The sequence below is a fragment of the Pseudophryne corroboree genome, chromosome 3 (genome assembly GCF_028390025.1).
Source record: "Pseudophryne corroboree isolate aPseCor3 chromosome 3, aPseCor3.hap2, whole genome shotgun sequence".
Classification (NCBI taxonomy): Eukaryota; Metazoa; Chordata; class Amphibia; order Anura; family Myobatrachidae; genus Pseudophryne; species Pseudophryne corroboree.
In genome coordinates, this window is record NC_086446.1 from 661,920,081 (window position 1) to 662,208,438 (window position 288,358).

Genomic DNA, 288,358 nt, shown 5'->3' on the forward strand with positions numbered 1-288,358 from the left:
GGAATCCAGGTGTAATCCACGTACTTGAAAAAAATAACAAAACGGACACCCGAGCCACGCACTAAAAGGGGACCCATGTTTGCACATGGATCCCCTTTTCCCGACTGCCAGAAACCCACTCTGACTGATGTCTAAGTGGGTTTCTTCAGCCAATCAGGGAGTGCCACGTTGTAGCACTCTCCTGATCGGCTGTGTGCTCCTGTACTGAGTGACAGGCGGCACACGGCAGTGTTACAATGTAGCGCCTATGCGCTCCATTGTAACCAATGCTGGGAACTTTCTGCCCTGCGGTTGACCTAAAGTGACGTCACCGCTGAGCAGAAAGTTCCCAGCATTGGTTACAATGGAGCGCATAGGCGCAACATTGTAACACTGCCGTGTGCCGCCTGTCAGTACAGGAGCACACAGCCGATCAGGAGGGTGCTACAACGTGGCACTCCCTGATTGGCTGTAGAAACCCACTTAGACATCAGTCAGATTGGGTTTCTGGCAGTCGGGAAAAGGGGATCCATGTGCAAACATGGGTCCCCTTTTAGTGCGTGGCTCGGGTGTCCGTTTTGTTATTTTTTTCAAGTACGTGGATTACACCTGGATTCCCCGAGGACCCTGGACCCCTGGATCTCGTGAGTATAATTTCTTCAACAGGTACCCCTTGGATTCTACTGGAGAAGAGGACCGACCTGCGTGGCAACATAAGGTAAGTATGTATGTATGTGTGTATGTATGTAATAAAATTATACTTTCACGGTGTGTGTGTCTTGTGTTTTTTGGGTATTTTTTTAGTAGTAGTACTACAGGTACCAGCGGGCCCGTTTTTCCGCCGCATGCTGGTACTTGTGGTTCTCCAAGTACCAGCATGCGGGGGAGGCTTGCTGGGACTTGTAGTACTGCTACTAAAAACAATATCTTTTCTTTTACAACAAAGGCTATCAGCCCCCCCATCCGCAGCCCATTGGATGGGGGGGGACAGCCTCGGGCTTCACCCCTGGCCCTTGGGTGGCTGGGGGGGGGGGACCCCTTGATTGAAGGGGTCCCCACTCCCCCAGGGTACCCCGGCCAGTGGTGACTAGTTGGATTTTTGATGCCACGGCCGCAGGGCACTATATAAAAGTGACCCCCGGCTGTGGCATTATCTGTCCAGCTAGTGGAGCCCGGTGCTGGTTTTAAAAATACGGGGGACCCCTACTCTTTTTGTCCCCTGTATTTTTGGAACCAGGACCAGGCGCAGAGCCCGATGCTGGTTGCTTAAATATGGGGGAACCCCTGTCAATTTTTTCACCATATTTCTGCAACCAGGATCGGCTCAAAGAGCCCGAGGCTGGTTATGCTTAGGAGGGGGGACCCCACGCAATTTTTTTTGAACAAATAAGCACTTTCCCACCCCTTCCCACTGATATACATGCACGGATCTCATGGATCCGTGCATGCCTATCCAATCACGAATAAAAAAAAAAGGTCTGTTTTTTTTTAGCACTTTTTTACGAGTTGTAATTTTTCACGGCAGTGTTTGTTATTTTTTTGCTTTGCACTTCTTAGTAAATGACCGAGATTCATACTTAAACAGCCGCGTTTTGACCGATGGTGTATTCATTCGTGATTTTTTTCCTAGGACTTCAAAATATTACGAATGCCCTCATCACTGCCGTGATTATTGCTTAGTAAATTACCGAGATGACACTTTGATGAAAAAACGGCATCTCGGTCAAAATCGGGAGCTTAGTAAATTTACCCCAGTGTTGTCAATTTTTTTGGGAGATGTTGGTTTTATTATGTTCAAATTTAAAAAGACCAAATATCAACTTTTAGTAAATATACCCCCAGATCTCAGAACCTTGTTTATCTCTGTTCTCTCAGCTCTGCTTCCCAGTGATACGCCAGTAAAGTCTCTGTCACTGTAATCTCAAAGTGACTTTACTCAGCCCTGATGTCTCCCCCTCACAAGGGGGGTAATTCTGAGTTGATCGCAGCAGGAAATTTTTTTGCAGTTGGGCAAAACCATGTGCACTGCAGGGGAGGCAGATGTAACATGTGCAGAGAGAGTTAGATTTGGGTGGGTTATTTTATTTCTGTGCAGGGTAAATACTGGCTGCTTTATTTTTACACTGCAAATTAGATTGCAGATTGAACACACCCCACCCAAATCTAACTCTCTCTGCACATGTTATATCTGCCTCCCCTGCAGTGCAGATGGTTTTGCCCAACTGCTAAAAAAATTCCTGCTGCGATCAACTCAGAATTACCTCCAAGATGCTGCCACAGCAGTTCTACTCCTCACTATTCCTCAGACCAACTGCCTCTCCTCTTCCACCAGCTATCCCCAGCCTTCCAGCTCACCTATCAGGGATGCCCTCTCTGCTTGTGCATGCGCAGAAAAGCACAATGCTGTGTGGCAGTCTTAACACTTCAACTATCTGGGGTATCACCATTCATCCCCAATTTGAGTAACTGTCCACTGAGGCAGGAAAGCAAGCTAGATACTCCAATTTTTTGGTAAGAAACAATTGTAATATAATTATCAACTATGGCATGCCCAGCGTTCCTCATGTGCAGTGGTAGTGGCATGTGTTCCCGCTCCCCGCGCTAATGACTCCCACTGCAGGGAACAAAAAGAATGGAGTCAGGTCTGCAGGAAAGTGCAGCTTGGGTGATTGTAGGTAAGGAGAGAGGCCCCATTTGCCGGGTCCAATATACTAGTATTTCATATTTATTTTAACCCCCCCTCCATGTGTATAGAAAATCATTGTGCACCAGGTGTGTTAGTGTCCTGTGATCAGTTTGTCCTAGTTGTGATATCAGCGTGATGGGATGCGGTTATTAGACCAGTGGTCGGGAGGCCCCCGGCTACTATCCCGACCGGTAAATAGCCCGACAGTTGGCATGCCGACCAACAGAGACTATTCCCACTCGTGGGTGTCCACTACACCCATAGGGTGGGAATAGAACCTTTGACAAGTGCCCCCCCTTCCTCCATCTGAAAGTCAGGATCCCGCCATCGGTATGGTGACCGGTGGTCTCCCAACTGCCCGTCACACAAACCCAACCCCTCTGTATAAAGATACTTGTTTATCAAGTGTGTAATATTGATGTGACCTGTGTATAGTGATTAGTGTGTATCAGGGGTCTGGTAGTTTTTAATGTGTAACAGTTGTGTGATATCACAGCATTTACTAACTTCAGCAAGCAAGGTGGTGGTGGTGGACTCCCAGGGATTTTATTTTTTGCCTTGTAATATTCAATATCTGTCACCTGAAGAGGCTACCTATCCCTGTTATACTGTAGATGAAACAGAGGCAGATTTGCCTTGGTGAATCCCTTGTAGGGCCTAATTCAGATCTGATTGCAGCAGCAAATTTGTCAGCTAATGGGCAAAACCATGTGCAGTGCAGGGGGGCAGATATAACATGTGCAGAGAGAGTTAGATTTGGGTGGGGTGTGTTCAAACGGAAATCTAAATTGCAGTGTAAGGATAAAGCAGCCAGTATTTACCCCGCACAGAAACAAAATAACCCACCTAAATCTAACTCTCTCTGCACATGTTACATATGCCCCTCCTGCAGTGCACATGGTTTTGCCCATTAGCTAACAAATTTGCTGCTGCAATAAGGTCTGAATCAGGCCCGTAGTCTCTTCTAGGACATATTTGTCTGGTACAAAGGTGAATTTTAATTCTTTATTGGCTGCCTACTATAGTATTTTGCGGGAGAACAGGGCTCTGAGATAATAAACAATTAGGATTGGGCTGTCTACTGCTCCGGAGCAAGGCGGAGTGTGCCTGAGTTCCCCTTGTCTTTGGAAGTGAGAAGAATTCAAAGCTGAATTTCTTCTTGATTATCAGCTCTGCAGCAAGGGAACGCTGGGAATACTAGAAGATGGCTGCTGATGGGGAGACAAGGGAAAGCTGTCACTACTACAAGATGGCTGCTTATGGAGTGAAGAAACCCTGTAGTAGAAAAAAAAAATTCACCCTAAAGTAAAAGGCCAAGTAGGTAAATATTCAAGAGTCTAAGCTACTGTATACACATTATTTGACAGATCTAAAAGAGGCTAAAAACAAATTGCAGCCCTGTATAATCAGCCATAGTAAATTCCCTGCAGTATTTTCACAGAGCAAATGTGAGAAGATGCATAAAAATGTTTCTATCTATGGTATAAGCGTATGTTATTTCATATATTATATAGAGTGTAAGCTTGCAAGCAGGGCCTCCCTACCTCTGTTTGTTATTACCCAGTTTGGTTCTATAATTTTTGTTTCCAATTGTAAAGCACAACGGAATATGCTGTGCTATATAAGAAACTGTTAATAAATAAAATAAAAAATATTAATAGCTCCTGAAAGTCTTTCCTGCTACGTGTATTACGTGTTGGGTGTAAAATATTATTTATAGCAGTGTTTACAAATACAAGTGTTGCAAATAACAGGACACTTATGAGAGCAGGTGCCCACAGAAACCAAGAAGGCTGCCAATGTTCTAGTACAGCCACGCAATGAAAACAAACAGCCAATCATACTTTTATTTACACAAGTTTTCATAATTGCAGTTCAATCTCGAATCTGTAAAATGCAATATTAATACATGTTAGTAGTAATGTATTCATCAGAACTGAATAGATCCAAGAAAGTATATATTTCTCAAATTCTATAATTACTTGTACCTTATGATCTGATGCAGTTGAGAGCAGTGGCATAACTCCCACAGACAGTGGAAGCACTGGGCTCCAGGCTTCTGCTGTCATGGGGGGCACCAAGAAAGAAACATTGAGGGGGCTGCTGAACTAGGACAGATCTCTCTCCACTATTTCATAGTGATTTGCTACAGTCACTGCTGACTGCTGTTTTTGCTCACAAGGGGTGGGATGTACTATAGCTGGCGTTACCTTCAGTGGTAGAACTAGCGATTGGTGGGCCCAGATGCAAAAATATGATTTGGGCCCCCACTCTCACGCAAAAGAAAAACTGTGGACACAAAATATTGAGGGTCCCCCACAGGACAGAGACAATGACGAAGGTATCAGTACAATCTCATGTTCCTGCAAGGAAAGTCAACACTACACTTCCAGGCTCCATCTGAGATCAGCGCGATGCTGCTATACCCTCTATGTCAGGCACTGCTGATTCTTTAACACCATTACAAAGGGGGAGAGACATCAAATAGACAGGTGATCCATAAAACTATTCATGTTCCCCAGAGCAGTAATTAGACATTTTGGTGCCCTGTGCGCGACAGAGAATTGTTACCCCCTCTCCTCATATTGAAAATAGGGCCAGTGCGCACCAAAAATATTGGGGCATGGCTTCATGGGGAAAGGGCACACAGTAGTGTCCGTTACTCACATTATACTACACAGTAGTATCCCTTATACACATTATGCCAGGTAGGGACCCTTATGCAAATTATGCCAGGTAGAGCACCTTATACACATTATGACAGGTAGCGCCCCTTACACAAATGATGCCAGGTAAAGCCCCTTATACACGTTATGCCAGATAGAGCTCCTTACACAAATTATGCCAGGTAGAGCACCTTATACACATTATGACAGGTAGCGCCCCTTACACAAATGATGCCAGGTAAAGCCCCTTATACACGTTATGCCAGATAGAGCTCCTTACACAAATTATGCCAGGTAGAGCACCTTATACACATTATGACAGGTAGCGCCCCTTACACAAATGATGCCAGGTAAAGCCCCTTATACACGTTATGCCAGATAGAGCTTCTTACACAAATTATGCCAGGTAGAGCCACTCATACACGTTATGCTAAGTAGAGCCCTTTACACAAATTATGCCAGGTAGAGCCCCTTATAAACGTAATACCAGGTAGAGCTCCTTGTACATGTTATGCCAGGTAGAGCCCCTTGTACATGTTATGTCATGTAGGGCCCCTTGTACATGTTATGCAGGTGGGGCCCCTTATTCACGTTATGCCAGGTAGAGCCCCTTACACACATTATGCCAGGTAGAGTCCCTTATACACATTAAGCCAGGTAGAGTCCCTTATACACATTAAGCCAGGTAGAGTCTCTTACACAAATAATGCCAGGTCGAGTCCCTTACATAAATTATGCCAGGTAGAGCCCATTATACACATTATGCCAGGTAGTGCCCTTTACACACATTATACCAGGTAAAGCCCCTTACACAAGTTACACCAGGTAGTGCTCCTTACACGCGTTACTCCAGGTAGAGCCCCTTACACACATTACTCCATGTAGAGCCCCTTACACACATTACTCCAGGTAGAGCCCCTTACACATGTTACTTTAGGTAGAGCCCTACATATGATGGCGGGGGGGAGGAGGAGGAATGCACCACACATGTCGGCAGGAAAGGGAGGAGAAGGAACACACCATACATGATGGCAGGGGTGGGAGCATACCACACATGCTGGTGGGGGAGCTAGGAGGAGGAACACCAACACACATGATGCGGGGGGAAGAGGCAGAGGAATGCACCACACATGCCAGCAGGAAGGGGGGGGGTAAGTGTGCACCACACATGCCCTTTGGGGAGTACACCACACACTGCACAGTGCTGCCACTGCCTATCACACAGAGGCAGCAACAAGCGCCAACTCGAGGTAAGAGTATACGGTGCACTCGCAGTACAACTGTGCTATGTGCACGTACCCTAGTTACAGTCCTGATGTTCCCTGTACTCCTACTGACCTACAGAATCTGTAGGTCAGTAGCTTTCTGTCCACCCTTGCAGCACTTACGGTCCCATCTCAGTATTGACAGACACCTCCCACCCAGGCAGCACTAGTACACTGGTGATGTGTGGCGGGATGTACACCGTAAGCTTAGTACATCCCACCCAAAAAAAAACCTTTGTAGTCCCCTTGAGCTGAATATGTAATAGCAGCAGGAGAGTGGGGTACAGTAAAGTGTGTATATAGTGAGCTACAGCTCTGCTGTTGTGTCTTCTATTATGAAAGAAAGGAGAGCAGAAGTTGTTTTAAGGAAGTGCACTAATTATTAAAATAAATCTTTTAGGGCTCTGTTTATAATGATTTGCAGCCAGCAACCGAAAATAAAGATTCCTTATCCCGTAATTAGCTGCAATAATGAATCTTTATTCTCCCAGATATACCATTGGTTAGTCACTGGGACAGGTGCTCCGACAGGAGCCAATCCTAACAAGCACTGAGAAGTAATGTTACTTCCTCCTGTGCCCCCTCAGCTATGCTACTGCGCATGTCCTGACAGACGTCACCACATGTGCAAGCCAGAGCAACTGGGGGGAGCACCACATTGTATTTGGCCTTAGGGCACCTGGTATGAACTTACACTACAGATGGAGAGTACTCCTGTTTGTGGAGCCTATCTTGATATATTTTCGCAGTGCACATGGTCCAGAACTGTGCACACAGATGTATGGGTAATGCAGAGATGTACATATTTCAATCACATCTACACTTACTGAAGAGGCATAGCTGAGCATTCTCACATAGGGAAAGTTCAGAGAGGGCGTTTTCATCAGGGCCAGATTTACAATGCGGCAGATGGGACAATGGCTTCAAGCCTCCAGATAATAAATAGGCACATCATTGTGAAAGCATAATGATGATCAGCTGGCCACACGGTTATCCAGAAATCATTAGTACTACAATTGCATTTCCAGTTTCCTCACAAACTGATGCACTTTTTCTACTTTTATGTATATAGGCAGATATTGGGGCTGATAGTGTAAGGAGTACACGTCTACATGGCACTGGCCACAAGGGACAGTGCCATGCAGAGCCTCACTTGTCATAATAATTAAAATTATACAAAGAAGATATTTATAACAAATTCTGTGTCATAAATATCTGCTTTGTATTATTTGAATCATTTCCTCCTTGAAAATCAGTCAGGAGGCAGTGACAGCTCTGACTCCTGCTGACAATTTAAATGTTGGTGAGGCGGGGGGCGGGGCCAAGCCCCGTCTGTAAAAGCCCATTGAAAAAAACAGGGCAAAAGCGGCACCTGTAACTCTGCCTCCTTGACAACGACGTGACTTCAGCCCACATGAAAGAACGCCCCTGTAAGTCAGGCAGATGTGATTGGACAGCGCATTTAATGCTGGATCCACTGTGGGTAGTGGGCATACGCAGCAAGGGGACATGGTGGTGGACAAGGCAGAGGTCGCGGTCAATTGTGGTGGCGGTACCCGGCAGAGATATAGCGGGCATTATGGTAGGCTTGGATCTGGGAGGATCCAGTCCCTGTCAGCCATTCTGCAGAGTTCGCAGCTGCTACAATTTAAAAAATGGCACTTCAGCTGCATTTTTTAAATTCAAAATGGCTGCTGCGGGCCAATCAGGGCTCCCAATGTCATCACCCTGTCCCCTCTGGCTGGTTTATATAAGCCAGTGCGAGGCATCAGCTGGCAGTCTGCCAGTGGGGAGGGAGCAATCAAGGGCTCCCGAAGACAGAAGATGCTGGAAATGTTGGTTGGTGGCGGCCATGCAAAAGAGCTTAAAGGCTGCCATCCCCCAGGTGACGGTGCAGGAAGAATACGTCAGAAGTCCTGGTAGGCAGCGGCCATGCAAAAGCGCTTAAAGGTCGCTGCCCGCCAGGTGAAGATGCTGTATAATAAACTATTACAAGACTAAGGGGGGAATGTAATAGGATGTGAGAATCAGAAAGTAAGAGACTTTGAGAGATTTCTCCTTTTTTAAAAAAGTGGCAATCATTTACATAACAAAATCAACCTGGTTGTGCCATGTAAATGATTGCCACTTTTTAAAAAAACAGGAGAAATCTTCCAAAATCTCCCACTTTCTGATTCTCACCCCATATTACATTCCAACCCCATCCCCACCCCCCAAGTGTCTTGTATCTATTTTAATATTTTCTTTACAGACGGCCTACAGGTGCCAGCGAGCCCTTAATGTCTGGGCATGCTGGCACTTGTAGGCTTGTGTTGGCATGCTGAAGCAGTCTTGCTGGGACCTGTAGGCCACCAATAAAGAAGAATATTATCATACAATGAACTCTGCACCCACCGTCAACAGGGGTGTGGGGCATAAAGCCCAGTGCTAGTTGTTGCTTGGGAGGGCAGACCCCATTTTATTTTTTTGGGTGTCCCCTCTCACCGAGGAATTCCAGCCCTGGGCTGACTAGTTTGAGGGTGGTTAAGGTAATGGCAGGGATACCCTACATCGAGCGTCCCCCCTGCTATGGCATTACCTCCCTGACCTGGTGCTGGTTATTGTTAAATAAGGGGAACGCCACATTGTTTTTTTTTATTTAAATCTAATTTGGGGGGGGGGGTTAATTAGCCAGTGTCTCCCAAGATATGACCTCACTGAACATCACTGCTGGCCACTCCTCCTCCACATTTCACAATAGGCCATTGATCGTTTTCAGCCCCAGACTCTGGAATTCATGCAAATGCACTCTATACAGACCTGATCATAAGTGAAAATATGCCTTCCTGGAGGCTTATCATTCTACACCTACAGATGCGTCCACTAACCTATTCTCAAATCAACCCAAATAACAGTGTTTGGTGGGCCACAGATTATGCAATTAATATTGGCAGAACCTATGGTGTTGATAGGTGGCAGTCCACATGGCAGAAAAGCAAGCTGCATGCGGCAGCATGGCATCATTACGACATCCCCAGATTGGCCTGCATGTACAGACGGCTGAGGTTAATGATGTGGCGCGTACACACCGGACGATTTGAACGATATGTTGTTCTGATCGGTCAGAATCGGGCATATTGTACATAATGACGTCTAGTGCATAACCAGCTTGAGCCAAGCCATGCATCCCACCCAGTGGTGCAAGTAGAAGAAATATATTATAGGTACTGTGTGTGTGTGTGCTAAAAAGTGGGTGCGGCCAAATGCCACATGGGGCATGGCTAATGAAAATGGGGGCATGGTACACATATGGGGAGGCCAAATACACATGACCCCAATAGTGCCAGACACACGTTGCCCCACAGTGCCACATATACAGTGCCCCAGAGTGCCAGATACACAAATGCCCCCACAGTGCCAGATACACAAATGCCCCCACAGTGCCAGATACACAAATGCCCCCCACAGTGCCAGATATACATTGCCCCACAATGCCAGATACACAAATGCCCCCCACAGTGCCAGATATACATTGCCCCACAATGCCAGATACACAAATGCCCCCACAGTGCCAGATATACATTGCCTCAGAGTGCACCCCCCCCCCCCGCTCTCCACCGCCTGTTCGTGCTGTGTGAAGGGAGGAGAGTGCAGCGCCTCCCCTGCCCCTCAATGCTCGTGAAGTCCGGTCTCTGCAGCTCAGGCGGCGGGAATCTCAAATGAGGCGCCGGTTCATTAGCCAATCAAAGCTCGCAGACCGGCAGCCAAATGGGAGCCGCAGCTGCCGGTCCGTGAGCTCTGATTAGCTAGCAAACTGGTGCCTTATTGAGATTACTCTCCCCCCCACAGCCGCCAGAGTGGAGACCGGACATCACAGAGAATTCAGGGGTAGGAGAGGTGCTGCGCTGTCCTTCCCTCATATAGCAGCCAGCAGGATGCAGGTATGGTGGACGGACCAGCAGTACGGCGTATCAGCTGGGAATTTCTTACCGGTACGCCGTACCGCCATACCTGCAGCACTGATACCACCAGACATTTCTCTGCCAAATATGTGTCTTATTTGCATCACCAATACGACAAAAGTACAGTGCATGTGTAACCTGGCGCTGGCATTGCATGCAGTTGTTGCGTCCGACTCAGGTAATAACCTGGGAAACAAGTTAAAAGACTGAGGGTCGATGCAATGGAGCCGAACCATGAATCACGCCACAGAGTACTTCTGCTTACGCTGCGACTTTACACCAATTCCATTGCCACAGAAATACTCTTCCTAAGTAACCAGCAAGCAGGCAGCAACCTATAATCGACATTGTATGCGGCTATGATACAATACCGATGGCAGAGCAACTAAGTTGCACTGTGCATCTCGTGTCATGTGGCACAAAATGGATAGCTGTATTAGGACACATCTGTACTGTAGTATAGGGCAGGTAGCACGGATAATAAGGACTAGTAGAAATGCAAGCATACACATAGGGGGCGCAATGTTTGTACAAGTCTGCATTCACGTGAACATGCGCATTTCTCTCCTCACACACAGAAGCACATACACCCAATTTCCATTCAACTTTGCTTCGCCTCCTTTATATATATATATAGTTATGATGCAATCATTCTATATGTAACTACAGTCACATTTTCCCTGTTAATTGACAAATTACAAAGTACAGTATTTAACCCTTGGAGTCACTTCGATATAGATCAGTTTAACAGACTATTCCATACTATTAAATAAATATACAGATATATGGAAAACTAGGTACTTCTACAAAATGGCAACATATGACTAATAATAAGCTAGCAGTTAGTACATATAATATTTACAAAAAGAGGATAAAGTGGACCCACACTTCAGGCCCTTAGGATCTACCTATGGGTTAAGATCCTCAAGTCTAATGGTATCATCTGACATTAGCGTTCCACATAAATGATAACCGTCATCCTTTGTAGTACTGACTCACACCTGAAACAACATAGCAGCTCAATGTCTAAAATCCATATCACTTATACGTTCCTAGTAGCATTCAAAGCATTTGCTGGAATTCCATGTACCGACGCGTTTCATCTCTTCCACTCCGAACAGTGAATGGGGTTAAGCCAGGTCCTTCATTCTTTGTCTGGCCCTCATCAGATTGATGTGAGCAAGTAGATGCAAGTAGCGACTAGGCAACTTGCCAGGAGTAATATTTTCCCAAGGATGATCTCTACTTGTAATGTAATATAATAAAATAAAATTGCATACCCTGCATTCTTAGGACAGACAGTCTCTCCTAATTACTTATTCCCCTATTCACAACACACCTGGTGGGCATGCAGGAATAATTTAACAAATGACCAACTGTCTCTCTGTTTGGTATTCATAGAGGTGATTGGAACACAATATAGAACCCACAGACCAAAATGTAGCCGTCTATCCTACAAAGCTCTGTGCATTTCCTCTGCCTGGCAGCACTATCAAGTCTGTGAGATGCAACAGGAAGAGACCTCAAGGCAGTCAATGTGTGATGGAATTGCTAATATTGGGATGTGGGAACTATTCTCTGCCCAATAGGCTTTGTCGAGATGCCACCTGGCTTAGATCAGGTCTTTAGAGAACAGCCAGGCCACAAAAATAGAAACAATAAAGCAGTATAACTATTAAATGACGGTATAACTATTAAGTGGCGTGTATATACGTTTTACATGCAAAAAGTGCTATACATCTATCAACCATAATATTAAATCATTGCAGGTGAAGGGAAAACATTGATTATCTGGTTAAATTAGCACCTATCAAGGAGTGGGATATATTAGGCAGCCAGTGAACACTTAGGGGGTCATTCAGACCCGGTAGCAAACTAGCTTTTTTTTGCAGCAGTGCGATCGGGTCTGAACTGCGCATGCGTATGCTCCTTCATGCGCATGTGCGTCGGCCACCGGGATCACCTGACAGCGACGGATTTAACGAAGAAAGCGATCGCACCAGCGATTGCAAGAAGATTGACAGGAAGAGGCCGTTTGTGAGTGTCAACTGAACGTTTTTAAGGAGTGTCCGGGAGAAAGCAGGCGTGTACAGCCGCAGGCGTGTACAGAACGCAGGCGTGTACTCAGGCTGAGTAAGTCCTGAGCTGTACAGAGACATGCAGCTCTCTGCACAAGCATTCGCACCCCTGCACATCAACTACCCCCTTCCCCTGTAGTCGGAAACTACCTGATCGCACTGCAAAAAAACGCATGCGTGCGATCAGGTCTGAATCACCCCCTTAGTTCTTCAAGTTGATGTGTTGGAAGCAGGAAAATGGGAAAGCCCAAAGGATCTGAGTCTCAAGGGCAAAATTGTGATGGCTAGACGACTGGGTTAGAGCATCTCCAGAACAGCAGGTCTTGTGGGGTATTCCCGGTATGCAGTGGTTAGTACCTACCAAAATAGTACCTGGAAGGACAACTAGTGAATGATGTACGTGGGGAGCAGAGGCTGGCCTGTCTGGTCCCATTCCATAGAAGAGCTACTGTAGCACACACTGCTGGAAAAGTTAATGTTGGCTATGATAGACAGTTGTCAGTACACACAGTGCATCGCAGCTTGCTGAGTACGGGGCGGCATAGCCGCAGACCAGTCAGAGTGGCCATTCTGATCCCTGCCCGCCTCCGAAAGCACCTACATTGGGCATGTGAGCTTCAGAACTGGACCATGGAGCAGTGGAAGAAGGTGACCTGCACTGATGAATCATGTTTTCTTTTGCATCATGTGGACAGCCGGATGCGCTTGCAATGTTTACCTGGGGAAGAGATGGTACCATTCATGTGGATGTTACTTTGACACGTACCACCTACCTAAACATTACACCAAGTACATGGCTATGGTATTCCCTGATTGTAGTGGTCTCTTTCAACAGGATAATGCTCCCTGCCATTTTCAATAACATACAGTAGTTATATAGATGCTGCGATCACGTAAACGGTTACACATGTCCTTGCACACAGCTTCTCCAAGCCACACACAGAGCAGCACACCACCAGAGTAGATGCATAAAGTACATGTATTACACATAATAGCAGCATGTATAGGGATGGTACTTAGCAAAAAGTTCAAATGCAAACACATCCTCATTCCAGGCCCAGCATCAGCTCAAGTCATTTCAGTGGATACAGCCACCTCCCTCAGGAGCTGATTGTTTAATGTATACTGTACCTAGCAATGGAAGAGTTAGTATCTATTTGATTTACTGCATGGAAAATGTATATACAGTGTTCATATTAAGGGCCTAATTCACACACACACACACACACACACACACACACACACACACACACTGGGTCCTGGGGGAGAGGGGCCTGGTGTCACACACACACTGAGTCATGGGGGAGGGGGACCTTGGTTATAGTTTGCCTCTAGCTGCTACATTGAGACGTGCTGGGGGCTGCGGAGTTCCATACAGCCACAGTGCAGTGTTTAAAAAAAAAAAGTGCACCTGCAACCTACAGACAATTTATAGAGTCACTTTGAGGCTGTAAAAGTGTATATAGGAAAGCAGTTACACTCAATACTATAGGTATTCATGACATCACTGGCACAAAATGGCTGCCTCTGATTTCTACACTTGAATCCAGTGCAGCAATGTTGTTTCTCCTCAAGTAACTTGTTGATTTCATAAATAGTTTGAGATCAGCTTGAATAGAGTGCCCAGCCTGCCAGGTGAGCGGGTCTAGACATGCTCCTCTCACTCCGTCCCTCCAGCAACCTAGAAGCTATACCTTAATTGCCCATCTCCTCCCACCTTTCTGTTGCCTGGAGTAGGCTTGCTTAGTTTGTAGGCAGGGAGAGGCTCTAGAACAATAGAGATGTATTTTTTACAAATAAGCATCAGACTTGCATCAACGGCAGGTTATATACTACAAAAGAACTGGCACCAATATGAATACTGCATACCCAACAATAGACTGCAATATTTATTTCACGGTCTCAATCACACTAGTCAAGTTATATGGTAAGTACAAACAGGAGATCTATGTAGTTTCCCCAGCAGTTACTATAGAACAACTCATAGCATGGCCTGCTGGTGAAAGGCTGCAGTGTACCAGCACAGTGGTTATCCACTCCTTCTGTAAATAGCAGGGCACAGTCTCAGAATATCTTTATTTTAAGTGCATTATACACATGGTTGTTCCTAGCCAATATGCTGCTTAAGGGCACCCATTCCAGGACACCTTCGCTGTCTCAGAGTCACAGGGGCAGACATAATTTTAATGACAAGAAAAAATAAGAATTTACTTACCGATAATTCTATTTCTCGTAGTCCGTAGTGGATGCTGGGGACTCCGTAAGGACCATGGGGAATAGCGGCTCCGCAGGAGACAGGGCACAAAAGTAAAAGCTTTAGGATCAGGTGGTGTGCACTGGCTCCTCCCCCTATGACCCTCCTCCAAGCCTCAGTTAGGATACTGTGCCCGGACGAGCGTACACAATAAGGAAGGATCTTGAATCCCGGGTAAGACTCATACCAGCCACACCAATCACACTGTACAACCTGTGATCTGAACCCAGTTAACAGCATGATAACAGCGGAGCCTCTGAAAAGATGGCTCACAACAATAATAACCCGATTTTTGTAACAATAACTATGTACAAGTATTGCAGACAATCCGCACTTGGGATGGGCGCCCAGCATCCACTACGGACTACGAGAAATAGAATTATCGGTAAGTAAATTCTTATTTTCTCTGACGTCCTAAGTGGATGCTGGGGACTCCGTAAGGACCATGGGGATTATACCAAAGCTCCCAAACGGGCGGGAGAGTGCGGATGACTCTGCAGCACCAAATGAGAGAACTCCAGGTCCTCCTCAGCCAGGGTATCAAATTTGTAGAATTTTGCAAACGTGTTTGCCCCTGACCAAGTAGCAGCTCGGCAAAGTTGTAAAGCCGAGACCCCTTGGGCAGTCGCCCAAGATGAGCCCACCTTCCTTGTGGAATGGGCAATTACAGATTTTGGCTGTGGCAGGCCTGCCACAGAATGTGCAAGCTGAATTGTACTACAAATCCAACGAGCAATCGTCTGCTTAGAAGCAGGAGCACCCAGTTTGTTGGGTGCATACAGGATAAACAGCGAGTCAGTTTTCCTGACTCCAGCCGTCCTGGAAACATATATTTTCAGGGCCCTGACAACATCTAGCAACTTGGAGTCCTCCAAGTCCCTATTAGCCGCAGGTACCACAATAGGCTGGTTCAGGTGAAACGCTGACACCACCTTAGAGAAAAACTGGGGACGAGTCCGCAGTTCTGCCCTGTCCGAATGGAAAAAGAGATATGGGCTTTTGTGAGACAAAGCCGCCAATTCTGACACTCGCCTGGCCGAGGCCAGGGCCAACCGCATGGTCACTTTCCATGTGAGATATTTCCAATCCACAGATTTGAGCGGTTCAAACCAATGTGATTTGAGGAATCCCAGAACTACGTTGAGATCCCACGGTGCCACTGGAGGCACAAAAGGGGGTTGTATATGCAGTACTCCCTTGACAAACGTCTGGACTTCAGGAACTGAAGCCAATTCTTTTTGGAAGAAAAACGACAGGGCCGAAATTTGAACCTTAATGGACCCCAATTTTAGGCCCATAGACACTCCTGTTTGCAGGAAATGCAGGAATCGACCGAGTTGAAATTTCTTCGTGGGGGCCTTCCTGGCCTCACACCACTCAACATATTTTCGCCACCTGTGGTGATAATGTTGTGCGGTCACCTCCTTCCTGGCTTTGACCAGGGTAGGGATGACCTCTTCCGGAATGCCTTTTTCCCTTAGGATCCGGCGTTCAACCGCCATGCCATCAAACGCAGCCGCGGTAAGTCTTGGAACAGACATGGTACTTGCTGAAGCAAATCCCTTCTTAGCGGCAGAGGCCATGGGTCCTCTGTGAGCATCTCTTGAAGTTCCGGGTACCAAGTCCTTCTTGGCCAATCCGGAGCCACGAGTATAGTTCTTACTCCTCTACGTCTTATAATTCTCAGTACCTTGGGTATGAGAAGCAGAGGAGGGAACACATACACCGACTGGTACACCCACGGTGTTACCAGAACGTCCACAGCTATTGCCTGAGGGTCTCTTGACCTGGCGCAATACCTGTCCAGTTTTTTGTTCAGGCGGGACGCCATCATGTCCACCTTTGGTCTTTCCCAACGGTTCACAATCATGTGGAAGACTTCCAGATGAAGTCCCCACTCTCCCGGGTGGAGGTCGTGCCTGCTGAGGAAGTCTGCTTCCCAGTTGTCCACTCCCGGAATGAACACTGCTATCACATGATTTTCCGCCCAGCGAAGAATCCTTGCAGTTTCTGCCATTGCCCTCCTGCTTCTTGTGCCGCCCTGTCTGTTTACGTGGGCGACTGCCGTGATGTAGTCCGACTGGATCAATACCGGCTGACCTTGAAGCAGAGGTCTTGCTAAGCTTAGAGCATTGTAAATTGCCCTTAGCTCCAGTATATTTATGTGGAGAGAAGTCTCCAGACTTGACCACACTCCCTGGAAATTTTTTCCCTGTGTGACTGCTCCCCAGCCTCTCAGGCTGGTATCCGTGGTCACCAGGACCCAGTCCTGAATGCCGAATCTGCGGCCCTCTAGTAGATGAGCACTCTGCAGCCACCACAGAAGAGACACCCTTGTCCTTGGAGACAGGGTTATCCGTTGATGCATCTGAAGATGCGATCCGGACCATTTTTCCAGCAGATCCCACTGAAAAGTTCTTGCGTGAAATCTGCCGAATGGAATCGCTTCGTAAGAAGCCACCATTTTTCCCAGGACCCTTGTGCAATGATGCACTGACACTTTTCCTGGTTTCAGGAGGTTCCTGACTAGCTCGGATAACTCCCTGGCTTTCTCCTCCGGGAGAAACACCTTTTTCTGGACTGTGTCCAGAATCATCCCTAGGAACAGCAGACGTGTCGTCGGGATCAGCTGCGATTTTGGAATATTTAGAATCCACCAGTGCTGTTGTAGCAGTACCCGAGATAGTGCTACTCCGACCTCCAACTATTCCTTGGACTTTGCCCTTATCAGGAGATCGTCCAAGTAAGGGATAATTAAGACGTCTTTTCTTCGAAGAAGAATCATCATTTCGGCCCTTACCTTGGTAAAGACCCGGGGTGCCGTGGACAATCCAAACGGCAGCGTCTGAACTGATAGTGACAGTTCAGTACCACGAACCTGAGGTACCCTTGGTGAGAAGGGCAAATTGGGACATGGAAGTAAGCATCCTTGATGTCCAAGGACACCATATAGTCCCCTCTTCCAGGTTCGCTATCACTGCTCTGAGTGACTCCATCTTGATTTGAACCTTTGTATGTAAGTGTTCAAAGATTTCAGATTTAGAATAGGTCTCACCGAGCCGTCTGGCTTCGGTACCACAAATAGTGTGGAATAATACCCCTTTCCTTGTTGTAGGAGGGGTACTTTGATTATCACCTGCTGGTGAATTGCTTCCAATACTGCCTCCCTGTCGGAGGGAGACGTTGGTAAAGCAGACCTCAGGAACCTGCGAGGAGGCGACGTCTCGAATTCCAATCTGTACCCCTGAGATACTACCTGTAGGATCCAGGGGTCCACTTGCGAGTGAGCCCACTGCGCGCTGAAACTCTTGAGACGACCACCCACCGCACCTGAGTCCGCTTGTAAGGCCCCAGCGTCATGCTGAGGGCTTGGCAGAAGCGGTGGAGGGCTTCTGTTCCTGGGAAGGGGCTGCCTGCTGCAGTCTTTTTTCCTTTCCTCTACCCCTGGGCAGATATGACTGGCCTTTTGCCCGCTTGCCCTCATGGGGACGAAAGGACTGAGGCTGAAAAGACGGTGTCTTTTTCTGCTGAGAGGTGACTTGGGGTAAAAAGGTGGATTTTTCAGCTGTTGCCGTGGCCACCAGGTCCGATAGACCTACCCCAAATAACTCCTCCCCTTTATACGGCAATACTTCCATGTGCCGTTTGGAATCCGCATCACCTGACCACTGTCGTGTCCATAAACATCTTCTGGCAGAAATGGACATCGCACTTACTCTTGATGCCAGAGTGCAAATATCCCTCTGTGCATCTCGCATATATAGAAATGCATCCTTTAAATGCTCTATAGTCAATAAATTACTGTCCCTGTCAAGGGTATCAATATTTTCAGTCAGGGAAACCGACCAAGCCACCCCAGCACTGCACATCCAGGCTGAGGCGATCGCTGGTCGCAGTATAACACCAGTATGTGTGTATATACTTTTTAGGATATTTTCCAGCCTCCTCTCAGCTGGTTCCTTGAGGGCGGCCGTATCTGGAGACGGTAACGCCACTTGTTTTGATAAGCGTGTGAATGCCTTATCCACCCTAGGGGGTGTTTCCCAACGCGCCCTAACTTCTGGCGGGAAAGGGTATAATGCCAATAATTTCTTAGATATTAGCAATTTTTAATTCATCTGATTCAGGAAAAAATAAGAATTTACTTACCGATAATTCTATTTCTCGTAGTCCGTAGTGGATGCTGGGGACTCCGTCAGGACCATGGGGAATAGCGGCTCCGCAGGAGACAGGGCACAAAAGTAAAAGCTTTAGGATCAGGTGGTGTGCACTGGCTCCTCCCCCTATGACCCTCCTCCAAGCCTCAGTTAGGATACTGTGCCCGGACGAGCGTACACAATAAGGAAGGATTTTGAATCCCGGGTAAGACTCATACCAGCCACACCAATCACACTGTACAACCTGTGATCTGAACCCAGTTAACAGCATGATAACAGCGGAGCCTCTGAAAAGATGGCTCACAACAATAATAACCCGATTTTTGTAACAATAACTATGTACAAGTATTGCAGACAATCCGCACTTGGGATGGGCGCCCAGCATCCACTACGGACTACGAGAAATAGAATTATCGGTAAGTAAATTTTTATTTTCTCTGACGTCCTAAGTGGATGCTGGGGACTCCGTCAGGACCATGGGGATTATACCAAAGCTCCCAAACGGGCGGGAGAGTGCGGATGACTCTGCAGCACCGAGTGAGAGAACTCCAGGTCCTCCTCAGCCAGGGTGTGCCCCTGACCAAGTAGCAGCTCGGCAAAGTTGTAAAGCCGAGACCCCTCGGGCAGCCGCCCAAGATGAGCCCACCTTCCTTGTGGAATGGGCATTTACATATTTTGGCTGTGGCAGGCCTGCCACAGAATGTGCAAGCTGAATTGTACTACACATCCAACTAGCAATCGTCTGCTTAGAAGCAAGAGCACCCAGTTTGTTGGGTGCATACAGGATAACAGCAAGTCAGTTTTCCTGACTCCAGCCGTCCTGGAAACCTATATTTTCAAGGCCCTGACAACATCTAGCAACTTGGAGTCCTCCAAGTCCCTATTAGCCGCAGGTACCACAATAAGCTGGTTCAGGTGAAACGCTGACACCACCTTAGGGAGAAACTGGGGACGAGTCCGCAGCTCTGCCCTGTCCGAATGGACAATCAGATATGGGCTTTTGTGAGACAAAGCCGCCAATTCTGACACTCGCCTGGCCGAGGCCAGGGCCAACATCATGGTCACTTTCCATGTGAGATATTTCAAATCCACAGATTTGAGCGGTTTAAACCAATGTGATTTGAGGAATCCCAGAACTACGTTGAGATCCCACAGTGCCACTGGAGGCACAAAAGGGGGTTGTATATGCAGTACTCCCTTGACAAACTTCTGGACTTCAGGAACTGAAGCCAATTCTTTCTGGAAGAAAATCGACAGGGCCGAAATTTGAACCTTAATGGACCCCAATTTGAGGCCCATAGACACTCCTGTTTGCAGGAAATGCAGGAATCGACCGAGTTGAAATTTCTTCGTGGGGCCTTCCTGGCCTCACACCACGCAACATATTTTCGCCACATGTGGTGATAATGTTGTGCGGTCACCTCCTTCCTGGCTTTGACCAGGGTAGGAATGACCTCTTCCGGAATGCCTTTTTCCCTTAGGATCCGGCGTTCAACCGCCATGCCGTCAAACGCAGCCGCGGTAAGTCTTGGAACAGACATGGTACTTGCTGAAGCAAGTCCCTTCTTAGCGGCAGAGGCCATGAGTCCTCTGTGAGCATCTCTTGAAGTTCCGGGTACCAAGTCCTTCTTGGCCAATCCGGAGCCACGAGTATAGTTCTTACTCCTCTACGTCTTATAATTCTCAGTACCTTAGGTATGAGAAGCAGAGGAGGGAACACATACACCGACTGGTACACCCACGGTGTTACCAGAACGTCCACAGCTATTGCCTGAGGGTCTCTTGACCTGGCGCAATACCTGTCCAGTTTTTTGTTCAGGCGGGACGCCATCATGTCCACCTTTGGTTTTTCCCAATGGTTCACAATCATGTGGAAGACTTCCGTGTGAAGTCCCCACTCTCCCGGGTGGAGGTCGTGCCTGCTGAGGAAGTCTGCTTCCCAGTTGTCCACTCCCGGAATGAACACTGCTGACAGTGCTATCACATGATTTTCCGCCCAGCGAAGAATCCTTGCAGCTTCTGCCATTGCCCTCCTGCTTCTTGTGCCGCCCTGTCTGTTTACGTGGGCGACTGCCGTGATGTTGTCCGACTGGATCAGCACCGGTTGACTTTGAAGCAGAGGTCTTCCTAGGCTCAGAGCATTGTAAATTGCCCTTAGCTCCAGTATATTTATGTGGAGAGAAGTCTCCAGACTTGACCACACTCCTTGGAAATTTCTTCCCTGTGTGACTGCTCCCCAGCCTCTCAGGCTGGCATCCGTGGTCACCAGGACCCAGTCCTGAATGCCGAATCTGCTGCCCTCTAGTAGATGAGCACTCTGCAGCCACCACAGAAGAGACACCCTTGTCCTTGGAGACAGGATTATCCGCTGATGCATCTGAAGATGCGATCCGGACCATTCGTCCAGCAGATCCCACTGAAAAATTCTTTCGTGAAATCTGCCGAATGGAATCGCTTCGTAAGAAGCCACCATTTTTCCCAGGACTCTTGTGCATTGATGCACTGACACTTGGCCTGGTTCTAGGAGGTTCCTAACTAGCTCGGATAACTCCCAGGCTTTCTCCTCCGGGAGAAACACCTTTTTCTGGACTGTGTCCAGAATCATCCCTAGTAACAGCAGACGTGTCGTCGGAATCAGCTGCGATTTTGGAATATTTAGAATCCACCCGTGCTGTCGTAGAACTACTTGAGATAGTGCTACTCCGACCTCCAACTGTTCTCTGGACCTTGCCCTTATCAGAAGATCGTCCAAGTAAGGGATAATTAAGACGCCTTTTCTTTGAAGAAGAATAATCATTTCGGCCATTACCTTGGTAAAGACCCGGGGTGCCATGGACAATCCAAACGGCAGCGTCTGAAACTGATAGTGACAGTTCTGTACCACGAACCTGAGGTACCCTTGGTGAGAAGGGCAATTTGGGACATGGAGGTAAGCATCCTTGATGTCCAGGGACACCATATAGTCCCCTTCTTCCTGGTTCGCTATCACTGCTCTGAGTGACTCCATCTTGATTTGAACCTTTATATGTAAGTGTTCAAAGATTTCAGATTTAGAATAAATCTCACCGAGCCGTCTGGCTTCAGTACCACAAATAGTGTGGAATAATACCCCTTTCCTTGTTGTAGGAGGGGTACTTTGATTATCACCTGCTGGGAATACAGCTTGTGAATTGTTTCCAATACTGCCTCCCTGTCGGAGGGAGACGTTAAAGCAGATTTCAGGAACCTGCGAGGGGGAGACGTCTCGAATTTCCAATCTGTACCCCTGGGATACTACTTGTAGGATCCAGGGGTCCACTTGCGAGTGAGCCCACTGCGCGCTGAAACTCTTGAGACGACCCCCCCCACCGCACCTGAGTCCGCTTGTACGGCCCCAGCGTCATGCTGAGGACTTGGCAGAAGCGGTGGAGGGCTTCTGTTCCTGGGAAGGGGCTGCCTGCTGCAGTCTTCTTCCGTTCCTCTACCCCTGGGCAGATATGACTGGCCTTTTGCCCGCTTGCCCTTATGGGGACGAAAGGACTGAGGCTGAAAAGACGGTGTCTTTTTCTGCGGAGATGTGACTTGGGGTAAAAAGGTGGATTTTCCAGCTGTTGCCGTGGCCACCAGGTCCGATGGACCGACCCCAAATAACTCCTCCCCTTTATACGGCAATACTGCCGTTTGGAATCTGCATCACCTGACCACTGTCGTGTCCATAAACATCTTCTGGCAGACATGGACATCGCACTTACTCTTGATGCCAGAGTGCAAATATCCCTCTGTGCATCTCGCATATATAGAAATGCATCCTTTAAATGCTCTATAGTCAATAAAATACTGTCCCTGTCAAGGGTATCAATATTTTCAGTCAGGGAATCCGACCAAGCCACCCCAGCGCTGCACATCCAGGCTGAGGCGATCGCTGGTCGCAGTATAACACCAGTATGTGTGTATATACTTTTTAGGATATTTTCCAGCCTCCTATTAGCTGGCTCCTTGAGGGCGGCCGTATCTGGAGACGGTAACGCCACTTGTTTTGATAAGCGTGTGAGCGCCTTTAATTTTCTATCGGGGGAGACCCACGCATCATCACACACTTCATTTAATTTATCTGATTCAGGAAAAACTACAGGTAGTTTTTTCACACCCCACATAATACCCTTTTTTGTGGTACTTGTAGTATCAGAAATATGTAACACCTCCTTCATTGCCCTTAACATGTAACGTGTGGCCCTAATGGAAAATACGTTTGTTTCTTCACCGTCGACACTGGAGTCAGTGTCCGTGTCTGTGTCGACCGACTGAGGTAATGGGCGTTTTAAAGCCCCTGACGGTGTTTGAGACGCCTGGACAGGTACTAATTGGTTTGCCGGCCGTCTCATGTCGTCAACCGACCTTGCAGCTTGTTGACATTATCACGTAATTCCCTAAATAAGCCATCCATTCCGGTGTCGACTCCCTAGAGAGTTACATCACCATTACAGGCAATTGCTCCGCCTCCTCACCAACATCGTCCTCATACATGTCGACACACACGTACCGACACACAGCAGACACACAGGGAATGCTCTGATAGAGGACAGGACCCCACTAGCCCTTTGGGGAGACAGAGGGAGAGTTTGCCAGCACACACCAAAACGCTATAATTTTACAGGGACAACCTTATATAAGTGTTTTCCCTTATAGCATCTTAATATGTAATAATATCGCCACAAAAATGCCCCCCCCCTCTCTGTTTTAACCCTGTTTCTGTAGTGCAGTGCAGGGGAGAGCCTGGGAGCCTTCCCACCAGCAGTTCTGTGAGGGAAAATGGCGCTGTGTGCTGAGGAGAATAGGCCCCGCCCCCTTTTCGGCGGGCTTCTTCTCCCGTTTTTCTGACAACCTGGCAGGGGTTAAATACATCCATATAACCCCAGGGGCTATATGTGATGTATTTTTAGCCAGCATAGGTACTTTCATTGCTGCCCAGGGCGCCCCCCCCAGCGCCCTGCACCCTCAGTGACCGTTGGTGTGAAGTGTGCTGAGAGCAATGGCGCACAGCTGCAGTGCTGTGCGCTACCTTAAGAAGACTGGGAAGTCTTCAGCCGCCGATTTCTGGACCTCTTCTCTCTTCAGCATCTGCAAGGGGGTCGGCGGCGCGGCTCCGGTGACCCATCCAGGCTGTACCTGTGATCGTCCCTCTGGAGCTAGTGTCCAGTAGCCTAAGAAGCCAATCCATCCTGCACGCAGGTGAGTTCACTTCTTCTCCCCTAAGTCCCTCGATGCAGTGAGCCTGTTGCCAGCAGGACTCACTGAAAATAAAAAACCTAACAAAACTTTTACTCTAAGCAGCTCTTTAGGAGAGCCACCTAGATTGCACCCTTCTCGGCCGGGCACAAAGATCTAACTGAGGCTTGGAGGAGGGTCATAGGGGGAGGAGCCAGTGCACACCACCTGATCCTAAAGCTTTTACTTTTGTGCCCTGTCTCCTGCGGAGCCGCTATTCCCCATGGTCCTGACGGAGTCCCCAGCATCCACTTAGGACGTCAGAGAAACTACAGGTAGTTTTTTCACACCCCACATAATACCCTTTTTTGTGGTACTTGTAGTATCAGAAATATGTAACACCTCCTTCATTGCCCTTATCATGTAACGTGTGGCCCTACTGGAAAATACGTCTGTTTCTTCACCGTCGACACTGGAGTCAGTGTCCGTGTCTGTGTCGACCGACTGAGGTAATGGCCGTTTTAAAGCCCCTGACGGTGTTTGAGACGCCTGGACAGGTACTAATTGGTTTGCCGGCCGTCTCACGTTGTCAACCGACCTTGCAGCGTGTTGACATTATCACGTAATTCCATAAATAAGCCATCCATTCCGGTGTCGACTCCCTAGGGGGTGACATCACCATTACAGGCAATTTCTCCGCCTCCACACCAACATCGTCCTCATACATGTCGACACACACGTACCGACACACAGCACACACACAGGGAATGCTCTGATAGAGGACAGGACCCCACTAGCCCTTTGGGGAGACAGAGGGAGAGTTTGCCAGCACACACCAAAACGCTATAATTTTACAGGGACAACCTTATAATAAGTGTTTTCCCTTATAGCATCTTAATATATTATAATATCGCCACACAAAATGCCCCCCCTCTCTGTTTTAACCCTGTTTCTGTAGTGCAGTGCAGGGGAGAGCCTGGGAGCCTTCCTAGCAGCGGAGCTGTGTAGGAAAATGGCGCTGTGTGCTGAGGAGAATAGGCCCCGCCCACTTTCCGGCGGGCTCTTCTCCCGGTTTTTCTGACAACCTGGCAGGGGTTAAATACATCCATATAGCCTCAGGGGCTATATGTGATGTATTTTTAGCCAGCATAGGTACTTTCATTGCTGCCCAGGGCGCCCCCCCCAGCGCCCTGCACCCTCAGTGACCGTTGGTGTGAAGTGTGCTGAGAGCAATGGCGCACAGCTGCCGTGCTGTGCGCTACCTTAAGAAGACTGGGAAGTCTTCAGCCGCCGATTTCTGGACCTCTTCTCTCTTCAGCATCTGCAAGGGGGTCGGCGGCGCGGCTCCGGTGACCCATCCAGGCTGTACCTGTGATCGTCCCTCTGGAGCTAGTGTCCAGTAGCCTAAGAAGCCAATCCATCCTGCACGCAGGTGAGTTCACTTCTTCTCCCCTAAGTCCCGCGTTGCAGTGAGCCTGTTGCCAGCAGGACTCACTGAAAATAAAAAACCTAACAAAACTTTTACTCTAAGCAGCTCTTTAGGAGAGCCACCTAGATTGCACCCTTCTCGGCCGGGCACAAAAACCTAACTGAGGCTTGGAGGAGGGTCATAGGGGGAGGAGCCAGTGCACACCACCTGATCCTAAAGCTTTTACTTTTGTGCCCTGTCTCCTGCGGAGCCGCTATTCCCCATGGTCCTTACGGAGTCCCCAGCATCCACTTAGGACGTCAGAGAAACAAATACACAAATAAAATAATGGTTTTGTATGTCCTTCATGATGCTGGACACTGCAGGCATAAGGAATACATAAACACTGGGTAAACAAAACTAGTAACCCATTATAGTAACAGGTAGTTAGAATGGCAATTTTAGGCTGGGTCAAATTAATAATGGGGCTGATAGGGCTACAGCCCAGGCTTCAACTTTGAAACAGGCCAAAGGCGGATTGGCCACAAGAGTTACAGGTAGCCTCAAGGGGCTGCTCAGAAAAAGCCTGGCCTGTTGTAGTTTTCCTTCAGCTATTTTTTACTTTTTAAATTTCTTTATCAGGTGGGTGGTGTTAAAAGGTACATGTTTAGTTGCACACGTTTAATAAAGTTTGTTTTGTTATTTTAAAAAAAATGCTTTGCACCATTGAGGGCATGCAGCCTATTGCTATAGGGGACAGCCCCTACCTACATCTGGTGGCCCCTCCTACTCACGCTTCAGGATCAACATCGTGCTGACTAAACTATTGGAAAGCTTCAGGAGCAGTGACCAGGAGCAATGCCATTTCTGTCGATACAAGATTGAGCCACTTGCTAGACACCAGGGGCAAAGACATATCTCCGTATCTCCTTTTGAGAGTACCCCACTACAAAAAGTACCACTCTTGACTCAAGCTTCAACAGAAATACTATAGAAGTACTGTACAAGTGGTCACATCTGTTGACACCTGTCAGCAAGACTGCTAGCCATTTATGAGCTGGTGAGAAAGTTTTTGTACTAATGCTACTTGTAAATGATTAGGTTATAAAGCTTTTAAACCTTGCAGAAAGGCAATACTATTAACCAGCCAACATCGAACATTTACTATTGATTTAATGCTGGAGCAGGTTAGGGGATCTAAAGTGTTTACTTGCTCAGCTTTCCAGGAAGCGAATAGTTGTAAATAAAAAAAATTCCGAAACTGTATTTCACTCTGTTGCTGTACTCTAGCTCTCAACTTCTTCAGCACCTTGTCCATTCTCCTTCTTACTCCCCACCTTCACTTGGCCTCATCCTTTTTTCCACTCTTATCCACTCCAATCAGCTTTTTTGCCATGTGCGATTGAGTCTCTGAATCTGCATATGAAGTGCTAGATGTGCTTTATTTTCTTTCATCTACTTGTCGAGAGAATTAGGTGGTTGGAAGGAGGCTCAATGCTCTGCCCTTCTATGATGTGGACCATGGGGGTAATTCAGAGCTGATCTCTGTTGTGCAAATTCGCAAGGCAGCTGACTATCGATCAACTGCGCATGCGTACGGACCGTAGGCCAAACTGTGAAAAAATCCGGCGCCTTTTTTTTATTGCTAGGCGTATGCAAGTTGATTGACAGGAAGCGGACTTTTGGGGGTGGTAACTGGCCGTTTCTGGGAGTGTCAGGAAAAACGCAGGCATGCCCAAGTGTTTTCAGGGAGGGTGTGTGACATGAGCTCCGGCCCTGAACAACCTGTTTCTACCACACTGTAGGAGTAGGTCCTGGGCTACGCACAGACTGGAAAAAACATTTGATGGTGAGTGAGTTGCGAACGGATTGCAGCTGACCGGCGTTTGCAAAACTTTTCGCACGGTGGATGCAGACTTGCACGGGGAATGTATTCACTCTGTCTGGGCGGCGACCAGCTTATTGCAAACCTCTGCAAATTCGCAGAGAAGCGATCTGGTCCGAATTAGGCCCCATGTCCACACAGAAATGGACACTCCTGCTCCAGTGGGATGGCGCTTCTCACAAAAGCCCCTTGAATATATTCAGCTCCTAGCCTATTTGGTCCTAAATCAGTCCATGCCTTAAGGTCTAAAATGCTCAGAACTGGAATATAATTATGCTGTATACATACTAACTGTGATCACATTAGTGAGTCCCATAACAATGCCTCTAACCATGACTGTCCCAAGCCTATTCATTGTAAACTTAAAAATATGAGTTACAACTACACTGGCTTAACACTTAACACTATAAAATCAGAACCCATGAGAAATGACCTTAACAAAACAGCTTTTCAGTAAAAAAGTAATCTAACATACAGTATTACTAAATAAATGTAAAAATATATTATCATGAAAATAGAGTTCTACTGCCATGCCTCTACAGAGAACTACTGGAGAGAGCTAGATGAACCACCCCTCTAGGGTTCTCCTTTTTTATACGTATGGAACAGCATTAAGAGGATGTCCATAAGGGGACAACTCCTTTAAACCATTTGTTCCAGAATGTACTATTAAATCAAATGCTAAATGGAGAAAATAATGTAACCTAATCTGAGAACATGTATCCAGTCCTTTGTACCATACATAGTATAGCATTTTGGAACTTTTCTATTATTAAAAACATGAATTACTGTACTGAGCTTCCAGTTATAAACAAGACAAATTATGGTAATTACAGTACAAAATGCCATGGGGAAGATGCATCAAATCATCTAAATAGTGGAGAAGTGGACAAGTGGAGAAATTGCCCATAGCAACCAACCAATCAGTCTCTAGCTAGCACTGATCAAGTACATATTATAAAATGATAGGTAAAAGCTGATTTGGTTGGTATAGGCAATTTGTCGATTCTTTAGAAGGCTCAATATATCTTCCCCTATATCCCAGAAATTCAAGCACGCACACTGATCATTAACACACTCCAATGTAAAAGGTCTACACTAGTTAAAAATATTTAAATTCTCTGTTGGACCCTACTGGAAAGATTCATCAAAGTTCAGAGAGAGAGAGATAAAGTGGAGATAAAGTACTAACCAATCAACTACTGTCATTTTATATGCTGGATTTGAAAAATGACAGTTATGAGCTTATTGATTGGTATTTTATCTCCAAGCTTTGATAAATCTTCATTATATCATGAGTAATATGTGCATAATATACAGATACAACATTATACAGTCAATAAACTAATAAAAGTGTATCAGGTGAAGATAAAATAAAACTCTTGTATCAAACATTCAGAACTGTGGGGTCTACGTGCTAAGCCTTGGAGAGAGATAAAATAAGATTTTAAACCTACTGGTAAATCTTTTTCTCCTAGTCCGTAGAGGATGCTGGGGACTCCGTAAGGACCATGGGGTATAGACGGGCTCCGCAGGAGACATGGGCACCTAAAAGAACTTTCTAGTATGGTGTGCACTGGCTCCTCCCTCTATGCCCCTCCTCCAGACCTCAGTTAGAGAACGGTGTCCAGAGGAGATGGACAATACGAGGTCAGGATTTTGTTAATCTAAGGGCAAGATTCATACCAGCCCACACCAATCATACCATATAACCTGGAATACACCTAACCAGTTAACAGTATGAACAAACAACAGTATCGGTCCAAGACCGATTCTAACTGTAACATAACCCTTATGTAAGCAATAACTATATACAAGTCTTGCAGATTTTCCGCACTGGGACGGGCGCCCAGCATCCTCTACGGACTAGGAGAAAAAGATTTACCGGTAGGTTTAAAATCTTATTTTCTCTTACGTCCTAGAAGATGCTGGGGACTCCGTAAGGACCACGGGGTTTATACCAAAGCTCCCAATCGGGCGGGAGAGTGCAGATGACTCTGCAGTACCGACTGAGCAAATGCTAAGTTCTCATCAGCCAGGGTATCAAACTTGTGGAATTTAGCAAAAATGTTTGACCCCGACCAAGTTGCTGCTCTGCAAAGCTGTAATGCAGAGACGCCCCGGGCAGCCGCCCAAGAAGAGCCCACCTCCCTAGTGGAATGGGCCTTTACTCAATGCGGTAACAGCAATCCAGCTGTAACATAAGCCTGCTGAATCGTGTTACAGATCCAGCGAGCAATAGTCTATGCTTCGAAGCAGGCGCGCCAATCTTGTTGGCAGCATACAGGACAAACAATGCATCTGTTTTCCTAATTCTAGCCGTCCTGGCTACATACATTTTTAAGGCCCTGACTACATCCAGGGACATGGAATCCTCCAAGTCACTCGTAGCCACAGGCACCACTATAGGTTGGTTCATATGAAATGAAGACACCACCTTGGGTAAAAATTGAGGACGAGTCCTCAATTCCGCTCTATCCACATGAAAAATCAAGTAAGGGCTCTTGTAAGACAAGGCCGCCAATTCTGACACACGCCTCGCAGATGCCAAAGCCAACAACATGACCACCTTCCAGGTGAGAAATTTTAACTCCACCGTTTTAAGGGGTTCAAACCAGTGTGATTTAAGGAACTGCAACACCACGTTCAGGTCCCATGGTGCCACTGGGGGCACAAAAGGAGGCTGGATGTGCAGTACTCCTTTTACAAAAGTCTGGACTTCTGGAAGAAAAGCCAATTCCTTCTGAAAGAATATTGACAAAGCCGAATCTGTACACTCCTGTCTGTAGGAAGTGGAGAAAACGACCCAGATGGAAATCTTCCGTAGGAGCATTCTTGGTTTCACACCAAGAGACATATTTCCGCCAGACACGGTGATAATGTTTTGCCATCACCTCCTTCCTAGCCTTTATTAGAGTAGGTATGACCTCCTCCGGAATACCCTTCTCCGCTAGGATCCGGCGTTCAACCACCATGCCGTCAAACGTAACCGCGGTAAGTCTTGGAACAGACAGGGCCCCTGCTGTAACAGGTCCTCTCTTAGAGGAAAAGGCCAAGGATCTTCTGTGAGCATCTCCTGAAGATCTGAGTACCAGGCCCTTCGAGGCCAGTCTGGAACAATGAGTATTGTCTGTACTCTTTTTCGTCTTATGATCCTCAACACTTTTGTGATGAGAGGAAGCGGAGGAAACACATAGACCGACTGGAACACCCATGGCATTACCAGAGCGTCTACTGCTATTGCCTGAGGGTCCTGGGACCTGGCACAATACCTCCAAAGCTTCTTGTTGAGGCGTGACACCATCATGTCTATTTGAGGAACTCCCCAGAGACCCACTATCTCTGCAAAGACTTCTTGATGAAGTCCCCACTCTCCTGGATGGAGATCGTGTGTGCTGAGGAAGTCTGCTTCCCAGTTGTCCACTCCCGGAATAAAGACAGCTGACAGAGCGCTTACGTGATTTTCCGCCCAGCGAAGAATCCTGGTGGCTTCCGCCATTGCGACTCTGCTTCTTGTCCCGCCTTGGCGGTTCACATGAGCTACTGCTGTGACATTGTCTGATTGAATCAGAACCGGTAGGTTGCGAAGAAGATTCTCCGCTTGTCGAAGGCCGTTGTATATGGCCCTTAGCTCCAACACGTTGATGTGTAGACAGGACTCCTGGTCTGACCATAGTCCCTGAAAATGTCTTCCTTGGGTGACTGCTCCCCATCCTCGGAAGCTCGCGTCCGTGGTTACCAGGATCCAGTCCTGAATGCCGAACCTGCGACCCTCTAGAAGGTGAGCACTTTGTAGCCACCATAGAAGAGACACCCTGGCCCTGGGGGACAGTGTTATTTTTTGATGTAATTGTAGATGGGACCCGGACCATTTGTCCAGAAGATCCCATTGAAATGTCCTTGCATGGAACCTGCCAAAGGGAATGGCCTCGTAAGTTGCCACCATTTTCCCCAGAACCCGAGTGCATTGATGAGCTGACACTCTTTTCGGTTTTAGTAGTTCTCGGACCATGTTCTGGAGGACCTTGACTTTTTCCAACGGGAGGAAAACTTTCTTTTGTTCCGTGTCCAGTATCATGCCTAGGAACGGTAGTCGAGTTGTCAGAACCAACTGTGACTTTGGTAGATTGAGAATCCACCCATGTTGTTGAAGCACTCTCTGAGAGAGACACGTTCTCCAGTAATTGCTCTCTTGATCTCGCTTTTATCAGGAGATCGTCCAAGTATGGGATAATTGTGACTCCTCGCTTGCGCAGGATCACCATTATTTCCGCCATTATCTTGGTGAAAATCCTCGGGGCCGTGGACAGCCCAAACGGCAACGTCTGAAACTGATAATGACAAACCTGTACCGCGAATCTCAGGTACTCCTGATGAGAGGGATATAAGGTGAAGGTAAGCATCCTTTATGTCCAGTGACACCATAAAATCCCCCCTTCCAGGCAGGCTATTACCGCTCAGAGCGATTCCATCTTGAATTTGAATCTTTTCAGGTACACGTTCAGGGATTTTAGGTTTAAAATGGGCCTGACCGAACCATCCGGCTTCGGAACCACAAATAGGGTTGAATAATACCCTTTTCCCTGTTGGCTCAGGGGAACTCTGATAATCACTCGCTGTTGACACAGCATTTGAATTGCAGCTAGCACTACTTCCCGCTCTGGGGTAGAAGCTGGTAAGGCAGACTTGAAAAATCGGAGTGGGGACACCTCTTCAAATTCCAGCTTGTAGCCCTGGGAGACTATTTCTATCACCCAAGGGTTCACGTCTGACTGAACCCAGACTTGGCTGAATAGTCGAAGGCGTGCCCCCACCTGTGCGGACTCCCGCAGGGGAGCCCCAGCGTCATGCGGTAGACTTAGCGGAAGCCGGGGAGGACTTCTGCTCTTGGGAACCAGCCGCAGCAGGTGTCCTCTTGCCTCTACCCTTACCTCTGGCGAGGAAAGAGGAGCCCCGACCTCTTCTGGAACTATGCGACCGAAAGGACTGCATCTGATATTGTGGGGGTTTCTTTTGCTGTTGGGGAACAAAAGGTAAAAAGGTCGACTTACCCACGGTAGCTGTAGAGATCAGGACCGCGAGGCAGTCCCCAAACAATACATCACCTTTGTAAGGTAAAACCTCCATATGCCTTTTTGAATCTGCATCCCCCGTCCATTGGCGGATCCATAAGGCTCTTCTTGCCGAAATAGCCATAGCATTGGCTCTTGAACCCAGTAAACCAATGTCTCTTTGAGTGTCCCTCATATATAAGACTGCGTCCTTAATAGGAGCTAATGTTAACAAAATTGTATCCCTATCTAGGGTATCAAGGTCAGCTGACAGTGTATCCGTCCAAGCTGCTACTGCACTACATACCCATGCCGACGCAATCGCCGGTCTAAGCAAAGTACCAGTATGAGTGTAGATAGACTTTAGTGTAGTCTCTTGCCTGCGGTCCGCAGGATCCTTGAGGGCCGCTGTGTCAGGGGACGGTAGCGCCACCTTCTTGGAAAGGCGTGTTAAGGCTTTGTCCACTGTGGGAGAGGATTCCCAACGTACCCTGTCCTGTGTAGGGAAAGGGTACGCCATAAGAACCCTTTTGGGAATCTGCAGTTTCTTATCTGGAGTTTCCCATGCTTTTTCACATAACTCATTAATTTCATGGGAAGGAGGAAAGTTTATAACTTGTTTCTTTCCCTTAAACATGTGTATCCTCGTGTCGGGCACCGAGGGCTCATCGGTGATATGTAACACATCTTTTATTGCAATAATCATGCACTGAATACTTTTTGTCACCCTGGGGTGCAATCTTGCTTCATCATAGTTGACACTGGAATCAGAGTCTGTGTCGGTATCTGTGTCCCTTATTTGTGAGAAGGGACGTTTCTGAGACCCCGACGGGTCCTGTGAGTCGGTATAATCCGTAGATTGATTACCTGCCGACGCACTGGACTCTGCTTTGTCCAGTCTTTTATGCAGTGAAGCTACACTAGCATTTAACATATGCCACATATCCATCCAATCCTGAGTCGGCACCGCCGACTGAGACACACCACTCATCTGTTCCACCTCCTCTTTGGATAAGCCTTCCGTTTCAGACATGCCGACACACGTACCGACACCCCACACACACTGGGATATAACTATAAGGGGACAATTCCCTAAAGAAGGCCCTTTGGAGAGACAGAGAGAGAGTATGCCAGTACAGACCAGCGCCAACTGACCCAGGAAAAAAAACACAGATAGCGCTTTTATATATAAATGTATATAGATTTCCCCACTCACTGCGCCTTAATTATGTGCCCCCCTCTCTTTTTTTTCAGCCCTCTGATGCTCAGCAGGGGAGAGTCCGGGGAGCCAGCGTTCTCTGCAGCCTCTGTGGAGAAAATGGCGCTGGTTAGTGCTGAGGGATCAAGCTCCGCCCCTCACGTGGCGGGCTTCGGTCCCGCTCGTGAATTTGAAAAAAAAAATGTCGGGGATCCGTAGTTTACTGCCTCCGCAGCCTAACTATACACTTTTTGCCTAAAACGAGGTTTATTGCTGCCCAGGGCGCCCCGCCCCCCTGCGCCCATCAGTGCCATGTGTGTGTAAGTGTGGGAGCAATGAAGTCTTCTGCCGCCTGATGTCTTCTTATGTCTGACATACTCACCCGGCTTCTTTTTTCTGGTATCTGTGCGGAGGATGGCGGCGCGGCTCCGGAACGAACCCCAGGGTGAGACCTGTGTTCCGACTCCCTCTGGAGCTAATGGTGTCCAGTAGGCTAAGAAGCAGAGCCCTTAACTCTTAAGAAGTGGGCCTGCTTCTCTCCCCTCAGTCCCACGATGCAGGGAGTCTGTTGCCAGCAGAGCTCCCTGAAAAACAAAATTCTTTTTACAGAAAACTCAGGAGAGCTCCCTGTAATGCACCCTATCTTCTCTGGGCACAAGATCTAACGGAGGTCTGGAGGAGGGGCATAGAGGGAGGAGCCAGTGCACACCATACTAGAAAGTTCTTTTAGGTGCCCATGTCTCCTGCGGAGCCAGTCTATACCCCATGGTCCTTACCCCAGCATCTTCTAGGACGTAAGAGAAAGTACCATTTAGTTAGCTCCTAACTGCCATGTTACAGGCTGTGTTTGAAAAATGACAGGAGCTGATTGGTTGGTACTTTATCTCTCTCTCTATTTTATCTCTCTGCAGGGCTTAGTACACAGACCCCCATGTATTGAATCATAGTGCAGTAACCCAGCCTCCATACATTTCTAATCACGGACCAGTGGCAGTAGTGCATGAAATACTAAATAAGTAAAAAAGTAGCAATTTTCTTTTTTTATTTACAAATTTAACCTTGCCCTTTACCCTCCCCGTTTACAAAAGTTACATTTCATTTTCAGTGAAAAGAAACAAATAGACTTTTTTTATTTTAAAGAAAGATTCATTCCTTTCTGTTTATAGCATAAATATCATATAAATCTTTTTACAATAAGGTCTTCATAAGCTTTACTCTTTATAGCATTCTGTGTTCCTTTCTTTTTATTACACCACATTAACCACTGGGACAAATTTCTTAGCACGTTTAAGCCCAGTGACCCCTGGAAACTTCTGTGGATTTCTCTGGCCCAAAAAAGGACACAATAGGTTATCTCTGGATCACATAAAAATAATTAGTAAAAAACATTCTCGCAGAATGGTATTTGGGCAGTCCCATATCCTGCAACTTTGTTTTAGCGCTACAAAAGTAATAAGGAATTAATCCCGAAGATCTACCTTGCCCATCCATTCTCTGCTAGACAGGAGTATGACCGAAATTAATATTCCTATCCAGCATAGAATGGATTTATTGTTCGTTTTTTTATTATTATTTTTTTTTTAGATCAATACAAAAAAATAATTCATTGTAAATATATAATATATATATTTATACATATTTTGAATATATTTACATTTATATCCAACAGCGACAATGCTGTATATGTGCTCTAGTGAAGGATCGAAGGGACGTGGGTGCAGGAATATAATAATTTCTCACAATATTACAAAATTAACAAGAAAGGCGAGAGAAGACGTGTATTGGCCTCGAGTCCATAGAAAACAAATGTGTAGACACCGTGTAGCGGACTTTGCCATGCCTGAAATGGCACTCAACATTCTCCTTTCACTGACCAGGCACATCTTTCTTCGGGTTTCTCCGCACGTGTTACCCAGGTGAGGTCCATGCCCTTCACCTGCCCTCTGAAGCCCACATTACCGGGATTTGCAAGAGAAAGTACAGTGGGGTCTGCCCTGTGTTCTCTTCCCACCTTGTGGGTGCTCTTTCATGGAAAGTTCCACATTCCCCAGCGTTCTGCAGGATGTGACAGTGTCATTGGCAGTCTTCAAAAGTGGACTGCAGAACGCAAGATGCCTCATGTTTTTACGCTGCCATTTACATGTTGAAATTTTGGGAGACAGGGTTCATGTGGCATAGGGTCAGGGGAAAATACAGAATCGTCACCAGATGATGATGCAGAGCAAGAGGAGTCCGGGAAGCTTGGAGAATACTGCTCCAGGGGGATGCTGAGGTCGAGGTATTCCTGAGGAAAAGGCAGGAGAATGAGAAATTAATTCCCTAGGCTTTGCAAGATCTACAAATATGATTAATAGTGCAAGCCATATACAGAATATTGAACTAATCTTGTAATCTCCGAGTGCCTGAGAAGAACTTCTGTCTTCTCTTACCTCATTGGTGGTTAATGTGAGGATTCGATCCAAGTCTTCCACCAGCTGTTTGAAGGTGGGCCTGTGAGAGGGAATGGCATGCCAGCAGTCTCTCATCATCATGTACCTGCCAAGAAAAGAACCGTGGTCAGGATGAACACACCAGGAGGACATACAGTATTATACTATTGTAGATCAACTCATTATTAGCATGTGCCAAGGCTGTTAATATATTTCCAGAAACCACTTTATTGCCTAACAACGGCCAGTAAAATTACACAGACAGGACAGAGAATATGTATGGGTCTGACAATTAAGTTTTCAAATTCGCAACCGCGTGCTTGCCGTAGCAGCACTGGACAGAAGAAACCTCAGTATGGTTTGATGACGTTGGCATATCAGCGTTTCACAGCTGTGTTGTTGTTGATTTACGGCAGTCTCTTCCTGAGTAGCGTCTATTATTGTCTGTGTTTTGGTGTGCAGTCGCGAGAATGTCGGAGTTTGAATTAGAGCAACGAACGAACTTTACATTTCTTGTTAAACTTGGCAAGCACGTAAGCAAAATCAGAGAGCTGTTAGTGCAAGTTTTCAGGGATATAAGGGGTCATTCTGACCCGATCGCACGCTGCAGATTATCGCAGCACAGCGATCGGGTCAGAACTGCACATGCACCTGCGCCGCAGTGCAGTTCGCTACGATCGCCTCTGTCGTGGGCGCGGTCCGGCCAACGCAGGCGTGGCCGAGCCGTGCGGGGGGCGGGCCGCAGCGGCTGCGTGACATCACACGCAGCCGCTGCGGGCCGGGGAGCGACGAGTAGCTCCCGGCCAGCGCGCTAAAGCGGGATAGCCCTGTGCTGGGCGTCCCCCCGCATGTCTATTGTCATGATCGTAGCCTTGCAAAATTTTGCAGGGCTACGATCAACTTGGAATGACCCCCATAGCTCTAAAGAAAACAACAGTTTACAAGTGGGTGAAAGTTTCTCTGAGGGAAGAAAAAGTGTCACCGACGATGTGAGATCACAACAGCCAGCAACGAGCAGAACTTAAGAAAACATTGCAAAAGTTTGTCAAATTGTGTGTGAAAATCTTTGAATGACTGTCAGGAGCATTGCAGAACAAGTGAACATCAACCAAGTTTAAGTACTGAAAAGGCTGTGTCTAAAAGTTAGACGGAAATGACCGAAACTTTTTGCCAACAACTAATGGATCTTGCATCACGACACTGTGCCTGCTCACACGGCACTGCCAGTAAGGGAGTTTTTAACTACTAAATGAATAACTGTGTTGGAACATCTCTTCCTATTCACCAGATCTAGCCCCCCGTGACTTTTTTCTGTTCCCGAAGATAAAGGAAATATTGAAAGGAAGGCATTTTGATGGCATCTGGAGACATGGCAGCTCTGAGGGCCATTCCACAAAACCAATTCCAAATTTTTTTTTGAAGAGTGGACTAGACGCTGGCATCAGGGCATAACTTCCCAAGAGAAGTACTTTAAAGGTGACCAGAGTGATATTCAGCAAAGTGGTATGTAGCACTTTCACCGCAATGACTTTGCAAACTTAATTGTAAGACCTTGTAAATGTATAGAGCTCAACAATATTCATTGATCAGAACGATGTAATAGGACACAGACCAATACCAAAGAAATGTGAAGAGACTATTCTTCTCACATGGGAAACATTTAAGTCACTAAACGGGAAACGCAGACATGACACAGTGGGGAAAAAAAATTAATTAAACAAATTCATATATTAACATATTTAAAAAACACACACTGAGAGGGGGTCATTCCGAGTTGTTCGCTCGCAAGCGGATTTTAGCAGATTTGCTCATGCTAAGCCGCCGCCTACTGGGAGTGAATCTTAGCATCTTAAAATTGCGAACGATGTATTCGCAATATTGCGATTACACACCTCGTAGCAGTTTCTGAGTAGCTTCAGACTTACTCGGCATCTGCGATCAGTTCAGTGCTTGTCGTTCCTGGTTTGACGTCACAAACACACCCAGCGTTCGCCCAGACACTCCCCCGTTTCTCCAGCCACTCCTGCGTTTTTTCCAGAAACGGTAGCGTTTTTCCCCACACGCCCATAAAACGGCCTGTTTCCGCCCAGTAACACCCATTTCCTGTCAATCACATTACGATCGCCAGAACGAAGAAAAAGCCGTGAGTAAAAATCCTAACTGCATAGCAAATTTACTTGGCGCAGTCGCAGTGCGGACATTGCGCATGCGCATTAAGCGGAAAATCGCTGCGATGCGAAGATTTTTACCGAGCGAACAACTCGGAATGACCCCCTAAGAATTAGATCCCATAAGATATGGGTATGGATCATCAGATCTACATTACTAAGGTCTACAGTCATTAGGTCAACCACTATAGGTCAATATGCATTAGATTGACAGGGTCAAAAGGTAGACATGACAAAAAGTAGACTGTAGGAAAGGTTGACAGTATCAAAAGGTCGACACATGAAAAAGTCAACATGTAAAAAGGTAGACACAAAAAAAGTTGACATAACATTTTTACATTTATTTGGTGTTTTTTGTGCCGTCAAAGAACGTGGATCATCAATTAGTGCACCGCTTCACGCACCATGCTTCGTATAAGGTGCCTCACTCCACTACCGCTGCGCTCAGCACAGGTTACTATTCCCTCCACTACCGCTGCGCTCAGCACAGGTTACTATTCCCTCCACTACCGCTGCGCTCAGCACAGGTTACTATTCACTCCACTACCGCTGCGCTCAGCACAGGTTACTATTCCCTCCACTACCGCTGCACTCAGCACAGGTTACTATTCCCTCCACTACCGCTGCGCTCAGCACAGGTTACTATTCCCTCCACTACCGCTGCGCTCAGCACAGGTTACTATTCCCTCCACTACCGCTGCGCACAGCACAGGTTACTATTCCCTCCACTACCGCTGCGCTCAGCACAGGTTACTATTCCCTCCACTACCGCTGCGCTCAGCACAGGTGACTATTCCCTCCACTACCGCTGCGCTCAGCACAGGTGACTATTCCCTCCACTACCGCTGCGCTCAGCACAGGTTACTATTCCCTCCACTACCGCTGCGCTCAGAACAGGTTACTATTCCCTCCACTACCGCTGCGCTCAGCACAGGTTACTATTCCCTCCACTACCACTGCGCTCAGCACAGGTTACTATTCCCTCCACTACCGCTGCGCTCAGCACAGGTTACTATTCCCTCCACTACCGCTGCGCTCAGCACAGGTTACTATTCCCTCCACTACCGCTGCGCTCAGCACAGGTTACTATTCCCTCCACTACCGCTGCGCTCAGCACAGGTTACTATTCCCTCCACTACCGCTGCGCTCAGCACAGGTTACTATTCCCTCCACTACCGCTGCGCTCAGCACAGGTTACTATTCCCTCCACTACCGCTGCGCTCAGCACAGGTTACTATTCCCTCCACTACCGCTGCGCTCAGCACAGGTTACTATTCCCTCCACTACCGCTGCGCTCAGAACAGGTTACTATTCCCTCCACTACCGCTGCGCTCAGCACAGGTGACTATTCCCTCCACTACCGCTGCGCTCAGCACAGGTTACCATTCCCTCCACTACCGCTGCGCTCAGCACAGGTTACTATTCCCTCCACTACCACTGCGCTCAGCACAGGTTACTATTCCCAACTATAGTTCACGTGGATGGTAAAGTATGAAACATTTTATTGAAATGCTAAAAATCCCTACAAAAAGCCGTGTCAACCATATGTGTATCGACAATGTGATGACCATTTGCACCTGTCGATCTTTTGAGAGTTAGGTATAATAATAACCAATCACAAATCTGATAATGTAACTGTGCCCCTGGGATATATTTATGATGTCCAATGTTAAGGGGGGTACACACGTAGAGATGTATGCTGAGCGATCTATCACAGACCGCTCAGCACACATCTCACCCCCCACTCAGAATGATGTGTGCTGAGTGGAGGGGGGCGCTCACTTCACAGCTGTGAAGTGAGCGACCTGACTAGATTGTGCCTGCATGGGGCCAATCTAGTGTCAGCAATAGCGATGTACAGGGCAATATATATATATATATATATATATATATATATATATATATATATATACACGGAGCGATGTGTGCTTCTTTTTAAGCAATCTAGTCAGATTGCTTAGAAATGAAGCAAAAAACGCTACGTGTGTACCCCCCTTTAGAGTGTATATAGTATTTGGAATGGGGGGGAGATAATACGGCATCATATATAAATATAGTCATAAGAATGTTTGTGGTTATGAATATACTGGCCTCTGTAATATATACCACCTATCAGACCAGATGGACCCCTCAATTCTGGCCAGTAACTGCTATTATTCTCGCACCCCACAGAGGGTAATTAGCAGTGTTTGGCGATGGCACATCATAATGAAACCGGAAATTGGTGATAAATGGCTTTCTATCATGGAAGAAATAAAGTGCAGCCATAACACTAGTCCTTACAGTTCATTGGTGCAGTTGGCTGGCTTGTCCATCCGATGACCTTCTTTCAGCAATTTGAAAAGTTCCTCAACGGGGATGCCAGGGTACGGAGAACCTCCCAGAGTGAAGATCTCCCACATTAAGACACCAAACGACCAGCTGTAAGGAGCAAGAGAAAATAAACACACATTAACACACCATACATCCAGCTGTAGGGAGCAGGAGAAAATAACACTTTTTTCTTTACACATAACCTGTAATCCAGTGGTTACCAAACTGGATTGGTGGTCCAGGACCAACTCAAACTATATATGATCAATGTAAGAAGCAACACTCTTACATTGTGGATGTCAATCAAAAATATGTGGACAAACGGAAGTGAATCCTGTACCTCACCACATAACTGAACCTAAGTATGACATATACAACACAATTTACTTAATTTAATATGTTTTTCTAAATACAATAATAAAATTTTGTCCTGGGGTGCCATGAAAACATTTCTGATACTCTATGGTACTGTGATTCAGAAGAGTTTGGGAACCACTGGCGTAATCTATTCTCTGTTACACTAAAACGACCGTTTCCCAGCATCAGACCACGCAGCTACTGATGGACCAGGGATGTCGGCAAACCACTTGCAGCATTAAGTTACTTTTTAATGGTCTGTGTGCAGGAGATCTATAACCCAACAACATGGATATATGTAAATTAAACCATGACTTACACATCACTTTGATGAGTGTATACCCGGTCAAAAAGTGCTTCTGGAGCCATCCACTTAACAGGAAGCCGGCCCTGGAAAAAACCCAGAAAGAACAAGACGCTAAAACAGTGCAGATTCTAATACACAGTAAAGCAGTTTTTCCTTTGTAGATTTTGAACCTTGTTGTAAATTTTAGGATTTTAGGTTCATGAACTAGAGCATAGTTTCAGAATATTGAAATTCTAGCTCCGCAACATAGCACTCAGAAAACGGACACCTCAAAACATTTAAACACTGTAGTATTAAATGTTTACTATATATATATATATATATATATATATATATATATATATATATATATATATATATATACATATATACCAAACAGAAACAGCCCGGCACTCCACTCCAAAATATAGCAACTGCTGCGGTGCCCTCCGTATACAAAATCCCGGATAAACAGGCAGGATGGTGTGGGCGGCACTGGCCGTCTGGCCCTGAGGACGGGGTTTGGTCCTCGAAACATGTTAGCCCAATAAAGTATTTTCTTGTGACGCTGTGAAGCCTGCATTGAGTGCCGCCCACACCATCCTGCCTGTATATCTATCTATATATATATATATATATATATATATATATATATATATATATATATATATATCTATATCTATATCTATATATCTATCTATATCTATATCTATATCTATCTATCTATATCTATATCTATATATCTATATATATATATATATATCTATATATATATATATCTATATATATATATCTATATATATATATCTATATATATATCTATCTATATCTATAGATATATATCTATAGATATATATAGATAGATATAGATATATAGATATATAGATATATATATATATATATATATATATATATATATATATATATATGCACACACACACACACACACACACATATACACAGGTTGAGTATCCCTTATCCAAAATGCTTGGGACCAGAGGTACTTTGGATATGGGATTTTTCCATATTTTGGAATAATTGCATACCATAATGAGATATCATGGTGATGGGACCTAAATCTAAGCACAGAATGCATTTATATTACATATACACCTTATACACACAGCCTGAAGGTAATTTTAGCCAATATTTTTAATAACTTCGTGCATTAAACAAAGTGTGTGTAGATTCACACAATTCATTTATGTTTCATATACACCTTATACACACAACCTGAAGGTCATTTAATACAATATTTTTAATAACTTTGTGTTTTAAACAAAGTTTGAGTACATTGAGCCACAGAAAACAAAGATTTCACTATCTCACTCTCACTCAAAAAAGTCCGTATTTCGGAATATTTGGATATGGGATACTCAATCTGTATATAAATATATATATATATATATACATATACACACACACACACACATACATACATACATACATACATACATACACACTGTTCAAAAAAATAAAGGGAACACTTAAACAACACAATGTAACTCCAAGTCAATCACACTTCTGTGAAATCAAACTGTCCACTTAGGAAGCAACACTGATTGACAATTAATTTCACATGCTGTTGTGCAAATGGAATAGAGAACAGGTGGGAATTATAGGCAATTAGCAAGACACCCCAATAAAGGAGTTGTTCTGCGGGTAGTGACCACAGACCACTTCTCAGCTCCTATGCTTTCTGGCTGATGTTTTGGCCACTTTTGAAAGCTGGCAGTGCTTTCACTCTAGTGGTAGCATGAGACGGAGTCTACAACCCACACAAGTGGCTCAGGTAGTGCAGCTCATCCAGGATGGCACATCAATGCGAGCTGTGGCAAGAAGGTTTGCTGTGTCTGTCAGTGTAGTGTCCAGAGCATGGAGGCGCTACCAGGAGACAGGCCAGTACATCAGGAGATGTGGAGGAGGCCGTAGGAGGGCAACAACCCAGCAGCAGGACCGCTACCTCCGCCTTTGTGCAAGGAGGAACAGGAGGAGCACTGCCAGAGCCCTGCAAAATGACCTCCAGCAAGCCACAAATGTGCAAGTGTCTACTCAAACGATCAGAAACGGACTCCGTGAGGGTGGTATGAGGGCCCGATGTCCACAGGTGGGTGTTGTGCTTACAGCCCAACACCGTGCAGGACGTTTGGCATTTGCCAGAGAACACCAAGATTGGCAAATTCGCCACTGGCGCCCTGTGCTCTTCACAGATGAAAGCAGGTTCTCACTGAGCACGTTACAGAGTCTGGAGACACCAAGGAGAACGTTCTGCTGCCTGCAACATCCTCCAGCATGACCAGTTTGGCAGTGGGTCAGTAATGGTGTGGGGTGGCATTTCTTTGGGGGGGGCCGCACAGCCATCCATGTGCTCGCCAGAGGTAGCCTGACTGCCATTAGGTACCGAGATGAGATCCTCAGACCCCTTGTGAGACCATATGCTGGTGCGGTTGGCCCTGGTTTCCTCCTAATGCAAGACAATGCTAGACCTCATGTGGCTGGAGTGTGTCAGCAGTACCTGCAAGACGAAGGCATTGATGCTATGGACTGGCCCGCCCGTTCCCCAGACCTGAATCCAATTGAGCACATCTGGGACATCATGTCTCGCTCCATCCACCAACGCCACGTTGCACCAAAAACTGTCCAGGAGTTGGCGGATTCTTTAGTCCAGGTCTGGGAGGAGATCCCTCAGGAGACCATCCCCTACCTCATCAGGAGCATGCCCAGGCGTTGTAGGGAGGTCATACAGGCACGTGGAGGCCACACACACTACTGAGCCTCATTTTGACTTGTTTTAAGGACATTACATCAAAGTTGGATCAGCCTGTAGTGTGTTTTTCCACTTTAATTTTGAGTGTGACTCCAAATCCAGACCTCCATGGGTTAATAAATGATAATTTTTGTGTGATTTTGTTGTCAGCACATTCAACTATGTAAAGAACAAAGTATTTAAAAAGAATATCTCATTCATTCGGATCTAGGATGTGTTTAGTGTTCCCTTTATTTTTTTGAGCAGTGTGTGTGTGTGTGTGTGTGTGTGTGTGTGTGTGTGTGTGTGTGTGTGTGTGTGTGTGTGTGTATATATTTGAATATCATGCAGAGAGACATAACAGAATGCTCTACCTATGTCTGCCACACAACAACTAAAGATAGAGACTTACATTTGTTGTTTTTTTATAATAATCTATATTGTTGACATCTCTCGCCAGGCCGAAGTCGGCAATCTTCATGACATTGCTCTCAGTGACCAGCACGTTCCTAGCAGCGAGATCCCGGTGGATACACTTTAATGGAGTGAAAGAATTACAGGACAAAATTAGCTCATGGAAATCCATATTAGACGATATATTAGATATAGGTTCTTACGCACTCCTTTGTAGGCAGCCAATCCTGAAAGTCCATTTTATTCAACCCAAATAAGTATACCAAATTTAAACTTTAAAATGGACTTGCTTTAAATGTGACCTCGCTCTGTTATGGTTATTTTCAATTATACTTAGTAAGATTTTGTTGCTGCTTGATGGTGGGAAAAAAGCAGCTTTTGGAAAAGCTTTTTAAATACCTCTGAATACCTACACACTCACTCAGCTGACCTAGATCATGTGACCTATATCAGAGAGGCTACTCTGGTATTTTCACATCCCCACCCTTCCCAATCTCTGACTTAATCACCTAACCAGGCAGCCAATAGATTTGTCTGATCGCATACAGTTTGGAAACTCTCAAAGTCTTTATGCGGCAAAGTAAAATACTATTTCTATGACGAGGCACTTCTATCATTTTTTTTGTGTATACAGCTTTGTGGCAGATTGGTCTCTTTTCTTTTTTCCCTTTTAAAGATAATGCTCAGGTACATAGTTTGCTCAATGCAACGGATTACAATTATTACTAGCAGTAATGACCCTACTTTGCCAGCAGTCCTCTATTATGGAGCAGCTGTGAAACAGAACGCCCAGGTACAATTCACTCTTAATATACCTTCTGTGACGCCAAGTACTCCATGCCCCTGGCCAGCTGATAAGTACATGATACCAAGTCCTTGAAAGTCATCTGTTCTCCGGGTACCCTGTTAATGTCATAGGAGTATTCCATCTCTATGGGGCGCCGGGCCCTTAGGTACTCCCGCAGATTCCCCTTAGCAGCATATTCTACAATTACGTATAAAGTACCTGCAAACAAACAACATTGCTGCTTCAGAATAAGTCACACACAGCACTACAACAGCGCAAGGCACCGAATGACTGAGTTTACCGATAAGCCTCTGTTATATGGGTCAGACACATAGACAGTCACTAAACTTGTTTATTAAAATGACACAGACAGTCGCTAAACTGTATCTTAATAACAGGCTGGAGATGAAACTGAAAGGTTGCAGAAGTCACCATTAGCCCCTGAATACTAGGTGTATATACACAGGCTGCATTCCATCTCTATACAGTGCTGCAGGGTATTTGTTACTCTCTCGCGCTGGTGACCTGCACATGTCCTGTAATTACTTGTGGCATAATTAGAGACTTGCTCAGCATCATCTCTGTCTTTAAGGAACTTACCTCCTTGGGTGCATGCACCCAGCAAGTTAATGATGTTTTTATGTTTTCCGATCATTTTCATCATCTCCATCTCAGAGGCCAGGTCTGATAGGTCTTTCTCCGTGGCGTCATCTGTACGGAGAGAACCCCAAGCATGACTCAAGCGAAGCACAACCTACTTATCTCTACAACAAAATATAAATGCGGCAGATCTATTATAAAGATTATTTTATGTCTGTGTATATTCTTTTCGAAACAAATTATGCCGACATATGTATAAATGTGTGTACACGTGGTGGGTTTGGATGTCTTAGCTTCAGTGTCATTAAAAATAAACCACGCATAAGAAATTATGGGGTCTATTCATGAAGCAGTGAAAAGACTGGAGAGGTTGCTCATGGCATCCAATCAACTTTGAAGCAACATTTATCAAGTGCATTCTATAAAATTGTATTATGCAGCAGCTGACTGGTTGCCATGGGCAACTTCTCCACTGCTTCATGAATAGACCCCAATGTACCACCCATACCGTAACGTATTCTGTATATTAGACGCCATCTTGGATTTCAGCAACCTGTATAAATGCTTACCATATCATGCTTATATACGGTCACAGAACCCCTCAGTGACTTCTAAAATTCATAGAATTTACATTAGAAAGTATAGTTATATACATAGAGATTTTCCATGAATCCCGCCTAGGTATATTGCTGGTGACGCACTACAATTATAGCCAACGATATCAGGCAATTGGTTCATCATGTGAATGGGCTGAATAGGTTAACAATGCCAGATAACGATCCTTTGGAAAAAATGGAATATATATGTACAATGTTAATAATTGTGGTCGGAATAGGATCACAGACAGCCCCTATCAGCCCATATGGTGTGGTCATTCTTCATATTACACTACGGTGAGATGTATCAAAGTTTGGAGAGAGATAAAGTACTAACCAATATCAATATGCAGTAGCATGATCATATTTGTAGTTTATATGAAATGTCTATTATTGTGGATGGAAAACTTTGGCCACTGCCGGTTGAGAAAAGTTTTGGGCAAGAGAGAGCAAATATATATATATATATATATATATATATATATATATATATATATACATACATACATACATACATACATACATACATACATACACATATATATATATATATATATATTCATTCCATGTATCTCATGATAGATTTCAGAAGTTTGAATGCACCACACTAGGCATGAAGCGGAATAATATAATATATAGAGTAGGTAGTCATAACTAAAACTTAGCAGCAGAAAAAAATTTACACTTTTAGTTGTTAAGTTTTATTTATATGTGTGACTCATGTTACAACAGACTGGACATAGGAACTTATATATTTATAGGCCATAGGGACAAAGGGACTTATATATTTAATTAAACCTGCTCTCCTTATTATCTTTAAAATATGATTGATAGTATATCTACTTATAAGACCCTAAACTTATTATTGACACACAAAACAAAAAACTGAATGTTACCCAAACCATACTTTAAAGTAATTTTGACATGTGACTCGTGTTACATTTCTGTCCCCAGTCAAAGGGCTATGACGCAATTTTCTCAAACCTGTAGAATCCACGTGAATGAATCAGTGCAGGCCTGTTTATTTACCTGATTACCTGTGAAGATGTATAAAATATTTCATCTGGTGATGATGGCCATATAAAACTACATTTATAAAATATGTGGAAATTAACCGTTTTTGCATCCACATCAACAACTTCCATATATGTTCAATGTTTACACATGCAGAAAATCGATACGCGATAAATATTTCAATTTTCAGTTATCACACAATATACTACGGATCTCTTCGTAGCATAAATATACTACATGTGAAATGTAATTTTCATGTATTGTGTCGTATATTTCATGGAATGACCCGAATGTATGTATTTGAATACACATAATGTATCTACAGCGTCAGGGAAGGGAGAGAAGAGAGCCATGCTCCTCCCCTATTACCTTTCAACATCTTCAATGCAACAGTCACAGACTCCTTGGGGCGGTCTTTGTCAATCCCAAGAGCCTCTGCCATAACCACTTGACCAAAACAGCCCTCGCCAAGGGGTTTACCCAGTGTCAGCCTGCGGACATGAGCAATAAACAGTAAATGCTACAACATCAATACAAGTTCCTCAGTGTATCAAAGAAACAGAGTAGAATATTCAGTGCAACATTCAGATTGCTCGTTGCAAGGCTGCACGTAGCAGAAACTTAGACTATAGGGATTGCCAGGTTTAATAAAGCATACACTCCCTTTATAATCTCTTAGATGCATTTATAGATTTTTTTTTTCTCCAGATTTCAAAATGCATAATAAAGCTTCAGTCATAGAACAGATATAGAAGGCATGTGCAGAAAGACTTACTTGTCTCGTGGGAACTCCCACTTCGGGTCATGAGGCAGCTCGTACTCAGACACATTTGGTAGCAGCACGGTATCGGCACTGGACAGCAGTCGTGTAGTGATCCTCACCAGCGGCGTGGTGGAGTTCATGGAGGAGCTGGAATCAGCTGACACCTACAAGAGCAAGCAGTCATGTGACATGCGTCCAGTGGCAGCAGCACTATGAAAATCCCAAAGCCAGCTCACCATGTGCCAACCAAATTCATGTTTCCAAGAGTACTAGGGGTATATTTACTAAAGTGTGGGTTTTTAGAAGTGGAGATGTTGCCCATAGCAACCAATCAGAGTCTACTTATCAGTTATCTAACAGGCTTTAGAAGAAAATAGCTAGAAGCCGATTGGTTATGGGCAGAGTCTCCACTTCTAAAAACCTGCACTTTATTATACCCCTAAGTGTCTACTCAGATGATATATATGTAGGTATTAAATACAACCATATAAACAAAAGCTAATCCATTCATTATGCAAAATTAATTGAAATGATTTTTTTGTTAACCCAATGTACCCTTAAGTCCAACAACTCTAATGCTGCTTTCACATCGCAAAACCTGCTTTTGAAACGGTTCTTGAAACGGTTCTTAAAATGGGTCTGAGCAGTTAAACCCCCTTCACATCGCATGTTGTAACCAGTATATTACCATTTCATTACCGTTTTGGTACCTTTCACACTGAACCCGTTTCACCCATAGAAAACAGTGGTTGTCATTATAAATGTACTTTTCTGGCCCACACATTATTATTATTATTAATTAATTATTAATAATTTGGATAGTCGTAAGATGGAACCCAGCAGCTTGAAGCATTTTAACCATGTTTTTATATATGAGTGCATCCTTGACTGTCCCAGTTATTTGTCTGCAGATTTCCTCATCCTCTCTGATTCTTAGCAGCTCTCTCACCTCTTCATCACTCCAAGTTGCCATTGTATAATATATTTGCAGTAAGAAAACGCTTCTAAACCCACTCATGTGTCTGATGTGTTTTTCCTACAGCTTCCTGCTTCTGCCTGGTGACATCACACATGGAGACAGCCTATCACCTCCTGTGGCTTGGAAATACCATTTCAGAGCCTTTCACACTGCACAGTGAAATGGTTTTGAACCGGGTAGGACCCTGCTTTTTACCCATTTCAAAATACCAGTATTTTGAAAACGGTAAATTCAAGGTGGCCCTTTCACATCGCAGCTAGACCCGTTTAGGAAGGCTGAAAAATCGGCAATTTACCGGGTTATAGCTGCGGTGTGAAAGGGGTATTAGCTTTTCCCATTTCTAGCTTGTGTACTTGTAGAACTCTTTCAGCTATGGACTGCTTCAGTTCACCCTAATGAGTAACTATCCTGGACTATTTCACTTTATATTTTAGCTACTAGTAGCTGTAGGGTCTGTCGGTCCTTTCTACACTCTCAGATTCAGAAAACATGTTCAGGTTTCAGGCGTACTATCGCACTGTGTTTTGGCGCCTCACTACTGCCTGCGTGGCTAAACTGCTGTTTGTTACATGTGGCGCTTCCAGCCCATATCAGGATTACCTGTTACTGCTGCCCTTTAAAAAAGAAAAACAACACATGGACGGTAAACGAGTTCAGGTAGATACCTGAAACCCATCCAGAGTCATGCAGAAATGTAACTCCATCAACAGCGTACATTCTAATTTAGCAAAAACCATTATACAATAAGGAGAACTTCACATAAGCAGTGTAAACAAGTGCATATAGTCTTAAATTCTGTTTTAAAACAGGTGGCAGATGAGCACAGCCGGAACATAGTATGAAAGAGAGTGAAAATGGGTTCTCCATCTCCGAAATCCCGATGGATCCTCAATACTTCGAACACAATGTCCTGGGACACTTGGATGTTGGGGGTGTAAGTCTCTACACGTTGTATGCGATCGATTATTTGCCAACATACGATACTGCACTTACCAGCATTATCGGATTGTTGAACAGGAGAACAAAATAATTGCAGTTCTCTATACAGGCATAGGACACTAGGAAGCTGATTTAGAGTTAGCGAATGATTTGCAGCCAACCAAACCAAGCTACAATGCAAGGTGTGAGAATCCAGGGCAATTACTGCATGCTGCACACACACACTGGTCAGCTCTATTGTTACATGCCCCAAACATAAAGCTGGTTATTCATTTTCCACTCTGCAGCACAGAATGGTATTTCCCGGTGCAAACATTGCCCCCAGATATTGGATATGCTTCCTAAAGCCGGGAACACACTGGGCGACCTCCACTAGTTAGCAATAAGCGCTATACGGCCGATAGCTAATTAGGGGAGATTGCCAGTGCTTACACACTGAACGATATCGATCAGTGACCTCATCCCCCGCTCCCCCTGAACATGCAGCTCAACAATATAGCTAACATTGAGCTGTATGTTCGGCAGCTCATGGACAAACGAGAATGACCCGCAGATGCGCGCATCGTTCTTCCATACACACAGGAAGATATGAGCGATAGATCTTGAAAAACAGATCGTTATCACTCATATCGTCCTGTGACGTTGTCCAGTGAGTACGGGGCTTAACTCTAAATCAGCCCATATATGTGCTAAACACATCCTGATGGTTGGATATCACTTTATCATAATTATAAATACTCATTTCTCTGACGTCCTAGTGGATGCTGGGAACTCCGTAAGGACCATGGGGAATAGCGGGCTCCGAAGGAGGCTGGGCACTCTAGAAAGATCTTAGACTACCTGGTGTGCACTGGCTCCTCCCACTATGACCCTCCTCCAAGCCTCAGTTAGATTTCGTGCCCGGCCGAGGTTGGATGCACACTAGGGGCTCTCCTGAGCTCTTAGAAAGTAATAGTCTTAGATTTTTTTATTTTCAGTGAGACCTGCTGGCAACAGGCTCACTGCAGCGAGGGACTAAGGGGAGAAGAAGCGAACTCGCCTGCTTGCAGCCGGATTGGGCTTCTTAGGCTACTGGACACCATTAGCTCCAGAGGGATCGACCGCAGGCCCAGCCTTGATGTTCGGTCCCGGAGCCGCGCCGCCGTCCCCCTTACAGAGCCAGAAGCAGGAAGATGGTCCGGAAAATCGGCGGCATGAAGACTCTGTCTTCACCAAGGTAGCGCACAGCACTGCAGCTGTGCGCCATTGCTCCTCTCACACACTTCACACTCCGGTCACTGAGGGTGCAGGGCGCTGGGGGGGGCGCCCTGAGGCAGCAATAAAAACACCTTGGCTGGCTAAAATACCTCAATATATAGCCCCAGGGGCTATATATGAGGTAAATACCCCTGCCAGAATTCCATAAAAAGCGGGAGAATAGGCCGCGAAAAAGGGGCGGAGCCTATCTCCTCAGCACACTGGCGCCATTTTTCCCTCACAGCTCCGCTGGAAGGAAGCTCCCTGGCTCTTCCCTGCAATCTACAGTACCAGTAAGAGGGAAAAGAGAGGGGGGGCATTAAATTTGGCAGTATATATATTTTATTGAAAAGCAGCTATTAGGGACATAACTCAGTTAGTCCCTGTATATATATAGCGCTCTGGTGTGTGCTGGCATACTCTTACTCTGTCCCCCCAAAGGGCTTTTTGTGGGTCCTGTCCTCTGTTTGAGCATTCCCTGTGTGTGTGGAGTGTGTCGGTACGGCTGTGTCGACATGTTTGAGGAGGATAATGACGTGGAGGGGGAGCAGATGCCTTTAGCAGGGATGTCACCCCCTGGGGGGCAGACACCTGAGTGGATGAGTTTATGGCAGGAAATGAGTGCACGTATAGACTCCTTACATAAAAAATTTGACGACATGCCGACTGTGGGACAGCCGAGTCTTCAGCTCGTGCCTGTCCAGGTGTCTCAAAAGTCATCAGGGGCTCTGAAACGCCCGCTATCTCAGATGGCACAAGTAGATGTCGACACGGATACGGACACCAGTGTCGACGACGATGAGTCAAATTTAATGCCCGTTAAGGCCATTCACTGCATGATTGAGGCAATGAAAGAGGTGTTAAATATTTCTGATTTACATCCAGGTACCACAAAAAAGGGTATTATGTTTGGGGAGAAAAAACTACCTGTAGTTTTTCCCCCGTCAGATGAATTAAATGAAGTGTGTGAAGAAGCGTGGGCTTCTCCTGATAAGAAATTGGTAATTCCTAAGAAGATACTAATGGCGTTCCCTTTCCCGCCAGAGGATAGGTTACGTTGGGAAACACCCCCTAGGGTGGATAAAGCGCTCACACGTTTGTCTAAAAAGGTGGCACTACCGTCCCAGGATACGGCCGCCCTTAAGGAACCTGCTGATAGAAAGCAGGAGGCGATCCTGAAGTCTGTATATACACACTCAGGCATTATACTTAGACCAGCTATTGCGTCAGCATGGATGTGCAGTGCTGCCGCTGCGTGGTCAGATAAACTGTCAGAAAATATTGACACATTAGACAGAGACACGATTCTGCTAACAATTGACCATATCAAAGACTCAGTCTTATACATGAGAGATGCACAGAGGGAAATCTGCCGGCTGGCATCTAAAGTAAGTGCATTATCCATCTCTGCTAGGAGATGCTTATGGACTCGCCAGTGGACTGGAGATGCAGATTCCAAAAGGCACATGGAAGTTTTGCCTTATAAAGGGGAGGAATTATTTGGGGATGGTCTCTCCGACCTAGTTTCCACAGCAACGTCTGGGAAGTCAGCATTTTTACCCCATGTCCCCTCACAGCCTAAGAAGGTGCCATTTTATCAGGTTCAGTCCTTTCGGACCCAGAAAAACAAGCGGGGAAAAGGAGGGTCTTTTCTGTCTAGAGGCAGAGGTAGGGGAAAAAGGCTGCAGCAAACAGCAGGTTCCCAGGAACAAAAGTCCTCCCCCGCTTCCTCTTCCAAGTCCGCCGCATGACGGTGGGGCTCCACAGGCGGAGCCAGGTACGGTGAGGGCCCGCCTCATGAATTTCAGCGATCAGTGGGCTCGCTCACAGGTGGATCCCTGGATCCTTCAAATAGTATCTCAGGGATACAAGCTGGAATTCGAGGCGGCTCCACCCCACCGGTTCCTAAAATCTGCCTTGCCGATTGCTCCCTCAGACAGGGAGGCGGTGCTAGCAGCGATTCACAAGCTGTATTCCCAGCAGGTGATAATCAGGGTACCCCTACTTCAACAAGGCCGGGGTTACTATTCCACACTATTGTGGTGTCGAAACCGGACGGTTCGGTGAGACCCATTTTAAATTTGAAATCCTTGAACACATACATAAAAAAATTCAAGTTCAAGATGGAATCGCTCAGGGCGGTTATTGCAAGCCTGGACGAGGGCGATTACATGGTATCCCTGGACATCAAGGATGCTTACCTGCATGTCCCCATTTACCATCCTAACCAGGAGTACCTCAGATTTGTGGTACAGGATTGCCATTACCAATTCCAGACGCTGCCGTTTGGACTCTCCACGGCACCGAGGGTATTTACCAAGGTTATGGCGGAAATGATGATACTCCTTCGAAAAAAGGGAGTTTTAATTATCCCATACTTGGACTATCTCCTAATAAAGGCACGATCCAAGGAACAGTTGTTAGTGTGAGTAGCACTATCTCAGGAAGAGCTGCGCCAGCACGGCTGGATTCTGAATATCCCAAAGTCACAGCTGGTCCCCACGACACGTCTAATGTTCCTGGGAATGATTCTGGACACAGTCCAGAAAAAAGTGTTTCTTCCGGAGGAGAAAGCCAGGGAGTTGTCATCTCTAGTCAGAGACCTCCTAAAACCAAAACAGGTATCGGTGCATCACTGCACGCGGGTCCTGGGAAAGATGGTAGCTTCTTACGAATTAATTCCATTCGGCAGGTTCCATGCCAGAATTTTTCAGTGGGACCTGTTGGACAAGTGGTCCGGATCGCATCTTCAGATGCATCGCTTGATAACCCTGTCCCCAAGAACCAGGGTGTCTCTTCTGTGGTGGCTGCAGAGTGCTCATCTTCTGGAGGGCCGCAGATTCGGCATACAGGACAGGGTCCTGGTGACCACGGATGCCAGCCTACGAGGCTGGGGGGCAGTCACACAGGGAAGAAACTTCCAAGGACTATGGTCAAGTCAGGAGACTGCCCTTCACATAAATATTCTGGAACTAAGGGCCATTTACAATGCCCTAAGTCAAGCAAAATCCCTGCTCCTACACCAGCCGGTGCTGATCCAGTCAGACAACATCACGGCAGTCGCCCATGTGAATCGACAGGGCGGCACAAGAAGCAGGATGGCAATGGCAGAAGCCACAAGAATTCTCAGATGGGCGGAGAATCATGTACTAGCACTGTCAGCAGTGTTCATCCCGGGAGTGGACAACTGGGAAGCAGACTTTCTCAGCAGGCACGACCTCCACCCGGGAGAGTGGGGACTTCATCCAGAAGTCTTTCAAATGATTGTAAATCAATGGGGTCGTCCACAGGTGGACATGATGGCGTCCCGCCTAAACAAAAAATTAGAGAGGTATTGCGCCAGGTCAAGAGACCCTCAGGCGATAGCTGTGGACGCTCTAGTGACACCGTGGGTGTACCGGTCAGTTTATGTGTTCCCTCCTCTACCTCTCATACCAAAGGTATTGAGAATAATAAGAAAGCGAGGAGTAAACACAATTCTCGTGGTTCCGGATTGGCCAAGAAGAGCGTGGTACCCGGAACTTCAAGAGATGATCTCAGAGGACCCGTGGTCTCTGCCGCTCAGACAAGACCTGCTACAGCAGGGGCCCTGTCTGTTCCAAGACTTACCGCGGCTGCGTTTGACGGCATGGCGGTTGAACGCCGGATCCTGAAGGAAAAGGGCATTCCGGAGGAAGTCATTCCTACGCTTATTAAAGCCAGGAAAGAGGTCACAGCAACTCATTATCACCGCATATGGCGGAAGTATGTTGCATGGTGTGAGGCCGAAAAGGCCCCAACGGAGGAATTTCAACTAGGTCGATTTCTGCATTTCCTGCAAGCAGGAGTAAATATGGGCCTAAAACTGGGCTCCATTAAGGTACAGATCTCGGCTCTGTCGATTTTCTTTCAAAAAGAACTAGCTTCAGTACCTGAAGTTCAGACATTTGTTAAAGGAGTGCTGCATATTCAGCCCCCGTTTGTGCCCCCTGTGGCACCTTGGGATCTCAACGTGGTGTTGAGTTTCTTAAAATCACATTGGTTTGAACCACTAAAAACCGTGGATCTGAAATATCTCACGTGGAAGGTGGTTATGTTATTGGCCTTGGCTTCTGCCAGGCGAGTATCAGAATTGGCGGCTTTGTCCTGTAAAAGCCCTTATCTGATTTTCCATATGGATAGGGCAGAATTGAGGACTCGTCCCCAGTTTCTCCCAAAGGTGGTGTCAGCGTTTCACCTGAACCAGCCTATTGTGGTGCCTGCGGCTACTAGGGACTTGGAGGACTCCAAGTTGCTAGTCGTTGTCAGGGCACTGAAAATATATGTTTCCAGAACGGCTAGAGTCAGAAAATCTGACTCGCTGTTTATCCTATATGCACCCAACAAGCTGGGTGCTCCTGCTTCTAAGCAGACTATTGCTCGTTGGATTTGTAATACAATTCAGCTTGCACATTCTGTGGCAGGCCTGCCACAGCCAAAATCTGTCAATGCCCATTCCACAAGGAAGGTGGGCTCATCTTGGGCGGCTGCCCGAGGGGTCTCGGCTTTACAACTTTGCCGAGCTGCTACTTGGTCAGGGGCAAACACATTTGCAAAATTCTATAAATTTGATACCCTGGCTGAGGAGGACCTGGAGTTCTATCATTCGGTGTTGCAGAGTCATCCGCACTCTCCCGCCCGTTTGGGAGCTTTGGTATAATCCCCATGGTCCTTACGGAGTTCCCAGCATCCACTAGGACGTCAGAGAAAATAAGAATTTACTCACCGGTAATTCTATTTCTCGTAGTCCGTAGTGGATGCTGGGCGCCCATCCCAAGTGCGGTTTATCTGCAATACTTGTACATAGTTACTGTTAACTAAATCGGGTTATTGTTGAGCCATCTGTTGAGAGGCTCTGTTGTTTCATACTGTTAACTGGGTGTCATATCATGAGTTGTACGGTGTGATTGGTGTGGCTGGTATGAGTCTTACCCGGGATTCAAAATCCTTCCTTATTGTGTACGCTCGTCCGGGCACAGTATCCTAACTGAGGCTTGGAGGAGGGTCATAGTGGGAGGAGCCAGTGCACACCAGGTAGTCTAAGATCTTTCTAGAGTGCCCAGCCTCCTTCGGAGCCCGCTATTCCCCATGGTCCTTACGGAGTTTCCAGCATCCACTACGGACTACGAGAAATAGAATTACCGGTGAGTAAATTCTTATTTTTCAATCAATTGTAACTTACATATAACATACAGAAACAAACAACAGCTTCATGGACACAAGTAAATAGTGCTGAATATTAACTCATTAAGAAGGACCAGGAATTAAAATTCACAGGCAATACTGTTGAGAAGCCACAGTACGGAATTAGTTATTCCACCTATGTAGTAAACACGGGGTCTTATTCAGGAGCCTTATTCCGCAATTTGGCCAAGTAGATGCCAATGTGCACACGCAGGTCCCGTCCTGCGCATGGCCAATGCGATTGGATCACATTAGCTGCGAACGCCTCTACCTCACTGACAGGCAGAGGCAATCGCGGAGCATCAACGCGGCATTGCGGGGAAAGGATGCTCCAAACGGGGGGTGGGATGTCGCCCTTTTCGGAGTGGCTACGTGACGTCACACGCAGCCACTTCGAAGGAAAAGATGGCAGCGGTGCGCCTGCCTTCACAGCCAGGCTGCGAAGGCAGGGGGTCATCCACAGTTGCGGCGACTGCAATTTGGACGGTCAGCATGCTGGACGGCCCCCAGCATGCGATAGAAAGGATTGCACATTCTGCTTTTTAGCAGAATCTGTAATCCAACCTGAATGTGGTCCATAGTCTTAAAATTGGCCATGTGGCGTTTCGGTCACTAGAAGGATAACTTCATAGCTAAGAACATCGTTTTGGCAGGAACACAAAACATTTACATACGTGGTACACTGCTGTACCCACTCTACTGGGTCCAATAATCCCTACACAGCACTCCCCTCTCTTCTTCCTGCTTAGCCTGCTCGCCTAAATGGGTAGTTTGTGAGTGAGGGGCATCTATACCCGGTTGGCTTGTTTCAAACATACAGAGTAGGAAGGGGGGATTTGTGTGTGAGAAGAGACAATTACAGCCCTCAGAGGCTCTGGCAGATCCAGAAAACCCAGCAGTCAAGGAATATTTGCAGTTTATTTTAAGTCTGTATTTTACCCAAAACAAAGTTTTCACAAATAAAATACTTCCAGTAGTAGTGCATTAAGAGTTTCCACTATTGTATTGTATACTGATCTATAACACAGGAACCACAATAATGGGCACACATGCTCCACAAGGGCAAAGAATGACAAGAACGCCTAACAACGGATTTCTTTTTCTTTTTTTTACATATAAAACATAAAAAGGTAAAAATTTCTGACGGATGTGAACTCAAATATTTCGTAGTTGAGTGGTTTTCAGCCACTGCGCAGGCATCTGAGTTGCACTGCGCATGTGCCGCCATGGTCTTGCGATAGTGTTCGCAGAGAGGATTTATTTGCAAACTAATCAACAGTTGCGGAACAGTTTGGAGGTGGTTACGGTGAGCGGCAGCTAAAACACAGACCTAGCATGAATGTTTTGGGGGAGTGTCTCCTATGCAATGGCTCCAGCATCTTACGTCCTGCTGCCTTGCTGTTCAACCATAGGGCTTCGCTGGGAGTCACAAAGCCACCGGTGCTTGTCTCAATACAAATTCAGGCAGCTGCGCCATTTGAATGTTGTTGCACAGTCGCGGCGTGTGGGTTCACAGCTGCAAATGCAATGGCGTACATCCCTGAATCAGGCCCCCTGTACAGCATTTCTACAGCGTCTCATCCCACAGCATTCTTAACAAGTTTGATGGAATTTTCACATTCTCCTCCATTACAACCCCCCCCCCCCACACACACACACACACAAAAAAGAAAAATATAAAATGAATGAACAAGATGATAAAGGCTGCTGATATTTAACAAAATACCAAAAAGTATTAAAAGGTTGAAATCACTCTTCAAACCAATATGGACCTTCCCAAGTGCGGGAATGTACCAATCTCTTGGGAGTCTGGTGAAAGGCTTCCGCGCTGCCTCGGGCTAATGCCAGAAGGAGAAACAACACTTTCCACAGTGGCAATTCTCAGCAAAAGGTTTGGGCAAACAAAGAACTCAACAGATTTTTAAACAAACAGATCCTGGTGGCTTTGTTGTGCTACTCTTACACTATGTCATGTAGTTAATATCCCGGCGGTCAGAATACCGACGCCAGGATCCCGACCACTGAGAATGTCAACAGCTGCGCCAGGGCTATTCCCACTCGTGGGTGCCCACGACACCCATAGAGCGGAAATAGAACATGTGGTGAGCGCAGCGAGCCACCAAGCCCGCAAGGGACTTTCTAGCGCTCCCCTCACTGCTGGCATTCTGGCAGCCAGGATCCTGGTGTCGGTATTCTGACCTTCTGGATCCCGGTAACCGGGATTCCATCCCCAACCCTACACTACAGTACAGCTAACTGCACATGGCGGCTGTTGGTCGGCGCAAAAAGTTTTTTGGAACTCTTTATCTACTTTCTGTTACCTGACGGTGCAGTGGAATTCGCTTGCTGAGCTTGTGGACTACAGGTGGCCCAATTAAGGTTTTCTTCTTCTTTGCTCCATTGCGGAGATGGAACATGATGCAAATGGCGATAAAGCACAGGATAACAAAGGCTCCGCCAATGTATATACCGATTTCTGTGTAGTAAGGCAAAATATTTTCCTCCACAGGGGCCTCTGTACCTGAAAATGATCAACAGTGGAGAACAGAGTTATGGCTCATGTAAAAGTGTGGGGGGCTTCAGTGGTAGCATTCAGCTTATATATGTAAAATACACAGAACTGTACAATATTAACAGGTGTACTCCACATACATACATACATACATACATACATACATACATACACACACACACACACACACACACACACACTAAGCATACTTCAAAGTGATTTAAGTGTGTTCCTTCTACTGGCTTACAGAGTATATTTTCAGAATGCAACCTAAAATAAGAATTTACTTACCGATAATTCTATTTCTCGGAGTCCGTAGTGGATGCTGGGGTTCCTGAAAGGACCATGGGGAATAGCGGCTCCGCAGGAGACAGGGCACAAAAAGTAAAGCTTTAGGATCAGGTGGTGTGCACTGGCTCCTCCCCCTATGACCCTCCTCCAAGCCAGTTAGGTACTGTGCCCGGACGAGCGTACACAATAAGGGAGGAATTTTGAATCCCGGGTAAGACTCATACCAGCCACACCAATCACACCGTACAACTTGTGATCTAAACCCAGTTAACAGTATGATAACAGCGGAGCCTCTGAAAAGATGGCTCACAACAATAATAACCCGATTTTTGTAACTATGTACAAGTATTGCAGATAATCCGCACTTGGGATGGGCGCCCAGCATCCACTACGGACTCCGAGAAATAGAATTATCGGTAAGTAAATTCTTATTTTCTCTATCGTCCTAGTGGATGCTGGGGTTCCTGAAAGGACCATGGGGATTATACCAAAGCTCCCAAACGGGCGGGAGAGTGCGGATGACTCTGCAGCACCGAATGAGAGAACTCCAGGTCCTCTTTTGCCAGGATATCAAATTTGTAGAATTTTACAAACGTGTTCTCCCCTGACCACGTAGCTGCTCGGCAGAGTTGTAATGCCGAGACCTCTCGGGCAGCCGCCCAAGATGAGCCCACCTTCCTTGTGGAATGGGCCTTAACCGATTTAGACTGTGGCAGGCCTGCCTCAGAATGTGCAAGTTGAATTGTGTTACAAATCCAACGAGCAATCGACTGCTTAGAAGCAGGCGCACCCAACTTGTTGGGTGCATACAGTATAAACAGCGAGTCAGATTTTCTGACTCCAGCTGTCCTTGAACATATTTTCAGGGCCCTGACAACTTCTAGCAACTTGGAGTCCTCCAAGTCCCTAGTAGGTGCAAGGCACCACAATAAGCTGGTTCAGGTGAAACACTGACACCACCTTAGGGAGAGAACTGGGGACGAGTCCGCAGCTCTGCCCTGTCCGAATGGACAAACAGATATGGGCTTTTTTGAGAAAAAACCACCAATTTGACACTCGCCTGGTCCAGGCCAGGGCCAAGAGCATGGTCACTTTTTATGTGAGATGCTTCAAATCCACATATTTGACTGGTTTTAAACCAATGTGATTTGAGGAATCCCAGAACTACGTTGAGATCCCACAGTGCCACTGGAGGCACAAAAAAGGGGTTTGTATATGCAATACTCCCTTGACAAACTTCTGGACTTCAGGAACTGAAGCCAATTCTTTCTGGAAGAAAATTTACAGGGCCGAATTTGAACCTTAATGGACCCCAATTTGAGGCCCATAGACACTCCTGTTTGCAGGAAATGCAGGAAACGACCGAGTTGAAATTTCTTTGTGGGGCCTTCCTGGCCTCACACCACGCAACATATTTTCGCCACACGTGGTGATAATGTTGTGCGGTCACCTCCTTTCTGGCTTTGACCAGGGTAGGAATGACCTCTTCCGGAATGCCTTTTTTTCCCTTAGGATACGGCTTTCCATCGCCATGCCGACAAACGCAGCTGCGGTAAGTCTTGGAACAGACATGGTACTTGCTGAAGCAAGTCCCTTCTTAGCGGCAGAGGCCATAAGACCTCTGTAAGCATCTCTTGAAGTTCCGGGTACCAAGTCCTTCTTGGCCAATCCGGAGCCATGAGTATAGTTCTTACTCCTCTACGTCTTATAATTCTCAGCACCTTAGGTATGAGAAGCAGAGGAGGGAACACATACACCGACTGGTACACCCACGGTGTTACCAGAACGTCCACATCTATTGCCTGAGGGTCTCTTGACCTGGCGCAATACCTGTCCCGTTTTTTTTTTTTTTTTGTTTTTTTTGGACGGGACGCCATCATGTCCACCTTTGGTATTTCCCAACGGTTTACAATCATGTGGAAAAAACTTCTCAATGAAGTTTCCACTCTCCCGGGTGGAGGTCGTGCTGAGGAAGTCTGCTTCCCAGTTTCCATTCCCGGGATGAAAAACTGCTGACAGTGTTATCACATGATTTTCCGCCCAGCGAAAAGTCCTTGCAGTTTCTGCCATTGCCCTCCTGCTTCTTGTGTCGCCCTGTCTGTTTACGTGGGCGACTGCCGTGATGTTTTTTTCCCACTGGATCAATACCGGCTGACCTTGAAGCAGAGGTCTTGCTAAGCTTAGAGCATTATAAATTTACCCTTAGCTCCAGTATATTTATGTGGAGAAAAGTCTCCATACTTGATCACACTCCCTGGAAATTTTTCCCTTGTGTGACTGCTCCCCAGCCTCTCAGGCTGGGCTCCGTGGTTACCAGCATCCAATCCTGAATGCCGAATCTGCGGCCCTCTAGAAGATGAGCACTCTATAACCACCACAGGAGAGACACCCTTGTCCTTGGATATTGGGTTATCCGCTGATGCATCTGAAGATGCGATCCGGACCATTTGTCCAGCAGATCCCACTGAAAAGTTCTTACGTGAAATCTGCCGAATGGAATTGCTTCGTAGGAAGCCACCATTTTTACCAGGACCCTTGTGCAATGATGCACTGTTTTTAGGAGGTTCCTGACTTGCTCGGATAACTCCCTGGCTTTCTCTTCCGGGAGAAACACCTTTTTCTGGACTGTGTCCAGAATCATCCCTAGGCACAGCAGACGTGTCGTCGGGATCAGCTGCGATTTTGGAATATTTAGAATCCACCCGTGCTGATTGTAGCAGTATCCGAGATAGTGCTACTCCGACCTCCAACTGTTCCCTGGACTATGCCCCTATCAGGAGATCGTCCAAGTAAGGGATAATTAAGACGCCTTTTCTTCGAAGAAGAATCATCAATTCGGCCATTACCTTGGTAAAGACCCCGGGGTGCCGTGGACAATCCAAACGGCAGCGTCTGAAACTGATAGTGACAGTTCTGCACCACGAACCTGAGGTACCCTTAGTGAGAAGGGCAAATTTGGGACATAGAGGTAAGCATCCCTGATGTCCCGGGACACTATATAGTCCCCTTCTTCCTGGTTCGTTATCACTGCTCTGAGTGACTTCATCTTAATTTGAACCTTTGTAAGTGTTCAAAAAAATTTTTTAGAATAAGTCTCACCTAGCCTTCTGGCTTCAGTACCACAATATAGTGTGGAATAATACCCCTTTTCTGTAGTAGGAGGGGTAATTTAATTATCACCTGCTGGGAATACAGCTTGTGAATTTTTTCCCATACTACCTCCTTGTCGGAGGGAGACTTGGTAAAGCAGACTTCAGGAGCCTGCGAAGGGGAAACGTCTCGACATTCCCATCTGTACCCCCGGGATACTACTTGTAGGATCCAGGGGTCCTGTACGGTCTCAGCGCCATGCTGAGAACTTGTCAGACGCGGTGGAACGCTTCTGTTCCTGGGAATGGGCTGCCTGCTGCAGTCTTCTTCCCTTTCCTCTATCCCTGGGCAGATATGATCTTATAGGGACGAGAGGACTGAGGCTGAAAAGACGGTGTCTTTTTCTGCAGAGATGTGACTTAGGGTAAAAAACGGTGGATTTTCCAGCAGTTGCCGTGACCACCAGGTCCGATGGACCGACCCCAAACAAGTCCTCTTCCTTTATACGGCCATACTGTGCCGTTTGGAATCTGCATCACCTGACCACTGTCGTGTCCATAACATCTTCTGGCAGTTATGGACATCGCGTTTATTCATGATGCCAGAGTGCAAATATCCCTCTGTGCATCTCGCATATATAGAAATGCTCTATAGTCAATAAAATACTGTCCCTGTCAAGGGTATCAATATTTTCAGTCAGGGAATCCGACCAAGCCACCCTAGCTCTGCACATCCAGGCTGAGGCGATCGCTGGCCGCAGTATAACACCAGTATGTGTGTATATACTTTTTATTATATTTTCCAGCCTTGTCAGCTGGTCCTTGAGGACGGCCCTATCTATAGACGGTACCGCCACTTGTTTTGATAAGCGTGTGAGCGCCTTATCCACCTTAAGGGGTGTTTCCCAACGCGCCCTAACTTCTGGCGGGAAAGGGTATACCGCCCATAATTTTCTATCGGGGGGAACCCACGCATCATCACACACTTTATTTAATTTATCTGATTCAGGAAAAACTATGGTAGTTTTTTCACATCCCACATAATACCCTCTTTTGTGGTACTTGTAGTATCAGAAATACGTAACACCTCCTTCATTGCCTTTAACGTGTGGCCCTAATAAGGAATACGTTTGTTTATTCACCGTCGACACTGGATTCAGTGTCCCTGTCTGTGTCTGTGTCGACCGACTAAAGTAAACGGGCGTTTTAAAACCCTTGACGGTGTTTTTGAGACGTCTGGACCGTACTAATTGTTTGTCGGCCGTCTCATGTCGTCAACCGACTTTGCAGCGTGTTGACATTATCACGTAATTTCCTAAATAAGCCATCCATTCCGGTGTCGACTCCCTAGAGAGTGACATCACCATTACAGGCAATTGCTCCGCCTCCTCACCAACATCGTCCTCCTACCTGTCGACACACACGTACCGACACACAGCACACACACAGGGAATGCTCTGATAGAGGACAGGACCCACTAGCCCTTTGGAGAGACAGAGGGAGAGTTTGCCAGCACACACCAAAAACGCTATAATTATATAGGGACAACCTTATATAAGTGTTTTCCCTTATAGCATCTTATATATATATATAAGCATATCGCCAAATTAGTGCCCCCCCTCTCTGTTTTAACCCTGTTTCTGTAGTGCAGTGCAGGGGAGAGCCTGGGAGCCTTCCCTCCAGCCTTTCTGTGAGGGAAAATGGCGCTGTGTGCTGAGGAGATAGGCCCCGCCCCTTTTTCGGCGGCCTCGTCTCCCGCTCTTAACGGATTCTGGCAGGGGTTAAATATCTCCATATAGCCTCCGGAGGCTATATGTGAGGTATTTTTAGCCAAAATAGGTATTCATTTGCCTCCCAGGGCGCCCCCCTCCCAGCGCCCTGCACCCTCAGTGACTGCCGTGTGAAGTGTGCTGAGAGGAAAATGGCGCACAGCTGCAGTGCTGTGCGCTACCTTTAGAAGACTGAGGAGTCTTCTGCCGCCGATTCTGGACCTCTTCTTACTTCAGCATCTGCAAGGGGGCCGGCGGCAAGGCTCCGGTGACCATCCAGGCTGTACCTGTGATCGTCCCTCTGGAGCTGATGTCCAGTAGCCAAGAAGCCAATCCATCCTGCACGCAGGTGAGTTCACTTCTTCTCCCCTAAGTCCCTCGTTGCAGTGATCCTGTTGCCAGCAGGACTCACTGTAAAATAAAAAACCTAAGCTAAACTTTCCTAAGCAGCTCTTTAGGAGAGCCACCTAGATTGCACCCTTCTCGGCCGGGCACAAAAATCTAACTGGCTTGGAGGAGGGTCATAGGGGGAGGAGCCAGTGCACACCACCTGATCCTAAAGCTTTACTTTTTGTGCCCTGTCTCCTGCGGAGCCGCTATTCCCCATGGTCCTTTCAGGAACCCCAGCATCCACTAGGACGATAGAGAAATAATAAGACCCAATTGTATGTGTGTAATAATTGGAATCTGCCATTACAGATTATAATGCATTGGGGCAGCTATGGGACTGGAGTAAAACAAAAACAGCTCTGTAAGGGAGGCAGTAAATTTACCGGTTGTCGGGATCCCGGCTGTCAGGAGACAAATGCAGTCTGAAATCCCCACTCGGGTGGAGGTCCACGCCACCACCCGAGGGGGAATATAACCCTGTGTCGCCACCGGGCCCGAAGCACGGCGAGCGCAGCAAGCCCGTGAGGGGACATGCTGCACTAGCCGCCGGTATTCAGGCTGTCGGAATCCCGGTGTCAGCCTCTTGAACGCCGGGATATCATACTAATCCCCTCTGAAATTCCTGCTGTGTTCCAAATGGATTTTAGCCCCAATAATTGGAAAGGTTAAACATGAAATGAGGAAGTGCAAAGGAGCTGATGTATCAAGCAGTAAAAAGAGTGAAGAGGACCAGTGGAGAAGTTACCCATGGCAACCAATCAGCATCTACCCATCATTTTAGAATGTCCCTGATAAATGCTTCCTCAAAGATGATTGGTTGCTATGGGCAACCTCTCCACTCTTTTCACTGCTATATACATCAATCCCATGGTCACTGATTAAAGTTTAGAAGCATATTTTTTTATTATTTAAACATTTATGTACGGCCAGTATATCCTGTGACACTTTACAATTATCATAAAGCATCCTAACTAAAGCTACTCTCATTTTATTATAGCGAAAAAGTGTTAATAGGTTTCACTTTGGGGGTCATTTATAAACGAGTGACATGATAAATGGTGCTCCAGTCAATCAGCTCCCAGCTGTCATGTGTTTGAAAAATTACAGTTGGGAGCTGATTATCTGGAGCACCATTTATTATACGTTACAAGTTTTATCAGTCACAACGAGTTTTATCACTTGTTGATAAATGTGCCCCTTACGGTCTAAAGGAAACATTGCAGTTCAGAAAATGATAAAAATAATAATACAGGTTGAGTATCCCATATCCAAATATTCCGAAATACGGAATATTCCGAAATACGGACATTTTTGAGTGAGAGTGAGATAGTGAAAACTTTGTTTTTTGATGGCTCAATGTACACAAACTATGTTTAATACACAAAGTTATTAAAAATATTGTATTAAATGACCTTCAGGCTGTGTGTATAAGGTGTATATGAAACATAAATGAATTGTGTGAATTGTTTGATGCACAAAATTATCAACAATATTGGCTAAAATTACCTCCAGGCTGTGTGTGTAAGGTGTATAGGAAACATAAATGCATTCTGTGCTTAGATTTAGGTCCCATCACCATGATATCTCATTATGTTATGCAATTATTCCAAAATACGGAAAAATCCCATATCCAAAATACCTCCGGTCCCAAGCATTTTGGATAAGGGATACTCAACCTGTACTAATACTAATAAAAAAGCCTAAGGATGGCATATACAGTGGGAGTGTTCATTCTAGCACCCTGCACCTGACACAATCTGTGCAGTTCCTCTTTCCTGACTGGGGTGTCGCTCTCTGCTCTGGTGCTTCTAGCACACTCTGGTCTGCATCGCAGCACTGAGATCCAGACCAGAGTGTGCTATTAGCACCATAGCAGAGCACAACCCCCCAGGCAGGAGAGAGGAACTGCCCGGGTTCTGACAGGTGCAGGGTGCTAGAATGAGTAGTGTGGCAGTTACACTGTTCTTAGGTACAACTATTCTGTAACTCTTCTTAAGTACTGTACTGCTATATACTCTTAAATTACAGCTTCTTACCATTCACAGAGGTGTATGCCTATGGACCCTCTGATTTGCTGGATGAGGAAGCTAGGAATTACACTGCACAAATACATCTCCATGTGCACACACTCATTCCACACCTACACACCCAAACACGTTACCTCTATGAATAGACTCCTTACCCCAAGGTTTTATTAAATTTGTTATACAGTGAGAACAATCCACTCATTGTTCTAGTGCAATATAATAACATGTGGCATATTGCAGCCTGGAAAAGTGTGTAAACTTATACAAATGTGGAGTGGGCATACAGTCACTAAATACCATTATAACATTTTCCATGTCGGGGGCCTTTCTACATCACCTGCATGAATAGCATAAACACCTGATCTCCCCATCCTGGAACGCAGAGATGGAGCAATGGCTGTAAAGTATGTGAGCACAGTGCAATCATGCATTGCCAGTTCTGGCAAGTTACAATGCCCAGTAACAGGCAGGGCAGAGTAATGACTCACAACCACAATTACACGATTTGAGATCAGTTTAAAGGTGTGTACACACGGTAAGATATTTTCTTCCGATTCTGACTATATAGTCAGAATCGGAAGAAAAGATAGTGCAGATCGCAAGGTGACAGTCACCTTGCGATCCCGATCCGATGCCGATGCGCGGCCCCGCGCGGTCGGCATCGGCAGAAAAAATAGGCTGTGCAGGCAAGTCAATCCTGGCTATCTCTATGGAAGAGATAGTCAGGATTGACATCGCACATAGCCAGCATCGCAAGCACACTCATTATGTGCTTGCGATACTGGCTAAGTGCCGACCCGGCCCCCTGTCGCACGGTGAGAATCGGATAAGTCCGAATCTCACCGTGTGTATGCACCCTAAGATTTAGGACAAGTAGTAAGCTTGCAAGAGTATCCAAATGTGTTCCCTCGTATGTTTAGGCAAACCGTGCAAGTAACCATATAGTGGGCTTGGAAAAGTAGAACTCTACAGTTGTGTTGCAAACAAGTAGTTTGTGCTCCAGTTGTTGTTTGTGTATATGTGGAATAAAATGACAATCATCTATATTTTTATATTTCTAAAAACCCCTAAATAAATGTAAAGACAAAAATCAGTATTAATGAGACATATAACCCATACTTCAAATACATATCTACATTCATACATCAGACAAGTCTGTAGTCACTGAATACCAGCTAGCTACTGTTATTAGGAGTGACATTACCTTACTATTGAAAGTAGCTGTCTGTCCCGCAAAGCATTAGAACAGCAGGAAAAGAAAAAGAAAGAACAGGTTGAAAAGTCCACTGAGAGCAAGGAGGACGGAAGATACCTGCACACCAGAGATGTTCTGTCCGGTATGAGTTAAACCCTTTGTTTTAGCAGTATGAAGGGGTTAAAACATGGAGAGAAAACATCTTCCCCTGATTGCATGAAGAGGTCATGCTATGCAATCGGAGAGCTAGGAAACCGAATAATCCAGAGGTAAACACCTAAACTGCTCCAAAAAAAGTAAAAAGTTCTACTGAATTTGATATTGATCTTTTTTAATTTATTTTTTAACAATAAGCAAATTAACGTAACTGACATAATGTTCACTTGCAATTGTCTTCTGTAGGAAACAATCATAGAGGAGCAGAGTATTTATGGTTTACCCCTGGCAATAGGAGGAGGTAAGGAGAGAAACCCAAGGCAGGATAATAATACCTGGCAGAACCGTCAACCAGGCAGAATGTTGAGAAATACCAATGGAATTTCCAGCTATACAAGTATATTCCCCAGCATCCTCAAAAGATACATTCCTGACATACAAGACTTCTATCTCTTCATCTGTAATGTTAACACCGGCAGCCTGGAAGAGAAGGATGGCAATAAAGAGAAGAAAAGCAACACCCAATGAGAAAAGGACACAAGTGGAGCGGTGCTCGGGAGATGTCTCAAGCCTTGAAGAGGCATATGGACCTCTGGGTATCTCCGTTGCTTTCCACTGACCTTCTCCAAAAGACCCAATACACCAAAGAATCACCAGAAAAACAAAAACAAAAACAACACATTATGAAAATAAAGTGTGCAGATTAATGCACATGACCCTTCACCAGGAATAACCACCATTGATGCATGCAATCACAGAACATGGAAAAATGAGACCCACGAGTAAGGATTTCAGCTCTTGGTACAAGGTCAAAAATAGAAAGGGGTTTGTCGTTTCACACTTATTCAATAGGATTAATCAATTCATTCCTAAATTATACCAAACTGCTGATCAGGTATAATCCAGAAACAAACGCTTATTCCTCTATTGCCTCAATGTTCTGGACTGTGGCTCTCCAGTTGTTTAAAGACTGCAAGTCCCAGCATGCCCTGCCACAGTTTTGCAATTAGGGAATACTAAACCTGTGTCAGGGCATGCTGGCATGTGTCAATTCACAAAAGCTGGAGAGCCACAGGTTGGGCAGGCCTTATGTAGGCATTCACGGATATACATCCTGATGCATAATGCTGTACTCCTAGTAAATGGAATTCTGCATTCTCTTGAGTATTTGCTCAGCCGGCATAGGGGTATATTCAACTAGAGTTGAAAGCTGCCGTCTGTCGAAAAGACGCCAGTTTTCGACTTTTTAAGGTTGAATCGTGATTCGGCCTATTCAATCCCAGCTGTTTTTATTCGACAAGTCTGGGAATTCGACTTGTCGAATAGTACGTGAATCGGCAGTATAGCTGCCGATTCACGTACTTTTGAGGGAAACAGGGCCAAATTCGACAGGATTTGGCCCCGTTTCCGACCATCTCAGTCCGACATAAAAAAATGAGGGACCATTATAGTAGGAGAGGGGGGGGGGGGGGGGGGAAGAGCCGCGGGGAGACGGGGGAGAGCAGCGGGGCATACAGGGTAGAGCAGCGCTACAGCACAGCGCTGCAGGAGGATGTGTCACAGCCGCGCCGCTCACGGCAGCGTCCACCCAGCTCCAGCAAGTGAGGTCACGCTTGCTGGAGCCGGGTGGACACTGCTGTGAGGTCTGGCGGCTGTGAGACATCCTTCTGCAGCGCTGATCTCCTCCGTCTGCCCGCGGCTGTCCCCGCTGGTCTCCCCCCTCTCCTCCGCTCACAGGTCTTACCTCAATTCGACTTTTTTAAAGTTGAATTGAGATGGGATTGAATAGGGGTTGTCGGATCCATTCCGACAAATGTATGTCGGAATGGATCCGACCCTAACTGAATATACCCCATAATGTCTGCCCCACAGGTGTGTGTAGATAATGGGGGAATGTAGTAAAGAGAAAAAGGAAATAAGGGGAAAAGTGGCATAGCTGAAGAATAAAAAATAGAAAGTGTAAAATAATAAGGGGAAACCATTTAGTAAAAGTAAAAGAAGAGGGAACGTCAGTCCGTGAAATCCTGTAACCCTGTGGGTATTTTTCCATGGCCGCTTAAAGCGCGGCAAAACACCATCTCCAGATTGTTTGTCAACGCCACCTTCGCCAGAAGCACAAAGAGCACATTTGCAGCCTGTGTGCGGCGGTAGGAGACGTTACCTGGTTCTTGCTTCACCACCGTGAGCCAGGCTGACTTGTTAGCCTGTCCAATATAATTGGAGACCGTACAAATATATTCGCCGGCATCTGCTTCTGTCACATTGTGCAGATTCAGCACCTCAGCACTGGAACTGTTTATTCCCGAGTGCTAAAAACAGGCAGGCGACACAGGAAGAAAAACAGAGCTGTCACTGCTGTCTAAGGGGCACAGCTCTCATTACAGATGTGTCCTCATAAACCTATTCTATTTGCGCAATATAATGCGAGACACCTGGTGTGACAAGGACTCTGGTAGTGATTCCTGCGCTGGCGTACTTTTTTTGCCAGTTTTGCATCTTATGGTGCCCATTCACCTAAAGATTTGTCTTCCAATCTGGCTGGTTGGAATGAAAATCTGGTAATGGATAGGAGCAAATGACAGTTGACCATTTGAAATAGTCAACTGTCATGTGCTCCCATCCATTACCAGATTTTCTTTCCAACCAGCCAGATTGGAAGATAAATGTTTAGGTGAATGGGCACCTAGGGCCTGATTCATAGGTTGATAAACATTGGATCACTGCTATTTCTTTCTATGCAGCAAATCTGATAAGTGGCAGACCCACTGTGGCCGAAGACAGTTGTTAGCTGCGACGCAATCCTAAAACGGTCTCCACACACCTGCATTTTTGTCACCACTCCTCATAACTGCCTCTAACGGTCCCTGTCTGTCGCCCTGTGTCTAAATCCACACTATGCAGTAGACAAAGCATAGGACATTTGCATTAAAGAAAACAAACAAACCACAACGGCATCCCCCTATGAATCAGGTCCTAATGGGTCTATGTACTACGCCTTGGAGAGAGATAAAGTGGAGAGAAAAAGTACCAACCAATCAATCAGCTCCTAAATGTCATTTTCCAAACACAGCCTGTACCATGGCAGTTAGGAGCCGATTTGTTGGTACTTTAACTCCGCCCACTTTCTCTCTCTCCAAGGCTTAGTACATAGGTCCCTAAAGGGGTCATTCATGAAGAAGTGTAGAGAAGTGAGCCAGTGGAGAAGTTGCCCATGACAACCAATCAGCTGCTCCATTCAACTGTACAGTATGCAAATTATAAATGTTACTTCAATGCCGATTGGTTGCCATGGGCAACTTCTCCACTGACTCGCTTCTCCACACTTTTCACTGCTTCATGAATAGACCCCTTAGTTACATGCAAATTTTAAGAAATTGGTATAAAATCGCTGGCTCAAGATGCATAATTTAAGAAAAAGTTGCATGTCGCAGCGAACTAGTAAAGCCCGTGGCACATCAAACGAGGCTATACAGTATGTGACGATTTGAGGAGAGCTGCATGTGGACACATCTGTACATCTTATGGTTTGGTTACACAACAGAGCATATTCACTAGAGGAAAGAGAACACCACAGCAGGCTGAAGATGTCCAATTGTAGGACTCTCTGTATCTATGGTTAAAGTAAAGAAACAATCTTCTTTTCAATGATCCATTTAAATATAGCAATTCTATGACAAAATGGCAGCAAAATCTACATTAAACGTAGTGTATAGAACACATGGGATAATGTATTCCCTAGTGAGTTTTCTAGAGATATTAGAATTCCAGGCGAGTTCTGTGACTATATAAAACAAAGGGGGAGACGTATCAAGCCTTGGAGAGAGATAAAGTGCAGAGAGATAAAGTACCAACCAATCAGAAACTAACTGTCCCTTTACAGACTGTGTTTGAAAAAAAATGACAGAAGCTAATAGATTGGTACTTTCTCTCTCTCCAAGCTTTAATAAATCTCCCCCAAAGTCTGTTGGCAGTTTATATTTCTAATAGCAATAATAATTTCAATCAGGTGTGTGTGATTCCTTATTAAACGCAAGTTTTCCTAATGAGCACTGAGGTGAAGACATCGAAACTCACAGATTATAAATGATGACATCAGAATTATTTTTGCAGACATCATATATTGGGAGTTTATACATATATATTGACATCCTTTATTTTTTAAAACCTGATATTGAGCATGAGTGCAATCAGATCACAGCACACACTTATGACAAAAAATACTGCGTCAATCATGCATACTTCTGCAATACATAAATGATGGCTAATTGCAAAGATGACCACGCTTGTGCGGATAGCAGCCAGGTCTTGTCCAGTTTGGCACCACAAGTGTGACCAGTGCAGTCAGGGGCAGTGGTCAGCGTGGGACTACCAGAACCTGTAAGGCATAATTATTTAAGGTGGACAGTGGGCATGCATAGTTAGATACTAAGGTTTAACACTGAAAAGCCACCAATCAGCTTTTGTCTAACTCAAGATGACAATGAAAGCAGAAGTCTGATTACAGTATCCAATCAGTGTCAACATCTGATAGATGAGGAACAGATGTTGATCAGGACTAGTTTTAATTTTGGGCCCAAATGCGCAGGTTTTGGCCAATTGGGTCAACAATACTTTACTGGTCACTGAAATCAGTGTTCTCAAACATCGTTAAACACTTCTTCATAGACAAGTTGCAATGGCTTATCTGCACAGATAAAAAAAAACAATGAACTGAAAAGCTGTCATTAATTAGATAAATATAAAACACAATATAGATAGGTTGTCATTCTATTAATCCTCACCTTCAAAACCTTCACGTATGGTGTCCCGTCAACTCCATATCTGCTCCCGTTCAGCTCTATATATCGCACCCAGCGAATGTGAGGCTGGGCATCACTGTATACTTTGCAAACAAATTCGGCATGCCCTCCTACAACTGCAGTGGTATTGGCAGGTAGACCAGCCTGCAATATGGGTCTGTGCGAGGAGCGCTCTGTTGGGAGATTAAAGATCCACACCATTATTTAATTATTAATAAAAAAAAATGTTTTAAATCGCTTAACTTTATAAATTATAATCTGCATGTCACAGCACACAGAAAGAACAATGACCAATCAGAACACTTATAGGAAAATTTGACTTTATTAAAAGTACAGAATACCCTATTTAAAAAAAAAGAAGAAAAAAAAAGACGAAGATGATCACCGGAACACTACGTGCACTGATAATATGGCCCCACAAAAAAATACTGTCAATTATTTGGACTATTCTTGCTTTGTTCTGCCAGAAATCTACAGCCATACATTGCTATATGACGATTAATCTTTCATTTATTTCCTCATAAGGGAATGTAAATTAATGTTTACCAAGATTAAATGCCTGTGAAACATTGTATCAAAGTGATAAAAAAAAAATCACCCCAAAACTGTTTATTATAACTATGAAGGAAAATGATCAACGATCACTCGTTCACACCCCAACTAAGAGAGTGTTCAAGAGTTCTACATGTTAGAATTTAAATGTAAAAGGGTACAAATGCCAAGGAAGCAGGGGGTGGTGGTTGGGAGAGTAACTCAAGTCTGTAACCCTGTTAAGGTCCTGGCATTGCTTCCTCTAGCAAAATCAGTGCCAAGCAGAATGGGAGGGAGATGTGTATTTGTAAGTAATGGGGAGAGAGGAGGGAAAGAACTCAAGCTTCAAAAGATAGCGCCGGGAGGAGGACAAAGGAAAACATGCTAGTTTTCACAGGCCACAGAAGTAGTAGCGGGCATGGATTCCCTGCCCTCATCAGCTTCTTCTGACTGCCAAGAGTTGTTTGTCACCTGTAACTGGGAGTGTTCCATTTAACCCATGCGGTTCTACAATACACGAAACCAGAGAATGGATGCCATAATGGGTTAAACCAGCTTTCTATTCATTTGTAGACATGACATAGACCAATAAATAATACTTGCCGACAGGAAAATGGGGCATTTATAGTAAGCCAAGCGTTGCCAAGTCTCCTACAGTCTCTTGCCAAATTCGTCTGATAACCAACCTTTGCGTGAATGGTATCTCGGTTCATTACATGGCAACACAACTGTCAAAGTGCTCTTGTTTCTTTCAATCGGAGACTAAACTACTTTTGACTGATACATACTCAGCGCATGTTTTCTGCGCCTACAATAGCTGAATCTCATTCCCTACATATTAATCTTGATAATGGAATAGGTCAGAGTAAAAAAAAAAAAAAAAATGGAGTCTCCTCCAGTGCATAAATATTCTTTCCATCTCCGAACGGATCTAGAGGGGTTTTTAAACAATATTCAAAAAACAAATTTCATAAGGGAAATGATCATTAAACTGCTTTCTACACTTCCCTGGCACTGAAGGTGTTAAGCAGCAGAGTGTATCCAGTCTCAGGGAGCGCCTTACATATACACACACATACCGTGTTCCAATAAATTGTTTCACAAACAGACATCCAGAGAGCAGCCTCGTATAAAGCCAGCACACCTCCCTGGAACAAAGGCGGCTTTCATGCAGGTTGCTCTCCCTGGCACTCTGCAGGGAATTGGTACACTGACGTAATGCTGGCAGCCTCCGCACAAGCACCAACCTTGTTTTACTTGCAGCATGTTATTAAAGAGTAAAAGGGTAAAAGAAAGGGGGGAAAAATGCATAGGAATCTTAAAATGATCACTCTGCACTTGGGATGTCCTATGTACAGGAAACTGATGTGTGGTTTGAGACATACATTAATCCTATTTGTTTTTGTGTGAGGTCGCTTACAATAAACTATATACTCATTATGGCAGTATCTGAAACTTTGCACTTAAACTGGGAATAACCCTGATTGATTGACGGGGCATGGACCCGGGACTGTCAACCCGGGTCAGACCCTTTCAGGCATAAGCCAAACCCGGGTCGATGCATGTGAACGTCAAAAAAACTGGGGCTTTGGCTTATGTCTGAAAGGGGTATTAGGGGTAAATGAAAAAGTGTATGTGTGAGGCTGTAAAGCCAGGCATTAAAGTTGTGAGGCTAGAGCAGAGTTTTCAAACCTCCGCCACTACAGTTCAGGTTTTAAGGATGGTTAAATGAAATTGTCTGAAGTACTACAGGTGTGCCCACTCACATCCAGCCTCCCTGCACGTTACGCAGCCCTTTTTTTCCTAGAAAAAACTGTAATGTAGCATTTTTTATGCATATACAGGTGCAGTCGCACAAGGAATATAGGCGTGTCACATATGGTTTTAAAAACAGCAGAAGTCTGCATGTGCGTCTTCTTCTAACAGTTATGCATATAAGACGCATTTTCAGCAAAAAAAAAAAAAAAGACGCCCAACGCTAATGTAGTTGCACAGTATCTGTCACTCACTCACGCAAGGCATCTCCCGCTGCATGGCGTATTGAGGCAAGATGTATTAGGACACATCTGTAAGTCACCTGTGCTTAAGCATGAATATCCTTAAAATCTGGACTGTAATGGTGGAGTTTGGGAAGCTCTGCATTATGGGCTGATTTTGAATCTCACGGATCAAACAGCGAGAATTTGCACATTTTTGTGTGTGTCCGTCCAATTCGGAGATGGGTGGGATTTGGCTGGATCTGTCCTTCAGTGAAAAAGGGAGTGTCTGGGTGGATACTAGGTGGTGGCAAAGCGATCTCAAGGAACAACTCTAATTTGTAGAAAGCTCTGTGTGTACGGGGAAGGGAAGACCGTTTCTGACGGATCTCTTGTAACCTATCACGGGGCTGCTACAAGTGCAGGAACTAGTAATGACTATTGTGTTGCCAGCTCGGGTTCTGCTTGCAGAGGCACAAACCCTCACATTAGTTGAATAGATTTTCACAGCAGCATAAAAGTAGTAAATCAGGTTTTCACAGCTACCTGCAACTCAGAATTGGCACCTATGTCTGCCCCCCTTTACCAAGGGAAGACAATAGGGTTCTAAATAAAACAGATATATTTCTATCTATAGGTTTTACGGATGCAGTTGTTGAGCACCGCTCCAAGCAGTGAGTGCGCCTGACACGGACTATATTTTTTTATAGAAATGTATTTTACTGTTAGTGGGCAGTGACATAAGCAACTAGTTAATGTGTTGCCGATATACTGTATGGTTAAAACTACATAAAGTAAACAGCTTCACCTTCTAAAAAGGGGAAAAACACACTTGCCATATAGTAACAGAAATTATACATTTTAAAAACCAAGAGAGTTACTATATGAGCAAAGTAAAGTGTACTATATATCCTAAAAGTGGCATATAGCACATTTCTTACAAAATAAATAGTACTGCCTGTTAAGTTGGAAAGTAAATGTCTAACAGGAAACGGTCTCTGCATTGTAGTTGAAGTGTTACCCTCCTCTTATGCACCATGGAGGCACATGTTTCTGGTCTCAATAACTATTCATGAGAATGCAGCTCGCCTGTCGTCTAGGTAACTGTGCCATCACTGAGGCTTTTTTATTTGACTTGCTCCTTAGGAATTGATGGGTCGCTTTCCTGTTGTCTCAGATATGTCACGGATTCCCAATTAATTCACAGCCTACATTCTCATAAATCAAATCACCGAATGGCTGGCACTATGGGAATAGGTGAAAGGTATTCTTTTAAGTACATTTTGATCACTGGGAGTTTGATAATGATGAATGTTAGGACATTGTATCAAGGGAGAGGTAGACATACAGCTGCAATGTGCGGACAATGCATCTTTAACAGAAGGGAGGGGGGTTTAAAGGAAATGCTTGAAGGGTAAGTTAAACCACCCCTCTGGGGCCTTTCCCCTGTCTACAGAGAGGCTTAGCATAATATGAGGACGGTGGCAGATAGTGTTCTAGGAGGTTGTGCAGCTGTCTATCAAGGCTGCAGCCATTAGCCCATCTAAGGCTATTTAAGCATCCTTTCCTGAACAAGCCTTTCAGCAAGCCTATTCTATTAACCCTCTGCTAACGGAAGACGTGGTACACTCAGCAAATCAATAACACAGAGCTAAAACCACTCACTTGGCAGAAGGTTGCCAACTAGGGTTGCCACCTTTCAAAAATACCAGGGCTGGACAATTCCTCCTACCCGCAAGGACTACTAGTGTTAACATGAAAAGCCAAACATTTAGACAATGTCTTTACATGTTTCCAGCAGATGCAGGGGTCCTATGTGTTACAGTCCATGCACTGCAGCGTAAGAATAAACAGCCTCCAGCCGACACCTACACTAAGCCAGCCCCCGGCCTGTTCACGGACCTCTCCTCTCCATTAGGTGGTCACCGTGGCGCAAGTGGTCCCAGTAAAGCGGGCAGGTGGTAGTGGGGAGAGTCTGCACCGGAGCCGGTAGTCCTAGGGCTCAGCCTCTTGCTCTGATCACAGTAGGGAGAACACGCCAGCCAGCAGGAACCAAGATGACACCGGCCTCTGTGCTCCTGCGCCAAGTGGAGATGCTATCCCGGAAGCAGGAGCGGCCTGGAGCAGCGGAGCAGGTAGAGAGGGCTCACAGCAGTCGGATCAACACTGGTGGCTTGATCTTTCAAAATCGCCTTAAGGTGGGTCTATAGGCAGACTGTCCGGGACATGTGTTACATTCTGGGACAATCCCACCAAAAACTGGACGAGTAGTAGTCCTATTGTAAATGATTACAGAACATTAAAGCACTGAACTAAAAGTTTTCTGGTTTCCATGTAATAATGCTTTCTGTCTTACTATAGTAATGTGTTGTGGTATCTCTGATCAGGATTCATTTTATAATCATAACAAATTAAACACTTTACAATTTTAAAAAGACTGGACATATTTAGACTTTTATAATGGTGGAAACGTCACGTTTAAATAAACTGGAATTTGGCGTTACACGGGTACCTTCTTGCAAGCAATTTAATTATTATAATAGCAGATCCATAAAACGCATATCATTTGAACATTGTTGCTCATTTACAACGTAACCGGCATATTAAATTTATAGAATGCTATACAAACAGAAATGTAAAGGTAAAGAGCTACTTTACAAAACCAAAATGAGAAATGATGTTTGCTTGAGACCCGCAGGCTGGGAACGCTCTCTATAATGCTCCTGGGCAGTTCTAGCGCAATAGAGAAGTAGTGCTGGAATTCTGGAAGACACCTGTACAACAAACTGCAGAGGTTTTCAGTGTCACAAGCAAGACGTGGCCAACCAAGTACCATTATATACTGTACTGTATACGGGTTTCAAGGGTCATCACTTCACCAAATTCCTCCCTGCCGGCAAGTGCTGCCTAATGCAGTCTGGCTTGGAATCTATGCTCCTTTTCATTTCTCCTTTCAAACATTTTGTGGGAAGTCGACTTTGTTAAAAAAAAAAAAATAAAAAAAAAAATCCTGGTTTCTGCACATGATCCCTGCATAATTGGAACCTTACAGCTCCCCCACAACCCTCTCTTTACCTCCTGTGGGAGCAGCCACAGTGTTATTACAAGTCTTACTTTCTTGCTTTTCCTTCACTTGCCGAGCTTAGGGTTTCAGAGCTCAGCAGCAGGATTTCATTTCCTTTGCCCTAGAAGCACATCGGGCAAGGGGGCCAGCGAGGGAAATATTACTAGGCCAAGCTGGGACAAGACCAAAGACAGGGCCACAAATTGACTTGGGCAGCACAGCCATCATGTGCTTTCATGGAGCACTTAACAGCTCTCTGATCCGTTATGCTGCAATAAGTACTCCAAGCAATTAGTAGGATCAGCCTCCTCCAGTGCCCAATGGATTGAAGCAGCACTCTGCCATATATACAATCCTGTCTGCGTACACAGACCTCGCAGTTCCAGTGGTAGTCACATGGGAGCTGAATAACGCAGCACACTCTGCTTTTACACCATGGTCCAGAACACTGTGTTCTCAGCACACAGTGATCTGATACAGACCCCAATTGTTGTATATAGACAAATAAAACAATGGACTGTACCAGTTCAGCTAGGCATCCATGGATGCTAAACACATTGCCTCCCATCCCGTAATGTTAAGTCTGTTCTGTAAGGGGTTGCTATATCACCAAAGTGGCAAATGTTTTCAAACACTGTTGTAGAACTCTTGCAAATCTGTAGAGTTACTATGGCTCAAAAGAGAGGGAGATAGAAAAAAGAAAAATAAAGTTGGCAGCTTAAATAAATGATAAAATCATCTAGTAATTGCATAAGCTACCCACAGATCTTTAGCTTCTACACGTGGCACTTTCCCTGGCACACAACACCATGTTTCAAGCGGCAACAATCACGGAGCAAAACGATGCCGCCAGCTCCCAGAGATCTGCATGTCACGTCACGTCTCAACTTCCAACCCATCTAACCATACCTGAATCATGACAACAACCTCTTCTGCCTGCCAAACAGACAAGTCAGGGCAGGACAGCTTGCACAGACTGAAACTTTTAGCTTTGTGGCTCTGACTCTATGGAACTCACTTCCCGGCACAGTTCGAGAGGGCTCCACTGTAGAATCCTTCAAAACAGTCTCAAGACTTCCCTCTTCACCCATGCATTTCACTAATGTACCATCAGTTCCCAAAACAACACAACCCAAATGCTTAGCAGTTCTCTGTTCTGCTAAGCTTATTTGGTATCTTGTGATTATAAATGCAAGTGTAAAGCACTTTGGGGTATATTTACGAAGGTGTGAGGGTTTTTTTAGAAGTGGAGATGTTGCCTATAGCAACCAATTAGATTCCAGTTTTATCATTTATCTAGCTGCTTCTAGAAGATAATAGCTAGATTCTGATTGGTTGCTATGGGTAACATCTCCACTTCTACAAATCTCACACCTTAGTAAATATACCCCTTTGTGTCCTATTGGGAGAAAAGTGCTATATAGATAACATTATTATTATTATAATAAGTAGTAGTAGTAATCTTATAGCTTTTGTTGGAACCCTGTGCTGTAGAGGTTGGCCTCTTTAATGCACATAAATCTGCTGAGCATTTCTCTCTCCGCTTCCTTCCTGCTATCATGTGGTATAGCAGGCTTTAGCTGGTATCCTGTATCTCTTTGTCTGCATTAAAATCAGGAAAGGCTTTAACATAAGCTTCAGGTTGGCAAGAGCACCACAGGCATACACCTGGCTTATCCATTATCACACACTGCAGGATATTATAATGTGCATTATTGTGCCGACTGGCTCCGCTCATATGTTTCTGCCATGGTGGTATAAATTGTATAGCCCTCATCACCGGTTAATGAAAACAAATCCACGATATACAACGCAGGTATGGAAATCGCTATTCAGCTCAAGCGGAAGTATTCAGTTTCTTACATTAAAGCGGAACTAAAAAATCCTGGAAATGAAATCTCAAAATAACTTGTTTGGGCCTTACAATGATGCCCATTTACCGAATTGATCATTATTTCGGTGAAAGATCTAGTCTGGTGCACACACATGGCATCAGTGGCGTCACTAAGGGGGATACGTCTGTCACCCTCCGAGGGGTGACACCAAAATGCCGGCTCCTCCTCCGTGACAGGAACTGGGTGCTTCACTGTGACATGACATGCAGCACTCTGTTCCTGTCACAGAGTAGGAGCCGGCAGTGCAGCCAAACAAATCTCCAGGCTCTCTCTTGAAATACTAGGCATGCCCTGGGAGTGATCAAACTGGGGTTAGACCACACTCCCATCCCACAAGGCCACACCCTCTTTTACGGTGACGCGGGGGGACTTGTCTATGTACCGGGTGTGACTGACACCAGTGACGCCCCTGCATGGCATTAGTTGCTAGTCACTGATATCAGATACAAAGATACAATAATAGGGTGAGTAAAGAAAAACGTAGAATCAGAATTTGAAAAGTGTAAAAGAAATGCTGAATTATTTAAGCTTTGATGGCGCGTCAATAGAAATATAGAGCCTATTGGGATGGTGTCACAATAGGGGAACAGCGGATGTGATAGCACACACAGAGTTCTTAATCAGGATGCTGGGTTTTTGGGTAAATAGAAAGAGAGATGCAGATGCACACTCTTAGCACTAAGAACACTAGTATTAGGAATGTTAGGGACCCATGTGATGAAGTCACCTGGCCGCGGTACATGGGCCCGCATATTTGTGCAAATGTGTGCTAAGAACTTAAATTATTTTCCATGTTAATTGTGAGGGTTTAAATTATTTTTACTACAGGTTGAGTATCCCATATCCAAATATTCCGAAATACGGACTTTTTTGAGTGAGACCGAGATAGTGAAACCTTTGTTTTTTGATGGCTCAGTGTACACAAACTTTGTTTAATACTCAAAGTTATTAAAAATATTGTATTAAATGAACTTCAGACTGTGTGTATAAGGTGTATATGAAACATAAATGAATTCTGTGCTTATATTTAGGTCCCATCACCATAATATCTCATTATGGTATGCAATTATTCCAAAATACAGAAAAATCCCATATCCAAAATTCCTCTGGTCCCAAGCATTTTGGATAAGGGAGACTCAACCTGTATCAGTGTACTTAGTGCTAAGAGTGTGCATCTGCATCTCTCTTCCCCCAGCATAGTATTAGAAGCCTCAGCATGATAGCACCTCTTGATATCTTTAGTAATAGGATGTGCAGTCCAAGCCCCCGCTTTTTTGGTAAATAGCAGTAACAGGATAATGCCGGAACACAGTGGTAAATCAGGGGTCAACAGCAGTGCTATCAAACAGTGGGTAATATAGCAAATATCTGGGTGTCTCACCTCAGGAGCTAAGTACAGTGTGCAGTACTGTGACACTCTCATAGTAGTAAGGATGGCTGCAGTCTGCACATATGCATCAGGCCAGAGGTTGCACTTCCCTGCAGACTCTGGGTCCTAGTGCCCAGAATGTTCTACTACAAGGATACAGGCAGCACAGAATACCTGTCCTTCAACAACAGCCATTTCAAGTTGAAAATAAGCTTTAATAATTTTTATGTAGGCTGAGTAATGTTATCATTAAGGACTCCCAGGTCATCAGCACTGATATTCCACTAACTGACAGTGCCCTGTAACTGTGATTTTCCGTAATTAGTTCATAATGCAATGTTGTGGCCAGTGGGATCACGTGAAGACCTGATTTGTAAGCGACAGCTCTGCCACAGGTCATTTGATACATTAATGGAGTATAGAATGTTGTTTGAGGACATTGAAAAGTCAATGACAATGACTGCAGTGGAGGGGCTCTTATATAAGACTTTACCTTCCATGCGAGCCAATGCACAACACATAAATTTACAGCCGTCTCTCCCTAAAGGCCATAATCTGTGAATGTATATTTGCATTGCTTAAAGCTCTGATTAGCTATACCATCTGAGTAGTAGTAATAGTAGTAGTAATAGTAATAATAATTATTATTATTAATTTTTTTTATGTACTTCTTTTCTCGAAGAGGACTCTAAGCAATTTACAACTGCAGAAAGGAAACCACATTACAAGAGGAGGCTGCCATCTTGGGTGCACTACAATGGCTACAGTGTTACCCGAGGCTTGATACCCACAGATGCATTAGAGTGGGAATGACTATATTTTATCTAGTTGCCACAATCTTTGCAAAGAGCTTTAGATCTATGTTGACTAACGAGATTGGGCGGTAGCTTGCACAGAGATTAGGATCTTCGCCAGGTGCGTGTATGACAGCTTTAGTAGTAATGTCAAAGTTAGGGAGGCTAATTGGTTCATGGTTACATGATGCAAGCAGCATGACCGTAAATATCACTCACTGGGGCAGATGTATTAACCTGGAGAAGGCATAAGGAAGTGATAAACCAGTGATAAGTGCAAGGTGATAAACACACCAGCCAATCAGCTCCTAACTGTTAATTTACATATTGGAGCTGATTGGCTGGCGCGTTTATCACCTTGCACTTATCACTGGTTTATCAGTTCTTTATGTCTTTCCAAGTTAATACATCTGCCCCTATGGTAGAAGACAAATGTATGGGATTTTGTAAGAGCTTTCAAAGTAATTAACAATTGACAAATGGATTGAAAATTAATTGGCTTTGCTTGTTTGTGGTAGAGGAGACTCTGCTTCCAGATGCAGCTTTAGATTGTGTGGTCAAAAGTGTGTCCACCTTATCTCCCTTGTCAAAGAATCTGTGTTAGAGCAAATAGTATAGTGGTAAAATGATTTGCGTGAGATTAGTTGACATAATTTATCATCGCACCGTCACGGCTGTTTGGCATTACGGTTTGTGTATCTGAGCCATTAAGGGTGCAATTTTCACAGCTGCACCTCGACTAGTCAACCTGCCTTGGATTGCGTCTCTACGAGACTTCCATACTGTATTAAGACATATCTCACCAATCATGCGAAGGTTAAAGAACTGTAGCATGATCTGACTTCCCCAATGTGATATTTGGTTGAGAATCATGTTCTCGTCTAATTCACAGGATTGATGGAGAAGCGGGGTGAGAGAGATACCCACTGCCTGAAAGTGCACGCATGATTTGGCCATGAGGTGTGGTCATGCCCACAGCTTTCAACTTTTGGAAGTCCGTAAGGAGTAACTCGACATGGAAGTACTTTTTTCAGGTACTGGTATCCCAATTGGTGACCCTTATCTCCAAGTTGTCATCCAGAACTCCATGCTGAAGAATACTCCTGGAAGTATACAGATAAGGGGGCATATACAATGCGCACCAACCTTGTCCAACGAAGAGGCAAGCTCACAGGAGACAGGAATGAAGCAGAGTTAATACTTGGGTTTCTTTTCAGGTTAGATGGAGACCCGTGTCTTCTTCCACATGGCAAAATGTAGAAATGCAAGAGTGTCATCCGGTTTAGGGGAGATTTCCCATTTTTACCAGTGCCAGGTACCCCACTCTCTTCACAGCTGGGCATGTGGAGCAGTTTTAGTGATGCCTCAGGTATCTGCAGAACTCAACAAATGTATCTGCGTGAACGATACTGAGACATGTACTAGCACTAAATGGTCAATGCGATGGCCAAAAAGCTCAGATAACTTGGGGAGTATCGACCCTGTGGGATTTAAATTGTACAGTTTCTCTCTTTTTCTCTAAGTAAAGTCTATGACTTAGGGTGCCAGTAATTTTTTTTATATTATTATGTGCCAGGTGCATTTATTGCTCACTAAATGCCTATGGTGGTTTGATCCCCTCTGCCCAGGATCGGCCAATTCGGTAGTAGAGCAGGTAGCTAGAAACACCTCATGTTGTTAGGTCTTGGGCCATAGCGCATGACTTGATTTATTGGAACTCTAGCAGGTAGGAGGTGAAGTTACTGTATGTCAGCTGCTTGAACCAGCACACTATCAGTGGAAACTAGGCTCTATGTAAATGCAATAGGGACCATACAGTGTATTCCTGTGTAGTTACAACCAAACTAGGCATCACAGTGGCTCTGGTGGCAAGGCATGGAGGTCTCAAATTGTTACGGTAGATTACAATGCCTGGCAGTTTTAAAAAAATACGTAAGGATCACAGATGGGTTTTGACCCAGTGATGCAACAGTAAGAGGTGTTTCATTAGCAGTGAACCCAAAAATGAAACAATTAATGCAGCTTTACTGTTCAGCTGAAAAAATAGAAATCTCAACTACTACGTCATAAATGCATTAACAGAATTTCTTTTCCTACAACGATTTGACTTTTTACCGGCATAATGGTAATCTGGATATGATATTTCAATATTCTGACTTGGATTAATTCATACTAGTGCACAGTTGTGAATAAGTGGAGAAATACTATAATCGCACTGTCAAAGATGAATAAGGACCACAGTTATGTAGTAGGTGGAATGTGTAGTCTGCCAAAGTCAAAGAGATGGCAAAACACAGAACCTGTAGTGGACAAAAAGGTATGAAATTGGGGGAATTCTTTACCTAAAAATGGTACAGATGCACGCCAAAATATTATATAGACACATACAAAGCAATCCTTTGTGGAAATGTGAGAGCAGTGAGGCTATAACCTCATTTACTGTGTAAGGCATGGCACCGGTCGGCCCAGGTTGGCAGGAAAAAGAGCAGATTCCTGGAGACTTGTTTGGAATTTTCCTCCTCAGCTTCTGGACGCCCTCTGTGAAAGTTTGTCAGGTTTGTAGTTTGGAAGTCACAGATTAAACCGGTAATTAAGTTAAGGATTTTGACATAACCGAATTGTTTTATATTATGGGTTGCTGACCCACTTTGGATGGGCACAAACAGATTTCCATTCATGGCATCAAGGTTCTGCAGAGGCACGTGACTGCCCTCCTACCCTGAATCAGCATGCCAGGTTATTGTGTTTTAGGACTGCTTGACAAGAAGCCATTTGTCTTTTATATTACTCTGTCAGTCTTTGAAAGCAATCAGCACCCCAGTTTGTTACATTTACAAATTATTGCAAGCAGATGGATGAAGGTTCTCTTCGTCTCCTAATTACGTTGGAGATTTTGCAGGTTTTATTTTCCCTCCTACTAACACGAGAGCTTAGAGAGTAAGCATACGGCTGGCCCATTTTTCTAGACTCTCGTTTGGACACTGCACCTTCTTTTCTTCAATTTGGTTTTTATTTTGTGCATGAACATGTACTGGTTAACTTAACAAGTTTGTTCACCAAGTGCATTGTTAAAAATAAATAAACTATTTAATGAAAAGTTAGTATACATTTTGAATAAAGCTTGCCTCTCTCAGTCTCCCTTTTGGATAAAGCAAAACTGCATTCTTTATCATTCCCTCATATCTTAATTAAGCCTTGGAGAGTGATCAAGTGGAAAGAGATAAACTACTAACCAATCAGCTCCTGACATTTTTTTTTTTAGAAACAGCCAGTAACATGGAAGTTAGGAGCGGATTGGCTGGTACATCTGACCCATAATCTGGACTTTAAACCACATAGGTTTTGGAACCGCTTGTTTAACGACAACAAGGACAAATAAATATGAGCACATTTGAAAACCAAAAGGGGACTACAGCTAATTTGTTTCATTTACAGGTAAATTCACAAAGCGTTCCCTTTGCAGATTTCCAGTTTGTGTTGAGAGATTCCACCTGTTAATGATAAGCATTGTAACACTGTAACACAAATGTATGGGATTTTGTAAGAGCTTCCAAAGTAATTAACAATTGACAAATTGATTGAAAATTAATTGGTTTTGCTAGCTTGTGGTAGAGGAGACTCTGCTTCCATACGTAGCTTTAGATTGTGTGGTCAAAAGTGTGTGTCCGCCTTATCTCCTTTGTCAGAGAATCTGTGTCAGAGCAAATAGTACTGTGGTAAAATGATTTGCGTGAGATTAGTTGACATTTATCATCGGGCTGTCACGGCTGTTTGGCATTACGGTTTGTGTATCTGAGCGATTAAGGGTGCAGTTTTCACAGCTGCACCTCGAATAGTCAACCTGCCTTGGATTGCGTCTCTACGAGACTTACATACTGTATTAAGACATATCTCACCAATCATGCGAAGGTTAAAGAACTGTAGCATGATCTGACTCCCCCAATGTGATATATGGTTGAGAATCATGTCCTCGTCTAATTCACAGGATGGATGGAGAAGCGGGGTGAGAGAGATACCCACTGCCTGAAAGTGCACGCATGATTTGGCTATGAGATGCGGTCCTGACACTGTTGGTGGAAATCTCTGGATTTGACAAATTTCTCTTATAAAAAAATAAATAAAAAAATAGCGCAAAATAAATTACTTATATATAACAGTCATTATTATAGAACTTTTTTGTTGTCTTGTTTCTGTTTAATTCAATGCTTTCATCCAATCCATAATATATCTGTTACTTTCAGTGATCTATATCTGTATAGCTATACAGCATACATGGTTCTTAACTAAACCAATCATTGGGAGAAAAGGGGGTTGTTTCTCACCTATGACATCCAGGCTGTAAGTGTGGTTGATAGACCCATGTTCATTTTGTACAATGCAAGTGTACATGCCCTTGTCAGAGGGAACAACGCTCTCCATGATCAGACTCCAGTGTTGGTTACGTACCTGGGGAGACCAGGAGAAATGATGGAACACAATATTAATGACCAAAACCAAAACTAAGCAAACCCTTGATCTACAAGTAAAGGAAAAAACATTTTTTGCCATTAGAACATGAGAAATAGGTGGAATAACAACACGAAGGGTGGAGCTTAGCAATATGTGGAGAACTAAAGGTCAGTCATCTTTGATCTAAACCAGAGATTCTCAACAGGTATTTCAGTCTGTGTTAGCAGGTGGCATAATTAATCACTAAACCTCCTGTGCATGAGTAAAGAAATCCAGAAAACATGACCTGCAGGCGATACTAGAGGACTGCATCATGGATCTAAACAATTGAGCAGTATATGTTGTTTGTTTCATTCTGGGCGGATCAATGGGGTCTTCCAAACAGCGTAACTTGGCACTATGAGGCTGACTGTGGTAAGCACAGTTCTCTTTTCATGGACGCAAACGGCGAGTTTTTGCATACAGCGCATGTGTAGAAGCGAGTTTACACATTTTTGTGTAATTCTGACCTATTCAGTGACAAATGGAACTTAGTTGGATCTGTCTTTCCCTGAAATAGGGCGTATCAGTGGAGGGAACTGAGCAGCAGCATAGCAATCGTACGTAACCATCCCGACTTGTATCATGGGAGTGTCTTGGGCATGTATGAAAGGCTCCGTGCGATTCTCAGTTGTACGGAAAGTGCCAATGCTAAGGATGACTGTTGCGACAGCCGCCATAAAATTAATGGGTGGCACGAATTCCCACTTACACACACACAGACCCTTGCATTAGTTGAATGGATACTGGCATTATCATAAAGGAGTAAAGCAGGCTTCCGCGGCGGCCAGTAACTACAGACACTTTTTAAGTATTAACCCTTACAGTATATCCGGTTTGTTTCCTTTCTTGCCCAAATATTCATCTTAAATTGTCATACAGATTAACAGGAAAATAAAGGTTGGTGACCCAGAGTTAAATCCCTCATGGTCGTCATTAAAGATAGACTATTAGCCATTTAAACAGTAACTGAAATAATGCACATTTAATGAGGGGAACAAGATGTCCTTTTAAACACAAAACTTCTGCTCATATAAAAGTTTACATACAGTTCCAATAAGCAAAATGGAAAACAAAATAATTGTGTTTAATACTGTATATAAATAATCAGCGCTAAGCAATTATCTTTTGCAGGTCCAATATGTAAGTGGTCAGACACAAAGATTGATTATGAGATTTTACGCCTAAAATATTTGTCTCTATTGAGATCTGAAACCAATATTCTACACAATGAATGGAGAGAACTGAGGATTAGGTTCCTTTATGCTACAATGCATGCAGTATTGCGTCTGTGAGATCATTTAGTGTGTCTGTGAGCGCATATTGGGGGTCATTCCGACCCGTTCGCTCACTGCGTTTTCACGCAGCAGAGCGAACGGGTCCCTGCTGCGCATGCGCCGGCGCCTTTGTGCGCCTGCGGCACGGCCGACGGCCGTGGCAGGACAGCGATCGCCTCTGCCTGATTCACAGGCAATCGATGAGCGGGAGGGGGCGAAACGGCGGTCGTAGGCGCGGTCCGGCCAACGCAGGCGTGGCTGGACCGAAAGGGGGGCGGGCCGCAGCGGCTGCGTGACATCATACGCAGCCGCTGCGGGCCAGGGAGCGAGGAGTAGCTCCCGGCCAGCTCGCTAAAGCTGCGCTGGCTGGGAGCTACTCTTGAAGTGCAAAGGCATCGCCGCTGTGTGATGCCTTTGCACTTCTGCGGGGGGGCGGCGGCACTGACATGCAGGGCAGACTAGCCCCGTGCTGAGCGTCCCCCCGCATGTCAGGAAAGATGATCGTAGCTGTGCTAAATTTTGCACAGCTACGATCAACTCAGAATGACCCCCATTGTACAGCCTGAGAATATTGTATGTATTCCATAGGATAGTGGCTACATAACTCTGATTGTTATGGGTCCCTAATACTCGTTGATCTTAAGATAGCACCGTCTGCTTCACTATCTCTACATACATATTACCCTATTCAAAAATGTGGTGCTAATTACCTGTCCCAATGTAATTACTGTCTAAGAACTTCTATCTATGAGAGAGAACTGCAGAGAGAGCAGAGGAATGTAGAGGAGGGGAGTGGAGCTGGTGATGCCATGGAGTGGGGGGAAGGGAGAACAGGTATCGCTTTATTTTAATGGAATAACGAGCCTCCTTTCAGTGCACACAAAGTCCTATTCAGCACAGACGTCTGCTGTGTCAGCAACTCATTCTGTGAAATGATTTTAGGGTGATGAGGGACAGTTCTGATCAGAGGAATCCCGGCTATGCATCGGCTCTAAGTGTCCTTTCCGAGATGGAATTCTCAGAGTGGTCGATGGCTTCAGGTAATGCTTATAGAAACGTACGGAGCATTTCAAAAAAAGGGTTTTGACTTTAGGACGATTTGTGCACATTTACAAAAAGATCCATCACCATGTTCTAAGATGATGATAATAATATTTCCTGCATAGTGCCAGGGACAGGGCATTTTTATCAGTGCATTATTACTCCCTCCAACCCACATAGCAAAGAGTTGTGGGGAGAACACAGGAGCCAGCATTCAACCAGTGCAATGACATGCGATCCATGGCTCTTCAGCTGTGGGTGTGCTTAAACTTGTAGTTCCACAGAAAGTGTCCAGGCTTCGCGTTACTGCATATTACCACAAGAGCACAAGTTAGAAGATTAAACCCTCAACTGAGCATCAATTATATTCCATAGTAAAATTGCATTCCAGAGACATTGCTAATCTCTAAATAAGGGGTCACTCAGGATAAATCTACCGGTGTCGCCCAGGCATGCAAAAATCAAGAACTACGGCTGAAGCCCTGCATGTCCAGACAGTCAACATGACAAATGTTATAATTCCTATCCCAGCTCCTGTCTTTCCATTAAATGTGTTAAAGCCATTTACTGTCACTCATCAGTAATCTCTTTTAATCCTACATTATGAGGATAGAGGAGGAATACACTATACGCCAGAAGGTGTCTGTAGGTTCAAGGCCATAAAAAATAGTTAGGCCAACACCGGGTCTGCTGAATTCCAGGACATTTGCCCTTCATTCCAGGGCACCTACAATCAGCGCTGTGTACACAGCCAATTCCCAGCGATTAAAATGTTTGCTCAGCCCTCTATTTACTCACATTAACCTGCCTGTGTAGAAAGGGCTGTGGCGGGAATGACTTATCGGGGACAGCAGATGTGGGAACAGAATTCTGTTAATGTTAAACCTGCTTTCTTCGGATAAAACAAGTTTGCTTTTTGGGAGGGGCAAGAAAACGTTGGTTCTTGCGATCAAAGGTGCACTCCAGGCTTTCATTGCACACAAGGAAAATAATAGTGGTCTCCAGTTGACCACACTCACACCTACCTGTATGCACTATCCATATGCACACCTGTATGCACTACCCACGTGCACAAACCTACCTGTATGCACTACCCATATGCACACATCTACAGTACCTGTATACACTACCCACATGCACACACCTACCTGTATGTACTATCCACACAATGATACCTACCTGTATGCACTACCCACATGCACACACCTACCAATATATACTACCCACACCTACCTGTATGCACTACTCACGTGCACACATCTACCTGTATGCACTACCCACGTGCACACACCTACCTGTATGCACTACCAACACAATGAATCCTACCTGTATGCACTACCCACGTGCACACACCTCCCTGTACGCACTACCCATGTGCACACACCTCCCTGTACGCACTACCCATGTGCACACACCTCCCTGTACGCACTACCTATGCATTCATACTTACCACCCACGCACATACATACCTGTATGCACTACCCAGATACTCACATCTATCTGTATGCACTACCCAGACATTCACAACTACCTGTATGCACTGCCCATGCGCACACATCCACCTATATCACTATCCTTGTATACTCATGCCTACCTGTATGCACTACCCACATGCACACACCTACCTGTATGTACTACCCACATGCACACCTACCTATATCCCTATCCATGTATTCTCATGCCTACCTGTATGCACTACCCACATGCACACCTACCAGTATGCACTATCCACGCAATGACACCTACCTGTGTGTGCCACCCATGCACACACCTACCGGTGCGCACTACCCACACACATACCTGCATGCACTATCCACCCATTCACATCTATTTGCATTACCCACGCACACACCTTTACCTTTATGCAGGATTCATGTACTTACTCCTATATGTATGCCTGACACACACAGAAACCTACCTGTATGCTTTAAGTGTTAACAATATACATCTAACCACAGAGTACAGATACTGTACACTAGTCTTTTTACATATAGGAAAAACAATGATAAGCATGTGCACACATCATGCTGCCATTAGCACGGTAACAGTGCCCGATCATCACTAGCGTGGAAAGGGAAGGGGAAAAGATTTGCTATTTGCGGTACAAATTTGATGTTTATCCATGTGAAAAGGATTGCAGAGTTTTACAATAGCCATAACATATCAGATGATTTTCCAATTGCCATTACCTCTTATGCTGCCCTCTGGTGATAACAAGGCATCTATTTTGGATTGTGGGAGGAAACCCACGCAAGTACGGGGAGAATATACAAACTCCACACAGTTAGGGCCATGGTGGAAATTGAACCCATGACCTCAGCGCTGTGAGGCAGTAATGCTAACCATTACACCATCGTTACTCTGACATGCGGAGGGACGCCCAGCACAGGGCTAGTCCGCCCCGCATGTCAGGCCCTGCCCCCCCTGCTGGCAGGGACCTACTGGCCGCGTCCCGAGTTGCAGCGGCTGCGTGTGACATCACGCAGCAGCGGCCCGCCCCTCCCAACGGTTGTAGCGCAGTTGGCACGCACTCTCCCGCCCCACAACCGCCTATGCCTGTTAATCAGGCAGAGGCGATCGCAGCCAGTGAGATGCTGATAGCATGTCACTGGGCTCCCGGGGTGCGCACATGCAGTGCAGCCGCTGCGCATGCGCACTCCACACAGTAATTCAGACTATGATCGCGGAGGCTGAATTACCCCCTGAATTTGTCTGTGGAGAACTAAGTTATGGCCCAAATTAATTGAACATTTATTTTAAATTACAGTGTAGGCACTGGGGATAGTTACCTTAGCTATTTGTTAGTGTGGTGTACCCAACAAAGATATTTTGGCAGCACTAGCGCCTTACCAGACTGTCTCATCTGCTGGGCTCACATTTTGGGGAAGATTTATCAAAGTGGGAGAGTGACAAAGTACCAGCTCCTAACTCATTTTTCAGATACACAATATGTAACATGACCATCAGAAGCCGACTGCTAAATGCTTTCTCTCTCTCTCTCCACGGTTAGATATCTCCCCCCCCCCCCCCCCTGTATGTCTGCCCATATGTGCTAAAATTGACCTGAATATATTTATTAAAATAGATGTAAGAATACACACACCTAGATATGATGAGCAAAAAAGTGAACTGCTTGATTCTAAGAAATATCTATCGACCTTGCCTAATCCACCTTCCAGTCCATATGTACCCAATTAGCAGACGCCCTCCCACTTCCAGCATGACATCACTGTTTGAAATACTATCATACTGGAATGTGTAACAGAATCTAGGACCAAATACAACCAAGGTATGAGGATCACTTTATAGAAAATGTATTTCCATCAGCCGGGGTCGCCTTTTCCTTAATGGTCTGCATTACATAAAATAAGTCATAATGTGGCGCTGATAATCAGGGTCAGCAGTGCTTTCATGTATAAATATATCACTGTGCTGAACTCTATACTGGATGTACAGTAGAAGGGACACAAAATCCATTATTCTACTTAGAAACAGACTGCGAGTTTGCACAGTCTTGGCATGCAGAGAAGTAAACCACAATGAGAAGTAAATAAAAGATGCAAGGACAGGTCAAAGTGTGCACACAATACAAAGAAAGGGGATAAAGAGTATTTCCAACACAATCATTTACACAGGAGAAAACACACACACCAGCTGCCGAATGTACACCCAGGAGTGCTCACACATGCAGACGGGGAGGGAGAGCTGCCTGCGGAGGGGGCTCAGCACTTACATACTGCTATAAAAATGTGCAGTGAAAACACACAGGCATCATCACAAGTAGCAACATGCAGCAGCATAAGAACTCAAGTGTGAACATAAACAAAGGCACATAAAACACATGTGAACAGGACACAACCCACAGCAGAGTAAAAGCATGCTGGAGTGATGCGCTTAGGAAAGCATTGTTTGAGTCAAAGTTCTCAAGGATTGCACAGTGCACAGGAGACAATGGTATTAAATGCTGTACTATTGCAATGAACAAACCCGTTCATTGCCACTAAAGCCTGAACTACATGGCCAATAACACCTTTTATTGTGTACAATTGGAGTTCTAGCTATTTAGAAGGACACGGTTTTGTACAGTCATGAAAGTTGACTAGACCGTCACTAGAGTCTGCTTCTCTCTGATCAGGTGGTCACTCATTTATGAGATATGAGATTTTAGTGCTCGCTAGTTGGGTCAATGCGATATTCCTATAATCCTAGATAGGGTGAGGAGCAGTGCTTAAAGTGGTCCTAGAGAGGTGGTGGAACTCACCCCCCTTCCCACGGTGGCAATTCAACAAAGGTATTCCGCGCGCCATAGGCGCGCGTCGCAAAGAGGGGCGTGGTCTCAAAAAAGGGGCGTGTTACACAATAGTAATAAAGCCCACAGTAGTAGCACCCCATAATACACATAATGCCTACAGCAGTAGCGCCTCTTATACAATGCCCACAGTGGTAGCGCCCCTTATATAGAGCCCATAGTAGTGGTGCCCCTTATGCAATGCTCGCAATAGCAGTGCCCCTTATGACCCCAGGAGTGATGCCCCTTATGAAGTGCCCCCTTTACAATGCCCTCATTAGTAGTGCCCCCAGTAGTAATGCCCTTAATGGTAATGCCCCCAGTCGTTTAGCCCCTGTAGTTATGCCCCCTTGTAGTTTAGCCCCCAGTAGTAATTCCTCCAAGTAGTAATGCCCCCAGTAGTTTAACCCCTGTAGTTACGCCCCCAGTAGTAATGCCACTGTAGTTATGCCCCCAGTAGTAATGCCCTCCTGTAGTTTGCCCCCTGTAGTAATGTCTCCCAGTAGTAATGCCCCCAGTAGATGCCCCTCTGTAGTTTGCCCCCCAGTAGTAATGACCCCCCAGTAGTAATGCCCTCCTGTAGTAATGTCCCCCAGTAGTAATGCCCCTCAGTAGTTTGTCCCCCAGTAAATGCCCCCCAGTAGATGCCCCCCAGTAGCTTGCCCCCCAGTAGTAATGCCCTCCTGTAGTTTGCCCCCTTGTAGTAATGTCCCCCAGTAGTACTGCCCCTTGGTAGTCTGTCCCCCAGTAGTAATGCCCTTCTGTAGTTTGCCCCCTTGTAGTTTGCCCCCAGTAGTAATGTCCCCCAGTAAATGCCCCCCAGTAGTAATGACCCCAGTAGATGCCCCCCCAGTAGTAATGCCCCGTAGTAATGCCCTCTCAGTAGTTTGCCCCCCAGCTGCTACACAAATAAAAAAAAAAAAAAAACACAGCACACACCATACTTACAATCCCCGCTCCGTGTCCGGCCGCTGCAGTCCTCTCGCCGCCCGCTCCTCTGCACTATGGGAGAGACGTCATGACGTCTCTCCCATAGCGCGCACTGACTGAGCCGGAAGGCGGAGCTCAGTACTGAGCTCCTGCTGTGCGGGAAGACGGGCGACCGCTGGTAACACACTCTCAGCGGGCGCCCGTCATCTCCCTGCAGCGACGGGGACACATCGCCGGGTTAGGTGAGCCAGAGGAGGTGGAACTGCGTTCCGTCTCCAAGTGGAACTGACAGAACGCAGTTCCGCCCCGTTCCGGCTCACTTTAACCCCTGGTGAGGAGTCTGGTGCGCTTAGGGGGATGTTTATCAAAGCATTGAGAGAAATGAAGCACTAACCAATTACCTCCTTACTGTCATTTTTTTTAAACACAGCTTATAAAGTTAGAAGCTGATTGTTTAGTACTTTGTCTCTCTGCATGCTTTGCTACATACCCCCTCATAAAAACAAAAAGGGAGGAGTTCAATTAGCTGTGGTAATTTACTGTGGTTAATTGACCCTTCTGGGGCTATCCAATCTGCCACCAAAGCCAGCACTGATCGAGATATTATTTTCACCTGCCTGAGGAGAGAAAAAAATGCAGATACAGGTTGAGTATCCCATATCCAAATATTCCGAAATACGGACTTTTTTGAGTGAGAGTGAGATAGTGAAACCTTTGTTTTTTGATGGCTCAATGTACGCAAACTTTGTTTAATACACAAAGTTATTAAAAATATTGTATTAAATGACCTTCATGCTGTGTGTATAAGGTGTATATGAAACATAAATGAATTGTGTGAATGTAGACACACTTTGTTTAATGCACAAAGTTATAAAAAATATTGGCTAAACTGACCTTCAGGCTGTGTGTATAAGTTGTATATGAAACATAAATGCATTCTGTGCTTAGACTTGAGTTCCATCACCATGATATCTCATTATGGTATGCAATTATTCCAAAATACGGAAAAATCCCATATCCAAAATACCTCTGGTCCCAAGCATTTTGGATAAGGGATACTCAACCTGTAATTCACAAATGCAAACACACGCAAGTCTTTTTTCCAGGAGAAAAAAACAAAACAAAAACAGGCTACAACTGAATCGTCCGAAAAAGAAATTGAGGGGAAAAATTGCGGTTGCAGGGCGAATTGAATTCTCCCTAAAAATATTCTGCCATAAATCACAGAATCGGTTGTGAAAGGTTCCTGAATCAAACACATTTGGAAAGTTGCAAAAGTCCCTGCTGTCTTCATAATAATGGTAATTGTAAACTCCCATTATTGAATATACAAACCATACGCTTACTGCAATATTAAGGCACCGGCATGTCTATACATTTTACATGCTAGGAAATATTAAAAGAATGCCATTACTCTGTAATATAAGCGCTTGCTGTACAGCAGTTAGACCTGTGATAGGCAATCTGATACACTACAGGGGCCACAAGGGGAGGCCCTCTATCCTTCCCAAAGGACACACATTAGCTTTATCTCACTAATAAGTAAAAATGTAATAAAAAAAAATAAAAAAAGAAAAAAAAAGAAGGAGACACCCATCTGTAATAATGTATCAGGAGGCATTACATACAACGGTTACAAGCTCTAACAAAGATTTAGAGCTGGGGCCCCGGGTGATATTCAGTATGCCGGCTGTTGGGATCCTGGCGCTCAGTGTACCAGCGTCGGAATCCCAACACCCGGCATACAGACAACTATTCTCCCTTTTGGGGGTCCACGAACCCCCTGGAGGAAGAATAAATAGTGTGGCTCGCGTAGCGCGCCACCGTGCCCGCAGCAAGCCCGCATGGGGCTCATTTGCACTCGCCCAGCTGCTGGTATGCCGGCGATCGGGATCCCGGCCGCCGGCATACCATACTACACCCGGGGGCCACAGGTGTAGGCTCGCATTATCTAGTCAAAACACATAGGCATCCTAGTAATAAATGAACTTTGAATGTAATGCAGTTATGTAACTCACTTATTCACTGCTTATATTAATAAGTAAATGAAAAGTACAGTACAAATAGAAATAAGGTTCAATGGTGCCATTCCCGCTAGAGTGTTCCAAAATGTTAATGGTGCTCTCAGTTCTAGATCGCAGCACACCCCATTATCATGCATTAATGCACTATATCAATTCAATACATGCATGAAAAATACATGAAATAATTGTTTTTGTTTTTTTAAATTAACCTTAAGCCTCGTTTTGCTTAATTTTTTTTACCCAGTTTCCCAGCTAATGCATGTGAGTGAGCTCCAAGTTCAATTAAATCCACTCCAACTGCTAGCTTGTCATACTTGCTTGCTTCAAGTGGGGACTAAGTGTCTCTGATCACTGGCACTGATAACAGATCAGAGCCATGGGCAGCTGTTAGAACAGAACTTATTTTAAGTCATGGAGACATCCTGATTCTCCGATCATCAAAATATCTTACATCCTTACACATCCTGAACATTTAAACAGCCTACAAGTAGGAAGTTACCATTAATGCTATTGTTACTACATCTGGCTCGTGGCTAAGCAATTTTTATCTAGGAAAAAATATTTACTTTTTAAAACTACTCTCTGCCGATCAAGGTCTCAATGCACCTGAACACAAGCATCATATCTAAACTACTGGGGTTATTAAGAGTTATTGCACATGGTAATTATTATATTGTCCTGATAACAGCCCTGCACCTGCCACTTTTTATTATCCCCACACAATGAGGCAGTATTCATGTAGATCACATTTACTAGAAATCTATTAGGAGAACTGTAAATCATGGCAAAAGTTTCTTAGATCAGCTAAATTTAACAACATTATAATTCTGGCATATAGTTTAAAACATTTTAAATATAGCAGATTTATCTGCAGAGTATATAAGCAGATTGCTTTAGGAGCATGGAATAAAAATAAATAATTGCCACTCTACGGTCACTTATTTGTTTAGCTAACATCCACATTTATTTTTCCATAGGAAAATCTCAGTTATGGTGTGTACACACGGTGAGATTTTTTTCTTACGATTTTGACTATATAGTCAAAATTGTAAGAAAAGTTAGTGCAAATTGCAAGGTGAAAGTCACCTTGTGATCCCGATTCGATGCCGATGCGCGGTCGGTATCGCAAGAATAGATAGACTGTGCAGGCAAGTCAATTTTGACTATCTCTATAGAAGAGATAGTCAAAATTGACACTTAGCCAAAATCGCACATAGTCAGTATCGCAAGCACATAATGAGTGTGCTTGCGATACGGACTATGTGCCGATCTGGTCCCTGTCGCATAGTGATAATTGGGCATAGCCCGAATCTCACCGTGTGTATGGGCCATTAGTTAGATATGTGGTGGCATGTGAGCTAAATATAATAGTGCACCCATCACCAACAGACACAGTTACTGCAGCTGCTTTGGGGGTTGAATCAGCATTCACAAGAACGCACCCTAGTAGCATAGGAACTCACTAGTTCTAATGAATGGAGAAGCCAAATTTTAGCATGCATGTCGTTGGTACATTAGAAGTCACCAAAACCTGCACAGAGTTAGTAATCGCCACTTTCCTGGTTAAGATGTACGCCAATCTCCAAAAAGTCACCTTACCTTGTACCCGCCAATCCTATGTTCTTGTTTGAATTCTTTGTTGTTCTTTAACCACCTCATGGAAGGAGTTGGGTTCCCTCCGGCCGGGCAGCGCAACTTCACTGTATTGGCAGCTGGAACAGCATGAAGCCGCTTCTCCATCTTCTCCGGGTTTGTCCAAAAGGGGGCCTCTATAAGTAAGAGCAGCCATATTTGTTATTGGTGTCTAAAACATGTGCTTATTTCCCTGGCCAGTTTGAACAAGGATGCACTTTTAAATCTTCTTAGACATAGCCATTCAGTTTTCAAGGACCAAGCTGAAAGGTCACTTTCGAGTTAGGTCACACAATTGGTCAAAGCAATATGAACATGGCTGTCTGTAAGGAAGGCTGTTCACATACACTGCTATGGGTCATCTACATTTACAGACATGACTGATAATAATCAGATCAATACAAATCATGACTGTGCTCTGGTCACACAAGAAGCAATACTGGCCATAGATGTAACCAAATGTCACAGGTATAAAAAGGATAACGAAAATAATATTAAAGGCAAAACCCCGACACATGTAGTGAAACACTCACTTATATTGTTGTTGTCACTGGTGACATTTTCTGACACATCATTGTCGCTGTCATCTTCGTCATCTCCTGAGGAGCTGGCTTCTGAAACAGGAACAAGACACAGTAAACAGCAATGTTCCAAAAGAAAATGAAGCTCGTCATTACGCATCGGTGGCATTAATGTGATCAGGGAGACACGGAACAAACAGAAACACTTTCTCAGCAAATAATTCTACGAATACACAGGTAAAGCTGGGCAGCCAAGGAGTACAGCACCGCCCCATGCAGTCATTCTGACGCTCTACAAACATGTTCAGCAAGCCACAGGGAATCCTGGGATATCCAACAAGGTAGTGGAAATTGTTGGGGTAAATTATTTAAGCAGCACATTAAAATATGCACGACATCTAGGACTGAATAGTATCTAGATGGCTCTTCTTTTTTTTTTTTCTCTCTTATTGGGAAACCTTGCTTGCAAAGACAAATTGTTAGAGCTATTTCTTTGTTTGCAACACAATGATGACATACAGTGTATTATGGTCTGCTAGGTTACACTTCTATTCTCCAGTCACTCACCTGTGACATTCACAAGGAAGAAATGGGTATTGCTCTGGGCCCCTTTATGCACTGAGCAAGCATACAGCCCTGAATCCCTGAGGAACGTCTCATTTATCCGCAAGTAGTTCAGGACAATCACCGTCCTATTGCCGGATTCTAATTTCACCCCATCCTTGGTCCAAATCACCAGGGACGCATCGTTGTGAGGACAGCGCAGATCAAGTGGCTTGCCGGGGATAACGGTAAAAACATCCGGCTGGGAGATTTGGTATTTGGTTGGAGGTTCTGCATCAGAAGGACAGAGGGGAAGCAGCAGAGAAAGGAAAGACACCAAATGTCAGTAAAGCACCCACAGAAAATCCACTCAGCAAGCAGTGCAGATCCTACTTGCTGGTATACACTATGCAGAGATTAGTGAGGTTACACAAGTCATGCATTGTGGTAGTAGCAACACCAAAAGGCTCAAGTCTATCCAACGTTTGATAGTTTGTGTTATGTTTTGTCGACACTCAGAATGTCAACACCATAGTGTCAACATTCACAATTTTGACATTGTTAATGCAGTAAGTCGGAATGTCAACAATGGTATTTCCAATACAGTTTTAGTGTATGCTTAACTGCAGCCTAGCCCTAAGCTAAAGCTAACATTAGTGGGGGTTCCTACCTTCTGGTAGTAGGGTGGCTGCCGCTACCCATGCCATGCCCGGAGAAGAGAGAACCAGCGGGGCCCCGTACCTGCACAACTGAACTGGCAGGTGTCAGGACAAGAGGCCTCAGGACTGCCCAAGTGCAAAACACTGGCTTCTATGGACTGCATCACCTGCAGCCTATAGAAGCCGGAAAGGGCTGCCCGAAAGGCAGGGAGTGGCTTCCTACTGGAAGCACACACTCTGCTAATCGCAGCCCTGTCAGGAAGTCTCAAAAAGAGAAAACACCTCCAAATGGGACTGCCTGTCCTGGTGGGGTTTTTTTTTCTTTTTCTATTATATTTACATATACACACACACACACACACACACACACACACACACACACATACATACATACATATATATATATATATATATATATATACACACACACACACACGTACGTACGTACATACATACATGTATACATACACACACACACACACACACACACACACACATATATATATATATACACATACACACTTCTCTTTAACTTGTTATGTAAACAGCACTGCAACAATGTATCGAGTATCTAAATCAAGCATCAAAAGATGGAGAACAATTTTTAATTTATTTCTTTTTTAAAAGGAACATACAAAGTAACACGAACCACATAAACAAGGCAACTGGTAAAAGATGGTAAGTTAACTTCAAACGGTGCAAAGGAAATTTCATGTCAAAAATATTTTTATTTCTTTTTTGGTAGCACAAAATTTTCTGTGCTAATAGGTAAAAGATGTTCTGCTTCTCGAGGCTTCGGCAAAAGCACTTTAGTTAAGAAGTACCAGCTAGCTTGGTTACAAGAGCAATGTAATAGGAACCTGGTAAGGATTACCATGTAGTACAAAATGAAATTGACTTCAGGAATGATGCGCTTTCCATGAGACCTGCTGAGCACAATGCTGTTAATTTGTGTGCTGAAATGGTTTTCGCTTACAGCTCTCACTTTACCCTTAACCCTTTTTTCATCAGAAGCTGCAATGCTTTTTAATTAACTCCAGCTGACACTTGAGAAGCTCCCTATATACCCTGGAATTTACTAAAGTTAACAGTGAATTTTGCTCGCAATTTGCATGCATGCCCAAAGAAGGAGATAGAGCTGAACGAGAAGCTTGCTGCTAACTTGAACTAAACAAAAAAAAAAGGTATCAGCTGTACCCATAACGCACGAGCAAACATCTACGGTTCTAATGTTTATTATGAAGAAAACATAAAAACATTACACACGTGGCAGTGAGCTACAGCAAGTAGAGAATGTGAGGCTTTGGGAAAGGTCATGTGCTTTTCAGGGGTGCAGAGATAAAAAGGAGATTTATGGTAAGACTTATAATTATTAAATCTCTTTCTGCGAGTTACACTGGTTTCCACAGGGAATAACATCGGGGTGTAGAGTTGGATCTTGATCCGAGGCACCAACAGGCTAAAGCTTTGACTGTTCCCAGGATGCACTGCACCGCCTCCTCTATAGCCCCGCCTCCAGGTACTGGATCTCAGTTTTGTTAACCAGTCCAATGCAGTGGCAGGTAAGAGAGACGGTAGATGTTAGTCACATAGACACACATTCTCATGACAGGAGAAGGGACTAGCGGCTAATGCCATACAAACCCAAAGAAGCTAAGTGCGTCAGGGTGGACGCCCTGTGGAATCCAGTGTACCTCGCAGAAAGAGATTTAACAATGGTAAGTCTTACCATAAATCTCCATTTCTGCAGCGGGGTACACTGGAATTCCACAGGGAATAACATCAGGGATGTCCTAAAGCAGTTCCTCATGGGAGGGGACGCACTGTAGCGGCCACAAGAACGGCGTCCAAAAGCAGCATCCTGGGAGGCTGAAGTATCAAAGGCATAGAACATAATTAACGTGTTCACTGAAGACCACGTAGCCGCCTTGCACAACTGTTCAGCGGACGCGCCACGGCGGGCCGCCCAAGAAGGTCCAACAGACCGAGTAGAATGGGCCTTGATAGCAGCAGGAGCCGAGAGTCCATTTTGGGTAGCAGCCGCAGCATTACTATTAGAATACCCCTGAAAGGGAATTATAAGTAAGCTATTTCTGCACCAGTGAGTCAGCGCAATACCTTATTGTTTTAAAATAGGCCTAGTACTTGCATCGCCGAGTGTATCGACACTCTTTGGTGAGAGAAGCATCATCTGATTCTGTCCTGAAGTTTCCGGACCTTCTCTGGAGACCAGAACAAACGTTGGCTGTGTGTGTCCAGTAATGCCCCCAGGTGCACCATGCTCTGAGCAGGGACCAGTGAGGATTTCTTCCTGTTGATGAGCCACCCGTGGGCTTGTGGGAATTGGACCGTCAGTTCTACATGACGGAGGAGAACCTCTGGGGAGTTCACTAGGATCAACAAGTCATCCAGATACGGCAGGATGCGGATACCATCACGGCGGTGAAGGGCCGTCATGAACGCCATGACCTTGGTAAAGATCTGAGGAGCCATGGTCAGTCCGAAAGGCAAGGCTTGGAACTGATAATGAAGGTTGCCAATAGCAAACCGTAGATATTGCTGATGCGATATGGCAATAGGTATGTGTAGGTAAGCATCCTGTATGTCCAGGGAAACCATATAGTTCTTGAGTTCCAAAGCCAGTACAATAGAGCACAGAGTTTCCATACGGAATTTGGACACCCTCACAAAATTGTTCAAAGATTTGAGTATAGGCCGTGAGGAAACAGCTTCGAATAGTATCCCCTGCCGCTCTTAGACAGAGGCACCGCCACTATCACTCCTGTATCCAGGAGGGATTGGACAACCAAATGTAGAGTTTGTGCTTTTAACGGATCCAAAGGGATAACCGTTGAGCAAAACTGGCGAGGGGGACGTCTCTTGAAAGAGATCGTGTACCCGTGAGAGACCACTTCCTGCACCCAGGCATCCGAAGTGGTCTTTAACCATACCTGGGCGAACTGCAGAAGTTGGCCTCCCACCCTGGGGTCCACCAGGGGGAGGCCTGCCCCATCATGCAGCAGGCTTGTCCGGATTGGAAGCAGGCTGACGGGCGGCCCAATAACGTTTAGGTTTGGGCTTAGATGATTTGGAAGTGCGAGCCTGTCTAGAGTACGCCTGACCCTTTGCTTTACCTGGAGGTCGAAAGGAACGAAAAGTAGTACTCTTAGCCTTTGGAGCCGAAGGATTAGTACTTGGGAAAAACGCAGTCTTGCCCGACGCCAAGTCGGTCACAAACTTGTTCAGATAATCTCCAAATAGTATATCTCCCTTAAAAGGGAGCACCTCCAAGGTCTTCTTAGAGTCCAGGTCCACCGACCAGGACCATAACCACAGAATCCGGTGAGCCAGGATAGACGTAGTAGATGCCTTGGCCGCCATAACGGCTGCATCATAGGCCGCCTCCTGAATATAGTGGGAGGCTGTGGTAATATATGACAGATATTGTCTGGCAGTGTCAGAAAAATTTAGAGGTAGCTCTACCTCAACTGCTTGAACCCATGCTTCAATGCCCTTTGCAGCCCAAGAGACTGCCATAGTGGGTCTATGTACAGCACCTGTAAGAGTGTAAATAGACTTCAAGCAACCCTCCACACGCTTATCCATCGGTTCCTTCAAAGTGGTGACAGTGGGGACAGGCAGAGTAGATGACGCCACAAGACGGGCTACATGTGAGTCCACTGGTGGCGGGGTTTCCCACTTGTTACTCAACTCCGCAGAGATAGGATAACGAGCTAGCATCTTTTTAGACAGGCAAATTTCTTTCTCAGAGAAGACCAGGATTCCTGACGTATGTCAATTAAATGGTCAGAATGTGGTAAGACTAATTTAGTAACCTTCTGACATTTGAACTTATCAGGTTTCTTAGACGTATCAGGAGGGTCAATCTCATCATCAATCTTAAGAATCCGCTTGATAGCCTCCAGTAGGTCAGGATCATCACCCTTTGTTGTAGAATCTTCATCAGAAGCAGCAGTATCAGCATCTGATGGATCAGTACATTCTTCATCCGAATTGGAATAATCATCCGAAATATTAGTGGATTGTGAGGAAGAAATGGCCCGCTTAGATGACCCTTTGGTCCCAGTAAGGCGAGGGTTAGGTTTTTGTTTAATCAAGGACTGATTTAATTGCTGTAACTGGGTTGACAGAGCATCCGCCCATGGTGGATTAACTACAGGGACAACATGTGGCTGTAATGGCACAGGAGGTCCCACAGGGGGCATAAATCGTGTTACAAGCGTAGTCAGCATATTTGAAAATGCAGCCCAAGGTGGATCCTGATTTGCCACAGGTGCTGCGGGCTGACTAGGGGGTGCAGAAAACCCAGTACCTGAACCCTCAGCAGAAAATATTTTCCTTAGGTAAATCCGTGGCGCCAGCACTGCATGAAGGAGCGTCTGCGGATTTCACGCCCTGTGTAGCAGACATTATAGGGAATGTAGCCTTAGGGCGTATCAGTACAATATAGCCAGACAAACACAACACCTGATAAAAAAAACCTAAGATATGTGACCGCAATTGCGGAGCACAGACAGAGGATTTAAGTGGTATGAGGTGACTGAAACACACAGTTAAAAATATAAAACAGTATATCCTGTGGAACACAATATGGTATACGAGACCCTGACGCACTTAAACCCCCAGGCCACAGAATATAGTGATAGCAATATGTGTGAAACACAGAATAGAATCCACACAGCAGCTATAGGCACACACAGTCACAGGTACAATGCAGAAATTATTACATATAAAAAATAAAACTGCACTGGATTAGCAATACTACATAAAGATATGTATGTATACAGCTATAACAATGCACAGTAACCACTGGATGTATATCACAGAATACTTGTACTAAATATTCATATAGAAGTGCACTTGTTCTTAACTAACGTTGTCTAAACGACATGTAGAATACTTAAGTGTCCTGTAAATGCACAGCGCTGATGAGACAGGCGGCTTTACAGAGGAGACAGTGCCCAGCAGTCCCAGGATCAGCGCATCTGTGAAATGGCGCCCAAACGCTGACAGAGAGTGAGGGAGAGAGAGATGCAGCTCCAGGGCGAGAACACCTGCTGTAGATGGCGCTTGGAGCTGGAGGAAGGGATACAGGTCAGCACCTTATCCCCTCTGCTGGACTTCACCACTGGGTACTATGGAGCCTATAATAAACGGATTTTAGTATATCCGACCTGTGCTCCCAACCCTGGTGGATATGGGGTCCCTGCACGGCCACAGTGTCCATGCCAGCAGTGCGGTCCGTCTCCTGGGACCGCGGCCGGATTGTGATTTCGGCGGGTCCCACCTGGGGGACCCTCTTACCTCCTGCCTGAAGTGCGACCACGCGATCCAAGAGAGCAGCATTGATGATGTGTGCCTGAAGACCGGAGCGCCTCCGCTGCAAGTACCCAGCAACCAGGGGGCGGGAGTATGCAGCGCCGTTGGGGGAGGTGATGGAGCCGCAGCACAGAATGTCAGCATTACATACACAGCATCTAGTGCCTGTGCTGCGGCCTTGAAGTCTTTTCTTCTTAAAAAGCTCTGCTAGTGAGCCTCCCTGTTAGTGACCTGCACTGCAGGCACCAACTTGCAAACTGAGCTCCAGTGCCTGGAGGCGGGGCTATAGAGGAGGTGGTGCACTGCATCCTGGGAACAGTCAAAGCTTTAGCCTGTTGGTGCCTCGGATCAAGATCCAACTCTACACCCCAATTTTATTCCCTGTGGAATACCAGTGTACCCCGCTGCAGAAATATAGGTACATTTAGGAGTGCCATTTTTCTCATACCAAACATTCTTTATTCAGCTTGCAGGGTCTCGCTTACAGACTCTCCTATAACACTTATTTTATAAAGAACCTAACACAAGACAGTTTAAGAAAACAAATTACATGGGGAAGATGCACTAAGCCTTGGAGAGTAATACAGTGGAGAGAGATAAAGTACCACCCAATCGGCTCTTAACTGCCATGTTACAGGCAGAGTTTGAAAAATTACAGGGGTTTTTTGGTTGGTACTCTCTCTCTCTCTCTGAGGCGGGAATTCATTTGGGCACGATGTTTAGCGAAACAAAAAACCTTGCAGGCCTCGTGACCAAATTTGGATTACCAAGGGTAATGCACAATACCTGCGGTATCCGATTTAAAAAAAAATGCTTGCAGGGTTTTCAGCTCTGAAAAGCCAGCAGCACAAGTAAAAAGAAAAATTGATACCCGTCCGGTGGCCTGCCCTTCCCATCTTTACACTGGAAAGGGGGCTGCTGGGAGGCTTGAGGACTGCTGGGAGACTGGGAGATGTAGGTCTTCCAGCTACTGCCTCCAGGGAGGTCACACACTCACAGACAGTCTCACATACTTACACACACTCAACGCTGCTGGAGTCCGGATACCGACTCTGGAGAACACAACGGAAGATGAGTAAACTATTAATGACTATTTAAGCTAACTGGAAACTTCCAAGTGCTTCATTAGTCCTCAGTGTGTCGCAGGGGTGTCAGAGCAAGTCCCGGTGATTTTTCCTAAACTTTTTAGGAAAAATCAGACTTGCTCTGGGGGTGCGAGAAATAAGACACTGTGATTTCTATAGAAACTAAGGCTTAGTACATAGACCATAGCGTCAACCAATCAGCTCCCAACCAATCAGTTACTGTCATTTTTCAAACCCAGCTTGCAACATGACAGTGAAGAGCTGATTGGCTGGTACTTGCTCTCTATCCACTTTATCGCACTTCCAAGCATAGCACATTTTTCCGTACAGATGTGTCCTACTTCATTGTTGCTGCAGTAACATTAAACAGCCCTTCTAGTCGCACCTAGAAGTGAGCGTGTTTACTAACAACAGGAATCTTTTTGGCATTCTTTCCCCAAAAATGTGCCATATTCGCATCACTGTTCGCGTAAGAAACACAAGCAGACTCTGCGGATTAAAAAATTATATGCAGCATGCCTATATTCTGAGTCTGACTGCGGCTGTATCTGTATACGAAATGCTACGTTACAGTGTCAGTGGCTGTTTTCCTGGAAAACACTGTAATGTACTGTACCATTTCGTATGCAGATACAGCCGCAGTCACACACAGAATATAGGCATGCTGCATAGCCTTCTAATCACCAGAGTCTGCTTGTGCATCCTATTATGATAGCATGTTTAGCAACAAAAGTTGCACAGGAACTGCCGGCTCACTCACACCAGGCATCTTGTGGTGCAGGACCTACTGAGGCTAGATATATGAGGACACATCTGTATCTCATTCAGCACAAACAAATCATATTACTTTTTTCTATGTCTTTGGGCTTTTCATTCTTTTTTTTAGATATGTATATATAAAATTGGATAAAATATATATTTTTAATTTTTATATCAGCTACAGGACACCTAACTGCTGTTTCAAGAAGTTACTGTAGAACACCCCATGCTATACAAGATTCCTTAAGTCATTCCATGATCAAGCTACCTTAACCATCATTCAGAGTGCTGACAATATTACTTTAGAACACTGATTGGTCTCTGTAGTAATCTCAGTATTTCGCCTCATTATATGTACAGTACTTATACACGCTATTTGTGGATGTATCAAACAATGAAAAGATTAGAGAAGTAGACCAGTGGAGAAGTTTCCCATACCAACCAATCAGCTTATAGTACTGTACATTAAGTACATTTAAGTACATTCTATAAATGATAAACAGACGTTGATTGGATGCTTTGGGCAACTTCTCCATTGGACCACTTCCCCACGCTTTTCACTGCTGGATACATCAACCCCTAAGTCATCATAGCACTGTAAATATCAAAACAATTCCAAAATGATCAGCATTTATTTTTTTATTTTATTTGGGCATGGGATGTACAAGCCAATAAACTGAGAGCACCCTGAGAGGCGGTAAACTCCTTTAAGAAGTGTGCGAGATGACCAGGGGACTGTTCACACTCGATACTCAATTATAAAGATATGCTCAAAATGAAATGAAAGGCTGAAGAAACAGGGAACAGCTTACATGATCTGTACCTGGAGAAAAGAACTACAGAACGATGTTGTCAACTCTGAAACAAAAATGTTTAGAATGGACCATCCATTGTTACCATGGCACTAAGAAGTCTTGGCAAGTCAATAACATAACGCTAGCTTTATGTATTCCACAGTTTGGGTGATGGGTACTTTGCCTGACTGTTTGGTGAAAATGTTGTGCCACTGGTATGAATAAGGCATAAACGCACCTGACGTATAATCCTACTATACTTTTTTTTTTATTTTTGAAAAGGTATCAACCACAGTCCATCTTTCTTATAGAAGCTTAACTAAAGAGCCTAGTTACATTAAAGTTTCTTGTATGCCAGCAGAATACCTGTACACGCTGTACTTGTTCATGGCTGGTCTGCTCTCAATGCAAAGCTCACCCTGTTTACATAAGGGTGTTTACACAGGGCTGGGTGCTGCATCTCTAGTAGTTAAACTACGGCCCCCGCTTACAAGTACAGACAGAACCTTTATCAGAGCCACATAGCACAGAAAAAAGGTTTATTCAAAACCTAAGAAAGAAAAAGTACATCTTTAAAATTAACCCATCACCTACCCATGGTGAAGGCGGCCATTTTGTGAGACAATCTATATTCACGGGACTGCAACATATCAACCAGAAATTGAGGACATCTCAGGTACTTCCCCTAGCAAGTGTATAGGGAAATATTTGTTCAATCCTCACAATGACAGCATTCTCTGTGAGGGGCTAGTATGAAATACCTACAATCAATATCCCAACGGTCAAAATACGGACAACAATTGACCAACAGTCAAAATCCCAACAAGGTCAAAATACTGACATTTAAAATACAGACAAGGTCAAAATACTGACATTTAAAATGTCGACGGGTGAAAAAGTTTGGTGTGTATGTCGACATAGACAACGTATAAGTGTGCCGCTGCGCTCGCCATGCTTCGGGGCACGGTGCTTAATTGCGTTCGGCACACTATTATATTCCTCCTCCAGGTCCACTGGGATGGTAAAGTATGAAAAAATCATGAAAATCTCATGTCAACCTTTTGACCTGTCGACATATTAAATGTTGGTATTTTGACCTTGTTTGCATTTTAAATGTCGGTATTTTGACCATGGCAGGATTTTGACAGTCTGTCAATGGTTGTCGGGATTTTGATGGTAGATAAATTGACCGCATCCCCTCTGTGAAAAATGGGTGGGAAAATGGCAAGAAATGGTACCACAATGCCACACAAGTAAAAACACATACAAGTATGGTAACAGTTTCAGGCTGGTTTACATTCTTTTTACAAATGTAAAAACAAAAAAACCCATATTATAGCTAAGCCTACATCTGATTTACTATTGTATATTAATTATTTTTATTAGGCTGTTTTTCGTGTGCATGACTTTGGCACAAGGTAATTGTTTTACAACCAAGGAAGGTGTCTGCATGGCAGCTGTTCTTGGAGGATTACACCAGAAATACTTTGTATTTGCCAGTAAACCCATGCTATTTATATTCACCACAGTACACAATAGTCAATTTAATAAGCTTTGGAAGATGGACAGCTATCAGTAATATTGTAAGGGGCTGCTCAGAGTATAAAATGTAGAATTTAGGATTTACAAAGAGCAGGCTTTGGGAAACCGGTGGTTCTCCAGAGGCCATAAAACTACAAATCCCAATATGTCCTGCCAGCAGCTAGCAATGCATGCTGGGACTTGTACTTCTACAACCATAGTCATAGGTTGCATATTACTAAAGTATTACAATGGTTCTAGAGCAGAGTTTTAAAAAACTATGACCACTCTCCCATAATGTCTGTAAGAGGTCACATGCCTGGACAAGGCTTCCTTTTCTTGTGAAGGGAAGGTGGGAGCCATGATACTGACCCTGTCTCCTTTCTATGGACCTGCCATTCCCAGTATTACGCTCCCCTTCCAGGGGACTACCTGAAATGGGAGACAAGGTAGGATGTCAACATTGTGTCCATGTTGACACCTTCATTGTTGACAGTTCGACCATATCAACATAATAAATCATGAAAAAGCTTACTGCACTCTACATGGCATATCCCACTCATACTAAGCTGTGATAAATTATACGCATGCGTTTCAATGACCGTAAAACTAGACAGACATGGATTTTAACATCAAAACTATTATGCAGCTGCACACTGGAGTAAAGGAACACACTGTGCTGTATTTCAACCATGAGGTTGCGCTGGGCTTAAAACATAGGGAAAATAGATTTTAAGACCAGACTTTACAGTTCAGGCTTCTACTTTCAATTAATATTTCTTGACTGAAACGAGTAACGCATGAAACAAACAGGCAAATATCTCATCAAAGTTATGCATGAGAAAAACACAAATGTGCCATATAAGCCTTCAGGTGGCAATCTTATGTCAGAAGTTGTCAGGATGTCCATAAAACGAGCCAGAACGCATTTCCTAGCGCTTACAGAACTATTTTCTGTCTAAATTTGCTTCTGGTATAATTTCATTTGAAATCCAATAATATCATAAGTCTTCACCTGACAAGGTTATAAGACAGGTGATTGAACACTTAAACATGTCTCTTGGCTGACAACTATGTTCCAAAAAAGGTGTTAAACACTGTAAAACAAGTAGGGAAAGGATTTGTCTTCCTACACAAGTAAATGGCTAAAAAATTATGTCAGTGTTGTCTAAGGGTAAAACCCATCACATATGAAGCCCATATGCAACATGGCTGCACTCCTATATCCTTCCTCAAAATTCATAGAATCTTTAGTTGTCCTCTGGGAGATCCACCCAAGATTCGAGAGGTTGTCAGACGTTCCGAGACAGTAGGCAAGTATGATTAGATCACTATATGCAAAATCAGTACCTGCATACAAAAAATACCTGCAATATGGTTCGATCCTAAGGAGCAAATTGCTCCTTTGTTGATTTGCCCCTAACTCTGAACCAGGCCCATAGGAAGTAAGTGAAGGGTGGCTGGTTTTCCAGAAAACTCTTTCCAAATACAAAAGAAAGCTAGAAAAACCCAATAATGCACCATGGTAAAACGGACTATGGGCGGTATTCAATTCACAGAGTTAATCTACTGTGACTAATTTACCAGCCTGGGATTTTGCAATTAGCTGGAAGCCAGCACTTATCGAAGATTTTGTTTAATCTGCGACAAGAAACCCTTTTTTCCTGATCGTGGCCACAAAAAAACATAAGTCCGCGACTTTTCGGATATCCTATGTTTTTTCTCACAACAATTATACATTTTTCAGACAAAACAAAAAGGGGCTAATGGAATAGACCCCCCAAAAAAAATCAGCACCAAAAATAAATAAAAAAATCGTACAAAAACCCTGTTTTTCACAACTGGATTTTTTTTAGTCTATTTGAATACCCCCTTATATGCAGGAGCTTGTTTAGAACAGGTCTCCTACAAATCCACCGATGATATAGAACGTTCTCATCCCTGGTGTTACTTAAGACATTCTCTTTGTCCCAGGCTTATTGTAAAACATGACACAGCACATAGTATGTGGAGAGCCAGTCTCTTGTGTAAATTTGTATTTCTAGGTGTGTGTACATGCCTTGATGGAAGCCAATTCACTTGGAATATTCTGCTTCCAAATATTCTGTACACAGAGGCCGTAACAACAAAACTGCTATTACTAGGAGATGCAAAGAAACTAATATTTCATTCATTTGACACCTTCAAATATCTATCCAAACACATATGTATAGAAGATCAGCACATTTTTATTCTGACCATTTTATTCCCTTGAGTGCGGCCTGTTTAGCATTTAATCAATTTGAATAAGTTAGGCTTCCCATAAGTTTACCCTGGTACTACAGCACAGTGGGCAGTACTGCTCATCCAAGCACTGATACACTGGAGGGATAAATATATCGGTTCAGGTGTGTTCAGCAGACGCTAAAACAGGATAGGTAACATTGCTACCATACCTTTCAGAGCTGCACATCGCAGACAGACTGACAGCCTGGAATTCAAAGAGGAACAGATAACTCTATATTGTACGTATATCTCATCAATTGTCGCCTGCAGGGCAACTTCTGCATATTCTCTTTTTCCTTATTAAAGGCTCCCCCTGGGCAAGGGTGCAAGCACATTATTACATTTCTCAAGGGAAGATGAGTGATGAATTTTCTTATGATTGCAGAGATTGGGGGTGTCTCATGATTGCGAAGGTTGGGGGTATCTCATGGTTGCAGAGAATGGAGGTTTGGGGTTTCTCATGAATGTGGAAGTTCAAATAAAGACAGCATAGCCACCATACTTCATCTACCATGGTAACAGTATCTAAATTTCATAAGTGTAGCGATTTTACCAGGCTGTAAAATGTAGAATTACAGTTATAAAACCAAACCGTTACAAAGTAGAAAATAAAGCAAAATAAAAAAAAAATCACCAGTGCATGCCTCAAACTAATGAATGGGTATTTTATACTGATCGTTTTTTTTTTTGTTTGTTTTTTAAAGAAAATAAAAATATAAACAAGCGTTACAAGTCTGGCTGCTAACATGCTCCAATCACAAACCCAGTCAGTGACTTGGGACAAGTGATGAAATAGCATCATCCAATTACAAAGTTCGCTCCCTACGTATTCCAGTGCAGTCATGGAAAGGGAAGCAGAGACAATATTGCGCAACCTCAAAGCGACACATTAAACATAGGTTATTAACTCTAATAGCGTCAACAGTAATATAATAATATAATAGTCATTACATTTACCGCTTATATGATGTTAACACCAATCTGTTTCTTTCTTACCTTCTGGTTCCACAGTGGTGTCCTCCCCTCGGCTGTAAGATGGACGGGCAATCACCAAGCCGACCAAAAAGAGGCAGAGCAGCAGCATGCCGTCAGCGTACCCACCCCCTGCTTTTCCTGTGCGCCACACCGAGAACAACCCCATCCGGCTGGCTGGGAGCATGCATGAGACGCAAGCACCACTACGTGGTCCCCGGTACCATGTGGGAGGTCCTGTAAGAGATCAACAGCAATGTTACAACCTTTATCTACTGTGGTGAGATTTCAAGACAATCCCTTAAGTCTACAAGCAAATGTGAAAATGTAATCTCACACCTATAACTCAAGGGTAATCCTAGGGGCAAGAAGGGACACTTGTGGCCGTACACTTGTTGCACAAGGAATGCAGGCTGAGTGCTCAATTGGTCATGATTTCTGGTTTTCTTCAATCATGCATAAGTCCGTTCATTTAGCTTGCTTGATAAACAATTAACCAACCGGTTTCTACAGACAGAAAGCCTGAAAACATGACCTGTTGAGAAAACCTGAGAATGGAGTTGAAACCCCCTGGTAGAAGGCATATTAGTTCCATGGTGACTTCTTGGATCTTCACATAACAGAATTAATAAGTACAATGCATGATGTTCATCCATACACTATTTACAAGTAAAGACATTATACATAGTGGATTATACATATAATAATTACAAGAATTATTGGCATCTCTAATAATTTGGTGAAAAATTCATAATGGAAAACATGACAAAGACATTAATACCACCTCTACAACCGGTACTATGTATGGGCTCAATTACACCTAGCCACCATCCATGCACTTTTGCTTTAACAATAAAAGTTTCCCAATTGCTCTTCCCACCATTATGTGTTAGAATATTTGCACGCTACTTAAACCTTTAGAATGCTGCATGCTCTAATTCTCAGGCAGCGACAGCTTTCGTCCATCTTTATGGCCATTCTTGCCACAAATAACCCTAGGCCCAACTAGTAGTAACTTATGTATTCACCACAAACACTACTCTTACTAAAACATGGGGGCAGATTTATTAAGCCTGGTGAAGTGATAAAATGGAAGGTGTTAACGCACCAGCCAATCAGCTCCTAACTTCCATGTTACAGGCTGGGTTTGAAAAATGAGTTAGGAGCTGATTGGCTGATGCGTTATCACCTTCCACTTTATCGCTTCACCAGGCTTAATAAATCTGCCCCATGGGGCCTTATAGCCTTCTAGGACGTTTGGGCGGCAGATTAAATTAACCACAAGGTACCGTGATTCAGCTTGTGCTTCACAGAGGTGCGGAACATATAAGCAGAGGTTTATATACTATAAGCCACAGCAGGAGATCCCAGCTAATTCTCTTCAGTAGATAGAAAACAGTTGATTGGCAGTTATAGAATTAATAATAAAATATTCAAAATATTAACAAGAATGTGCACTTATATTTTATATTATCATCCCATTACATAATTAAAGACTAAAATTACAATAGAGTACACGTTTGTAATATACACATTGAAGGTTGTCATTCTGAACCCAGTGCAAATGAATTCTGCCGATTTGACAGGCTACAATCTTATAAACATTTGTTTAACCTCAGAGTACATGGATGGATGGATGGTTTTGTTCTTCTCTGGAGAATTTGTATATATGCATATTGTTGGCTGTTTTACCCCTATGACTGGCGCTGTAGAGCCTGTGTGGCGCCCTATTAACAATAATGAATATCTCCATTGTGCATAGGTAGTAGGTGCTCATAAGACCACCATCTTTGAACCCCAGCACAAGCTTCATTTCCTGCTGTCCCGATGCTGTTCCTCTGAATTAGATGGTCATTACGAAGTTATTCCATCCATCCTTCAGCAGATTAAAAACAATTTGGACATAACTGTATATTCCCCCCTTCTGCTCTCACAGTTGGCAGCATTCAAAAGAATTCAACCCATAACTTAAACATTAAGATACCAAACACTATAATCCAATCTCCTAAATCATTCCAAAATTCCATGAACAGTGGAGAGGTTTTAATCCAGTTTTATTAGGGTGGTAGTTCTGCAAAGCAAACAAACCACATGCAGGACAGCAACTTGCCACATCTCCGCGCTAAAAATTCCTCTGCTCCAAAATTATAAATCTACTTTCTAATACAGTGATGTGATGAGAAGCTTTCATCTCAGAAAGAAGTGTGGCCGACTTTACGAAATATAGGACTTGGGGAACAGGATTATTTTGGAGAGTGGGTAGGAGGAGAGTGGTTAAGCCACATTATCTGCCATTACTTGCAGTTCCTAAATGTAAAAGGAACATCTGCTTTAATGTCTTATGTGATGCAGGAAAGGGATGGGAGTATCCAAGGAGAGCTATAGTGTGGAGTCCAGGGACTCATAAAGAAACAGGACAGCAAGAAAGCATATATCACAGTAGGATGCTATTATAATCCTGCAGATATAATTATTGTACATACATTCTTTTCATGCAAAAAATAGCCAGTTCATACGAAAGTTCCATTAATACAGTCAACGACAATAGCTAGATCCGGCCTTACGTTGTTTACATATGGGGGAAAACTTATCTCATAAGAGACTGTAAAATATGATGGTCTTGGATTAAGTTACACCTGCTATGCTATGAAGAGAGGGGCAAGCTTTTTCCATTTCTTCAAAATCATTTTATTTTGTAACTAGATGACGAGAGACACTCCGATATAAGCTACAGAATTATAGGGCCCAATAGCACCATCAGCCTTGTTATAACGCCGGTGGGCACTGTTCTTCTATGTGTCTATAGCGATTAGATCAGTGATGAGTATCCTGCATTCCTTCGTGCATAGAAGCAAAATGGAAATTAAGAGAAAAGTGTTTGCAATATAAATATATATGTGTGCATATATTTTTACACAAGCTAAACATATACTGTAAACGATAAGGGGTTGGATCAATTAAGAGCGAGTGGGGCAAATTGCTGGCAAAAGCACTTCAGCTAGCTCCCATCTCACCCCGGACTCACACATTTTAGTAAACAGCCCTATGGGGCTTCAAACAACGTGCAATATATACCCGCAATTACATATAGCCGTGCTTACTCAAAGGCGAGCTGGCTCGCATCCTAAGTGAAATGACCCAACAGGACCCCAAGTCATTGTGGAGATATGTGCTCATATAAGAGGTCAAGCACATAGACAGGGCTTAGTATTATCATCCTTTACTCCAAAGCATTTTGGATTTAGAGTATAGGGATAAAATACCCTTTATATAACAGGAGTTTAAATTTGAAACAAAATAAGTTGCTTGTATGAGATGAATGTCACATCCAGATGTGTTTCACTGTCACGGAACACCGACAATAAGTCATGTGACACAAGTGACATCACTACTCTAAGAATATATGTTTTATTTTACCAGAATGACATCACTACTCTCAAGAGAGATTTTCAAAAACCATTCCGCATGTCTCACTGGCAGAATTCTGCATTCACTGTTCCCGGTCCTATCCAACCATAAAGAAGAAACTGACAACTGTACTTCCAGTGCTCTTCATAGAGTAGAAGATCAGCAGAATTACATTCATCACAGAATTACATTTACACAATATGGTGTGGAATGGTGAAGCAGAATTTTTGCACAAAGAGGAAGAGGGCCATAGCGACCAATCGACATCTAACCATCATTCTATAGAATGTACTAGACAAATGATACTGTAGCTAGAGGATTAGTTGATATGGGCAACTTCTCCACTTTATCTCTATCTCACTAGTCCACTCGTTGGTTCAGAACCCCTGGGACACCCACTTTAAAAACTAATTAGGCACTAAGTTTTTAATTATTTTCAATTGGCCAATAATGACTTGTCTTTTTGGGGATAAAAATTGCAAAAATGATGGAAATTGGGGTACAAGGTATGTAACAGGTATATTGGGGTGCTTTAAGAGTAGGACAAGTGGTTTTTAGGCTTGTTGTTGGTTTGTTTTTGTTTTGTTTGCTTTTTGGAGAGGGGGGGAGGGGTTTGGATTGTTTTCTAAAAGTGGCGTAAAATGACCCAAATATATACCAATACCAAATTGTTCTGTATCCTAATTTAATTTGAGCAATTATTTTGCTGAAAAACACTTGCTTTCTATCATTTGTTCACTTTTTTTGAACAGCCGTTTGACCCAATTTAAGTACCCCAAATACTTGTATTATGACAACTAATATACTATATACTGTTATCCTATATTATTTTGGCTTTTTGGGGGGTACAAGCAGATCTCTAAATTTTTACACTTTTCTCTGGTTTCCAATTGGCTAAAGTGGCAAAATGGGAGTGCACATACTGGCGAAGAGCAGTTTTCACAGAACGTTTCATACGATATGCACAAAAAGTTAATCCGCAATAAATGACTGTTTTTGCGGACAACTGAACTTCCCCCATATTACTCGGTGTGATTTATGAGGAATTCTGGATAAGTGGAAGCTTGAAGGAAGCTTTCAGGCAAACAGAGCTCATATTTCTGTGCAAGAAGTTGTTTGCAGAACCTACAGCAGTACTGCAGAGTTATTACAGCTGCATTTCCTAAAAGCCCCCATCCCCAACTAGGAATACAGAGCGTCAGTTTCTTCTAGTATAGGCACGTACTTAGAAAAAACATAGATTTCTATTTTAAAACACATTTTAGTGGGATGTTGACACTCGCTGTACTTTGTAACACGGAAAAATGCAGAACCTGTCTGAAAAACGTTAAGGAATAATATATACCCACATGCAGGGACTGGCAAGGCGTTCTCTTTTTTATAAACTAAATGCAGATGCAATTCATCAGCTCACTTTCTGATAATCTTCTACACATCTCTGTCACACACTTGTGTGCGTTTCTGTACAAATCATTTTCCAGGAATGTGGATGATAAAGTCTGTTTGCACCTGGCTTTCAGATCTGATAACCAGCAAATGTGTAAGGGCAACACTGAGGGGGACATTTACTAAGCAGTGATAAGAGCAGAGAAGTGAGCCAGTGGAGAAGTTGCCCCACCAACCAATCAGCAGCTCTGAATAAATTTATAGTATGCAAATTATAGATGTTACTTCAGTGCTTATTGGTTGCCATGGCCAACTTCTCCACTGGCTCTCTTCTCCACTCTTATCACTGCTTAGTAAATGTCCCCCTCAGTACTAGATGGGCACACACAAACTGTCCAGGTGCGTATGGGGCATATACCTAGATCTTATCCACTGACTTTAGGTAGGGGTCAAAACTGAAGTTCCAGACTAGCTACAGTACGCTAGGTAAATATACAGTATAACATATGACAGATCTAGAAACTCCTGTAAGATATATCCTTATATTTGGAACCTAGTGATGTCACCGGTGTTCCACCAAGATATCGGGATCACTTCATACAAACAATTTGTTTTGTTCCAAATTGGAATTTCTGTATTATGAGAAATACTGTATAGCCGCTTACTGTGGAATGCAGATATTAGAAGTCACCAAGGCGTTCCAAGATCTATAGCGCTGTAATTGCTTCCATATGACATGTACTGTATATGACTAATTCATTTTTGCTAACACGAAGAAGAATACATTCAACAATGTATTCTGTTAGGGATCATTCATCTGTATCAATTTGTAGCAAATTAGTTACTGTTAATAAAAATCAGGCTGATAGGTATTGCTACTGCTCTATTCACAGTAACTATAAATCCCATTGGATAGCGAAGTATTATGGTAAATGATATGCCACTGGCGTGAATATAAATGGTGATGATGAAATACAGAACACTGAAGGGGAGAGAAGGGCGGATATGGTATGGGAAAGTATAGATGTGTCCTCATACACCCAGTGTCTTTACGTAATGCCTGGCATGAATGAAACACTCCGACACAGGTAGTGCAACGAAAACTCAACAATTACTGTGTCTTAGTCTAAAGCTGCAGACGGTGTACTTGAGAAGCTAGACTGCGACTTTTGTCGCAAAAGAATTATTTAAACACATTGCAGCTTCCGCATAGCAGAACGTGGTGGGATGAACAGCAGCGGAACCTTGGATTGGGACCCTTTTTTACACAGGTTGCAACTTCGTCGCTCACAGATCTACAAGTACCACAAGCCCTAGTAGTTAGTGTATGTTAGTGTATGCAGTTTTTAGTGGTGTGGAAATCTATGCAACTTCTGAAAAAAAATAATGCTTACCGCGGCTAAGTCACAAGGACCCTGGTGCACCGAGAGCCACGGCATAGAAGGTCACATCTGTACATGCAAAGTCTAATGATAATTTGCAGGGGAGAGCGACTATCTATTCAAATATAAAACAGGCTTCATCCTTTTGTGTTCTACAAACAAGACTGGCAGTGGTTTCTGCTACAGAGGCTATAGAAAGTCTCCCTGATCACAGAAAACCGCTACTTATATTTTAGGGCTGCAAGCTCTAGGTGTACCTCTACAATCAACCAACAATGCAAACAATGTTCCCAAAATCCTAAGGTTTGTTAATTAAAGAGCTGGAGGGGGCAGGGCGCTACACAGTACATACAGTACTCTAACGCAGCCCACTACTGTTACTCTACAGAACACTAAAATAAGCTTTTCCCTATAAAAGACCAACACTTGCTCCAATATTCCCTTTATACAATCTCCTGCTGAAACCTGCTGCCTCTATAAAAAACATATTTACAGCTTGTGCCAGTTACGCAGACTTGAAAAAAAAGATTTTGATACTAAGGATTTGATATTTCGCTTGACGTTGTGAGAAAGTGGGGCGGACCCCTGTGCTAAAAAATAAATCCCTAAAAAAACAACAACACACAGGTAATGCAGACAATTAATGACACTTTTGTTGTGTTTATTTACTTTTGAGTGGGGGGATTCAATTAGCTGCAGTAATATACCGTGGGCTAGTTGATCCCCCGGGACTATTCCGAAGGAAACCCGCAGGCTACAGTTAACAGGGATTTTTCTGAGCAGACCCAAAAAGAAATCCCTGATAAATTGCCGGTTTTCAGGCGCAGCAAACCTGTTAACACATAGTTCCGGGAATTTATCACAGATTCTATGTGTTAACGCCCGAAAGCAGTCAATTGACCGGGCGAGAAAATAGGGCTTCAATTACATCCCGAGACTACAACCTTTTTTCACACCCATTAAATTAACGGTTCTAATTGAATTCCCCCCTAAATAATGGCTTGCATTAAAAAATAATATTTAAAAAACTGTCCACTTTCTACTATGAGAACTCAATTTGAGCAGTCCAAGGTTTTACAGATTTGTCCCTGGAGGCCTTTGTTAAATCAGAAGAATGCCGTCTTCCCACACACACTCCCAGTACTGATTTCAGGTGTGGGTGGCAAATGGCATTGAGTTCTATATTTACTTTTGAAAATTACTACAATGAGTGGACTTTTAAACACTTGCACCTGAGCTTGGCTCTTTCACAGATAAGGTCAGGGGTATTCAACTCCAGTTTTCAGGTACCCCCAACTGGTCATGTTTTCAGTATTTACAGTATGTCAGTGGAAAGAGGTGGGGTAATTACTGACCAAGCAAAATAGATTAACTCACCTGTGCATGAATAAACACATCCTGGAAACATGTTGAGAGACCGGAGTTAAAAATTCCCAAACTTATACCCCTTGCACATCTCCAATGCCGGATCCCACCCGGGAATTGGAATTGGGTCCTTCCCAGGTGGGATCCGACATTGGAGACTATCTTCTGGCTTCCCGACCCAGAAAATTGCCTGGTTGGCTGCAATAGCGGCGGGGGGCGGAGGCGGCACTGGGAGCGGAGCTCTTCTCTGCACCGCCTCTCCCTATGCTGTGAATGGATACCGGGTCGCATCGACCCGGCAACCCAATCACACAGCGCTGACCCAGTATTCAACCCGGGAATAAACCTTCTTATTACCTTGGTTGAGCTACCGGGTCAGGCGATCCGGGACTTCTGACATGGCCCTTTCACACCGCACACTGACCTGTGTCAACCCGGCAATATGAAAGGGGTATAAGTAATAAGAAAAAATCTCCTTAGCATTATCAAAACGTTTGATGGTGCTGTGAACATGGCACACAACACATGCTCAATGTGGAATTTGTCATTTATTAAAGGGACTCCCTGTTTAGTCATTTGGAATTGCTCCATTACCTGCAAACGTTGCAATTTAGGTCGTTTCCCATCTGGGGAGCTTGTTGAGAACAACATGTGTCATAGGACTTGTGAGCCAATTTAAGACACTAGATGAATGGTACAGTAGGAAAACTACTCCAGGATTTCCATCTGTACTACTTATGAATAACATATGTTCCAGCGGTGTATATTGGGGACTCTTCGTTCTTTTGAAAAACTGCACTTTTCGCCCATTTTTAGGTTAAATTTACATTCAACCCATTCAATGCCCATGCATTTTTTTTTGAGTGGTCGAAAAATCTGCATGGGCGATTGACAGTTTTTGGGTCCGTTTTCGCCCATGTCAATTCGACGAATTAGAAACATAAAAAGGAATGGGCGAAAATGGATTAAAAAAACGGGCGAAAATGCCCGCTACCGAATACACAGACGTCAAATTACTGCCAATTTTCCAACTGTCGGAAAATTCAACACTAATTGAATATACCCCAAAGTATCTTTTAAAAATAAGAATTTACTTACCGATAATTCTATTTCTCGGAGTCCGTAGTGGATGCTGGGGTTCCTGAAAGGACCATGGGGAATAGCGGCTCCGCAGGAGACAGGGCACAAAAGTAAAGCTTTTACAGGTCAGGTGGTGTGTACTGGCTCCTCCCCCTATGACCCTCCTCCAGACTCCAGTTAGGTACTGTGCCCGGACGAGCGTACACAATAAGGGAGGATTTTGAATCCCGGGTAAGACTCATACCAGCCACACCAATCACACCGTACAACTTGTGATCTAAACCCAGTTAACAGTATGATAACAGAGGAGCCTCTGAAAGATGGCTTCCTAAACAATAACCCGAATTAGTTAACAATAACTATGTACAAGTATTGCAGATAATCCGCACTTGGGATGGGCGCCCAGCATCCACTACGGACTCCGAGAAATAGAATTATCGGTAAGTAAATTCTTATTTTCTCTATCGTCCTAAGTGGATGCTGGGGTTCCTGAAAGGACCATGGGGATTATACCAAAGCTCCCAAACGGGCGGGAGAGTGCGGATGACTCTGCAGCACCGAATGAGAGAACTCCAGGTCCTCCTTTGCCAGGGTATCAAATTTGTAAAAATTTACAAACGTGTTCTCCCCTGACCACGTAGCTGCTCGGCAGAGTTGTAATGCCGAGACCCCTCGGGCAGCCGCCCAAGATGAGCCCACCTTCCTTGCGGAATGGGCCTTAACAGATTTAGGCTGTGGCAGGCCTGCCACAGAATGTACAAGTTGAATTTTGTTACAAAACCAACGAGCAATCGACTGCTTAGAAGCAGGTGCACCCAACTTGTTGGGTGCATACAGTATAAACAGCGAGTCAGATTTTCTGACTCCAGCCGTCCTTTAAATGTATATTTTTAAGGCTCTGACAACGTCCAACAACTTGGAGTCCTTCAAGTCGTCTGTAGCCGCAGGCACTACAATAGGCTGGTTCAGGTGAAACGCTGATACCACCTTAGGGAGAAAATGCGGACGCGTCCGCAGCTCTGCCCTATGTCGAATGGAAAATTATATAAGGGCTTTTATAAGACAAAGCCGCCAGTTCAGATACTCTCCCGGCCGAAGCCAGGGCCAGTAACATAGTCACTTTCCATGTGAGATATTTCAAATCCACATTCTTTAGTGGTTCAAACCAATTGGATTTGAGGAAATCTAAAACTACATTTAGATCCCACGGTGCCACCTTAGGCACCACAGGAGGCTGTATATGCAGTACTCCTTTGATAAAAATCTGGACCTCAGGGACTGAGGCCAATTCTTTGTGGAAGAATATTGATAGGGCCGAAATTTGAACCTTAATAGATCCCAATTTGAGACCCATAGACAATCCTGATTGCAGGAAATGTAGGAAAACGACCCAGTTGAAATTCCTCCATCGGAGCACTCCGCTGCTCGCACCACGCAACATATTTTCGCCAAATACGGCGATAATGCTTCGCGGTGACTTCCTTCCTTGCCTTTATCAAGGTAGGAATGACTTCTTCTGGAATGCCTTTTCCTTTTAGGATCTGGCATTCAACGCCATGCCGTCAAACGCAGCCGCGGTAAGTCTTGAAAAAGACAAGGACCCTGCTGAAGCAGGTCCCTTCTCAGAAGTAGAGGCCACGGATCGTCCGTGACCATCTCTTGAAGTTCCGGGTACCAAGTCCTTCTTGGCCAATCCGGAGCCACTAGTCTTACTCCTCTTTGCCGTATAATCCTCAATACCTTTGGTATGAGAGGCAGAGGAGGAAACACATATACCGACTGGTACACCCAAGGTGTTACCAGCGCGTCCACAGCTATTGCCTGCGGATCTCTTGACCTGGCGCAATACCTGTCCAGTGTTTTGTTGAGGCGAGACGCCATCATGTCCACCATTGGTTTTACCCAACGGTTTAATAGCATGTGGAAAACTTCTGGATGAAGTCCCCACTCTCCCGGGTGAAGGTCGTGTCTGCTGAGGAAGTCTGCTTCCCAGTTGTCCACGCCCGGGATGAATACTGCTGACAGTGCTATCACGTGATTCTCCGCCCAGCGAAGGATCCTGGCAGCTTCTGCCATTGCCCTCCTGCTTCTTGTGCCGCCCTGTCTGTTTACATGGGCGACTGCCGTGATGTTGTCCGACTGGATCAACACCGGTCTTCCTTGAAGCAGAGGTTCCGCCTGGCTTAGAGCATTGTAGATTGCTCTTAGTTCCAGAATGCTTATGTGAAGAGACTTTTTCAGGCTCGACCACACTCCCTGGAAATTTCTTCCCTGTGTGACTGCTCCCCAGCCTCTCAGGCTGGCATCCGTGGTCACCAGGATCCAATCCTGCATGCCGAATCTGCGGCCCTCCAATAGATGAGCCTCCTGCAACCACCACAGAAGGGATACCCTTGTCCTCGGCGACAGGGTTATCCGCAGGTGCATCTGAAGATGCGACCCTGACCATTTGTCCAACAGATCCCTTTGCATGGAATCTGCCGAAAGGGATTGCTTCGTAAGAAGCTACCATTTTTTCCCAGGACTCTTGTGCATTGATGTACAGACACCTTTCCTGGTTTTAGGAGGTTCCTGACCAGGTCAGATAACTCCTTGGCTTTTTCTTCGGGAAGAAAAACCTTTTTCTGAACTGTGTCCAGAATCATCCCCAGGAACAGCAGACGAGTTGTCGGCATTAATTGGGATTTTGGAATATTCAGAATCCATCCGTGCTGCTTTAGCACCTCTTGAGATAGTGCTAAACCCATCTCTAGCTGTTCTCTGGACCTTGCCCTTATTAGGAGATCGTCCAAGTATGGGATAATTAATACGCCTTTTCTTCGAAGAAGAAATATTATCTCGGCCATTACCTTTGTAAAGACCCGAGGTGCCGTGGACAAACCAAACGGCAGCGTCTGAAACTGATAGTGACAGTTTTGTACAACGAACCTGAGGTACCCCTGGTGTGAGGGGTAATTGGAACGTGGAGATACGCATCCTTGATGTCCAAGGATACCATAAAGTCCCCTTCTTCCAGGTTCGCTATCACTGCTCTGAGTGACTCCATCTTGAACTTGAACTTCTTTATGTATAGGTTCAAGGACTTCAGATTTAGAATAGGCCTTACCGAGCCATCCGGCTTCGGTACCACAAATAGAGTGGAATAATACCCCTTCCCTTGTTGTAGAAGAGGTACCTTGACTATCACCTGCTGAGAATACAGCTTGTGAATGGCTTCCAAAACCGTCTCCCTTTCTGAGGGGGACGTTGGTAAAGCAGACTTCAGGAAACGGCGAGGTGGCTCTGTCTCTAATTTCAACCTGTACCCCTGAGATATTATCTGCAGGATCCAGGGATTTACCTGCGAGTGAGCCCACTGCGCGCTGTAATTTTTGAGACGACCGCCTACCGCCCCCGAGTCCGCTTGCGAAGCCCCAGCGTCATGCTGAGGCTTTTGTAGAAGCCGGGGAGGGCTTCTGTTCCTGGGAAGGAGCTGCCTGTTGCTGTCTCTTCCCTCGTCCTCTGCCTCGTGGCAGATATGAATAGCCCTTTGCTCTCTTATTTTTAAAGGAACGAAAGGGCTGCGGTTGAAAGGTCGGTGCCTTTTTCTGCTGGGGAGTGACTTGAGGTAGAAAGGTGGATTTCCCGGCCGTAGCCGTGGCCACCAAATCCGATAGACCGACCTCAAATAACTCCTCTACGCATCGCCTGTCCACTGTCGTGTCCATAAAGCTCTTCTGGCCGAAATGGACATAGCACTTACCCGTGATGCCAGTGTGCAGATATCTCTCTGTGCATCACGCATATAAAGAAATGCATCCTTTATTTGTTCTAACGACAGTAAAATATTGTCCCTGTCCAGGGTATCAATATTTTCGATCAGGGACTCTGACCAAACTACCCCAGCACTGCACATCCAGGCAGTCGGAATAGCTGGTCGTAGTATAACACCTGCATGTGTGTATATACCTATTTGGATATTTTCCATCCTCCTATCTGATGGATCTTTAAGTGCGTCCGTCTCAGGAGAGGGTAACGCCACTTGTTTTGATAAGCGTGTTAGCGCTTTGTCCACCCTAGGAGGTGTTTCCCAGCGCTCCCTAACCTCTGGCGGGAAAGGGTATAAAGCCAATAACTTCTTTGAAATTAGCAGTTTTTTATCGGGGCACCCCACGCTTCATCACACACGTCATTTAATTCTTCTGATTCGGTAAAAACTACTGGTAGTTTTTTCACACCCCACATAATACCCTGTTTAGTGGTACCTGTAGTATCAGCTAAATGTAATCATATAACGTGTGGCCCTACTGGAAAATACGGTTGATTCGTCACCTTCACCACCGGAATCAGTGCCTGTGTCTGGGTCTGTGTCGACCGACTGAGGCAAGGGACGTTTTACAGCCCCTGACGGTGTTTGAGGCGCCTGGACAGACACTAATTGAGTGTCCGGCCGCCTCATGTCGGCAAACGACTGCTTAAGCGAGTTGACGCTATCCCGTAATTCCACAAATAAAGGCATCCATTCTGGTGTCGACCCCCTAGGAGGTGACATCCTCATATTTGGCAATTGCTCCGCCTCCACACCAATAACGTCCTCATACATGTCGACACACACGTACCGACACACAGCAGACACACAGGGAATGCTCTATACGAAGACAGGACCCACTAGCCCTTTGGGGAGACAGAGGGAGAGTCTGCCAGCACACACCAAAAAGCGCTATATATGACAGGGATAGCCTTATGATTAAGTGCTCCCTTATAGCTGCTTTTATATTAATATATTGCCATTTATTCTGCCCCCCCCTCTCTGTTATACCCTGTTTCTGTAGTGCAGTGCAGGGGAGAGACCTGGGAGCCTTCCTGACCAGCGGAGCTGTGACAGAAAATGGCGCCGTGTGCTGAGGAGATAGGCCCCGCCCCTTTTTCGGCGGGCTCGTCTCCCGCTATTTAGTACATTTAGGCAGGGGTAAATATCTCCATATAGCCTCTGGGGCTATATGTGAGGTATTTTTAGCCTTTTTAAAGGTTTTCATTTGCCTCCCAGGGCGCCCCCCCCCAGCGCCCTGCACCCTCAGTGACTGCCGTGTGAAGTGTGCTGAGAGGAAAATGGCGCACAGCTGCAGTGCTGTGCGCTACCTTAAGAAGACTGCAGGAGTCTTCAGCCGCCGATTCTGGACCTCTTCTTGCTTCAGCATCTGTGAGGGGGCCGGCGGCGTGGCTCCGGTGACCATCCAGGCTGTACCTGTGATCGTCCCTCTGGAGCTTCATGTCCAGTAGCCAAGAAGCCAATCCATCCTGCACGCAGGTGAGTTCACTTCTTCTCCCCTCTGTCCCTCGTTGCAGTGATCCTGTTGCCAGCAGGAATCACTGTAAAATAAAAAACCTAAGCTAAACTCTCTAAGCAGCTCTTTATGAGAGCCACCTAGAATTGCACCCTTCTCGGCCGGGCACAAAAATCTAACTGGAGTCTGGAGGAGGGTCATAGGGGGAGGAGCCAGTACACACCACCTGACCTGTAAAAGCTTTACTTTTGTGCCCTGTCTCCTGCGGAGCCGCTATTCCCCATGGTCCTTTCAGGAACCCCAGCATCCACTTAGGACGATAGAGAAAGAAGAATATTTTTTTTTAGCTAAATAATAGTTTCAAATCAAGTATTATCATGCTTGCATTTTCCACAGAGCCCAGCCAGTCACGTAGCATAGCAGCATACATGGGTATATGTGAATGCTATATAATTCTTTCAATTTCCTTCTATTACCAACATGGATTTAATCAACCACACCAACACAATGCTAGTTTTATATTTGATAATTATTATTAGTTCTATAAAGGAAGAAATTGGGGCATTTTCTGTGTGTAATAAGATAGATAGATAGATAGATAGATAGATAGATAGAGAGAGAAAGAAGACTGCGGCACTCCAGGTCTTGTAAAAAGTTGAATTGTATTCAAAGGATCACAACATAGTACACCAACGTTTCGGGGTGACTAGCCCCTTTGTCACATCTTGACAAAGGGGCTAGACACCCCGAAACGTTGGTGTACTATGTTGTGATCCTTTGAATACAATTCAACTTTTTACAAGACCTGGAGTGCCGCAGTCTTCTTTCTCTATCTAGCCATTTCAGCTTACACAGGGACAGGGCACAGTAACAGCAGGAGGAGTGCCAGGCTATTTCTACTTTAATATATATATATTAATATATATATATATATATATATATATATATATATATATATATATATATATATATATATATATAAAAATTTTAAACCTACCTGTAAATCCTTTTCTCCTAGTCCGTAGAGGATGCTGGGGACTCCGTAGGGACCATGGGGTATAGACGGGCTCTATAAAGAATTTTAGAATGGGTGTGCACTGGCTCCTCCCTCTATGCCCCTCCTCCAGACCTCAGTTAGAGAAACTGTGCCCAGAGGAGATGGACAATACGAGGAAAGGATTTTGTTAATCTAAGGGCAAGATTCATACCAGCCCACACCATCCACACCGTATAACCTGGAATATACGCAACCAGTAAACAGTATGAACAAACCAGTATCAGCTAAAGACTGATCTCAACTGTAACATAACCCTTATGTAAGCAACAACTATATACAAGCCTTGCAGATTTTGTCCGCACCGGGACGGGCGCCCAGCATCCTCTACGGACTAGGAGAAAAAGATTTACCGGTAGGTTTAAAATATTTTCTCTTACGTCCTAGAGGATGCTGGGGACCAAAGCTCCAGACCGGGCGGGAGAGTGCGGACGACTCTGCAGCACCGACTGAGCAAACGCAAGGTCCTCATCAGCCAGGGTATCAAACTTATAGAACCTTGCAAAGGTGTTTGAACTCGACCAGGTAGCTGCTCGGCAAAGCTGTAAAGCCGAGATGCCTCGGGCAGCCGCCCAAGAAGAGCCCACCTTCCTAGTGGAATGGGCCTTTACCGAATTTGGTAACGGCAATCCTGCCGTACAATGAGCCTGCTGAATCGTGTTACAGATCAAGCAAGCAATAGTCTGCTTTGAAGCAGGAGCACCAACTTTGTTGGCTGCATACAGGACAAACAGTGCTTCTGTTTTCCTAACCCGAGCCGTCCTGGCTACATAGATTTTTAAGGCCCTGACTACATCCAGGGACTTGCAATCCTCCAAGTCATCCGTAGCCACAGGCAACACAATAGGTTGGTTCGGGTCTGGGACTGAGGATAGACAGCAAAAAGGTCGACAAACCTTAGGTCGACATGGACAAAAGGTCGACATGGAAAACGGCCGACATGGAAAACGGCCGACATGAGTGTTTTTTTTGTGTGTGTCTCGTTTTCTTCGTAGAGTGACCGGGAACCCCAATTAGTGCACCGCGTCCCCTCGCATGGCTCGCTTCGCTCGCCATGCTTCGGGCAGATTACCGTTCCAATCGTAGTCCACGTGGATCGTTAAGTATGAAAAGGTTCCAAAAAAGAAAAAAAAAATCGTGAAAAACTCATGTCGACCTTTTACCATGTCGACCTTGTTCCTGTCAACCTTTTGTCCATGTCGATCTTTTGTCCATGTCGACCTAAGGTTTGTCGACCAATTGGCGTTGACCTAAGGTTTGTCGACCTTTTTGCTGTCGATCTGGAGTCCGGATACCGGTTGGTTCATTTGAAATGAAGAAACCACCTTAGGCAAAAATTGAGGACGAGTCCTCAACTCTGCTCTATCCACATGGAAAATCAAATACGGGCTCTTGTGAGACAAGGCCGCCAATTCAGACACCCGCCTTGCAGATGCCAAGGCCAACAACATGACCACCTTCCAAGTGAGAAATTTTAATTCAACCGTTTGAAGCGGCTCAAACCAGTGAGACTTCAGGAACCTTAATACCACGTTATGGTCCCATGGTGCCACTGGAGGCACAAAAGGAGGCTGGATAGGCAGCACTCCCTTTACAAAAGTCTGGACTTCCGGGAGAGAAGCCAATTCCTTCTGAAAGAAAATAGACAGGGCCGAAATCTGTACCTTAATGGAGCCTAATTTTAGGCCCATATCCACTCCTGTCTGTAGAAAGTGGAGAAAACGGCCCAGATGGAAATCTTCCGTAGGAGCCTTCCTGGCTTCACACCAAGATACATACTTCCTCCAGATACGGTGATAATGTTTCGCAGTCACCTCCTTCCTAGCCTTTATCAGAGTAGGGATGACTTCCTCCGGAATACCTTTCCCAGCTAGGATTCGGCGTTCAACCGCCATGACGTCAAAACGTAACCGCGGTAAGTCTTGGGACACGCAGGGCCCCTGTTGCAACAGGTCCTCCCTGAGAGGAAGAGGCCACGGATCTTCTGTGAGCATCTCCTGAAGATCCTAATACCAGGCCCTTCGAGGCCAATCTGGGACAATGAGTATTGTCCGTACACTTTTTCGTCTTATGATTTTCAATACTTTTGAGAGGAGAGGAAGAGGAGGAAACACATAGACCAACTGAAACACCCACGGTGACACCAAGGCGTCCACCGCTACTGCCTGAGGGTCCCTGGACCTGGCACAATACCTCCAAAGCTTCTTGTTGAGGCGTGATGCCATCATGTCTATTTGAGGAAGTCCCCAAAGACTTGTTATCTCTGCAAAGACTTCTTAATGAAGACCCCACTCTCCTGGATGGAGATCGTGTCTGCTGAGGAAGTCTGCTTCCCAGTTGTCCACTCCCGAAATGAATACCGCTGACAGAGCGCTTACATGATTTTCTGCCCAGCGCAGAATCCTGGTGGCTTCCGCCATTGCCACTCTGCTCCTTGTCCCGCCTTGGCGGTTTACATGAGCTACGGCTGTGACGTTGTCTGATTGAATCAGAACCGGTAGGTCGCGAAGAAGATTCTCCGTTTGTCGTAGGCCGTTGTATATGGCACTTAATTCCAGCACGTTGATGTGTAGACAAGCCTCCTGGCTTGACCACAGTCCCTGAAAATTCCTTCCTTGTGTGACTGCTCCCCAGCCTCGGAGGCTCGCGTCCGTTGTTATCAGAACCCAGTCTTGAATGCCGAATCTGCGACCCTCTAGAAGGTGAGCACTCTGCAGCCACCACAGGAGAGACACCCTGGCCCTGAGGGACAGGCTTATCTTCTGATGTATTTGTAGATGGGACCCCGACCACTTGTCCAGAAGGTCCCACTGAAATGTCCTCGCATGAAACCTGCCGAAGGGGATGGCCTCGTAGGCTGCCACCATTTTTCCCAGAACTCGAGTGCATTGATGAACAGACACTCTTTTTGGTTTTAGCAGGTCTCTGCCCATGTTCTGGAGGTCCGGGGCTTTTTCCATCTGAAGAAAAACCCTCTTCTGTTCCGTGTCCAGAATCATGCCTAGGAATGATAGCCGCGTCGTTGGGATCAATTGCGACTTTGGCAGATTTAGAATCCAACCGTGCTGTTGTAGCACTCTCATGGAGAGTGCTACGCTTTTCAGCAATTGATCTCTCGATCTCGCTTTTATCAGGAGATCGTCCAAGTACGGGATAATTGTGACTCCCTGCCGGCGCAGGAGCACCATCATCTCCGCCATCACCTTGGTGAAAATCCTCGGAGCCGTGGAAAGCCCAAACGGCAACGTCTGAAATTGGTAATGACAGTCCTGTACAGCGAATCTCAGGTACGCCTGATGAGGAGGATATATGGGGACATGAAGGTATGCATCCTTTATGTCGAGTGACACCATAAAATCCCCCCCTTCCACACTGGAGATCACAGCCCGGAGCGACTCCATCTTGAATTTGAACTTTTTCAAGTACAGGTTTAGGGATTTTAGATTTAAAATGGGTCTGACCGAGCCATCCGTCTTCGGGACCACGAACAGGGTTGAATAGTACCCTTTCCCCTGTTGGACTAGGGGAACCGTGATAATCACTTGCTGTAGACACAACTTTTGAATTGCAGCTAACACTACTGCCCTCTCTGGGGGAGAAGCTGGCAAGGCCGACTTGAAAAATCGGCGAGGAAGCACCTCTTCGAATTCCAGTTTGTAGCCTTGGGATACAATTTCCATCGCCCAAGGATCCACGTCTGACAGAACCCAGACCTGGCTGAAGAGTCGAAGACGTGCCCCCACCGGCGCGGACTCCCTCAGTGGAGCCCCAGCGTCATGCGGTGGATTTAGTAGAAGCCGGGGAGGACTTCTGCTCCTGGGAACTAGCCGAAGCAGGTGCTCTCTTCCCTCTACCCTTACCTCTGGCGAGGAAAGATGAGCCCTGACCTCTTCTGGACTTATGCGACCGAAAGGACTGCATCTGATATTGTGGAGTTTTCTTTTGCTGTGGGTGAACAAAAGGCAAAAAGGTAGATTTACCCGCGGTAGCTGTGGCAACCAGGTCCGCGAGACCTTCCCCAAATAAAACTTCACCTTTGTATGGCAAAACCTCCATATGCTTTTTTGGAGTCGGCATCACCCGTCCATTGGCGGGTCCACAGGGCTCGCCTAGCAGAAATCGCCATGGCGTTGGCTCTCGAACCTAGCAGCCCAACGTCTCTTTGAGCGTCCCTCATATATAAGACTGCGTCTTTAATGTGACCTAAGGTCAATAAAATGGTATCCCTGTCTAGGGTATCAAGGTCAGCTGACAAGGTATCTGTCCAAGCAGCAACTGCACTACACACCCATGCCGATGCTATTGCCGGTCTGAGCAAAGCACCTGTATGCGCATAAATAGATTTTAAAGTAGTTTCCTGTCTGTGATCAGCAGGATCCTTGAGGGCTGCTGTTACCGGAGACGGTAGCGCCACCTTCTTGGACAGACGTGTTAAAGCCTTGTCCACCCTGGGTGAGGATTCCCAACGTACCCTGTCCTGTGCAGGGAAAGGATACGCCATAAGAATCCTTTTGGGAATCTGCAATTTTTTATCTGGAGTTTCCCAAGCTTTTTAAAATGGGTGGTCTTCAGTATGCCGACTGACGGGATCCCGACACACAGTATACCGGCGCCGGGATCCCGACAGCCGGCATACCGACACTTATTCTCCCTCGTGGGGTCCACGACCCCCCTGGAGGGAGAATAAAATGGCGTGATAGCGCGCCACCGTGTCCGTAGCGTGGCGAGCGCAGCGAGCCCGCAAGGGGCTCATTTGCGCTCGCCACACTGTCGGTAAGCCGGCGGTCGGGCTCCCGGCGCCGGTATGCTGGTCGCCGGGAGCCCGATAACCGTAGTGAACCCTTTCAAATAACTCGTTAAGTTCATGAGATGGGGGAAAGGTTACCACATGTTTCTTTTCCTTATACATGCGCACCCTCGTGTCAGGGACCGAGGGGTCATCTGTGATACGCAAAACATCTTTTATTGCAATAATCATATAATGAATACTTTTGGCCACCCTTGGGTGTAACCTCGGAGTCAGAATCCGTGTCGGTATCAGTGTCTGCTATCTGGGATAGGGGACGTTTTTTAGACCCAGAAGGGCCCTGTGACCCAGTCGAAGCCGTGGATTGACTCTCAGCTTTTTCCCTGGACTCTGCTTTGTCCAGTCTCTTATGTAATAAGGTCACATTTGCATTTAAAACATTCCACATGTCCATCCAATCATGAGTCGGCGTTGCCGACGGAGACACCACAATCATCTGCTCCACCTCCTCCGTACCTGAGCCTTCCGCATCAGACATGCCGACACACTCGTACCGACACCCCCACACACACACAGGGATATAGTTCTAAGGAGACAGTTCCCCAATAAGGCCCTTTGGAGAGACAGAGAGAGAGAGTATGCCAGCACACGCCCAGTGCCAACTGACACTGGAAATAATTTCCCAGAGAATAGCGCTTTTATATATATTTACTGTATAATACACTCACTGCGCCTTACAGGTGCCCCCCCCCCCTCCCCCTCTTTTCAGCCCTGTGTCACCGTGTTCAGCAGGGGAGAGACCGGGGAGCCATTTTCTCTGCAGATCTCTGTGGAGAAAATGGCGCTGGTTAGTGCTGAGGGACCAAGCTCCGCCCCCTCCAGCAGCAGGCTTCGGTCCCGCTCAAAGTATTTAAAAAAAATGGCGGGGGATTTATATAATCACTGCCTCCGCAGCCCATAAACTTTGAAAGTGCCAGATTTAGAGGTGTTTATTGCTGCCCAGGGCGCCCCCCCTGCGCCCTGCACCCATCCGTGCCTGCCAGTGTGTGTTGTGTGTGGGAGCAATGGCGCGCAGCGTTAGCGCTGCACGCTTACCTCAGGAAGATCTGAAGTCTTCTGCCGCCTAAGATGTCTTCTTTCTTCTTATACTCACCCGGCTTCTATCTTCCGGCTCTGTGAGGAGGACGGCGGCGCGGCTCTGGGACGAACGGCGAGGGGAGACCTGCGTTCCGACCCCCTCTGGAGCTAATGGTGTCCAGTAGTCTAAGAAGCAGAGCCTATCACTTAAGTAGGTCTGCTTCTCTCTGCTCAGTCCCACGATGCAGGGAGCCTGTTGCCAGCAGTGCTCCCTGAAAATAAAAAACCTAACAAAAATTTTTTTCAGAGAAACTCAGGAGAGCTCCCCTGTAATGCACCCTATCTCCTCTGGGCACAGGATCCAACTGAGGTCTGGAGGAGGGGCATAGAGGGAGGAGCCAGTGCACACCCATTGTAAAATTCTTTATAGTGCCTATGTCTCCTGCGGAGACTGTCTATACCCCATGGTCCTTACGGAGTCCCCAGCATCCTCTAGGACGTAAGAAAAGAAAAAAATTATATATATTATATATATATATATATATATATATATATATATATATATATATATATATATATATATATATATATATATATATATATGTAGAAATAACCGGCACTCCACTTCAACTCACAGAAATTGCCCAGGTGCCGTCCAACGGGTTATAGCAAACCCATAAATAGTTACATGCAGAGGTGGCACTCACAGGTCCTTTTTTCAATCAGAACTCACAAAGAAGACAACAGAGACTCCTCTCTGATCATACATTTGTATTTGGCTGAGCTTATTGCGGTAAGGAGAGCACCTACCTGCGTGAGCCCGGTGTGGACAGGGCACCCTGTGTATATGTTCTTTGGGATTTTGGACACTGTATATCTCCTTCTAAAATCTGGGAGTCATTTTAGGCCGGGCGGCTGGTCCGGTTTGTTTGATTTTATTCCAGCATCATGCAGGACAATGCTGGTTTCAGAAATACTGTGCTCCCTACTGGGGAAACTTGGAGCTTTTCGGATGCGGACGCTGTTTCCATCCGGTTTAAAGATAAATTGGAATGCACAGGAGGTGCAGAGGCCAATGAGCAATTATATGTACAGTTACTACGTTTATCCAAAAAAGAGATTGATTATTACTTGCACGGGGTGACCCTGTCAGATTACCACCGGTGCGGCCAGATCCCGAGAGATATTGGCAAATATAACACAGAATTTTGTCGCAAATGGGCAGCGATCCTCAACAAGTGCAAGCTTGATTTGATACTGCTGGTGATTGAGGAGTCATCAAGAGAATTAGGCAGTATCAAAGCAAAAAAAGCAGCATTTGAAACCTTACATTTGGATACATTAAAAGCAGACACTAAGGTGAATTGGCTTGAAAAACTCTCCACACAGGTGGACACTTATCGGACAGAACTAGTGAAGTTTAAGCGTGATAAACTACAACTGGTCCAGGAGGACTATGCAGAGTGCAAAGTTTACTCATGGGCGTACAAACCCGATGGGAAAAAAAATTACAGACCACGGCAACGCAAATTTAGGAGATTTCCAGGTGACACAGAGACCTCCAGTGGAGGATACTCGTCCCCTAGTGAAACGGAGGAATCCGGGAAGGGAAGGGCCCGCAAGCCCCCTTTAGGGGTGAGCACACGTGCACAACGCGAGGTAAAAGGAGACCGGCTACCAGGAGGGGCAGGCAGTGGCAAAGGAGGCTCAAAAGCAACCAGCAAGGCCAAAAAGAAATAATATTCAATTTATCGGACCGGACTCTTTCTGATGTTGAGAAAAGGGTCCTAAATAAAGGTCTTTCATTTGTCCCCTCTAGTAGCTTTGACGAGTTTCAGTGGAAAATAGACTCCTATAGATTTAATAGAAAGTTGCGACTACGTGAACACTTTGATAAAGCTGGAATGGCTAGTTCCTCTGATCCTCCACCAGTGGTTAAGAGCAAATCGCAGTTTGACCCTATTAGTATGAATGCTTCTCTCAGATGTTTCAACAGAACTTTGGATTCAAGGGTTAGAGACATTACACGATCTTCTCATTTGACCAGACCTAATTTATCCAAAGACGAGATGAAGGCATTGAAAAGACTGAGTCAAGACGAGTCTATCATCATCCGCCCTGCCGATAAGGGGGGTGGGATTGTGATACAAGACATAGCCCAGTACAAAAATGAAATCTACCGGCAATTGGGGGACACTGCTGTGTATTGTAAATTAACAGCTGATCCGACGATTGAATATAATACAGAATTATTGGGTATCTTGGAAGCAGCAGTGCATGATGGTGCCATCTCTAGGGCCACGCAGAAGGCCCTATTCCAGGAACATCCAGTGGCACCAGTCCTGTACACACTGCCCAAGATACACAAACATTCTACTGTTCCGCCTGGCCGCCCCATCATTGCGGCCAGGGATTCTGTGCATTATAAAATATCTCAGTACTTAGACAGCTTTCTACAGCCAGTCATACAGGCTCAGCATACATATTTGAAAGATACTACCACACTAATCAATAAATTACAGGACTTGGCAGTTGTATCCAGTGATAGCAAGTTGTGCACTCTGGACGTTGTGAGTCTGTATACGAGCATACCTCACCAAAGGGGTTTGGATGCTGTATACAGACTCTTGTCCTCTAGTTCGTTGTACAAATGTCCTGATTTATCTGTTTTCTTGTTGCTATTAGAGAAAACTTTAAAAAGGAATTATTTTCTTTTTGATAAGTGTTGGTATGTACAGCGACAGGGGTGCGCAATGGGGTCCTGTGTGGCCCCTGCGTTTGCTAATTGTTATATGTTTGACATAGAGCGGCAAGCTTTTTTTATGGATCCAACAGTGGCCGCGAAGATCACGTTCTTTGTCAGATATATAGACGATTTGCTTTTGATTTGGTCTGGGACTGAGGGGGAGTTTATGGAGTTAATGCACATGGTGAATAATCAGGATGCTACCATTAGATACACGTTTGAGATCAGTGAATTTACTGTTAGTTACTTGGATGTACAGATCTCATTAGAGAATGGCCGTATACATACTGGCCTTTATAAGAAGAGTACAGACAGGAACACCATGTTGCACTTTGCAAGCCAACATCCCATTTCTACCAAGAAAGGTCTTCCCTATTCACAATTCCTCAGGGTGCATCGTATTTCCGATGACCTTGGGGAGACTAATAGACAAATTGACATCATGATTGATCAATTTATATTGAGAGGTTACAAGTATGAGGATCTGATTATAGCTAAAAATAAGGCCATTAATATTCCTAGGAGTGACCTACTAAGTGTACATCCGCAGACAGTTAGTAAGAAACAAGATCTGATTCCGTTCGTGCAACAATTCAATTCTTCTAGCAAGGAGATTGCCAAACAGGCAAAATCTTTATGGCCAATAGTCACGACTGACACAGATCTGAAGATGTTTCAGAATGTCCAACTTATGCCCAGTTATGCAAGACACCGGAATTTGAAGGATTGGCTTGTCAAAAATGACATTTCAGGGTTTAAGGATAAACAACCGACTAATTTTTTGACAAGGAAGCCAGGGTGCTATAGGTGCACAGGATGCACCACTTGTAGCTTCATGGAGGTGGGAAACTCGTTCCCACATCCCCATACAGGGCAACGGATACCGATCAGGCAAGTTTTGACGTGCAGCAGCATGTTTGTGATATACATTATTCGCTGCCCGTGTGGTCTGCTTTATGTTGGCAAAACCACGAGACAATTTAAGGAAAGGATGGCTCTCCACAGGTCGTCTATTCGACTGACAATGGAGGGTGGCGGTGCAGATCACAATCAACCTGTTGCTCGTCATTTTAAACTATATAATCATGGCCTCTCTACTTTGCGTTATAAGATCATAGATCAAGTCCCGAAGAGACTAAGAGGGGGTGATCGTGATAAGGCTTTGTTACAGCGGGAGGCGCGATGGATACACCGACTAGACACGGTGTCGCCGCGCGGCCTTAATGAGGTTTTGTCATTAAAATGCTTTTTATGAAGTAGAATGTGATTATCGGTAACTGCCACAGTGTACCAAAGTGTACGTAATCAAGAGATACAATCTGTGTATGTCAATCCATGATAGGTGTTTGACTGTAACAATGTAATAGTATGTTTGCAGATACATGATACTGTGGTATTCTATTTAACCAGCTACATTGTAACTGTCAATGCTGTTTTAACTGTTTTTAAATGTTCTGTCTTAGCACTATATGGTGTGTTTTTGTTTTGCAGTTGCCATGGTGCCGCTCGATCATACGGGCGCGCCGGGAGGCGCGGGTCGCATTGTTGTGACGTCAGATGACCCGGCGGGCGGCGCAATGGCGGCTCTCAGCATGGGTGAAGGAAGGCTATTTAGGTAAGCACCTTATTCTGATCAGAGAGGAGTCTCTGTTGTCTTCTTTGTGAGTTCTGATTGAAAAAAGGACCTGTGAGTGCCACCTCTGCATGTAAATATAGATTATATATATATATATATATATATATATATATATATATATATATATACACACACACACACACAACCCATCTGGCACTCAGGGACTGTGTAATGGGCCCTACATACATGACGATCCGCCGCCGAGCTGCCCGACGGCGGATACGGCCGACGAGCGACCCAGCGGCGGGGGGGCAGTGACGGGGGGAGTGAAGTTTCTTCACTCCCCCGTCACGCGGCTCCATTGAAGTGCAGGCAAATATGGACGAGATCGTCCATATTGGCCTGCATGCACAGCCGACGGGGGACCAGGGATGAACGAGCGCGGGGACGCGCATCGTTCATCGCTGGAGCCTCCACACTGAAAGATATGAACGAGTTCTCGTTCATTTATGAACGAGATCGTTCATATCTTTCAAAAAATCGGCATGTGTGTAGGGCCTATAAGAAAGATGCTGGTAGCAATCATTGCTACCATCGTCTCAAGTGTTTTTCTTACACAGTCCCTGAGTGCCGGATACCTATTGGGTTGTGTGTGTATGCAGCATCAGGGCACGGGGCAGGCTGCCAGAGTTGTTTGAGTGCTGGACAACATAAAGAGAGAGATAGATAGATAGATAGATAGATAGATAGATAGATAGATAGATAGATAGATAGATAGATAGATAGATAGATAGGATAGATACATACACACACACATACACGTACGTACACACATATACATACACACAAACATTTATTTACTTATTACCAGTTATTTATATGGCGCACACATATTCTGCAGCGATTTCCAGAGAATATTTGGCCATTCACAACGGTCCATGCCCCAGTGGAGCTTACAATCTATATTCCCTACCACATGTACATGCGCACACATTCGTACTAGAGCTCGTTTTTGTTGGAATCCAATTGATTTACTAGTATATTTTTGGATTGTGGGAGAAAACCCACGCAAGTACGGGGAGAATATACAAACTCTGCACAGGTAGAGCCATGACCTCAGTGCTATGAGGCAGTAATGCTAACCATTACACCATCTGTGCTGCCCATACATTATAATTACATAAACACACATATATATATATATATATATATATATACACATACATATACACACACACACACATACATACACACACCGTTAGCTAAAGAACATCTTGTCAGTACAGTATAGAGAGGGCCAGTGCGCTGTGCCAATTATGTTAAATATCTAGTGAGTGCAAGTTTATATTTCAGCCATGCAGTGAGGGACTGACATGACTGCATAGAGAAAAGAGTCAATTAATTATAATTGTAAGAACCTACCCACATTCCAACCGCTAAGCACACATATACACACACCTCCACAAACACACAACATGCTTCAGCAGACTACCACAAAAGGCACAATGGCTTGTGTGTTACAATAGTCAAAAGCCTCTTTTGTGAGAAGGTGAAAGGAAGAAACGTTTCGGAATGTAAGTGCCCAGGTGGTTGTGTTTGTTCACCGTCTCTGGAGACTTTGCTTTTGTAAGCTATATATGTAAATAGAATTTTATCTTCCTGCTTTCTCCTAAGTCTAAGGAACTCTGGAGAGATGCTTTGTGACTAATATGAATTCACTACGACAGAGTGTTACGCCATTTGTCTTGGAAAACAAAGTAGTTTGTAAAATGCTGTAAATAAAAACAAAGGGTTGCATAGCACCAACATAATTAATGGCATTGTTCAAACATATCATCTGTGATTTCTGGCAACATTATTTCACAAATAATATATTGAATTATCAATATACTTCCAAAGCAGCGCACACTAAAATGCCATAGTGCAGAATCAATTACGTAGCTGGATCACAGGGAAACAGTTTAGTCTCCAGTTAATCAGAAATGGTACTGATCGCAGCAATGTCACTGTGAACAGATACAAAAACACACAAAGATAACCCTTATTAGAAAAGGATAAACGAATGCAGAACACCACATCAATGGGGTATGCGGGTGGTAGATCAACAGTACTAATGGGCCCTACACACTGGCAGATTTCACTGAACGATATGAACGTACTCGTTCATTAAACGAATGAGAACTCGGTCATATCATTCAGTGTGGAGGCAGCAACGATGAATGATGTGCGGCCCTGCGCTCCTTCGTCGTTGGTGCCCCGTCGCTTATGCATGCAGGCCAATATGGACGATCCCGTCCATATTAGCATGCACTGCTATGGAGCCAGGTGACGTATCGCCCGTCGGACACCTCGGCGGCACATCGCCATATGTGTAGGGTCCTTTAGGTTGAGTGTCAATAGGTCGAACACTATTGGTCAACAAAGGAAAAGGGTTGACACAGTAAAAAAGGGTTGACATGGGAAAAAAGTCGACACATGAAAAGGTCACATGACTACAATTTTTTTTACTTTTAACATTTTCATACTTTACTATCCATGTGGACTATGATTGGGAATAGTACCCTTGTCCGCATGCAAGGGGACACAGTGCACTAATTGGGGTTCCTTGTCAGGGTATGCAAAAAAATGACACAAAAAACATTAAAAAATAACATTTCGACCTTTTCACCGTGTCGACCATTTTCCCATGTCAACCATGGCCATGTCGACCAATAGTGGTCGACCTATTGACTGTCAACCCACTGATCCATAACAGTCTATGGCAGGGATGGGGAACCTTCAGCCCTCCAGCTGCTGTTGAACTACACATTCCAGCATGCCCTGCAACAGTTTTAGCATGGCCAAATAGCAAAACTGTAGCAAGGCATGCTGGTATGTGTAGTTCAACAACAGCTGGAGGGACAAAGGTTCCCCATCCCTGGTCTATGGCATACCTGTGTGATGTACTAAATTGTTTAAAAACATACAAATGGTTCTATATCAAAGTGATCATTATTTATTATTATGCAGAAAAATGCAAAATGTGACTATTCCATTCTGTGCACAGATATACAGGGGTTCGGTATGATTTACCGGTGGCCGGCATCCCGGCCGTCAACATGCCGACAGCAGAATCAGGTCCAACAGTATGCCGGCAGCAGGGCGAGCGCAAAGAGTCCCCTTGCGGGCTTGGTGGCTCTCTGTGCTCACCACAGGTTCTATTCACACTCTATGGGTGTCGTGGACACCCACAAGTGGGAATAGGCCCTGTGCACCGGGATTCTGGATGGCGGCATTGTTGGCTGTCGGTATTCTGGCATCTGTATTCTGACCGCCGGCAAATTAACTGCATCCCGTGAACAGTAATCATTTTACCTTATCTAGGCTATCCAAGGTTTGTTCCAGCTCCAACATGCATGCATAGCGGGAGCTGGGACAGACCCTAACCTAGAAGCAGGACCCAGTCGGCCACCGGGAACGGATGAGGTGAGGGGGAGGAGGACAGAGCATTAGAGGTGTTAGAGCAGTGGATAGATAGGGGTCGTACACGTTTCTAGTTATTAGTAACTTAATACATCTTCCTCACAAAAATAATTGCGTTAAGAATAAAAGAAAAAACATAAAAAATTAAATTCCGTTAGTGAAACAATGACGATAAGATACTTACTGCCCAGACTGTAATTTCAAGGTATAAAAATAACAGCCTGTAGGATTTATTTATGAATTACTACATATATGACTCAAGAATGCTTCCATTTAAAAAAAAATTGCTTGATGAAGCCAATCAAGGTAATAACTGTATGCTAGCATTTTAATGAGCCATTTATGACCGCCTATGGAAGAAGTAACTGGATGTTACGAAACGCGTCTAGGACTCCCTAATTAAGTGATTGCTGAATAGTTCAGACTTCTGCCCGGCACCTCCAGAACACTCGGCACCCGTTACCAGCTTATCGTGTAAGACACCTTTTATTCAGTGCCGCAGTGATCAGTGCTTTCTGGAGGCCGAAGCGGCTGTGCGTTTGACCGCTTGAACGGGTGTAGCAAGAGTGTTAACCCGCTCGTTGGAGCTGCCTGGCTGCCCGTACGGAAACCTCCCATCAGCGTGACTCATCCAGCCGCACGGATAGAAGCCGCTAGCTAACTGCACTATACCGCTACGGTTCACATGTAACAGCCGTATACCACATCGTGCATCCCCGGGGACACTCGGGCTGCACTAAAAACTCCTCGTATTGGCAAACAGGTCCTGTATTACAAGCATAAGGGACAGAGTGAGCAAATGTACCGGTGACCGATTTTATCTGTGGTGCACAGCTTTTGGATATAAATACCGGTGTAATTTGGACTCAATTATTGGGTGCAATTTAACACGGAGGATTCCATTCCTCACTGAACTTGTGGCTTAATTCTTGTCAGTTTGGACAATATACCTTTCAGCACACTTATTTATGATGAGAATTGTCTCTTTTTAATTGCTATATTGATGTATTTGAGGGTGTTGTGACCACACCAGATCTTAAACATCACAAGAATAATATATGTTTATATGGTTATATGTTTTAAATAAATATTTGATAATTGAGAATGGTGTGGAACAATTAATTGGCTCTATAGCGCAACCTCTTTCTTATTCATTCCTATATGTTATATTGAAGCCATTAGAGACAGGCTTCTGAGGTCTGACGAAACAGAACCATTTATTTATGGTCACAAGGTGACATATTTTAGACAATAGTAATCATATGTTCATATGATTGGTTGCACCATCAGGTATTTATTCTTTTTAGACATTTATGAAATGCGCAGAAGTTTACAGTAAAAGGACTATATGCTGCAGTGGCTTAGAGCCACACATTAGGCCACAGATTTGAGACTCGCACCTGAGAAATCGCAGAAGAAAGCCTACATTGGAGCACATTTAAGTGCACTTTTGAATAATAAAATAAACATGACGAAAAACAATAAATGTCTGGCCTACAACCACTGAGGACCAAATAAACAGCTGCCAATACACCCTGTCATTTGGAAAACCCAATTGGGTAATTACAACCACTTGTCTCAACAACAATCAGGACTAGCAGAAACGGCAGTTGATGACGACTGATCCGACAGTGTGTGGTCATCAGGCAAACGCATGCGTAGTGCTGTTGCAATGGACAGCTTTGGCTATATAGAGTAGTCCAGGAGCCTGAGTACACCCGAAATGGTATTAATGTGCACGGAGTATGAGTATTATTATATAATATATTATATGAAAATATTATTTATTAACAGTTTCTTCTATAGCGCAGCATACTCTGTTGTGCTTCACAATTGAGGACATGTAGGGAGGTCAATTGCTAGCATCAGAGCCAGATTTTACGCACACACATATATGAACCAGACAGTTCATGTGGCCTAAGGGTAGGGCCACACATAGCATAGTGCCGTTCGTCGGGACCCGCTTGGCCGCAAGGAGACTGCACATGGGCAACTATTCAGGCGTCTACACATATGCGCCAGTCCCACTGTCGCCGGGCAGGACGGTGGGATTTCAATGTGAACACATACATTTCAATGTACGTGTGCTGCACTGTGTTCTACTGAAATCCCATGCGTCACTGGCCGGATCCTGTTCTGCGGCATCCCGCAGACCAGGATCCGTGTGCACACAAAAGCCCCCTCCCGGCCAAATGGGTCCCGTACAGCAGGACCTGTTTGGTCGCTATGTGTGGCCCTAGCCTAAGGCATTCGGAACCATAAATCGGTGGCAATTGATGATCAGTGATCTGTCGGAGAATGGGGGAAATTCTTATTATTAAAAAATCACAGATTTGATCAGGGAGTAGACAACACAATCAGTCATGGATGTATGGCGGCCTTTACCACACTGTGATTTTGGAAGTGAATTAGTTCATTTAGAACCAATTTAGCTCAAAATGACATATATATATATATATATATATATATATATATATATATATATATACACACATACATATATACATATATATATATATACATATATATACATATATATATGTGTGTGTATTTTTCTATTTTTTCTATTTATACCCCCCCCCCCCCCCAAAAAAAAACACAACACCACACCAATAATACTTAGTATTGGAGCCCAGGCCTTTCGGATGTAGCAACACATAGGTTCAAATCGGACACTGTGTCCTCACCCTCATCGGCCTGTGTGTACCCAGATTAAGTCACCTTTAACCAAAATTGGCATAATACAATAGTTCATACTCCACAGCACAGTAGATGTAAATAGAATTTCAATTAGAGACTGATAAATAAACTTGAAAGTGTAGGGGTGGATTATAAAATAGTTAAATGGATAAGAAACTGGTTGCAGGATAGGAAACAAACTGTTGTAGTAAATGGAGTGCAATCTATGGAGGGAAATGTTACCAGTGGAGTACCCCAGGGATCTGTACTCGGACCAGTTCTCTTTAATATCTTTGTTGGCGACATTGCAAATGGTATTGAAGGGTAAGTATGCCTTTTTGCAGATGATACAAAGATAGACACACCAGGAGGGGTAAAACAAATGATTGATGACCTAGCTAGACTTGAAAAATGGTCAAGAACATGGCAACTACAGTTTAATGCTAAAAAATGCAAAATCATGCACTTGGGTCTCAAAAACCCAAAGGCTAAATATAGTATCAAGGGTACTATAATGGAAACTACTGAAGAGGAAAGGGATTTAGGAGTCACTATTTCAAGTGACTTAAAGGCAGGAAAGCAATGCAACAAAGCAATGAGAAAGGCTAGTCAGATGCTTGGTTGCATAGGAAGAGGAATCAGTAGCAGGAAAAGAGAAGCAATAATGCCACTGTATAGGTCATTGATGGTGCATGGCCTACATCACAAAACTTACCCGGAAAGGCTAAAAGATCTTAACATGTATAGTATGGAGGAGAGAAGGGAAAGGGAAGACATGATAGAAACTTTCAAATACACCAAAGGTTATAACAAAGTTCAGGAGGGAAACATTCATCAAAGGAAGATAGGTATTAGAACTCGAGGACATACACTGAAACTGGAGGGAGGCAGGTTCAGGGGAAATTTAAGGAAAAATTACTTCACAGAAAGGGTAGTGGATAAGTGGAATAGCCTCCCATCAGAGGTGGTAGAGGCTAAGACTGTAGAGCAATTTAAACATGCTTGGGATAGGCATATGAATATCCTTACAAAGAATTAAGGTTCAAAAAGGGTTGAGATTACCTAAAGGATAAAAAAAAGGGGCAGACTAGATGGGCCAAGTGGTTCTTATCTGCCGTCAAATTCTATGTTTCTATATTAAGTTCTACCAATGTATGGAAACATTGACCTATGTATCTGTGAATGGGAACTGGTAGTTATTTTGTTTAAAGCAGCATTTTCATTTTCTTGGCACTTTAATAAATGTGCTTTGTAAATAATGCTTAAGTATAAAAAGGAGAAAGCAGAGATACCCTGGACTGAACTATTCATATCACATTCTGTTTAATACTGTCAGTGGATATATCTAGAGATATGATCACACATTTCTTGTTGGTTCTCAAAAGTCTCATTTTCACGAAGGTTACATTTCCAGTGTACTAATTCTGTAACACTGTAAGTAATGTTCTTTGTTCATTCATCATAAATATATTTCAACACTTACCCAAAAGTTCTACATTCCATCATGTGATTGCACCCTTGTAAGTGTCAGTCTGCAGCCTCTCCCTCTACCCTGGAGGGAGAAACTTCACCTCTACATATAAGCATGACTAATAGACCGTATCTACAGGGTCTAGGCACCGACGCTATGCAGTCTCCGATTGTACAGTATCTGCTCAAGATTCACAGAACATCCCTTAAGTACAGGGTTTTGAACATTATATATGGATTTATTCCTGTACAACACCAAAAGTATTAGGACAGTATATCTGCACCGTAGATAAAAAATTGTTCTCAACTCCATTCTTCTAGCACCCCTAACAGGACATGTGCTCAGGATTTCTGTCCGTGGAAGCAGGTGGGATAATAACCGACCCAGAAAATCCACTAAATCGCCTGTCCACGATTAAAGAAACCAAGAAAACATGACCTGTAGGGGATAATCGAGGACTGGAGTTGAGAACCACTGAGATAAAGGTTATCCTAAATACAACTTTGGTGCAGATTTATCAAAGTAGAAAGCTTATGGTAATAAAACATGAAAACCAGCTATTTCTCAAAACTGCAACAAAGCATAAACCAGTATACAGTATGTCAGTTAACCCAGTAGCTACAGTTACTACATGACTTCCATAAAATCACTCACATCTTGCCTCACTAACAGGGCCGTAACTAGGGTGGTTGACATGTGCCACCGCACTGTGCACCACAAGGCAGGGGGCGCTGTTTTGCAGAACCTGTCAATTTTCTGATTTAATTAATCTCATTTGCAATTTCCTCCTCTTTAATCCCCAGCATCATCTGCACCCCCCCCCCCCCCCATTTCCCCCTCACTTCCTTAAGCACTTTCAGTCACACACTCCTTTATTATTTATGTGTGACTACACATTTCAAAATACTCTCATTCTTCCCATTTCAGAGAAAACAGCTCCATGAGTAAAGTTTCTGACTGCAATATGGAAAGTCATGGGTTTGAATCCTGGATAGGACAGTATTTTAAAATGTGTACTTTAATTAAAGGATGATGTGACTGAAGATTCTGGGTATGACTTCTAAGAAATGTGTGATTTAAAATAAAGGATAATGTAACTAAATTGTCAAGAGCTCTCAAATTAAGTGCATAAATTCTGGAATAAGAGGAACAGTATCCAGATCAATTTTCATGGAAATGTTCTGTAAGTACAGGTGTTCTATAAATGTGTTTATGTGTAGATAGTGTTAGGTGCTTTTTTGGTTTTATGTCCCTGTTTGAAAAATATGGAGGGACGCCAATGCTTTTTCTGACCCAGGGTACCAAAATGGTGGTTCAGTCCCGAATGAGATTCCCTCTATTGAGGTCCACTTTATTCCTCCAAAGTAGTTTTTCTGAGAACTAAATGTAGTCCACAAACACAAAAATATGAAATCATGCAAGTCTGACAAGAATACATGTTTTCCTGTTCAGGAATTGTAACTGTGTTACTTGATTGCTGAGGCTATGTGAAACATGATCCCTGCCTCTGCAACATTGCTGCAAGGGACAGGTTACCGAATCTCTAGGTTGAAAAGGTTGTTTTGTACTGCAGATGTGGATTAATATTTACATAACATCTAGGAACACGGACCTGTTCCGGAGAACCCAAGCTGGGCGATTCAGTTCTATCCAGGAGCTTCTAGCTGAAGAGTGAAAGATATCCTTTATACCAGGCTTTTATTTTTATATCCGATAATGTGTAATCTGTATTCTAGTAAATTTATCTTAATTTTTAATAGGCTTAAAGGATTACATCTTTCTTCTACACGGCTATGAGCAGCGCATTGTCAAACGTTTTCTAATAATTGAACTCTCTAGATCATACCAAACAATGACCTCTTCTCCTTGGTCCTTACATAACTAAAAGCTTTAAAGTGGACCTGTTACTTACACACACTAATAGCGGCAACTGTGATGTCACCAGTTCCTAGCAAATTAATAGGTTAAGCCAGAGGTTCTCAAACTTGGTCCTCAAGACAGTGGCATCACAATGGGAGTGCGGAGGCTGCGGCCCACAACCAGGTGTCAACCGCCGAGAGGTGACACAAGTGCCGGCTTCTCATCAGTGACAGCAGCCAAGTGCTGCACTGTGCAGGAGACAGCACCACACACACACACACACAGGTCCCCGGGTGCAACCGGCAACCCCCGTAGCGACAAAACGGAGGCTTGGGAGGTAAGGCAACGCCCCGACCCATGATTCCACACCCCCTTTTGCCGTCATTACCCCCTCCATTCACTCTAGGCGTCACCTGTGACAGTGACGCCTCTGCCACAAAACACCCCAACGGTCAAGGTTTTAGGTATATCCATGGCTCAGCACATATGGTTAAATGAAATTAACTGATGTGCTTATTATATCACCTGTGGCCATGCCTGTATAAACTTGAACATGGACTGTTGGGATGCCTTGAGGACTGAATCTGAGAACCTCTGGATTAAGCCAACAAAACACCTGTCTGCATTTATATATAGGTCATGGCTACCCTAAGGTTGCTGCATTGGAGGTACTGCCCATAGCAACCAGATTTTAGGGAGTATAAGGGTTTATAGGAGTGGAGATGTTGCCCCTAGCAACCAGATTCTCCTTATCATTTAGCTAGCACCTTCTAGAAGATATTAGCTAAAATCTGACTGGTTGGCAACATCTCCACTTCTATAAACCCACACTTTAGTAAATATACCCTCTGTTATTTTGTAGATTGTCCTAGATAAATGAAAACTGGAATACGGTTGGTAGATATAGACAACAGCTCAACTAATGCTTTTTAGATGTTTTAGCCAACCTATACTTAAATTCAAATGAATGGGGTATTAAAGTGCAGAAATCATAATAAATAAAATAACAGACAGAGCGGGCGGAAAGAAGACATCTTCCTCTCCTAGGCGGCTGGAAGTAAATGCCAACTGTACCCAATTATAAAACTGGCTCTTTATTACCACATAATTCAAGATCGCAAAAGCAGCTGTAAACCTTTAATTAACTACACAAAATCAAAACGGCCATAACTGGTAAATAGGCTGCTGTGTTTTTTGGACTATTGTTCGACTCACATGGAAATGATTCCTAAATGTTTTACAAAACCTTTCAAGGCTGAGCAAGCCAATCCCTCAGACGGCTCCAAGTGAAGACAGAACTTCTATATTCCATATGTAACATCTGCCGGGGCAGTCTGGGACACACGGCAGAAACATACCCACATCAATGTGCTGGCAGCAGCCACGGCAAACCAGAGCACAAGGATGCGTTTCATACCATGCACAGAATGCACAGCGTCTACTCCCAAGCTAGTTTACACCACAGACAGCTTGTGCCTCGGCCTATTAGCTCTCATTAACTGGAGTAAAGACATCCTGCACGGGACACAAATTGCACTACAGGACTGCCCAACTTATAAACGCTGCTAAATGAAGGTCATTAGCACTTTTCAGGCAGGTACCAGCTCCAAGTTCCGATAACATATCTACAGGTACTGCTGGTTGTAGCTGCTGCTCTGTTTTCATTGTTCTATTAATACAGTAAAACTACAAACACTAGATAGCAGGGTAGTAGTTACCACTCAGGAAAAGTAGGTGCATGTTTTGTAAAGCACTGTACAAAGGGCAACAGGGAAACAGATTTAGTCCCCCCCCCCCCACACCCATTTACTTACTTGCACCTTCTGTATATATATTTTGTCCCAGAAAAAAAAGTAGTTGTTAAAAACATTTTGAAGGGCATAGAAACTTCTTCACATATAAATCTACTAAATATCTGGTTAAGACTTCATAGACATAACCATACTCTTTAAGCAGTTAGCTCACATCCTTAAAGCCTATTAAAATTTGCATTGAAGTCGATTGTCTATTTATTTAATTATATCTGGACTTACAATTCTAACAAGCAACAACCGCACCATTGGTGCGATTCAAAGGTGCACGCAGTTTGGGCAGTTGAGTGAGGGGGGGGGGGGTTTGCTGTCGCAAATGTGATGACCACCTACGCTGCTGACCACAAAAATCGATATTACTTGAGCGTTTCAGGGTGGAAAGTGGGAAGTGGTCTATCTATAATGGGTGCAATGTGTACAGTGCACACGGGCCCCTGGGTACAGGGTGGCTCACCCCACAAACCCTGCACCCATTTGTTGAATACCTACCCCCTACGGAGTCCCACGGCAGTGGCAATGCACAAGTCATGTTGTTTCGCACACGCACATTAGGAAAACCACTGGGAAGGTTGCCGTCATGCCATTTTTCCGGAGTCCTGGCACAGCAGCAGGATCTACTAGTGCAGCCCTGGCCACTGTGTAGGAATATATGTATCTGGCACTGTGGAGGCACCCATTTTTTTGGTGTTTTTATATGTATGTGGCACTGTACAGGGGCTTTATTTGTATGTGGCACTGTACAACATGACTAAAAATGGGGTTATGACACAAGGTCATACTCCTACAAACCGAAAGGTGTGCGCATAAAAATGGGGGTTGGGCTTTGTGACAACTATGCCACGCCTCCATTTTTGCTCGCGCGCGCATGATACGGCTCTTACCCTTGACTACAGATCTTTTCTGGCTCTTTGCCACTGACTGGTTGGCCACCCCTGTACTAGTGACTAGTGCTCAGAAACAACTGCGCTGCCAGCTAGAGAGAATGAGGCCCAGATGGAGACTGAACAAGGGCCCTCTCCTCTCTTACACCCCTGACCTAAAGCCAACTAATGTGCTAGTAAATCAAGGTTTTTACTTTTCAATGCCAATGTGGCTCTTTATTTATTTTAATTCTAGGTCACATGCTGCCCAGCCAGTCATTAGGCAGCTGCAGAAGACTAGTAGAAACTGAACATTTACACTCAACTCCCGATCTCACAATGGGGGGAGAATTTATCAGTCCTTCTAAAGAGGACAAGTGGAGGTGTTGCCAATAGCATCCAATCACAATCTAGCTATCATTTAGTACAGTCTATAAAATTAAAGCTAGAATCTGATTGGTTGCTATGGGCAACGCTTCAATTTTTTTCCTCTTAGAAAGTATCTACCCCGGCCCCCACAACACACACATACATATATATGGTCCTGACATAAGAATTCCACTTTGGTTTATGAAGAAGAGTGAGTGTTGACTTTGTTTCTGCAATTACAGTCCAGGTTTTAAAGTTATCCATGTTTGAGTCAAGATGGATAAATCAATGAACACTTTCACCATTTTCTCTCGGCAAAACAGAGTTATTTACAATTTAGGTTTTCCGAGCTTGGTTCAGATAGTAAATAACACCTTTTGATAGCTTTAACCATTGCACCCTATAGGTTTCTTTCTTTTTGCTGGAGATTTTGGGATCCCTTTTCACCAGGCGTACATATGCAATAGGCAAGCTGTCACTTTACTTTTTCCTCTTCACCAGGACTGGTTCTTATCTAAGACACTGTCCTCATTTCAATAAGTAGTATGAGGGAAATGTACCAAACCTTCTAAATAGTGAACAAGTGAAGAAGTTACCCATAGCAACCAGCTTCTAACTGGCATTTATGTGGTATACTCTAGATAATGATAGGTTGCCATGGTCATCTTTTCCATTCTTTGGAATGTTTAGCACATCTTCACCTACTGTATGTTACCATGTTTTACCCACCAGACTGTATAGACTCACTAGTGACACACCATCCCACAGGCTAATTTACCGATACAATGAGACATATGCAAACATTTTCTCCTAGTGCTTATGGAGTTTTAGGTCTTACAAGGCAGACATCTTTTAGCTGCCACTGTGGCCACCCCCTAGGGATGCTGGGACAGTAGTAGGTTCCCACCCATTACTGCCAATATGTACCACTTAGTAAGGGAGGTAGGTTTGCATTTTCTTATTTTATTAACTTGCTGGAAAAAGAGTCTATTACCGCTACCTTAAACCTGCCTCAGTCTCCAACTGCTCTAATTGCAAAATCTTTTCTCAGTCAGATCAGGATCTGTTTTATGTCATTCCCAAATGCCAGTTCCATGTCTACCACAGACCAGAGCTCCAGTGTGAAGCTGTCAACCTGCCATTGATTAATTACATCCAAGTACGGGTTGCTAAACTCACGCCCGGGCGCACAGTCCCAGTCACCAGCTCCCTGTTTTCTCTCCATCTCACTGTGTGCTGTGCACACAATGGACCATGCCAGAATGACTTGGCTGAACTGGAGAAATGAGACCAATGAGATTTGGCAGGGAAAATAGCCAAATACCTTCCTTACAGCAAAACAAAGTGACACTATGGCCCCGGCTTGGTGGTGGTCTGCGAATAACAATAAGTTCATATTATGCTGGTCATAAAGTTACTCAATACACTCCATTGTTACTCGCGTCCATGTTAGCACTTCAGTAGAAACAACAATAACTTTATTAGCAAAACATTACGTTTCCCACATAAAATAACACCCACTCCAAGTCTGAGACACTGAGTCTATTGTTACTTGCTAGCCTTCAAGATATTATTTAATAAAAAGGTTATATTCTTCTTTAACCCATGTTTCCATCAATGTAATACAGTCTAAATCGCTGTGTTTGTAGAGACCGTGTAAAGTTCTGTATTGCTCATACAGTATGCTGCAGAATAAATATTTTATAGACTGCAAGCTCTTGCACACAAGATTATTGCTTAGTTTTCATATTTTATTCCATTTTCTTTTGCACTTCCCTGCACAAACTAAGATCTCGCTCTCCCTCATTCTAATATATATATATATATATATATATATATATATATATATATATATATATATATATATAACATATACACACACATGCACTATTTCTGCCACCCTCAGAAAACGATATCAAGATTGCAGGAGCACAGGGTAATGGCTAGTACACAGAAAGAGTAGAGTAAATGGAGAATATAAACTACTGCAATACAAGGAGTTTCTAACCTGCCCCTGCTTGACCTCACCGACATCCTTAATGTTCCACATTAGCCGGCAGCACACAAAAGAACTGCCCATATACAATGTTAATGTGCAATTGTCTGCATACAGAATGTGATTGCATTACTTAACTCGTTTATATACTGCAAGTGGGGTTTTTAGCACCTGGAGATCATTACTGTATATTTGTTTGTTTTATTTTCACTTTCAGGGGACATCTTAAAAGGAACCAGAGGAATTTAAACATCCCAGTCACCAGCCCATCCATCACACCTCAGAGTCTGGCAGCTCAGATAGGCTCTGGCAAAGAAAAGGGAGGGGGCAGGGTACATTTAGTGAGTTAAGAAATCTCAGATCAGCTAAGAAATATAAACAAAATGACTTAGATTTCATGCAAACACATCCTTTCCTTAATGGGACATAGCACCGAACACCTAAGGCCAAACAAAATCCATCTTTACAAAATCACTGACAAATCCACTAATAGTATTACTGTAGGTTTCCAAGCTCACATGTTGGGTAACTGACATTTCTTTGTACAGTTTATACAGCAGCAGTTTTGAAGGTGGGACACCCCAACTGCTGTGAACTACACATCCCAGCATACCCTGCCACAGTTTTAGCATGCCCTAATAGTAAAATTGTGGAAACGTATGCTGGATTGTGTAGTTCCACAAAAGCTGAAGGGCCGCATGTTGAATATCTGCTATACAGAGTATGGGTCATTTGGGAGGAGCATGTATACATGCATTATATACATAATAAGGAATCTCTTATCTGAAACAAAGATATCCAGAGTTACAAAAAGGAGAAAAGGTAATTTATTTTAGATATAAACACCAGAACGGTCCAGATTCAATAAAGGAAAACTGTTTGTAGCCTCGGACTTTTACACCTAGAGCTATTAAATTTCAAGCGCTTTTCCTCACGTGTGCTACTGCATGTTACCCCATAGATACAAGCTATGGGTTAGCATGTTTGCAGTATCAACGATAAGGGCAGAAAGCCCTACTTGCCAAGGATTTCTGAAAGCCTCCTGAAGGCTTGAACAGAAATCTGCATTAAGTGCAGTCTGCAGGCTTCTCACTGCAATTGAATAGGGGCTGCAATTGAATAGCCCTGGACACTTCTATAAGCTAGCAGTAATTAGTAAGGCTAAGCGAATCCAGAACCAGGTCTTTTTTCCAACCATTAGGACAGACGCACAAACACACACACACACACACACACTAGTTAGTATTCACTGTAGGTGCAGGGTTCTGATCAGTAAGGACATATTTTAATTTTTGTTATGGTCGAAAGTCATTAGGTCGACCACTATTGGTCGACATGGACAAATGATCTACACATGAAAATGGTTGACACATGAAAAGGTCGACATGCTTTTTTTAAAACTTTTTTTGGTGTCCGCTACCGCTGCGCTCGGCACAGATTACCGTTCCCAATCGTAGTCCACATGGATCGTAAAGTATGTAAAAGTTCCAAAAAAAAAAGGTGAAAAATTCATGTCGACCTTTAATGTGTCGACCAACCAAACGGATACCCTGTAGCGATACACCACATATAAAATTAGGTCCATCAAAAATTACAATATGCCCTCCTCATTAATCAGTACCCTGCACCTAGAAGGAACACTACACAAACACAGATGTAAAAATAATCTTTCCACATAATTATAATTAAATGTATATATTCATTTAATTTGCATTGTGTTGCATACTTCTTTTTCCACTTGTGCAATGTAGATGCAGTTAAGCAGCATTTACCCATGCTTTTCCACATCTCATTTGTCAACAGTCAGATAGAAAACATTTTTATGCACATCCAAAACACACAACCACAATGTTTTATATTCCTTCTAACTTGCAATAAACAAACATCAGTGTGTAATGGGGACAGGCAGTCACTGTGTACATAGCCTCACTATGAAGAGCTCCGCTAAAGATATGTAATGGGACAGGCAGTCACTGTGTACACAGCCTCACTATGAGGAGCTCCGCTAAAAAAAATGTAGTGGGACAGGCAGTCAGTGTGTACATAGCCTCACTATGAAGAGCTCTGCTAAAGAAATGTAATGGGGACAAGAAAGGCCTAGGCAGTGTGTACACAGCCTCACTATGAGGAGCTCCGCTAAAGAAATGTAATGGGACAGGCAGTCACTGTGTACATAGCCTCACTATGAGGAGCTCCGCTAAAGAAATGTAATGGGACAGGCAGGCAGTGTGTACATAGCCTCACTATGAAGAGCTCTGCTAAAGAAATGTAATGGGGACAAGAATGGCCCAGGCAGTGTGTACATAGCCTCACTATGAGGAGCTCCGCTAAAGAAATGTAGTGGGACAGGCAGTCACTGTGTACATAGCCTCACTATGAAGAGCTCCGCTAAAGAAATGTAGTGGGACAGGCAGTCAGTGTGTTCATAGGCTCACTATGAGGAGCTCTGCTAAAGAAATGTAATGGGGACAGGCAGTCAGTGTGTACATAGTCTCACTATGAGGAGCTCCGCTAAAGAAATGTAGTGTGGTCAGCTTGAAATTGATTTTAGTAGATTTTAGATCTAATGGGCCAAAATATAAAAAATTTCCATGGATTAAAACTACCTGCAACCCCCCCAAAAAAATATGTTATAATAAATGCTATACAAGTATATTACATGTCATAATAGCAGAGTGATTTATTAGGTCAGGCGTGATTGTCTAGTGTTATCGTTTTGAGCACAGTGATGCAACCAATGCTGTGTGCTCTCACAGGGATAATTAGGCGGCAAATTGCGGCTCTAGCCAGTGGTTATTAGAATATGTCTCAGGAGAAGAATGGAAGTTCAACAGTAGCCAAAGCTACAGGTGACCTGTACTACAACCCTGTCCTGGGCAGGCCAGAATATTTGCATTGCATATGACCTGCCTGCAAACCACACTTTACAACAGGTTCATTGATGCCAATACTGAGTAGATAGATGTCTAAAGCAAAGTGTTACATGTATGTAAAATAGGTCTTTAGAGAAACCGTAGTTAATGAGAAAGAAATGCTTAATATAATTAAAGTGGTTTCATTAATGCGTTTGGAGAAAACAAAACAAGAGCAGTCAACCCCTGATAATGCTTTGTTTTCTTTAACTAATGAGATTAGCACAATAGGTGTCACCTGAACAAAACCATTCTCCAACTGTGTAGTGACCCTTTTTGCAAATGTCTACAATAGAACTATTTCAGGGTGGACAGCACTAGTTATTTATCAATAAATATACACACCCACTTACACAGAACATGCTTTTAAAGTGCCTATACCTTACAGTATCTTAGTAGCTAGTTTAGGCCGGCTACAGTCCTTCCATGTGATCGTTACACACAGGAAGTTGGCTATGCCTAGGAAAAAGTCTTCCACCCAAACACAATTTTATTTACAATGTCTTCCAGATTATATATATATATATATATATATATATATATATATATATATATATAAAAAAATTATATTTAATTTGTTAATTTTCTAAACACAACAGTCTAAATCATTTGTATACACCCGATGGCTAGGTTGAATAAGGTGTAAATAAAATAAAACAGTTGTCCAGTAATGTTCATACAGCTGGTATATAAATGTGGAGAGATTTCATTTGTCTCCTCATGTAGCAGACTGGATAGACACATCCCTGATTGTACATCATTATGCGGTAAAACCTGATTGGTTGCCAAGGGTTTCACCACATGTGCAATTTTTAAGAGCCTATTAAAAATAAAAAAAATAAACACTTGTGTTCATATGTGCCAATTACACTAGCAGGAGTTTTGGGGTGTCACAATCCTGTAAAACCTCAAAAGCTTAGAAAATCATATATACAGTACTCCAAGAAAAGCTTGGTCCAGCCTAGTCAAACTGAAGTGTTCCAGCAGTGACCGCATGTAAGAGTGTGCCCCTACTGTCCAAGTATATACTGAGAATGGATGCCACTAGCAACATGGTTAGAGCCTTGGTTATTTTATATATACATACAAAAAGATATTAATAAAGGGTATTTATCCTAGATTACAGCCAGGTCTACTGGAAAGACAGCAGTACGGGGCAGTACGGATGGTGTAAAGGTTAGCATTACTGCCTCACAGCACTGAAGTCATGGGTTCGATTCCCGCCATGGCCCTAACTGTGTGGAGTTTGTATATTCTCCCCGTACTTGCGTGGGTTTCTTCCGGGTGCTCCAGTTTCCTCCCACAATCCAAAAATAATATACAGGTAGGCTAATTGCCTTCCAACAAAATTAACCCTAGCATGAAGGTGTCTGCGTGTACATGTGGTGAATATAGATTGGGACTGATGTGAATGGCCAAATAGTCTCTGTAAAAGTGCTGCAGAATGAGTGTGTGCTATATAAATAACTGGTAATAAATAATAAAGACAGGCAATAATAAGAACATCCTTTGATAGAACATCTGTCATTATCTCAGTGAACAGTCCTTTCCCATACTGAGAGCGTGTCCATTCTAAGCATTTCAGCCAGTTGTGTTCTGAGGACCGAACTCCAATTAAGTGCATCACGTCTCATAGAACAGCATATTCTTATACAACCTGTTCCTCTTCAACATAGCTATTCCCAAACCTCCATTTAAAAAAGGTTTACCCCTTGCTCCCTCAGTCCTGCTAAATCCCTAGAAGGCAAAGTGCCCTCATCATCTTTAAATTGTGCTTGCAAATCCCATATAGAATTTCTCATTTCGGTTCCAAGAAGATCAGGCCTCCTCCCTCAACACCCCACCAAAGATTTTATTTCTAAAGCTTTGCAGAGATCACAATATACCCCTAATCTACATTTTAATTGGCATTCCCTAGAAGTAAGGCTGCCCCTTCTCAGTCACTCACTACTTACAAATCAAGGATCTTTTGCAACCCCCATTAGAAGTTACGATGCAAGCTGAAAGGAACTACAGCCATTACGTACACTTCACTATACAAGTTAAGAATGCAAAATTTCACACGAATGTTCAACTGCACTCCCCAGATGCCAGAACACAATGTACATTCACCAGCTCCGGCACAATACGGATTTCATACAAAAAGCTTCCAGGCTTTTTTTTTTTTTCTCTCCAGCAAAACACTCTGGGACTTATGGCTTGGAGAATAGTGATTATTACTTTAATTAGGTAGCACTTTTCCCCCAAACACTTGAGATTCAAGCATGAAAGGACCATTTAGAACACTGCAGGAATCCAAACATAGGACACATTATAACCAAAAGAATTGTGGCAGTTGGCATATGTTACTCAACTCCTGAGGTGCATTCTAATTAAGTCACGCCAGTGTTTAGATTACAGGTAGGCAACCTGTGGCTTCTTTTTGCAGCCATTTACTATACTCATTGCCCCCCAGCCAGCCGATCGCTAGTGGGAAAGATGAGAGTTGTAGTTTAATGATTGGCAGCCAAATACTGTTGTAGTACAAACCATTCTAGCATAAACAAATGCTTATTTTTATACAAAACACAAGGTACCGGTAAACATCTACAGATACAATATGATACAAGACATAAGACATATGTAATACTCTAGACACGTCTTCAGATGCTAATTTTATTCATTTCTGAGATTTCACTGATTTTGTTTAAAAAAAAAAAAAAAGTACAAAAAAATAAAAAAAGAGAAGGATGATGGTACTACATACTATTCAGTATTAGCAGAAAAAAAAAAGCCTCTATTTTATGCGTAATGCTTTTTTTTTAGCTTAATACCTATCTACACAACCCTCCTACTTTTCGGCAAAGGCTTGTGTGGGTGTGTAAATAGTTAACAAAACTGAGATCTTTTGTTATAATGAGGAACATAAAAGGCCTCTGAGGGAGAAAATAGGTTTACACTACACAGGGATGCAACATTCCTAGCAGGCCCCAGACTGAAGAGAAATCCTGCAACTCTCCCATACTCACCCCAGACTCTGTAAATCTGTCACTGGTTAAGACCGTTTTATAACCAGTCAGTCTAACCTATTCAGAACAAGAAATCTTTGAAATGAAGAATGCAAGCGCCTTACAGCGGTTAACCCCTTACATAGTAGGGTATGGAGCACAAAACTGGTGCGAGCCATGGTCACATTCCAGCACTAAAATTCCGTAACCATACGCACAGGTCTGTGATCTCACCAGAGGAACCTTATCACAAAACCAATAAAACAAAAAGTTGCATTTCTATAGGACCACTGTCAATCGTTGGTGTAATCCCCACAGTGACATCTCAAAACTGGAACATTAAGGACTGGTGATGGGTTGATGAAATCCCAAGAGGAGCTGCAGCAGATTAGACACCCTAATCTGGTTTGATAGGTAAAACAATAACAGAAACAGTTGCAGCCATCCCATAGGATAAATATACACAAAAGGCAAACCCTGAGAACCAAAGCCGGAGATCTGAAGCTGAGTCCTAATAGTATGACAATGCAGGACCTCCCTTTGCCATTGTTCCACTATTCAGCAATTAAGACTTATATCACCCACGTGTAACAACAGATACACACAGGTAGGGAACCCAACCTCAGCACATATACCTGTCACACTCCTCCACCTTATACAGGTGGGAATTACAATTCAATGAACCAAGATAAATTCTGGAATAACTATTATCCGATATAAAACCAGAGGAGCTCTGTGCTACATATCTGCCCCCTCTGCCTTGTGCTACATATCTGCCCCCTCTGCTTTATTTGAGATTCGCTTAGAACAGGCAACTTCCAAAAACCCTGGGACATACACGGCGTATATTGAATCAATGACATAAAGCCCACAGTGATGAAGGAACCCCACCATAAGGAGAGGCTTAGGGGGGGGGGGTATTCTGCAGCTAGTTGCTGATGATGGGGTAATTGCGCACATGGGAGCATGGAAGGCGCAGATGCGCATTACCTGGAAAGCCTGTGGTGTAAAAGGATCCCCCTGTCTTGCAGCAGGCGTGTGCCTGGCAGGACACAACACAGAGGTTTCAGTAACTCTCTGGGGACAGATTCCCAAGTTCAGTTCCAGCAAACTCCAGCAGTAATTCCCTCTCTCAGCACCTCCAGTAAAGGGACAGAAGGGAAGAGCAGTCCAGTGTGCGCAATCCTCATACACCAGGGCCCATCAGCAGCCAGGGAGTGAGGTTCACAAGAGGGGAACCAGCCAGATCACCCCCATCCAGAGTGAATGAGTGAAGTCTGTAGAAGTCCTGCGTTTTCTCCCTGTGGATGCGAGAATGTCTCTATTCTGTGGGAGTAACAATCCAAACTTCTAGTGCTCAATCCTCCAAAGCCCAAGCAGCATCCTCAAAGCAGCAGCAATGCACTAACGTCTATAACGCCAAATGGGACACACAGGCACTGAGAAAGGTCTCAAAGTGAACATTAGGTGCAACCAGTGTAGTCCCCTGTATGGAAAGCAATGGAAAGTGTATCTGACTTTTTCCCTCCCCCTCACCCCTTCACGCTCACTCCCTGCCCCTTCCTCCTCCCTGGGCACTCCCCTCTGTCTGAAACCTGAACTTCTAGTCCTCCCCTTGTCCAATTGCATCGCCCTTCCTTTGGGTTTCACAAGCAGCAGCCTCTTCTCTGCCTCCCTCCCATGGCCGGTTCCCTCCTCCCCTCCCTGCTGCACAGTTTGGCACACATCAGCGCACAGAGCGAGAGGGATGGTTTGTTTGTATTGGAATTACTATGCTATGTGCGCTCTGGCTCTCATTTTCCGTCTCTTCTCTCTACCTCTTTCCCCCCTGCACTCTACAAGTGAGTGAGATATAAGCTAGCTGTAAATAAAGGACGATTATGGCACCAGTGACGTCAGGACAGCCAATACCAGTGATGTCATTTTATAGCACTTGCATATGCTACATCGTTATTGAGGGCAAGAGGGTGGCTTAATATCAGCAATGCCAGGTTGAAATATTTGTCATTCTAATTTTTTCCAGTGGTGGATTTTCCATTAGGCACCTGAGGCACATGTCTAGGGGTACCACTTGCTTGGGGGTGGTCAGAGCAAGTCCTCCTGCATCAGAACCCTGGTCGGGCACTGGCCTGATGGTACCAACCGGATGCTAGGTAATTTTTTTTCCTTTTTTTCATGAAGCAGACTAAGGTGCCCCTTCATCAACAAGTTTTAACTATTTAAAACTTGTTGCGTATGATAAATGGTGCTCCAGCCAATCAGCACACAACTGTCATGCGTTTGAAAAATGACAAGAGCTGATTGGCTGGAACACCATTTATCATACGCAACAAGTTTTAATTAGTTAAAACTCGCTGATGAATTGGCCCCTCTCTCAGCTGCAGTGCGCTCTTTCAGTCACCATTTGCGGGATCAGCACGTGAGCAGACAAGTAGGAGCGGGTGCACTTTGCAAGCTGTCACCTGTAGGCTAATGTGTGAAAGGCGGACCCGTGACACAGCGGCACTGTCCACTAGCAGACCCTCAGGGCCTGACTTTGACTTGGATAAAAGTGGAAATGCAGACAAATCTCACAGCTATCTAATGTTGTGCCTAGGGACAGCCTGATACCCAAATCTGCGCCTGCTAGAAATGTTCTTGGTTTCTATACATGTTGTGTATGATGGATGTATTTCACAGTATCTGGTCCATTGCACTATATAATAAATACACTTTATGTACAATATTTGCAAAGCAATCCAAATAGATTGCTATCCTGGCCAACAGTCATATCATGTACTTTGGGCTTGTTGCAGATAATGTAGACCTGTCTATTAGTCACAGTATATTGTATACAATTATTGGAAACTGTGGAATATCATGATATAAATGTTATATTTTATCATTAGAAATTCCATAAAATGCACATATGGGACTTCTTACATGAGAAGTATGTAAATCCTGTATAAATAAAGGCTGACGCTGCTCCTCACCTTTATAAGGGAAGTTCAAGTGTTTTGTGCATCGGCAGCCGCTAGATGGCGTCCAATAGAGCAATTCAAATGTTGCTCCGTTCGGGTGCGCACAGACGCTTGCGCTGGCATTACTGTTAAGTTGTTCCATCATTTTGACTGGCTGGCAACTAGTAGGTAAATATTTTACCCAGTGCTAATGTCATACTATGATTACTTGTTACAGCCACTATCAGGAGCACTGATAAACTAGACAAGGACTGTTAGTACTGTATATGGAAGGTATGGAACAATGTTTATATGCAGTTTAGTAAATTATAAGCATTCTGCTCTAACTTACAGGAAACCCCTTTTTCCGTGAAAAAAGTCACACACATTTTTTTTTCTAATGAACCCCATACCTGTCACAAATGATGTGCCTATAGGACAATAAATAAGGGATACTACAAATATCGTAAGTGTAAATGATGCAACATACTCCTACGCAAGATCATTGTGCTTTATTCTCCAGTCGGATTGCACGGAGTACAGATCAAATAAAAAGCACCATTGTTCTCGCACATCTTTGCACATACTTATGTTTAATATTCAGAGACACATCTAGTGATAATCAGCAGGAGAGCGCCTTGCCTCCAGGTCCCCACTGACCTACTTATTGTTACACAAGATCCTTATCTGTTACTATGATCTCTACTACTGCTAATCAAATAAGTGTTTACTGTCAGAGCGTAAAATAATCCTGATTCCTGCCACCCTACAGATCTACAGTTACTCCTATCTGCAGTCACTGGAATATTATATTCCCTGTCCAACACCTAGAATAATGCAAACATTTTCTTTCATTACTCTTTGGCAAGGCTGTTTGCAATTACATATTTAAAATAAATGTCCAGTCGCTCTTTACTTGTTCTAGTATTAAAGGGTGAAGGACAGAAAAAGCCTGCAGCTTTATCCTGCAGTGAGGAGAAAGACATAGTTATATCATTAGATAGAACATGTAGAACTACAGCAGAATGGACCTACGTATAAACACAGTCAGGAAGTGAAGCTGTGAGAAGACTTACAAGGCACACCGAATGCAACGGGGAAACCGCACAGCAGAAGATCCCCACATAATTTATTTATCTTGGGATGGAACCAAGGACGTTTCTAGACACAATATGCACTTTGCTCTCCCCTATAGAACTGTTTACATTATTGGAGTGACGGTAGACATTGTTTTCAACAGTAATGTACAGCTCAGTTGTGAATACACAGCAGACGGTTACTGAAGATCTCTTCAGAGACTACCTTGGGCCATATGAATATTTGGGAGAGGATACTCCAGCCCGTATGTATGCATGTGTTGTATGCAGGACATGCTGGAAATTAATGGACAGTATGGATGCACCTGCTTATAGATAACCTGGATGGACTCAGGGGTGCAAGGAATACTTTATTTGCTAAGTGTATATAAAGGTGGTCAGTATTAGTAAAATATTTATAAACTATAGACAGTGGTGAGATTTGTTAAACTGTTACAGATATTATAGCTTACTTGGTATATATTTGTACACAGTAATAAATACAGGTTGAGACTCCCATATCCAAGATATTTCAAAATCCCAAATGTTTGAACGTGACTGAGAGACACCTTTGCTTTCTGGTGGTTCAGTGGTCAAAAACTTAAGGGGGGTACACACGGAGAGATCCGTGTTTAAAATCTAAGCAATCTTACTAGATTGCTTAAATTTTAAGCACGGATCTGCCGTGTGTATGCCCCCAGCGATAGCGATGCGCAGTTCCGCGCATCACTATTGCCAGTGCTAGATTGCAATCTAGCGGGTCGCTCACTTCACCGCTGTGTGAAATGAGCGGCCCCCCCGTCCGTCCGTCCCCTCACTCAGCACATCACGCTGTGCTGAGCTGGGGGAGAGATGTGTGCTGAGCGGTCTGTGTTAAGATCGCTCAGCACACATCTCCCCCGTCAGTACCCCGTCTGTGTTTCATGCACAAAATTATTACACATATTGTATAACATGACCTTCAGGCTATAAGGCGTATACGAAACATAAATGCATTTCGTGCTTAGACTTGGGTCCCATCACCAAGATATCTCATTAAGGTATCCAAATATTACCAAAAATTCCGGTCCCAGGTGAAAAGAGGTTGAGAAATGTTGAGAAACAAACATGTCAAGGTAAGATATTTACTATTTAGATTATATGTTTTATATATATATATATATATATATATATATATATGTTACTCTATCATTTGTATGTAAGAATTATTATTCAGCTCATTTCTTTCTGCTTTATTACTGCCTTACCTTTTATTTGGGACAGATCTGGCCATATATTGCTGCATCCCTGTCTCCGGTAACAGACTGGCTTCAAGACAGTTGATATCCCAGTAACTTTCTTTATCAGGATGTACGTCTTCTATGACTGTTACTACAAGGCAGAATTATTTTGGCACTGGTTATACTTTCACTATGTTTTATACATGTTGTGCTGTGAGCTAATGCAGACCCTATTTTATATTCTGGCAAATAGAACCTGGAAGTTCTTCTGCCGTATCATAACGGTATAAAGTATAGCCGTGCATACAAAGCTGAGCAGCTGCAAATCACAGCAGACCATTTACATTATGATATGCTCGGTATGAGGAGATTAAAGGCTCCACGGCAGATGTCTGAAACGGCAGTGTCCAAATCCAGTTATCTTCACAGTCAGAGACTGCATGCGAGACAGACAGGGTGTTAAGCTGTTCAAACAGTCTTTTTGCCTGGTCAAAATCCTTTCGGGATTGATTGGATTTTGATCAGCCTGTCTGGAAAATGATTGCATCAGTTTATATGTACGGCCATTGACTGACTGTAATCTGAGCAATTGGCCCAACCACTTTTTTCATCATAAAACTAGAATAATTAATTAGTAGAACCTAATAACTAGATTTTACCATCATTTTATTAACAATTTCAGTTCTGTTAAGATGGCATGGCTGGCAAAGAAATACTTGATTGTGCCCTTCTGTCCATAACAGAGGTCGGTGAAGCCACTACAGAACCTATGTAGAATAATTACAATTAAAAGGTTATAGGTGATTGGCAAGCTGCAGGAGGCCCTCAGTCTACCAGTTGCCCATCACTCGGGTGGGGGGGTTCCAAGGCCCCTGCAGTACTTACTCAGCATCATCAGGGATTATGGGCCTGATTCAGGTTGGAACGCTATTTATGATCCGACCGCAAACATTACTAAAAGGATGCGGGCGTATGTAGAAAATGTGAACGCCTCTGCCTCTCAATCAGGCGGGAGGGGGGGCAACTCAGTTTCTTGGGGGTCATTCCGAGTTGATTGTAGCTGTGCTAAATTTAGCATAGCTACGATCATTCACACTGACATGCGGGGGGATACCCAGCACAGGGCTAGTCCGCCCCGCATGTCAGTGCCCCCACCCCCCAGAAGGGCTACTTGTCGCTCCCCGGCCCGCTGCGGCTGCGTGTGATGTCACGCCTCAGAGGCGATCGCTAGGCAACGACGACTGCCATGCGTCGGCGCATGCGTAGTGCCGACCCAATCGCTGCGCTGCGATAAACTGCAGCGAGCGATTGGGTCAGAATGACCTCCCTTAGGCGGAGACGGAGCGTGGCGTGGGCGTGACTTCAAAATGGGAGCGTGGCAGTGCAAACAGGGGCGAGATCGGGCGGCTGCGTGACATGACACGCAGCCACTGCGATCACAAAAATGGCGGCGGCCCTCCTGCAGGCGGTGGCAGGAGGCTACTACATATTTTGCGAACAAGCAGAAATTGCAGTGTGATCGCAATTTCTGCTTGGTCAAAGAGGGGGGGGGTGGTCAGCATGCTGGGTGGCCACTTGCCCTGCTCTGGGCGGCCCCCACATGCGATCACAAGGATTGCAAATTCTTCTATTTAGCAGAATTTGCAATCCTTACTGGATTAGGCCCAATATCTGCACACAATCCATTCATGTCCATTATGAAAGATACAGGTCCCATCAGAAACTGACTGCGCTTGTTTACGGTCAAGAAAAACTGGGATGATTTTTTTTCGTCTGTAAAAATGTTGCTGGCCCCAAATGTGACAGCAGCAGCATTTTGTCAATAGCCATTTTAGTTAAATGCTTTTATTTTAAATACAGATAAGCTTTATTGGCATGGCAGAACACAGTCCAGTGTTGCCAAAGCGTTCATGGGAAATGAAAAGGGTTACGTTATGACTGCAAGCTGGGTAAGGGGTCGTTATCGGCTCATGCCAAATCACTGTTTTCATAAAAGTTGTGTCTTGTAATGTGGCGTGATGTTAAATACTGAGTGATTGACAGGTTTGATACCTCAGCAGTTAACATTGCCCCACTATATAAACGGTAATAACCTAGTAGTCTAATTTTTCATTACCACTCTACACAGTGGGAGCACACTTGCTGTAAGGTCAGGTCAAATTAAGAAACAATGATCAGTTGAAAAAAAAAATGACATCTTACTGACGTTACTGGACAATTAGTATGCACCTCGTCAGTGGTTTTGGGATTGCATAAGGTTCTCAGCACATTTTTTATTTTTTTAATCCTAAACATATTTTTTGATATATATTCTCACTACAGAAAGTGAACAAATACAAATTCCTCTCCATGGGGTTCTAGTAGTGTTTGAGGGACATTCCATATAAATCACCAGCACAAAAAACGCTCCGAAAAAGAGCACATTTTGGTTAGTTTGCCGAGCTGCCCATAATGCACAAGGGACCCAATTCAGGTTAGATCGCAAAATTTGAGAATTGCAATCCGGCCAATTATCGAATGACTGCACATGCACAGCATTTACATTGCGCATGCGCACCTGCAAATAGCTATTATTTCTGCAAACGCATTGTGCTTCAATGCAATCACATTTTGATTGACAGGAAGCCAGCGTTTAGAGGAGGAAACATGGCGTTTTGTGGGTGTGTTTGTAAAAACGCAGGCGTGGCAAGTAGTTACACTGTCCTGCGATTCAGATAGTCGCTGCCCAGGGGGAGTGAAAATTCACCCCGTGCAAGTGTGTGATTGCATGTGTACGCTGTGCGAAAATTCCCCTCAGTCAGCGGACAGCTGCAAAACCATTCGCATCGCACTGTCAAATTTTTTTCCCATTCTGTGCAGTCTGTGCGTAGCTCAATACTTACTCCTACAGTGCGAAGGAATCAGGCTGATAGGGGCTGGAGCGGACGTCACACACCCGCCCTGAAAACGCTTGGGAACACCTGCGTTTTTCTTGACACTCCCAGAAAACGTCCAGTTACCACCCACAAATGTCCGCTTCCTGTCAATTACCTTGGGAACGCCCGTGCAATCGAAATTTTTGCATCATCCTGTCGCTGTCTAGCGACACGCGTGTGCATTGCAGTGCTTATGCATGTAGTTTGATAATCGCCCGCTGTGCGAAAAAACGCACAGCAGCGATCATGTCTGATTAGAGGAGGAAACATGGCGTTTTGTGGGTGTGTTTGTAAAAACGCAGGCGCAGCAAGACGTTTTTCGGGTGGCTGTCTGACATTAGCAATGACCACTTCCAGCTTCTTGCGTATGACAAATTGTGGACATCCTTGCCTGGCACAGATGGAAAAACTGTTAGATGTTCGAGTATTTGTGTATGGTTATGCGATCACGTCACACATTACAATGTGTTCGCAATTTCTGCACTGGGCGTTTTTTCCCTATTTCTGGGAATCGCCCGCTGTGCGAAAAAATGCACAGCAGCGATCAGGTCTGATTCGTGCCTAGTGTTATTAATAACTAGTAAAGTCACATTCACTATCTCAAATTAAGTTAGCTCAAGATCCACAATCAAATTGATAGTCATCAATGCACACATCCATCGACTTTCACTTTAACAGATCAAATGGATGTATGTTTATTACTGTGGACTGACTTCTAATATAACTTAACTAATATGAATAAATCGCAGTAGCCACATTACTAATGGATTAGCATAAGTGGGAGGGATTCAGATGCATTAAGCCAATCATAAGCGACCATCAATCAACATCATTTTGCACCAGAGGTTGAGCACACTCAAATCCTCTTCACAATAGACACAGGTGCATTGGTTTGATGAACAGCATGCAACATACTTTTGTGATGCTTACACACCCCTTACAATCCCTGACCCATACCCCTTAATGAACAGGGTCGTCAGTACAAAATGCACCTCAGTTGGCATGGCTATGAATGTGTAACAATTTCTGCTCGATTAAGGTGCTGGTTATTATTTTATGGGGCAAAGGTAGCTTCATATAGTTAGAAATCTCATCATTTTTATGTGGGATCAAGTGGCTCGGTGGGTGGGTTGTTTGGCCGGGATGCAGCAGGTTGTAGGTTTGAGTCCTGGGTGTGGCAGTATATTGAAATGTGTTATTTAATTAGGGGTATTGTGATTAAATGGTGGCAAGCTCCCGGGTTGAGTGCATGAATGTGGTATACAGAGGATTTGTGTCCAAATCCATTTTCTTGCAGTGTTCCATAAATATGTGTATAATATAAACATCATAGCATGGGCTTTATCTGGGATCAATTTTGTCATGCCCCTTTCCAAGGGCCATGCTCCTTATGTTCCTATTTGAAAAATTGGGATATATAATATCATAATATATAATAATATAGTGATATTTTGAACTAATTGCTTATCATGTCTTTTATCTTCTCAGTCATTCAGTCTGTTTAAATTGAGAAAAGTAGTCACTCTATTGTTTAGTATCATCGTGAGCACCACATGGCCTAGAGACCGCAAAGGAGAGAGTTGTCAGAGGCGATCAGAAAGAAAATTATAGACAAGTATATTAAATTAAATGCTATAAAACCATCTCCAAGCAGCTTGATGTATTTGTGACTACAGCTGCAAATATTAATAGACGTTTATAGCCCATGGGATCGCAGCAAGCTTCCCTAGACAGAGCCTCAAGAGGAAAATCTGCCCCAATTCAACTCCAAGGTTAGGCTGAGCTCCAAGATTAAGGCAGGTCAGTGTCTGATCACACCATCTGAAGACCCAGGAGGATTCCACTTTGAAGAAAAAAAAAAAAAAGACAGACTGAATATGCTAAAATGCATATTGACAAGCCCCAGTGTTTCAGGGAGAATGTCCTTTGTACAGATGAGTCAACTGGAGCTTTTTAGAAGTCATTTCAGCTCTATGTTTGCAGATAGAAAATTAAGCTTTCAAAGAAAAGAACACCACGCCTACTGTGACACATGGAGGAGGCTTAGTTGTGTTTTGGGGTCTTTCTTTGCTGCATCTTACATGGGGTGCCTTGAATGTGTGCAGGGCACAATATAATCTCAAGACTATCAAGCCATTCTGGAGTGAACTGTACTGCCCAGTGTCAGAAATCTGAGTCACAGGTGATGGGTCCTCTGACAGGAAAATTACCCAAGACACACAGCTAAAAAATCCTAAGAATGGATAACAAAACAATGGACTATTCTGAAGTGGCCTTCCATGAGCCCTGATCTGAATCCAGTTAAACATTTATGGAAAGATGAAACATGATGATCTATGAAACATGCCGTCTGGTGAGGCACCCATCACACCTGAGACAGCAGGAGCAGTTTCCTCAGGAAGAGTGGGCCAGACTACTTGTTGCCAGGTGCACAAGTCTCATTGAGAGCCACAGAAATTGCCTGATTGCAGTGATGGTCTCTACACATTATGCAACAATATATTAGGTTAAGGGTCCTATCATTTTTGTCCATGCCATTTTAATTTATGTTTATAACATTAACTGTTGAAACAAAAAATCAAATGCAAAGTCTGATTTCTATTAAATATGGAATAAACAATGACGGATGCAGATCACATTCAAGTTGTTTAAAAGAAAAAGATTTTCTGAAGAACACTGAAAAATACTGCTGTAGAATGAATGCTGAAGAGTCGTGGCTGAAGAACACTGAAGAATACTGTTGAAGAGTCGTGGCTGAAGAATGAATGCTGAAGAGTCATGGCTGAAAATCACTGCGGATGACCAGAAAGCCCTTCTACGGATATGAGGCACCCATGGGCGCCGCCCGGCAGGCGGACAACTGCAGACCGCAGAGCTGGGGGTCCACCAGCTATGATTCTGCGGAAGACTGTGGGAAACTGGGTGAGCGGAGCAAGAGACTGAAAGAACATACAGAATTAGCCACATGAAATTCCTGAGGGAGCTGGAGCTTCTGCACTGGGCAGCAACTTAAAGCACTGGCAGCGTTACAGACTGGGCTGCCCCCTTTTGTAAGAGGAAGCTGCAAGGGATTGGCTGAGCGTTCAGCGGAGTCCCAGCTATTGGCCAGAGAAAATTGGTCTCCAACATGGCGGCCCTCAGTACTGCAGACACACAAGGGTGAGCCTATTCATTCGCCTGACTCCCGCCAGCAGCCGGACAGGCAGGCCCTAGACCCCGGCTACGAAGATAAGCCCCCAGCTCCTGACAGGAGAGATATTGGGCATTGGAATATAGCACATCTCCATTCATAAATACAAGCCCATGCATGCTGATTGTAAATACAATACCAGTGTGGCATCATCTGAGGATTTATTAATGAAGCACTATCTCATGGTATCTATTTGGACATATTGAATGTGGACATTTTATTGCAAGTCATTTGTCTTTGTAGCAATTGCCCTGCCGTTGTTCATTTCTGCAGCGGGATACACTGTGTTCCAAAGGGGATACATCGGGGTGTAGAGATGGATCTTGATCCAGGCACCAACAGGTTAAGGTTTAGCTGTCCCAGGATGCATTGGGGCCCCCTCTATAACCCCGCCTCCAGGCACTGAGTTCAGTTTCGAGTTGGTGCCTGCAGAGCAGGCTAGTCAACAGGAGGGCTGCTCTGGGCAGCCCTGAAAAAAGCTTTCTAAGAAGACTTCAAGGGCCGCAGCACTGTTACATGTCAGAGTGACATTCAGCACTGCGGCTTCATCACCTCCCAAGTGGCGTTGCATACTCCCGCGGCTCAGTTCCCGGGTACTTGCGACGGAGACGTTCCGGCTCTTGGCACACGGTCGCATATGCTCTCCTGGTTCGCAAGGCTGCTACGGGGAGGAGGTAAGAGGGTCCCCCAGGTGGGACCCGCTACTAAATCGCGTTCCGTTCGCAGTTTAGGGAGATGGACTGCGACGCTGGCGTGGACACTGTTGCACACAGGGACCCCACTGTATCTGCCAGGGCATAGGAGTACAGGTCGGGTGTACTAACACCCAGTTTAATAAGACTTCGTAGGACCAGGTGGTGAGGACCAGCATAGGGGAGCCGGTGATTGACCTGTAGCCCCTCCCCTGGCCCAAGGCGCCATCTCTGAGCAGATTTTCCCACCCTATTGCTGCCTTCCACTCTTCCTCACTCCCTGACTGAGACGCTGGGCGCCCAGGGCCGGAGCTTCCACTAGGCAGCTTTAGGCAGCTGCCTAGGGGCGCCGGGACCTGAAGGGGCGGCCTGTTACAGCTGCATGAAAAAGGTAGTGTGGTCTAACATCTCATAGCAGCCGCACTCCCCCTGGCACTCGTATCTACAATAGCCACGACTGCCAAGCTCCTGTATTGCAGCATCCAGCTCCACCTGGCACAGGCAGTAATTTATACAACTCCTGGAGTCCTGGCTGGGTGTGACATGCGGCGCTGTTCTTCATTACAGACTCTTTCACAGACTACTCAGTCCCAACTCTGCATCGCAGCCTGCAGGTAAGGTGGCTGCACAGTGCACTCTCTGCATTTAATAAGAAAAGAGGGGGAGAGCAGCAGTCGGGGGGGGGGGGGGGGGGGGGGCGGAGAGGAGTAGCTGGCATGCACACAGATGGTGGAGGGGATAGAACAGAAGACATTTAAAAAAGTGTGGTGGGGGGGGCAGGAGGAGCCCACACAGGCTGGGGAGATGGGGAGAAAGGAGCAGCCATACAACAGACGGGTTGGGGGAGAGCAACAGTATGCCTCTCTCCTGAAGGGCAGGTAGGGGGAAGGGGCAGTAGGCAGAAGTTTTGCCTAGGGTGCCGAGAGACCTTGCACCGGCCCTGTGGGCGCCATCTTAGGTATAGCTGCGGCTGGTCTCCGGGACTGCAGGGCAAGGTCTCCCTTGTAAAGCCGCCTGTCTACAGCGTTGTGACTTTACAAACACTTAAATATTCTACATGTCTCTATATAGACAGCGTTAGTTAAGAACAAGTTTACCTGTTACAGAATATATTGTACGAGTATTCTGATATATATCTCCAGTCTAGGACCGCGCTGTGTTTTATATATATATATATATATATATATATATATTCTATTATATCAGGCAGGCACACTGAATGGACGTTGATCCGCGAGCTCCAGGGAGGCTCTATTGACTGACGTGCCACTATTTGGATAAGTTATCCAGGAGTTTTTTTTCTGTGAAGCCAATATGCTGGAGTGACCGATAGTCCGTCCACAGTGTTGTACTGCCGATTTATACTTATTTTAGTTACGATCATTTGACAATATGATTATATGTATGGCTTGTCTTGATAAAGGCTCCATTTATTGAGCCGAAACGTCGACCCAATAAAGCAGATTGTGAGACCCAATAAAGCCTATTGTGAATTAAGAAATTTCGTTGGATGATGTGCAAAGGAGAGTGCCCCCCAGGAAACTGGAACTACTACTATTCTATTATACTAATGTATACTAGTCCAGTGCAGTTTTATTGTCATAACTAGTAATTATCTGCATTGTCACTGTGACTGTGTGTGCCTGTATCTGCTGTGTGGATTTCACTTTCAGTGTTTCCCAGAGATATCTATCACTATATTCTGTACCCCAAGAGACTTGGTGCATCAGGGTCAATTATTTAGTGCGTCACAGTATTTACCAATTATACGTATTATACTGTGTACTCCGTCACCTACTACTGGATTTATCTACAGGTGTTGTGTACTGGGTACTCGGTCTCATAATACCGGATTTATTCTCAGGTGTTGTGTACTGGGTACTCAGTCACATACTAAAGAATTTATTCGCAGGTAGTGTACTCTGTCTGGCTTTATTGTACTCATACGCTCTATTGTTGCATTTACTAAAATGTCTAACAAAAAGGGCAGTAAATCTGGGGATGCTCCCGCATCATGCAGGGCATGCACCAAGGATTTACTTGAGGGGGAAGTTTTACATGATGGTTTGTGTAATGTGTGCCATACCTCTCCCAGTCAGTCCGCAGCTCCTGCAACCAATCAGGAGCCACCCTGGGCTAAGTTCTCAACTCTGTTGGGTACTCTGGTGGACCGCCTTACGCCTACTATGGGATCACATGTGCCCCTACAGTCAGATTGTCCCTATGGTTAATCCACCTTGGGTCAGAGGCGGAACTACCGGCAGTGCAAGCAGTGCGTTGCACTGGGGCCCGCCTCTGTCCAGGGGCCCAAGCATGTAATGAGTCAAACTGACTCATTACATGCCGCTGTGCGCTGCGGGCAACCGCTGCCCGCAGCGCACAGCCGCCCGGTGAGGAGAGGAGCAGCGGCATGGACGGGGGAAGGAGGGAGGTGGAGGAGGGAGCCGCAGCAGCGCTTTGTTACTGGTGGAGGCGCTGCTGCTGCTGCTCCTCTGCTTCACTATAGGCTGTCTTCCGAGAACAGCCTATAGTGAAGCAGAGGGGCAGCAGCAGCAGCGCCTCCACCAGTAACAAAGCGCTGCTGCGGCTCCCTCCTCCTCCTTCTCTACTGCCCGGGAAATGGAATCGTCTGACGCTGCACCGAGGAGCCTGAGTCAGCGGAGAGGGTAAGTATAATTCTTTCTTTCTTTCTTTCTTTCTTTCTTTTCTCTTTCTTTCTTTCTTTCTTTCTTTCCTCTTTCTTTCTTTTCTCTTTCTTTCTTTCTTTCTTTTCTCTTTCTTTCTTTCTTTCTTTCTTTCTTTCTTGGGACTGCCTGCCGCTATGTGTAAAAATGGGGGACTGCCTGCCGCTATGTGTAAAAATGGGAGACTGCCTGCCACTATGTGTAAAATTGGGGAATCTGCCTGCCGCAATGTGTAAAAATGGGGAATCTGCCTGCCGCAATGTGTAAAAATGGGGAATCTGCCTGCCGCAATGTGTAAAAATGGGGAATCTGCCTGCCGCAATGTGTAAAAATGGGGAATCTGCCTGCCGCAATGTGTAAAAATGGGGAATCTGCCTGCCGCAATGTGTAAAAAGGGGGAATCTGCCTGCCGCAATGTGTAAAAAGGGGGAATCTGCCTGCCGCAATGTGTAAAAATGGGAAATCTGCCTGCCGCTATGTGTAAAAAGGGGGGACTGCCTGACGTAATGTGTAAAAATGGGGAATCTGCCTGCCGCTATGTGTAAAAAGGGGGAATCTGCCTGCCGCAATGTGTAAAAAGGGGAAATCTGCCTGCCGCTATGTGTAAAAAGGGGGAGTCTGCCTGCCGCTATGTGTAAAAAGGGGGAGTCTGTCTGCCGTAATGTGTAACAAGGGCACGCTGTCTGCCGTAATGTGTAACAAGGGCACGCTGTCTGCCGTAATGTGTAAAAATGGGGAATCTTCCTGCCGCTATGTGTAAAAAGGGGGAATCTGCCTGCCGCAATGTGTAAAAAGGGGGGACTGCCTGCCGCAATGTGTAAAAAGGGGGGACTGCCTGCCGCTAGGTGTAAAAAGGGGAAATCTGCCTGCCGCTATGTGTAAAAAGGGGGAGTCTGCCTGCCGTAATGTGTAAAAAGCGGGACGCTGTCTGCCGTAATGTGTAACAAGGGCACGCTGTCTGCCGTAATGTGTAAAAAGGGGACGCTGTCTGCCGTTATGTCTAAAAAGTGTACGCTGTCTGCCGCTATGTGTAACAAGGCCACGCTGTCTGCCGTTATGTGTAAAAAGAGGAATCTGTCCGCTGTAAGGTGTAAAAGGGTCTCTACCTGGTGTAGTGGTGCTACTGTGCGGCGTAATTTGAAGAATGGAGACTACTGTGCACCGTTTTATGAATTGGTATTATTTTGTGGCCACACCCCTTCCCCACGAAGCCACGCCACTATGTATTTTTGCGCGCGCCTACAGCGCGCATTGCCCCTGTTTTGCATGCAGGGGTGGGGCTCCGATGCCGTTTCTTGCACACAGTGCTAAAATGTCTAGTTACGGCACTGTTGCTAGGTATCCATTTCTCTGGACCTGAGCAAGTCCCCCTCACCAGATCCTCTTCAGGGGTGAGGGGGTAGACTTGGATGGGGTGGGGGGGGGGGGGGGCAAAGCATTTTGTCGCACCTGGGCCCACCGCTCGCTAGTTCCGCCACTGCCTTGGGTGGATAATTTGTCTAACCAGTTGCAGCAATTAAACCAATCTTTGGTTGGACATAAATCTGCTATAGATCACACTCGGGCCCCTGGGTCATCTAAGCGGGCTGCTACTTCCTCACGGTCCACACATCTCTCAGAAGTTTCTTCAGACACTGAATCAGATGCTTCTGATGAGGAATCTTCTTTACAGGTTGATGTCCCTAACTTAGTGGTTGCTATTAGACAGATCCTCCAAATATCTGATGATGATGAAGATTCCACTGTGGTGTCTAAGAAACCTGACTTTTAAAAATCAGAAGGTAACTATAACTCTATTACCACATTCTGACCATTTAGTGGACATACGCCGAGAACCCTGGGCTAAGCCAGGGAAGAAATTCCCCCTATCTAAACGGGTCTTAACTCGATATCCTCTCCCTACAGAGTTATGTAACAAGTGGGAAAATCCACCGCCGGTGGATTCCCATGTCACCCGTCTGGGTGGTTTCTTCTACTCTGCCTGTCACTACTGTCACCTCACTGAAGGAACCGACAGACAAACGTGTGGAGGGCTGCCTGAAATCTATTTACTCCCTAACAGGTGCTGTACATAGAGCCACTATTGCTGCCTCCTGGGTGGCAAAAGGTATTGAAGCATGGGTTCAGGCACTGGAGGAAGAGCTACCCGACGAATTATCTGACAAGGCCAGATAATATCTGGCTCGCATTACCACCGCTGCCTATTATATTCAGGAAGCGTCCTCTGAGGCAGGTGTATTGGCGGCTAAGGCGTCGACTACGTCTGTCCTGGCCCACCATATTCTGTGGTTGAGGTCATGGAAGGTGGACCTGGACTCCAAAAAGACCTTAGAGGTACTCTCTTTTAAAGGGAGACACCTTGTTTGGGGAAGACCTAAATAAAATTGTGTCTGATTTAGCGGCTGCTAAAACTGCATTTCTCCCAAATCCTACTCCCTCGGCACAGAGGGCAAAAGGTACCACTTTTCGTTTCTTTCGGCCTCATGGGAAAGCAAAAGGTCAGGCATACCCGAGACAGTCTCGTGCTACCAAAACCACAAAGCTCAAAACAAAACATTCCTGGGCGGCCCGTCAGCCTGCTTCTAAACAAGACAAGCCGGCCACATGACGGGGACGGGCCTCCCCCTGGGGAATCCCAGGGTGGGAGGCCGACTTCTACAGTTCACCCAGGTCTAGTTAAAGACCACTTCAGACACATGGGTGCGGGAAGTCATGTCTCACGAGTACGCAGTCTCCTTCAAGAGACGTCCCTCTTGCCAGGAGTATCCAAGTTCTGTATGGAAACTCTGCGCTCAATTGTACTGCCCATGGAACCCGGAGACTATATGGTATCCCTGGATATACAGGATGCATACCTGCGTATACCTATTGTCATCTGCGGCTTGCTATTGGCAACGTCCACTATCAGTTTCAGGCTCTGCCATTTGGACTGGCTATGGCCCCTCGGATCTTCACCAAGGTTATGGCCGTGATGACGGCTCATCTTTGTCGCCAGGGAATCAGGATCCTGCCATATCTGGACGACTTGCTGATCTTCGCAAACTCCCACTATGTCCTTCTCAGCCATCTACAACTGACAGCTTCCTACAAGCCCACGGGTGGCTCATCAATTGCAAGAAGTCCTCGCTGGTCCCAGCTCAGAGCATGGTGCACCTGCGGGCACTGCTGGACACGCACAGTCAATGGCTGTTTCTGTCTCCAGAGAAGATCCTGAAGCTTCAGGACAGGATAAGATGCTTCCTTTGTCGGCCCAGAGTGTCGATACACTCGGCAATGCAAGTACTGGGTCTGATGGTGTCGGCATTCGACATGGTGGAGTAGTACGCTCAATTTCATTCCCGCCCTCTGCAGAGGTTAATCCTTTCCAAATGGGATGGCCTACCTCATCAGATCAGGTCTCATATGATCACTTTGGCTCTGGAGGTTCGCCTGTCGCTGACCTGGTGGCTTCAGGACCAGCAATTAAGCAGGGGCCGTCTCTTCTGGATCCCCGAATGGGTCCTGCTGACAACGGACGCCAGCCTGATGGGATGGGGCGCAGTGTCAGAGCAACAGTCTTTTCAGGGTCGGTGGACCAAGGAGGAATCACTCCTCCCGATAAACATTCTGGAGTTGTGGGCAGTGTTCAGTGGGTTGTATCTTGCTCTGCCTCTAGTACAGAACAGGCCTGTTCAAGTACAATTGGACAGCGCCACCACGGTGGCATAAATCAACCATCAAGGCGGCATTCGAAAACCGCATGGCAATGTTGGAAGTGTCAAAAATCCTTCAATGGGCGGAACGCCATCTGCCAGCAATATCGGCAGTGTTCATTCCGGGTATCCTCAACTGGGAAGCGGATTTCCTCAGTCGCCAGGATGTGCACACCGGAGAGTGGAGTCTTCATCCGGAAGTCTTTCAACTCCTAGTGGACAAGTGGGGCCTACCAGATGTAGACCTGATGGCGTCTCGACACAATCACAAAGATCCGTTCTTCGGATCAAGGACCAGGGATCCTCAAGCCGCGTTCGTGGACGCACTAGCCATTCCATGGAGTTTTCGGCTGCCTTACGTGTTCCCTCCAGTGTCCCTCCTGCCCAGGCTCCTGCTGAAGTTCAAGGAGGAATACTACTTCTAGTCGCTCCAGGGTGCCCCAGATGGCATTAGTTCTCAGACCTACTGGGTCTATCGATAGAGCATCCTCTTCTACTTCCTCAATGACCAGACCTCCTCGTACAGGGTCCTTGCCTCTACTCAAACCTGGCCAGGCTGGTTTTAACGGCTTGGCTCTTGAAGCTTCACTCCTAAGGGCATAAGGATTTTCTGAGGTGGTCATCCAAACTATGTTGAAGGCCCGCAAACCGGCATCTGCCCGGATCTATAACAGAGTCTGGAATTCTTATTTCACTTGTGTGCTGATAAAAACTATGATGTTTACAGATTCAAGACGTCCAGAATCTTGGCTTTCCTGCAACAAGGCCTGGACTTAGGCATTCGTCTGACCTCCCTCAAGGTTCACATATCTGCCTTGTCGGTGTGGTTTCAGAAAAAAATTGCATCTATACCGGACGTTCATGCCTTCACTCAGGGTGTATTGCGGAATCAACCTCCCTATGTCCCTCCTGTGGCTCCATGGGATTTGTCTGTTGTCCTGAATGCCTTGCAAGAGTCTCCATTTGAACCTCTTGAGTCAGTGGACCTTAAATGGCTTACAGCTAAGGTCCTGTTTTTACTGGCTATTGCCTCTGCCAGAAGGGTGTCGAACCTAGGCGTTTTGTCCTGTCGTCCACCCTTTCTGATATTTCATTGTGACCGAGCAGTTCTTAGAACTCGCCCTGGTTATTTACCTAAGGTGGTGTCCTTTTTTCACCTTACGCAAGATATTGCGGTTCCGGCCTTCATCTCCTCTGACTTGTACTCCAAAGAACGGTCTTAGGATGTGGTACGGGCTCTCCGCATATATGTGGACAGAACTGCCTCTATTAGGAGGTCAGATACCCTTTTTGTACTGGTTGGTTTCCACAAACTTGGCTGGCCTGCGAATAAGCAAACCTTGGCCAGATGGATTAGAATGGTGATTGCACTGGACTTCCAGCTTCTGCTGCTATTAAAGCCCATTCTACTCTGTCTGTTGGTCCCTCTTGGGCGGCCCGCCGTGGCGCGTCCACAGAACAATTGTGCAAGGCGGCTATGTGGTCCTCAGTGAACACGTTCATTAGGTTCTATGCCTTTGATACTTCCGTCTCCCAGGATGCTTCCTTTGGACGCCGGGTTCTCATACCTGCTAAGGCGCATCCCCTCCATTGAGGAACTGCTTTAGGACATCCCCGATGTATTCCCTGTGGGACACAGTGTACCCCGCTGCAGAAGAGGAGATTATGGTAGACTTACTATTGTTAAATCTCTTTCTGCGAGGTACACTGGGTTCCAACAGGGGCCCGCCCTGACGCACCTAGCTTCTATGGGTTTGTATGGCATTAGCCGCTGGTCTCTTCTCCTGTCGTGAGAATGTTCTATGTGACTAACATCTGCCTTCTTTTTTCCTGCTGCTGCATTAGACTGGTTAACAAAACTGAGCTCACAGTGCCCGGAGGCGGGGTTATAGAGGAGGCCCCAATGCATCCTGGGACAGCTAAAGCTTTAACCTGTTGGTGCCTGGATCAAGATCTATCGCTACACCCCGATGTATTACCTGTGGAAACCAGTGTACCATGCAAAAAGAGATTTTAACAATGGTAAGTCTACCAAAAATCTCCTTTTTTTTCAGTACTGGTGACAAATAAAAGTTCCAAACTTGGGCAAGAGTAACCATGTCACCCATGAGAAGTTGCAGATCTGCTGCAGCAATTTATGGAGAAGAGGTCGGATGGAGCCACCACACAACAAAGGAACAGGTAACTGATCTATTTTACAGAAAACAGTTCCACAAACAGTGCACAATAAAACAATAAGTGCTCCACATTGCGAAAAGCCACCTGACTATCATTCCAGTTTTTGTCTGTCCAGCAACTGGCAGAAGTTACAGCCCAGCAACAGCCTGGCCCCACAGACCACTCTTTTGTTAGTTCCACTGAAGCACCACCTGGAAAGAAGGTGCTATGACTGGATGTTTCCCTCAGCCCAAGCACAATTAAATACTATACTTCTGGTTCTGATGTCCCCTCACAAACAGACTGTTCCCACTCCAAGTAATCAGGTGAAGTTTTGATGCAAGTGAGTTAGAGAGTGGTCAGGAAATGGAATTGCCACATAAAGTGTGGAGTTACCTGCAGTCTACTTCCCGCTTTGTCATGGTAAATTTATCAATGCATCCCTGGAATATAGCAGCATTGGGGATAAAAAGGTGGCTTAAATTGTAGAGATGAGCGGGTTCGGTTCCTCGAGATCCGAACTCCCCCGAACTTCACCTATTTTACATGGGTCCGAGGCAGCCTCGGATCTTCCCGCCTTGCTCGGTTAACCCGAACGAGGCCGAACGTCATTATCCCGCTGTCGGATTCTCGCGAGATTCGTATTCTATATAAAGAGCCGCGCGTCACCGCCATTTTCACTCGTGCATTGTCGATTGAGCAGAGAGGATGTGGCTATGTTCTCTGCCTGAAAAGCTCAATATCTGTGCTCAGTGTGCTGCAAATATCTGTGCTCAATGTGCTGCAAATATCTGCGTTCTCTGCCTGAAAAGCTCCATATCTGTGCTTAGTGTGCTGCAAATATCTGTGCTCAGTGTGCTTCATTTTGGTGACCAACAGTATATAGTTGTACAGTACATTAGGCCATTGCTGTACTATCTTGCAGCTCAGTGTCACTGCAAGTATCGATTCCATATCTGTGCTGCATTTTTGTGAGCAGTATATATAGTATTACAGTGCAGCATTTTGGTGACCAACAGTATATAGTTGTACAGTAGGCCATTGCTGTATCTTGCAGCTCTGTGTTACTGCAAGTATCCATTCCATATCTGTGCTGCATTTTTGTGAGCAGTATATATAGTATTACAGTGCAGCATTTTGGTGACCAACAGTATACATATAGAGTACAGTACAGTAGGCCATTGCTATATTACTGGCATATAATTCCACACATTAAAAAATGAAGAACAAAAATGTGGAGGGTAAAATAGGGAAAGATCAAGATCCACTTCCACCTCGTGCTGAAGCTGCTGCCACTAGTCATGGCCGAGACGATGAAATGCCATCAACGTCGTCTGCCAAGGCCGATGCCCAATGTCATAGTAGAGAGCATGTAAAATACAAAAAACAAAAGTTCAGTAAAATGACCCAAAAATCTAAATAAAAAGCGTCTGAGGAGGAGCGTAAACTTGCCAATATGCCATTTACGACACGGAGTGGCAAGGAACAGCTGAGGCCCTAGCCTATGTTTATGGCTAGTGGTTCAGCTTCACATGAGGATGGAAGCACTCATCCTCCCGCTAGAAAACCGAAAAGACTTAAGCTGGCAAAAGCACAGCAAAAAACTGTGCGTTCTTCTAAATCACAAATCCCCAAGGAGAGTCCAATTGTGTCGGTTGCGATGCCTGACCTTCCCAACACTGGGCGGGGAGAGGTGGCACCTTCCCCCATTTTTACGCCCCCTGCAAGTGCTGGAAGGAGCACCCACAGTCCAGTTCCTGATAGTCAAATTGAAGATGTCACTGTTGAAGTACACCAGGATGAGGATATGGGTGTTGCTGGTGCTGAGGAGGAAATTGACAAGGAGGATTCTGATGGTGAGGTGGTTTGTTTAAGTCAGGCACCCGGGGAGACACCTGTTGTCTGTGGGACGAATATGGCCATTGACATGCCTGGTCAAATTACAAAAAAAAAAATCACCTCTTCGGTGTGGAATTATTTTAACAAAAATGCGGACAACAGGTGTCAAGCCGTGTGTCGCCTTTGTCAAGCTGTAATAAGTAGGGGTAAGGACGTTAACCACCTCGGAACATCCTCCCTTTTAAGTCACCTGGAGCGCATTCATCAGAAGTCATTGACAACTTCAAAAACTTTGGGTGACAGCGGAAGCAGTCCACTGCCAACTAAATCACTTCTTCTTGTAACCAAGCTCCTGCAAACCACACCACCAACTCCCTCAGTGTCAATTTCCTCCTTAGACAGGAAAGCCAATAGTCCTGCAGGCCATGTCACTGTCAAGTCTGACGAGTCCTCTCCAGCCTGGGATTCCTCCGATGCATCCTTGAGTGTAACGCCTACTGCTGCTGGCGCTGCTGTTGTTGCTGCTGGGAGTCGATCATCATCCCAGAGGGGAAGTCGGAAGACCACTTGTACTACTTCCAGTAAGCAATTGACTGTCCAACAGTCCTTTGCGAGGAAGATGAAATATCACAGCATTCATCCTGCTGCAAAGCGGATAACTCAGGCCTTGGCAGCCTGGGCGGTGTGAAATGTGTTTCCGGTATCCACCGTTAATTCACAGGAAACTAGAGAATTGCTTGAGGTACTGTGTTCCCGGTACCAAATACCATCTAGGTTCCATTTCTCTAGGCAGCGATACCGAGAATGTACACAGACCTCAGAAAAAGTGTCCTAAAAAATGCAATGTCCACTTAACCACGCACATGTGGACAAGTGGAACAGGGCAGACTCAGGACTATATGACTGTGACAGCCCACTGGGTAGATGTATTGCCTCCCGCAGCAAGAACAGCGGCGGCACCAGTAGCAGCATCTCGCAAACGCCAACTCGTTCCTAGGCAGGCTACGCTTTGTATCACCGCTTTCCATAAGAGGCACACAGCTGACAACCTCTTACGGAAACTGAGGAACATCATCGCAGAATGGCTTACCCCAATTGGAATCTCCTGGAGATTTGTGACATCGGACAATGCCACCAATATTGTGCGTGCATTACATGTGGGCAAATTCCAGCACATCCCATGTTTTGCACATACATTGAATTTGGTGGTGCAGAATTATTTAAAAAACGACAGGGGCGTGCAAGAGATGCTGTCGGTGGCCCGAAGAATTGCGGGCCACTTTCGGCATTCAGCCACCGCGTGCCGAAGACTGGAGCACCAGCAAACACTCCTGAACCTGCCCTGCCATCATCTGAAGCAAGAGGTGGTAACGAGGTGGAATTCAACCCTCTACGTGCTTCAGAGGATGGAGGAGCAGCAAAAGGCCATTCAAGCCTATACAGCTACCTACGATATAGGCAAAGGAGGGGGAATGCACCTGACTCAAGCGCAGTGGAGAATGATTTCAACGTTGTGCAAGGTTCTGCAACCCTTTGAACTTGCCACACGTGAAGTCAGTTCAGACACTGCCAGCCTGAGTCAGGTCATTCCCCTCATCAGGCTTTTGCAGAAGAAGCTGGAGACATTGAAGGAGGAGCTAAAACAGAGCGATTCCGCTAGGCATGTGGGACTTGTGGATGGAGCCCTTAATTCGCTTAACCAGGATTCACAGGTGGTCAATCTGTTGAAATCAGAGCACTACATTTTGGCCACCGTGCTCGATCCTAGGTTTAAAGCCTACGTTGTATCTCTCTTTTGGCAGACACAAGTCTGCAGATGTTCAAAGACCTGCTGGTGAGACACTTGTCAAGTCAAGCGGAACGTGACCCGTCAACAGCTCCTCCTGCACAGTCTCCCGCAACTGGGGATGCGAGGAAAAGGCTAAGCATTCCGAGCCCATCCGCTGGCGGTGATGCAGGGCAGTCTGGAGCGAGTGCTGACATCTGGTCCGGACTGAAGGACCTGCCAACGATTACTGACATGTCTTCTGTCACTGCATATGATTCTGTCACCATTGAAAGAATGGTGGAGGATTATATGAGTGACCGCATCCAAGTAGGCACGTCAGGCAGTCCGTACATATACTGGCAGGAAAAAGAGGCAATTTGGAGGCCCTTGCACAAACTGGCTTTATTTTACCTAAGTTGCCCCCCCTCCAGTGTGTACTCCGAAAGAGTTTAGTGCAGCTGCTCACCTTATCAGCAATCGGCGTACGAGGTTACTTCCAGAAAATGTGGAGAATATGATGTTCATCAAAATGAATTATAATCAATTCCTCCGTGGAGACATTCACCAGCAATTGCCTCCAGAAAGTACACAGGGATCTGAGATGGTGGATTCCAGTGGGGGCGAATTAATCATCTGTGAGGAGGGGGATGTACACAGTAAAAGGGGTGAGGAATCGGAGGATGAGGAGGAGGTGGACATCTTGCCTCTGTAGAGCCAGTTTGTGCAAGAAGAGATTGATTGCTTCTTTTTTGGTGGGGGCCCAAACCAACCAGTCATTTCAGTCACAGTCATGTGGCAGACCCTGTCGCTAAAATGATGGGTTTGTTAAAGTGTGCATGTCCTGTTTATACAACATAAGGGTGGGTGGGAGGGCCCAAGGACAATTCCATCTTGCACCTCTTTTTTCTTTCATTTTTATTTGCATCATGTGCTGTTTGGGGACTATTTTCTGAAGTGCCATCCTGTCTGACACTGCAGTGCCACTCCTAGATGGGCCAGGTGTTTGTGTCGGCCACTTGGGTCGCTTAGCTTAGTCACACAGCTACCTCATTGCACCTCCTTTTTTCTTTGCATCATCTGCTGTTTGGGACTATTTTTTAAATCTGCCATCCTGTCTGACACTGCAGTGCCACTCCTAGATGGGCCAGGTGTTTGTTTCGGCCACATGGGTCGCTTAGCTTAGTCATCCAGCGTCCTCGGTGCAAATTTTAGGACTAAAAATAATATTGTGAGGTGTTCAGAATAGACTGGAAATGAGTGGAAATTATGGTTATTGAAGTTAATAATACTATGGGATCAAAATGACCCCCAAACAGTGGCGTAACTACTGCCCCCGCAGCCCTCGCGGTGGCTTGGGGGCAAGGGGCTGTGGGGGCGCCACCACTGCTTTAGCGCAGATTGACATGCGGACGAGCGTCCGCATGTCAATCTGCTCTCACTAACCCTCCGCTGCTGTAAGGAGGGACAAGGAGGGCACAGCGCGTGCCTCTCCTGTGTCCCTCCTGGGTCTCCGGCGGGTCTAATGAAGGAAGTGCCATTCGTGAGCTCTGATTGGCTCACGAACCGGCACTTCCTTTAACAGACCCGCCGGAGACCCAGGAGGGACACAGGAGAGGCGCGCGCTGCGCCCTCCGTGTCCCTCCGTCACAAAACAGCGGGGGAGCCGGGGGGAGGAGCACTGGGGGAACATATGCCTCACAGGGGGAGGTGGCTTATGTGGCACTGAGGGGGCATATGTGGCACTAGGGGGGTATATGTGTACCTGGCACATGGAGGGGGGGGGGGCTATATTTGGCAATGGGGCATGTGAGTACCTGGCACTGTGGGGGAATATCTGGCACTGGGGGCATATGTGGCACTGGAGGCACAGCCCTAGTAACAAGCACTACCCCCTAGCAACGAGCATGACACCCAGTGCATGAAACCCCTGGCAACGAGCATGACACCCAGTGCATGAAACCCCTGGCAACGAGCATGACACCCAGTGCATGAAAACCCCTGGCAACGAGCATGACACCCTGAGCATGAAAACCCCTGGCACCATGCATGGAACCAAGAGCATGAAACCCCTGGCAAAGAGCAGGTAATTTAAAAGTAATTAGAAGCCTTACTGTAGGACTTAATGTGTAATGGGCATTACGGTGTGTGGCATAGGGTATAACGGGCATTGCGGTATGTGTCACAGGCATTACGGTGTATGGTATACTATATCACAGGCATTGTGATATGTGGTATAATGTCTCAGGGTCATTGCAGTGTGTGGCATAATGTATCACGGACATTGCGGTGTGTGTCATAATGTGTCAGGCATTACGGTGTAATTGGAGTTCTACGATTTTGCTGAGGTGCGCTCCCTGGGTTACTCGGGGTAATGTTCTTTGTCCCAAAACAAGGTAGAAATTTCCTTCTACAGACAGCTTATTCGGCAATGCTTCTTCATTCCAAGTAATATAAGCGATAACCCCAGAAAGAAAAGAGAAAACTGTATATAGTGAAGTACCGTAGGGTTCAATTAGGTTCAAAGCATAAATTAGATGAAAATATGGTATGGTGTGGAATATAACACTCGAATCCACCTTAATGCAGCAGATCTACGTACCAGAAATAGTGGGGTGTTTCAACTGGCCACCCAAATGCGCTTGTAATAACACTCCTTTTGTTCCTGCAGGTTTTGGTAATGTTTTTCTCCCAATCCTTCCCCTCTCCGTTTAGATATAGTGGGGTATATTTACTAACATTCGTAATTCTCCCGATTTGGTGGGAGAATAATCACGAATGACATCGAAAGTGTAAAACTGCAACTTTTTGAATTTATTACGACTAATTTACTAAGCTGTCGTATTCTGCATTTTCTTTTGTTCCGATGTCGATGTCATTCGTGTTTTTTTTTTTTTTTTTTACGGCAGTGATTAGCAAAACGCTGCCGACTTTTTCTAAATGACTCTCAGCCGGATCTGTGTGATCCGTGCTGGGGTTCATTTTTTTTTTTTTTTTTTTTTTTAAATAAGCACTGTAAAACTGTAAAAAAAAATGGCGTGGGGTCCCCCCTCCTAAGCATAACCAGCCTCGGGCTCTTTGAGCCGATCCTGGTTGCAGAAATATGGGGGGAAAAATGACAGGGGTTCCCCCATATTTAAGCAACCAGCATCGGGCTCTGCGCCTGGTCCTGGTTCCAAAAATACGGGGGACAAAAAGCGTAGGGGTCCCCCGTATTTTTAAAACCAGCACCGGGCTCCACTAGCTGGACAGATAATGCCACAGCCGGGGGTCACTTTTATATAGTGCCCTGCGGCCGTGGCATCAAATATCCAACTAGTCACCCCTGGCCGGGGTACCCTGGGGGAGTGGGGACCCCTTCAATCAAGGGGTCCTCCCCCCCAGCCACCCAAGGGCCAGGGGTGAAGCCCGAGGCTGTCCCCCCCATCCAATGGGCTGCGGATGGGGGGCTGATAGCCTTTTTGTAAAAGTGTAAGATATTGTTTTTAGTAGCAGTACTACAAGGCCCAGCAAGCCTCCCCCGCATGCTGGTACTTGGAGAACCACAAGTACCAGCATGCGGCGGAAAAACGGGCCCGCTGGTACCTGTAGTACTACTACTAAAAAAATACCCCAAAAAAGACAATACACACACACCTTGAAAGTAAAGTTTTATTACATCCATCCACACAAACATACATACATACATACTTACCTTATGTTCACACGCAGGTCGGTCCTCTTGTCCAGTAGAATCCATGGGGTACCTGTTGAATAAATTATACTCACCAGATCCAGGGTACCAGGCTCCTCGGATAATCCTTTTGTAATCCACGTACTTGATTAAAAAAATAAAACGGAGACCCGAGCCACGCACTGAAAGGGGCCCCATGTTTTCACATGGGTCCCCTTTCCCCGAATGCCAGAAACCCACTCTGACTTCTGTCTAAGTGGGTTTCTTCAGCCAATCAGGGAGCGCCACGTTGTGGCACCCTCCTGATCGGCTGTGTGCTCCTGTACTGACTGACAGGCGGCACACGGCAGTGTTACAATGTAGCGCCTATGCGCTCCATTGTAACCAATGGTGGGAACTTTCAGGTCAGCGGTGAGGTCACTTTCGGACAACCGCTGACCTGAAAGTTCCCACCATTGGTTACAATGGAGCGCATAGGCGCTACATTGTAACACTGCCGTGTGCCGCCTGTCAGACAGTACAGGAGCACACAGCCGATCAGGAGGGTGCTACAACGTGGCGCTCCCTGATTGGCTGAAGAAACCCACTTAGACATCAGTCAGAGTGGGTTTCTGGCATTCGGGGAAAGGGGTCCCATGTGAAAACATGGGTCCCCTTTCAGTTCGTGGTCGGGTATCCGTTTTTTTATTTTTTTCAAGTACGTGGATTACAAAAGGAGTTACCGAGGAGCCGAAAACACTGGATTATGCGAGTATAATTTTTTCTACAGGTACACCATGGATTCTACTGGAGAAGAGGACCGACCTGCGTGGGAACATAAGGTAAGTATGTGTATATGGAGGTGTGGATGGATGTATTAAAGTTATACTTTCAAGGTGTGTGTGTGTTGTCTTTATTGGGGTATTTTTTTAGTAGTAGTACTACAGGTACCAGCGGGCCCGTTTTTCCGCTGCATGCTGGTACTTGTGGTTCTCCAAGTACCAGCTTGCGGGGGAGGCTTGCTGGGCCTTGTAGTACTGCTACTAAAAACAATATCAATCACTTTTCACAAATGCTATCAGCCCCCCATCCGCAGCCTATTGGATGGGGGGGGACAGCCTCGGGCTTCACCCCTGGCCCTTGGGTGGCTGGGGGGGGGGGGGGACCCCTTGATTGAAGGGGTCCCCACTCCCCCAGGGTACCCCGGCCAGGGGTGACTAGTTGGATATTTGATGCCACGGCCGCAGGGCACTATATAAAAGTGACCCCCGGCTGTGGCATTATCTGTCCAGCTAGTGGAGCCCGGTGCTGGTTTTAAAAATACGGTGGACCCCTACGCTTTTTGTCCCCCGTATTTTTGGAACCAGGACCAGGCGCAGAGCCCGATGCTGGTTGCTTAAATATGGGGGAACCCCTGTCATTTTCTTTCCCATATTTCTGCAACCAGGATTGGCTCAAAGAGCCCGAGGCTGGTTATGCTTAGGAGGGGGGACCCCACGCAATTTTTTTTCAAAAAATTAACACTTTCCCACCCCTTCCCACTGATATACATGCACGGATCTCATGGATCCGTGCATGCCTATCCAATCACGGCTCAAAAAAGCAGGTCTGTTTTTTTTTAGCACTTTTTTACGAGTTGTATTTTTTCACGGCAGTGGTTTTTTCTTTTTTGGCTTTGCACTTCTTAGTAAATGACCGAGATTCATACTTAAACAGCCGCGTTTTGACCGATGGTGTATTCATTCGTATTTTTTTTGTTGGACTTCAAAAAAAATACGAATGCCCTCATCACTGCCGAGATTTGAGTTTAGTAAATGACCGAGATGACACTTTGAAGAAAAAACGGTATCTCGGTCAAAATCGGGACCTTAGTAAATATACCCCAGTGTGTCCGGAAATAGGAGGAGATAGCAATATATATAGTGAAGTACTGCTTATTATAAAGTGCAAAATTGGTTTATTTTCAAAGTGCAATATAAAACACTTGGTATCTTAATAACAAGGTGCAAAATCACATAAGTATAAAAACTGAAATCCACCACAGATCAGTGGACCCACGTACCAGAGTTTGTGGGGTGTCACAATGGCCCACCCAAAAACGCTTCCAGAATTGCTCCCCGGTGTATGCAGCAATAGACAGCGTGTTCCCTCTGGCTTCTGCAGGTACCTCCAATCAGTCACCTGATTGGAGGTACCTGCAGAAGCCAGAGGGAACAAGCTGTCTGTGGTGGATTTCAGTTTTTATACTTATGTGATTTTGCACCTTGTTATTAAGATACCAAGTGTTTTATATTGCACTTTGAAAATAAACCAATTTTGCACTTTATAATAAGCAGTACTTCACTATATATTGCTATCTCCTCCTATTTCCGGACACACTATATCTAAACGGAGAGGGGAAGGATTGGGAGAAAAACATTACCAAAACCTGCAGGAACAAAAGGAGTGTTATTACAAGCGCATTTGGGTGGCCAGTTGAAACACCCCACTATTTCTGGTACGTAGATCTGCTGCATTAAGGTGGATTCGAGTGTTATATTCCACACCATACCATATTTTCATCTAATTTATGCTTTGAACCTAATTGAACCCTACGGTACTTCACTATATACAGTTTTCTCTTTTCTTTCTGGGGTTATCGCTTATATTACTTGGAATGAAGAAGCATTGCCGAATAAGCTGTCTGTAGAAGGAAATTTCTACCTTGTTTTGGGACAAAGAACATTACCCCGAGTAACCCAGGGAGCGCACCTCAGCAAAATCGTAGAACTCCAATTGAACTTTTTTGGGAAATTGGTGACAATCCCAGCTGGGGGACTGCAGCACCTTTGAACTGAAGCGCCATCTGTACATTTTTGCTTAAGGCATTACGGTGTGTTGTATACTATATCACGGGCATTGTGGTATGTGGTATAATGTCTCAGGGTCATTGCGGTGTGTGTCATAATGTGTCACAGACATTGTATGTGTTATAATGTATCAGGGGCATTGCAGTGTGTAGCATAATGTATAACGGGCATTGCGATTCCTGTCATAATGTGTCGCAGGCATTACAGTGTGTGGCATAATGTGTCGGGGGCATTGCGGTGTGTGCATATTGTGTCATGCGCATTATTGTGTGCGGCATAATGTCTAAGGGCCATTGCAGTATGTGGCATAATGTATACTGGGCATTACTATAAGGAGGAAAAATGACAAATAATGTAAGGGGCATGAATTAGGATTATTTTTCTTTCCTGTGGTGGCTAACGTCTGGGCGTGCAGGTTGCAAAACTGGGGTATAAGTTAGTCCTTTTCCTGCAATGCCACGCCCCTTTATGCGAAGCCACGCACATTTCAACGAAGTCACACATCCTTTTTTTCCCTTTACTAGTGCCAATTATGGGGGATTTGGGGGGGGGGGGGGGGGGCGAAGAAGAATTTTTTGGCTTGAGGGAGAAAAATTTCTAGTTACGCCACTGCCCCCAAATTCTATGATTTAAGCTGTTTTTGAGGGTTTTTTTGTAAAAAAAAACCCCGAATCCAAAACACACCCAAATCCGACAAAAAAATTTCAGGGAGGTTTTGCCAAAACGCGTCCGAATCCAAAACACGGCCGCGGAACCGAATCCAAAACCAAAACCCGAAAAATTTCCGGTGCACATCTCTACTTAATAGTAATGGAGGTCCTTAAGTCTCCGTATTTCCCGCATATACTGTAGGTTCCTGCAGCTAGTCCAAGAGGGACCTCTGTCAGGAGAAGGACTCAACACTGTTGGTATTTCGGTCTTGCTACCTTATTTATGTTCATTACCTGAATCTCCAACTACTGTCACATGGTCACCAGTGTGTAAATTTCAGCTACCCTTGCTACCCATGGGCAGCGATTCCGGGCCTGAGCACCCACGGAAAATTTTAAGCACCCACCAGGTCCGTCCAGAGCAGGCACTACTTGTGCGCAGCCAGCCCACCCATCTTCACCCCTGACCGGCTAGTGATGTGACAAGCTGACATTACACCGTGCATCCCTCCCGCCCTCGTCTACCCGCCCTGCACTGTCTCCCACATCCGCCCGCCCTGCGCTGTCTCCTGCGTCCACGGTCAGCCGACAGCCCTTCAAACGCATGCAGGGACATTGGAAATGGGGGAGGGGGGGAGCTGGATGGAAGTGGGGGGCAGTGGACAGGGTTGGGAGGGAGGAACATTAGGCTGTAGAAGGCGGGACACTGGGCTGGACGAGGGAGAGACACTGTGACTGAACTGGCTGGGGGGTTCTTGCTGGGGGCAGCTAGGTGGGCTGGCAGGGTGGGAGTTACTGCAATGGGGGGCAGTAAGATGGTGGATGACATTGTGAATGGGTGGGCACTGGGCAGGATGGGAAGGGGGGCAGTAAGATGGGGAAAGGTGGGCTAGCTGAGATAGGGGGGGGGACACTTGGTTGGGGCAGCAGTATATGGGAGGACAGTGGGATGGTGAAGGAGCAGACACTGACTTGGGAACACTGACCTGCTGCTGGTACATTCGTGCCTGGCCACGCACACTTGCTGGCAATGAGCAAGACACCCAGCCCATGAAACCCCTGGCAACAAGTATGACACCCAGCACGTGAAACCCTTGGAGACGAGCAGGTAATTTAAAAGTAATGAGAAGCTTTACTGTAAGGCATAATGTATCACAGGCATTGCAGTGTGTGACATAATATGGTACAAGGGGCATTACTGTGTGGGGCTTAATATGGTGGAATTTATTTTTTTCCCTGTGGTGGCAGAGGTCTGTTGGTGCAGGGTCAAAAACTGGGGTGTATGGTAGTCTTTTCCTGCAAGGCCATGCCCATTTTAGCGAGACCACGCCCCCCTCACCGGCATGCATCACAAGATTGAGCACCCACTAGTAAAAACAAACTTGGTTATCTGAACTACTTGTACTGGTTCACCTCTCACGCCCTCTTACATTTCAGTCTAGTTTCAGTTAGTGTGGTCCATGCTTTAAACTAGTTATAGTTTTCGTCCCCCCACCCCCAACCTCTTTGCAGTGCAACATGGTCTTGCTAAGAAACAAAATGACACCTTGTTGGATCACATCTTAGCATTAATTGAGCATAGTGGTTAGCTGTACTGCTTCTCTGCCATGAGGTCGTGAGTTGACCCCATACTGTAAGAGCATACTAGTAGGTTAATTGGCTTCTGACAAAAATGAACCATAGTGTGTACGTGCACCACATCAGTGGGTAGGACCTGATGTGAATGAGATATTCTCTATAAAGTGCTGCGTAATATGTGTGCTTTATATAAATAACTGTAAATAAACAAAATAATAGAATCAGGATAGGCTGATGCATCAACAAAGAGTGAAAGGAGAGAGAGCGCCAACGTGCGCAAATGTAGTAATACATGGGCAATGAAATACAATACGGTTACACTAATGCCCTACCATCACAGCTCTGACATATATATATATATATATATATATATATATATATATATATATCTTTGTCCTATGTTGTTTTTATGATACAAGCTCTTAAGGCCAGTACTGACGGGAGAGATGTGTGCTGAGCGATCTTAACACAGACCGCTCAGCAGTCAGCACACATCTCTCCTCCTGCTCAGCACAGCGCGATGTGTGCTGAGCGAGGGGGGCGCTCACTTCACACAGCGCTGAAGTGAGCGACCCGCTAGATTGAGCCTGCATGCAGGCTCAATCTAGCACCGACGATAGCGATGTGCGGGGCCGCGCATCGCTATCGCTGGGGGTGCACACGACTGATCCGTGCTTAAAATCTAAACAATCTAGCCAGATTGCTTATATTTTAAACATGGATCTCTCCGTGTGTACCCCCCTATATGAGTGGTGATGGGGGTTGTTTACACCTCTCCCGGGCCCCTAGACAAGCCTGGGCCTGGGTATTTTGTACCTACTAGTGATGCACTGTTCCGCCACTGATCAGTGGGGGTCATTCCGACCCGATCGCTTGCTGCAGTTTGTCGCAGCGATCGGGTCAGAACTGCGCCGGCGCATGGCAGCTTTTGTTACCTAGCGATCACCTCTGAGACAGAGGCGGTCGCTGGGCGGCAGGGGGCTGAACAGCGGAGTTAAGCCACCATTTAGGGGGAGCGGTCCGGCCAACGCAGGCATGGCCGGACCATTGGGGGGGGCGAGCCGCGGCGGCTGCGTGACGTGTCACGCAGCTGCTGCGGCAGCAACAAATAACTCCTGCCCAGCCGCAGGAGCTGCGCCGGCCGGGAGTTACTCCTAATATACAAAGGCATCGCCACTGTGCGATGTGTTTGTATTTGTGCAAGGGGGGGGGGGGGGACTGATATGCGGGGTGGACTAGCCCTGTGCTGGGCGTCCCCCCGCATGTCAGGGAACATGATCGTAACTGTGCTAAATTTAGCACAGCTACGATCAACTCGGAATGACCCTCAGTGTCTCTGGCTGATAAGATACATAGTGTAATACTATATCTCACTGTTCCACTTTATTTACAAGATAACATTATTGGGAATCCCATTCGCTTTTCCTTGCAGCCTGATTTCCCCAGTGAGCTTCCAGAACTGACTGCATGTCGCCTCCAGCAATCCCATGAGGTAAGTCAGGAGGCACCAGGGATGCTACTAGCAGTCAGAAAAGAGCAGATGGGTATCCCCAATATTGTTTCCTTCCGTGAACAAGGAACAGAAGACTTCCCTATTCCCAAGGTTCCTGTCACCTGGGGCTAACCCTTAGTACATCTCTGTACAATTGAAGCTGTGATGATGGTTATCGCCATAATTCTGTGCAGGTGGAGAGGCTGATAACTGATATTGCCACATTCTGTCTATGCCACCGATCAAACCTATTTTAGCATCATATGTAATATGCAAAATATTGTCTCCATATTTCTGCAGCTATATCTTCACCATCCCACCTCTTTCCTGCATTCACTGGACCTGATTCAGAGGTGCTTGTAATGCAAGCGGCCGATGTCAGTCTGCTCATACATCCGAGTTGCACTGTGCCATGCCTTCAGGTGGTCATCGCTGGGAGATGTAGATGAGTCTGGGCGCAGATCCTTGCAAGTTTGATGGGCGTTACAGGGTGGTAACAGGAGTGGAGACTATTCAGACGTGAGCATATCGTAGTCAGCAACAGCGTCTAAAGATAGTTGTACGGACACTGGCGGCCATGTTCAGACGGACATTCTGCACCTCCATAGGGTAATACAATGTCCGATGGTGCAATCGATTGTGGATCCTTGTGCTCAAAGCGGAGGATTAGCGCTGCAGACGTTCAGTGTCTCAGTAGGCTACAACATTAGCATAAAGATGCGGTAACTGCAGGAAAAGTCGTGCCTGCAACCGCAATGGTAGCGTCTAGTTTCTCTTCGTGGAGAGGACCTTTCCCATAACCCCCTGGGTGCATGTCACAATCTATTTGGAATAGTAAAGTGTGGTGAGCGAAGCGGAGTGAGACACCGAGTCCAAAGTGTGCCAAACGAAGCGTGGCGAGCATCCAATGCTGCATAGAAAAAAAAAATCCCCCAAACGAACGGAGAACGAAGAAGACATTTCGGTGCTGTAAGGGCGGAAGTTCTCTCCTGCCCTCTCGTTTTGTCACGTCCAGGTCCTTAGCACGAAGGCAACATAGACACAACCCAACTGCAATAGTGTCCACCTCTGTATAGACTCTCTGTGAGAGGCTGATATGTTCTTGCTGTCTGCTGGTGGCTCTCTCAGCACAGCCCTGTGCCCCTGACCTGCTGCAGACTGCAATTGTGCATGTGCAGTATCAGATTGGTATAACTTGAAATTTGGCTTTCCCATATCAATCCAAAATATCTGTACTAGATTGCCGATTTGCCATCCCTGCTTTGATAGCAGACATGACTAGTAAATCGTAAAATGAAAAAAGCAGACATGTAATACACCCACTTTTTTTTCAAGGCTCTTTTAGCTCTTGAATTAATATAGTGTAAATGCAATTCATTAGCATGTCAATGGAATTCTGCTTGCTTATTCCCAGATGGCTGCTCATAGGGGGTAATTCTGAGTTGATCGCAGCAGCAAGTTTGTTAGCAATTGGGCAAAACCATGTGCACTGCAGGGGGGCAGATATAATATTTGCAGAGAGAGTTAGATTTGGGTGGGTTATTTTGTTTCTATGCAGGGTAAATACTGGCTGCTTTATTTTTGCACTGCAATTTAGATTTCAGTTTGAACACACCACACCCAAATCTATCTCTCTCTGCACGTGTTATATCTGCCTCCCCTGCAGTGCACATGGTTTTGTCCAATTGCTAACAAACTTGCTACTGCGATCAACTCAGAATTAGGCCCATAGGGGGTAATTCCAAGTTGATCGCAGCAGGATTTTTTTTAGCAGTTGGACAAAACCATGTGCACTGCAGGGGAGGCAGATATAACATGTGCAGAGAGAGATAGATTTGGGTGGGTTATTTTGTTTCTGTGCAGGGTAAATACTGGCTGCTTTATTTTTACACTGCAAATTAGATTGCAGATTGAACACACCACACCCAAATCTAACTCTCTCTGCACATGTTATATCTGCCTCCCCTGCAGTGCACATGGTTTTGCCCATCTGCTAAAAAAAAATCCTGCTGCGATCAACTTGGAATTACCCCCATAGTTAGGTTCAGATGCATTACAAACAAATGCAAAAGCCCTGTAATTATGTGTGATAATACGATCATTTTAGAGGAACACATTAGGTTATAGTACTAGACAGTTAGGGCAGGTTCATAAAAGAACACAATACATTGCTGTAAACACTTTCTGTAACATTTCACCACTATTTTGGTTTTGTTTTTTTAAATATTCCAAAATATGTTTTCAGCATGAACCATAAATGACTGTACTTTGGGATGAGATTATATCTAATTTGGTTTGCTCTGGGCCAACTTGTCCATACTGGTTCCTAGTAAAAGGATTGGCTCGGCTACAGTCACAAAATTGCAGCCTGTGCAGAGTGTGTGTGTGTGGGTAACACAGTAGCTGCACTTTCACCAACTGGTATGATGTCACTACATACAGGACTTCTTATATTTAACAATACAAAGCCTTGGAATGTTAGCTACATCTAGCCCATGTCTTCTTAACAGTTTTCTTTTACACAGATATAAGAAGAAAGAGGGGTTTTGTTTTTTTTATAATAAAGACTACAAGGCAACACTTGACAATCCAGTAAAACCTGTGTCTCACTAGCTGGTCAAGTGGATTAGTAAATTGTACCAGCCTTTCCCATACTTACTGTTGCAAACTTGCAAAAAGGTGAAGGTTGGGCCAAAATAGCTAAAGGGGGGTATACACGGAGATCCGTGCTTAAATTCTAAGCAATATGACTAGATTGTTTAGAAATTAAGCACTGATCTCTCCATGCGTATGCCCAATAGCGATGCGCGGCGCGATCACCTGTGTTAGATTGTACCTGCAGGCCAATCGCTCATTTCACCCCCCTCGCTCAGCTCAGCACACATCGCGCTGTGCTGAGTGGGGGGAGAGATGTGTGCTGAGTGGTCTGCGTTAAGGGCCGTATTCACGGCCCGATTTGGGGAGAGATGTGTGCTGAGCGGTTTGCTCAACACACATCTCTCCCCCTGCTCGGCACAGCGCGATGTGTGCTGAGCGTGCGGGGGGGGGGGGGGGAGAGACGGGAGGGCCGCTCATTTCACCCCGCTGGTGAAATGAGCGACCTGCTAGATTGAGCCTGCATGCAGGCCAATCTAGCACCAGCAATAGTGATGCGCGGGGCTGCGCATCGCTATCCCTGTGAGGGCTACACACAGAGAGATCACTGCTTAAAATCTAAGCAATCTAGTCAGATTGCTTAGATTTTAAGCGTCGATCACTCCGCGAGTACCCCCTTATAGATCACTCAGCACACATCTCTGGGGAAATCTCCCCATGTGTACGGGGCTTAACATGCTTTGCTAATTCACTATCTCATGTTAACAGTTGGCTACTATTTGTATTTCTTTTATGAATGTATTTAAAATGTAATGGTCATGTACAGTGGAGATAACTATTTTGTGTACTAAACCATTATTCATTAGAATAAAGCCTAGCAATATACTACCAACTTCTATTATAATGATAGTGTTTCTAGAAGTTCCTGGTGAATGGGCTGAATACTGCCTCCTCCTCCAAAATCACTGTCTTCATGGTGAATAGATGGGCCGAATACTGCCTTCTCCTCCAAAATCACTGTCTCCATGGTGAATAGATCATGGGCTGAGTACTGCCTCATCCTCCAAAATTGCTGTCTCCAAAATCACTGTATCCATAGTGAATAGATGGGCTGAATACTGCCTCTTCCTACAAATTGCTGCCTCCATAGTGAATAGATGGGCCGAATGCTGGCTCCTCCTCCAAAACTCCTTTGTATCTTCGTGACAAGTACACATAAATGGGAAGATTTCCTAAAGCTTCTACAGCATACTTGCCTACTCTCCCGGAATGGCCAGGAGGCTCCCGAAAATCGGGTGACCCTCCCGGCCCCCCGGAAGAGCAGGCAAGTCTCCCGATTCGTGGGGACCCCCCTGCCCGTCCGCCCACTTAGTGTGTAAAGTGGGCGGTCCGGGCAGTTGATGACGCGATTCTTGCTGAATCGCGTCATTATAGCCACACCCCCTGCAGTGTAATGCCGGTGATCGCGGCATTACAGAGCGGGGGCGTGGCTTAAAAGAGGCATCATCATGACCCCGCCCTTGCTCCGCCCCACCATTTCTCCGTCCCGCCTCCGGCCCACCCCCTCCACGACGTCACAGCCTCCCCTGCCCGCCCTCTGAGCTGACCTGGCTGCTCTCTCCCGCAGAGAGCAGCCAAAATGTAGGTAAGTCTGTTCTACAGCAGACAAGTGAAGGGGTTGCCCATAGCAACCAATCAGATTAACTATGATTTTCTAGACTGCAACAGAGAAATGATAGCTAGAGTCACAGAACAAATTTAGATGCACGGTTTCAAAAATATAAGGGGTGTTCCCTAATGCTTACTGGGAGGTAACAGGCGGATGGCTAAAGAGACGCACAGAGAAACCATAGAAACTGCATGTCCTATAGGGCTAGTGCAAGTTAAATGGGGCGCTGGATAGGGCATTTGAAGACACACCAGACGGTAACGCAGTGTTGTGAGTAGGTGTCTCAGCCATTGTACATTTGGGTGCACAGATGTACACCAGGGCAGAACGTTGTAGCAGCAAATGCAAGACTGGCAAAAGCCACAGAGATGGACGCTACAGCCCCAGGCCCTAACATGCTCCAGCGTTTCATTTATGTCACAGTATAATTATAATCTTCAGTAGAACCCAACTGAATGGTTAGAATTTCTTACCCCAAATTCATTTTATTCACAGAAATATTTAGAGAGAAAAAATGTAGCTGCATTTATTTTTTTAAGATTTTGTTTTCCCCTAAAACTTATTTCAGATATCTCAGTTTACTTTAAAGTAAATATCACACACACACACACACACACACACACACACACACACACACACACACACACACACACACACACACACACACACACACAATGAGCACATAAAAAATGTCTACACTTTATTTACTGTTTAAGCAATTAGAGGAAGATCTACTTATGACTGGGAGTCTATAATTTTCTTTCCTGGCACTGCAATTACAGTATTAATTGATTTAAGTAATTACAGACATTGGTATATTTGGAATTGTATAAAGTCGTCTTTGAAGACGCACAACTGTGTGCCTAGAGGTGTTAAGTGGTGGATGAGCTTAATTTCCCCCTGCCAGGGGGCTCTGAAAGTATCACTTCACTGCTGGGCCCTCTGGCAGTAGAAGGGTGAATGCAACTCAGAGAAAAACAGCTTTTCATTCAGGACGGGTTAGTTATATTGTGTTTGAACGGATGTTCTCAAGGTTTCTGTGGCTCTGGCTCCAGCCTCACAGCGCTGACATTTCATGTGCCAAAGTGTTTCTCTTGATAGAAGCTTTAACGCAAAGCATCTCCCAGGCAGCGCTGAGAGGCTCTAAAACCGTCCCAACCATTCTTTTGTTCCAAGCCGATCCTCCCGCCTCTGTACACACATACAGGATTACGCCATCAGGACCAAGACAATACACAATTAATCCTCTCCCTCTCTCCCTGGGAACCGCAAAGATTGGACATGAAAGATGGGGGTCCTGCCAGGAAGGGACAGCTCCAGTCTGGAAGGGATGCTTTGTACATTGTGAGGTGTCGCTTAATCAGACATAAGTGCAGTTGTGTAGCCCACTACCTAATTATATCAGTCTTCCACTAGTGTCTAGATTGCAGGTGCCTCTTTTTTATTATGTCATGCAGAGTTAGAGAATATATAAAAGATATCACTACCAAACATATTAAATAAGTTTAAATAACATTTTATGTTAGAAACAGTTCTAAATATCAGACTCATACACCATACTTTGTTTCATTGATTTAGAACGTGCAGTGTTTTGTCAGATTGTTAGCTTACTTTATTCAGATAATAAATATGTTCAGACAATGTGCTCACTCTGTGTTCCAAGCGGCTCTGAAAATACTGAGGCACCAGACAGTTAATTCTGGCACTTGCAGTGCAGTATTATCAGCGGATCAGAGCTGTAAAACCATGCTGTATCTACCAAACAGACCCAGTAGGCACAATACTTTGGCAGTTTTGTCCTAGGCAATACAAAAATGCGACTTTATAATGAATTTACTGTGGAGCGTAACATTCAGTCAGCACATCCCCCAGGTACAGCAAAGATCTGTAGGGGACCCAGCAATGCTCTCCATCGGGGCGTAACTCTGTAAGGCAACAGAGTCATCTGCCGCCGGGCTCCTGCTCTGAGGGGGGGCACCTCTCCTCCCATTCTGTGACACCATTGAATTATGTTAATTGATAGCTGCCGCTATCTCTTCAGTGGCCGACTTCCTCACTGGTCCCTGCACCTTACAAATCACACCCTCTTTATTATACTGTAGATACACATTTTACAAGTGTCATACCCAGGATTAGAGCAACGACCTATTACACTGGAAGCAGACACCTTGCTTATGAAGCTGTTTGCTCCTGTATAGGAAATATGAGAATTCTAAAGTATATGAAGTTACTTCTCTGACACATAAATTAATTTAGTTAGAATTCTCATACTTACTGTTCGGGAGCAAATAGCTCCATCAGTAAAATGTCTGCTGTCATTGTATAGATTTTTTTTCAGAACACTCCATACACTAACTAACTAAAAAAAAAAAAAAAAAATATATATATATATATATATATATATATATAATATAGAAATATATATAGAGAAATATGTGAAAGTGCGGCACTCCAGACTACTTCAATAACGAGACTACAGGCAGTAAGATGAAAGCAACGTTTCAATGTTTAACACATTGTCTTCAGGCTAACAAACATACATAAAACAACACTCACCTATATAGTGATCTCACCCCAGTGACTAGCGCCATCGATCCGGAAACGGGATTGCAGCCCGCCCAGGAACGCTGACGTCATCATAGTGCTCCCATCACCAAGGCAACATATCAACAAGCATAGGCTGCATAAAAAAGACATGTACATTATCATAGGCTTAATTTCATTATTACTTATTGCACAAATACAAGCCTATCTTAACTCATATTATTACTTGTTGCACAGATACTTAGTTGTATATTAAAGCCTATCGAAGCACATATGATGCAAACCAATATATACATGAAGAGAAATACTAGGCAACACACAGGGCACAAATAATCGGGCAAGAGCATGTCTGGAAAATTTATACCAAACAGCTCAAACCCAAATGCTCATTTAGACCGTGTGGAGACACTGTATCCAACCGCTGAATCCATTGGGCCTCAAGTTGCAATAATCTCAAACCTCTATTGCCCCCTCAAAGGGAGGGCTGGACCTGGTCAATCATCCTATACTTCAGGGATGTCAGTGAATGTCGGGCACTAGCAAAGTGCCGTGCCACCGGCTGCTCACTTTTGCCAGAGGCTATGGCAGCTTTAATGGCTGACCTGTGGGCTGTCATACGCTCCTTAAACGCCCTCTCCGTTTTGCCTATGTATGACAGTCCACAGGGGCACAGCAGCTGGTAAACAACAAACCTGGAACTACACAGCAAACGATATCTAATTTGGTAAGTTTTACCAGTGTGTGGATGCTGGAAGGTGCTACCTGAAATCAAATATAGACAGGTCGTACAGGTACACTTGTAACAACCTTTTCTTCCCCCAGATACCAAAGATTGTTGTCCTGGGTCATAGACATCTGATTTGACTAATATGTCCCGTAAATTTCCAAGGCGTTTATAACATGGCATAAGTTTGGTATGTGTCAATGGCAAATCAGGATCCGATTGGATCTAGTGCCAATGTTTTTTAACTGACCCTCTAATAGAATTACTGACCGAGTGAAAACTATTCACCCAAGGTAACACACTATCCTGGTCTTTACTTTTTTGTTGATGTAATAACTGTTGGCGATCTAATGCCATGGCCTTGTTTTTAGCCTGATTTAACAACAAAGGATCATAACCTCGCTCCAGAAATTTTTGGGACATGTTTTCGATGTGTTCAACGGCTAGCTCCGGATCAGAAGTGATCCGTTTGGCCCGCAGAAATTGAGAATAGGGTAGCCCCCGTTTCAGAGGCAATGGGTGACTACTTGTGAAATGAAGAAAATTATTACGGTCAGTAGGCTTGGAATACAGTGATGTAATAATTCTACCCTTATCTATAGACAACTGTACATCCAAGAATTGGATAGTGCTAGACTCAATGGAATATGTGAATTTAATGGGGTGCTCTTTGATATTATGGCCATCAATGATTCTTTAGATCCCTGCCAGATGACCAGCAGGTCATCTATATACCTGCAAAAAAATAAGATCTTATTGGATATTTCCACACTATCAAAGAATATTTCCTCCTCTATCCCAAACATATAGATGTTGGAGTACGACGGGGCCACACTGGACCCCATCGCACACCCACGGCGCTGTAGGTAATATTTGCCGTCATACAGGAAGTAATTTTTCAATAGAGTCATCTCCAACAATTTGAGACATAAGGAGATATCTAGCCCCTCATAATCTAATTGAGAATGCAAAAATTTATCGACTGCTGCCAAGCCCCCCCCCATGGGGGATGACTGTGTACAGGCTCTGCACATCAATAGTGCAGAGCACTGCATCAGCCGGCAGCAGCGGTAAAGCCTCAAGATGTCTCAATAACGTACTCGTGTCTAATAGACATCTGGGCATCCTTTGGATGTACGGCTGAAAGATTTCATCCAAAAAGATGGACACCGGCTGAAATAAAGAACTCCTGGCCGATATGATAGGTCGGCCAGGGGGGTTATCCAGCTTTTTATGCATTTTGGGCGTGGTATAGAGTAATGGCACCACCGGGTACGAAGGAATAAGAGCATCTTTTAGATTAGGAGGAATAAAGCCAGCAATAACCGCAGAATTAAGACATTCAGTAAGATCTTTAGTATATTGTCTCGTAGGATCACCCGCTAGGCGACAATAGTTGTCACTATCACTAAATTGAGATGAAATTTCTTCTTTGTAATCCTTCAAGTTCTGGATTACAAGAGCACCCCCCTTGTCTGCAGGTCTAAATATAAGGTCTCTATTCGCTGCCAATTTGGCCAATGCTTCTCTCTGACCTCTAGTAAGATTGTCCTGGATAGGAGGGGGGTTTGTTAACCAGTGGATCATATTCCTGCTCCACCAACCGCATATATGTACGAATTGAAGCGTTGGTTGACTGCGGGTCGAATGTAGATTTCGGTAACAGCTTTTTCAATTTGTCTGGTATCCTAACTGTCAATTCCTCTGTAACAGGTGCAGGTACAGTGGTTTGCCTGACGAAAAATTCTTTCAGCTTTAAAGTTCTATTAAGCCTATATTTTTCAACCTTCCACTGTAATGGTTGTGGTTTAGACACAGGGGCAAAGGACAAACCTTTGTTCAGAACTTGTTTCTCTGTATCATTAAGTTCATAATCAGAAAGATTAATTATCGCGCTGATTTCCCCTTCGGGGTTTTTTTGCCCCTGCCTCTGCCTTTGCCTCCTCCACTGCCTCCCGCGTCTGGTGTACGCTCGCCATCTTGGTTGCCTGTCTCTTTGGCCCTTGTGATCACCCCTAAAGGGCCCCTTGCTTGAGATGACTGGGCGTAGGAATCTGACTCACTAGCCGTGGAAGTGTAGTCATTAGACGACTCCTGGGTGTGTCGATTATCCTGGCGACGACGGAAAAAAGGTTTACGATTGGCATTACTTCGCTGATAATCATTCCAACGGTAGACATTGTTGTTATCATAGTCCAAATCTACCTTTATTTTCTTTTCAGCTTTAAATTTAATCAAATCTCTTTTGTAGACTTGTAGCTGATTATTTAATTTTCTCTATCGTCCTAGTGGATGCTGGGGTTCCTGAAAGGACCATGGGGAATAGCGGCTCCGCAGGAGACAGGGCACAAAAAGTAAAGCTTTTTCCGATCAGGTGGTGTGCACTGGCTCCTCCCCCTATGACCCTCCTCCAGACTCCAGTTAGATTTTTGTGCCCGGCCGAGAAGGGTGCAATCTAGGTGGCTCTCCTAAAGAGCTGCTTAGAAAAAGTTTAGCTAGGTTTTTTATTTTACAGTGATTCCTGCTGGCAACAGGATCACTGCAGCGAGGGACTGAGGGGAGAAGGAGTCAACTCACCTGCGTGCAGGATGGATTGGCTTCTTGGCTACTGGACATCAAGCTCCAGAGGGACGATCACGGGTACAGCCTGGATGGTCACCGGAGCCACGCCGCCGGCCCCCTTGCAGATGCTGAAGACAGAAGAGGTCCAGAATCGGCGGCTGAAGACTCCTGCAGTCTTCAAAAGGTAGCGCACAGCACTGCAGCTGTGCGCCATTTTCCTCTCAGCACACTTCACACGGCAGTCACTGAGGGTGCAGGGCGCTGGGAGGGGGGCGCCCTGGGAGGCAAAATGATTACCTATAAAGGCTAAAAATACCTCACATATAGCCCTAGAGGCTATATGGAGATATTTAACCCCTGCCTGATTTCTCTAAATAGCGGAAGACGAGCCCGCCAGAAAAGGGGCGGGGCCTATCTCCTCAGCACACGGCGCCATTTCCTCTCACAGTTCCGCTGGTCAGGACGGCTCCCAAGTCTCTCCCCTGCACTGCACTACAGAAACAGGGTAAAACAGAGAGGGGGGGGCACATTTATGGCGATAATTTGATATAACAAAGCAGCTATAAGGGAGCACTTATTATAAGGCTATCCCTGATATATATATAGCGCTTTTGGTGTGTGCTGGCAAACTCTCCCTCTGTCTCCCCAAAGGGCTAGTGGGTCCTGTCTTCGTTAGGAGCATTCCCTGTGTGTCTGCTGTGTGTCGGTACGTGTGTGTCGACATGTATGAGGACGATATTGGTGTGGAGGCGGAGCAATTGCCAAATATGAGGATGTCACCCCCTAGGGAGTCGACACCGGAATGGATGCCTTTATTTATGGAACTACGGGATAGTGTCAACACGCTAAAGCAGTCGTTTGACGACATGAGGCGGCCGGACAATCAATTAGTGCCTGTCCAGGCGACTCAAACACCGTCAGGGGCTGTGAAACGCCCTTTGCCTCAGTCGGTCGACACAGACCCAGACACAGGCGATGACTCCAGTGGTGACGGTGACGAATCAACCGTATTTTCCAGTAGGGCCACACGTTATATGATTTTGGCAATGAAGGAGGCGTTACATTTAGCTGATACTACAGGTACCACTAAACAGGGTATTATGTGGGGTATGAAAAAACTACCTATAGTTTTTCCTGAATCAGAAGAATTAAATGACGTGTGTAATGAAGCGTGGGTTGCCCCTGATAAAAAACTGATAATTTCAAAGAAATTATTGGCATTATACCCTTTCCCGCCAGAGGTTAGGGAGCGCTGGGAAACACCTCCTAGGGTGGACAAGGCGCTAACACGCTTATCTAAACAAGTGGCGTTACCCTCTCCTGAGACGGCCGCACTTAAAGATCCATCAGATAGGAGGATGGAAAATATCCAAAAAAGTATATACACACATGCAGGTGTTATACTACGACCAGCTGTAGCGACTGCCTGGATGGGCAGTGCTGGGGTAGTTTGGTCAGAGTCCCTGATTGAAAATATTGATACCCTGGACAGGGACAATATTTTACTGTCGTTAGAACAAATAAAGGATGCATTTCTTTATATGCGTGATGCACAGAGGGATATCTGCACACTGGCATCACGGGTAAGTGCTATGTCCATTTCGGCCAGAAGAGCTTTATGGACGCGACAGTGGTCAGGTGATGCGGATTCAAAACGGCATATGGAAGTTTTGCCGTATAAAGGGGAGGAGTTATTTGGAGTCGGTCTATCAGATTTGGTGGCCACGGCTACAGCCGGGAAATCCACCTTTCTACCTCAAGTCACTCCCCCACAGAAAAAGGCACCGACTTTTCAACCGCAGCCCTTTCGTTCCTTTAAAAATAAGAGAGCAAAGGGCTATTCATATCTGCCACGAGGCAAAGGTCGAGGGAAGAGACAGCAACACGCAGCTCCTTCCCAGGAACAGAAGCCCTCCCCGGCTTCTACAAAAGCCTCAGCATGACGCTGGGGCTCCTCAAGCGGACTCGGGGATGGTGGGCGGTCGTCTCAAAAATTACAGCGCGCAGTGGGCTCACTCGCAGGTAGATCCCTGGATCCTGCAGATAATATCTCAAGGGTACAGGTTGGAATTAGAGACGGATCCACCTCGCCGTTTCCTGAAGTCTGCTTTACCAACGTCCCCCTCCGAAAGGGAGACGGTTTTGGAAGCCATTCACAAGCTGTACTCTCAGCAGGTGATAGTCAAGGTACCTCTTCTACAACAAGGGAAGGGGTATTATTCCACTCTTTTTGTGGTACCGAAGCCGGATGGCTCGGTAAGGCCTATTCTAAATCTGAAGTCCTTGAACCTGTACATAAAGAAGTTCAAGTTCAAAATGGAGTCACTCAGAGCAGTGATAGCGAACCTGGAAGAGGGGGACTTTATGGTATCCTTGGACATCAAGGATGCGTATCTCCACGTTCCAATTTACCCCTCACACCAGGGGTACCTCAGGTTCGTTGTACAAAACTGTCACTATCAGTTTCAGACGCTGCCGTTCGGATTGTCCACGGCACCTCGGATCTTTACAAAGGTAATGGCCGAGATGATGATTCTTCTTCGAAGAAAAGGCGTATTAATTATCCCATACTTGGACGATCTCCTAATAAGGGCGAGGTCCAGAGAACAGCTAGAGATGGGATTAGCACTGTCTCAAGAAGTGCTAAAACAGCACGGGTGGATTCTGAATATTCCAAAATCCCAGTTAATGCCGACAACTCGTCTGCTGTTCCTAGGGATGATTCTGGACACGGTTCAGAAAAAGGTTTTTCTCCCGGAGGAAAAAGCCAAGGAGTTTCCGAGCTTGTCAGGAACCTCCTAAAACCAGGAAAGGTGTCTGTACATCAATGCACAAGAGTCCTGGGAAAAATGGTGGCTTCTTACGAAGCAATTCCATTCGGCAGATTCCACGCAAGAATTTTCCAAAGGGATCTGTTGGACAAATGGTCAGGGTCGCATCTTCAGATGCACCTACGGATAACCCTGTCTCCAAGGACAAGGGTGTCTCTTCTGTGGTGGTTGCAGAGTCCTCATCTATTGGAGGGCCGCAGATTCGGCATACAGGATTGGATCCTGGTGACCACGGACGCCAGCCTGAGAGGCTGGGGAGCAGTCACACAAGGAAGAAACTTCCAGGGAGTATGGACGAGCCTGGAAACGTCTCTTCACATAAACATTCTGGAACTAAGAGCAATATACAATGCTCTAAGCCAGGCAGAACCTCTGCTTCAGGGAAAACCGGTGTTGATCCAGTCGGACAACATCACGGCAGTCGCCCATGTGAACAGACAGGGCGGCACAAGAAGCAGGAGTGCAATGGCAGAAGCTGCAAGGATTCTTCGCTGGGCAGAGAATCATGTGATAGCGCTATCAGCAGTGTTCATCCCGGGAGTGGACAACTGGGAAGCAGACTTCCTCAGCAGACACGATCTTCACCCGGGAGAGTGGGGACTTCATCCAGAAGTCTTCCACATGCTGGTAACCCGTTGGGAAAGACCAATGGTGGACATGATGGCGTCTCGCCTCAACAAAAAACTGGACAGGTATTGCGCCAGGTCAAGAGATCCGCAGGCAATAGCTGTGGACGCGCTGGTAACGCCTTGGGTGTACCAGTCGGTGTATGTGTTTCCTCCTCTGCCTCTCATACCAAAAGTATTGAGAATTATACGGCAAAGAGGCGTAAGAACGATACTAGTGGTTCCGGATTGGCCAAGAAGGACTTGGTACCCGGAACTTCAAGAGATGATCACGGAAGATCCGTGGCCTCTACCTCTAAGGAGGGACTTGCTTCAGCAGGGTCCCTGTCTGTTTCAAGACTTACCGCGGCTGCGTTTGACGGCATGGCGGTTGAACGCCGGATCCTAATGGAAAAAGGCATGCCGGAAGAAGTCATTCCTACTTTGATTAAAGCAAGGAAAGAAGTAACCGTGCAACATTATCACCGAATTTGGCGAAAATATGTTGCGTGGTGCGAAGATCGGAGTGCTCCGACGGAGGAATTTCAACTGGGTCGATTCCTACATTTCCTGCAATCAGGATTGTCTATGGGTCTCAAATTGGGATCTATTAAGGTTCAAATTTCGGCCCTGTCGATTTTCTTTCAAAAAGAATTGGCTTCAGTCCCTGAAGTCCAGACCTTTGTGAAGGGAGTGCTGCATATACAGCCTCCTGTGGTGCCTCCAGTGGCACCGTGGGATCTCAATGTAGTTTTGGATTTTCTAAAATCTCATTGGTTTGAACCACTAAATAAGGTGGATTTGAAATATCTCACTTGGAAAGTGACCATGCTTCTAGCCCTGGCTTCTGCCAGGAGAGTGTCAGAATTGGCAGCTTTATCTTACAAAAGCCCATATCTGATTTTCCATTCGGACAGGGCAGAACTGCGGACTCGTCCGCATTTTCTCCCTAAGGTGGTGTCAGCATTTCATCTGAACCAGCCTATTGTAGTGCCTGCGGCTACAAGTGACTTGGAGGACTCCAAGTTACTGGACGTTGTCAGAGCATTAAAAATATATATTGCAAGAACAGCTGGAGTCAGAAAATCTGACTCGTTGTTTATATTGTATGCACCCAACAAGATGGGTGCTCCTGCGTCTAAGCAGACGATTGCTCGTTGGATCTGTAGCACAATCCAACTGGCACATTCTGTGGCAGGCCTGCCACAGCCTAAATCTGTAAAGGCCCACTCCACAAGGAAGGTGGGCTCATCTTGGGCGGCTGCCCGAGGGGTCTCGGCATTACAACTTTGCCGAGCAGCTACGTGGTCAGGGGAGAACACGTTTGTAAAATTTTACAAATTTGATACTCTGGCTAAGGAGGACCTGGAGTTCTCTCATTCGGTGCTGCAGAGTCATCCGCACTCTCCCGCCCGTTTGGGAGCTTTGGTATAATCCCCATGGTCCTTTCAGGAACCCCAGCATCCACTAGGACGATAGAGAAAATAAGATTTTACTTACCGATAAATCTATTTCTCGGAGTCCGTAGTGGATGCTGGGCGCCCATCCCAAGTGCGGATTATCTGCATAAATTGTACATAGTTATTGTTAACTTATTCGGGTTATTGTTGTAGGAAGCCATCTTTCAGAGGCTCCGCTGTTATCATACTGTTAACTGGGTTTAGATCACAAGTTGTACGGTGTGATTGGTGTGGCTGGTATGAGTCTTACCCGGGATTCAAAATCCTCCCTTGTTGTGTACGCTCGTCCGGGCACAGTACCTAACTGGAGTCTGGAGGAGGGTCATAGGGGGAGGAGCCAGTGCACACCACCTGATCGGAAAAAGCTTTACTTTTTGTGCCCTGTCTCCTGCGGAGCCGCTATTCCCCATGGTCCTTTCAGGAACCCCAGCATCCACTACGGACTCCGAGAAATAGATTTATCGGTAAGTAAAATCTTATTTTTCATACCAATTATTGGATGTATCTGCTTCCAAAGCCACCTTGTGAATGGCCTCAAATGCTATAATTTTTTCTTTGAGGAGATTCATCTCTTTTGTGCTTTGTTCAATGATCAGCAGCATGAGATCCATGGAGCACCTATTCATGATGCCGACCCATTTCCTACAGAACATAGGATCATGCCTTCCTATAGTCGGGGAATTAGTCACTCTCAGGCCCCGTGGGATCTTTTTAGATCTATAATACTCGCTTAACGACAAACAATGATAGTAAAAGTCCGTCTCCTTGCGTTTGTATTTAAGTAAATTCCGATAGACACTCTCCAATGAGCAAGCCTCAGCTTGATCATCTAATACCGCTTTGTACAGAATTTCCTCAGCTTCTGATTCAGAGTACATATGTAGCTCTCCCAGTGGACTTACTCGAGGCATGAAACCACTGGTAATCTCCTCAGCTGTATTAGCGGCTGTCATGTTGATTGGTAGTTTTTAATCCAAATGCATGTAGTAGTTGCTTGGCAAGGTGTACAAAAAAGTGCAAGTGCAAACATAAAATCACCTCCAGCTGTAAACCATAGCTGCTGGAACCAAAAAACACCAAGGTGCGGTATCCACTAGAAGATGAATGCCTGGATAAAGACTTGATGAAAAGCGCTGGGGAGCCTTGTAAATTAGTCCCGCCAACTGCCACTGGCGAGGCTAGATGCATACAAAGTCAGAAGATACCGGCTCTCCCATCAGCTGCATTACCGCGCTGGGTGCCCGCATAGCAAAGTTCAATAGAAATATGTGAAAGTGCGGCACTCCAGACGACTTCAATAACGAGACTACAGGCAGTAAGATGAAAGCAACTTTCACATATTTCTATTGAACTTTGCTATGCGGGCACCCTGCGCGGTAATGCAGCTGATGGGAGAGCCGGTATCTTCTGAATATATATATATATATATATATATATAGTGGCAGTGGTGCCCGGCCCTCCTGGTCCTGCAGTTTTAGATTGCCTGGGTGCCCTCCGTGCTGGCTTGGATATGCATTCTGAAAAAAGACGGCGTCACTCCAGGTCTTTAAGGTGCTAGTAGTGTATTTCAAATCAGCATCACGAAAACCAACGTTTTCACCTTGACAAAGGGACGTGTCTGTCCCGAAACGTTGGTTTCATGCAGTGATTCTTCAATACATTTGTTTGCTGTAACAAGACCCTGAGTGCCGCTGATTGCTTCACCGCCTCTCGTCTAACCTATTTGTACCAGAGGGCACCGGGGCATGTTTTTCCTAGCAGTGGGAGTGCCGGTCCACGTATTTTCTCTCTCAAAATATATATATATATATATATATATATATATATATATATATATATATACACACATATATATATATATATATATATATATATATATACACACACACACGGGTACAAGGCAATAACCGCCTGATAATTTTTTTACCCAGGAAATACAGTTGATGCCAACAGGGCATCCATAAACGACTGTATCTCCCCTATCGTGTTTACTGTTTAAGCACACACACACACTTATTTGCCAATACTTAATCTTCCGAATCAAGTACCGCCATGCGCCGGCGAAGCCGACAGTTATCCCCACAGCAGCTTATGACAAAGCCCTCACACCTGCCGACATATGTTGACTAACCAATAGTGGGTACAAACGGGAACAGTGAATTTATGTAATATAAGAGTGATTATGCGTCCATTATCAAACATAATGCTATATGACAACCATATAGCATTAAAAACACTGCCCCCGTCCATCTTACTATCCTCCTGAGGAAAAACGCACTGACTCTGTGAGGGCTAAGCTCCGCTCCTTCCCAGCGCGCTTAAGCCCGCTCAACATATATAACCTTAAATTGAGCTGGGGGCTTATATACAGAGAATAACCCCCTGTATATACCCCTATATGTCCAAAACGCAGCCCAGGGCGGCCCCCACCGACGGAAACCGTTGGTGTGTGGGAGCGATGGAGCGCAGCGCGCACGCTGCGGTGCCCTGGCGGGGTGAAGACACCCGGTGTCCGGGTATGTTCCCCCGCCCGGGATGATTCAAGAAATGCTGCCCAGGGCGCTCCCCCCCCAGCGCCCTGCACCCATGGAGCTGGTGGAGGTGGAGAAATGGCGCGCAGTGCACTACAACACGCTGGCAGGGGTCCGGGACACGGAGCCCCGGCACCGCCAGCTTAACTATTCACAATTTCCTGTAATATGCTGCCCAGGGCACTCCCCCCCCAGCGCCCTGCACCTGTGAGAGCCGGCGGCGGGGAAGAAATGGCGCGTAGTGCGCTACAACATGCTGCCGGGCGTCCGGGACACGGAGCCCCGGCACCGCCAGAGTGTGACCCAGAGAACTGTAATATGTCTGCCCAGGGCACTCCCTTCCCCCCCCCAGCGCCCTGCACCCGTGGGAGCCGGCGGCGGGGAAGTAATGGCACGCAGCACGCAGTTATATGCTAGCGGGGGGTAGGAGACACGGTGCCCAGGCACCCAAATGCTTTATGTCGGCCATAAAAAAGAAATCAGCAAACTGCTTCCCAGGGCGCTCCCCCCCCAGCGCCCTGCACCCTGTGAGTGCCATTGTTGTGTGGGAGCATGGAGCGCAGCGCGACCGCTGTACCCCCGTTACTGAAGTCTTCTGCCGTCACTGAAGTCTTCTGTTCTTCACATACTCACCCGGCTTCTTTCTTCTGGCTTCTGTGAGGGGGTGACGGCGTGAGGGGGTGACGGCGTGGCTCCGGGAACAAGCAGCTAGGCGCACCAAGTGATCGAACCCTTTGGAGCTAATGGTGTCCAGTAGCCGAGAAGCAGAGCCCTTGAACTAAGAAGAAGTAGGTCTGCTTCTCTCCCCTCACTTCCACGATGCAGGAAGCCTGTAGCCAGCAGGTCTTTCTGAAAATAAAAAGCCTAACAAAGTCTTTCCAGAGAAACTCAGTAGAGCTCCCCTAGTGTGTGTCCATTCTCTCCTGGGCACAAAGTCTAACTGAGGTCTGGAGGAGGGGCATAGAGGGAGGAGCCAGTTCACACCCAGTTTAAGTCTTTATAGTGTGCCCAAGCTCCTGCGGATCCGTCTATACCCCATGGTCCTTTTGGAGTCCCCAGCATCCTCTAGGACGTATGAGAAATACAATTACCCCATAGCACAGTCACATGTACATACAACAATCACAAAGCTCTATCTCAGTCAAAAAGTTCAGTCAGAATTGAGAGAGGAGGAGTTAGGATTGCAGATGGGAGGAGTTGGGACTGTAGAGGGAGGAGTCAAGATTAAACAGTAAATCGCCCCCCCTAAAGAAAAGTCTAGATTCGTCCCTGATACTAATGATTACGATTGTGGTGGCCAGTGTAAAATCAATGGGCAGCATGGGATTCCGCTTGCACACACACGAGCCCCCACGTTATACTCACATTATCATAATTTGGGTTTCCTCTGGTGCCCACAGCTAGCAGAAACTGCATGCGACTCACAGTCAGCCTCACTGTGTGAATTCACACTACACATGCTCTGAGAATTGGCGCACCCAAGTGTGAACAACGCAGTCACATCTACACTCCAGGGCCAGCTCATGGCACGTTCTAGCAGTGCAGCGAACTGCGGCGCCGAAAATAAAGGGGCGCTGCGTCCTGGTCAAAACTGACACTACAGATGGGTTAAAGTGTTTGCACTAAAGATGATAGAATGCCACAGCTGCCTCCCTCTTTGCGAGCCTGTAACATGCAGTTCACAGTTGTCTTTTTGTGCTGTGCAGCATACGTCTTGATGTCATCCCATTGTGCCACCAAAGGGAAGAGGAGCCACTCAGCTGTGAAGAGGAACAGGTAAACACTGGGCAGCCAGAAGGCGAGATAGTAAGTAAGCAGGGGCAACTGAAAGGCTTGGCACTTATAAATAGTAGTAGTTATTGTAATCCTCATTGTCTGCTCTTGACTTTGCCACTTATTTCACATCCAATATTAACTCCATACGTCAGGATATCACTTCCCACCAGACCAGCAACCAGCCACCACCCATCCCTTGCCACCCCTCCCCTTCCCTCTTACGAACTCTGACATCTTTCTCCCATGTATCTGGCGAGGAAGTCATGGCCCTCATCCGTTCCTCCCCCCCCACAACCTCCCCGCTCGACCCTATAACCTCCCACCTCCTCCGTTACCTCTCCCCTTCTGCCTGTTCCCATCTTGCCCACCTTCTCAATCTCTCCCTTTCATCAGGCACTGTCCCCTCTGCCTTCAAGCATGCTCTTGTCTCCCCTATTCTTAAAAAACCTACCCTTGATCCTAACACTCTCTCCAACTATCGACCCATCTCTCTCCTCCCCTTTGCCTCCAAACTTCTTGAGCGTATTGTCTATAATCGCCTCACTGCCTTTCTTTCCTCTCACTCACTGCTTGACCCATTCCAGTCTGGCTTCCGTTCTCTCCACTCCACTGAAACTGCCCTCACAAAAGTCTGCAATGACCTCCATGCGGCCAAATCTAAGGGCCACTACTCTCTGCTTATTCTTCTTGACCTCTCTGCTGCTTTTGACACTGTGGACCACCCTCTCCTTTTGCAAATCCTTCACTCTCTTGGTCTGCGTGATACTGCCCTCTCCTGGCTGTCCTCCTACCTCTCTGATCGTTCCTTCTCTGTCTCCTCTCATGATGCTACCTCACCCCCACTTCCACTAACTGTTGGTGTCCCCCAAGGCTCTGTTCTTGGTCCTCTCCTTTTCTCTCTCTATACGTCCTCTTTAGGTGAACTCATTAGTTCTTTTAACTTCCAATACCACCTCTATGCTGATGACACTCAAATCTACCTCTCCTCCCCTGATCTCTCCACGGCTCTCCTCACTCGTACCTCAAACTGTCTTTCTGCTATCTCTTCCTGGATGTCTCAGCGCTTTCTTAAACTCAACATGTCTAAGACTGAGCTGATCATCTTCCCACCCTCCCGCACAGCTTCACCTCCCACAATCTCATTATCCATTGATGGCACGACTATCTCCCCTAGCCCCCAAGTACGCTGTCTTGGCGTAATCCTTGACTCCTCCCTCTCCTTCAAACCACACATTCAGCACCTCTCACAAACCTGTCATTTTCATCTCAAAAAACATTTCTAGAATCAGACCTTTTCTCACCCAGGATGCCACTAAGATCATTATTCACTCACTGATTATTTCCAGACTGGACTACTGTAATCTCCTCTTAACTGGCCTCCCTGACAATTACCTCTCTCCACTCCAATCTATCCTCAATGCTGCTGCCCGGCTCATCTTCCTCACCAAACGCACTACGTCTACCTCCCCTCTCCTACAGGCCCTCCACTGGCTTCCCTTCCCTTTCAGAATCCAATTCAAACTTCTCACACTCACTTACAAAGCCCTCACCCACTCCTCTCCCATCTACATCTCTGACCTTATCTCCCTTTACTCTCCCACCCGTCCTCTTCGCTCTGCTAATGCACGCCGACTCTCCTGTCTTCTGATTACTTCCTCCCACTCCTATCTCCAAGATTTTTCACGTGCTGCTCCCTTTCTCTGGAATTCTTTACCTCTCCCCCTCAGACTCTCCACCTCTCTACAAAACTTCAAACGGGCTCTTAAGACCCATTTCTTTACCAAACCTAGCCAAATCTCAACATAACCCTCTGTTCCACGCTCTCTATGTACCCCATCTGTGTCATCCCTGTCTGTCTACCCCTCCCCTTAGAATGTAAGCTCTCACGAGTAGGGCCCTCTTCCCTCGTGTGCTTATACTTTTCTTACTTTAATAATCCTCAACTGCCCAGATCCCACAGTTTTTTGACCACCTGGAACTTATCTCTGTTTACTGGTGTAGTTATGCTTAGTTGCCCTGTACTTGTCCTATATTGTATTCAACTGTGTCACTGTTTTCCTATTTTTTAAGTGCATTTGTACTCTGTAATTGGGCGCTGCGGAACCCTTGTGGCGCCATATAAATAAAGGATAATAATAATAATGTAGTTTGGGGGGTACTCTACTCTGCTACAGCTACTACCACGGAGACAGAATTAGGGTGTGAAAGGGGGCATTCACACATAAGCAAATTTCAGTGAGGGAGTGATTGCCCAAATGCAGGTAACGCAGACCTGGCCAGAAGTGAATATCTGCCGACTTGGAAGCATATATAATTTGGTCATAGTAATGGATTGGTGCGTGTACTTACATCTGATGAGGACCACTAGCAAACACAAAGAGGCAGTCACAACTTGAGGTGCGTTCAACTATACGGGCAAACATACACATTTTTGGAGGGTGATTTGCTTCCAACTATGCATCAAAACAGTGGTAGGCATATGCAGCCATCTTATTTATTAAGAAATCTGATAGTAATGAAATAATAATGTCTATCACACCTTCTACAAGTGACCTGATCATGCACATGATATACTGTGCATAATATTTAAGGATTACTAAACTTAATACATAAATTAGCTTTATGAAAAGTACCCCACCTGTTATTGTGTAGTGAAGGTACAGGCAGATGAGTAACCTGAATGGTTAGAATAGCAAACGGTCGTAACAGGGTCAGGGGAACAGGTACAACCCTGGGATAAATGGCAGGATGCAGCAACTGAGAGATAACACAAGTCAGTTGGTTTGGTGCAACTGGCCTCAGACAGTTTAATTGTGCAGAAAAATAGAAATAAACATCAAAATAAATACCTTGCCATCCGCCGCTAACTATACACAGGATAATCCTAACTCACTAAAAAAGAAAAAAAACCACAAAGACGTTTTTATCAGGCACAGCTAAATGGATTTCACAACCAGTGTTCTCTCTCACAAAGCAGTAGATTTATTAAGATGGGAGTTCTATTTAAGATGGGATGTTGCCCAAAGCAACCAATCAGATTTTATTTCTCATTTATCCAGGCAATGTGAGAGAGCAATGATCAGGCTGAAAGCCTTTTTAAATACACCCATACAGCTGAAAGCCCTAATTAGCCTTCTGTGAGGCTAAAAGCCCAAAGACCCGAACTGGGCCTAAATAGATGTGAACCCGCCCTCTCTTCTCACATCCAACCCCAGGACCCTAATCCAGTTCTTGCCAAAAGCTCTCAGCAGAACCAACACAATCGTCTTGGGGTTTTAAAACACATAGGTAAGAACCCTGGGGTAAATATACCTGCCTTCTACCACTATTCCAGTGGTCACAGTCTTGTTCATCAGTAGTTTTACTAACCTGGCACAATGAAGAACCTTGTACCAAAGTATCACACAATTCCATGCTCACTTTCAGTTAGGAAAAAGTACTTCTCTCCTAAAACTTTTTCCTCTGAAAACATTTGCAAATTAAATAAAAAAGAACTTGGTATACTCCTGTTTATGTAATGCTGAAAGAGGCTTTTATAATTTAGAAGGATCTTACATCATAGTCACTGACATCACTACTTTCACAGTCTGATGCCTCTGACACTATGGCGGGATAATTATGAGCTCAGATATCACAGCTGCAGAACATAATTACATTTACATTGTTCAGGATTCTGCTATACATTTGTACCTGCCTAATCCAGGATAACTAGGCACCTACTTCTTGTCAGCTTCTGGGTTCAGTGATGTTTTATGAATGAATATGACCACATTACAATATGTAGCTTAATGAATGGTCACTTAGAAATTTCTATTTTTTTTAAATATGGCTAAAAAGACAAAGGGGGTCTATGCCTTGGAGAGTGATAAAGTGGAGAGAGATAAAGTACCAGCCAATCAGCTCCTAACTGCCATGTTACATTTGAAAAGTGACAGAAGCTGGTTTGTTGGTACTTTCTCCATCCACTTTATCTCTCACCAATACTTAGGGGTCTATTCATGAAGCAGTGTAAAGAGTACAGAAGTAAGCCAGTGGAGAAGTTGCCCATGACAACCAATCAGCTGCTAGATATAATTTTATAGAATGCATTTTATAATTGTTATCTCAACACTGATTGGTTGCCATGGGCAAATTCTCACCTGGCTCACTTCTCCAGATTTTTCACTGCTTCATGAATAGAACCCTTAGTAAATAGACCCTAAAATTGTGAAAAGAAATATGTTTGTGTTATACACCTCTAAATTCAGGTATAGCTGTTATCCCATTATCCAGGACATTCTGAATACCTAAAGGAAAACAAAGTAAATGGCTGGTATTCATTCATAATATAGATTTATCAATCTTTCGAGAGAGTAAATGTAAAGAAGTTGCCCATAGCAACCAACTATCTTATACAGCCCCTGTCATTTTATAGGGTATGCTAGATAAATGTCAGCTAGAAGCTAAGTGTTGCTATGGCATACTTGCCTACCTGACCCTCTCCATGAGGGAGAAAATGCTCTGTTCCTGGACTTTCCTGGTAATATATGATTGCCATCACCTGTGGTGAGCTAGTTAATTGATAAGAAAGGTGTTTCACCACAGGTGATGGCAATCATACATTTCCAGGAAAGTCCAGGAACAGGGCATTGGGCAACTTCTCCACTTTATTTCTCTTGAAGATTTTATACATTGCCCCTGTATACGCAAACATGATCACAGAGTGACTCCCTTATAGTCACTGCGATGAGCACTGCAAAACATTACTGAGGAGGGAAATGGCATGGACGATATGGGCAAACACAGGCCATTTTTTAAATAAAGTGTTTTTTTATTAAATACAAAACAGTACAGAGTATACATCATTGACAGAGTATAAACGAGGGATATCACAATAGTAAAATTTATAGTAATATCACACTAATATAGCTTAGGACATGCATGTATGGAAAAAAAAAAAGATTATTGACACAATGTTGTTATTGCATATATGTACAGGTGAAACTCAGAAAATTAGAATATTGTGCAAACGTCCATTTATTTCAGTAATTCAACTTAAAAGGTGAAACTAATAGATTACATAGACTCATTACATGCAAAGTGAGATATTTTAAGCCTTTATTTGTTATCATTTTGATGATTGTGGCTTACAGTTTAAGAAAACCCCAAATCTCAGAAAATTAGAATATGGTGAAAAGGTTAAATATTGTAGGCTCAAAGTGTCGCACCCTAATCAGCTAATTAATCCAAACCACCTGCAAAGGGTTCCTGAGCCATTAAATTGTCTCTCAGTCTGGTTCAGTACAATTCACAATCACGGGGAAGACTGCTGACCTGACGGTTATGCAGAAAACCATCATTGACCCCCTCCACAAGGAGGGAAAGCCTCAAAATTAAATAGCAAAAGAAGTTGGATTTTCTCAAAGTGCTGTATCAAAGCACATTAATAGAAAGTTAAGTGGAATGGAAAAGTGTGGAAGTAAAAGGTGCACAAGCAGCAAGGATGACTGCAGCCTGGAGAAGATTGTCAGGAAAGGCCATTCAAAAGTGTGGGGGAGCTTCACAAAGAGTGGACTGAGGCTGGAGTTAGTGCATCAAGAGCCACCACACACAGATGGATCCTGGATCTGGGCTAAAGAAAAATGAACTGGTCTGTTGCTCAGTGGTCCAAAGTCCTCTTTTCTGATTAGATCAAATTTTGCATCTCATTTGGAAACCAAGGTCCCAGAGTATGGAGGAAGAATGGAGAAGCACACAATCCAAGATGATTGAAGTCCAGTGTAAAGTTTCCACAGTCTGTGTTGATTTGGGGAGCCATGTCATCTGCCAGTGTTGGTCCACTGTGCTTCATTAAGTCCAGAGTCAACGCAGCCATCTACCAGGACATTTTAGAGCACTTCCTGCTTCCTTCAGCAGACAAGCTTTATGGAGATGCTGACTTCATTTTCCAGCAGAACTTGGCACCTGGCCACACTGCCAAAAGTACCAAAACCTTGTTCAATGACCATGGGATTATGGTGCTGGATTGGCCAGCAAACTCTCCTAACCTGAACGCCATAGAGAATCTATGGGGCATTGCCACGAAAATGATTAGATACACAAGACTGAACAATGCAGAAGAGCTGAAGGCCGCTATTGAAGCATCCTGGTCTTCCATAACACCTCAGCAGTGCCACAGGCTGATAGAATCCATGCCATGCCGCATTGAGGCAGTAATTCATGCAAAAGGGGCCCAAACAAAGTACTGAGTACATATGCATGATTATACTTTTCAGAGGGCTGACATTTCTGTATTTAAAATCCCTTTTTTTTTTTTTTTTATTCATTTTATGTAATATTCTAATTTTCTGAGATTTTGCATTTGGGGTTATCTTAAACTGTAAGCCACAATCATCACATTTATAACAAATAAAGGCTTGAAATATCTCACTTTGCATGTAATGAGTCTATATATTATATTAGTTTCACCTTTTAAGTTGAATTACTGAAATAAATTTCACCTGTATAGTGAATATGTATGTGAAGATAATAAGAATGCAATAAAACTGATCCTATGAGTATACTCTGTTGTCATGATTATTTTAGTAGTTTTAGTTTGTATATGTAAAAAAGGTACAAACTACCTAATCCTAAAGAGGAAGAAACAAAGAGTATATAAGAGAAAAAAAAGAGAAGAATATGTAAGAAAAGAAAAAAAAGAAACCTTATGTAAGGTAACAGTTACTCTGTATACAGTAATCATAGCATCTTTATAAGGTACATACAGTAGCGGATCTTGCCACGGGCAAGCAGGACTTTTGCCCGGGGCGCCGCCTTCCGGAGGGCGCCGGCGCCATCCGGAGGGCTCCGCACCATGTCAAGATCCACTGCTGCTGTGGTGCCCCCCGCTGCTGCGTCCCGCTGTCCGTTGTGAAGGGAAACTAGACGCTACGTGTCTAGTTTCCCTTCGTGGGCTGCCCGCTGTGAAGGGAAAGTAGACGCTACGCGTCTAATTTCCCTTCCTGGAGAGGACCTTCACTGTAATGATGTGCGGTGCGCGTTGACGTCATCGCGCACGCACAGCAAAGGTCCTCTCCACGAAGGGAACTAGATGCTTAGCATCTAGTTTACCTTCGTGGAGAGGACCTTTGCTGTGCGGTGCTCAATGACATCATCGCGCACCGCACATCCTACAACAGTACAGGGGGCGTAACTGACCACTTTACTCACTAAGTGGGCGGCTAGGCAGGGGGGACCTAAAGAATCGGGAGACTTGCCTGCTCTTCCGGGGGGCTGGGAGGGTCACCCGATTTTCGTGAGCCTCCCGGCCGTTCCGGGAGAGTAGGCAAATATGACCTGCAATGAGTTTGCCGATTCACTCCATCTAACGTAGATGTTTTCGAACTTGGAGCATGCCCCTTGAGACATATATACATAGCATTTGTGATCCATAGAAGCATTAACCAAAATTATCTAGGCCTCAAAGACAGGTCCAGTCTGTGCCATCCATGCACACCTTAGCTAAAGCACATAGAATAGTAATATTTGGTATGTCAGGGCCGCTGAGCACTGCTTCCTCCTGAGCCCCTAATATACTTAATTTGGGAGTAAGTAACTCAGTGGGAATACCGGTGGCCACTATTGCCATTTTTACTTGGGACCAAAAAGTGCATATTACCCTACACTCCCATATAAGATGCCAAAATGTGCCAGTGGTACTTCTACATTTAGGGTAATTAGCAGAAGCCCGACCATCAAATTTAATAAATCTTACAGGTGTCAGGTAAGTTCTGTGCAGAATGAATAGCTGTATATGTTTGTATCTTATGGATACTGTAGTTTTATGTGGAAGTTCCCTAGCTGCATCCCACTCCTCATCACTAAGGGGGCCCAGTTCGTCTTCCCATCACGCCATTAGTAGAGGTAGGGCATCAGTGTGATGTTTGGACAGTAAAAGTAAGGAGTAAGCTAAGGAAATAGATTTGACTCATTCTAGGTTAGTAATAAAGGTTTTTACTGGGGAGGAAGTAAAAACCGGAGGATTGTCTCTGAAATGGACCTGAAGAGCAGTGCCTAAGTTGTGGGTAACGATAAAAGAAAGTATGTGGAAGGTCAAATTCTTCCTTCAGTTGCTGAAATGATTTCATAGTAACATAGTAATTGAGGTTGAATAGAGGAAAAATGCCCATCGTGTTAAACCTGTATTCTGTATTAAGTTGAGTTGATTATAATATACCCGCTGAAGTAATGTTTTATGACTAGTTAACAACTATAATTCATGTTACACCTAGATTATCAACGTCAATATTTTAAATGTTATAACCTTGGATATCATTTTCAATCAGAAATTTATCCAATCCATTTTTAAATGCATTTACGGAGTCCATCATTACCACCTTCCCTGGCAGGGAATTCCAAATCCTTATTGCCCGAACAGTGAAGAACCCTTTCCTCCGTTGCGTACGGAATTTTCTCTCCTCCAGCCTCAGCGAGTGCCCACGTGTCCTATACAGAGTTCTTTTAATAAATAATTCCTCTGATAACTCCTTGTAATATCCCTTTACATATTTGAAGTTATTAATAATGTCTCCTCTTAGACGCCTCTTTGCCAGTGTATACATATTTATCTCAGTAAGCCTTTCTTCATAATCCAGTCCCTCTAGCCCTTTAATCAATTTAGTAACTCGCCTTTGAACCGATTACAGTAAATTTGCCCAATTGTTACAATGCCCTTAGCTTTCCATATCGGTCTGGCAGATAAATTGCTCAATTCAGATAGCCATCAAGAGAAACACAGCTAATGTTTTATGTGTTTTATATATTGTGCCCCACGTTTAAAAAGAAAAAGAAAAAAAAACTTGTGTCCAAGAAACCCTAAAACTTAAACAATCTGTATAATAAAAGCCATATTTGTACAGGAACATTTTGTATAATCAGTGTTACAAAACAAAACATTAATGATTTTCTCCTGTCTTCCTAATTATGATGGGGCTGAGTCATAGGGGAACGCAGGCCTTGCTGCGGAGCGTATCTGCTGCGGAACTCATCGCAAGCGGCTATGGGAAATGCAGATCTGCACACATATCCAGCACATCTACAGTAAAGACTGGGGAGATATGACTGTACTACAACGGGGAGATGCCACATAGGCAAAGGTCAGTCAGGGCTGAAGTGTGGGCTATGCAGAGTTGGATTTAAACACAGCACTTTCTTGGCTAACCATTTGCAGCTAACATAGGGTGCACTGATGATGATGATGACTAAGAGAAAACCAGCTGTATATACACTGCTCAAAAAAATAAAGGGAACACTTAAACAACACAATGTAACTCCAAGTCAATCACACTTCTGTGAAATCAAACTGTCCACTTAGGAAGCAACACTGATTGACAGTCAATTTCACATGCTGTTGTGCAAATGGAATAGACAACAGCTGGAAATTATAGGCAATTAGCAAGACACCCCCAATAAAGGAGTTGTTCTGCAGGTGGTGACCACAGACCACTTCTCAGCTCCTATGCTTTCTGGCTGATGTTTTGGTCACTTTTGAAAGCTGGCGGTGCTTTCACTCTAGTGGTAGCATGAGATGGAGTCTACAACCCACACAAGTGGCTCAGGTAGTGCAGCTCATCCAGGATGGCACATCAATGCGAGCTGTGGCAAGAAGGTTTGCTGTGTCTGTCAGCGTAGTGTCCAGAGCATGGAGGCGCTACCAGGAGACAGGTCAGTACATCAGGAGACGTGGAAGAGGCTGTAGGAGGGCAGCAACCCAGCAGCAGGACCGCTACCTCCGCCTTTGTGCAAGGATGAACAGGAGGAGCACTACCAGAGCCCTGCAAAATGACCTCCAGCAAGCCACAAATGTGCATGTGTCTACTCAAATGATCAGAAACAGACTCCATGAGGGTGGTATGAGGGGCCGATGTCCACAGGTGGGGGCTATGCTTACAGCCCAACACCGTGCAGGACGTTTGGCACTTGCCAGAGAACACCAAGATTGGCAAATTCGCCACTGGTGCCCTGTGCTCTTTACAGATGAAAGCAGGTTCTCACTGAGCACATGTGACAGAGTCTGGAGATGCCAAGGAGAACGTTCTGCTGCCTGCAACATCCTCCAGCATGACCGGTTTGGCAGTGGGTCAGTAATGGTGTGGGGTGGCATTTCTTTGGGGGGGCCACACAGCCCTCCATGTGCTCGCCAGAGGTAGCCTGACTGCCATTAGGTACCGAGATGAGATCCTCAGACCCCTTGTGAGACCATATGCTGGTGCGGTTGGCCCTGGGTTCCTCCTAATGCAAGACAATGCTAGACCTCATGTGGCTGGAGTGTGTCAGCAGTTCCTGCAAGACGAAGGCATTGATGCTATGGACTGGCCTGCCCGTTCCCCAGACCTGAATCCAATTGAGCACATCTGGGACATCATGTCTCGCTCCATCCACCAACGACACGTTGCACCACAGACCGTCCAGGAGTTGGCGGATGCTTTAGTATTTAATAAGCATATTTCATTCATTCTAGGATGTGTTATTTTAGTGTTCCCTTTGTTTTGTTGAGCAGTGTATATATATATATATATATATATATATATATTTCTCTAACGTCCTAAGTGGATGCTGGGGACTCCGTAAGGACCATGGGGAATAGCGGCTCCGCAGGAGACTGGGCACATCTAAAGAAAGCTTTAGGACTATCTGGTGTGCACTGGCTCCTCCCCCTATGACCCTCCTCCAAGCCTCAGTTAGGATACTGTGCCCGGACGAGCGTACACAATAAGGAAGGATTTTGAATCCCGGGTAAGACTCATACCAGCCACACCAATCACACCGTATAACCTGTGATCTGAACCCAGTTAACAGCATGATAACAGAGGAGCCTCTGAAAGATGGCTCACAACAATAATAACCCGATTTTTGTAACAATAACTATGTACAAGTATTGCAGACAATCCGCACTTGGGATGGGCGCCCAGCATCCACTACGGACTATGAGAAATAGAATTATCGGTAAGTAAATTCTTATTTTCTCTAACGTCCTAAGTGGATGCTGGGGACTCCGTAAGGACCATGGGGATTATACCAAAGCTCCCAAACGGGCGGGAGAGTGCGGATGACTCTGCAGCACCAAATGAGAGAACTCCAGCTCCTCCTCAGCCAGGATATCAATTTTTTAGAATTTTACAAACGTATTTGCTCCTGACCAAGTAGCTGCTCGGCAAAGTTGTAAAGCCGAGACCCCTCGGGCAGCCGCCCAAGATGAGCCCACCTTCCTTGTGGAGTGGGCATTTACAGATTTTTGGCTGTGGCAGGCCTGCCACAGAATGTGCAAGCTGAATTGTACTACAAATCCAACGAGCAATAGTCTGCTTAGAAGCAGGAGCACCCAGCTTGTTGGGTGCATACAGGATAAACAGCGAGTCAGATTTCCTGACTCCAGCCGTCCTGGAAACATATATTTTCCAATAGGTTAGTTCAGGTGATACGCTGAAACCACCTTGGGGAGAAACTGAGGACGAGTCCTCAATTCCGCCCTGTCCGAATGGAAAATCAGATAAGGGCTTTTTCAGGATAAAGCCGCCAATTCTGACACGCGCCTGGCCCAGGCCAGGGCCAACAGCATGACCACTTTCCATGTGAGATATTTTAACTCCACAGATTTAAGTAGTTCAAACCAATGTGACTTTTGGAACCCAAAACTACATTGAGATCCCAAAGTGCCACTGGAGGCACAAAAGGAGGCTGTATATGCAGTACCCCTTTTACAAACGTCTGAACTTCAGGGACTGAAGCTAGTTCTTTTTGGAAGAAAATTGACAGGGCCGAAATTTGAACCTTAATGGACCCCAATTTCAGGCCCATAGACACTCCTGTTTGCAGGAAATGTAGGAATCGACCCAGTTGAATTTCCTCCGTCGGGCCTTACTGGCCTCGCACCACGCAACATATTTTCGCCAATTGCGGTGATAATGTTTTTGCGGTTACATCCTTCCTGGCTTTGATCAGGATAGGGATGACTTCATCCGGAATGCCTTTTTTCCTTCAGGATCCAGCGTTCAACCGCCATGCCGTCAAACGCAGCCGCGGTAAGTCTTGGAACAGACAGGGTCCTTGCTGGAGCAGGTCCCTTCTTAGAGGTAGAGGCCACGGATCCTCCGTGAGCATCTCTTGAAGTTCCGGTTACCAAGTCCTTCTTGGCCAATCCGGAACCACGAATATAGTGCTTACTCCTCTCCATCTTATCAATCTCAGTACCTTGGGTATGAGAGGCAGAGGAGGGAACACATACCCTGACTGGTACACCCACGGTGTTACCAGAGCGTCTACAGCTTATTGCCTGAGGGTCCCTGGACACACCAGATAGTCCTAAAGCTTTCTTTAGATGTGCCCAGTCTCCTGCGGAGCCGCTATTCCCCATGGTCCTTACGGAGTCCCCAGCATCCACTACGGACTATGAGAAATAGAATTATCGGTAAGTAAATTCTTATTATATATATATATATATATATATATATATATATAGCCGGGTAGCGGTTGATTTACCGACAGTCATAATCCCGACAGCCATTGACCGACTGTCAAAATACTGACATGGTCAAAATACCGACATTCATTATACCGACATGTTCAAAATGTCGACATAGAATACCAACATTTGAAATGCTGACATGTCAAGATGAGAAATAGGTTTTTAAGGATTTTTTGCCCAAAAACTAACTTGTTCATACTTTACCATCCCAGTGGACCTGGTGGGAGAATATAATGGTGTGCCAAACGCAGCTAGTAACAGTGCCTGAAGCATGGCGAGCGCAGAAAGCCATGCGAGGGGATGCAGGACACTTCCACAGTGTCCATGTCGACCTATGTCAACATTGACACAAAAAAACATGTAGGTATTTTCAAATGTCGGCATTTTCAAATGTGCGCTCGCCACAGGTTCTATTCCCACTTTATGGGTGCTATGGACACTCACGAGTGGGAATAGTCCCTGTTAGTCGGCATGCCGACTGTCGGGCTGTACACCAGTCTCCCGACCGGTGGTCACAAAACTACGTCCCCATATTAATATGTGAACAACTCAGGCGGACATGCACAATTTTTCCATGATCCCAATTTGGAAGCAACATATTCCCAAAATAATTCCAGTTCTGCATGTACAGTATTCTGGTACACTGTCTTTATGCATCACTGCAGGATGAAGGCGGTTATTCAGGTTTGTTAGCAACCAAAAAAGCACACTAATGGGCAAAACCATGATGCACTGCAGGGGGGCAGATGTAACATGTGCAGAGAGATTAAGAATTAGGTGAGTTATTTTCAGTTTGACCAGACACCACCGAAATGTAACTCTCTCTGCACATGTTATATCTGCCCCACCTGCAGTGCACATGATTTTGACCATTAGTGTGCTTTTTTGGTTTGCTAACAAACCTGAAAAAGGGCTGAAATCTTCACTCACTCAGTCTGGTGGGGGCTCACTAGGGTGGTCATTCTGAGTTGTTCGCTAGCTGCTTTCGTTTGCAGCGCAGCGATCAGGCAAAAAAAGGCACTTCTGCGCATGCATATACGAAATGCGCACGAGCGTCGTACTATTACAACGAACTATGTAGTTTCACACAAGGTCTAGCGAAGCTTCTCAGTCACACTGCTAGCCGCAGAGTGATTGACATGAAGTGGGCGTTTCTGGGTGTCAACTGACCGTTTTCAGGGAGTGTTCGAAAAAAACGCAGGCATGCCAGGAAAAATGCAGGCATGACTGGGTGAACGCAGGGCGTGTTCGCGACGTCAAAACATGAACTGAACAGTCTGAAGTGATCGCAAGCGCTGAGTAGGTTTGAAGCTACTCAAACTGCACAAAATAATTTTGTAGCCGCTGTGCGATCCTTTCGTTCGCACTTCTGCTATGCTAACATACACTCCCAGTGGGAGGCGGCATAGCGTTTGCACAGCTGCTAAAAACTGCTAGCGAGCGAGCAACTCGGAATGACCACCATGGTTAGTATAGACTACACCACAACTACGTAGCATCCAAGTACTCAGCAATCCTCATTTCCTTGCTAAAATCTCCTTGAAGTGAATAGAGAGACATTTTAAATTATAGTGGAAAAGATCAAATTTGCTTCACAAGACAACAATGTCATTCTGGCTTCAGCATACACATTAATTAGTGATAATACAGGCACATATTGTTTATAGCACATTGAAAAATAATGTTGAAGTTAAAGGACAAAAACGACAATAATAAAAACTGCATTTACAAAACAAAAATGAGGTTGTACAAAACGTTATGCACCCAATACAACAAGTCCTTTATAAATTTCAGAAAACATGCCAGATGGATAGTAAAAATAAACCAACATAAAAATTAATCTGTTTTTGTTTGTACGCAGTGTTAGTCTGGGACATGAAACGTCCAACTTGGGAATGCAGAGTCAGGGACCATGAAGTACCCAGGGGCAGTTACAAAGGGGACGCAGTTAATTTGCAGACAGGATCCCAGCGGTCAGGATACAGATGGTAGAATCCCTACTGCTGACAATACAGACACCTGGAATCCCGGCTCACAGGGGCTATTCCCACACGTGGGTGTCCTGTGGTAAGCGCAGCGAGCCACCGAGCCCGCAAGGGGACTCTTTGCGCTCGCCTCACTCCCGGAATACTGACGGCTGGGAGTCCGTTGTCGGTATACTGACGGCCGGCATCCCGACCCTCGGTAGATCATACTGAACCCGTTACAAAGTACCCGGGCATGTCTAGCGGCCTGGGAATTTCGGATCGGAGCAACCACACACCCCAATGAGGAATACCTGGCTGACAGTGCTTTACAACCCTATTAACATGTGTACTAATGCCGTTTTGAGCATAATGAATGGGATCTGCAATGTATCACCTACCCACATTGGAAAAGGGGAGAAGTGGAAGAAAAAGGGGAGGCTGTAGTAGATGCAGGGTTATGATACACAGGGGAAAAGTGGGTGATATGAATAAATGATAGCAGACATTGGACAGAGGTAAAATAAGACAGACATGCACATAAAGGGAGTGATGGAAAAGAACAGACACCCACAGGGAAAAAGTAGAAAATGGGGAAGGGCAGAGAGTCTGTGGTAGACAGGGGAAGGAGAGAGGCTAACCTGTGCACTGGAATCACAGCTGGGGTTTAGGTGAACAGCAAGCTCCCGGTTAGTGTCTGCAGTAACAGAAATACTTCTGCTTTTATGGTGTTTTTTGGGGGGATTTGGTGAGTGATGTGAAGCACTGTGTGAGGGCATCCGGTCAGGATCCCAGAGATACCATCCCCTGCGTGAGTGACTCTAATAGTAATTTTATTATTCAGTGTGATGGAAGATTAGTGTTCATTTTGTTGAGTGCCATTTATGTAATACATGCACCATCTGCCCCCTTTGAACCCCATTTTAATATCTGTAATAACAGATATTGTTCACCTGCGGGTGCCACATCATATATACCTGCCCTTAGCCATTCAGGAAGAATCAGAACCTATAAACAGACACAATTCCAGTATGTACAGTATGAAGACACAAAATGCCAGTTCATTCAGTACTATCCACATCATGACACATCTGTTGTCATTATAGTGTGAGCTTGTTCCTGGAAATTTCACAACTGTGGGTATTTTCCGTACTCAATGACAGCAGTTGTATTATGTTCTGTTACATGAACTTTTTCTGTGACTTGAGGCACCACTCACATATGCTGTACAGGCTGCAGCAAGGCAATGCATTGTTTTGTCAACTTGGTTCCAATGTCATTTTTAAGTTTGTTGTTTGTTCAGGCCCCACACATGAAGCAATACCAGGACAATTTGGCGGAATACTACCACATTGTGAAACCCGATGACTCCCTAAGCAGCCAGTAAGTTTCTGGACTTTACGATAAATGAAGAATAATATAGAATCAGTTTCGAGGCTCTATGTTATGTGTGTTTGATCATTGCCTGTTTGGATAACGCAAACCTTAAAAAGCTGCTCGGGTTTGAAGCTGTAAGAGCTTGTGTTTAAAGTAGAAGCCGCTCACGGATTAGCATTTTACATCCGGATTTTATGCAGTTGGCCCACATGAAAACCAGATGAAGAGATTTATGAAAAGTAAAACAAATGAAAGTCTAGAGAACCGGTCCCACGCGCAAGGTCACTTGTGCGAGAGATGTGACAAGTTACTTTTTACTCAAATGAGATGTGATAAAAACGTTGCATTCACACTACAAATGCAATGTGCAATAACACACCGTAGCCTGAAAAAAACTATATGAAAGTGAAATACCCATTAAAGCTTTCAATGCAATATTACAGTGAATGTGCCAACTGTATGGGAAGTATAGCATAAGCGAATGAGATTCCGGCACTGTATCGCAAAAAGGGAACCATCAGAACAGAAACCGCTACCATATAAATTTGGCAAAAGGAGGGGGGATGTGGGGGGGGGGGGGGGGGAAATAGCCTGCAAGAAGCAGGAAGTCTGAGAGTTCTCCTCTTTGTTTTGTTTTGGTTTTTTAAAGTGGCAATCATCTGCACGTAAACTCAAACTGGTTTTTGCCGTGCAAAATGATAAGCCAATTTAGAAAAAACAGGAGAACTCACACAAAGTCTAGCACTTCGGCCTTCTTGCAGGCTATTACATTATACATTATTATATATATATACAAGCATAGGGAAGAGCAAATAGGTAATGTAAAGAAAAAATATAGTTAAAACATTACTTTTCTTGGATATGTAATGAAAAGGTATAAGGCTTTGTTAATGTCAACTGACTTACAGCCAAACGACACATAGCATTAAATGAAAATATATGTGGAAGAGTAATGATTCCAAAGCCATGAATACCCTGAAGAGTAATAAACGTTTGGACCAAAGTGTGGTGAAATATCCTTGACAAAGCACAATAATATAACAGTGGTAAACCCTTAATAATAAAATGCAGAGTACTAAATTACACACATTTGTAAATACATGATAAGCCACCCACCGCACCAAGGCATCTCTGCTCAGGTGGAACTACACTACATAATAATAGCCAAACTTTGGGTAATATATTCATGTGTTTCTAAATTGAGAGATGACTTGTCAGGAGGCAACCCAGGGCCATCCAATATGGCAATACAAGGATTAGCATTCTCTAGTCTATTGATATGACCTATTCAGAGCCGGCCATAGGCATAGGCAAACTAGGCAATTGCCTAGGGCATTTGATATGCCTAGGGGCATCAGCAGCTTCTGCTGATTAAAATGATATGCGGCATGCCTATATTCTGTGTGTAGCATTTCATATGCAGATACAGCCACAGTCTCACACAGTATATAGGCATGCTGCATATCAGTTTAATCAGCAGAAGCTGCTTGTGCATCCTAGCCACATAGCAATGCAAATAAGATGCATTTTCATAAAAAAGGTGCCCAACTTTAGCATTGATGTAAGATTTGTGAGGACACATCTGTATCCAAGCAGAGGCAGAGGTCACAGTGTTAGTGGAAGTGTGAGTGCTGTGTGCATGTGAGTGGGTTGGTTGTGCAGTAGTGTTCAGAATATGTGTAAGGAGCATTATGTGTGTCATGTAAAAATGCATTAATAATGTGCAACATATGTGTAAAGGGCCACTATGTGTGTCATTATGTGTATAAGGGCATTAATAATGTGCAGCATATGTGTAACAGGGTACTACTGTATGTGTGTCATTATGTGTATAGGGGCACTAATAATGTGCAGCAAATGTGTAGGGGGCACTATGTGTGTCATTATGTGTATAAGGGCATTAATAATGTGCAGCATATGTGTAAGGGACATTAATTGTAAAAGGGCATTAATAAAGGTTGTCATATAATGTGTAAGGTGCATTATTTTTATAAGGACATTAAAGTGTCTCATATGTGTAAGGGGCATTACTGTGTGGAATTGTGTATAAATGCATTACTAATGTGTGGCATTATGTGTATAAGGTGCTCTACTATGTGGCGTTGCTTATAGAAAGGGCACTAATGTGTGGTCTAATGTGAATAAAGAGCAATAAGGTGTGGTGTAATGTGAATAAGGAGCAATTCAGTGTGATGTAATGTGAATAAGGGGCTCTACTGTGAGGAGTACCATTTACTGTATAAGGTAAAGTGATACTACTGTGAGATGTAATATGAATTATGGACACTATCACAAGATAAAATATGAATAAAGTTGCAGTACTGTGTGGCGTAATTGGAATTGGGGTTACTATTGTGTGGCCATGCCCCTTCCCAGCAAGAAGATGCCCCTTTTTGGGCTGTGCGTCAAATGTGCGAACTGTTCCTATTTAAAATATAGGGGGTACAAGGACTGCTATAGGTGAGGGGTGATGGTGCTGGGAAAGAGGTGCAAGGTCAGAGGCAGAACCAGCGGTGGTGCTAGGGGGCACCAGCCAAAATCTTGCCTAGGGCATCATATTGGTTAGGGCCGGCTCTGGACCTATTGATGAGCTAAATACTGCACAGCCATGCAGCACCGTGACCTATAACACTGCAGCCCACTGAGTGCGCACAAACAGTGATGTCATCCAGGCAGGGTCACTGCTTTGAGAGGAGAAGGAGATAGCGAAGAAGCGCACTCCTCTCCCACATTGGGGGTAATTCCAAGTTGATCGCAGCAGGATTTTTGATAGCAATTGGGTAAAACCATGTGCACTGCAGGGGAGGCAGATATAACATGTGCAGAGAGAGTAAGATTTCGGTGGGTTATTTTATTTCTGTGCAGGGTAAATACTGGCTGCTTTATTTTTACACTGCAAATTAGATTGCAGATTGAACACACCCCACCCAAATCTAACTCTCTCTGCACATGTTATATCTGCCTCCCCTGCAGTGCACATGGTTTTGCCCAATTGCTAACAAAAATCCTGCTGCGATCAACTTGGAATTACCCCCATTGTTCAGATTAACTCCTCTCTTAAATTACACGCACCTTTGATGGGTCAAGAAATTGATTTCGAACAACTTTGCAAGGTACATAACTGATAGTAAATACAAAAATGAATCCAAAGATACAGTGCTGAGGTAATAAAATATGTGAGAGAAATATGATTGGGGTTGCACACCTCTAAAATAGAAAAGACAATATGGTAGGCAGAGTGGCTACTGCTTTCCACCATTTGCTAATAAGCAGTGGACGGTGGATGGGAGAGCCTCAGTTGCAAAGATACTGCCCTAAGAAAATAAGAACACTAATGGAAGTGAGTGCGAACTAAACGATTGTGTGAAAATGGGTTGTTACTTCTGCTGTCCATCGTTTGCCAAAGCATTGGACTATGGAAGAGAGAAATAATATTCAGGTACAACGAATCAGAAATGAAAAGTTCTATATGGAGGAGATGTGTATCATACATCATTTAAAAAATAGTTAATAGAGTGTTGTTAAGGCAATACCAAACAGTCTTGGGATGGGCTGTATGAATGTTCACAATAAAATTCCAATATGTTCTGCTCTCATTAACCTGCATACAGGCGTTTTGATCACAGTATGAAGGAATACTTACCTACCTGGACAGCTGTTGCAAGACTTCCACATTTATGAGGTTGGAGTCCTATTATGCATGCATGACAATTGACCTATGCATGCACAAGCCTCAGGTGGTTGGAGAAGGATCCACTGGAAGCCCATAGGATTCTATAGGCAATGATGGCTATTGGTAGCTTTGCACATAGGTCTGCAGGTGATATCTCCAATATCTGCTGCGGACCCCTTTATAATGTAATAATTATTTATGTAAAACCCTGGGGTTTGTGGGTATGTCTAAGTGCTTGAGAGAGGTATCACAGGTGTTGGGTGGCTATGTGACAAACCTTTCCCCTGAAATGTTTCTCCCGTACCTTGTTCTGTAGTACAGTGTTCAGAGAGGTAAGATAGATTGATATGAAACAGGAGTGAGTCAGCAATCTAACAGGATATATTTTTATTGAGCTGCAATGAACTCTGTATTGAAGACATTGATTGATTGATTGATTGATTGATTAATTGGCATTAAATTTAAATAATCACAAAAGAGTAATTTGGGCATAAAAGACGAGAAAAGAGAAAACAATTGGCTACAGTTCACACCACAAAGGAGCATTCAATATGCAAAAGACAATTAATTTGAATCACAAAAGAATGACAGAATATCATTGGAATCACAGTTGAACATATTGATTAGAGTCACGAATATTAACATGAGATAACTGGAATCACAGTTTATAATAAGGTCATAAGGAAAGTGATGAAAAACACAATTAGCAATATCAAACACGAACTTTCTAGCATTTCCTAGCCAAGGTATGACAATCTTCACCGGCAATAAATGTTGGAGCTCTGGTAGAATTTTGCAGCGCCACAATATGTCAATGGGGGATTGGCACACAAATGTAAAATCCTGGGTGGTAATGGAGACAAATGTCTATAACCTATATTAGAAATACTCCTATAACATAATTGGCAACGCATAATACATTAATAAAATAAGGATAATCTGTCTCATAAAGCAAAAAAATAAGACCCTATATAGTACTAGGGTTATCAACAGTCATATTAGGCACACATGTAGGCAAATATATATAAATACTGTGTCGGTTAATGGTAGGATATGGATTACGTAGTTCAAGAAAGTGTAAATACCATGGATACAAAAATCATATTGCAAGCACCTACTAAGTAGAGGTGGACCATCAGGAGGACTGTGGTTTGTAGGGTTCCATTGTGCTCACATCGGGAACCCCTGAATGCTACTTTACGCACATTTCACACTAGTGATTTGCAGCGGAAATTTTTCGCGTTTTGTGTTTTGGTTTTGGGTTCGGTTCCGCGGCCGTGTTTTGGATTCGGACGCGTTTTGGCAAAACCTCACCGAAATTTTTTTGTCGGATTCGGGTGTGTTTTGGATTTGGGTGTTTTTTTCAAAAAACCCTAAAAAACAGCTTAAATCATAGAATTTGGGGGTCATTTTGATCCCATAGTATTATTAACCTCAATAACCATAATTTCCAGTCTATTCTGAACACCTCACACCTCACAATATTATTTTTAGTCCTAAAATTTGCACCGAGGTCGCTGGATGGCTAAGCTAAGCGACACAAGTGGCCGACACAAACACCTGGCCCATCTAGGAGTGGCACTGCAGTGTCAGGCAGGATGGCCCTTCAAAAAAATAGTCCCCAAACAGCACATGATGCAAAGAAAAAAAGAGGCGCACCAAGGTCGCTGTGTGACTAAGCTAAGCGACACAAGTGGCCGACACAAACACCTGGCCCATCTAGGAGTGGCACTGCAGTGTCAGGCAGGATGGCCCTTCCAAAAAATTGTCTCCAAACAGCACATGATGCAAAGAAAAAAAGAGGCGCACCAAGGTGGCTGTGTGACTAAGCTAAGCAACACAAGTGGCCGACACAAACACCTGGCCCATCTAGGAGTGGCACTGCAGTGTCAATCAAGACAGGATGGCACTTCCAAAAAAATGTCCCCAAACAGCACATGATGCAAAGAAAAATGAAAGAAAAAAGAGGTGCAAGATGGAATTGTCCTTGGGCCCTCCCACCAACCCTTATGTTGTATAAACAGGACATGCACACTTTAACTAACCCATCATTTCAGCGACAGGGTCTGCCACACGACTGTGACTGAAATGACTGGTTGGTTTGGGCCCCCACCAAAAAAGAAGCAATCAATCTCTCCTTGCACAAACTGGCTCTACAGAGGCAAGATGTCCACCTCATCATCATCCTCCGATTCCTCACCCCTTTCACTGTGTACATCCCCCTCCTCACAGATTATTAATTCGTCCCCACTGGAATCCACCATCTCAGGTCCCCGTGTACTTTCTGGAGGCAATTGCTGCTGGTAAATGTCTCCACGGAGGAATTGATTATAATTAATTTTGATGAACATCATCTTCTCCACATTTTCTGGATGTAACCTCGTACGCCGATTGCTGACAAGGTGAGCGGCTGCACTAAACACTCTTTCGGAGTACACACTGGAGGGAGGGCAACTTAGGTAGAATAAAGCCAGTTTGTGCAAGGGCCTCCAAATTGCCTCTTTTTCCTGCCAGTATACGTACGGACTGTCTGACGTGCCTACTTGGATGCGGTCACTCATATAATCCTCCACCATTCTTTCCATGGTGAGAGAATCATATGCAGTGACAGTAGACGACATGTCAGTAATTATTGGCAGGTCCTTCAGTCCGGACCAGATGTCAGCAGTGGCACTCACTCCAGACTGCCCTGCATCACCGCCAGCGGGTGGGCTAGGAATTCTTAGCCTTTTCCTCGCACCCCCAGTTGCGGGAGAATGTGAAGGAGGAGATGTTGACGGGTCACGTTCCGCTTGACTTGACAATTTTCTCACCAGCAGGTCTTTGAACCTCTGCAGACTTGTGTCTGCCGGAAAGAGAGATACAACGTAGGTTTTAAATCTAGGATCGAGCACGGTGGCCAAAATGTAGTGCTCTGATTTCAACAGATTGACCACCCGTGAATCCTGGTAAAGCGAATTAAGGGCTCCATCCACAAGTCCCACATGCCTAGCGAAATCGCTCTGTTTTAGCTCCTCCTTCAATGTCTCCAGCTTCTTCTGCAAAAGCCTGATGAGGGGAATGACCTGACTCAGGCTGGCAGTGTCTGAACTGACTTCACGTGTGGCAAGTTCAAAGGGTTGCAGAACCTTGCACAACGTTGAAATCATTCTCCACTGCGCTTGAGTCAGGTGCATTCCCCCTCCTTTGCCTATATCGTGGGCAGATGTATAGGCTTGAATGGCCTTTTGCTGCTCCTCCATCCTCTGAAGCATATAGAGGGTTGAATTCCACCTCGTTACCACCTCTTGCTTCAGATGATGGCAGGGCAGGTTCAGGAATGTTTGGTGGTGCTCCAGTCTTCTGTACGCGGTGCCTGAATGCCGAAAGTGGCCCGCAATTCTTCGGGCCACCGACAGCATCTCTTGCACGCCCCTGTCGTTTTTTAAATAATTCTGCACCACCAAATTCAATGTATGTGCAAAACATGGGACGTGCTGGAATTTGCCCAGATGTAATGCACGCACAATATTGCTGGCGTTGTCCGATGTCACAAATCCCCAGGAGAGTCCAATTGGGGTAAGCCATTCTGCGATGATCTTCCTCAGTTGCCGTAAGAGGTTGTCAGCTGTGTGCCTATTCTGGAAAGCGGTGATACAAAGCGTAGCCTGCCTAGGAACGAGTTGGCGTTTGCGAGATGCTGCTACTGGTGCTGCCGCTGCTGTTCTTGCTGCAGGAGGCAATACATCTACCCAGTGGGCTGTCACAGTCATATAGTCCTGAGTCTGCCCTGCTCCACTTGTCCACATGTCCGTGGTTAAGTGGACATTGGGTACAACTGCATTTTTTAGGACACTGGTGAGTCTTTTTCTGAGGTCTGTGTACATTTTCGGTATCGCCTGCCTAGAGAAATGGAACCTAGATGGTATTTGGTACCGGGGACACAGTACCTCAATCAAGTCTATAGTTGCCTCTGAATTAACGATGGATACCGGAACCACGTTTCTCACCGCCCAGGCTGCCAAGGCCTGAGTTATCTCCTTTGCAGCAGGATGACTGCTGTGATATTTCATCTTCCTCGCAAAGGACTGTTGGACAGTCAATTGCTTACTGGAAGTAGTACAAGTGGTCTTCCGACTTCCCCTCTTGGATGACGATCGACTCCCAGCAGCAACAACAGTAGCGCCAGCAGCAGTAGGCATTACACTCAAGGATGCATCGGAGGAATCACAGGCAGGAGAGGACTCGTCAGACTTGACAGTGACATGGCCTGCAGGACTATTGGCTTTCCTGGGTAAGGAGGAAATTGACACTGAGGGAGTTGGTGGTGTGGTTTGCAGGAGCTTGGTTACAAGAGGAAGGGATTTAGTGGTCAGTGGACTGCTTCCGCTGTCACCCAAAGTTTTTGAACTTGTCACTGACTTATGATGAATGCGCTGCAGGTGACGTATAAGGGAGGATGTTCCGAGGTGGTTAACGTCCTTACCCCTACTTATTACAGCTTGACAAAGGCAACACACGGCTTGACACCTGTTGTCCGCATTTGTGTTAAAATAATTCCACCCCGAAGAGCTGATTTTTTTTGTATTTTGACCAGGCATGTCAATGGCCATATTCCTCCCACGGACAACAGGTGTCTCCCCGGGTGCCTGACTTAAACAAACCACCTCACCATCAGAATCCTCCTTGTCAATTTCCTCCCCAGCGCCAGCAACACCCATATCCTCATCCTGGTGTACTTCAACAGTGACATCTTCAATTTGACTATCAAGAACTGGACTGCGGGTGCTCCTTCCAGCACTTGCAGGGGGCGTGCAAATGGTGGAAGGCGCAAGCTCTTCACGTCCAGTGTTGGGAAGGTCAGGCATCGCAACCGACACAATTGGACTCTCCTTGGGGATTTGTGATTTTGAAGAACGCACAGTTCTTTGCTGTGCTTTTGCCAGCTTAAGTATTTTCTTTTTTCTAGCGATAGGATGAGTGCTTCCACCCTCATGTGAAGCTGAACCACTATCCATGAACATAGGCCAGGGCCTCAGCCGTTCCTTGCCACTCCGTGTCGTAAATGGCATATTGGCAAGTTTACGCTTCTCCTCAGACGCTTTTAATTTAGATTTTTGGGTCATTTTACTGAACTTTTGTGTTTTGGATTTTACATGCCCTCTACTATGACATTGGGCATCGGCCTTGGCATACGACGTTGATGGCATTTCATCGTCTCGGCCATGACTAGTGGCAGCAGCTTCAGCACGAGGTGGAAGTGGATCTTGATCTTTCCCTTTAACCTCCACATTTTTGTTCTCCATTTTTTAATGTGTGGAATTATATGCCAGTATCAATAGCAATGGCCTACTACTATATTTACTGCGCAAAACTAAAATGCACCACAGGTATAGAATGTAGATGGATAGTATACTTAATGGATGACAAGTGATGACACAGAGGTAGGTAGTACAGCAGTGGCCTACCGTACTGCTATAAGTATATATATATAGTATACTGGTGGACACTGTCAGCAAACTGCAAAACTGTCTAAAATGCACCACAGGTATAGAATGTAGATGGATAGTATACTTAATGGATGACGAGTGACGAAACAGAGGTAGGTAGTACAGCAGTGGCCTACCGTACTGCTATAAGTATATATATAGTATACTGGTGGACACTGTCAGCAAACTGCAAAACTGTCTAAAATGCACCACAGGTATAGAATGTAGATGGATAGTATACTTAATGGATGACGAGTGACGACACAGAGGTAGGTAGTACAGCAGTGGCCTACCGTACTGCTATAAGTATATATATAGTATACTGGTGGACACTGTCAGCAAACTGCAAAACTGTCTAAAATGCACCACAGGTATAGAATGTAGATGAATAGTATACTTAATGGATGACGAGTGACGACACAGAGGTAGGTAGTACAGCAGTGGCCTACCGTACTGCTATAAGTATATATATATATATATATAGTATACTGGTGGACACTGTCAGCAAACTGCAAAACTGTCTAAAATGCACCACAGGTATAGAATGTAGATGGATAGTATACTTAATGGATGACGAGTGACGACACAGAGGTAGGTAGTACAGCAGTGGCCTACCGTACTGCTATAAGTATATATATAATAAACTGGTGGACACTGTCAGCAAACTGCAAAACTGTCTAAAATGCACCACAGGTATAGAATGTAGATGGATAGTATACTTAATGGATGATGAGTGACGACACAGAGGTAGGTACAGCAGTGGCCTACCGTACTGCTATAAGTATATATATAATAAACTGGTGGACACTGTCAGCAAACTGCAAAACTGTCTAAAATGCACCACAGGTATAGAATGTAGATGGATAGTATACTTAATGGATGACGAGTGACGACACAGAGGTAGGTACAGCAGTGGTCTACCGTACTGCTATAAGTATATATATAATAAACTGGTGGACACTGTCAGCAAACTGCAAAACTGTCTAAAATGCACCACAGGTATAGAATGTAGATGGATAGTATACTTAATGGATGACGAGTGACGACACAGAGGTAGGTACAGCAGTGGCCTACCGTACTGCTATAAGTATATTATATAGTATACTGGTGGACACTGTCAGCATACTGCAAAACTGTCTAAAATGCACCACAGGTATAGAATGTAGATGGATAGTATACTTAATGGATGACAAGTGACGACACAGAGGTAGGTACAGCAGTGGCCTACCGTGCTGCTATAAGTATATATATAATAAACTGGTGGACACTGTCAGCAAACTGCAAAACTGTCTAAAATGCACCACAGTTATAGAATGTAGATGGATAGTATACTTAATGGATGACGAGTGACGACACAGAGGTAGGTACAGCAGTGGCCTACCGTACTGCTATAAGTATATATATAGTATAATGGTGGACACTGTCAGCAAACTGCAAAACTAAAATGCACCACAGGTATAGAATGTAGATGGATAGTATACTTAATGGATGATCACACAGAGGTAGGTACAGCAGTGCACTCTGCACTGTACTCCTCCTATATAATATTAATTATACTGGTGGTCCCCAGTCCCCACAATAAAGCAGCACACTGAGCACAGATATGGAGTGTTTTTTCTTCAGGCAGACAACGTATACTGGTGGTCACTGTCAGCAAAACTCTGCACTGTACTCCTGCTATAGCTGCTCCCCAGTCCCCACAATTAAGCAGTGTGAGCACTCAGCACAGATATATTATGCAGCACACTGAGCACAGATATGGTATGGAGCGTTTTTTTTTTTCAGGCAGAGAACGGATAAAAACTGGTGGTCACTTATCAGCAAAACTCTGCACTGTACTCCTCCTAACAGCTGCTCCCCAATCCTCCCCACAATTAAGCAAAAGCAATAAACCAATCAACTTCTAGTTCTACAATAAACGGAGAGGACGCCAGCCACGTCCTCTCCCTATCATCTCCAATGCACGAGTGAGAAAATGGTGGCGTCGCGCGGCTGCTTATATAGAATCCGAATCTCGCGAGAATCCGACAGCGGGATGATGACGTTCGGGCGCGCTCGGGTTAGCCGAGCAAGGCGGGAAGGGTCTAACCTGCCTCGGACCCGTGTAAACAAGGTGAAGTTCGGGGGGGGTTCGGTTTCAGAGAAACCGAACCCGCTCACCACTATTTCACACACACCTGGACCCCAGGAAGATAAATGAAGTCAATAAAGTGCTATATCATGTTTGTTTATATCCAACAATATCCTATGGATGTCTGCACACTTTGTTTTCACAGCAGACAGAAACAGGATTTAAGTCTAAGCACTATGTTTTCACAGTGCGTAAAGATGGTGGCCAGACATCTGGAAATGGGCTTTCATTAATGGCTCCTGATCACAGCTGTGCAGCGTTCAATGCAGAGCTGGGCATCACATATAGAATGCCTTGCTTTAGAATCTCATTGGAGATCCCCAGTCACCATGAGAGCTACTGGGTATAGTCAAAGAAAAAAGATCTTAATATGATCTGTTTGCTTTAGCTTAACCTGGAGCTGATATGTCAAGGCAAATTACAACAAATAAAATAAATGGTTTAAAAACAGAAAATAGATCTGTATGCTTTCCCATGGTCTGTTCTGACCTATTGGGGGTATGGACTAATTAAAAAAATAATAATAATAAGGAAAAAAGGAAAAATAAACCAAGACTAATCCTCACTTTAACCCCTGTAACTTTCACTAGAACTTAATGAATATAGAGGGTAGCAATATATGGAATAACGAATACCTTTTCAAAATCATTATCAAAATTAGGATAATAGAATGCTGTTAAGTACCAAGGTTGAAACAAAGCTTTCCTGCATGTCAAATGGGAAGAGGCATTTAAGGATTATGCAAGTGCAAGTTTTTTTTATATCAGCGTCTGCTCATATGGTACGCCGCGGTGGAAGTGTGGGCACAAATAAATAAGGCATAGATGGTACCTTTCAATAGAGACGGCAGCTGTAATGGATCTTCCTTTCTCATGACAATGACTCCAATGACTTGTCCTTCTCAGACTGTAGCAAAGAGGTAAGGCTCGTACACAAAGGTATGAAATGGGCCATTTTGGAGAACTGAACTACTACAATACATATGGGGGGTCATTCCGAGTTGTTCGCTCGCTAGCAGATTTTAGCAGCATTGCACACGCTAGGCCGCCGCCCTCTGCGAGTGTATCTTAGCTTAGCAGAATTGCGAACGAAAGATTAGCAGAATTGCGAATAGAAATTTCTTAGCAGTTTCTGAGTAGCTCGAGACTTACTCCTACACTGCGATCAGCTCAGCCCGTTTCGTTCCTGGTTTGACGTCACAAACACGCCCTGCGTTCGGCCAGCCACTCCCCCATTTCTCCAGCCACTCCTGCGTTTTATCCTGGCACGCCTGCGTTTTTGCACACTCCCAGAAAACGGTCAGTTTCCGCCCAGAAACACCCACTTCCTGTCAATCACACTCCGATCACTTCAACGATGAAAATTCTTCGTTCGGAAGTTTTGTGCTAAAATACTTAGTGCATGCGCACTGCGTACCATGCGCATGCGCATTTTTGCCTTAATCGCTCCATTGCGAAAATCTGCAACGAGCGAACAACTTGGAATGACCCCCATGGTGGTGTATTTGTTTGAAGATGGTAAATCACTGATAAAGTTCATGTAAACGTGGGAGGGACCAGGGAATGCTACAAATTGCCAATGGTAACATCTGTCCTGCTGGAGTATGCACCACAGGCGGATAGCGGGAGCATCAATGGAGACTAAGGGGGGTATACAATTATCCACAATTTTTTTGCGGCAGTCAGCTGAAAAATTACAGCAAAAATAGGATTTTGGTACTTACCAGGTAAATCCTTTTCTTTGAATCCATAGGGGGCACTGGAGTACTCTTGGGATATGGACGGGGCGTAGCCGGGAATGGCACATTTAAATATTTAAATTAGTAACTGGTTACCCCCTCCATACTCCCATAGAGACTTCAGTATTTTTACTGAGCCGAACAGGAGCGATAGAGCGGATGAACCATAAAGAATTACATATAACCTTATATTATAACGGTCAACAGTAAAGTTGACACATAACGAAAATTATAACGGTCAACACTAAAGTTGACATAACGTAACTGACAACTAGAGATGAGCGCCGGAAATTTTTCGGGTTTTGTGTTTTGGTTTTGGGTTCGGTTCCGCGGCCGTGTTTTGGGTTCGACCGCGTTTTGGCAAAACCTCACCGAATTTTTTTTGTCGGATTCGGGTGTGTTTTGGATTCGGGTGTTTTTTCAAAAAACACTAAAAAACAGCTTAAATCATAGAATTTGGGGGTCATTTTGATCCCAAAGTATTATTAACCTCAAAAACCATAATTTACACTCATTTTCAGTCTATTCTGAATACCTCACACCTCACAATATTATTTTTAGTCCTAAAATTTGCACCTAGGTCGCTGGATGACTAAGCTAAGCGACCCTAGTGGCCGACACAAACACCGGGCCCATCTAGGAGTGTCACTGCAGTGTCACGCAGGATGTCCCTTCCAAAAAACCCTCCCCAAACAGCACATGACGCAAAGAAAAAAAGAGGCGCAATGAGGTAGCTGTGTGAGTAAGATAAGCGACCCTAGTGGCCGACACAAACACCGGGCCCATCTAGGAGTGTCACTGCAGTGTCACGCAGGATGTCCCTTCCAAAAACCCTCCCCAAACAGCACATGACGCAAAGAAAAAAAGAGGCGCAATGAGGTAGCTGTGTGAGTAAGATAAGCGACCCTAGTGGCCGACACAAACACCGGGCCCATCTAGGAGTGTCACTGCAGTGTCACGCAGGATGTCCCTTCCAAAAAACCCTCCCCAAACAGCACATGACGCAAAGAAAAAAAGAGGCGCAATGAGGTAGCTGTGTGAGTAAGATAAGCGACCCTAGTGGCCGACACAAACACCGGGCCCATCTAGGAGTGTCACTGCAGTGTCACGCAGGATGTCCCTTCCAAAAAACCCTCCCCAAACAGCACATGACGCAAAGAAAAAAAGAGGCGCAATGAGCTAGCTGTGTGAGTAAGATAAGCGACCCTAGTGGCCGACACAAACACCGGGCCCATCTAGGAGTGGCACTGCAGTGTCACGCAGGATGTCCCTTCCAAAAAACCCTCCCCAAACAGCACAAGACGCAAAGAAAAATTAAAGAAAAAAGAGGTGCAAGATGGAATTGTCCTTGGGCCCTCCCACCCACCCTTATGTTGTATAAACAGGACATGCACACTTTAACAAACCCATCATTTCAGTGACAGGGTCTGCCACACGACTGTGACTGAAATGACGGGTTGGTTTGGACCCCCACCAAAAAAGAAGCAATTAATCTCTCCTTGCACAAACTGGCTCTACAGAGGCAAGATGTCCACCTCATCATCATCCTCCGATATATCACCGTGTACATCCCCCTCCTCACAGATTATCAATTCGTCCCCACTGGAATCCACCATCTCAGCTCCCTGTGTACTTTGTGGAGGCAATTGCTGCTGGTCAATGTCTCCACGGAGGAATTGATTATAATTCATTTTAATGAACATCATCTTCTCCACATTTTCTGGATGTAACCTCGTACGCCGATTGCTGACAAGGTGAGCGGCGGCACTAAACACTCTTTCGGAGTACACACTTGTGGGAGGGCAACTTAGGTAGAATAAAGCCAGTTTGTGCAAGGGCCTCCAAATTGCCTCTTTTTCCTGCCAGTATAAGTACGGACTGTGTGACGTGCCTACTTGGATGCGGTCACTCATATAATCCTCCACCATTCTTTCAATGGTGAGAGAATCATATGCAGTGACAGTAGACGACATGTCCGTAATCGTTGTCAGGTCCTTCAGTCCGGACCAGATGTCAGCATCAGCAGTCGCTCCAGACTGCCCTGCATCACCGCCAGCGGGTGGGCTCGGAATTCTGAGCCTTTTCCTCGCACCCCCAGTTGCGGGAGAATGTGAAGGAGGAGATGTTGACAGGTCGCGTTCCGCTTGACTTGACAATTTTCTCACCAGCAGGTCTTTCAACCCCAGCAGACTTGTGTCTGCCGGAAAGAGAGATCCAAGGTAGGCTTTAAATCTAGGATCGACCACGGTGGCCAAAATGTAGTGCTCTGATTTCAACAGATTGACCACCCGTGAATCCTTGTTAAGCGAATTAAGGGCTCCATCCACAAGTCCCACATGCCTAGCGGAATCGCTCCGTGTTAGCTCCTCCTTCAATGTCTCCAGCTTCTTCTGCAAAAGCCTGATGAGGGGAATGACCTGACTCAGGCTGGCAGTGTCTGAACTGACTTCACGTGTGGCAAGTTCAAAGGGCATCAGAACCTTGCACAACGTTGAAATCATTCTCCACTGCGCTTGAGACAGGTGCATTCCACCTCCTATATCGTGCTCAATTGTATAGGCTTGAATGGCCTTTTGCTGCTCCTCCAACCTCTAAAGCATATAGAGGGTTGAATTCCACCTCGTTACCACTTCTTGCTTCAGATGATGGCAGGACAGGTTCAGTAGTTTTTGGTGGTGCTCCAGTCTTCTGTACGTGGTGCCTGTACGCCGAAAGTGTCCCGCAATTCTTCTGGCCACCAACAGCATCTCTTGCACGCCCCTGTCGTTTTTAAAAAAATTCTGCACCACCAAATTCAAGGTATGTGCAAAACATGGGACGTGCTGGAATTTGCCCATATTTAATGCACACACAATATTGCTGGCGTTGTCCGATGCCACAAATCCACAGGAGAGTCCAATTGGGGTAAGCCATTCCGCGATGATCTTCCTCAGTTGCCGTAAGAGGTTTTCAGCTGTGTGCGTATTCTGGAAAGCGGTGATACAAAGCGTAGCCTGCCTAGGAAAGAGTTGGCGTTTGCGAGATGCTGCTACTGGTGCCGCCGCTGCTGTTCTTGCGGCGGGAGTCCATACATCTACCCAGTGGGCTGTCACAGTCATATAGTCCTGACCCTGCCCTGCTCCACTTGTCCACATGTCCGTGGTTAAGTGGACATTGGGTACAACTGCATTTTTTAGGACACTGGTGAGTCTTTTTCTGACGTCCGTGTACATTCTCGGTATCGCCTGCCTAGAGAAGTGGAACCTAGATGGTATTTGGTAACGGGGGCACACTGCCTCAATAAATTGTGTAGTTCCCTGTGAACTAACGGCGGATACCGGACGCACGTCTAACACCAACATAGTTGTCAAGGCCTCAGTTATCCGCTTTGCAGCAGGATGACTGCTGTGATATTTCATCTTCCTCGCAAAGGACTGTTGGACAGTCAATTGCTTACTGGAAGTAGTACAAGTGGGCTTACGACTTCCCCTCTGGGATGACCATCGACTCCCAGCAGCAACAACAGCAGCGCCAGCAGCAGTAGGCGTTACACGCAAGGATGCATCGGAGGAATCCCAGGCAGGAGAGGACTCGTCAGAATTGCCAGTGACATGGCCTACAGGACTATTGGCATTCCTGGGGAAGGAGGAAATTGACACTGAGGGAGTTGGTGGGGTGGTTTGCGTGAGCTTGGTTACAAGAGGAAGGGATTTACTGGTCAGTGGACTGCTTCCGCTGTCGCCCAAAGTTTTTGAACTTGTCACTGACTTATTATGAATGCGCTGCAGGTGACGTATAAGGGAGGATGTTCCGAGGTGGTTAACGTCCTTACCCCTACTTATTACAGCTTGACAAAGGCAACACACGGCTTGACACCTGTTGTCCGCTTTTCTGTTGAAATACCTCCACACTGAAGAGCTGATTTTTTTGGTATTTTCACCAGGCATGTCAACGGCCATATTCCTCCCACGGACAACAGGTGTCTCCCCGGGTGCCTGACTTAAACAAACCACCTCACCATCAGAATCCTCCTGGTCAATTTCCTCCCCAGCGCCAGCAACACCCATATCCTCCTCATCCTGGTGTACTTCAACACTGACATCTTCAATCTGACTATCAGGAACTGGACTGCGGGTGCTCCTTCCAGCACTTGCAGGGGGCGTGCAAATGGTGGAAGGCGCATGCTCTTCACGTCCAGTGTTGGGAAGGTCAGGCATCGCAACCGACACAATTGGACTCTCCTTGTGGATTTGGGATTTCGAAGAACGCACAGTTCTTTGCGGTGCTTTTGCCAGCTTGAGTCTTTTCAGTTTTCTAGCGAGAGGCTGAGTGCTTCCATCCTCATGTGAAGCTGAACCACTAGCCATGAACATAGGCCAGGGCCTCAGCCGTTCCTTGCCACTCCGTGTGGTAAATGGCATATTGGCAAGTTTACGCTTCTCCTCCGACAATTTTATTTTAGGTTTTGGAGTCCTTTTTTAACTGATATTTGGTGTTTTGGATTTGACATGCTCTGTACTATGACATTGGGCATCGGCCTTGGCAGACGACGTTGCTGGCATTTCATCGTCTCGGCCATGACTAGTGGCAGCAGCTTCAGCACGAGGTGGAAGTGGATCTTGATCTTTCCCTAATTTTGGAACCTCAACATTTTTGTTCTCCATATTTTAATAGGCACAACTAAAAGGCACCTCAGGTAAACAATGGAGATGGATGGATACTAGTATACTTATGGATGGACTGCCGAGTGCCGACACAGAGGTAGCTACAGCCGTGGACTAACGTACTGTGTCTGCTGCTAATATAGACTGGATGATTGATAATGAGATGAAATCAATATATATATGTATGTATATATAATATCACTAGTACTGCAGCCGGACAGGTAGATAATATATTTATTAGGTAATGATGACTGATGACGGACCTGCTGGACACTGTCAGCTCAGCAGCACTGCAGACTGCTACAGTAAGCTACTATACTCTATAGTAGTATGTACAAAGAAGAAAGAAAAAAAAAAACCACGGGTAGGTGGTATACAATTATGGATGGACTGCCGAGTGCCGACACAGAGGTAGCTACAGCCGTGGACTAACGTACTGTGTCTGCTGCTAATATAGACTGGATGATTGATAATGAGATGAAATCAATATATATATGTATGTATATATAATATCACTAGTACTGCAGCCGGACAGGTAGATAATATATTTATTAGGTAATGATGACTGATGACGGACCTGCTGGACACTGTCAGCTCAGCAGCACCGCAGACTGCTACAGTAAGCTACTATACTATAGTAGTATGTACAAAGAAGAAAGAAAAAAAAAAACCCACGGGTAGGTGGTATACAATTATGGATGGACTGCCGAGTGCCGACACAGAGGTAGCTACAGCCGTGGACTAACGTACTGTGTCTGCTGCTAATATAGAGTCTAGACTGGATGATAAATTATTGATAATGAGATGAAATCAATATAATATCACTAGTACTGCAGCCGGACAGGTACTATATATATTTATTATGTAATGACTGATGACGGACCTGCTGGACACTGTCAGGTCAGCACAGCACCGCAGACTGCTACAGTAAGCTACTATAGTAGTATGTATAAAGAAGAATGAAAAAAAAAAACCACGGGTAGGTGGTATACAATATTATATATATATATATATATATATATATATATATATATTATATACAATTATATATATATATATATATATTAAACTGGTGGTGATTGATTATTAAACTGGTGGTCACTTCAGGACAGGTCACGTTGCAACTTGCAACTAGTACTCCGAGGCCTAAGCAGACAATCACAAAATATATTATTATACTGGTGGTCAGTGTGGTCACAACAATGGCAGTGTGGCACTGACTCTGGCAGCAAAAGTGTGCACTGTACGTTATATGTACTCCTGAGTCCTGCTCTCAGACTCTAACTGCTCCCCACTGTCAGTGTCTCCCCCACAAGTCAGATAATACACTTACAGTCACACTATCTAATCTATAAATATCACTTCAGCAAGTAGTATAGTAGTATACAGTAGTACTCCTCCTAATAATGCTCCCCGAAAATACTGTGTCTCTCTCTTCTCTAAACGGAGAGGACGCCAGCCACGTCCTCTCCCTATGACTCTCAATGCACGTGTGAAAATGGCGGCGACGCGCGGCTCCTTATATAGAATCCGAGTCTCGCGATAGAATCCGAGCCTCGCGAGAATCCGACAGCGTGATGATGACGTTCGGGCGCGCTCGGGTTAGCCGAGCAAGGCGGGAAGATCCGAGCCTGCTCGGACCCGTGTAAAAAACCTGAAGTTCGGGCGGGTTCGGATTCAGAGGAACCGAACCCGCTCATCTCTACTAAGCAGTTGACACCATAATATTTATCACCGTAACTTCGTATCCATTGGTGATAATGTGTTCCTATAAGATCCACTGAGCTTACCACAAGACAGGTAAAACTGGTCTGGGTGGGCGTCCAGTGCCCCCTATGGATTCAAAGAAAAGGATTTACCTGGTAAGTACCAAAATCCTATTTTCTTTTTCATCCACTAGGGGTCACTGGAGTACTCTTGGGACGTACCAAAGTTTCCCCCTTGGGCGGGAGAGCTGTTTGGCACCTGCAACACTAGACGGTCAAAGCTAGATGCTGATGCCGTAAACGTAGCAAACTTGTAAAAGGGCATAAACGTGTGCACTGATGGTCATACACCGATGACCCTGTAGCAGCTCGTCTAAGTTGTTTCTTAGAAGGTCCACGACCTGCTGCCTATGACGTTCTCAAGAACGTGTGGAATGGCCTGACACTGATGTCGGCGGTTGTAGCCTATGATGAAGCTAAGCCTGACGTATGACATAAGGTCTGCTTGGAAGCTGGCCAAGCCATCTTAACTACATTATAGAGAACAAACAATGTGTCTGTTTTACTTACAGTAATGTTTGGCCTACATAAATGCGTAATACGCGTACCACCTCTAAAGTAACTGTAATTCCTGAACATACTGATAACACAGGAACTACGATTGATTAAGTGATGCGTAACATCTTTTGGTGAGAAAAGGAATTCGTGCGAAGTTCCGCTCTATGAGCACAAGATACGTTGGCTTGCATGACAAGGCACCCAAGTCTGAAACACGCCTTGCTGAGGCTAAGGCTACGAGAAACTGTTTTCCAAGTGAGAAACTTAAGATCCACTTGATGTAAGGGTTCAAATATAAAGACTAAAAAATAAAATAAAAAATAAACCCAGATTCAAGTCCCATAGCGCTGAAGGTGGTATAAATGGAGGTTGTACTCTGAGGACACCTTACAGGAAGATGTGTACAATCGGCAAAAGAGACAAATGCCTTTGAAGACAAATTGACAAGCAAAAACCTGCACTTTGAGTGTAGACACGTAGTCCTCCACCTAACCCAGTCTGTAAAAATATTAAAAAACAGACTAGATGATGTCGGAAACGTCCGAGCTTCCCATCAACCTATATAGCTAAATCCTGTGATAATGAGCCGCCATAACTGGCTTCCAGGCACGTAACATGGCTGGTAGAACAGATTCTGGAATGCCCTCTCTTCGTAAGGGGCAGTATCAACAGTCACCCCATCAAATGCAGCCGCGCTAAATCGGGGTAAAGAAACGGACCTTGTTGTAACCGGTCCGGATGCGGCGGAAGTGGTCAAGGATCGGCTGCGAGTAGATTGTGGAAATCAGAGAACTATGCTCTCCTAGGCTAATAAGGCACCACTAGTATGACTCCCGTTTAGTCCGCTTTAGCAACTGAGAAAACAGCGAAAACAGATGCACAAAGCTGTACGGCCACGCGATCGTGAGAGTATCCACTGCCACTGCCCTTGGAGCTCTTACTCTGGACACATACAGGAATGTTTGATAATTTATTTTTATTTTTATTTTTATTTTTTGCGAGATGCCAATAGATCCCCGTTATGGGTAATTCCACTGCTGGACTAACATCTGGGACGCTTCTGAATTCAATGCCAAGTTTCCTGGATGAAAAACCTGACAGCTGGGATAATCTGCCTTCCAGTTGTCCACTCCAGAACAAACACTGCCAACAAAATCACCTGGTGACGCTCGGCCCAATTGAGGATTCGAGCAACTTCCCGCATGCCATGTAACTTCGAATTCCTCCTTGTTCTGTATGCGACCGCTGTGGCGTTGTCTGACTGCATCTGGATAGTCTGAGACCTGAGCATGTACACTGCTTGTTGCAGCGCGTTGGAAATTGCCCTGAGTTCCAGGTCATTTAATTGACAGCCATCTTCCGTGAACCGTGATAATTATCCAATTCCAGACGCCGAACATTCTCCCTGCGGAGAGATTGTGTACTTTGAGCCACTTGAGTAATGATACTCTGGCCCTTGGAGACAACCGCACTATCTGATGAATTTGTAGATGCGTGCCATAACATTCAGATGAAAAGTCATGAGTGAACTCTTTGCGAACTGGAGTACGTCGAAAGACGCCACCACCCTCCTTCCTAGTAGTTGAATGCCCAAATGCACCGAGACAGTCCGTGGATTGCGTACTAACTGTATGCGATGACGAACACATCAGTGTTGTGTTCAGGCAGGGAAAACCATTTATCCACGGAATCATTCCTAAGCATGAATCCTTTGTGACGGAATGAGGGACGATTTCATGAGGATGACAATCCAACTGTGGTGAACGACGTCATTGTACGTTCGTAATGCACATTGCAGGAATAAGCGTTGAGACGTAGTGTTGATGAGTAAATCTCCAAAGTACGGAACTGTTATCCTTCTTAGGAATTTGAGATGAGCTAGCATGCCATCTTCTACATGTGACTACCCGAGGCGCCGATAAGAAGCCAAACGGTTGCGTATGAAAGGAAGAATGGTTTTTACCGCAAACCATAAGTAGGCCCGATTCATCGAAATACGAGATCCATCGAAATCCGGTATTACTGCGGATCCCACCTGCCGTCACCGACTGCCATTATTCGACGTTGAATCTATAGTAAGCGACGTACTGTCTGCAGGGTCAGTAACGAACTAACAGCGTGACCTAGTTTTGGAACTATCCCAAACCAAAATATATAACCGCTACTCGGGTGTTGCCTGCGGTATCAAACTATTGAGACTACGAGAGCCTGTCTGCAGAACCGCCGTCTTGTCCAAATGGCAATGATGGGAAACCGTCGACCGTATATTCATAATCTGTGAATTCAAAGTTGTGGTTCCACCTAACTGTGGATGTCCACAACTGACGATCGGAGATATAATAATTGTTTGCCGCACTGGGTATCGAACCCGGGAGTGCATGCATTGCAGGCAGACACTGTACTCGTTAGGCCACAGCCATTCACTGCTGGAATTTCATTATGGCCCTGGCCTGCTAGTGGCCTTAGGTGTAAAGTCCACAGAAACTTGGTTATAAATATCTCGAAGTAGGTTGCAGTACCATACCGTAGTCTACCACATGTGTGTATGGCTGCTCCTGTAGTACGGCGCCGAATGGACTGAGGTGTAAAGACAATATCCTGAGTAGTCCCATTCAGGAATTCGCGTAGACAATGGTAGGAAATCAGATTTTCCCCTCCCGTGGTCTGCTAAAGGCAGGTGTCCAAGACAAACCTCCAGCTAGCGTAAGGTAATGCCTCTATTCTTATTTGGAATCCGACTCCGCCTGTTAGGAACGTAGCCAAAGTGGACGTTGTACGCAACTAGCGAAGTTGAAATGCGAGAACCAACTGGCCAACGTCCACAGAAGCTGTAAGCAGCAAGAAGTGTAAGGTGGTCTTCGTGTAGGGCAAACCTGAACTGGAGTGCCCTGCCACTACCGCCTTGTTAACTTAACACCCCCACCAAAGCAGGGCGAAGCAACAGCCCTACTGATGTGTAGGGTACACTCCGACGGGTAGTTAAACGTCGTAGGCTGAAACGGACAAGGGATAACCCCAATAATTGCAATTGTCTCTCATTGGAAATTGTTCAGCTTTCGCTGAGAACCTGACGTACTGGCCTGGTGCTATGAGGGCTGGCGGCGAATCGACCGCCAACAATCTAGCTGAAACAGTCAATTTGTCCCCTCAGGCAGTACCTGCACCCGCATTCCTCCCAAAGAGGATCGGTAAGGGTCTGTCTGTGCAGTCGTATTTGACCGAAACACAGTGTGTGACCGACTTTGCAGCGAAGCTGCTTGCTTGACTAGGCATTAGACTTAGTGATCATGTCTGCTGCCTAACCGCAGCTTAGTTAATGGGGCCTATCTGCGGGCATTTCTCCCTCCCTCTCTTTCTGCAGCGTCGGACCGCGGCAGCAATAAGAGCTGACCGCGGTCATCTAAGCGGCACTCACCCCCCTTGAGCTCCATCGGAGCCGCGCTGCCAGGAGCTGGGGCGCTGATCGGCGGGAGCAGGGACTGGGGAGCGGCAGTTGTACGGAACGGCTCGGCGCTGTTCTTACAGTGGTCGGGCTTCTCTCCCCTCCAGAGCCGCCTGTTCAGTGAGCTGTGGGAGGGAGGAGGTGTGTGTGTGGGCGCCGGAGAGGCGGGGACCGGTGAGCGTCCCTGCGGCAGTACCGGAGACTGCTCGCTGGCTCCCCCTGCAAGCGTCCAGTGGCGCCGGGATAAGTGGCCGGCGGCCGGGAGTGGGTTAGGGTGCGGGCTAGTGTGGCAGGTAGCGTCCTATTGACGACTGTCTCAGCCAAAAACCCCAAAACAGTTCATTATAAGACAGTTATAAAAATAACAGTAAAGTAAGAGAAGCGAGTGAGCGGCGGCAGTGAGAGCTGCCTAACCGCTCAGTACCTGCACCACCCGTGGAGGCCATGACGGGGCTTCTCTGCTAAGCACCGTCCCGCTTCCATGTGCAGACGGAGGCTGCAGCCAGCTCTGCTGAAAAAAATAAGAATTTACTTACCGATAATTCTATTTCTCATAGTCCGTAGTGGATGCTGGGAACTCCGTAAGGACCATGGGGAATAGCGGCTCCGCAGGAGACTGGGCACAAAAGTAAAGCTTTAGGACTACCTGGTGTGCACTGGCTCCTCCCCCTATGACCCTCCTCCAAGCCTCAGTTAGGATACTGTGCCCGGACGAGCGTACACAATAAGGAAGGATTTATGAATCCCGGGTAAGACTCATACCAGCCACACCGATCACACCGTACAACCTGTGATCTGAATCCAGTTAACAGCATGATAACAGAGGAGCCTCTGGAAAGATGGCTCACAACCACAATAACCCGATTTTTGTAACAATAACTATGTACAAGTATTGCAGACAATCCGCACTTTTGATGGGCGCCCAGCATCCACTACGGACTATGAGAAATAGAATTATCGGTAAGTAAATTCTTATTTTCTCTGACGTCCTAGTGGATGCTGGGAACTCCGTAAGGACCATGGGGATTATACCAAAGCTCCCAAACGGGCGGGAGAGTGCGGATGACTCTGCAGCACCGAATGAGAGAACTCCAGGTCCTCCTCAGCCAGGGTATCAAATTTCTAGAATTTAGCAAACGTGTTTGCCCTAGAGATGAGCGGGTTCGGTTTCTCTGAATCCGAACCCGCCAGAACTTCATGTTTTTTATCACGGGTCCGAGCGACTCGGATCTTCCCGCCTTGCTCGGTTAACCCGAGCGCGCCCGAACGTCATCATGACGCTGTCGGATTCTCGCGAGGCTCGGATTCTATCGCGAGACTCGGATTCTATATAAGGAGCCGCGCGTCGCCGCCATTTTCACACGTGCATTGAGATTGATAGGGAGAGGACGTGGCTGGCGTCCTCTCCGTTTAGAATTAGAATAGATTAGAGAGACACTTGATTTACTAATTTTGGGGAGCATTAGGAGTACTCAGTAGTGTACAGTGCAGAGTTTTGCTGATAGTGACCAGTGACCACCACTTTTATTTAGAATCCGTTCTCTGCCTGAAAAAAGCGATACACAGCACACAGTGACTCAGTCACATACCATATCTGTGTGCACTGCTCAGGCTCAGGCCAGTGTGCTGCATCATCTATATATATTATATATCTGTCTGACTGCTCAGCTCACACAGCTTATAATTGTGGGGGAGACTGGGGAGCACTACTGCAGTGCCAGTTATAGGTTATAGCAGGAGCCAGGAGTACATAATATTATATTAAAATTAAACAGTGCACACTTTTGCTGCAGGAGTGCCACTGCCAGTGTGACTAGTGACCAGTGACCTGACCACCAGTATATAATATTAGTAGTATACTATCTCTTTATCAACCAGTCTATATTAGCAGCAGACACAGTACAGTGCGGTAGTTCACGGCTGTGGCTACCTCTGTGTCGGCACTCGGCAGCCCGTCCATAATTGTATATACCAGTGACCTAACCGTGGTTTTTTTTTCTTTCTTTATACATACATACTAGTTACGAGTATACTATCTCTTTATCAACCAGTCTATATATTAGCAGCAGACACAGTACAGTGCGGTAGTTCACGGCTGTGGCTACCTCTGTGTCGGCACTCGGCAGCCCGTCCATAATTGTATATACCACCTAACCGTGTTTTTTTTTTCTTTCTTTATACATACATACTAGTTACGAGTATACTATCTCTTTATCAACCAGTCTATATATTAGCAGCAGACACAGTACAGTGCGGTAGTTCACGGCTGTGGCTACCTCTGTGTCGGCACTCGGCAGCCCGTCCATAATTGTATATACCACCTAACCGTGGTTTTTTTTTTCTTTCTTTATACATACATACTAGTTACGAGTATACTATCTCTTTATCAACCAGTCTATATATTAGCAGCAGACACAGTACAGTGCGGTAGTTCACGGCTGTGGCTACCTCTGTGTCGGCACTCGGCAGCCCGTCCATAATTGTATATACCACCTAACCGTGGTTTTTTTTTCTTTCTTTATACATACATACTAGTTACGAGTATACTATCTCTTTATCAACCAGTCTATATATTAGCAGCAGTGCCACTCCTAGATGGGCCCGGTGTTTGTGTCGGCCACTAGGGTCGCTAATCTTACTCACACAGCTACCTCATTGCGCCTCTTTTTTTCTTTGCGTCATGTGCTGTTTGGGGAGGGTTTTTTGGAAGGGACATCCTGCGTGACACTGCAGTGCCACTCCTAGATGGGCCCGGTGTTTGTGTCGGCCACTAGGGTCGCTAATCTTACTCACACAGCTACCTCATTGCGCCTCTTTTTTTCTTTGCGTCATGTGCTGTTTGGGGAGGGTTTTTTGGAAGGGACATCCTGCGTGACACTGCAGTGCCACTCCTAGATGGGCCCGGTGTTTGTGTCGGCCACTAGGGTCGCTAATCTTACTCACACAGCTACCTCATTGCGCCTCTTTTTTTCTTTGCGTCATGTGCTGTTTGGGGAGGGTTTTTTGGAAGGGACATCCTGCGTGACACTGCAGTGCCACTCCTAGATGGGCCCGGTGTTTGTGTCGGCCACTAGGGTCGCTTATCTTACTCACACAGCGACCTCGGTGCAAATTTTAGGACTAAAAATAATATTGTGAGGTGTGAGGTATTCAGAATAGACTGAAAATGAGTGTAAATTATGGTTTTTGAGGTTAATAATACTTTGGGATCAAAATGACCCCCAAATTCTATGATTTAAGCTGTTTTTTAGTGTTTTTGGAAAAAAACACCCGAATCCAAAACACACCCGAATCCGACAAAAAAAATTCGGTGAGGTTTTGCCAAAACGCGTTCGAACCCAAAACACGGCCGCGGAACCGAACCCAAAACCAAAACACAAAACCCGAAAAATTTCAGGCGCTCATCTCTAGTTTGCCCCTGACCAAGTAGCTGCTCGGCAAAGTTGTAAAGCCGAGACCCCTCGGGCAGCCGCCCAAGATGAGCCCCTTCCCGTGTGGAATGGGCTTTTACAGATTTTGGCTGTGGCAGGCCTGCCACAGAATGTGCAAGCTGAATTGTGCTACAAATCCAACGAGCAATAGTCTGCTTAGAAGCAGGAGCACCCAGCTTGTTGGGTGCATACAGGATAAACAGCGAGTCAGATTTTCTGACTCCAGCCGTCCTGGAAACATATATTTTCAGGGCCCTGACTACGTCCAGCAACTTGGAGTCCTCCAAGTCCCTAGTAGCCGCAGGTACCACAATAGGCTGGTTCACGTGAAACGCTGAAAACACCTTAGAGAGAAATTGAGGATGAGTCCTCAATTCCGCCCTGTCTGGAAGATCAGATAAGGGCCTTTACAGGATAAAGCCCCCAATTCTGACACGCGCCTGGCCGAGGCCAGGGCCAACAACATGACCACTTTCCATGTGAGATATTTTAACTCCACAGACTCAAGTGGTTCAAACCAATGTGACTTTAGGAACCCCAAAACTACATTGAGATCCCAAGGTGCCACTGGAGGCACAAAAGGAGGCTGTATATGCAGTACCCCTTTTACAAAACGTCTGAACTTCAGGAACTGAAGTTAGTTCTTTCTGGAAGAAAATTGACAGGGCCGAAATTTGAACCTTAATGGACCCCAATTTTAGGCACATAGACACTCCTGTTTACAGGAAATGCAGGAATCGACCTAGTTGAAAATTCCTCCATCGGGGCCTTACTGGCCTCGCACCCCGCAACATATTTTCGCCAAATGCGGTGATAATGCTTTGCGGTTACATCCTTCCTGGCTTGATCAGGGTAGGGATTACTTCATCCGGAATGCCTTTTTCCTTCAGGATCCGGCGTTCAACCGCCCTGCCGTTAAACGCAGCCGCGGTAAGTCTCGGAATAGACAGGGTCCTTGCTGGAGCAGGTCCCTTCTTAGAGGTAGAGGCCACGGGTCCTCCGTGAGCATCTCTTGAAGTTCCGGGTACCAAGTCCTTCTTGGCCAATCCGGAGCCACGAGTATAGTTCTTACTCCCCTCCGTCTTATAATTCTCAGTACTTTTGGTATGAGAGGAAGAGGAGGGAACACATACACTGACTGGTACACCCACGGTGTTACCAGAGCGTCCACAGCTATTGCCTGAGGGTCCCTTGACCTGGCGCAATACCTGTCCAATTTTTTGTTTAGGCGGGACGCCATCATGTCCACCTTTGGTTTTTCCCAATGGTTTACAATCATGTGGAAGACTTCTGGGTGAAGTCCCCACTCTCCCGGAAGGAGGCCGTGCCTGCTGAGGAAGTCTGCTTCCCAGTTGTCCACTCCCGGAATGAAAACTGCTGACAGTGCTATCCCATGATTTTCCGCCCAGCGAAGAATCCTTGCAGCTTCTGCCATTGACTGCTTCTTGTGCCACCCTGTCTGTTTACATGGGTGACTGCCGTGATGTTGTCCGACTGGATCAACACCGGCTGACCTTGAAGCAGAGGTCTTGCTAAGCTGAGAGCATTGTAAATGGCCCTTAGCTCCAGGATATTTATGTGAAATGATGTCTCCAGGCTTGACCATAAGCCCTGGAAATTTTTTCCCTGTGTGACTGCTCCCCAGCCTCGCAGGCTGGCATCCGTGGTCACCAGGACCCAGTCCTGAATGCCGACTCTGCGGCCCTCTAGAAGATGAGCACTCTGCAACCACCACAGGAGGGACACCCTTGTCCTTGGTGACCGGGTTATCCGCTGATGCATCTTAAGATGCGACCCGGACCATTTGTCCAGCAGGTCCCACTGGAAAGTTCTTGCGTGGAATCTGCCGAATGGCTTTGCTTCGTAGGAAGCTACCATTTTTCCCAGAACCCTTGTGCATTGATGCACTGAGACTTGGCTCGGTTTTAGGAGGTTCCTGACTAGCTCGGATAACTCCCTGGCTCTCTCCTCCGGGAGAAACACCTTTTTCTGAACTGTGTCCAGAATCATCCCTAGGAACAGAAGACGAGTCGTCGGAACCATCTGCGATTTTGGAATATTGAGAATCCAATCGTGCTGTCGCAACACTACCTGAGATAGTGCTACACCGACCTCCAACTGTTCCCAGGATCTTACCCTTATCAGGAGATCGTCCAAGTAAGGGATAACTAAAACTCCCTTCCTTCGAAGGAGTATCATCATTTCGGCCATTACCTTGGTAAAGACCCGGGGTGCCGTGGACCATCCAAACGGCAGCGTCTGAAACTGATAGTGACAGTTCTGTACCACAAACCTGAGGTACCCTTGGTGAGAAGGGTAAATTTGGACATGAAGGTAAGCATCCTTGATGTCCAGAGACACCATGTAGTCCCCTTCTCTTGAATTTGAACCTCTGTATGTAAGTGTTCAAAGATTTTAGATTTAAAATCGGTCTCACCGAGCCGTCCGGCTTCGGTACCACAACAGTGTGGAGTAATACCCCTTTCCCTGTTGCAGGAGGGGTACCTTAATTATCACCTGCTGGGAATACAGCTTGTGAATGGCTTCCAACACTGCCTCCCTGTCTGCTTGTAAAGCCCCAGCGTCATGCTGAGGGCTTGGCAGAGGCGGGAGAGGGCTTCTGTTCCTGGGAACTGGCTTATTTCTGCAGCCGTTTCCCTCTCCCTCTGTCATGGGGCAGAAATGAGGAACCTTTTGCCCACGTGCCCTTATGGGAACGAAAGGACTGCGCCTGATAATACGGCGTCTTCTTATGTTGAGAGGCGACCTGGGGTAAAAACGTGGATTTCCCAGCTGTTGCCGTGGCCACCAGGTCTGAAAGACCGACCCCAAATAACTCCTCCCCTTTATAAGGCAATACTTCCATATGCCATTTGGAATCCACATCACCTGACCACTGTCGTGTCCATAACCCTCTTCTGGCAGAAATGGACAGCGCACTTACTCTTGATGCCAGTCGGCAAATATCCCGCTGTGCATCACCCATATATAGAAATGCATCTTTTAAATGCTCTACAGGCAATAATATACTGTCCCTATCTAGGGTATCAATATTTTCAGTCAGGGAATCCGACCACGCCAACCCAGCACTGCACATCCAGGCTGAGGCGATTGCTGGTCGCAGTATAACACCAGTATGTGTGTAAATACATTTTAGGATACCCTCCTGCTTTCTATCAGCAGGATCCTTAAGGGCGGCCATCTCAGGAGAGGGTAGAGCCCTTGTTTGACAAGCGTGTGAGCGCTTTATCCCCCCTAGGGGGTGTTTCCCAACGCACCCTAACCTCTGGCGGGAAAGGATATATGCCAATAACTTTTTAGAAATTATCAGTTTTTTTTTATCGGGGAAAACCCACGCTTCATCACACACCTCATTTAATTTCTCAGATTCAGGAAAACTACAGGTAGTTTTTCCTCACTGAACATAATACCCCTATTGGTGGTACTCGTATTATCAGAAATGTGTAAAACATTTTCCATTGCCTCAATCATGTAACGTGTGGCCCTACTGGAAGTCATATTTGTCTCTTCACCGTCGACACTGGAGTCAGTATCCGTGTCGGCGTCTGTATTTGCCATCTGAAGTAACGGGCGCTTTAGAGCCCCTGACGGCCTATGAGACGTCTGGACAGGCACAAGCTGAGTAGCCGGCTGTCTCATGTCAATCACTGTCTTTTGTAAAGAGCTGACACTGTCATGTAATTCCTTCCAGCAGTTCATCCACTCAGGTGTCGACCCCCTAGGGGGTGACATCCCTAATACAGGCAATTTGCTCCGCCTCCACATCATTTTCCTCCTCATACATGTCGACACAAACGTACCGACACACAGCACACACACAGGGAATGCTCTGATAGAGGACAGGACCCCACTAGCCCTTTGGGGAGACAGAGGGAGAGTTTGCCAGCACACACCAGAGCGCTATATATATATACAGGGATAACCTTATATAAGTGTTTTTCCCCTTATAGCTGCTGTATTGTTTATACTGCGCCTAATTTGTGCCCCCCTCTCTTTTTTAACCCTTTCTGTAGTGTAGTGACTGCAGGGGAGAGCCAGGGAGCTTCCCTCCAACAGAGCTGTGAGGGAAAATGGCGCCAGTGTGCTGAGGAGATAGGCTCCGCCCCTTTCTCGGCGGCCTTTTCTCCCGTTTTTCAGTGTAATCTGGCAGGGGTTAAAATTCATCCATATAGCCCTGGGGGCTATATGTGATGTATTTTCGCCAGCCAAGGTGTTTTTATTGCTGCTCAGGGCGCCCCCCCCCTAGCGCCCTGCACCCTCAGTGACCGAAGTGTGAAGTGTGCTGAGGAGCAATGGCGCACAGCTGCAGTGCTGTGCGCTACCTTGGTGAAGACAGGATGTCTTCTGCCGCCGATTTTCCGGACCTCTTCTTGCTTCTGGCTCTGTAAGGGGGCCGGCGGCGCGGCTCTGGGACCGGACTCCATGGCTGGGCCTGTGTTCGATCCCTCTGGAGCTAATGGTGTCCAGTAGCCTAAGAAGCCCAATCCACTCTGCACGCAGCTGAGTTCGCTTCTTCTCCCCTTAGTCCCTCGATGCAGTGAGCCTGTTGCCAGCAGGTCTCACTGAAAATAAAAAACCTAAAACTAAACTTTTCACTAAGCAGCTCAGGAGAGCCCCTAGTGTGCACCCTTCTCGTTCGGGCACAAAAATCTAACTGAGGCTTGGAGGAGGGTCATAGGGGGAGGAGCCAGTGCACACCAGGTAGTCCTAAAGCTTTACTTTTGTGCCCAGTCTCCTGCGGAGCCGCTATTCCCCATGGTCCTTACGGAGTTCCCAGCATCCACTAGGACGTCAGAGAAATAAAAATATATTCTGCAGGATAGTCCGCACGTGGCTGAGAGGGTGCTCTTTTTAGAGAGGACCGACACGCCAGTAGCTGCGTGTAGCAGCTTCCACTATCCTGGACCCACGTCTTTTGGAAGGGTGGAAGGGATGTGGATAAAGAAAAATAAAAAATAAAAATAAAAACCTTGAAGTTTTCTGTGGAACTGACATCCACTAGTACCTTTCCGACTGGAGGCACAGAAAAATACTGGAGTCTCTATGGGAGTATGGAGGGGGTAACCAGTTACTAATTTAAATATTTAAATGTGCCATTCCCGGCTACGCCCCGTCCATATCCCAAGAGTACTCCAGTGACCCCTAGTGGATGAAAAAGAAAAAGAAAAAAAATTGCGGGTATGTGCACATTTTTCAACCTATTCAATTTCAAACGGGTTTCACGTGAAAATTCTTGCAGTGAAAAGTCTAGGTGAAAATTAAGAAATCAGGCTGTACCCCAAAAAATGCCAAACTAACATTGGATAACAGAAGAGAAGTGTATTAGAAGTTACATTAAAGAGTTTTGGGGGAATTAAATTGTGTGAAATGGCTGAAATATGCATTTATAAAACAATAAAATAAAAAATGTGCAAAGTAAATGTTCTCATTAAATTTGGGGTACATAAAAATGGGTACAAGTATATAATTGGGTTTTTTTGGGTAAAAAGGTGGAATCAGACTGACTACCTGCAAGCCTAAAAACACTTGTCCCACTCATAAAGCACCCTAATATACCTGTCCTATACCGTGTACCCCAGATTCCATCACTTTGCACTTTTTCACCCCACAAATTACATCATTATTGGGCAATTAAAAATAATTGAAAAATTCAACATGCCTAATTAGTCATTAAAGGGGGTGTCCCATGGGTTGTAAACCAAATCCAAACATTTTTACCTTAAAATAGGGATTTTTCGCAACTTTTCATCTGCTCAGAGTAGGTGAAGTGAAATTTGCGAAAAAAATTATAACCAATACATTTTCCCGGCTCATTGAATAGGCTGTAATCACGATTTGTGGGAAGTCTTTTATCACGCTTAATTGAATACCACCCTATGTGATACTGATGGACCTGGTAATGGCACCTCGATATCCAGCGTGTGACAACTGCATTTCTCTTGGTAAATGGATACACTTCTTAACTTCAGTTGCCACAGCACCTCTTTAGCGATTAGTAAGTAGAAAATGCAATTCCATAACTACTTCAACACAATAGGCCAGTGGTTCTCAAACTGTGCGCGTGGCTCCCTGGGGTGCCACGGGGCACTTACAGGGGTGCCTTGGATTGGTGGTCTAGGAACATTTAAAAATATTTATGGTCAATGCATTAGGCAAAATCATTGCTGGTGGCTGCCAATCATAAAATATGTGGACACTCAGAAGTAAATACAGTATTGTCCCTCACTACACAATTGAATCTAAAGGTGCCCATACACTAGACGATATTATGAGCGATTTGGCCGTTTCCAACAGATCGGAACTACAAATCATTCATAATAGTGCAGATCGTTCAGTGTCTGTGGATGATAACGATCATGATGCACGGTCCTGCTGGTCGTTGGTCAGAGCTTCTGATCTTCCCTGCTGCAGGGAAGATCTGAAGCTATTGTCAATGACAGAATGCTCCTGGATGTAGCCACTCCCAGAACTTAAGATATATCTTTAAGATATATCATGTGTATTGTACTATATCGTTTGCCCAGGACTGCCGGGGAGTTCAAGGGAAATCGTTAACGAGAAATCATCATTTACAGGTTGTCTAGTATATGGGCACCTTAGTGATGACATATAAATACAATTTACTTAATTTAATATTTATTTCTAAAGTTCTGAATAAGAAACTTTTGGCCTAGGGGTGCCGTGAATAAAAATTCTGATACTCTAGGGCACCGTGATTCCAAAAAGTTTGGGAACCTCTGCACTAGACTTTATCATGAACACATATAAGGAATAGTAAAATATACCATTATGCAGTAGACCATACATACCTCAGACCCCTCAGTAAGTTGCTTGTAGGTGAACCCAGAGGTCCTGATGCAGAGGAAGACACAAATACCATTGTGACTGTGTCTTTGTACGCAGTGGTTCTTAGAAAATATGCTGATGCTGCAGCCAATATCATTGTACAGAGACACCGACCGATGGCTTCTCTAATTTGCACATCAGTTATGCCATTAAGGTTCCATCAAAACTAAGACACCGGGGCGACTGCAAATGCGGACAAGGATGCAGTCACCGGCACACGAAATACTTGCCCACATTTGATTAGCCACCCCCTTATTACTTCCCATAAAGGCATACTGACTGTCAATCACGTACTGACCATTGTGACACATACAAAAAACATAGCATCCACTTCCAAATCAGGCCCAGAGTTCTTTCGTTGGAGTACTCTCTTATTAAATGGTTACTGTCCTACTACATGCATGTATTTGTAATCCACAATAGGGAAGCAACAAAAAGCAAATGTTAGCAGTTAAGGCCATTCATTCTGAAAACACAGGCCTGCAGGGTCCATAGGCTTCGGTAGGAAGCCAGGGGGAGAACACTCAGATTTAGAATTTTAACAGTGATTTCTTAGGAAATATGGTTCTTGCAGCCACCCGGAAATATAGCGCCAACAGCCATGTGGACGGACCTTGTTCTGGGTGCAGGGTTAGTGGTGCAAGCTTCACTTGACTCAGGGTGAGCCTCACACACTTGCTCTCATCGTAGATTTCCTCTGCAAATTGAGTTGTTTTGACTAGTTGGTTTAGTTGAATAACTGTGGAGCCAATGGAGTTAGTGTTGGAGTGTTTATGTTAGAGAGAGTCTATATTATCTGGGTTTGCCTGGTCAGAGGCCTGTTTGTTCCTGGAAATTCCCATCCATCTGTCCATCATTTTTTGGGTGGCCTTGTTTTGCAATTGACCAGTGGATATCTTGGTGCCATAGATGGGTGCACACTCCTTCACAGTTAAGGTTAAGATGATACCACCCTATTGGGTGTCAGTGACATCACCCTGCTAGTAGGTCCACTAGTTGGTGTTAATTGAAGGGTAATTAGATATCATGTTTGATTGATGATACTTGGATGGACTGCCACCCCCAATGCATGTTTCATGTTTGCATTGTCTGATAGCTCGCCATCCATTCTTCATCATCATACCTGTGTTTTGTTAATCAATAAATGATTACCACTTCGCCAAAGTTACGATTTCTGTCTTTATGCAATCTTACCAATATTATTTATATACATAACTTTTAAACAATGTTATAACAAGAAGGTCAAAATGTATCATCAACAGTTAGGGATTTAATTCCTATTTCTAAAAAAACATACATACATTTTATACTGACTGGCATCCCTAACACATACATTTCTCCACTCCATTCTATCCTCAATGTTGCTGCCCGGATCATGTTCCTCGCAAAATGCACTACGTCCACCTCTCCTCTCCTCTCCTCTCTTACCAGCCCTTCACTGGCTCCACTTCCCCTTCAGAATCCATTTCAAGCTTCTCACACTCACTTACAAAGCCCTCACCCACTTCTTTCCCATTTACATCTCTGACCTTATCTCCCATTACACTCCCACCCGTCCTCTTCACTCTGCTAATGCAAGCCACCTCTCCTGCCTTCTTATTACCTCCTCCCACTACTACCTCCAAGATTTTGCACGTGCTGCTCCCTTTTTCTGGAATTCTCTACCTCTCCCCCTCAGACTCTCCACCTCTCTACAAAACTTCAAACGGGTATGCAAGACCCACTTCTTCACCAAACCCAGCCAAATCTCATCCTAAGCCTTCTGTGGCCCATGCTCACTTTCTACCTCGTCTGTGTCATCCATCTGTGTGCCTCTCCCCTTTATAATGTAAGCTCTCACGAGCAGGGTCCTCTTCCCTCATGTGCTTTACGTCTCTTACTTAACTTATCTTCTTTTCAAAACTCCCTTTGATGGCACCAAAGCCTTCATTTTTCTGCCACCCTGATACTTATTTCAGTGCTGTTTAGTGATGCAGCTATGTTTATATACCCTGTACTTGTCCTATATTGTATTAAACTGTAAGTCACTGTCTTCATATTTTGCTTATTTGTTTACTCTGTAATTGGGCTCTGTGGATCCCATGTGGCGCCATATAAATAAGTGATATATATATATATATATATATATATATATACATACAGTATAACATTAGACTACCATATGACAAATATGGCAAAATAACTGTAGAACTTTGTAGTTTTTGCTCAGATTCCTGTGTTGTCTTTATGTGTGGCTGAAAGAGAATTCCAATCTAATTACCACTTAAGTTCCTATAGAGGGGGATATGTATCAATTGTTGGGTTTTAGATCCGATAATTGACATTTCTTATCAATGCTATTCATGGCAATATGAAATTATGTACTGCTCAACTATAAAAATAAAATCCCATTCAGGGATGTTAGAAGTGAGGTGATTGCATTAGTGGTCACTTCACTCCCCAGTCACTTCCCAGAAATGGATTACATATGTAATACTGGCGGATGGGATGCTGGCTGTAAATATCCCAACAGCGGCACCCCGCCTGCCAGAATGCCGGTAGCGGGGCAAGCACTAAGAGTCCCCTTGTGGGCTCGAAGGATCGCTGCGCTCGCCACAAGATCTATGCCCACTTTATGGGTGTCGTGGACACCCACGAGTGGGAATAGACCTGGTGCGCCGGGATTCCGGCTGGCGGCATTGTCGGCTGTTGAGATGTCAGCGTCGTTATCCTGAACGCCGGGATCCCGACAGTTGGAATTTTAACTGCATCCTCCCAGAAACACCCATTGAAATTACATGGATCTCCTGATAGCATACCCATATAAGGTAAATGTAACAGCCAGTGGCGCATGTAGAGGGGGTTCTGAGTACCTAGAACACTCCCTCCCCCTTCCTCGATGAGCGAATTTTTTTATATTTGAGACAGGGACAGCTGTGTCTCTGTCTCAGCAAAAGAGCTGCTGCAGTAACTGAGACCTATGTAGCTTTCTGCATACAGAATGTCTGAGGGGAGCTGCTGGCTGTGCATGCTCAGCCACAGCAGCTCCCTCTGTCCTCACAGTGCCACTAGTCTGCTCTCCTGCCTCCGGTTGGTATGTATAAAATATATGTAAGTTTGAAGTTTGTGTGTATGTATTTATTTATTTGTAGGTATGTACAGTATGTATGTATTATTGTATGTAAGAATGTGTGTGCTATGTATGTATGTATGTATGTATTCATACACATACCAGATCCACATATGCCCCCAGTAGAGCCAGATACATATATTCCCCCAGTACTGCCAGATCCACATATGCCCCCAGTAGTGCCAGATCCACATATGCCCCCACAGTGCAAGATCCACATATGGCCCCACAGTGCAAGATATACACACACACACACACACACACACACACACACACACACACACACACACACACACATATATATATATATATATATATACACTGCTCAAAAAAATAAAGGCAACACTTAAACAACACAATGTAACTCCAAGTCAATCACACTTCTGTGAAATCAAACTGTCCACTTAGGAAGCAACACTGATTGACAATCAATTTCACATGCTGTTGTGCAAATGGAATAGACAACAGCTGGAAATTATAGGCAATTAGCAAGACACCCCCAATAAAGGAGTTGTTCTGCAGGTGGTGACCACAGACCACTTCTCAGCTCCTATGCTTTCTGGCTGATGCTTTGGTCACTTTTGAAAGTTGTCGGTGCTTTCACTCTAGTGGTAGCATGAGACGGAGTCTACAACCCACACAAGTGGCTCAGGTAGTGCAGCTCATCCAGGATGGCACATCAATGCGAGCTGTGGCAAGAAGGTTTGCTGTGTCTGTCAGCGTAGTGTCCAGAGCATGAAGGCGCTACCAGAAGACAGGCCAGTACATCAGGAGACGTGGAGGAGGCCGTAGGAGGGCAACAACCCAGCAGCAGGACCGCTACCTCCGCCTTTGTGCAAGGAGGAACAGGAGGAGCACTGCCAGAGCCCTGCAAAATGACCTCCAGCAAGCCACAAATGTGCATGTGTCTACTCAAACGATCAGAAACAAACTCCATGAGGGTGGTATGAGGGCCCAACTTCCTCAGGTGGGGGTTGTGCTTACAGCCCAACACCGTGCAGGACGTTTGGCATTTGCCAGAGAACACCAAGATTGGCAAATTCGCCACTGGCGCCTTGTGCTCTTCACAGATGAAAGCAGGTTCTCCCTGAGCACATGTGACAGAAGTGACAGAGTCTGGAGACGCCAAGGAGAACATTCTGCTGCCTGCAACATCCTCCAGCATGATCGGTTTGGCAGTGGGTCAGTAATGGTGTGGGGTGGCATTTCTTTGGGGGGCCGCACAGTCCTCCATGTGCTCGCCAGAGGTAGCCTGACTGCCATTAGGTACTGAGATGAGATCCTCAGACCCCTTGTGAGACCATATGCTGATGCGGTTGGCCCTAGGTTCCTCCTAATGCAAGACAATGTTAGACCTCATGTGGCTGGAGTTTGTAAGCAGTTCCTGCAAGACGAAGGCATTGATGCTATGGACTGGCCCGCCCGTTCCCCAGACCTGAATCCAATTGAGCACATCCGGGACATCATGTCTCGCTCCATCCACAAACGCCACGTTGCACCACAGACTGTCCAGGAGTTGGCGGATGCTTTAGTCCAGGTCTGGGAGGAGATCCCTCAGGAGACCATCCGCCACCTCATCAGGAGCATGCCCAGGCGTTGTATGGAGGTCATATAGGCACGTGGAGGCCACACACACTACTGAGCCTCATTTGACTTGTTTTAAGGACATTACATCAAAGTTGGATCAGCCTGTAGTGTGTTTTTCCACTTTAATTTTGAGTGTGACTCCAAATCCAGACCTCCATGGGTTAATAAATTTGATTTCCATTGATAATTTTTGTGTGATTTTGTTGTCAGCACATTCAACTATGTAAAGAACAAAGTATTTAATAAGAATATTTCATTCATTCAGATCTAGGATGTGTTGTTTAAGTGTTCCTTTATTTTTTTGAGCAGTGTATATATAAATATATATATATATAGTAATGCTGCTCACCCCCGCTGCCTCCCACCGGGATCTGCTGCTGCTTGCTGTGTGTGAGGGGAGGACAGTGCAGCGCACGCCTCTCCTGCCTCTCAATCCGGTGTCCGGTGGCGGCAGGTATCTTAAAAACGTGAGCCAATCAAAGATTGTGGTCTGTCAGCCAATCAGGAGCTGTCGGTCCACGAGCTCTGATTGGCTAACGAACCAGCGCCTGATTTGAGATACACGCTGCTGCCGGAGACTGGACTTAGGGGCAGGAGTTGTGCGTGTTGCGCTCTCCTCCCCTCGGACACAGCTGCTGCAAGGTGGTCGGGCCAGCAGTACCGGCAGCCAATTTCTTAACGGTACGCAGTACCGGCCAATACTGCCATAATTGCAGCACTGGGCAGATGTATACAGAGTTTTAGATTTGGGTGGGGTGTGTTCAAACTGAAATCTAAATTTCAGTGTAAAAATAAAGCAGCCAGTATTTACTCTGCACAGAAACAATATAACCCACCCAAACCCGAATCTCTCTGCACGTATTACATCTGCCCCACCTGCAGTGAAACATGGTTTTGGCCATTAGCATACTTCCCAACATCTGGGGCTTCCAATTCGGGACCGTCAGCTTGACTCAGTACAGTCCTGGGTACCACTAAAAATATATACAAATAAATGTTCAATATATAAATAATAGTGGTATTTCTATGGATTCCACATTCACGAGTCACATACTTTAAAAAGCAACAAATGACAACAAGTTCCTGTCTAATGCTCTGTTCTTTCCATCTCATTATAAGGTTTCAAATTGTACCATTAACAGACCGAGCAGCAAATTAATTATTCCCAAACGTTCAGGCCAATGCTTCATGCTGCAATTAATCTATTCCACAGCTTTATTATGGATGTTGCTCTACAATAATAGACCAGAACGTTTGCTGTTATGGCTGATTATTGCAATTTCTTTAAAGTGGGGAGTGCAGATGGAAACTAATCCCATAACCCATATCCACTGAGGCGTGAATTGCTATAATCCAAGTGTATAATTGTATAAATGTGGCCATTTTGGGTTGATATTTAGGACACAATTTACAGAAATGTTTCCATATTATTATTATTTTCATTTAGGAAACAAAGGAACACAAATGATTGGGATGAAAACAGGGGGAACAAATAAGTCTTTATATAGTGCCAACATATTCTGTAGCAACGTACATATGCAGAAGTGTTTGGAAAATAAAGAAGATAAAGAAGATAGTGAGCATACATCAGGAATGAGGAAGAGAGGAGAAAGCTAGCTCTTAAACAGCCATAGGGGGATTTATACAGTACTATGCCATGGAGAGAGATTGTGTTATCAATGGTGCCCGGCTCTCCCTGCACAGCCGGCGGCAGGAGCACACTACTGAGCTCCTGCTTCCGGCTCAGTGCGCGCTATGAAGAGAGACGTCATGACGTCTCTCTCATAGTGCTGGGGAGCGGAGTGAAGCAGACGCCAGGAGGATCACAGCGGGAGCAGGGATTGGTAAGTATGGGTTTTTTTGTTTTTTAAATGTGTGACTACTATTGGGGGCATAACTACAGGGGGGCTAAACTACAGGGGCTAACTACAAGGAGGCAAGCTACTGGGGGCATTACTACTTGGGGCAAGCTACTGGGGACATTACTACGGGGGGCGCATTACTACTGAGGGCATAACTACAGGGGCACAGTACTAGTGGGGGCATAACTACAGGGGCGCATTACTACTGGGGGTATAACTACAGGGGCATTACTACTGGGGGCATAACTACAGGGGCTTAACTACTGGGGGCATTACTACTTGGGGCAAGCTACTAGGGGCATTACTACGGGGGGCGCATTACTACTGAGGGCATAACTACAGGGGCACATTACTAGTGGGGGCAAAACTACAGGGGCGCATTAATACTGGGGGTATAACTACAGGGGCATTACTACTGGGGGCTAAACTACTGGGAGCATTACTACTTGGCACAAACTACTGGAAGCAAACTACATGGGGCTAAACTACAGGGGCGCATTACTACTGGGGGCATTACTACTTGGGGCAAACTACATGGGCTAAATGACTGGGGGCATTACTACAGGCGACATTACTACTGGGGGCAATACTACACAGGGGCATTACCATTAAGGGTATTACTAATGGGGGCACTACTAATGAGGGCATTGTAAAGGGGGCACTTCATAAGGGGCATCACTCCTGGGGACATAAGGGGCACTGCTACTGGGGGCACTGCATAAGGGGCACCACTACTATGGGCTCCATATAAGGGGCACTACCACTGTGGGCACTACCAGTACAGTGGACATTGCATAAGGAGCACTACTACTGTGGGCATTGTAAAAGAGGCGCTACTGCTGTGGGCATTGTGTATTGTGGGGTGCTACTACTGTGGGCATTATGTGTATTGGTGGTGCTACTACTGTGGGGAAGGGGGGGGGGTGAGTTCCACCACCTCTCTACGACCACTTTAAGCACTGATCTGCACCATTATGAGAATAGGAGATCTGATGAATAGAATATAACAAAGGAAATAGAAGGGAAGGATTCACAAATGGCATAGTACATTCACGAGCAGTGAGCAAAATCCCATTACCTTACCTGCACATGTAGCACTCAAAATTGCAGATCAATAGGTCAGTAAAAAAAAAAATACTCACCCCTTCCATAACCACACCTAAGTGTGCAAACGTACCTGCATTGTAATGTCAGCATCTGGATGGTGGTCATTAGGTCGACCATGTTTGGTCGACATGCATTAGGTTGACATGATCACTAAGTCGACATGGTCATTAGGTCGACATGTACTGGGTCGACATGGAAAAAGGTCGACATGAGTTTTTCACATGGCATGAGTTTTTCACAATTTTTTTCATTTTTTTAACCTTTTTCATACTTAACGATCCACGTGGACTACAATTGGGAACGGTAACCGAGCGCAGCGATAGCGGAGCGAGGTACCGTGCCCGAAGCTCGTGAGCCATGCAAGGGGTCACGGTGCACTAATTGCGGTTCCCTGTAACTTTTTGAAGAAAACGACACCAAAAAAAGTTACAAAAACTCATGTCGGCCTTTTTCCATGTCGACCTAGCACATGTCGACCAAACAACCATGTCGACCTAATGCATGTTGACCAAACGTGGTCGACCTAATGAACCACACCCCCAGCATCTACCAGTGGTTCCCAAAGTCCATCCTCAAGGACCCCCAACAGTTCACGTTTTCCAGGTCTCCTGACTGAATCACAATTGAAATAATTATCTCCACCTGTGGATCGTTTAAAATGTGCCAGTGAGTAATGAGTGCACCTGCTGGGTGACCTGAAATACGTGAACTGTTGCGGGTTCCTTGAGGACCGAGTTAGTGAACCACTGGTCTACAGCATTGAGCAGGGGGAAAACAGGACACAATGGGGCTAATTCAGACCTGATCACAGCAGCGATCAGGTCTGAACTGCGCATGCTCCAGTGCCGCACTGCACCAGCGCATGCCAGACAGCCGACGGCTGTCTTAGTCCTGCGATCGCCTCTGCCTGATTGACAGGCAGATGCGGTCGCTGGGTGGGAGGGGGCAATCCGGCAGCGTTTGGCCGCCTGTTAGGGGGCGCGGTCTGGGCAACGCAGGCGTGCCCAGACCGTTGAAGGTGTGGGCCGCGGCGGCTTTGTGACGTCACACGCAGCCACTGCGACCCAGGCAGCGACGAGTAGCTCCCTGCCAGCACACAGGAGCTGCGCTGGCTGGGAGTTACTCTTCAAGTACAAAAGTATCGGCGCTGTGCGATGCTTTTGTACTTGTGCGGCGGGGTAAGGCCTAACATGCGGGGTGGACTAGCCCTGTGCTGGGCATCGCCGGTCAGCAACAGGATGGTGCGAAAATTCTAAAAGCACAGGCATTCACATGCTGATTGACAGGAGGAGGCCGTTTGTGGGTGGTAACTGATCGTTTTCTGGGAGTGTCAGGAAAAACGCAGGCATTCCCAAGCGTTTTCAGGGAGGGTGTGTGACGTCAGCCCCGGCCTTAAACAGCCTGTTTGAATCACACTGTAGGAGTAAGTCCTGGGCTATGCACAGACTGCACACACTGGTAAAAACCATTGACTAGTGAGTGAGGTGCGAACAGATTTGCAGCTGTCCACTGACTGAGGGATTTTTAGCAGCTCGGCGTACACATGCGATTGCACAATTGCACGGCGAATATACACTCTCCTTGGGCGGTGACTATCTGATCGCAGGACAACAATTTTAGCAGCCCATGAATTAGACTCTATATGTAAGCGTGGGTATCGGCGTCCGTGTGAGTACTGAAAGTAAAGTGTAAATGATGGCATAAGCTCTGTCCAAAAAACCTAATAGCCTAGGGGCCGGTCCACGGGTTAATACGGTCCTCCTCATAGGTGAAAATAGAGGATACGGCATCAAGAAGAAACAGTCAATCAAGAAATAGAAAAAATCTTGTGCTAGTGGGATAACTGGGAAGAATGAGGAATTGTGTGATATTCAAAGACAAAAGTACAAGATAGGCTGCTCGGACAAAGGAAGGACATTGATTTGTGAAGGGTCAGCATGGCACACACAATGGTAATAGCGAGAAATCTGCGCAGAAGAGGCAGAAACTGATACCAGAATGCTTATACAGACAAACAGGTCACTGTCAGAAAAGATAAATATAAAAAGATGTGGATTCAGCGCTGAACAGACCTAAGGAAAAGTTACATCATCTGATTTACATTTTTCATTTTTTCATGACCAGCTAAAAATACAACGGTATGGCCGCTTATTACATAAAGCCTCAGAAACTTTACATACAGTGAGCAAAGATAGCAAACACCGTCAATAAAAAATATGACCTCCCATCCCGACCCCTTATTTGACTATAATATGACAACTAATCACTAGCACTGCAAACACAAGTGTTATTTATAACAAAAAAAGAATGTATTGTTTTATCTTTACATAGACCCATAACTAAATAAAAGAACCATTAAGCTCAACCCTAAACCAACAACCTAGTGCTACAATACTAACTAAATCTACTTTCACATCTATAAATGTGTTGGCAAAGAACTCCTATTATTTAGTATTTACCCATATTTAGTGCTGAAAATACGAGGACTCAGAGAAGGGACACTACCCAGTTAAGGGCTGCTGAGACTGACAGTGCCTTGTTTTGTACCAAGCTGGCATGCATTGCCTGAGCTTACATAAGAAACATTTCAAACATGTCAGTCTATTATTTTTTTCTCCATAAAAAGTCAGATTTTCAGAGGAGTTTGAGATTCCAACGTGTGGGACTGCGCTGCTGAGGTGGGGGGTGATGGTATCTCAGCATTGTTCTGCTGAATCCCCCCACCCGCCACCCTAATTCCTTCTTCTGCCCTGGTCCCCACTGCGACTGTTACTAACTTTGGATTTCTGTACTTCTTAGAACAACAAAGCGATGGAAACATACTTCTGCATCTTATACATAGCAGCCCCCTAGACGTTCAGTTACATATTATGTAACTGTAGTGACAGATGGGCACCGACACATTTCAACACATTTTGTTTGTGCTATTTTGTGCATGTTACAGCCAGGACATTCTACAGAACATTGCAAATAAGAGGTTTGTTTTTCAAAGAATTAAAGCCATCAAATCCGAATAACATAAAAACTTGGCACAATCGCAGATTAGTTATTATTTAAAGCATGACATGACATGGGAAATAATTACTGATGAGATGAAGGTGATTTTTTGGCAAACAGCTGTATTACAGAGACTCTTTATTAGAATCAGGAAAAGTATATTGTAAACTGAAATCCAGTGACCAAAGGTCTGCAAGAATAAAGTTGAATCACAGACTGTAAACTACCTTGGATAAGAGCCATGTTACATTGACATATTAATTATTAATAAGTAAATAAAAATGCATGTATAGAACGATGCCTTGTCCACAGGCTGCAGCTTAGTAAATACTTTGCCATGTTGGATAGCTGGGACAGTAGAATTACTGTTCCTTAGCTATTGCTCGTATTTCATTTTACCTTGGCACAGGAAACAGAAAGTCATTTCCTGCTCCTGTCAATTAATGCAGATATGCAGAAATAAGGTTTTCTGTGCTAAGCAACTTCATATTTTATTGGATATTCTCACAAAGTAAAGTAATAGAATAATAAAACAAGCCTTTGCATAATTATCATAAAAAATGTGAGCACATGTTCTTGGAATTACCAAGATAGAATATTTAAACCATCTGTTTTTAATTCAGCAATATAGTCATGAAGAACAAATATAATATTGTAAGTGGTTGTATACCTCTTTATTAATGTCATAACTTCCACCCAACTTATCTCTATGGCTAGTTCCAGCTTCCATACTGCGCTATTAGGCTGAGGAGTACAGGTGAGTTACCATCAGAAAACGGCAATGTGTAACCTAGGTATTCATGTGGCTAGGATGGGACTGAAATAAGACTAAATAGGGATACTTTGGTCCATTATATTTATATCATTTTTGCATTTAGCACGCACCACCGATCCTTAGATCAGTGGTTCCCAAACTTTCTTAAATCATGGCGTCCTAGAGTATCAACATTTTTTCATGGTACCACTGAGATAAAAGTTTTTTATTGATAAATTTGGCAACAAATATTAAATGAGGTAAATTGTGCCTACTTGTCATCCATAGGGTCAGTTATGTGGTGGTGCATATGTTTTATGATGGGCAGCCACTAGCACTGGTTTTGCCTATCACTTGGACCATAAATAATCTGATTTGGTTCCTGACCACTAACATGAGGATCCTCTGCAAGAGCCCGTGCGGCACCCCAGGGTGTCTTAGTACACAGTTTAGGAACCACTGTCACAGATGTTTGATTCTCTACCCATTACAGGTTTTAGAAACAAAATTCCCTCCCTGGTTAGTAGTACAATATATTGTGTAACTCCAGGAGGCAACGGAGTCATAAACCGTGGACAATAGGGATGGATTTAGGGGGGGAGGGCACCCTTAGGCACAACAGTAACACAACACAACCCCCCCCCCCCCACACACACACACACACACACACACACACCTGTGTAATTTTATTATTTTCTTTGATTGGTTATAAACCATCATTTGATGATTACAAATGTAATGGAATAAATATAAAAACAACTTTAACTATTACATTTTTTGTTATTTCTAATTATGTATGCATATTTACTAAGTAGGACAGCTTAAAGGGGCAGTATGTGCATGTCGGACCCATTTACACTCCATTCAAGATGGCATATGGCACAGTACAGTGGAAATATTTTGTAGCTACTGGTACATTTCGCGGTGACAACACAAAACAAGCATTCAAGTGCTGCCCCCCAGAAAATGCCCCCCCCCAGCAAGTGCCGCCCCTAGGCACGCGCCACACGTGCCTAATGGGAAATTCCCCACTGACAGGCGGTAGGTATTTTCTCATCAAAGGGAAGGTATAGAATAATGGTGCCTGGTCTTGGTTTAGCATCTTTGTAGCCTGAGACATGCATTGACTGTAGTGTTAGAGAGTCTGCTGTACATTTACACAGTCCGTTTATACAAGTTGCACTGCTTAGTGTGCACCTGTGTGTCCCCTGTCTCTCCAAGCCAGTAAGAATGGGGCTGGGGGATGTTGTGAGAGGGGATCTTTCCTCTGGGTGGCCGTAAAAATGCTTTGCCACTGAGTATGGCCCAAAGGAGTCATAAAACAGTGAGTTTTGAAGAGGGAAGTGGTACCTCTTCCCAGGGTGATACACTGGATGGGGTGGTATTCAGTATGCCGCCTGTTGGGATCCCGGCGCCGGAATCTCGACACCCGGCATACCGACAACTATTCTTCCTCTTGGGAGTCCACGACCCCCCCCCCCCCCCGAAGGGAGAATAAATAGCGTAGCGCGCCACTGTGCCCGGCCGTGCGGCGAGCTCAGCGAGCCCGCAAGGGGCTCAGTTGCGCTCACCCCACTGTCGGCATCCCGGCGGTCAGGATCCTGATCACCGGCCACTCATACTACACCCACTGGATGTGTAGTTAATACATTGTGGCCTCTACATATTCAACAAAGTGGCAAGATATCTCATTAATCCATGCAGCAACAATGAGAGATTTCATACCGAACAGACAGTAACATTACATTTACGCCATACTGTCGCTTCATGCTGTTTTTAACCGCAAAATTTAAAACAGCAATCATGTTAGAAGCAAAACACATTGGCACTTTTCACAGTGAAACACATTAGGACAAAGCAGCTTACAATTCACTTTGTAAATGTACCCTCCAGGGCTCCGTTGGGTGCAAGGCTTAACCTATCTCTAAGGGGCAGATATATCACACCTTTAAGAGAGATAAAGTGGAGGCATTGCCCATAACAACTAATCAGCTCCTATCCTTTTATAGACTGTGCTAGATAAATGATAGCTAGAAGCTAATTGGTTGCTATGAGCAACTTCACTTTATCTTTTTGTAGGTTTGATACATCTCCCCCTGACCCAGGTTTGGCAACAGTCTGATGCTCCAATACAGGAATATCTCTGCTGTAGAACCTGATTATACCACAATACTACCAAAATATGTATAGCATGCTAGTGATAATATCCAGTAAACTCTAACAAGCCAATAATATTGCCCAAATAAATGTCTAGATAATATCTTTTTTTTTTTTTTTTTTTTTGCAATAAAGTCATGATACCACTCTTAAAAGTCTTGGGGGCCACACAAGTCAACCTATAATATTTCTTAATGACAATCTCTTTAGTTTCATTACTTGGCCAAGTATTCAGGAACCGATATGAATGATTGGATATTCTCTTGAAAGCGCTGCATAATATTTAGGCGCTATATAAAGGTTAATAAACAAAATAAACTGGAAAGCAAACCAGTAGCGTACAAACAGTCTTCAGTTCAGCCTGTGGCAGTCAGAGCAGGGACTTTATTCTGCCAGTGTTACGGGACTATGACACTATTGTCTCAGCTCTATTGTCCTTTCAGAGGCAGATTGATGTATTTTATCGACACGTGAGGCCACAACACTCTCCCCATTGTTTGCCTGTTTACTTCAAGTTCTGGAACACTGTAGCATCCCTTTTACCCAATACCTTGATTCATATACAAGTTTTCCGGGAACAAAATGATGTACGCCACCATGACTGGTTTGCCAGGGTATAGGGAAGAAAACACACCTAACCACAAGTACAAGAAATGTTTGTCCTTCTGTTCATTTTAACCTTTACAATAAAGCCACGGAATGCTATGGAGCATACATAAGAGGATGGAGAATAACTAGTCTTGTCAGCTGACAAAGCACTATGGACGAGTCTTGCAGATCTTTGTTAGAGATGAGCGCCTGAAATTTTTCGGGTTTTGTGTTTTGGTTTTGGGTTCGGTTCCGCGGCCGTGTTTTGGGTTCGAACGCGTTTTGGCAAAACCTCACCGAATTTTTTTTGTCGGATTCGGGTGTGTTTTGGATTCGGGTGTTTTTTTCAAAAAACACTAAAAAACAGCTTAAATCATAGAATTTGGGGGTCATTTTGATCCCAAAGTATTATTAACCTCAAAAACCATAATTTACACTCATTTTCAGTCTATTCTGAATACCTCACACCTCACAATATTATTTTTAGTCCTAAAATTTGCACCGAGGTCGCTGTGTGAGTAAGATAAGCGACCCTAGTGGCCGACACAAACACCGGGCCCATCTAGGAGTGGCACTGCAGTGTCACGCAGGATGTCCCTTCCAAAAAACCCTCCCCAAACAGCACATGACGCAAAGAAAAAAAGAGGCGCAATGAGGTAGCTGTGTGAGTAAGATTAGCGACCCTAGTGGCCGACACAAACACCGGGCCCATCTAGGAGTGGCACTGCAGTGTCACGCAGGATGGCCCTTCCAAAAAACCCTCCCCAAACAGCACATGACGCAAAGAAAAAAAGAGGCGCAATGAGGTAGCTGTGTGAGTAAGATTAGCGACCCTAGTGGCCGACACAAACACCGGGCCCATCTAGGAGTGGCACTGCAGTGTCACGCAGGATGTCCCTTCCAAAAAACCCTCCCCAAACAGCACATGACGCAAAGAAAAAAAGAGGCGCAATGAGGTAGCTGTGTGAGTAAGATTAGCGACCCTAGTGGCCGACACAAACACCGGGCCCATCTAGGAGTGGCACTGCAGTGTCACGCAGGATGTCCCTTCCAAAAAACCCTCCCCAATCAGCACATGATGCAAAGAAAAAGAAAAGAAAAAAGAGGTGCAAGATGGAATTGTCCTTGGGCCCTCCCACCCACCCTTATGTTGTATAAACAAAACAGGACATGCACACTTTAACCAACCCATCATTTCAGTGACAGGGTCTGCCACACGACTGTGACTGATATGACGGGTTGGTTTGGACCCCCCCCAAAAAAGAAGCAATTAATCTCTCCTTGCACAAACTGGCTCTACAGAGGCAAGATGTCCACCTCATCTTCACCCTCCGATATATCACCGTGTACATCCCCCTCCTCACAGATTATCAATTCGTCCCCACTGGAATCCACCATCTCAGCTCCCTGTGTACTTTGTGGAGGCAATTGCTGCTGGTCAATGTCTCCGCGGAGGAATTGATTATAATTCATTTTAATGAACATCATCTTCTCCACATTTTCTGGATGTAACCTCGTACGCCGATTGCTGACAAGGTGAGCGGCGGCACTAAACACTCTTTCGGAGTACACACTTGTGGGAGGGCAACTTAGGTAGAATAAAGCCAGTTTGTGCAAGGGCCTCCAAATTGCCTCTTTTTCCTGCCAGTATAAGTACGGACTGTGTGACGTGCCTACTTGGATGCGGTCACTCATATAATCCTCCACCATTCTATCAATGTTGAGAGAATCATATGCAGTGACAGTAGACGACATGTCCGTAATCGTTGTCAGGTCCTTCAGTCCGGACCAGATGTCAGCATCAGCAGTCGCTCCAGACTGCCCTGCATCACCGCCAGCGGGTGGGCTCGGAATTCTGAGCCTTTTCCTCGCACCCCCAGTTGCGGGAGAATGTGAAGGAGGAGATGTTGACAGGTCGCGTTCCGCTTGACTTGACAATTTTGTCACCAGCAGGTCTTTCAACCCCAGCAGACCTGTGTCTGCCGGAAAGAGAGATCCAAGGTAGGCTTTAAATCTAGGATCGAGCACGGTGGCCAAAATGTAGTGCTCTGATTTCAACAGATTGACCACCCGTGAATCCTTGTTAAGCGAATTAAGGGCTGCATCCACAAGTCCCACATGCCTAGCGGAATCGCTCCCTTTTAGCTCCTTCTTCAATGCCTCCAGCTTCTTCTGCAAAAGCCTGATGAGGGGAATGACCTGACTCAGGCTGGCAGTGTCTGAACTGACTTCACGTGTGGCAAGTTCAAAGGGCATCAGAACCTTGCACAACGTTGAAATCATTCTCCACTGCACTTGAGACAGGTGCATTCCACCTCCTATATCGTGCTCAATTGTATAGGCTTGAATGGCCTTTTGCTGCTCCTCCAACCTCTGAAGCATATAGAGGGTTGAATTCCACCTCGTTACCACTTCTTGCTTCAGATGATGGCAGGGCAGGTTCAGTAGTTTTTGGTGGTGCTCCAGTCTTCTGTACGTGGTGCCTGTACGCCGAAAGTGTCCCGCAATTTTTCTGGCCACCGACAGCATCTCTTGCACGCCCCTGTCGTTTTTTAAAAAATTCTGCACCACCAAATTCAAGGTATGTGCAAAACATGGGACGTGCTGGAATTTGCCCATATTTAATGCACACACAATATTGCTGGCGTTGTCCGATGCCACAAATCCACAGGAGAGTCCAATTGGGGTAAGCCATTCCGCGATGATCTTCCTCAGTTGCCGTAAGAGGTTTTCAGCTGTGTGCGTATTCTGGAAAGCGGTGATACAAAGCGTAGCCTGCCTAGGAAAGAGTTGGCGTTTGCGAGATGCTGCTACTGGTGCCGCCGCTGCTGTTCTTGCGGCGGGAGTCCATACATCTACCCAGTGGGCTGTCACAGTCATATAGTCCTGACCCTGCCCTGCTCCACTTGTCCACATGTCCGTGGTTAAGTGGACATTGGGTACAACTGCATTTTTTAGGACACTGGTGAGTCTTTTTCTGACGTCCGTGTACATTCTCGGTATCGCCTGCCTAGAGAAGTGGAACCTAGATGGTATTTGGTAACGGGGGCACACTGCCTCAATAAATTGTCTAGTTCCCTGTGAACTAATGGCGGATACCGGACGCACGTCTAACACCAACATAGTTGTCAAGGACTCAGTTATCCGCTTTGCAGTAGGATGACTGCTGTGATATTTCATCTTCCTCGCAAAGGACTGTTGAACAGTCAATTGCTTACTGGAAGTAGTACAAGTGGGCTTACGACTTCCCCTCTGGGATGACCATCGACTCCCAGCGGCAACAACAGCAGCGCCAGCAGCAGTAGGCGTTACACGCAAGGATGCATCGGAGGAATCCCAGGCAGGAGAGGACTCGTCAGAATTGCCAGTGACATGGCCTGCAGGACTATTGGCATTCCTGGGGAAGGAGGAAATTGACACTGAGGGAGTTGGTGGGGTGGTTTGCGTGAGCTTGGTTACAAGAGGAAGGGATTTACTGGTCAGTGGACTGCTTCCGCTGTCACCCAAAGTTTTTGAACTTGTCACTGACTTATTATGAATGCGCTGCAGGTGACGTATAAGGGAGGATGTTCCGAGGTGGTTAACGTCCTTACCCCTACTTATTACAGCTTGACAAAGGGAACACACGGCTTGACACCTGTTGTCCGCATTTCTAGTGAAATACCTCCACACCGAAGAGCTGATTTTTTTGGTATTTTCACCTGGCATGTCAACGGCCATATTCCTCCCACGGACAACAGGTGTCTCCCCGGGTGCCTGACTTAAACAAACCACCTCACCATCAGAATCCTCCTGGTCAATTTCCTCCCCAGCGCCAGCAACACCCATATCCTCCTCATCCTGGTGTACTTCAACACTGACATCTTCAATCTGACTATCAGGAACTGGACTGCGGGTGCTCCTTCCAGCACTTGCAGGGGGCGTGCAAATGGTGGAAGGCGCATGCTCTTCACGTCCAGTGTTGGGAAGGTCAGGCATCGCAACCGACACAATTGGACTCTCCTTGTGGATTTGGGATTTCGAAGAATGCACAGTTCTTTGCTGTGCTGCTTTTGCCAGCTTGAGTCTTTTCATTTTTCTAGCGAGAGGCTGAGTGCTTCCATCCTCATGTGAAGCTGAACCACTAGCCATGAACATAGGCCAGGGCCTCAGCCGTTCCTTGCCACTCCGTGTGGTAAATGGCATATTGGCAAGTTTACGCTTCTCCTCCGACAATTTTATTTTAGGTTTTGGAGTCCTTTTTTTTACTGATATTTGGTGTTTTGGATTTGACATGCTCTGTACTATGACATTGGGCATCGGCCTTGGCAGACGACGTTGCTGGCATTTCATCGTCTCGGCCATGACTAGTGGCAGCAGCTTCAGCACGAGGTGGAAGTGGATCTTGATCTTTCCCTAATTTTGGAACCTCAACATTTTTGTTCTCCATATTTTAATAGGCACAACTAAAAGGCACCTCAGGTAAACAATGGAGATGGATGGATTGGATACTAGTATACAATTATGGACGGGCTGCCGAGTGCCGACACAGAGGTAGCCACAGCCGTGAACTACCGCACTGTACTGTGTCTGCTGCTAATATATAGACTGGTTGATAAAGAGATAGTATACTCGTAACTAGTATGTATGTATGTATAAAGAAAGAAAAAAAAACCACGGTTAGGTGGTATATACAATTATGGACGGGCTGCCGAGTGCCGACACAGAGGTAGCCACAGCCGTGAACTACCGCACTGTACTGTGTCTGCTGCTAATATATAGACTGGTTGATAAAGAGATAGTATACTCGTAACTAGTATGTATGTATAAAGAAAGAAAAAAAAACCACGGTTAGGTGGTATATACAATTATGGACGGGCTGCCGAGTGCCGACACAGAGGTAGCCACAGCCGTGAACTACCGCACTGTACTGTGTCTGCTGCTAATATATAGACTGGTTGATAAAGAGATAGTATACTCGTAACTAGTATGTATGTATGTATAAAGAAAGAAAAAAAAACCACGGTTAGGTGGTATATACAATTATGGACGGGCTGCCGAGTGCCGACACAGAGGTAGCCACAGCCGTGAACTACCGCACTGTACTGTGTCTGCTGCTAATATAGACTGGTTGATAAAGAGATAGTATACTCGTAACTAGTATGTATGTATAAAGAAAGAAAAAAAAACCACGGTTAGGTGGTATATACAATTATGGACGGGCTGCCGAGTGCCGACGCAGAGGTAGCCACAGCCGTGAACTACCGCACTGTACTGTGTCTGCTGCTAATATATAGACTGGTTGATAAAGAGATAGTATACTCGTAACTAGTATGTATGTATAAAGAAAGAAAAAAAAACCACGGTTAGGTGGTATATACAATTATGGACGGGCTGCCGAGTGCCGACACAGAGGTAGCCACAGCCGTGAACTACCGCACTGTACTGTGTCTGCTGCTAATATAGACTGGTTGATAAAGAGATAGTATACTACTAATATTATATATACTGGTGGTCAGGTCACTGGTCACTAGTCACACTGGCAGTGGCACTCCTGCAGCAAAAGTGTGCACTGTTTAATTTTAATATAATATTATGTACTCCTGGCTCCTGCTATAACCTATAACTGGCACTGCAGTAGTGCTCCCCAGTCTCCCCCACAATTATAAGCTGTGTGAGCTGAGCAGTCAGACAGATATATAATATATATAGATGATGCAGCACACTGGCCTGAGCCTGAGCAGTGCACACAGATATGGTATGTGACTGACTGAGTCACTGTGTGTATCGCTTTTTTCAGGCAGAGAACGGATATATTAAATAAACTGCACTGTGTGTCTGGTGGTCACTCACTATATAATATATTATGTACTCCTGGCTCCTGCTATAACCTATAACTGGCACTGCAGTAGTGCTCCCCAGTCTCCCCCACAATTATAAGCTGTGTGAGCTGAGCAGTCAGACAGATATATATATAATATTATATATAGATAATAGATGATGCAGCACACTGGCCTGAGCCTGAGCAGTGCACACAGATATGGTATGTGACTGACTGAGTCACTGTGTGTATCGCTTTTTTCAGGCAGAGAACGGATATATTAAATAAACTGCACTGTGTGTCTGGTGGTCACTCACTATATAATATATTATGTACTCCTGGCTCCTGCTATAACCTATAACTGGCACTGCAGTAGTGCTCCCCAGTCTCCCCCACAATTATAAGCTGTGTGAGCTGAGCAGTCAGACAGATATATATAATATTATATATAGATAATAGATGATGCAGCACACTGGCCTGAGCCTGAGCAGTGCACACAGATATGGTATGTGACTGAGTCACTGTGTGCTGTGTATCGCTTTTTTCAGGCAGAGAACGGATTATAAAGTAAACTGCACTGTCCTCACTAGTAAACTCTCTCCACTCAGTCTCTACACTTCTACAGTAACAGTACTCCTCCTAGTCAGCTCCAGTAAATCTCTCTCAGTCTCTTATAATCTAAATGGAGAGGACGCCAGCCACGTCCTCTTCCTATCAATCTCAATGCACGTGTGAAAATGGCGGCGACGCGCGGCTCCTTATATAGAATCCGAGTCTCGCGATAGAATCCGAGCCTCGCGAGAATCCGACAGCGTCATGATGACGTTCGGGCGCGCTCGGGTTAACCGAGCAAGGTGGGAAGATCCGAGTCGCTCGGACCCGTTTAAAAAAACATGAAGTTCTGGCGGGTTCGGATTCAGAGAAACCGAACCCGCTCATCTCTAATCTTTGTTTCAAGAAAGCTCAAAAGACAAATCTCCTATATAATAGCCCTATTCTGTGACTTTGTGACTCATTTGCTAACGCTGGGCGGAGTCACAACACTGGGCGGAGGCCCCCTTATGCAAATTCCAGGATTTATTTATTTTTTATGGAATTTTGGCCCCTCAGCTAGGGGTAAATGCAGAGGGGGTGGTCGCTCCCCCCTACACACCCGCACAGGCAGAAGAAAGCAGGGAGACTGCTGCCTCCCTGCAACACCACAGACCTGCCAACATGCAGCAGCGTGTGCTGACTGTAGCACAATGCTGCCGCTGTTGCTGGCAGGACGGGGAAGCTTCAGAGCTGGGACAGAGCTACTCCAGGTGGGGGCCCCCTAAAACTGTGGGGCCAACGGTACGTACCCCCTCCCCCCCCTTAATCTGGCTCTGCTGCTGGAACCCCCCATTAATCCGTACCCCCTGATGCCCCCTCTCCCTCTGTCTCCACTATTCACCGCTGCTCATGCTAAGCAGAACAGCGAGTACAGGAGCTTTCCAACTGCCCCCCCCCCACCCCCCCACCGCGGGACACTGCGACCTGCGGGTAGGATAGCGGGACAGACCACCAAAAATGGGACTGTCCCACGAAAATCGGGACATTTGGGAGGTATGGGGGTGTGTGAGGGGGTATGCCGTACAGACAGATGGGCACCGGCTCACTGTGTGCTTGACCTCCCACATCGGCATACTCAGCAGAGGAGCGTCACTTTCTGGCACACTCCACGCTTCTTAGCTGCAGTTTTGTGGGGCACCTGCCGCTGTGCAGGTTCCGTATTGCCTCTGTTATCTCCAGCCCCGGCAACCCCACCGCTAGCGGCAGCGCTCCCGCCCGCAGTGAGGTGCGCCCAGCTTCTTCACACACTTTAGCCGGCGGGTAGCGCTGCAGAAGTCCGCGCTGCTTGCAGGCTCCGACACCCTCCTCCCTCCAGCCGCAGCGTCTCCTGGGGGCTAACCAGTCACTCCCAGTCTCCCCTTACCACAGTGCCCGGCAGCCGCGAGGTCTGCGCCGCGTGCATGCTATGACCCCCTCCTCCCTCCAGCCGCAGCGTCTCCTGGGGGCTAACCAGTCACTCCCAGTCTCCCCTTACCACAGTGCCAGACAGCTGCGCGAGGTCTGCGGTGTGTGACTGAGGCGTAGGGGGAGGGATGCGGACGGGCAGAGGAAGCAGGACTCCAGCCTGAGAGAGTCAGCCATGCCAAGCCTCCACCAGCAGCAGATCCCAACAGGTTGGAGTGGAACAGCAGCAGCCAGCAGCAGTGACTCCGATAAGACACATCTGTCTGTCACCACTGTTTTGTCCCTAATACCAATCTCTCCCGTGCCCTGTGTTCTGTCATGTCCCTGTCACCTCTGGCCTTGCCCTGCCACCCTTATCCTGGCCCTTTCACCCTTATCCTGGCCCTGTCACCCTTATCCTGGCCCTGTCACCCTTATCCTGGCCCTGTCACCCTTATGCTGGCCCTGTTACCCCTATCCTGGCCCTGTCTCCCCTGTGCTTGCCATGTCAACCCTATACTGGCCATGTCACCCCTGTCCTGGCCCTGCTGCCCCTACCCTGGCCCTGTCACTCCTATCCTGTCCCTGTCATTTCTGTCCTGGCCCTGTCGCCCCTGTCCTGGCCCTGTCACCCCTGTCCTGGCCCCATCACCACTGTTCTGACCCTGTCACCCCTGTCCTGGCCCTGCTTCTACATACCCTCCAACTACCTTTTTGGCAAGCACAGTACCCGCAGCGCCTCCAGACCTCTCCCCAATGCACCACACCTCCGCACCTTCCCCTCCACCACATGCGGCACTCCACCCCTCCCCCACACGCTGTGCCTCCAGACCCCCTACACCACCCATGGCTCCCACTCCTCCGCCCCTTCACCACCCACAGCACCTCCAGGCCTCCTCCACCATCCACCCCCCTTATATGTCTCCCCCCACACCTGCCCCCCTCCACCCGCAGCATCTGCAGACACCCTCCTCCATCCACGGTCCCCCCCTCCCCCACCAATGACAACCCCGCACCTGCCCCTCCACCACCTGCAGCACCTTCCCCATCCGGGCCCCGCCCCCACTTCCGCCGCCCCTCCACCCGCAGCATCTACAGACACCATCCGCAGTCCCCCCCGCACCCGCTACATTCTGTACATCGTGCCCTGCAGGTGCTGTTCACGGCGTCGCAAGGGGCTGCGCCTCCTTCACCATCGCACGCCCTTTCATTATGCAATATTTAACCACTAACAAAGGAATGCAGGTAATACTCCATATAATACAAATATTGAACCCCAGAAAGGCATGCAAGGGTTAAGGGGGCGTAGCCCCTTGCGACGGTGTGAAGAGCGCCCGTAGGGCGCGATGAAGCACCTAGTTTAAAATATAAACAGGTTGATGCTGCGAAACACACAAAAAAGTATCAAAATGCATCCCATTTAAGACCCTATTAATGGATCTCAAGGCAAATGATGGAAAGAGGAGGATGTAGAGGACTCAAACCCAATTGCTTTTAATGACCATTAAACCCAAAGCTTTTGATTTTCAGATAGTCAGCTGAAGTCCGCATGGAGTTTAGCAAGACTGAGAGAAATCCTGAAAACACCGCAGGACAGGAGATCTTAGCATGTATGGAGAACACAAGGTGGTGATTTGATGAGCTTGATACAAGTTATGATTTGGAACGCAGTATCTTTATTAGCGTGTTAAGTGTGCACCTTTACCAGAAAATACTACACCATAGGCGCTTGTTTATCTTCCGGTTTTTAGATTTTCTCTGGCCACTTACCTAGTGGCCTCTCGAGGGACTGAGCAGCCGCTTATAGAAGAGGAGTGTGTAGGAGCAGTGGTGAAATTCCCCCACTGGACATTGAGACTTCTGCAGATTGTAACATGCCGACTCTTCGAAATATTGAAGAAGGAAAAGCGCATTGGTCTATAATTTGTGGACTATTATATATGTACGTACTTGTGTACTTTATCTCAGCACATCATCAGGGTTGGCAGAGATGATGGGTACATAAGGCCCACTTATTTTTAAGATTCAGCAAGGCTAGTGAGCTGTTAAATATCTCGATCATGGCTGCATCAGAGCTAAATTGACAAATAGGGCATTTCTTCATGCCAGTAATGTTTGTCCCATTATTAACCTCATTTTGAAGTGAAAGGGCTCCTTTCTGTTCTCTGAGGGGCAGTGCTTATAATCTGAAATTAAGGAGATTTTGTATTGTGATTTAAAATATACCGCAACACTTCTTGAAACTACCATAATTTTGGTACTATAAAGTAAAAAACAGTTATAACATCTAAATTTCAATACTTGTTTAGTGGCATAGAAGAGTACTAAGAGCAGATGTACCAAGCCTTGGAGAGTGGTAAAGTGGAGAGAGAGAAAGTAGCAACCAATCAGGTCCTGTCAGTTTTCAAACACAGTAGCATGGCATTTAGGAGCTGATAGGCTGGTACTTTACCTCTCTCACTTTATCACTCTCCAAGGCTTACTGTAATGCCTCAGCAGGTCTATAACTGATTTGCTGCAAGGCAAATGAGACACCTTTTAAGAACTGTACCTATAGGCCTGTATCATCCAGGAGCATCTATAGGAAATCACAATAACACCAACATTTCACACATATATATATATATATATATATATATATAGCTACTGCTTGTCTTTGACTTTTAAAAACAAGTTATATGTATTGCATGTTTATGATATTGGCTATGGTGCAGTATATAAAAGTGTAGGCACTCAATATGCATTTGTCAACCTAATTACTGAACAAACTGTATGTGGATGCAGTCTACAGTGAACATTGGGGCTTGGAAAGATGTTTGGTTAGTTTGTGGGCTGGTCTGATTTGATGGTACAAGCTGGTGATAATGTGGACTCAGATCTACTAATGTGTGCTCTAGTGCAGTGTTCCCCAACTCCAGTTCTCTCTCCCTTAGCAGGTCATGTTTTTGAGGATTTCTGTCTGTGTAAATATTATTAGAGGCACAGCCAAGAAAAGTAAGCCACCGGTGCATAATTCAAGAAATCTTGAAAACATGCACCTTTTGGGGACTGGAGTAAAGAAACACTGCTCAAGTGTTAAGGATTATGGAGGCCCAAAAGTAAATCAAACATTGATCTAGAACTATTCCAAATGCAGTGATCAGATATAAGCACAATATGGTGTTCACTATGTATTGAAAACAGCGGAGATAGGGGTAAAACAGCATACCTTTCCGACCATCCTGCTTTTTGGGCATTGTCATTGTCCCACCCGTGGGCCACAGAGTCCGGCAGTGGAGATGAGGGGGGGGGGGGGGCAGGGGCAGGTTATGAAGCCCCCTCTCACCTGCTGTGGCAGTGAATAGATATTCTCTGATACGGGTGTCGTACGGTATGCCGGCGCTCGGGCTCCCGGCGCCAGGAGCCCGACCGCCGGCATACCGACAGCGTGGCGAGCGCAAAGGAGCCCCTTGCGGGCTCGCTGCGCTCGCCACGCTGCGGGCACGGTGGCGCGCTACACTATTTTATTCTCCCTCCAGGGGGGTCGTGGACCCCCACGAGGGAGAATAGTTGTCGGTATGCCGGGTGTCGGGATTCCGGCGCCGGTATACTGTGCGCCGGGATCCCGACATTCGGCATACAGAAGACCACCCTCTGAAACAAGTGCCTGAAACTCAGATTCTTTTTATATGCATTATTGAGTAACATAAATATATCTAACCTGGAAAATATCCTTATTTCTCAGTACTTGACGAATGCACAATAACATTCCTGTTCTGAAATCTAAGGTTCTTATTTTCTGAGATTTGTGCATATTTCACATCTAAAAAGCACGTTATATTCATATTCAGTAAACAGCTGATGGGGACAGTGGTGTTCAAAGGCATACCAAGACAGAATTGCACATGCAGTGTTTAGGTGTACAAAGTGTTCCGGGAAATTATTTTAAAATGTTGGCAAATAGTGCGTATCATAGCAATATTTGTATTACACATTGTGGTATTTGCCAGAACTGCACGGAATTTTATTTGGCAAATTCAGATAAAATTTGCCATGTCACAATCCTACAACCACACTACCTTCTGCTGACAGAGTCAGTCCCTGCACATTATGAAGCAGATTATTCATTCTATTAAAATGTCGGAAGATAGAAGTAAAGCAAATTTGCAAAGTTTAGAGAAGTATAATTGGACTGTAACATAAGATTACATCTAACTATGAAATTCATAGTAACAGTACAGAAGTGGTCCACAAGAGTAGGCTTGCCATAACATCTCTATCTCTTAGTAGGGTTGACCCTGGGAAATCAGCAGGTCCAGACGGGATTCAGGGCAGAGTCCTTAGAGGCTGGGCTGAGCAGTTGGGAGGGATTTTTATGGTATTGCTTAATTTATCTCTGTCCAGTTGTATTGTTCCAAAATGTTTTAAATCCTCTACCATTGTCCCAATACCAAAAAAAGGCGTATCAACTTGATTAAATGATTATCGTCCCATTGCCTTGACCTCATTGGTCATGAAATGCTTCGAACGATTGGTTGAGACAGATTCAGGGCCATTTTCCGGTTGGATTTGATCATCAATTTGCGTACAAGGCAAACCGTTCAACTGACAATGCCGTCCTTACTATGTTGCACTCCGCATTAACTCATCTAGAGTTGAGTAAATTGTATGGTAGGATTTTATTTGTAGATTATACATCTGCTTTTAATTCTATTGTGCCATCCTTTTTAGTATCCAAGTTATTTAATTTAGGCCTCAATTGGTTTATGTGCAATTGGATTCTTAACTTTTGTGAAAGATTAAGAAGGTGGTAAAGATAGGATGTTCTAGTTTCATGGAATTTCTACTAAATGCTGGTGATCCACAGGGCTGCGCTCTTGGCAGAGTCATTCAGCGTATGCACTGTAATGCGCAGGTGCGTCGTACGAGTACAAAGTGGATCGTTGCTGTGCGACGAATTTAACGAAGAATCCATTCACACAGCCGATCACAAGGAGACTAACAGGAAGAAGACGTTTGTGGGTGGCAACTTACCATTTTCTGGGAGTGTTTGGAAAAATGCAGGCGTGTCCAAGCGTTTGCAGGGTGGGTGTCTGACGTCAGTTCCGGAACCGGACTGGTTGAACTGATTGCAAGGGCTGAGTAAGTTCTGAGCTACTCAGAAACTGCACAAACTATTTTTGTACCGCTCGGCTGCACATGCGAT

General features: G+C 45.2%; 1 protein-coding gene and 1 long non-coding RNA gene across 9 annotated transcripts; one reads left to right on the top strand and one right to left on the bottom strand.

Moving 5' to 3' along the window:
* Positions 1-34,769: 34,769 nt before the first annotated feature.
* On the bottom strand, positions 34,770-214,713 carry FGFR2 (fibroblast growth factor receptor 2). Of its 8 annotated transcripts, XM_063961838.1 has the most exons (19): positions 214,606-214,713; positions 199,280-199,403; positions 112,602-112,814; positions 99,207-99,473; positions 98,652-98,732; positions 98,086-98,255; positions 86,761-86,884; positions 72,792-72,982; positions 70,172-70,319; positions 58,896-59,102; positions 48,238-48,388; positions 47,832-47,953; positions 45,853-45,963; positions 45,281-45,471; positions 44,464-44,586; positions 41,339-41,409; positions 40,633-40,770; positions 36,182-36,287; positions 34,770-36,036 (listed from the first exon to the last, which is right to left on the bottom strand). In XM_063961838.1, exons 3-19 carry the CDS (start codon positions 112,762-112,764, stop codon positions 35,869-35,871), a joined length of 2,532 nt encoding a protein of 843 aa, XP_063817908.1. In that variant the 5' UTR covers positions 112,765-112,814; positions 199,280-199,403; positions 214,606-214,713; the 3' UTR covers positions 34,770-35,868. The 8 variants fall into 8 exon arrangements, with proteins under 8 accessions (XP_063817908.1, XP_063817909.1, XP_063817911.1 ...); XM_063961839.1 differs by lacking the exon at positions 199,280-199,403; XM_063961841.1 differs by lacking the exons at positions 199,280-199,403; positions 214,606-214,713 and adding an exon at positions 159,060-159,593 and having other exon boundaries at positions 98,652-98,729.
* On the top strand, positions 76,461-77,634 carry LOC135058140 (uncharacterized). The gene is made up of 2 exons (XR_010244632.1): positions 76,461-76,580; positions 77,115-77,634. It is a non-coding gene; the product is annotated as an uncharacterized LOC135058140 (long non-coding RNA).
* Positions 214,714-288,358: the final 73,645 nt, after the last annotated feature.

Excerpts from the sequence above, each read along its gene's own strand:
- FGFR2 (XM_063961839.1), bottom strand. The coding sequence starts at position 112,764 with ATGCTCCCAGCCAGCCGGATGGGGTTGTTCTCGGTGTGGCGCACAGGA. Across the intron at positions 41,410-44,463 it reads ATTATAAAAAAACAACAAAT|GGCCGGCTTCCTGTTAAGTG; the intron begins GTAAGTCTCTAT and ends GGTTTTTTCCAG. Across the intron at positions 36,288-40,632 it reads GCCAACTGCACCAATGAACT|GTACATGATGATGAGAGACT; the intron begins GTAAGGACTAGT and ends TTTTCTTGGCAG.